Raw genomic sequence first — 288358 nt, forward strand, 5'->3', positions numbered from 1 at the left:
TGGGGAAGAGATAGGACTCAAGATGATTCAAGGTTTGACATTTATTCAATATAGAAATACACACAACTTTGGGAAGAAATCCGTGGAGAGAAAATTTCAAAACTTGTGAAAAATTCCTTAGTACCTTTCCTTTGAAATAGTGAGTGTGAAATTGTATTCACTATCTGACTGAAGATGTCAAGTAGAAATTAATTATAAACAAGTGACAGAGTTAAACCCATAAAAATATCTTGAAGAAAAACAAACAGGTCAGGTATAGATAGATTTGTTAGATACAACACCAAAATCACAAACAGAGAAGAAAGGCATAAGTATTTTGTCAACTTTTAAATTTTTTATTTTGAAGGCACCGTTAGCAAAGTGAAGTAGTAAGTCAGAGGCTGGGAAAAAAATATTTGAAAATTATGTATCTGATAAGGATCTATCAGAATTCAAAAATAATACAAATAAGCTCTAAAAATTTAGCACACTGTTTGAATATATTCATCACAGAAGTTCTACAAATAACCAAATAAGCACAGGGAAAGATGCAAATCAAAGTCCCAATAGGGACAATAACATACTCACAAGAATCACTAAAAAAAGACAGGAAATAGCACATGTTGGTAAGATTGTAGAAAAATTAAATCCTTGTACAGTGTTGGTGGGAATGTAAAATGATGCAGCCACTTTGAAAAATAGTTTGGGAGAGTCTTAAAATGCTAACATAGATTTAACATATGTTCCAAAATTTCCACTCCTAGGCACATATCCAAAAGAAATGAGAACATGTGTCCCTACAAAGATTTGTTTGTGAGTATTCAGAGCAGCACAATCCATAATGTCCACAAACTGGGAAAAAATGTCCATCAATTGGTGAATCGATAAACAAAATATAGTATGTACAAAAATAGAATTTTTTTTATAATAAAACATGAGTTGAGGTGTAGTGGTTCATGCCTGTAATCCCAGCAATCTGGAGGCTGAAGCAGGATGATCCCAAGTTCTAGCCTAGCCTGGGAAATTTAATAAGACCACATCTCAGAAGGAAAAAGAAAACAATAAAGGCCCAGGCATAGTGGTGGTGCACACCAGTAATCCCGGTGGCTTGGAAGGCTGAGGCAGGAGAAGCATGAGTTCAAAGCCAGCCTCAGAAAAAGCAAGGGGCTAAGCAACTCAGTGAGACCCTGTCTCAAAATAAAAATACAAAATAGGGCTGGGGATGTGGCTCAGTGGTGAGTGTCTCTGAGTCAATCTCCAGTACCCCGCCCCCCCCCCCCAAAAAAAAAGGCTGGGGATGTGGATCATTGGTAGAATGCCTTGGTCTCAATCCCTTGAATCATACACACACATAAAGAAATTTTAAAAACAATGAAATATTGACACATGGTAAGCTACGATGATAAATAAAAGAAACTACTCAAAAAAAGACCATATATTGTCTAATTCTGTTTATATGAAATGTCTCTAACAATGTAAATCATGGAAAAAGAAGGTAAATTAATTGTTGCTTGGACTTCATGTGAGAAGGTGGCATGATTGCAATTGGACTTGGGACATTCTTTGTTGAAGGTCATGGAAAGTTTCTAAAATCAGTTGGTAGTGAGAAAGTCAAAGCTCTAAATGGGTGATTCCATTATTCAGAATCCAGTCTGAATAATGGAATCAGAATATGCAGGTTCAGAGGGGATCTAATAGGTGACAATGGTGAAAGGAGACCTGGAAGAAACAGTTCCCTGCTGGTGGAGCTTAGATAAAATGAGATCGATTCTGAGGACTCAATTCCTAGGACAACTGAATTTCTAGGGGGTTGTCATGGGTTAACGAATGTAAAACCTGAGGGTCTGGCAAAGAGTTGATTACAGTGAATTTCATGCCACTGACATGAAATGTAAATGTGTGACACAAGCCACATCACATTCTAAAGAGGGATTCATGTTTTCATTTACCAAGACTCTGCCTTAGATTTAATTTGCTGACGCCACATTCCAGCCTACTATGGGAGATAGTATTTCTTCTACTCTCCTGTGACCATACATATGCAGATACACACACACACAGTATTTTTATATCATCATTTATTCATTGCATATATAATATACAACATTATATATAAATATATTATACACACACACACACACATACCCTGTGTGTGTGTGTGTGTGTGTGTGTGTGTGTGTGTGTGTGTATGCATAACAGAACTCTTTTGGGGCCTAACACTTTGCACCTAACATGTGGGATTTGCAGTACAAGGGGAGAGTTGCTAGAAAGACATGTAGGATTCAACTTCATGTAATTTACTAAATCATCAAGTGCCTACCCGTTATAGATTAGTTTGTTTGCTTTTGTAATTTTCACTTATTACTGTGAAGAATATGTCATTAGTGGAAAGAATGATTTATGATGATAAGAGGCAAAGCAATTAATATGCATACATAGGATAAAGTAAATATTTGAGGCATTCTTGCTATCTCAATCAAGCTTAAGGAAATGAGCTATAAAAGCCTCTTAATCAGTCTTGTCCATGACTTGACTATTGCTAAATGATACATTGCAACAAAAATGTCCAAGTATTTGCTTTAGAGCTTCCACAAAATATTGAGTCTAACTGTTGCCATATAGTTGAAGAGAGTGATTTTTCTATTTTCTAATCTGTCTCATTTCTTATTATGAGAGATCTGACAAATGAGAGAAGGCTGCTACATGGTTGAATCTGTTCAAAGGATTTTATAAGAGAGACTGTGGAAGCCTTTGTATTCAGAAATATTAAGGTCAGCAATTTAAAATCTTTTGTGTCAGTTTGTAGAGTGACGGGCTAGCTTTTGAAAGGGGAGTAGTAAAATTTTCTTTTATTTGGAAGCTGTTTTACTTATTGGTGCCAAATTCAGGTGGTTTTAAAAGTTCTCCGTGAGAGGATAAGTTAATTACCGGGAAGAATTTCCCTGACAATTGAGGATGGTTGAATGGGAGATACCTGCTTCTAATTTTGATATCCATACCTGTTCCATTTCCCTTATCATTACATATTGTTTTATTCAAGACCCCAAATGGAATCCTCTGTGCAGGATGATAGCAGGCCACCAAGGTGTATCTGTAGGAACAGAGAACACATTACTCTGTTTTCTGGCGGTATTGGGGAACTGATCTTGGCCGCCATCTGCATTGGGTTGCCTCTGCTGAGTGAAGCAACCTGTCAGGGACTGCATCTTCTACCAGAATCAGGCCAATCCCACCACGAGTTTCCACAGGGGATGAAGGCCAGACGGCTCACCACTCTGTGGAGAATCCTAAATTGTCCACAGGTCAACTGGATCCCTCAATGGACTGCCTCCCAGCTTGGCTTCTTAGTCAGACCATCCTGCTTCCTGCCCCTCTGCTGAGCTTGAGGGTGTTGATCCGGAACACACTTCCACAATGAATGTCCTGAATGCTCATCTTCACTCAAACTCAGCTTCCCCAAATCCCAGCCTACAACACTCAGCTGTGTACTATAGCACACACATCAGCTTTCAGAGCTTTTGCCTTTTATTTTTTAAGCAAACATTTCCCTGAATAAATGCATATAGAAACGTAAACCAGCTGAGGAATTCCACCACTGTTTTCCACGATGGGTGTACTAACCTACATTTGCACCAACCATGTGCCAGCATTCCCTTTTTTCCACATCTTCTTTAACTATGTTACCTTTTACTTTTTTCATGGCAGCTATTCAAGTAGGAAAAGTAGATAAGCTCATTGTCATTTTAATTTGTATTTCCCTGATGAGTGGCAGCATTGAGCATTTTTTTTTTTCATATAGTTTTTGGTCACTTGTATGGTGAGAAATATCCACATTCAGGTATTTTGTGTATTTTTACATTGGGTCATGTTTTTACTTGCTATTGAGTTGAGTTCCTTATATAATTAGGAGTTTAGGCCCTTAACAGATGTATTGTTTGGAAATATTTTCGTCCCAAGAATTATTTCTTAGACCGATGTATTCTTTTAGTATTTTCTGGCATTATGTTTCAGTCTTCAATCCTATTTTTATTTTTTTTGTTAAATTGTGTATGTCTTAAGAGATGGGTATCTGATTTTAGCCCTCTTGTCAATATCCAGTTCTCCCAACGCCATTTAAGAGACTCTTCTTTTCCCATTGTGTGTACTTGGCCCCTTGGCTCACAATCAGCTGGCTGGAAATGCGTGCAGGTATTTCTGGATTTCTGTTCTGTTCCATTGTTCTGTATGTCTGTTTCACAGTACCCTGCCATTTTGGTTGATATAGCTTTGTAGTGCATTTTGAAGTCAGGTAGTATGATGCTTCCAGCTTCGTTCTTTCAGTTTGGAGGTTCCCTGAAATATTAAAATAGAACTACCACATGACCCAGGAAGTCCCACTCCTTGATCTATATCAAAATGAAATGAAATCAATATGTTGAAGAGACGTCTGGATTCCCATGTTTATAGCAGGTCTAGTTACACCAGCCAAGTATCCTTCATGGAAGACTTACATATTCATCAGTGAATGAACTGATAAAAAATGTGGTCTATGCATGCAATGTGATCCTATTTGTCTTTAAAAAAGAACAAAATCCTGTCATTTGTGACAACATAGATGAACTGGAGGACATTATTTAAGATAAAGGACCTTCATACATAAATCTGGGGTGACTAGGGGAGAGTAGAGAGAGGGAAATGTTCTCAAAGGACATAGTTAGGAGAAATAGGTTCAAGAAATCTATGGTACAACACAGTGACAGCAGTTAATGGAAATATATATCCTATTCTTGAAAAAATGATAAGAATTCTTACCATAATCTAGATAGATTTACTATATATATATATATATATATATATATATATATATATATATATATATATATTTTCTATACTCCACCTGCTGGTGGAGCTTAGATAAAATGAGATTGATTCTGAGGACTGAAAAAAAAATATATCTATCTATCTATCTATCTATATGATAGATAGATAGATAGATATATTCTATACCTTGGTTATTGTGAACTGAGCTTCTGTAAAGATTGATGTGGCTGCACACTGTAATATGCTGACTGCATGGTGATTTTAATTTGCATTGTACCAACAGCCATAAAGTGGACCATCATTTTGTGAAGTGTCTATGCAAAGGTTTTATAATCATATTTAAATTATCCTATTCAACTTTTTTCTGACTCATTTTAAAGAGTCAAATATTGTTCATTAAATTCTTTATTGATTGTTTCTAAAATACCTCCTCCCACATTTTGGCTTACAGTTTGACTCGGTGGTGACTTTGGTTGTGTGACCAATTGTTAACTTGAATGTATCCATTATTTTTCCCATCATGGTTAGTACTTTCTGTATTCCAATTAAGAAAATTTTGCAATCTAAAGAACATAAAAGTATTCTCCCAGGTTTTCTTCTATTTTTTTAAATTATTTAACCTTAGCACTTAAATCAATATGTCTTTGCTGTTGTTTTTGTTGTTGGTGTTGGTGGTAGGGTGTGTGTGTGTGTGTGTGTGTGTGTGTGTGTATGTGTGTATGTGTGAAGTTGAGTTATGTTTCTTTTTCAGTAATGTCATCAATCCAGTAGTATATGAGAGTGAGTCTGTTTCCAGTTTCTTTCTGCTGTTTGATTAGTGTGACTGTCACTCACAGTCACACTTCAACTATTTTTTTTTTGTAAAAAATATATCTTATAAAGAAGACTCAGTGTAATATACAATGCATATTATAAAGACTCCGTATAATATCTATCATACTCCAAAAAATATGATATCATACAAAGAAGACTTAGTATTATAATGAAGTCACCCAGGAACAGCAGAATTCAGGTTAATATTACATTTCTATTTCATAGGTTTCATTCACTACCCATTTTGAATACTATTTTTGGATACGATCCTATGACTCCCTTGAGGAACCCCTTTGTATCCCTTTCACATGCCTCTCCCTGTGCTCACAAAGTGTTGTTTGGAAGGTCCTGTTTGGGTACAGCCAGTTGTCAGAAGTCCTTAGACAGGTGTCTGCCTGACTGTAGACCTGTGACGTCCCTTCCCTTAGAACATTGACTGTACAAAATTTGTCTTGGTTGATCATTTTTCTGCCTTTTTGAGATGTACATTTTTAAAGGGATCTTGCCAGTTTTATTACCCAGAGATCCTTCCTAAACACCTGGGAGCTATTCCCTTGTGCCACAGTCCGGCTGCAGCAAAATAACCCGGGGGTGACGAGGAACTTGTGTAGATTGATACAGCAGGACTGGGAGCCGTTTATTGTAGGACAGGAGGGGTATATATACATTCCACACATCTTATCTAATTAACATAAACTAGATACAGCAGTCAACCAATAAGGAATCTCCACACTTAATGGCTCGCGGGCGTTACTTCACAAACCACTCCCTCTGGCAAAATGCCAGGTGCCATCCTGACTTGTTTACAGACTCTAACACCCTTGAAATAGAACCCATGGAAAATGGGGCCTCTCTGCCCTAGTCTCTGTGGCAGAAAGGCAGGAGCCCAACTTCTCTGGTACTTTGCCTGACATTGTAAAAGTTACTATTTCTCATGAAGATAGAAGAGAGTTTCATTTTCTTTTGAGTGTAGCTAATCTGCAAATCTAGATCCTTCCACCCCATCTCTTAAAAATGTTCCAATTCTGTTGCCCTTCATTTCAATGGTGTTGAGCTCAGGCTGAGTTCTGGTCTCTCTCCCCTACTGCCAATAGCCTTGAATAGACTATCCTGCCTGTTTAACTGTCTGATGCAATTTTGCTTTGTAAGAGTGTTTCATAATAACAAATTTGCATATAAGCTGTATTTTCCATATTACTTCTCTATGCATGCTCTAAAATTCATCTTCCACATGGCTTGCAATTGGATAGGAAAAGTTTTTTTTTTTTTTTTAATAACTGATTTTAAATATTTTTGGCTTACCAAGAACACAAAGGGAACTATGTCTCTCTGAGTCCTTGCCCTTTTATTCCTGGAGATGTTAAGCTTCTTGCACATATTAACTCATATAACTTCCCTGGAGCGTGAGTCATTGAGCTGCTTCAGCATCAGTACCCTTAAGGAAACCAGATCTCAGCTCTGGAGAAGCAGCAGAGAGCATATTGTGAAGTGTTTGGGGAATATTTTCTCCAGGGCTTTCCTTTTTTTACATGCCAGGAATTTTAAAAGGAATAGATCAACATAGTGTTACAAGCTTTTTTTTTTTTTTTTTTTTTCAAGGAAGAACATTGTAAAACAACTAACCACAAGTGTTATACCATTTGCTTCATAAAGGGAAGAACATTTTAAAGTCTTAAATTAGGGAGGGCGTTATCTGAGAGTTAGGATGGTTCTTTAATCTGATTAAATTTAAATTCATGGAGATAATCTTTTCATAGTTGTGATTAGTTTAGAATGCATAATCACATGTGAACTTTGGAATGAGAACTGTCAAAGCTATGCTGGAAGCGATTATGAGAAAGGAAGTGATGGGATATGGGTCATTTCAAGAAGTATACATTTCAGCTTTCAAGTCAGAGAACAATGACCATTAGAATTACTCAGATATGAATCAGGTGGCCCTGATTTGTTCCATTGGCTCAACAGTATGTGAATTTTGCACTAATCAGAAAAGGTCATTTCCTCTCAGAAGATCTAAGCCCAGAGGTTAATCCACACAAATGACTATGGTAATTTCTTAGGTAGCAATTCAAACTGGAAATGATCCCAATGTCCCTTGTGAAGTGAATATATGAACAAACAGAATATTTATGCACACAGTCAGCCATAAAAAGAATGACTACTAACTCAACAGCATTGATAACTATCAAAACTATTATGGTGATTAAAAGAAAACAGACTAGCCTGGCACAGTGGTGCACACCTGTAATCCCAGTGGTTCAGGAAGCTGAGGCAGGAGGATTGCAAGTTCAAAGCCAGTCTCCACAAAAGAGAGGCACTAAGAAACTCAGTGAGACCCTGTCTCTTAATAAAATACAAAATAGGGCTTGGGATGTGGCTCAGTGGTTGGGTGCCCCTGAGTTCAATTCCTGGTACTGCCCCCCCCCCAGAAAAAAAAAACAGATAAGAAAAAAAAAAGATCATGCACCATATAATTTCACTTACACAAAATTGTAGACTGCAAACTATTATATAACTTTCTAGCTTCCTGAACGGGACATGAACAGGGGACAAGAGGGAGGGATTCTGTTAAGATGAACACTAATGCAATCAATTTCTACCTACCTATGTTCTAGCTACCCTATAAATTATGAAATCCTGTTGTTTCATTATCATTCATATTAAAACAACTTCTAATGTCTATTATGGTTTTCTTTAAATACATAATTTATTTAGTAGTATTTGTAATTAGGGGGATCTTTTCTGAATATCTTCTCTTCATTCCTTAATTTAATAGTATTGTGGTCAGAAGATACACTCTATGTTCTCATTACATTGGGCTTTATTTTATGACCAAATATCCTCTATCATATGTGAACTTGAAAAAATACATACGTATTATTCAGTTGTTTTGTCTAATCTTTTATGTATCTCTTTTATGTTGTTTTGGACTTTATTGGTTTTTTAGTTATTAAAATGTCTACCTATTGTTATGAACTTCTCTTTTTCTAAATGCAGACCTTTGGGGTTTATCTCATATATTTTAAAATTCTGACCAATATGCATTTTTAAAGTTTTATTTATGAACTAATGCTTTTATCTTCATAAAACATAATTTTACCTCTGATAAGTTGTATTCCTTCAAAGTCCACACTGCTTGATATTAATATGACTATACAAGCTTTGAAAGTAGAACATTTGCAGATCTTTTTCCATATTGTTAAATTAGATCTATATCTGTTTTTATTCTTAGTATGTATCTTTTATACAAACATGTAGTTGATTCTTGCTTTTTCAAAAGCAAGACTAAAATATCTTTTTTTGAATAGTTTTCTCTTTATTGAAATTATGATATAATTCAGTTTACATCAATTATTCTTGTATTTTTTATGTATTGATCTCTTTTTTTTTTCCTTCTGTTGCTCAGTTTCTACTTTCCAATGCTTTAGCTGGATTTTTAAAATTTCATTTCTTTCTTCTTTGGTATTTTTGGTCACATCTACCTTTATCACTATCAAAGTTTGTGCAAGCTTAATTATATTCAACATTAACTTATCAGATTACATAATTTCAAAATTTAATCACTTCACACTTTACACATGGCCCTAGATGATTTTCATTTCCCACATTATTCATGGTGTTCCTTTTCTTTTAAGAGTGGAACCATGACCGGTTTCAACTCATAGTGCTTTTGAATGACTTAAATGACATTTGATGCATTCTCTAACATGTATCATTATCTGCAGCAAATTTTTTTTCTGATATAGTCTATTTCACTTTTACAAGAAATGGAATTCTTCATTTCATTTTGTACATAGGTATCATGGGTTAGAAACTTTGGAATAAATAACACAATGGTATCAAATATCTATAGCCTGATATTAAGAATCATTTGCAGAGATTTGTTTGTTTAATTTTCATCATGATGTTTATGCTGGATTTAGGTCTCACTGCTTCAATGCTTAGAATTGAAAGGATTATTATCAATTGCTCAGAATGTGTATTCAAATTATTTTCAGGACTTCACCTCTTTTTCTTTTGGCTTTATTGTTCAAAAACAGGTATTTTAGGTCTATGCTAGATGCAAGTCAGAAGTAAGTCTTCATATTTTTTGTGTGGAAGGCATATTAAGAGAAGACATTTTCTGTTTTCTCAAGAAGTTCCTTATGTAAATAAATACCACCAACATGTTAAACTAAATTCAGATTTTTTAACCTTGCAGTAAAGTGTATAATGAGAATATAAATTTATTGGTGATAAAGTTAAGGAAGGGGAATAATTTGTATTTTGAATGTATTATTCTATATTCTCTTATCCTAAATTAGGTTTTTAAAGCTATAACTTTTCATAACCACTCATCGGTTAGAGTTTTGATAAAACAATTTATTGGAAATTGCTTAACATTACATTGATTTAACTTAATTTGCTTAATTTTACATTTCCCAAGAATTCTAGTAAATATATATACTTAGAAATTCTTTAGAAGCTGAGTTGGGTGTGGTGACACAAGCTTGTAATTCCAGTGACCTTGGAGACTGAGGCAGGAGGATCATGAATTCAAGGCCAGCTTCAGTAACTTATTTAGACCCTAAGCAACTTAGTATGACTCTACCTCGATATAAAAAAATTAAAATATCTGGGGAGGTGACTCAGTGATTAAGCATCTCTGGGTTTAATCCCTGGTACAAATCAATCATCAATCAATCAATCAATATTCTTTTTAAGTTGAAATAGGGATGGCAACTCTTCCACAGGAATCACTGAATAAGAGGTTCACACTGTTAGGCATGCTGCTTCTCCTTTTCTTTATCATATGTGATCTTGATATATACACATTGGTGTGTTTTTGTAGACTGTGACACAGAGTATCATTCTCTGTTTTTCTGTTGCATGTAGTTAATGATTATTGTCTGGCAGATTAATCTTGATTAAAAAAAATAAGAAAAGTTCTCTGTACATTTACAATGTATAGATCTTTTGCACCATACATGGATAGTCAAACGTTATTCCATGCCTATTTTCAGAAAGTTAAAGCATTTACATGGACAAATAAAATTTAAAATAGTTCATCCAGAGTTGAAACATACAGCTCTAATGTAAAAATCTCAGTTCTTGCTCTTAAAGAGTGAACTGTCTGGATTCTTCTGAATTGTTCATTTCACCATGTTCATTAGGTTCAGGTTAACATAGGTTTCTCCTACTACTGGATTTCTGTATACCATTACACCATAATATTGCAAGTGTAGTTTCAGGATATGATTTACAGGATGCATCAAACCCAGTTTTTCTCTAATACAATGTTTAACAGGGATACTCAACTTCTCTCAGATGATCTTAGCTCATCGCTGAGGTCAAAGGAAGAAAATCCCATATAAAATCTCAAATAACACAAAGAGCAAAAATATCAGTAGACACACAAAGATTACTATATCCCATGTTGCTTAAACGGGCAGGCAGCCTTGTAAAATGCTCAGGAACTGCTTAGTATTGCCCTCCAAGTTGTTTTTTCTAAAAAAAGTTTATATCTTATGCTTATTTTATAGTTCAAAAGAGCTGGATTTATTTGCTTGCTGAATACAATGCATATTTTAGTTTCCTTTGCTCAACCTTACATTTTCCATCAGGCATTAAATTTAACAAATCTAAGTTAGCAGTTCTCAATTGAATGCAGACAATTGTCAACCCAACACTTTTCTGAGATGCTCAGAGGTTGCAGCCCATACTGTAGAATCATGACCCAGTGGCTATGTTACTCAGAATGTGCTTCCGTTGTTTCTAAATGATGTCCAATCAAAGAATGAAATCATGTTACTTTACCTTTAAGTATAAAAGTTTGCAAAACACAAAAAACATTTTGAAATTGAAGGTTCAATATTAAGGATACCTGCAAAAATGCTCAAAGAAATAATGAATAAATCTTATATAGCTCTGTTGTATGAATGCCTGCATTATATCCTGTTGTTCCACATGAAAGTAATTGGTATACTACACAAAACAGCATGTACTTTATAAAGAGCAGGGATCTTAAAAAGTGAGAAATACAGCTTTAAAGCAAGCTTGACAAATAAAAATAGGGAGATTTCATATTCAAGTTATGAAGCACCCAGAGAAACATCTTCGTGTAAGGTCTTTCCAACATAATGCAAAGCTTTATCTGCATAGTTATCAAAAATACTTAATAAAATCAAGTAAATTTCATGGATTCCACTAGATTTAACATCTTTTCTAAGACTAATAATGGTGTTCTCTTTAGGGATCTTTCAAAAAATCACTGTGTACATAAAGACACTGACCCTCAGAGACCAGTTTCAGTCTAAAAGGGTGTTTATTTTTTCCTGAACTACAAGAAAATAAATTACCTACAAACTTTAAAAAGGTAAAAATCCTTCATTTTGCAAAACATTTCATTACTTGCTATTTTAGCTTGATTACATTCTGGGGAAAACCCATCCACAAGTATCCATGGGTATATTTTGTCAGTGAGATAGAAATGAGAAGTGAATTTCCCATGGATGTTCTGTACTTCTTCAGAGTTTTAACAAATACAACACAAGCTACCTGAGTCAGGACTGACTCTTGCCATTCACCTTCAGTGTCATGGAAAAACGAAGTCATACTTATGCACACAGGTGTGATATGCTGGTAGCTACATTCACTCATGCACTTAAATGAGGTGATATTTGACATCCAACTTCTTTTCGTTTATTAGTAATTCTGGTGATCCTTAATATGTTAAGAAATTTTATAAATCTTAGTGGATAACTTTATTAGAACATGTAAAATAATGCATTGACATTCAGTATCCACAGGCTGCAGAAATAAAACTGATTCTTAATACTAAATACTAAAAATATTTTAGCTTAATTTCTATTTCTTTGTGCATGTATTACTTCTTATTTTAATATCATTATTGTCTTTCAGAAAGGTATTTTTCTGTAGTTTACAAAATATTTTTTCTTATAGACAACATCCTCACCTCACATATTCTCAAATGGTTTCAAGCTATTCAATATTTTATTTCCATATTTCAATTTACTTATCTAATGAATCTATAGTTTACAATATAAAAACAAATAAATGTACAAGTACTAGAAGTTTAAAATAATATCTTTTTTTTATCCCTTTATCATCATCCCTAGCCTTGGCAGGAAATATGTACAAGAAACCTTAACAGGAATCAAGCTTATGTTTATGCTTAGAAGATTAAAAAAGAGAAAGTTTTACTTCTTATATAATTCACAAATTCTTACCATGTCCTTGAATGTAAAGTGTAATGTAACATCACACAATGTAACTTCAGTTTCTCTGTGGGTATTGTCTGTAAATCAAGGCAAAATTCTTTGAGAAGGAAGAGAAAAGCTGTGTACAGCATTTTTTTAAAGTGAAAAGGACTTCATCAAGCATATTTCCTGTCAAACGCATCTCCAAAGAGAGTTGAGGATCAGTGCAGTGAAATGCCCTGTTATTTTAGTAGAAATGTATTTCTCCTGGGTGGGTCTGGTCTCCTCTTGTGAAGCTTCTAGGTAGTTTCTTGTTCTTTGTCTCAATGCTCTGCCTATGCAACAGGTGGGCTCTGATGACTTTAGAGTATCACTCTCCTCCAAAACTTACTTTACTAACCTAGTTGTCACACAACGCTTTACTTCTCTCTAGAAATTATGGATATTTAGAATGTCAGTCACTGAAATTCCTGAGAGGCCATATTTTTCTTAGAAGTCTCACATATTGAACTTCTGTAGATTTGAGAAAGAATTTTAATTTAATAGACCTGATGTCTTCAAATTTTCATAGCATCTCTGAACATAGAGAGTTTGCAAACATTCAGATATATAAAAACAAGCATTTAAGCATAAAAGGCATTGCATAAATATACCAGAACTTAAAATGTACTATTAAGCCTGGAACAGTGGAATAATGATGAGTATTGATATAAGCTTTACTAATGAGGCTGTCTGGATACCTCACAACAATTCTTAGGATCAAATCAGTTAAAAGGACACATTCAGAATAAGATGCTCTGTTTTTAAAGAGGCTTTTGAGGATCAGTAGTAGTATAGCAGGTTATCAGAAAATGTTGACTTTGGATCTCTCTCTCTGATAAACAAAATAAAAATAAGAAAAAAAAAACCGTATAGAAGACTGCATTTTCATCCTCGAATTAGCCAAATTCAGTGTATTCATAACTGATTTTTTTTTTTTTTTGTAATTAACTGGAACTAAAATTCTCTCTCATCTTTGAATTACCCTTCCTTGGCCCTATATTCTCTTCCAGAAACTTCCTCATCTGTACATCATCCTATGCAATACAAATACTGTCGACATATGTAGTCAGAAGGCACAATAATATATCTGTATTTCAACAAGGCTGGGGTTACTTGCTCATTCCAGCAAAGGAGGACACACAAAGCAGAATGCTTCCGCTTCTTAGTAAAATGGTATTAGAAAGACTGATATTATTGGAACTTGTGTTAGTGACTTGGGGAAGGATTCGAGAGAGCAGGGTTTTGATTTGAATTAGATGCTGTCAGGAAGTGAGGATAATTTGCTCATTGAATATCTTAAATCTTTTCTATAAGGCAGAATGACAGGAAGATAAAGCCACTGAGTACATTATATGCATTGATCATTTAAATAAGTGTTAAGAGATAATGTAAGCTTTTCCAGTGAAAGATATGTAAAGATATTAACAGCATTAATTACATACAAAATTGTAATTACATCTTATCTTTTGCCAGCCTTTGAAACAGATAAAATAAGCCCCTCTCTCATTTTATTGTTAAAAGCCTGCTTGATCATTTTGAACTTTTGCTTATATATAATGATTTAAATTTCTTTAAAATGTTTTAATATAAAAATTCTTCTCTAATTGACTCTATTATAAGAGTTTCCACAGCAAATAACTGAATGCTTACTTATCAATAACTTAAACCATTAAGGCTCATATTGTTTTCTTAATGAGTACATGAAAAATAAATAGACCACTTAAGAATACTTTATGATGACTGATAGAGCAGCCATAGTGCCACAGTTAATAGTATCTAAAAAATTTTTTCATTTTAAAGCAATATATGAATTTTAAAGTGAATGTGTTACCAAATCAATTAAATATTCTGTCACTCACATCAAAGAAAAAAAGTACTAATATTTATTATGTTCTTTACTAAGCTTTATTTTGAAAACTACTTGGTTTATAAGAAAATTGATTATTGTCAATTCAAATTTCATCAGTGAATTTGTCTATACCTAAAAAATAAAGTCTTAGAATTTTACAACAAAAAGTCCACTGTCTTATGGAAAAAAGAAATAGTGATTAACAGCTCTTTGGAAATCACCATAGAAACTGCTTCCAAGTCAGCATTGTATGCATCCTCTCTGCCATGTGCAAGTCTTTTACTGGGTTTTATTTAATTACCTATTTTGATTTATCTTGGGAACTAAGATAATACTGACTCTAATATTCTATTTCCATTGTAATTAAAGATTCCATTAGTGAATCATTAAATACAAGAAAAAGGGATTTCTTCTCAGCAAAAACTATGTTGGCCTTCAGGTTGAAATTTCATAAAAACATTTTTTTTTTTTTTAGAACTGCCTTCTCAATGCACAAAAGGTTCACTGGATTTATTTCTCATTTTAGTTTCTTTGCATCTGGAACATTCCTTAGCTTCTCCTTCTGCTTCTTGATCTTGACATTTTTATTTTTTCAAATGCAGGATCATTGTTCTGTGTAACATTCCTCAATTTGGGTTTATCCTATGTATCCTCCTGATGATAAACAGGCCACCCTAACTTGTCAGGCATAGCACAAATGTGATGTGGTATGTTTCTCAGTCCATCTTATCAGGGGCCATTTGGCAATAGATTTCTCTGATCCTAGAGACTGGATCATTAATTGATCAAGATAGTGACTTTCAGATTTCTCCACTGTAAAGATAATTTTCTCTTTGTAATTAATAAATATATTTTGAGAACCAATGATGCAAACCTATAACCCCAGCTACTTGGGAGATTGAAACAGGAGAATTGCAAGTTCAAGCCAGCCTGGGCAACTCAGACTTTTTCCCAAAATCTAAAAGGGCTGAGGATGTAGCTCAGTGACTTCAAGACCTAGTATCCCCTACCAAAAAATTGCTTGTGGAAAGAAATCTTGAATGTATGTAAATAATTTGTTCATCACCAAACACTGCACACATTTTTTAATATCCCTTTATGTCTTCTCAGCTTCACTGTCTCCTTAGTATTTACAGGATGGCACACTGGCATACTAATAAAAGGTAGTATTTTTATGAATCCATTCTTTTAGTTTTTCATTCATTTATAATGGGGTAGACATGGATTTTTTTTACTTAATATTTTATAATTCATACTATTCATACTTATTTGGGGAGTCAAATTGCAGAAGACAACTTTAAATATTTCAGAATTTCTGATAAATAAATGATTTCCCTTATGGAGTGCTGTGACAGGTTGATCCCTGGATAGTTTTAGTATTAATGTATGAAGGATTTCACTTGTTCATCTCCATGGTAGAAAAATTGGACAGAGGCACCTGCTGGCATATCAGCAAAGGAAACTGCTGGTGATCAGGAGGAAGGAAATCCCATAAAATATCCCATAAAATACAGGGTCTCCCACTCAAGGACATTCTAAATACCAGCATACAGAATGAAGTCTGTGAGAATAAACTTTCTTAACAATAATGTTATTACAGGGACTACTGTGGTTTGGTGATACAGGAACCATGTATAAAGAAGCATGTCAAGCAGGTGTGGAGTAAGAATGTCTGCCTAACACAGTTTGCATGACCAGGATATCTGGCAAGAACAACTTAGAGGGGGCAAAGTTTATTCTGGCTCATGGTTTCAGAGGTTTAGCCCATGGACAGATTCCATAGCTCGGGGCCCGAGATAATGCAGAAAATCATGGTAGAAAGATGTGGTGGAAGGAAGTAGCTCAGGACATGACATCCAGGAGGCTGTCATTGTTAAATTGCAACCTCAAGACATAAAAATTATCATAAGGAAACTATCTCCTAACTCTTTCTGGGAGGTGTATTGGTTTTAAAGTCAGTGTGTTCAACACTGAGTGTTCATTTAAAATCATACCTTCTAATTCTAGCACTCATCAGTCACTTCATTCTTCCATTCTTTTTTTTTAAGAGAGAGTGAGAGAGGAGAGAGAGAGAGAGAGAGAGAGAGAGAGAGAGAGAGAGAGAGAGAAAGAATTTTTAATATTTATTTTTTAGTTCTTGGCGGACACAACATCTTTGTTGGTATGTGGTGCTGAGGATCGAACCCGGGCCGCACGCATGCCAGGCGAGCGCGCTACCGCTTGAGCCACATCCCCAGCCCCAAATTCTTCCATTCTTAAGCTTTATAATTGGCCAAATTTTGTATCAGAAGTTCTTGTCAGATTTGTATATACAAATATATAGTATGTTATAAATATAGTACAGATATTTGTTCTGTTATGATGGTGAACTAATACTTAGAAGTTAACAAATGTTTGCATACATAAACATGACCATAGTGGTACAATATGTTTCTATGCACGTACACACTGTGCAATGATTGAATCAGGGTGATTTGTGTGTTCGTCACTTCAAATATCTATCCTTACTTAGTGGTGAATAGCTCAAAATACTAAGTATTCAAAGTATGCAAATAAATTTGCAAAATTAGTATGAGTTAATTAGCAATGAAATAAGACTTTTAAAAAAGAAAAAAAATGTGACTATAAGTCCACTTTACAAATTTTCTCATCTGGACACACTAAAGCTGGAAGGACCATCTTTTTAAGGATATTCTGTTCTCTCACCACATATTGACATTGGGAAAAACAATGAGACTCAATTCCTTATGCAGCCTACATATACGATGGCCAATTCATGCTCATTAGTAGGTAAAATTATAGTATCATGAGAGTAAGCTTCAAATTATGAGTGCTCATAATAATGTTTAGAAAATTGGACTTTGCCAGATTCAAGATCCTGTCTGTCACTTAGTGTTTGTGGACCAGTGACCAGTACATCAAATCTCTTTAGGTTCAGTGTCCTCTTGGATGAAATACTGATAATAACATGCTCTTAGAAAATATTTGTAATAAAAGTGAAACATGATTCATCTAATTAGGATTCTTATATTTCAGTTAAGGAGTGATTATGAAATTTAAGCCTATTGTGACCTAATTATACATAACAAAAGTACCAAAGCATCTTGCATTTTCAGAATAAGAAATCCTATCATTTAAAAAGTGTGCACACTATTTCACTTATTATCTTCATTTTGTTGGCTAGATATGTGTCTAAGTTTTCAGACTAAGGAAAGTAGAATATGCAGTTTTCAGGTTTATATGAGCATACTTTTTCTTTGACCCCTTGAACATACTCATAGGCAGGGGCACACTTTACTGTGCCACCACAAACTAGGAGACTGTGTCCTATTTATCTGTTTATTACTTAGAATTAGGGAATGCCTTTAGGTGGAAAGGATGTGTGCCCATCATAAAATGCTGGCCATGTTAACAATCTTTAAGAAAAGTTAGAAGGACCCACACTCAACAGAAACCCTATTTTGATAATTAAGAAGAAGTACAATAATCTTTACTTTGAACAAGAAATGAGAGAATCCCTCTACTACCAAACTATGAGACGGCAAAACACAACTCATCCACCTTTATGAAATTTATAAAAAAAGGACACCTCAGATCACCTCCAAATGCTTTAGGTCCTCTCTGGTGACTGATGGGTCACCTGAAAGCTGATTGACTTGATTCTAAGCTGACTATACTTTCTGGCTAAAGAACGTATCCACACAATAATATTAAGGGGCTCAGGATGTAGGAAGAGACTACTTGGAAGAGAAAAATAAAACTATTATGATTTATGCTACATAATGTCTTTCTTTTATTTAATTATTTCTGCCCAATCTAAATTAACCTCTCCTGTAAGAGAAAAGACAAAACAAAACAAAACAGGGATTCACTTTGATCTTCAATATCCAAAGATGAAATCAGTCAAAACATACTAACAAGAAATAATATAACACAGAGTCTGTATTTAGCTATCTTGCTTTAATTTAAATTGCTAGGACATCCTGTCCACTTTTAATAATGCCACAAGTTTTGATGAATGTACATAGTTTATTTTGGCTAGAATGAAAATAATGCACTTTTAAAAATATTTGTCAGATGGATCACTAAACTTAATAAATCAAACAGTGTGGTGCACAGTGGGTATAGCTTGATGTAAAGGAGGATCATAGTAGGCCTCCAGTCAAGGGAAACCATCCTTTAGAGATGGTAGTCAAACAAGGCACTGCACAGGGCTACAGTGTGGGGCTGTCATACTTCTCCTTGTTCTCTGTGTTCATGTAAATTATGTATGTTTTCTCTCTATGTGGCATCATATATAATTTCAACCAATCTGTCTTTCAGCCCACCAAGACTTTCTTGTCCTATGTGTAATGTAATATATGGATGTTCTTTCTATTAGATTTTTAGCTTCAAAAATTAAATTTTTCTTTACTAAATATACAGTTTGGTTGTTTTGCAAAATATTTTATCATTGATAATCTTCTTTTCATTACTCCTATTTTAATTTATTTTTATTTCTTTGAATATTATATATATTGCTTTATAGTTCTGATAATTACCATGTTTTTTGTTCTTGGTGATTCTGTAGACTGCCTCCTTCATGATGGTTTACCTTTGGTGTTTGTTGCTGTTGGATCAATCATTTCTATTTTATTTTAAATTATCTGTGGGTGCTAGGGGTGAAGCTACCTTAAATGCCTCAAACCATGTACCTTATACCCTCCACAGACCCAGTCATGGGATGTGATGGCTGTGTCTGTGGCCGATGTCGGTGGCTTTCTTTATTGACAGCTCAGCTTCATTTATAGGCTTCAGATTTTTCTATTGTTTTATGTTCCTCTATTTAATTCTTTTTTCTTTTTTACATTCTGAAATTGATTTTTGGTTCTTCCTTTAATGTAATTTTTTACATTCTTTTAAGTCAAGCATTTAGGAGAAGTCTATGAACGTGCCCAATGTGACCCTCAGATATCTGGCCTGCCAAGTTGCTGCCATATTGTCCATTCTTAGGATAATTTACCACCCCAAATAGACAACAGGAAATGGAACATATGGATAAAATGCCAGGTTATTATTTTGAAATAAAAAATTTAATGTTATTTTCCCGATTGGGATTTTTTAAATGAAGAACAGGAAAACAGTCTTTATAAAGAAACTAAATCCTTATTAAATTGATGAATATACTTTTGTAATGGGTTTCATTTCCTTTCTTATCTACCCAAACCAGAACACCGTTTCCTGAAGGCCTATGATAACAGAAATATAGCAGGAAATGTCTAAATATTTTTTCTTTTTTTCATTTCTACCATTTACATCACAAATTTCCTTGGATTAGTCACCATTACTCTAGGTTTCAATTTTTCTCCACTAAAAAAAAAAAAATGGTGCCACTTTGGCAGATACAGTGACTAACTGGTGCAATTCACAAGTCCATAAGAAAACTGATATCACATATTACAACAGGAATTCCTGGAACTTCAAGTTGCATGTATATGGAAAATTTTATTACGTTAATTTTTATAAAAACAAAGTACTTAGAATAAAACACAAAACTTTCATTACAACAATTCTCATTTTCTGCTTGACGTTGTCAAGATGTTTAAATGGGAAGTCAGGTAGGCATCACCTCAGAATTGAGAATGGCTACAACAGAGGTCAACACTGCTCTCCCCATGTCTGGAGTTATCAGAAACTTGGGAAATTATTTTCTTCTATAAAATCTTGAACTAAGACAATGTTTTTCTCAATTTAAAAAAAATCAATAAAACACACATCCTGGTTGATGTTCATTGATGTCTTTCTCGATTAAAAAAAAAACTCTACAAAACACACATCTGGGTTGATGTTCACCATGTACACACCTGTACATCTCTGTGGTTCTGAACCTGCACTTCATTTCCTGTGGCTGCTTCAAAAATCTCAAATTTTTATTTGATTGGAACACAATGCTTGACCTGAACAACAATGCTCTCTTTCTATTCTGACATACATTCCAACTTAGCCTAGAAATTCCTGTCTCATTTCCAATGCTAAGTAGAACTAGATTTTCAGGATCCATTCAGTGGTCAATTAAATTAGCATTTTTGAGGCTCTTTTGTGTCAATTTATTTAAGAGCCTCTTAAGCAAGCAGAATCATTGAAAAATATGGGTTAAATTCTTTTTAAATTCTTAATATAATTATGGTGCAATCTCATAAATATGCAATAATAATTTCACTGAAAGCTATTCTGTATGTTTTACCTATATGAATTGTAGATTTCTTTACATACTGAGAAAGAAATTCTAAAGTTTGAGTTAAGAGAAGCTTTACTAATGTGAAATGTATTTTTTTCCAATGAATCCAGGTAATCTCATTGTAGTGATTGGATCTGAAAGCCATAATTACCTTGAAAACTAACTAACTAAATAAATAAAGTTAAAATGCTAAAAACAATTTAATTTACAACTAAACATTTAGCCTCAAATTATGTGCATGTATATATGCATGTGCTCTCTTTTTCTCTCTCTCCATGTGTGTGTATACACACACATACACACACACACACACACAAACACACACATATATATATATACATATGTGTGTGTATATATGTGTATGTGTACACACTCAGATACAGACATATGTGTGTCTATAATTATAATTTGTATAATTTAGGGCTCTCATCATATATATGATGTTTTTAAAAAATCTGATAACTTAAAATACTGGTAATATACCACTTATAGTATATTCCTCATCTTGACATATAAAAACTATGTTTATACTCATAAAAATACAGCATGAAGCAGTAGGGTTGTAAATCATATAATTTGTGCTTATAAAAATATAAGTAGGCCTTTACATAATTACATTAAATGATGAAATTAAAATTCATCAATCAATGGATTTGAATGAGTGTATGTAGTCTTTCTTAACCTTCTCATTAGTTATATAGTTATTAATGTATGTGTTTATGTCTGATCATCTGAACAACAAATAGCCAATAACTATTAGTTGAGAAGATAATTTATTAGCTAATAATATTCTAGTTAGCAGAACATCACTGACAAACAGTAATCTCTAGTAAATATTATTAATTTGTTCCCCAGAGTTTCTTCATTATAAAAGCTAAGATGTATTAGATCTTGCAAGATATTGAAAGTGATTCTGAGTGGTCAAAACAAGAGAGTGTTGCATTTAGTGTGTTTATTATGTGAAGTCAACTACTGTATTTTATTACTTAGAAGTGTATAAATTAATTATACATATACCACTATACCTGGAAAAAATGATGAGCACTCTAGAATCTCACTTTATCTACCTCAGATGTGTGGAAGGTTCCTACATTCTGTGTGTGACTGCCTTTTAATGATCTTCTTTATTTGGATGTGCTAGTGTTCTGCCACAAGGCTGGGCTCCTCTGAATCCCTTTAACTCCCATTAGTGGTCACCAGGACTGGGAAGGATTTCTCTTTATCACTGCTTGTCTCTATTGACATCCTAAATCTTGTAAATCATTGAATTAGTTTGATTTAGTCACTAATCTTAAAGACTTGTAACAGCTTTTCGAGACTATTAAAATTACTTACGACTTAATTATTACTTTCTTTTTAAAAATATTTTTGCAATTTAGGGTTCTTATTGAATGTATTTTTCCCTTAGTGCACATTTCAACAAACAGAAATTATCTGTGTTCATCATATAACAATAAATATAATCAACCTTTTCACATAATTTCCATAATTCCCCATATTAAAACTTTACATTTTTTCAGTAATTCACAGATTATACAGTATGTTTTGTTAATCATCTCAAAAGCATCTGAAGTACACAAGATTATCATTAACTCAATTGCAATCATGAACATAAAATGTAGAGAGTTAGAATGGAATCTAGGACTCAGTAAAATCAAGCTCCAATTGAACCTCTGACTGATGTTACAACCACATACCAGGGGTAATTCCTTACATGCCACACTGATACCCCAGAAGCTGAAGGCCAGTGACATTCCACAATAAATAATTTACATTCCACATTCTGTGTTAACAGTGAACTCACAGCTATACAAAAGAAATAAAATGTGGCAATTATACAGATGGTTTAGCTAAATGTTCATCCTCTAGCCACAAAAATCTTTCTTTTAATATAAATCAAATTAGATTGTTTAAAAAATTAGTTTTTTTGTCAGTATAGATTTTCTTGTCTTATTGCTTAAGAGTCGTTTGGCAAATGACAATAACATAATAGCATTAGGCAGGTGATGTTAGACTCATTTGTTTAGAGTTACTTTGTACTTCTCAATGTCTATCTCTCTCTCTCTCACAAGCACACGCACACACACACACACACATTTTGGCACTGCTTTTTTTAAACATAAATTCTGAGCATAGAAGATAGCATAACTATGACAAATCATTAGAATGTCACCCACATTGAGTCCTGTCCTTTGCCTTAAAAATCCTCCCCTGATTTGGCTTTACTATGCTTGCCCAACCTCAATCTTAGATCCTCACATTTTTCTCAAGAGTTTAGGCCACTTAATGTGAAAAAAAAATCAATTACATTCAAATTACAAATGCTACCCTTTATTATATCAATTTGGCTAACATTTTTGTATTAGCTTTCTTTGCTAATTTTGTATACATCATCACATATATAGACAATATGTAGTATTAATAACTTAAAAAAACTGGCAGTATATGTAAGATCAAATAAACACAGACTAATAAAATAAATTGGCTCATATATTAATTATCATAAAAATTCAACCTGTTTCCAGCCATCTCTGACCAGAAAGAATTAAGAGTCAGTCGAGGCTTTAATCAACTTTAATTAAATTAGATTGATTGTAAATAAACCTTCAAATTGTGTTAAAAAACAATTAAGGTAATTAAAACAGTTTGTAAGTCAATAGATATGAACTTAACATTGAAAATTTGAAGGTTAATATTTATAAATAATAGTTACAATTTTTTTAAATTTTTAAATTGTTTGGCCTCTTGAAGATTATTTAACTCCTTTTAATGTCCTTTAGATTTTGTATTTAAATATAAATGCTAATACCCCATCAACATTTGCATTTCTGGGAGCTTATAGGTCATATCACAAATACTGCTCATCTCTTGTATAAGTATCCTTTTTCCATGAGAATAATTACCTTGGCCTGCTCATGTCCCATATAGTAAATGTAATTGTGCATGAACTTAAAATAATTTAAAACATTTTCAGAGGGCAAAGTGAGAAGACAGGGGTCATCACGTGAATGTCATTTCTTCCTGTAATTCATATTCATCTGACTTCAACTGCCTTGCAGCAGCTTCATGGCAAAGAAGAAAGATTGCCAGGTCCATCTGACAATTGCTGATATAATAATCTGCTCACTGCCTTCACAAGCCTATTTTTATTCCTTAACATTTCCTCCCTGATTTTGGTCTATAGTTAGGGTTAACTGATCTTGGAATACTGCTTTAAAGGAGAAACTGAACTGTGAATCAGTATCATAATTTAGGCTTGACCTGTGCAACTCTGCTTTCTTAAAAAGATTTAATTTCCATACTTTAAAATTATGGAAAAAAAATAATTTAGAATAGGCACCTTGGTGTATTTTATTGAAATGGACATTAAAAAATATAATGTGATTAATTTTTAAGGAAGTTAAATTGTTCAAAATGCACATTACATATTACATTGCACACTATGAATTTCTTCTTCTTCTTTTTTTTTTTTGGTGCCATTGTATGGCTAATTGGAAAACATTATTATTATTTTTTTTACTCCCTGCACTATTGTCTGAATTTGATGTTATTAAGCCATTGCTTCCCAAGGTTTTGATATGAGGAAATCACTTCTTGCATCTATATTTAGTAATAGGTTGTAGCATAAATTCTTTTCATGTCATGATTTCATGTTCTGTTCATTCACACTGTATCTATATTCATGATGTTTCTTTATATGAAATAATTTAATAAGCAGCTTGGTAAATATTTAACAACTGGAGATCCAGAAAAAGAGAAATGGCTTGCTCCCTGACACAGTTGTCTAAACATTCCCACCATGGCTGACATCAGCCTACCAAAATAATACCACTGGAAGTGGACTTGGAGAGAGATGCACATAATTCTGTCTTGGGAGTTGATTCTCACTATTTCCAGTACAATGCTGAATTTAAATGACTAAATAATGGAGTTTACTGAAAAGATTATTGGAAAATCTCTTAATTACTTTTATGATTGATGTCATCAATCAAGTGATCCAGTCTTTCTTTTTAACACAAAGCTTCTCTTTCAAATATTATGTTAGATAATCATATGTAGTATTATATTTCAGAAGAAAAAAGAAAGCTAAACAAATGCACCACACCACTCCAATTAACCTTAGAGTTCTTCATATAAATTTACCTATATGAAGGACTTTTCTTTCAGCTACCTCAAGAGCAATTCCTAAAAATAATATTAAACTAACTTCAATACTGTATATATTATATATATTATATATAATATATATATATTATATATATGTATATATATACACACATATATAAAATACTTGCATATATGTAATAGTTTTCAACCATCATTTCCATTTGAACTTTTCCCAATCTGTAACTGGTAAATGCAAAAAAAAAGGTAAAATATGTATATTTTAAAAGGAGAGAAGGCAAAGTGCATGATGTTATATTCCTCTTCTAAAATGTATACAAACCTTCATTTAGTGAGAAGTGGAACAAGCAGCAGTTTTGACATCATAATCCAAATGTACAATAAACTATTTTTTTCTTCTTGCAAACAACAAGGGGATTGTTACAAAACTATTTTCTCATCACTTTGCTGATTTAACATATGTATAATTCCTGGACTACACTCTGATTTTATTGGATTGGATAAATGTACCATTTTTTTTATTTGAAAACTTCACACATGTAAATAAAGGTTATCAGCAGTGTCTTTAACTCTGTTATGGATCTGTTTTATATATATAGGCATATTAATACAGCAAGAAGCTTATCTATCTAGTGAATAAACAATATCTAAAAACTTTTACTCAAATTAAAGGACTGTTTACATATAATCAAATTTATTGAATAATTTATTTTTATGAAGCTGAAGGCCACTTTCACAAACGTCATTTCTAAATGTGGACTGCAAGTTTACAGAATCCTACATAGTTTCTTTTTGTGTAATCAACATAGTAATATTCAGGGTTCCAGTGTCTGCTTTTTAGAAAGAAGCACTTTTAGAACACAATTTCCTACACAGTGTTCACTACCTGTAGATTTATTAGGAAGTGGACAATGGATTATTTTTCAAATGAGAAGGTAAGAAAAAATAAATAAATCCATTCTCACTTGGTTATATGCACATTAAACTAGTATTAATCTAGGAAAAATAAGTAGAAATATTATTTTGGTTAAAAAATTCTTCTTATTTTGAGACATTTATCTCAAACTTAAACACTTGTGGTTACTTGCAATTGCCCTCTTCACTTTGGCACATCTAAACCGCCAGAGAAATGATATATCATTTAGTTCTTAAGGGACACATATGCATCATAATTTAAAGATGGACTTGAAATTGATAGCACTATATTGTTTAAAATATATTTAAAAATTCAGTCTTTTACTCAAAATGTTACAGCAACACAGGTTGAGAAACTGATTCTTGAAAGTCTTTGGAGCATATAGAACTCATGACCTTAGAAAATACATCTTGCATCAAAGAAAATCTTCATTCTCTCTGAAGTCTGTCTAAAATACAATATGTTGTTTTGTTGTTTTGTTTTGTACATTCTAATGGCTCAGAAGAACAATTTGTATGAACTTTTGCTGTGCTCCTCTTTGAGATGTGAACTGGAACAGGGCTCAATTGCTATACTATTAATTCTCCATTTCTATGCTTCATCTCTTGTAGCTCAGACTGGAGAAAAACCAGTATGTTCTGATGAGTTTAATACTACGAGGCAGTAAAGATGAACCTGAATTTAGTGGAGATTGGTGCTCCAAAATAAACATAACACCATGTGTCAAATAAAAAACAAAAGGTATTCTCCTGTACAAATCAGAAGAGATAATAAAAATCAACGAATAGACAGCAACTTTTTTAAAAATCATACCTACATAAGCATCTCAAAACAATTGCAAACTTGAAGAATTATCTACCTTATTCTTATCTGAAACACTTCACAATTTATTGACTCAACCATGGTTTATGTTGCCTTATGTCAAATTTTAGTGGCTATTATTTGAGGGTTTTCATTTGATAAGGATATTCTGAGAATTTGTATATTGCTAAATAAAATATTTTTTTGCTAACCAACAGCAATAAAATTCTCTTGAATTCTATCTTATAGCAAGCTAGAAATCATCGCTGTGAATTAAATTTGTCCCAGGTTTTGATAAGCAAGGATTTCCAGGATTTCTCAATGGCATGTCACCATCTACTCCTCTCACTGGCAGTACCATGAAGGTACACGCAGGACATTGCTGGCTCACTGACAACACGGGCCACCACTTACTCATAGAGGTTAGGTGCCTCTGCAGGTATATGAGAGTTGCTATCTATTTCACAAACCACTGAGCATTTCTTTTTATCAAAAAAAAAAAAAAAAAAAAAGAAAAGAAAAGAAAACCTTCAAATGCTCGGAGTCTGTGGTCAGTGCAGTCCCTTGGATAAGTCTAAGGAAGATATGCTTCACCAAGGCGGAAATCTAAGCAATTAAAAATGGAGAAATATTTACAACCAGTTTTTTCTCCAGCTAGTGGAGTTCTTGCTTTCTGAATGTAGTGGTTTTGTTCTTTTTCTTCAGTACATTTCAAGTAAAGGTTCCAAGGCTATGAGTACAAACTCTCTTGGCCAGTTCCATACATGTCCGCCAGGCGTTTAAAGCGAGGTCCCCAGTCACTTAGGTAGTCATAATTCTGATCAGAGTTTGAGCTGATGGAATCCAAAGAGCTGAGTGACTCAGCGACTGAGCCATTCCCTTCGAAGGCATAGGTCTGCAGAGAATCATAGGGGGGAGCCCCCGGGTCAACATCAGCTTCTTTCAGTCTCTCCCAAATAAATTCCCGAAAAATAACGTTATCTGGGATGCTCTTAAAAGTCGGTCGACTCAAGAACTGGATTTCTGGAGTTACATCCCTACGGGTCTTGGTGTCACGGATGACGTTGAGGTTCCTCAGTGCAGCCATGTCAAAAGCCTCTGTGTCTTCCTCTCCCCCGCCCTCGTCATCGTACCTGACGATGTTTTCTCTAATATCTCTCTCTTCGTCAAAAATCAGGGGCTCTTTTTTCCTCCTTCTCATGGTTACGATAAGAAGGATCAGCACTGCAAGGAGGAGACAGCAAAGTGAGAATTTCAGCCAACTGCACGACTGTCCCTCATCAGGGTGACATCGGGCCGTGATGGTGACACAGATTGCTTGCCTTCCCGGGGAAATGAATTGGCCTCTTACTTACCTGGGAATTCACAGTGGCTGATGTGCTAAAATTGCTAAAATGGCTTTAAAATAGAACACTTTCAGACATCAAGAAGCCCTTTTGCACACCTGTTCAGGATTGATGTCTTGCTCCGGCCTCTAAAGTGTTTGATAGAACAAATTGAAGGGCCAGCTCAGGATAAATACAATAATTTCAAAGCCATGCAACATGAAGGGATTTTTTTTTCTGAACTTGTTAATTGCTGGAAAGGCACAGTGACATTCATAAATGTTTTGTGTCTAATTTAACAACTGTAATTTCAGGAGGAAATGGATTATAGTATTTGGTCAGGTTCTTTGAAGACATGCCTAGTCCTTGTCTATAAAATTCAGCTATTAAACAAAATCCAGCATGTCAGGCCATATACAAAGATTAAAAGCTTCCCTATAATAAATTGAATTCCACTTTCATGTATGAAATTCTGAAGTTGGACTTACTTTGTGCATTATACCTAGAGACAGAATAGAGGTTGTAGATTTTCAGCATCAGCCAAACATGGGTTTAGGAAATAAATTGTCCCTTCGATGTTGAACAGTTTTGTTCTTGTGTAAAAATTCATATTATATTAAATCATGAAGCATGTGGTTGTGCTGGAAAGCAAAGAAAATAACTCCACTGGATGTTCTTTTACCTTAAACAAACTGAATATGGACCATATTTTTCATGGGCATAAAATAATCATGTAAAGCATTCTCTGGCTACAATTGATTAAATACTTCCTGAACTAAGAATATGTTAGGTTTTATGCCTCTTTGAATTAATTTAGAATTAGGTGTAAAAACATGTCCTTGAACTTTTGAATTCAAAAATTACTTTAAAACAGTATTGAATTATATCTTATTATCTAAAAATAAGATATTTTATAACAATTTTTGTTGCATCAGTCTAAGTATTATTTGCAAGGTCTAGAAAGCCCAAAATCTGCACTAAGTAGATTATTATTTGGAGTACATTTTTAAAAGGGGGCTTGAAGATCTAGGGGTGTGGCTCAATGGCATAGAATTTGCCTCTCGCATGTGCAAGGCTCTGGGTTCAAATCCCAAGTGTACTAAATATAAAAACTAATAAAAAGGGTGCTTGGAACATTTGTGCTTAAAGTAGTTTATAAAATTTACACTTTAGCATTAAAAATGCATTTGAAAATAAAAATATAAAACCAAGAAAGACATGCATGCAATCCAGTAAAGCTATATACTGTAACCAGGTAGGAAGCACACTTTAGCCCCCACCTCATCCTCTAGTACAGTCTACATGCACAAGTGAAAAAGCTAAGTACTTTCTAAATTTTCAATAAAATCATTCACATCAACTAAAATCACGTATTTTCCTAAGTGTTTATTTGCTACTTGCTTTTCCAGCAACAGCAATGTGACTGATGAAGTTTTTATTGGAGTTCTTTGGAAATACTTGTAAACAACCACCATTTTTTCAGGTACCACTTTCCTTTCCTTTCCCATTTGACCTTGGACTACTGTTCATAAATTTTGCACTTTGTAGACAGCAGCATACAATTCAGCAATTGAAAAGCATTTCCGAGCTTGAGCTTTAATGCCCGCCTCTTATGACACGTGTGTTTGTTCTCTTCTGGGCTCTATTCACCACATTTGAAGCCTCTGCTTCACAAAAGGGTAGATATACAGTTCAAAAGCTACTACTTGATTATCTTACTGTTCCCAAAAGATGCTCTCACCTACATTCCTACTGTGTGCATTGGCCCTTTTTGTCTACTGAGAATTAGCATTTCTACCACTCCAGGGCCCTGTGGTTCTCAAGGTCTGTAGCAGAATCCTGGAGCACAAGGAGCTTTGGCCTTGGTGTCATGCAGGCCTTGGGTAAAAGCTGAGCTTTGCACATGTCAGCTGGGGCAAGGAACTAAGACTAACTGATCTTAGCAATCTGTCATGGCTAACTTCAATTTTTATGGGGTGGATGAGGGAGAGAAGACGACTTTGAAATAATATTAGCAGAGGAAGCAGAGTTCCAAGTACTTTCCAAGTGTGCAACACGACAGTTCTCATTCTCATCATCTGGCCTGTCAGGAGCATTAATTTAAACGTCCAGGAAAATGGCAGGTGGAAATACTGTGTTTTCATTGAAGGAAAAACAAAGAACAAGCTTAGATAATAGGCAAAGTAGGAGGTGTGACAATCCTGTGGGTAGGCATGTGTACTAAAGGCCAGTGGGAGACAGAAAAGCTGGTGAGGTGGGAAAGGAAGGTGGGCATGCAGGACATGCCATTTGTCCTTGCTACAATTCCCTGGGGTATTTTCCCACTTGCTTGTTTTCTTAGACACAGGAAACAACCTGTCTGTAGTCATGTTGGTCTGTAATTCCTATAACACTATAGAAAGTGTTAGTAATTTCTTAGATGATAATTGACAGACAAAGCCCCCAATGACCACAACCAGAGCACAAATGGAAATTGTCACTCAAAGAAAAACAGGTCAGTAAGTGTTAACACGGATGCAGGAGCAAAATTATTGTTTGAGATTTATATGCCACTGTAGTTTCTGAAACTTTTCACATGGTCCCCTCAGAATAAATGTAATTACAATAGAAAGAAAGTAAGACTCCGTGAGAATCTCTGGTGAGAAACCAGGGTGAAGCAGGGGAGCGAGAGGGGAGTGTCAGCAGAGGCAGAGCTGAGTGGAGAGGGGAGGCAGGTGAGAATGAGAACCGTGCTGCACAACCAGACAGCAAAACTGTGGGTGAATGTGGTAGCTAAAGGGTGAAAGAGTGGCTGAGCCTAAGCCCGAGGCAGTGCACAGAGAGGATAAGAGTCCTGGGACAAGGGACGCTCTTTAAATGTAGATCCAAACAGGCAGAAATTCCAAAATTCTCTGTCCTTTAATATTGTTACAGTGACTCTTGTCATCATATGTATTCATCCATTATTCACGTCTTGTCTATACGAATAAACTTGCCCACTGCCACTCAACTGTAGCTGGAGAGAAGCCCAAGATCAGCCATGGGGGCATCAGCCATTGTGCAGGATGCCCCAAGATGTTAAGACTTTACAACATTTTCCTTATTCCCCATCTGACTGGAAGCTAAGAACAAATGTGAACTGTTTGGGAAGGTTAGATAATTAAACATGTCAATGACTTTGGAGAATATTAATTTCTAACTACTTGAGCACATATAAAAATAAAATTTAACTTTTATAAAGAACAAGTATTAACTGCTTTTCAGGGACTATGGAGATAATCCCTGTATTAAGAAGAATATTTTCTGCCTATGTAAGCACAAGATTATACATGTTAAGAGTTTTGTTTTATCAGTAATCTTTTTTTTTTTATGTTATGGACCACATTTCTGAGTGGAGACAGAAGAAAAGATTTAAGTCTAGCTTAAATCTAGCCATGTGAAACATATTGTGTTGGATGTTCATGAATTGATACTTCCATTTAAATGAACTGAATTAAACCACTTATAATAATCACTAAAAATAATGACATAATGTTGCATGCAAAATCAGATGTAATACATCTCCTAGTGACCTTTACAGTTCAATTGGTTAAACAGTAATCAAATAATAAGAATAAACTTTAGAACTGTGATAATTATTTGAAAACAAGAAAATATGATCTTATAGTAAATGAATAAATAAATAAATAAAACACAAACAAGGCACTGTTTTTACAGATATACAGAAGGCTCCTGACATTAAGTTGAATATTTTATGTGCTAAAAAATATATTTTAACCCAGGTGTGGTAATGCATGCCTATAATAACAGCATCTCAGGAGGCTGAGGAAGGAGGATCCCAAGTTCAAAGACAGCCTCAGCAGCATAGCAAGACCTTAAATAACCCTGACTCAAAATATAAAATAAAAAAAAAAGGTCTGAGGTTAAGTACCCCTGAGTTCAATCCCTGGAATAAATAAATAAATAAATAAATAAATAGTAATCTTAAAAAATTAATCCTTTAATTTATATGGCAATTTAAAATACACTAGAATGATATGTATAAGAAAGTGTTTATTTCTGTCCAGGATGCTCAGAAAAAGTCTCATGGAAGGAATGGCACTGGAACTATATGTACTTTTTTCCCTTTGGTCTCAGTAACAATCATACTTTCTTATTAGCCATAAAATAGTTATCTAAATGATCACTGGTGGACATGGTAGTCACCAATAACATGTGGCTAGTCAGCACTTGAGGTGTGACTGTTCTGATGTGAGATGTTTACTAGGTATAAAATATACATGCAGGTTGAAGACTTGAGTTTTTTACAAAGTAAAATATTGATAATTTTCATGGATTTATGTTAAGTGAAAGTAGTTGGGAGATACTATATTTAAAAAAACACCAAAGGCTGAATGTTCTCTCTGATAAGTGGATGTTGACTCATAATAGGGAGCAGGGAGGCATGGGACAAATGGAGGAATTTTGATTGGGCAAAAGGGAGGGAGGGTAGGGAGAGTGCATGGGGCGGGGAATGATGGTGGAATGAGATGGACATCATTACCCTAGGTACATGTATGACTGCACATATGGTGTGATGCTAATAGAAAAGTAAAGTTGTGCTGCAATTGTGTACAATGAATCAAAATGCATTCTGCTGTCACATATACCTAATTAAAGTAAATAAATAAATTTTTAAAAATATATATTGACAGCATTTATTTCAACTGTTTTCTTTTACTTTTACTAAAGAACTTATTTGAAAATTTAAAATTAGACATGTTGTTCATATTGATGACTCACAATAAATTTAATTTAGATGGCTAATCTAAACAAAATGATTCAGAAATTCTGGAAAAATATGAATTGCTTATGGTCCTAAGGTATTCTCTAAATTTTTGTTGCCAATTGAAAATTTTAAAAATTCAAGAAAATGACTATTATCACTGTAGTTATTGCTTCACCTAAAACATATACTTGAAAAATTAACCTAATTTAAATGAAAAATCTGCATAGTTTGTGAACAAGTTCAATAATTTATTGTAAAAAAGAAACACCCACATCAATGTGCAAGGAGAGTTTAGCCTTTCAATAACTTTCTATTCTTTTTCTTTTTTGGGTACCAGGAATTGAACTCAGGGGCACTCCACCACTGAGCCACATCCCCAGCCCTATTTTGTATTTTATTAGAGACAGGGCCTCACTGAGTTGCTTAGTGCCTTGCTAAATTGCTGAGGCTGGCTTTGAACTTAAGACCCTCCTGCCTCCACCTCCCAGGCTGCTGGAATTACAGGCGTGTGCCATCATGCCTAGCCTCTATTCTTTTTTAATTCTCCATTCTCCTTTGATTCTGTTAATTTATATACAACTTACTAAAAATCTGTCATACTTTTGTCATTGGGCGTTAATTAAATTTTAATAATTTGATTAACCTCTTTATGAAGTGAATTTTATTGGCAGCAGATCAGAAACCACCATGAGGAAGAAAGGACACACTGCCACTCTCTTCTTTATCAATTCAAATCTTCTCTGTTCTCCCCACTTATACTCTGCATCCTCAACAAAAACAGACACTACTGACTGGTGACAATTTTCCTGACATATTCAAACCAATAATTGTATTTCCTCTATACTCAGTTGTATTCATTTTTATTAGTTTCAATGTTAGCTTCTTCCATAGCCCTACTTTCTTCTATCCTGACTGCTCTTAAGCCAGAACAATTTGGGTTTTCCTTGCTTTTTCCTGGAGATTCTGGTGACCCCTGCCTTTCCGATTTTACCAAGTCCAAAGGGTGTCACCCAACGTAGACTCATTCAATAGAATATAAGAGGGCTCCTTACACACTGTATAAAAGAAAAAACAAAGAGAGGTTTTATTCTCTCCTCCTCAACCACAGTTGAATTGGAGGAATATCCTCAAATTCTATACTTGCTTTCTTCCTCTATGAGCCCAATGAAACCTAAGATCCTACCATGTCTCTGATGTCTCACTCCCATCTTTCTGGATAGCCATATTTAAAATCAACTACTCACAATTTTTATTTATAGTGAATATATAGGAACTTACAAAATGTAATAAATTTTAAAATATTGTGATTAGTGTTTTTTTATTATTTGTTACTATCACCTCTTTAATTAATGAAATTTTCTGCCCAAATTGCTCTCACATTTTTCAAAGCTTCTAGGTTGAAACTCATTAAGCTACCTCTAATTTGCTTCATATCTTGTATTCTTTTATCAAACAAGGGAATAACAAAACAGAAATTGCCAATTCATCCTTAACTTCATTTCCTCCTTCTTTTCAACACTTGCTCATTTCATATTCCAGTCTCCAGCGCTTACATATTGTGGCCCATGAAATATGACTGGAATCCCTTCTCTAAGCCACGGCCCTTGCCTATCACTTAAGAGCTTAAAATTCCTGATATTCCATTGATTGTGTGTTGTATTTATAGTGTTTAAACATATGGTAAGTACTATTTTTTTATTAAATAAATAATTATTCATATAATGCGAACTTGTACAATATAGTTTCTGTTCATTTGGACCTTGTAATTGGGTGCACAGAAATAAACACAGACTGTACTATCAACTTACATATAACTGCAATGACCCTACTTAATCAGATATTACTCTGTTCTATCTACTAGGTAGTAGAATAATGAATAATAGAGATACTGGGTCTTCTCTTGAGGGTCTTAACATATAAATCAGAGGCTGTAAAATAACAATTATGATAAGTGATACCCATGGGATCATTAAAAGCTATTTTGCCTCCTAAGTGCCCTATGCTCCTGCTTGGAGAATATACTATTGAGAGAAAGGGGAAGCCGGGTGGGAATCACTACTCCCAAGGTGCATTTTAATTCGTAAACACATATATTTACAAACTGTGATAAGTACCACAAAAGAAACAGGTGTTAGGACAGAGAACTGTGAGTGTGAAGATTGCTTAATTTAATCAGGTGGTGAGGACATTACTCTCCAGAACACAGTGATGCAGGGGCTTATGGATGAAAGGATGCAGGAAGAAAGTTTCAGGAAAAGGATGTTTTGTTTGAAAATAATGGAAATAAAGGCTGTGCAGCTCTTCTTACTGAGCAAGTGAATGACCAGAGAGTCTGATGCTCAGAGTGGCAAACAGGTGGTAGATCATGCCCTGCTTTGTGGACCATGAGAAACAGTGGGGTTGTATTTAAGCATACTTGGTGATTTGGAAGTGTTTCAGGCAAAGAAATAAACCAGTTTGTTTTAAAAAGTGAAATGAGCCAGGTGTGATGGTGCATGCCTATAATTCCAGTAGCTCAGGAGGCTGAGGCACGAGGATCTAGAATTCAAAGCCAGCCTCAACAAACATGAGGTGCTAAACAACTCAATGTGACTCTGTCTGTAAATAAAATACAAAATATGGCTGAGGATGTGGCTCAGTGGTCAAGTGTCCCTGAGTTCAATCTCTGGTACCTCCACCCCACCCCCCAAAAAGTGAAATGATATGGCATTGGTTATTATAAGGAAAATATGTCATCAGAAGTGACATCTGCAGCAAGTTCTGAAGGAGGAGTAGTCCATCTCTACACTGTAGAATCAGAGGTTCATGCAGAATCTCAAGAACAAGAGGCCAACATTTTAACTTGCACTTTTGAACCCATACTACAACTTGCATTCACAAAGAATAAATAAAAATGTGTAACTAAAATAGTTCAAATGAGTGATTGAGGCAAATTAAATATCAACTATAGCATTTTAAACTAATAAGAGAGAATCCTTGATATCTCCACTGAAATATTTCCACTATTTTTAGTTATAAGTTTCTGATTTTTTTTTCTCAAGCACACATACATTCCCCTGGCTATTAGCTGAAAATATAATTTAAATACGTTTAACCTATAAAATTGCTATTTTCCAAAAATGTTAAAGAGATAGACTGAATCTCAGGAAAATTTCATAAATATGTAGAATATTAGGAAAAAAAGAAAATCCAGATCCATTGGAAACGTACCTATGAATAGTGATGAAAATGAAATCAAACGTTCTTTCCCATTACTGAGTACCTTCAAATCACTTATGGTTTATCCAGCAAGCATGTGTGGAATACCTTGTGTATGTCAGATCTGCAATTTATGAAATGCCATGTGTAATGATAAAATAATGCTCAACCCTTGCCTTCAAAAGCAGGAGCCCAGTGGAGAGGACAGAAGAGGTGACAAGCCAATAAAGCAGTTAAATCATGGCTTGATGGATGCCGCTTGGCTATGATGGATTCTCAAAGACGGCCAAACCCCAGTGCAATGGGGCTCTCCAGAGAGGCACCCAACCTGAACTCAGAAGCCAAGAAAGTGAGTTTGAATACAAAGGAAAAAAAAAAAAAACCCACTCTGGATTCTGTATGGATGCTGGAGACAGGCAGGAGAAACAGAAGGAGCACAGCAGACTGGGGCATGGAAGAAAGCAGAGTGAGTTTGAGAAAACGGGATGTACATTCAGTTTGTCTAAAGTACACTGGGAGTGGACAGAAATAAGTTTGAGCTGAGAGGGAGCAGTTTGCTTTTCAAGGGTCTGTGATTTCAGCACTTAGATGATGAGGAGTCATGGAAGTATTCTCTTAAAGCTGGGATGTGTCACAATCACATTTGCTTTTAGGAAGCTTTGGCTTCAGTTCTGATGGACTGCATCTGACCGAGGGTGGGGAGGTCACTATAATTCAGGAGGGAAAAGATGGAACCTAGACAAAATCAGGTGCATCATCAGAGGAAAGAAATGAACTGACTCAAAAACTAACAAAGTAAAATCGAAGACTGATTAACTACAGAGATGGGGCAGAGAGAAGAGGGAATGCAGACAGAGTCCACTCAGAAAAACACAAAAATAGGAACCAACTAGGGAAAAGAAGCAGGAATGTAGAGAGATTATTCAGGATTTGATATTTCTATTGAGATTTCTATTTTCAGCTACCCCAAAGAACAAGCCCATACATAGATAGAGCCATTGCAAAAAGATCTTAAGTAGAGATTTCTAAAGCATGTGTGTAAAGGAGTCCATTCTGCCTGTGTCTCAAGACAGGGTAATGATTAATTGAACTGAAATAATATTTTATTTCCCATAAACAAGTATCACAAAGTTTTTCTTCTTTAAATGTGAGAGAATGAGTTCATTTGGGCTTAAGTTAAGAGAAATAAAAACGTTCTAAGAATGAGGACTATTTTATGCACAAGGTGATGCATGTTGCATTTAGGTGGTGTTAAAATATGACCTCAGATTTTACGTGGACATTTCTAAGAGTGTTTTCTCAAGGTCAGAGGTCATTGGAAGATACTATAAATTAGGTACCCAGAATTAACCAGGGATCCCTATGTGAAATATATCAAAGATATTATTGCCTCTAATTTGGCAGTGTCCAGGCTTGTGATACCTGGAGACCTGTAAGTATCTTCCAGAGATACACAGATCCTTCATATATGAAAACATTAAAAAAAGTCCCTAATCAAGAACATTTAGAAGGTAGTCTTGCCTGGTTTTGGGTTCTGACTCTGACACTCATTGACCCTGTAACTTTGTATACATTTCCTCTGAGCTATACTTTTCCCATTGAAAAACTGTGTATAATAATAATCATTGCCTAGTAACATTTTATGAAAATTAAATTAGATACTGCTTGTAAAGTACTTAGGTTAATGCCTAGCTCATAGCATTAAGCTTATGAAATGTCTTTCGTTTTTCATTCATTCTCTCTCATGTTTGTTGGAATGAGGAACACATTCGGTGCCCATTATTATCTCAAGAATGACCATGTGCATTATATTCTCTCATTATAAATTATGATGTAGACCAATATTTTGCATAGAGCTGCCACTGTTTTTCTCAGTAATATAATTTTATATTAGTAATGTTGACCACTGACAAAATAAGGAAAATACTTCACTGTTGAACAAAATCACAAACAAAAGCAATAACCAGAGGCCAAATATAGTTTAGCAGTCAGTGGGTGAGGGAAGAAAACTGACAAGAGGCTTGAAAGCTAAATGTAAAGGTACCCACAGAAACCACACTGGAGGAGCTTGAACTCCATCCAGCGAACTGTGATTCTTACAAACTCCTCATTAAGCCTGAGTTTATGAAGCCAGGCTGGTTTAACTAATCCCAAAGCATCTGATGAGCAAAGAGCTTCAAGAAATGCTCCAAGACTTCAATTACCTGGAACTTAAGCTCCAAATAGGGGAAAATCCCAAACTTCATTTAGTAAATTCAGTGGCACAAAGAGGCTTCTCTGTGCACAGTAAGAAACTAGCTGTAATATTCTCCAAATAGATGTGTGATATTTAACACTGAAACCTGTTTTAATCTGAAGCAGTTGAAATTCTTTCTCTTAATTTCTTAAAAAGTTACCAAGTTAATAATTTTATGTGTCAGTCATTCATAGAAAATTTTTCTTTAAGGCGCTTTTAGCCTCGTGGAAAAATAATTGTACATGTCAACAAATAAAAATTTAACTATGATAAAAATACATAAATAAATTGGTATTGTTGTTACTCTTGTGGCATGCTTTTTATTCAAGCTTTAGAATATCAGAACATCTTGTCAGATATTGATGATAATTTTTTGCATTCAGAACATTTGATGACTTCATCATGAAATTTGAATCTGGTGATTTTGTCCCACATTCAAGTTGTACTCACTATAGACAAAGGAAACCCACATTCTATTGTTTTTAAATCATCTCATTTAGAGAACTGAAGAGCAAATAAATTAGAGAGAGGTCAGAGTAAGGGAGTATTGGGGCAGGAAAGATGGTGGAATGAGATGGACATCATTACCCTAGATACATGTATAACTGTGCATATGGTGTAACTCTACACTGTGCACAACCAGAGAAATGAAAAGTTGTGCTCCATTTGTGTACAATGAATTTATATGCATTCTGCTGTCATATATACCTAACTAGAAAGCTTGCTGTAAAGAAAGATACTATCTTTATTTTCTTGGTGTAAACTCTGTCCAACCTCAGTATGTGGACAAAAAGTAACTGTTATAATCACACACTGAGTATAAATCTCAAAGAATTTCCAGACCCAAGTTCCAGAGAGTTTTCTGTGTTAGAGTCCTGGGATTGCTGAAGCTTAAATAAACCTACTGCTCAATAAATAAATAAATAAGAAAGGAAGGAAGGAAGGAAGGAAGGAAGGAAGGAAGGAAGGAAGGAAGGAAGGAAGGAAGGAAGAGAAGTCAGAGAAAAATTCAACCACAAAGTTAGAAAAATAGAGATGGACATGAAGACTGACAAGTGTAACTTCAAATCACATGCATTTCAAATCTCAAAAAAGAAAAGTCTATATTTGAGTAACAATGTTTGTATTTTCAGGGTTTATCTCCTTGGTCGTTTAATCCAAAAGCAGTGATTGAGAATAAGGAGACCTAGCATCTTATCCCATCATAGCCCTGACCTTGTTATATGAAATCTTGCAAATTCTCATCCTCATTATCCCTCAAGTGCCCCCTATGTAAAATGCAGAAGTTTGGGCTGGAATCAATTTCAAGGATTCTTTCTAGTGCTAACATTCATTATATCACCCTTGACAGGCTACAGTCACGTTAATTTGTCACATAACTGAATCCAAACCTGACATGCAGTAAAGTGTGTTTTTTAAAGTCTCCAAAAATGGCTTTTATACTTTCATCCTTAATTGAACTTGATGATCTAATTCTTCCTCACCATTCCCAATTCCTCCCCTTCATTTTTTTCTTGGAACATTTGTTCAGAAATTTGAGTTACCAATCCTGATACCTAGTGTCTAGAAATAAGATTCACACCACCTTTTCAAGTGTTGTAAAGAATGAGCCATTTGTACCCTAGAAATCAAGTGGCTGCCAGGCTGTGTACTCTATCTATACCCCCCTGAGGATACACAATTTCTCTGGCTTCAGAGTCTGTTATATCAAAATCCAGACCAAATAGTGAAGACAGAGCCAAAAAAGTGCACAAGCCATGATTATTTGTTCCCACCAAGTTATGAGTATAAAGTGATTATGATTCTGAGCTGGCATTTGAAGAGACTGCTCACTGTACTGCATTACTACAGAAATGGAAGCCCCTATTTCAAAACTGCTTTTCAGCACAATAAGGCTCTGCTTTAACTTACATTTCATAGACTTGTAGAAATGAAAAAAAAAGCCAAAATTTAAAGTTTTATCCTTAAAAATAGAAGAGGGCTTTCTAATTGCCTAACACTTAAGTAGTATGCTCAAATTTAACAGAAAGCTAAGCTACACTTGCCTACATTTTGAAGAAACCTCCCAATCCTATGTGTATGCCTATAGACACTAACACATATACAATATATCTAGGACTAAAATATAATAAAATTCTATTTTAGATATTTTTAGTAATAGCTCAATGATTCTCAACTAACTAAAATTTTCAAGCAACCTCAATTGCAAGAAACCGCAAAGTCTTGTGTGAAAATATTTACTGAAAGTGCAGCAAGCTTCATCAGAGAGATAGCCTTTTAAAAAATCAAAAGTTGGGCTGGGGTTGTGGCTCAGTGGCAGAGCACTGGCTTAGCATGCATGAGGCACTGGGTTCGATCCTTGGCACCACATAAAAGTAAACAAATAAAATAAAGGTATTGTATCCATTAATAACTAAAAGGAAAAAAATCAAAAGTCAATTCTCTACCGGTGAAAATTAATTTGGGGGCACACAGCTTTATCTTATTCCTTTTAAGTGCAGTGGATTGTATGCTGTTTCTAACAAACTGGTTCAGTTTAAACAGCACTCCACGCACCATGTATATCCTCCTTTTTTTTTTTTCTAACTGCACTTCAAGCTAAAGACATTGCCATTTTAATTATGACAGGGATTTTAAAAATATTCTTATGCAGTTATTCAACTACTATAAGTAAATATGCAATTTACATCCTTATTATTACATTTTAGAACCCAGTAGAGCAATAAAAAATAGTCTGCAATGGCTTCTTTTTTTTTTTTTTTTGCTGTTGTTTTCAAATTTACTTCAATGACATATATTCTAATCAACTTTAACTGGGAATTACTTGCCATTTCTAATGAATTTCTAAAAGTTTTTGCCACCTGTGTGAAACTCTGTGGAAAAAAAAAACTAGTTTAATTATTTTCTTCCAGATTTTTTGTTTAGCTGAAGTTATTAAAGATAATAACTGCCATTTTTGTGAGACTGTTTGCAATGTATTAGTAACTAGGTCTTAGTTCGGTAAATAGAGTGAGGATGTTTGCTTCATCAATAATACTTAAAATAGATTGAATATTCACTGTGCTGTAGACACTCTATTCTTTACATGAATCATCTCATTTAGTCTCCACAACAACCTTGTGAGACTAGTTCTATTATGTCCTGCTTTTTGAATGGGAACCTTGCTACAGGGGAACTAACATGGAGAAATCCCATATGATGGAGGAAAAAAATAGAAACTGGTTTTGCCTAACTCCACAAATATAGTTTTTTTTTTTTTTTTTTGCATTACACAATACTGACTTCCATTATAAATGACGCTTTTGAAAAAACAGGCTATAAATGGATTTAGTAATTGTTTTAAACCCCAAGAAAACGCAAAGCACAATTTCGGGTGCAATGTTAAATGTTTGTCATCTTTGTTGTACGAAGTGATGTTGTAAAGAAGAGCTGTGTTGGAATGAACCCATTATACAATGGCCATGTTGGAAGTCTCCCAATTTTTAAAAGGATACTGCACAATCTTTTATGCAACTGAAATTTTAATGTGAGTTATAAATCTAATTAAACCCAATAATAAAATATTCATGAAAAAGTACAATTAAATATGCTAATAATTCTGATAATATTTGAATGTTTGAAATATCAATCTTTTTAAAATTTGCAAACAATTTAACAAAGCCTCTTGAAATACCTTTTAAAAAGTAGCCTATAAGGACATAATTTCTAAAATAAGCCTATTATAAAAACAATATAGAAATGTGCCTCTTGGTCTAGGGTGTTTCTTCTGTGGAGTATTCTAAAGCATGTAAGTGGGATAAGGTGAATTTAAAACAAAAATCTTGAAAAATAGCCATTTCAAGCATGAGGCATATATCTCCACTGTGGTTTCGAAAATGCAATTGATTTTCCCCCTGCATTATGCTTTAAATACACGGTGTCCAGTGCGGCCAGCTAGGGAGTTTCATTGAGTGAGTGAACCCATCTGGTAGAGTGTTCGAATATGTGCTTGAGTGGACACTCTGAAGGGACAGAAAGGAGCAGAGCGAAGCCCTGGCGCCGTGTCACTGCTGTGGCCGAGCAGGCACCGCGCAGAGCACCCACCTAGCAAGGTCAGGACGCAGGCCAGGATGGCCACCAGGGCCCCCGTGCTGAGGCCAGCAGGCAGGACGTAGGCCTCGGCGTTGCAGGTCTGGGCTACGCCGTCGGAGTCGCAGTCACAGACGCGGATGGTGAGCGTGTTGGTGCTGCTGAGAGACGGGGACCCACTGTCCACGATGAAGATGGGCAGGTAGTACACCGACTGCTCTTGTCTCCGGAAGCCGTTCCTTCTGGTGAGGATGGAGGCCGTGTTGTCTAGGGTAAAGAAGGTCAGACAGAGGTCAGGTGGCAGGTGAGACAGAGGCTCCCAGTGGACTCCTTCCCTTCGGTCCCTCTGTCTGTGTCAGTCCTCAAGTAGGGCAAGCTCCTGATTTCAGACCATTGCTCAAAGACTCTCTGAATTCGTTTGGACAGAGAGACATCCTTCCAGTATAACACCTTTAAGACATTTATGTTATCCCACACATATTCTGTTATTCTACACAATAAAAATCTACATAAAATTGTGCAACATCTCAAACCAAGTAGTTTTAGAGTCAAGGTGGAAATCTTAACAGGTTAAGTATTTTTCTGCAGCAACATCATGAGGCATGACTGAATTTTTTTTTATTGGTTGTTCAAAACATTACAAAGCTCTTGACATATTATATTTCATATATTAGATTCAATTGGGTTATGAACTCTCATTTTTACCCCAAATACAGATTGCAGAATCACATCGGTTACACATCCACGTTTTTACATGATGCCCTATTAGTAACTGTTGTATTCTGCTACCTTTCCTATCCTCTACTATCCCCCCTTCCTTCCCCTCCCATCTTCTCTCTCTACCCCATCTACTATAATTCATTTCTCTCCTTGTTTATTTTCCCATTCCCCTCACAACCTCTTATATGTAATTTTGTATAACAATGAGGGTCTCCCTCCATTTCCATGCAATTTCCCTTTTCTCTCCCTTTCCCTCCCACTTCATGTCTCTGTTTAATATTAATCTTTTCTTCCTGCTCTTCCTCCCTGCTCTGTTCTTAGTTGCTCTCATTATATCGAAGAAGACATTTGGTATTTGTTTTTTAGGGATTGCCTAGCTTCACTAAGCATGATCTGCTCTAGTGCCATCCATTTCCCTGAAAATTCCATGATTTTGTCATTTTTTAGTGCTGCGTAATATTCCATGGTGTATAAATGCCACATTTTTTTATCCATTCATCTATTGAAGGGCATCTGGGTTGGTTTCACAGTCTAGCTATTGTGAATTGTGCTGCTATGAACATCGATGTGGCAGTATCCCTGTAGTATGCTCTTTTAAGGTCTTTAGGGAATAGTCCAAGAAGGGCAATAGCTGGGTCAAATGGTGATTCTATTCCCAGCTTTCCCAGGAATCTCCATACTGCTTTCCAAATTGGCCATACCAATTTGCAGTCCCACCAGCAATGTACAAGAGTACCCTTTTCCCCACATCCTCGTCAGCACTTGTTGTTGTTTGACTTCATTGTGGCTGCCAATCTTACTGGAGTGAGATGGTATCTTAGGGTGGTTTTGATTTGCATTTCTCTGACTGCTAGAGATGGTGAGCATTTTTTCATGTACTTGTTGATTGATTGTATGTCCTCCTCTGAGAAGTGTCTGTTCAGGTCCTTGGCCCATTTGTTTATTGGGTTATTTGTTATCTTATTGTCTAATTTTTTGAGTTCTTTGTATACTCTGGATATTAGGGCTCTATCTGCAGTGTGAGGAGTAAAAATTTGTTCCCATGATGTAGGCTCCCTATTTACCTCTCTCATTGTTTCCTTTGCTGAGAAAAAACTTTTTAGTTTGAGTAAGTCCCATTTGTTGATTCTAGTTATTAACTCTTGTGCTATGGGTGTCCTATTAAGGAATTTGGAGCCCGACCCCACAATAGGTAGATCAGAGCCAACTTGGGCTGGGGATGTGGCTCAAGCGGTAGCGCGCTCGCCTGGCATGCGTGCGGCCCAGGTTCGATCCTCAGCACCACGTACAAAGAAAGATGTTGTGTCCACTGAAAACTAAAAAATGACTGAAATTTCCAATCCATCCTTTCTTCACAAGTTCCAAGCTCAATATTAGAAAAAAGTAAAATAAGCTACTGTGGCTTTATTAAAATTCAATATAGAATAGTTCTTTGCTTAACACAGAATGTATTCTGGGAAATACATCAGGTCATTTTATCCTTAGGGGAGCATCATGGCATGCTCACCCAAACTGAGAAAGCTGCAACATCACTAGGGGACATTATATGATGGGACCACTGTCACATAGCCATCATGGATATGGCCCACCACCAACTGAAGTGTCAGCACACAGCACATGACTATGCGTGGATATTCAGTAGGGAAATTATTGTACTGTTTTCTTTTTAAAATATTCATAGATACTTCTACCTCCTTAAACTGCATGTAGTAAAATATGTTGTCAGTAATAACTTAAGTCATTTTTGTTTAATTTATATTCAGTATTCTATTTCATCTAAACATTATAGTAATTATAAATATTTAAAAACTCATCAATATGTTTATATGACATGCTGTGATTTCTATATCAGAAATGGATTTCTTAATTTGTTAGCAATTTCTCCAGATAAATTGTATTAATTAACTAATTATAGAATTTATGGGATTCTCAGAATTTATAGTAACTAATAAAAATTTAAAGCAAAAGAAGGGAAATCAGGACCATAGTTTTATCCAGTGTGTATATGTGTGTGTGTGTGTATACATATATATACACACACATAAATATATATTCACATATGTATGAAAGTATATAGACTGTATATAAAGTATAGAGAAACATGTAAAAGGATGTACATATACAGTGTTATGTGTTTATCTGAGTGTCTATATATATATATATATTCTTCCAAAAAGTTAAATATATGTTTATCCAATGCTAACAGAAACCCATTAACAATAGTTGGGTTAGGTAAAGTGGCAGTCATCTATAATCCCAGCTACATAAGAGGGTAAGAAAGGAGGATTGCAAGCTTGAGGCTAGCCTGTATAACTTAGCAAGACCCTGAATCAAAAATGCACACATACATAAATAAATAAAAAGGATGTAGGGTTGTAACTCAGTGGTAAAGTGCCTGGGATGAACCCTTAGTACTGCATGAGTAGGTGCAAACACACACACACACACACACACACACACACACACACATTAGTAATACTCAAGTGAAAGAGCAAGCTGATGTCCTTTCTGTCTCAAACAGCACAAAACAATAGGCTCACCTTAAATTTCATGAAAGATATTTACTACAATTATAGATGATAAAGAAATAAAAATATTTGATTATTATATTCCCTCTGGTGGTTTTTTATATAAACAAATCTATTATTTTAAAAGATATGGCCATAATTTTGAGGCCCTATTTTTTTTTTAAATGAATGTCTCAAAATAGAAACAAAAATTAAAAGGGCCGTAGGTATAGCTTGTCCCTGGGTGTTAAATCTCCAGTATTAGGAAACAAACAAACAAACAAGAAAAAATTTGATATGGTACTCCCTGAAAAGCTGAGGGATTTATATTGCACATGTCCTTATACACTTAACATATTAACACACAGGTCTTATTATAAATTTGACTCAGATGGTATTTGCGTTTAGCATTTGATACAGAAAAGTTTTACAAAGTTGTTGATTTGTAATCTGACACATCGAAATCACGCAGGCACACCTGCAGATGCACACATGCACACACATACACAATTGATTAAGAAGCACAAGCTGAAATTTCTACCACTGGAGAAGAGAACCTATGTTCAGCACGCTCCCCAAGACGGAAAGGAACGTAAGGGCTGATTTCCTCTCCACTTGCGTGTCTTTCTTTGTGATACAGGCTGGGGGATTCTGGGCTTGATGTAGTTAATGTGGGGACACTTTCCACTGTGTGGCATGATGTCCCATAAATCCAGGTATGTTTGTGCTTGAGCTCCACAGCATCGTGGTGGCACTGGATGGTGACACGTGGGGGACGTGTTGGGGACGTATTCACACTCTCCTTGTGGAGGCCGTGTTTTTCCCCATCTGCCTTTGTACTGGAAGCCTCCAAACCCGAGAATGAGGCTTTCCAATGATGATTAAGTCAGAGAGTTTGGGATTACAGGCAGAGAATGCTCTTTCCTTTACGACTAAAGGGAAATGGAGTGTTCTCATGAAATTGAGATTGGTGTCTGGAAAATTATTATTTTCAGATTGAATTTTTGAGGCTAAATTTGGATTTTCTGCAGGAAAGGTTGTGGGTTGCTGCAAAAATTCTCATAATATCCATCTTTTGAAAGTAAGTCCTTCCAGTTTGACTAGCAAACCTGTTTCTTATATTTTCCCTCAGAAACCCAAGATATAAATCTGTAATTAGATACCAGATAAGCATAATCACCTGCTTCCTTTAAAAGTTCCTATAGTTGTCAAAATATATTATTAAGCAAAGTCAGGTATTTGTAAAATATTTTTAAAATAACACTTATGAAATGGCTAAGAGTGGTTACCTCTGAAGCAAGGAAACATGATTTGTCATGGTAAGTTCTCTAATTTTTTTATCCTTTATGTGACTAGCATAATGAACATATTATTATCATTTTCATGGAACATCTTTATATTTATGTAAAAAAAAGAATAACAGATGTTATTGAAGAAAGCATTAAATCAAAATTGATTTGGGTGGAAATGTGCAAGGTCTGATTATTTTCCCCCGACTCAATTTGTATCTATGCTGCATAGTCCTTGTTAAGGCAGTAGGCTGGCCCTCAGTATATTAGATCATTTGGATAAAAGCATGATATACAAATAAGGAAGCACATGTCTACAAGAAAAGAAAGAAAAATAGATCTCACTTTTCCCCCTTGGCTTTAGGACTAAAATGATTTAAATAGCAGCTTCTCCCTTGTGGCAGCAGATCTATAGATAAAAATTACTGGAGGAGCTCATTGCCCTTTAATTAATGTCCTTGCTGCTAAAAAAAAAGAAAAAATCCATGACTGCATTCCTGCTGGAGAAAAAAATCACTTGCTTCGTGAGTCTGCCACTACCTCTGCTAGCGACAATCACACCTTACCTTTGTTATCCTTCAGCGAAAAGTTGTGGTTATTTGTGGCATCCGTGGTTAAGCTGAAGTAAAACTGGTGTCCATTGGATGGCTCATCCTTGTCCACGGCACTGATCTTCTGGATGACCTAGAAATAGACAATGGAAGGCAGGGAAGCACACTGGTGTGCTCTGCTACATTTCTGGAAGCAGGACAGAGCAGTTTTCCAGATCCTAATAAATGTCATCTTCCCGAATGAGCTGGGGGAACCAGCAGGTGTGCCTGTGTGAACCCAATCCATAAAGGGCCCTGAAGGACAAACCACTGCCTTTCCCAAGTGCATGTGGGAACTGCTTTTCCTAAACCTCAGCAATGAGCCGCGCCAATCGATGAGACATCCCAGTAAACATCATGGCCATGTGGACACAGAACATTGACTGTGACTGCACTGCACTCCACTCTCAGAACTTCAAGGTTCTTAAACTCTGCAGTGTCATGTGGGGGACAGCCCGATCCAGCTTAATATGCTCTATTTCTCCTTAAAGAAGCTGAAGCCCTTAACCATTGAGCGGGGCTTTTTATAAAGTTGACCTTTTCTTCCTGAGGAACTGTGGTCACCCAATAAAACCAGAATTCGAATGTGCCTTTCATATTAGTTTATGCTGCACATCAAAGCATTAGTTTGGCTGAAACATGTGGATGCTATGTTGTCTTAAAGCTGGGAGATTTCAAAGGCACTGCTGCTGGGTGTTCCTACAGAAACCACAAACAAGAAGCAAGCATGGTCCTCGAGCCTCTTACCTGCCCGGGCTGGGCATTTTCACAGACAGTGGTTTCGTAGTCCATGGCGAATTCGGGGGCGTTGTCATTGATGTCGAGGATAGTGATGGCCACGTAGCCTCTTCCTACCTGGGATGGGTTCTCTAGGAAATGAGAAGATGTGTCACCATTTATTCTAAAAGAAAAGCTGCTATTCCCCTGCTAATTTTCTCAGGGAGTGTCCACAGAAAACTAGCAAAAACACTTAACATTAAAAATCAGGCAAAAATATTTGCATCTCTGAAGCATAAGACTCATATGAAATTTATACTTGTAATTCTACATTCTTTAAAGGGAGCCACAGATAATCTGATCCAAATATGTATGTGTTAATTTATGTATATGTATATATATATATATACCTTCAGGCATATATGCATATATGAATACATGCAAATGGGTGTGTGCATATATGTATGTGGTAATCTATGTATGTACACAATGTATATTTATATGGGGTGTATATATGTGCTTGCGTGTGTGTGTGTGTGTATGTGTGTGCATGTGTGTAGTCACCAAAAAGGAAAATGTTGAAAGAAGAATGAACAGAAAACCATGAAATTTGATCTTATTTGAACCTAGAGATTATCTTTAATTGACTATAAATTTATATCACATACATAGTACAAGATGTGCATATGCATTAGCTAATATATATAATACGGATATAGTTTTAAAATTTTTTTTCTGATCAGGAACTAAAATTAGTTAGTTGTCAAAATATTCAAATGCAGGTTTCTCAGTGTACAGATCAATTTACTATTATGGTAAGTTAGTTCTCCAATTCCCTACCAGCATGAATGAAATGTATGAACTGTGACTCCAAAGCAAGAGGACCTTTAAAGTTCATTCAGGCCCATTATCTTATGGTGCTGTCTTTTCACTAAATTTTTAAATATTAGAAAATATATGTCATTAATATTTTACATATTTGTAAGTATTAGCAAATGTCCCTAGTGAACACAAATGTTTTACAGCTTGAAAGTTTTGAATTTTCTCATTTTTGGTCAACTTGCTTAAGTAACTATGATGATTCAAGCTTGTGATGTAGTCTTCAGCAACCTGTCCTCCACCCTCATTCTCCTCTATCCTCAGTTAATTTTAGACGTTACAACTTACGGCTCTCCATTGCAAGAACTGTGATGTTATGAATTGCATTTGTCTCTCGATCCAAAGATTTGGCAGTAGTAATAACTCCACTGTTGGCATCAATATTAAAGTATCTCTCCAAATCTGTGTTTCTGTCAATTGAATACCTAATTGGAAATTAAAAGCAAATAAGTAAATAAATAACATTCATGTTTGATGATACTTTGCTAAAATTATTTCATTAATTTCATAACTGATCACTAAATCCTGCTGACTCCATGATCATGTTACTTCATGTTAGTAACATAAATCTATGTCGTCTTTAAAATTTCTCTCACATAGCCCTTGGCTCATGTCTTGTGTGTCTGTAATATTTTTGCTTTTCTAGCACAGAGTTTAAAACACACACCACAACTTCTTGTACAATCACAAGATTGGGATCCTAATTAGAATAATTCATACTCCAGGTATGTATAATATGTCAAAATACACTCTACTGTCATGTATATCTAAAAAGAACAAATAAAAAATTGAAAAAAGAATTCGTATCACAATATAATTATTTTCACAGTGGCTTTGGGTATATGGTTATAACTTTGAATTCATTATTTCTATTATTATGCTCTTGAAAAATATTGAAAAGAGATAGTAGCACTGGCTATGGCTCTAGGTCCCTCTGGAATACAACATATACAGACAACTTGCCATTTGCATATACTTATTAACGTCTTTTTTTTATAACAACAACCTGATCATAATTTATTTTATGTCTCTTGCCAGGGGTCTTGATCAGGGTGCCAAAGGCATTTCTAAGTAGAACCCCTAAAATTGCATCTGCAACCTAAATATTAGTGAAAACCTACTGTTTCACTTGTATTCTTATTCCATGTTATTTTTTCCCTAAAAAATAATGGTTGTCTCTATTCAACATCATTCTTGGTAATCTAGCCAGAGCAATTAGAAGAAAGAAATTAAAGGGACACAAAAAGATAAAGAAGAACTCAAACTATCACAATTTGCTGATGACATAATTCTATATCAAGAGGATCCAAAAAATTCCACCAGAAAACTTCTAGAATCAATAAACAAATTCAGCAAAGTAGTAGGATATAAAATCAACACCTATACGTTAAATGCATTCCTATACATCAGTGATGAATCCACTGAAAGAGAAATTAGGAAAACTACCCCATTCACAAGAGCCTCAAAAATATAAATATAATATCTGGGAGTCAATCTAATAAAAGAGGTGAAAGACCTCTGCAATGAAAACTACAGAACACTAAAGAAAGAAATTGAAGAAAACCTCAGAAGACGGAAAGATCTCCCATGTTCCTGGATAGGCAGAATTAATATTTTCAAAATAGCCATACTACCAAAAGTGTTTTACAGATTTAGTGCAATTCCTATTAAAATATTGAAGACATTCTTCATAGAAATAGAAAAAGCAATCATAAAATGTATTTGAAAAAAAGAAGAAACTCAGAATAGCCAAAGAAATCCGTAGCAAGAAAAGTGAAGCAGGAGGCATCACAATAGCAGATGTTAAACTACAGAGGTATAGTAAGAAAAACACCATGGTATTGGCACCAAAATAGACTTGTAGACCAACAGTACAGAATAGAGGACACAGAGACAAACCCACATAAATATGGTTATGTCATACTAGACAAAGGTGCCAAAAACATTCACTGGAGAAAATATAGCCTGTTCAACAAATGGTGCTGGCAAAACTAGAAATCCATATTTAGCAAAATGAAATTAAACCTCTACCTCTCACCCTGCACAAAAATCAACTCTAAATGGATCAAAGACTTAGGCACTAGAACAGAGACCCTGCACCTAATAGAAGTAAAAGTAGGCCCAAATCTTCACCATGTCCACCTAGGATCTGACTTCCTTAACAAGACTCCTAATGCACAAGAAGTAAAATCAAGAATCAATAAATGTGATGAATTCAAATTAAAAAGCTTCTTCTCAGCAAAGGAAGCAATCAATAATGTGAGAAAAGAGCCTACTGATTGGGAGAAAATCTTTGCCATGTGTACCTCCAATAAAGCATTAATCTCTAGGATATATAAAGAATTCAAACAATTTAAAACCAAAAAAACAAATAACCCTATCAATGAATGGGCTAAGAAAATGAACAGACACTTCACAGAAGAAGAAATATAATCAATCAACAAATATATGAAAAAAAGTGTTCATCATCTCTAGCAGTTAAACAAATGCAAGTCAAAACACCAGTAAGCTTTCATCTCACTCCTTTCAGAATGGCAATCATCAAGAATACAGGCAACAATAAATGTTGGTGAGGATGTGGGGAAAAAGGTACACTCATACATTGCCGGTGGGACTGCAAATTGGAACAACCACTCTGGAAAACAGTATGGAGATTCCTCAGAAAACTTGGAATGGAACCACCATTTGACTCAGCTATCCCACTCTTGGTTTATACCCAAAGGACTTAAAATCAGCATACTACAGTGACACAGCCACATCAATATTTATAGCAGCTCAGTTCACAATAGCTAAACTATGGAACCAACCTAGATGTCTTTCAATAGATGAAAGGATAAATAAAATGTGGTATATATATTCAATGGAATATTACTCAGCTTTAAAGAAGAATTAAATTATGGCATTTGCCCATAAATGGATGGAGTTGGAGAACATCATGCCAAGTGAAATAAGCCAATCCCCCAAAAGCAAAGGCCAAATGTTTTCTCTAATATCTGGATGCTAATTCACAATAAGGCAGGGAGCACTAGAGAATAAAAGTGTTACCTTAGATTAGGTAGAGGGAAGTGAAGGGAGGGGAAGGGAGGTGATGTGGGGATAGGCAGGACAGTAGAATGAACAGACATATTGCTGTGTGTATATATGTGACTGCATGACCAATATGATTTGCAACATGTACACTCAGAAAAATGAGAAATTATATCTCTATATAATATATCTATGTATATCAAATGCATAAATGCATTCTACTGTAATGTATAACTAATTAAAACAAATTATATTTTTTAAATTTAAAAAATATAATCATCATTTTCACAGTCCCCCAACAGTCTTTCTGGTTGGGAAAGACAAAAGTTCTCATTTCAAGACAATTAATTAAATAAACAAACTAAGAAAAAAAAGAAAAACAGAAAAACACACATAGTGTAGGCATGATGATTAACAACTGATTCAACTACACCCTGAGCTGTCATTGTCTGGGTCTCCTTGACTCCTATGACATGTTCCTCAAAGTTCTCATTTCAAGACAATTAATTAAATAAACAAACTAAGAAAAAAAAAACAGAAAAACACACATAGTGTAGGCATGATGATTAACAACTGATTCAACTACACCCTGAGCTGTCATTGTCTGGGTCTCCTTGACTCCTATGACATGTTCCTCTACCACAATTCAGGCATAGATTCTTAAGAGCACACCCATAGCTCCAGAGCTTTTACCATGCAGTACTATTGAAGCTGAAACTCAAGCTTATGGCTCCCTATTCCTGCTCCTGCCACTTCAGTACCCTGCCTCCTGCGTCCTGATAAAGACAACATATTTTTAATACCAACATTTCTCCTTCAATCCCTCACTTCTTTCTCATTAGGTCACATATCCCTGGTCCTCATCACTATCACTCCCATGTATGTGTATGTACCTCCTGCAGTCAAAATTGCTGGATTAAAACAGGAAAGGCTATTTAGCATCTTTTTTTTCTTTTTTTGTAGAGTCAGGAATTTGGGAGTGTGTTGGTAGGGCCACTTTTAGCTCTTGGTTTCTCAGGAGGTTGCAGTCAAATGTTGGCGGGGCTGCAGCCATCCAATGCCTGGCTATGCCTGGAAGATTCATTCCCAAGTCTCATTCACCTGGATGCAATGTGAATAGCAGGGAGGACACATGCACTAAGCAATCTTTCCAAAGTTCATTACTGATCCATGCTTTTTTGAAGCTAGGATACCTAGAGTTATAGATTCCTACATCACTTCAAACAATTTGGAAAACGAATAGCACAAGCTACATTATGACTTTATCATTAAATTAAAGTAACAAGAAAAAAATTTGAGAGGGGTGTACAGTTCTGAGAATTTTACCACATGCATGGATCATGCATTCACCACTTATCTTGCATCATCACCACAGTGTGGTGTCAATCACCACAAGGCTCCCTTGTGTTGTCTCTTCGTAGGTACATACCATCCCATTGGTATTCCATGGAGAACACCCATCACTATAATCTCATCCTTTTGAGAATATTGTATAATGCAATCATGGAAAGCAACCTTTTAGGACTGACTTCTCAGTGTAAAGACTGAGGTTCACGAACGTTGTGCCCATGGTTTGTGTTATTTATTTAAATGTCCATGCATTTTTAATGCTGGGCAGTAGTCCATCAAATGAATGCATGCCAGCATGTTTACCCACTCATATACTGAAATATATTTGGGTTGGTATCAATGTGCAAACACAGCTACTGTAAGCATTCATGTGCAAGTTTTGTTTCAACATATTTTCTTTTCCCTAGGCATAGGATCACTGGGTCCTATGTTTATAGGTAACTGCCAAAATGTTTTCCAACATACCTCTCTAATCTGCATTCATCCATCAGAAACAGATGAGAGTTCTAGTTATTCATCTCACCACATGGTGCTTTGTAATTTACAATTTCTTAATGATAAATTACATTGACCACATTTTCTTGTGATTATCTGCCATATGCAAGCCCTCTTTGGGGAAATGTATGTTCAAATAGGTTGCCCATTATTAACTGGGTTATTTTTTTATATTATACAAAGTTTTGAGAGCTCTTTATGCATACTTAATTAATACAAGACCTTTGCTAGCAATGTGATATACTTTCCCCAATAAATTGCTTTTCATTTTCTTAGAAATACTTTAATCCTGATAAAGTCATATATATATATAAATTTATTTATATAATGTGTATTGATATTTATTATATGTTACATATATATCAATACGTATGATCATACAATATGCATATTACATACATTATTACATGTATTATGTCTATATCCCTTTTCCTCCTCATTCCCCTTTTCCCTTTTCTTATTCCTCTTCCTTCCAAGGATGGTGCTCCTGTTGCCATGTTTAAGAGCTTTATGTCTACCCCTGTGTTATGAATATATTTTTTTCTTTCAATATTTGAATTATTTTTCAGTTTACATTAGAAATACAACCCGTTGTGAGTTTTGTGTAAGATGTAAAGTTAGGCCATATGCATATAGGCTTATCCAGTTGTCATGTCATATCCTCAAATTCCATCATCTTCCCCTAAATTTCTCTGCACATTTGTCAAAAATCCAACTGATCATATTTATGTGCGTTACTTTCTAGAGTATCTATTTTGTCACATTGATTGATATGTGCATCACCTCAATTTGCAGATACCACGGTTTTTTGGTTATTGGAGCTAGAATGAATCTTGAAATCTGATACACTGATTTTCCTGCCATTATGCTTGATTTCTATAATAATCTGAATATTCCAGATTCTTTGAATTTTCTGTGAACTTTAGGTTCAGTTTGTCTACAGTTATCTCAATAACTTCTGGAATTTTGATCAACATTTACTTTATTTTATGAATTAATTTTGGAATAACTGACAATTTTCTTGTATTGAGTCTTCCAAACCATGAAGAGCATGTGTCTGTCTGCTAGGCTTTCCTTTGTCTGTTTTTCATGATACAGATCCTAAATAGGTTATGTTAAATTTGTACCTGTGTATTTTATTTTTGCAGTTGTAAATTCTAGGTTTCTTTATGTCATTCATTTCTAATTGTACAATTTGAGTATATCAAATATAATTAATTTTTCATGTCAACTTTGCATCCTGTAATGTCAGTAAATCCCTTCCTGTATCAGGAGATTTTTAAAATTTTTCTTCGGATTGTTTTTTGTAGAACACAATGATATCTTTGTGAATAAAGGTAGTTTTACTTCTTCCTTCTGTTGTTAGGACATTTAATTCGTGTCCTTGCCTTATTGTGCAGGAAAGCACTTCCCATATGATGACTCTAAGGCTGAGTGGGCATTCTTGTTTTTGAATTGTGGGGGAAATATCGCTTTGTTAAGCATTGATTCTAATATTAGGCATAATTTATTTAGATGGTTTTTATTTTGATAAAGACATTGTATTATATTCCTAGTAACTAACATATTTTTGGGGAGGGAGATGGGGGGGGTTAATGAGCATTAAACTCAAGGGCACTTGACCCCTGAGCCACATCCCCACCCCTATTTTGCATTTTATTTTGAGACAGGGTCTCATTGAGTTACTTAGTGCCTGGCTTTTGCTGAGGTTGGCTTTAAACTTACCATCCTTCTGCCTCAGCCTCCTGAGCTGCTGGGATTACAGGCGTGTGCAACCCTGCATGACTACTAACATTGTTTTTAACCAGAAATGATTGTTGAATTTCACTAAATATTTCTTGGCATCAAATGATATGATCATGTGATTATTGAGCATAATGCTGGACTCATGAAAAAGTTGGGATGCATCTCCTCTTCTATTTTGTAGAAAACATTGTGTAGACTAGATATTAATTATTCATTAAATGCTTAGTAGAATTTGACAGTGAAACCAGCTGGGTTGGATTTTTTTTTAAGAAAATGTTTAAATACAAATGCTATTTCAAGTTGGGTGGATATTGAAAATTTACCCTATTTGATAAATCGGTTGGTTTAAACTGAACTGTCATATTTTCTCTACATTGTAAGATTTATGGGAGTGAAGTTGCTCATAGTGTTCTCATATCCTCTTTTTATGTTTTCAGGGTGTGTAATAATATCATTTTTGTTAGTCAGCTTTCTGTTACTGTAACTACAATACCCTGCAAGAAGAGCTTAGAGGGGCAAAAGTTTATTTTTGTCCATGATTTGGCCACTTCCATGACTCTGAGCTCAGGTGAGGTGGAACATCATGGCATAAGGGTTCAGGTGAAGGAAAGCTAATCAGCTCATGGTGGTAGGCAAGCAGAATGAGAGAAGGGGCAAGACATATAATTCTTAAGACATGCAATCAGTGACCCTTTCCTCTAGCCACAATTCATCTGCCTACAGTTACCACCGACTTAGTCCACTCACATTATCAATCCAGTGATTACGTTACAGGTATCATAATCTAATCATTTCATCCCTGAGAATGACTAGAGTAAGATTATTTGTGTGTGTGTATGTGTGTGTGTGTATGTATATATGTACATACACACATATACATATATATATATATATATACACACACAAACACATAAACATATACTACATATAGATAAATGTGAAACCAATATACACATATATATGCTTTCATGTACATTTTGTCCGGCAATAACAGTAGGATTGATACTGGTGTTTGGTAAGAGGAGTCTACTAACTTCATACCTATGAAATTACGCATTGATTGAGGCAATACTAAAATCTTAGGTTGTGGATTCTGTTAAATTATGACATTGATCACTAGTACTTGTGCCTTCATGAAAAAAATAAGACTTTTTGGGGGGGACTGGGGATTGAACTGAAGGGCATTCGGCCACTGAGACATATCCCCAGCCCCATTTTGTATTTTGTTTGGAGACAGGGTCTCACTGAGTTGTTTAGCACCTCACTATTGCTGAGGCTGGCTTTGAACTTGAAATCCTCCTGCCTCAGCCTTCCAAGCTGAAGCTGCTGGGATTACAGCTATGTGCCACTGTGCCTGGCAAAAATAAGTAAATAAATAAATAAAAGTGAGCTTTTTTATTCTTAAAGGCAGAAGACTTTGAATTTGACATATGTCTATTTAAATGAGTTCCTGTGATTCTTCATAGGACCAAAGCCATTAATAAAGCCTCAATTATCCATCATTTCCAAAATTCCCACATTAGAATAGCAGACATTTAAGTTGAAAATTCATTTAATATCTTAAAAGACTCAAATCACTATTCAACTCACAGAAAAATCACTATTCATTTAGGGATATAGAAATAACCCAGACCTCTCTATATTTTAAAAAGTATGGGAAACCAAAGTTTCTATCATCCAAATGTTGATCACTATCATTTCCGAATTATAAACTCTAAAACTTCCAATTATAAATTATATTAGCTATTAATAGCTCTAATCCTCATTTACAGCTCACTGAATAAGACAGTTGTGTGTGTGTGTGTGTGTGTGTGTGTGTGTGTGTGTGTGATTTACAGGTATGTGTATGATTTGGCAATTTGTGACACTTTAAAATTTTTATGTCTTCCTTTCATTCATTCATATATTCAGCCATATTTTAAGCACCTGCAATGACACTATTTCAGGAAATCACCGCATAAACAAGTAATTTTTAAAAATAGTAATAAGTGATACCTATTTTGGATGCATCCATAAAGTTGCTGTGGTAAAGTATAATGGAATGAATAAGGTGCAAGTGTGAGGGAAAGAATGAGGTACTGACTTGGGGAGAGAATGGAGACTTTGGAAAGACTCCAGAACAGTCCTGGTGCTCCTTAGGCAACGACAGGGCTAGGTATTTCTACCAATCCATCTATAGATGTGAAAAATTACAACTGAGGGATGAGGCATTATCTAACATAGGAAGATGCCTGAGAAAACAATCCCTTTGTTAAGAGAAATCATAGGCCCTTTTCAGAACAAGAAATTTATCTTTGCCTTAGAATCTGGAAGAACAGGCTGAACCAAACCAGAAGACAGGCCCTCAAAAAATTTGTAGGACCACACTATTTGCAATTCTGCAACCACTGTCCTGGACACTGAGAAATGCTGTTGCCTAGTTAATTGGAGGCCGAGCTGAATGTGGGAAGACAGGTGCTTTCCTAGTCAGAAACCTAACTTCAATGCAAATTCTGGTGTTATAATGGTGTGTGGACTCACAATGATGCCTCTAGCTTCTACAGATTAACATCCTAAAATACTCAGCCCCCTTTAGTGTGCATTGGAGTGGCCAATTAGAGATAATACTGTCCTAATTTTGCAGCAACAGCAGTTAAGCTGTCCTATCAACTCATTATTAGACAGCTCTGTATCTGGATAACTACCCTCAAATCTGTTCCTGAAATTTTGTAATCGGCTCTATAAGCCCGCACCTTATCATGTGCATGCTCAATATATGTCAAAGCAGATCATCAGTCTTTCCCCTAAACTATTCTACCTTCTAAGAGTTCACATTAGCAGAATATATTGAGTATGTAGAACATAGTTCACCATTTTCCTTGTTTCCAACATACATATACATGGTCATGAGTGGATAGACTCCTATGTGTATGCCTAATACCTTATCTTCCTTAATTCTTGTTAAAAGACCACACCTCTGTTGGAGTCAGTCATGTGACTAGCCAAAAAGCTACATTTACTAATCTCCCTTGTAGATACAGTGTCTTCTCCCTAAGATTTTATAAAATAAAATGTGAAATAAGTGGTTAGGTAGAACCTCAATGAAAAATAAGAATGGAAGACAGTTAATAGTTTTTATGGTATTTGAATTTTGTCCATTCCCACTTCTCTCACCTCAGACATAAATATAGTGGCATGAGATCTGGAAGCCATCTGGTAAGTGCAAGGTAAACAACAAAACAAAAAAAAAAAGTGTTTGACAAAAGAAGCCAAGGCCCTTATTGACATTTTCTGGCCAATTTTCAGTCCTGGAGAGCACAGCTCCAGACTTCTCAGTATGCCATTAGTATTAAGCTTCATTGCTCCTTGCCAAACACAGTTTCTAACTAACACAAGTTAGAACTCTTATTGTTGTACTTCAGTAGGGGACTCTGGTGTCTCTCCAGGGATAGTTGGCAGAGCCAAGATTCTGAGACACATCTATCTGGGCCATGTTTCCAGTATCCATTCCCAGGAAATGAGCCTTTAATCCCTCCCACCTACAATCATTTCTTTCTCCAATCTGTTCTGCTATCTAAATTCCTAATGAACCGAAATTGTGATGATCCATGAATGAAACTGTGCATATCCCAAGGCCTGTGCCTTTCCTCATGTTGCCATCCTGTACTGGGTTTCCTTCCTCCCAATTATTTTCACTGTATTGTTGCTTGATGACCAGCCACTAGCATTATAGAACAGCTTTCCAATGACACTGGAAGCCATGTTTTTTCAGGAACCCTGCAGAATGCGAGATCCATGGGCTTTACCAAATACTTCCAAGGTACACCTCCTGGAATTCAAGGTCAGTATCTCCACCCATACCAGGAAACTATTCTACCTTTTGGGGGCTTTTATTCACCATTTGTAGTTTGCGATTCTTTATCTGTAAAATGAGGAAGGGTGGCAATCATTTCATATTTCCAGATTTAAAACTGTATAGTTTATGAGTTTTCATACAAGGTCTCTTCTACAGCTAAATATCAGAAGGGACAGGAAAGTACCTTATGACTCCGTGTACCTTAAGTGTTCCGCACATCTGTTACAAAATGAATTCTAAGTAAATGCTTTATACTATTGTTGAAGCTATTTGATAAGTCATCAAATCAATTAAAATGGTCTTCTTTATATTCACAAGTAACACTCTAATCACCAGCTATTAATTTGGTGAGTGGGCTATGTTAGCACAAATGCCTCCTCCGTACACCAAAAATGAGAAAGAAAAATATAATAAGTGTGGCCAAATATGAACATGAGAAACAGCTGATTCATTTAAATGAAAATCTTAATCTATTTTGAGGCTGGTGTGTGTGGGCATGCATTTGGGTGTAATACAATAAGTTCTGTCCAGGTTTCGTATAGGTCTCACTAAAGTACTGGAACCATGTTTGTTAACTGTGACCACAAGCATGTTTATTTGTAGTGAAAAAATAATAATGTTTGCCTTAAAGTGATTTAATGAGAAGCAAATTACTTCAAAATAAACTGAATGTCTGTACATAATACTAGCAGATATCCTGTTGGCATTCTCGCCCCTTCTTTTGACCACAGCAACCCAATTTTCCATTGAGGATATAAACCTCAATCTCATACAGTCTTGATACAACAATCAAGGTACCCAGAAGATTCTGTGTTAAAGTTGGCCACATATATCATGATAGGCCAAAAAGCTCTTATTCAAGAATTGTGACTCTCAAACACAGGGCCACCAGAAAAAGATTAGGGTAATTCCTCCAGTTATTGCACCTTGCACCCAGATGCTGCTCATTCTTGCTACTTATATTTAAAGAGCAACCTTTCTACTCAATTCTCCAAACATGGACCTTGTCCTTTGATTTTATGATTTTTACCCAATTATTTCAATATATTCCAATTTTTTTAAAGTTCCTCATGAACAGTTTTTGTTGATTGCAATTAAACTATGCTAACAGAACAATAGAAAATAAATAAGTAGGAGCACCCTTCTTTCAACCTCATATATAATTCTTGATTTACATGAAAACAATTATGGATTTCTCTGTCCTTTTACTAACCTGATGTTTCAACAGGTATTTTAGAACTGAAAATACCTTTCAGGACAAATCCAGAAATACCCAATTTTCAATTAATTCATTTATGTGGAGTCTTCCCAAAAGCTTACTCCAAAGTCTTTGCTGAGAGCACTATTTTGATTCTGAACAAAATAATGAAAAAAAGGACAAATGGCCCAAATAAATTAAACATTCCCTACTTAACACATTTTGAAAATTATCTCTGCATAATAAGTGCACTCATCTAACAAAAGCATATTTTTTTTGTTGTTTTCACTATGCCTGAACATATACTCTCATTTTACATTTGTAGTGAGTGGTAATTGTGTTAAAATGAGGAACATTTTGAAATAGGGCACAACAACTTATATTATCTCCCGGAATTGATTTCTGCTATTTTTTAAATTAGCTATTTTTTGTTAACCCTACTTTTCTATATATTACTAGCTCTCTGTATATCTTATAGAAAACCAAATATTCATAAATTATTTAGAATAATGAGCATGTGCATTCATACAGGCTACTTAAAAATACACACTGAATTATTCAATGCCCCAAATGTGTTCATACTATCTGTACTTCATGTTGTCTTTTCTGGTGCAATTTTATGACTTTATCTGAGGACAGATAGTAGGCACCTATTGGTAAATATTACCTAACTATGTTTTGGATATTTAAATTGTTAGAAATGCTGAAATGATGACTGTTACTTTTCACTTGCCCTTTTTTGCATCTGGTTTTTTGTAATATGAATTTCAAATTCTTGGGTATTTTTTATCAACAGTTCTCTGGGTTTTCTCTGTAGCCTATTGAAATTATTCTGCTGGTTTCATAATTGAGCCCTGGGCTCTTAGGATATAGCTAAATAAAACATAAACATACTTTCCTCTAAGCTTGTCCAAACCCTGCCATCCCATAATGCCTTGCTCATGATATTTTGTGTCCAGTGAACACAAACCAGGTAATCAGGATTCACCTCACAATTTGCTATGCTATAGCACTGGTATTTTTTTCCTCCTAAGATTGTTCAACTTTTATGGGATCTTGTTAGTTCATCCAGATTGTAAGTTCTTAGAGGTTGGAGGGAATGTTTAATTTATTTTTGTTTCCTATCAGCATTTTCCCTAGTGTCTCACACAGCTGTTATTAATGAATATATGCCAAGCCATTGATCAGTTGGCCAGTGTAGACATAAAGAATGAGTCTAGAGTCTCTGGTCTCCAGGCTGCTCTTAGAGTTCCTACCATGTTAGATGACAAATAGGAGTAAAGTTTCTATCATTCAAAAAGATCAGAATAAACAGACCACAATCTGTCTGCAAGCTGGATAGGTATAGCTTAATTTTAGTATTCAGGGCCAAAATTTACCTGAACTGGTAGACAACTACTTAAAAACTAAGCCAGAAACATGCTTGCCCTCAAATATCAACTTTTTTTTCAGTATATAGGATATATATATATATATATATATATATATATATATACATACATATATGTCTATATATATATATACATACATATAAGTATATGTCTATATATATACATATACATGTATATACACACATATATATACATGCACATGTATGTATATACATACATATATATAAATTTTTAAAAATTTGCTCTAATCAGTTTTAAATGACATTGGAATGCTTATTGACACATTTTGCACAAATGGAGCATATTTCTTATTCTCCTGGCAATACATGGTGCAGAGTCACAACTTAAATATCTACTTTTGCTTTTAATAAAGTAATTTTAAATTTCATATAATTTTCACCTTTGGATTTGACTTAGTTTTAGTTGACGTTTGGGAAAAATGGAAAGCAAAGTGTACATGAAATAGGGGTCTAGAAAAGCTACGTAGATGGTGAAAAAACTATATTATAAAAATGAAGGTATCGTATTTTTCAGTGGTGTTATGTTCTGGCCAACAGCAGGCTCCAGGTTTATTTAATCTTTCCACCTATGACTATTGTACTTTCGAACAGTCAAAATGACAAGGTTACAGTGGTAAAGTGTGACAAGGTTATGGTGTAACTGGCGTAGGGTTCTTTCTCAGAAACAAGAGGTGCAGATGGAAGAGTCACATAAAGCTTTTGGCTGATTCCTAGTAAAGCAAATATATTTTTAAATTCTGTGCAAGCAGGGATCATGTATGAAGAGTATCTCAATTTTGCCTTGATGGAGGCAAGTAAATATGTTTCTACCTGCAATTCAAGTCTTTTGCCCCATGAAAGAGTACATATTCCAGACTTAAGTGACATAAGCTGAATCTGTGTTATTCTACAAAGAATGCCAATAATTTCAAAACTAATCATCCAACAACCCAGACTGTTTTATACTTCAAACACTATTAGGATAATTTTAATTAATTACAGTAAAACAAACATTGCTTTCCATTTGTCAAAGTACTACACTAATTCTGCAGGTGTAGGGAGCACAGAGTGCACAATTGCTAAGACTCATGTTCCATCTCAATCTGTAAATAGCTTTTTTTGCACCTCACAAGATTGTGCTGTATATGATTACACTCATCAAACTATGCAATATTGTCTGCATACTGGAATATATGCAAATACAAACAATCTTCAATATAAATGCCCAACACAGTTGCATATGAAATATGTCTCCTTTCATCGACTTTACTGACCTTAAAGTAAAATGGCATGAAAACACAGTATAATACTAGTGATGTATAATTATAATACTTGCTAATGTTTGTCATGATTCACAATTTAGAAGCATCATTAACTTCCTCTTTATTATTTGATCATCTCAAAAACCCGGGATTCTGCACACATCAAAGTTACTTTGCCTTTTTGCTGGCTTATAGAGAAACTGGGGAAACTAAATGATATTTCTTGGCCCCTCAAAAAATACCAGTGTAGGAAAGATAACCAGTTTTCAGAGACTGCACAAGTGTTAAGCACATCTTCATAAACTATAAAATGATGGGATGGGCTTCTTAAAGTGTTCATAATGGGATAAGGGAGGAGAAATACTTGAGATACAAATCCAAAACAAGAAATATTAGCTATGAATGCCTGCTGTGCTGACCTTATGGAAGTAGGGTAAAATAAACAAGTATTTCAAGTATATTGGTATTAAACATATATGTCTAGAAATTAATTCCACAAAAAACAAGGAAATATACAACCCCCTACTAAGCCCCCCACACACACCCCCAATTCTAATTCATATGAGAAAAAAGTCTATGACTCTATCTGGGAGATAATGCTGTAAGCTAGTACTAACCTGAAATTTCATGTCACTTTTATTACTTAAAAAAAATATAATAAAAACAAGTTAAAAGACAGGGCCAGTCAGATACTCTTTCACTGATAAAAGGCATGAAGATCTTGGCCTCCAAAACCAACAGTCTTGCTTTTTCTGTGCTACAAAGAACAGTCCTAGAGCTCACTTCATCTCAAACGTATACAGTTGGGCCTATTCTTCCTTATTTTCCTCAATTTAATGTGCAATATTACTGTGAATTTTTCCCAAATAAAATATAACAAAAGAAGAATTTCTTGGAAGAAATACATCAGGGAGCTCCTACACAAGGGAGTGAGCAAAGAAAAATTAAGAAACAAGATGAGAAATATCAGTGTAATCAATCCATACATTAGTGTGCCTCTTTTATCAGACTCTCAAAAAACTTTAGAAATGCCTATCTGTCTTTCTCTCCATTATGTTAAGTGATTTGAAAAGAAGTCACACAATCCTCTGGAGCTGTGTGGTGCATTTGTGACTCACAGTTGTATCAGGGACAGACTACATTCTTAGATTGGTTAAAGATCACCACATGAAGGAGCGCTGGCATCCCTTTGCCTCCAATTTACAGTACAGATAGGGACACTCTGACTTCATGGCATTCAGTACTTGGCTCTATTAATGTGAAGGAAAGAGAAGAAAAGGAGCAAACTAATCTGTGACATACATAAAATGGTCTCACACAGGAGATGAGAGTGATGTAAATTATATATCATGCCGACTTTCAGTAATGTCCAGATTTAGCTCTAAAGCACTAACCATTGTTGAATATCAATGAAATCTAAATTTGGTTTTTGTCTTGAAAAAATCACATTTTCATATTGAAAAGTTAAGTGTCTTACAAACTCAAGGTAATTTAATACAGTACCTGTCTCTTTTCAACTGTGTTGTTTATAATATACACCACCCCCCCAAAATAAGAATCATTTATCACATGCACACATACAAACACACCAACACAGAGACAGATCTTAGACTGTAAACTGTAGGTAAAAAGGGCAAAAAGGAATACTAAGATATTTTGAAATGCCTGAAGAGATTATTGGATTGCGACCATGTGTCTATTCTATATAAAAGAGAATTGGAAGGGTATTTAAAATAGTCTTTATGCATAGAAAACGTATCGTCTTATTTTATAATTATAAACAATAAAATAATATTCAAATAGACCAATATGAAGAAGACTTGTTCAAAACTCAATCCCTAATTTAAATAGTTTCCACTGTACCTTTTCATATCCACCCTACAACTAGGACATGCTTGTCACAGCCACACACAGTTTGTTTTGAAAGACGTTCAGGATATTTGAGTAAAAACACTGGCTATGATTTGTGGGTAACAACGGGTGCCTAAAAAACACTGCTGCTGAACAATGGCCCTGGGTAGTCAGGTGACATTTTGGAATTGGTAAAATATTGGATTGTTCTGATCCTGGTTCACTTCTGCTGCTATGGAACTGAACCAGGATCAGAACAGATCCCTACATTTAAATACTTAGTTTTTATTTACTGTGAAGAAAAAAGAATCATAACATGAGAACATGTGTCATGAATTCAGGGACATTTGATGGAAAATAGTAGAAAATGAGCTTTTACCTCACAGGGCTGTTGGAAGAATCTGGGTCATGAGCGGCTACCGTGCCAATGATATTGCCAACTTGGGTGGCTTCTGAGACCTCCATGGGGTACAAGGGTGAAGAAAACACGGGAGGCTCATCCACGTCTTCTACAATTATCTTCACGGTGGTTGTGTCACTGAATGGCCCCAAGCTTAGAAACCGGGGGTCGGCATCTTTATTTGCAGCTTCTATTCGTAGTGTGTAACTTGTTTTGGCTTCAAAATCCAGTTCCTGTAAAGAAAGGTATTAGAGAAATTAAATTACCAATTAGAGAGTCAGCAAAGCAGAGCCTTTTCATTTATGAATGTCAATAAGCATCGAAAGGACTCTGCCATGAATATGCACCATCAGCATTCACAAATAATAAGTCATAATGCCAATCAGTCCTTGTGCTCTCCTGGCTCCCAGACCATGGTAAGTGCTTTTGAGCTAACTTAATCACTCTGCTGCCGTGCGTCTCAGGGACAGACTCAGGACTTCAGAATGTTATCTGTAAGACAGCCCACCAGATTCTAAACTATTTTCCAATAGGACATCAATACAAACATGTTCCTCGACCATGTAATTCATCGGCACAACTCAAGGTATGTGTTAAAAAGGAAGAAAAACAGCTTTCCTTTCAATTTCTCATTGTTCATAAGGTCAGTGACTCAGGGTGACTACATGAGGATCCTGAGCTCGGCTGGACCAAGTATGCAGCCTCAGCAGCAGGTGGGATTTAGTGAGGCTGACCAGGTTGCAAACACTGCTGATCTGATTCTTCTCCAGGAAGCACCTGTCATGTCTACCTTCATTATTTCTCTATTAACATACACTCTCGTTTTATTTATTTTTTTTAGATGATTGACAGTTACATTCCAGAATCTTCACTCTGTATTTAAATTTATAAGAGGATTAGCATGCTAAAATGTTTCTTAAAGATGGTGAACGGGACAAAACATTAGGAGCTTAAAAGGACGGCAAGGACTAGTAAGTGAAGCATCATCTGCGACTAAAATAATAATTCTATATATAATATGTGACAATAACCTTGTCTTTCTCCAATGGACCCAGAAAACAGCAGCAATTTATGACATTCTCAATCTCACCACTGAAAGACTGTTCCAAAATATATTTGATGAGGTAAAACAGAAATAATTAATAATAATAAAGAAATTGAAAGAAATATGGTTAAATGATATTTAATTATAGTCACTGGACAGAAATCATTGAAAAAAATGAGCCAATGTGCAATGCTGAGATTCGTAATCCAAATTTACCCACCATGTGTGGGCACATAGGTGGGCATGCATATTCCAACTTAGCCCTGAAACATATGATCTCAAGCAAAATATATTTTAAAATGTACCTAAAGAAATAAAAATGGGATATATAAATTATATTATGTATATAAGAGATACTATAGTATATAAACTATATACTTCTTTTATGTATAGTGATGCATTTATATATCGATACAAATTATACATGGGCATACAAATGATATCACAAATATTATATAAAGAGATTCCATGGCTCATGTCTCATTAATATAAAGGGAAAACACATAAATCAATACACAAAAAGTTTACAATATACAGGCCAGAGAACACTTGCTGAAATGCGTACTTATCTCTCTTTCACTAGATTGTCAACCTGGCTGGTTTTGTTCATCCCTATTACCACAAGCACCTGTTATGCTTTGGTGAACAGAGGAGGCTCAATAAATTCTTGTTGAATTGCCTGGGGGTCGGGGGGTGAGAACAGAATGCAGCATTCAGCCCACAAAAGCCTTAAAATTGAACTATACCTTTTGCCCAGAGAACCTAATAGTCAAGTGGGAAATGGGAGATGAAACAAAATCAAATGTATTTTAATTCTTGACCCCCCCAAAAAAAATTTATAGAATTTCTCCAGAATGAAAACAAAGACAAAAATAAAAATGTTTAAAGTCTCATCTGAGGTTTCATATAGAAATGCTAGGGCACATGGTAAACAGGGTCATAAAGCAAATGCCATGACCTTCATGAAACACCCTTTGTTTGTTGTCTGAACCTGGTTCTATCCAGAGGACTTTTATTCCTAACATGCCTAGCCCCTTCCAAGAGGGTTTTATTCCAGAACTAGAATGAGTCACAAGTATGCATTATAACGTTCATCAGATAATTCTGAGGCAAATCTTCTTTTGATAAACTGAACCCGGTCAGTGAAATTTTCTGGGGCCTATACATAAATTCAACATTTATTTTGGAAACTACTGTGGAGAAAGAAAAGCACTCCTAGAACTAGGGATTGAACCCAGGGCCTTGTGCTACTATTGAGCTATATCCACAGCGCTAAAGTAAAGCATTCTTACTTGGAAGGATTTACTGAGAAATCTAAAAATTCTTGTTGGTAGTTTGTATAACAACCTCAGTTTGTTCTTTTATTATTCCTTATAAAATGACTAATTGAAGAAAAATTTCATATTCAAACATTATGTGTATATATATATAATAAGAAGTGTCTAAAAAATCCCATTTGTCATCTCTTTTAAATCAATATGAAATGCAGAACAACCTTGAAGACATTCTTTCAGGTTTTCAGCAGTTTGAAAAAGGACAACAAGTCTTTCTATACTTAAGCAAAAGTTTGTCTCATTTATGAAAGAATAATTTAAAATTTACTACAGAAGAGAATGCAATTATTTTATAGCAACTAATTTTTTTTAAACCTGTCTGAAAGGCAGCAATATGAGGCATAGACATCTGGATGCCACAAGCTCATGTAGAAACACAGTGTTCTGCACAATGATTGGTTGCCTAAAAGCTATTATGAAAATAGAGCAATAAAAGAATTCATATGAAAGGCTATGAATCAAGATTGCAGACAAAAGGAATTGCTACATAAAAGTATTTTCAAAGCATATCAGAATAAAACAGAGATGGAGTTTTCAGAAAGGGGAGTACTGTGATGGATAGGATTGTTAAACAAATTGAAGAAAATATTTTTAGTAATAAAATTTTAATTTGTGTATCTTTATCATTATTGATTTCCATGTGAGTAATACATTCCACAACTATCAGATTTAATTAGCAGGCTTATGAAAAAACAACATCAACATCAAGAAGAAAAGACACTTGAGGAGAAAGAGGAAGGGGAAAGAAAGGTGCGGTCTCAACAGATCTCTTTATTGCTTCAAACTACATGGAGTTGGAGACTACATATGTATTTGGAAACTCAACCAAAGTTCATTGCTTTGCAGTCCACAATAGCAAACAATAACTAGGATTAATAAGCCCTGGAAATCAAACACGAGTCCCAAAGGTATAGATAGTGAAGCCACACAGAGTTACTGTGGGACCTGTGGGTGTCCCTTTCTCATCTGTCAGGAAATCTATGTCAGAGACATGAAGATAAGAAGCAGTATGTCCGCCATATTGTTAACCCAAACTAAAAAATAGCATTCTCTGAACTTGTAGTCACCAAAGATGATGAAATTTAGTATTAAAATAAGATTATATCTAAGGCTAGGGTCTGCAACATTTTCTGTACAGGGCTGGATTATACACATTGGGCCCTGCAGGCCATATGCTATCAGTCACATGCAAAGGAATGAGCTCAGTGGTTGACAGTGATACTTCATGTATAAACCCTGACACCTAAATTCTCCATGACTTTCACATAGTCCCAAGACATTCATTCTTAGATTAATTTTTTTTTCAGTTATTTAAAAATAGAAAACCATCCTTAGCTAATGGTTCAAACAGAAGTGGGCAGGCATAGTTCTGCCAACCCCTGATTGAAGGAGACCACCTGAGTGGGGCTGACATTCAAGACCTCCTTGATTGGCCACCTCTTCCTTCTATGCTTTATGATATAACTGGAATGATCTATTCACTATAAAAAGTACATGTTGTCTGTTTCTGCACATTACACCCGTTGTTCCCTCTTTCTCATATAACTTTCCCATTCCTCTTAGTGGACTCTTTTAGAGAATATCACCTTCTTTATGAATATGTCCATCATGTACTTATCTCAGAAATAGCAGAACACTGTAATAAGAGCTATGAACGAGTCACTTTGCACAACTGTTTAACATGAATTTTAGAAATGCAAATTAGTACTTTGGGATTGTTTAATATTTATGTCTCTCCCAAATTCTTATGCTGAAACATTAGCCCCTAAGGGGATGGTAGAGATGTGATTAGGTTTTGAGGATGGAGAGCTCACAAAAGGTAACATTGTCCTAATACGTGAGACCACAGAGAGTTCTGACTCTTTCTGCCATGAAAGGATGTGGTTAAGAAGGTGATGGCCATCTAGAATACAAGTAACAATAAATGTTAGCAAGGATGGGGGGAAAAAGGAAGACTTACACATTGCTGGTGGGACCATGAATTGATGCAACCATTCTGGAAAGCAGTGTGGAGATTCCTCAGAAAACTTGGAATAGAATCACCATTTGACCCAGTTATTCCATTGCTTGGCTTATACCCAAATGACTTAAAATCTGTATAGTATAGTGACTCAGTATAATCAATGTTTATAGCAGCTCAATTCACAATAGCTAAACTATGGAATCAGCATAGGTGCTCTTCAACAGATGAATGGAAATGTGATGCATATTCACAATGGGATATTACTCAGCCATAAAGAATAATGAAATTATGGCATTTGCCTGTCAATGGATGGAACTGGAGAATACCATGCTAAGTGAAATAAGTCAATCCCCCAAAACCAAAGGCCAAATATTCTCTCTGATATGTGAATGCTAACTCACAATAAGGGAATGAGGCTAGGGAAGAATAGCAGTACTTTGGATAAGATAAAGAGGAATGAAGGGTAGGGAGGGGAAATGGAAATAGGAAAGATACTAGAATGAATCAGACATTAATTTCTTGTATGCATATATGAACACACAATCCATGTAATTCCACATCTTGTATAACTACAAGAATGTGGAGTTATACTCCATATATGTATAGTATGCCAAAGTACTTTCTACTGTCATGTATAACTAATAAGAACAAATTAAAAAATTAAAATTAAAAAATAAAGAAGATAGCCATCTACGATTCAGGAAGATCTCACAAGACCCTGAATCTAACTTGATTTTGGACTTCCCAGCTTTCAGAGCTGTGAGAATCAGTTCTATTCTTTAAATGTCTAGTCTATGGTGTTTTTGTTATAGCAGCTTGAATGGACTAATAGGTTGATTTCAATTGATATGAAAATAAGACAGCCGACAGTTCTAGAGAAACCTCAAGAAGTCCATGTTTAGGGGCAGAGACACTAAATGAACTCATGGCCATGTATATGCAGCACCCATTTCCTTCCTGCTCTATCAAGCAGGCGTTCTTGAATCTCCGAGAGCATTTAGGGCCTCAGACTATACCTCATCATGTCTATGTACTTGACTAGCTCACCAGCCTCAGAAGTCTGCAAATTGTTTGGAAATGTATAACAGCTAGCACAGTGGCGGACAGAGTGATCACTGCATACATATTTGCTGTTACATATCAGATGAAGAAAGTTCCCCCTGTTCCTATGCAGTATCCTGTGAATCCACAGCAATAGAGAAAATTTTAAAAGCTAGAAAACAAAAAGGGTTTTTAAAAAATAAAATACCATATCTTTTTCATCTTTATTTCCTTTCTGACAACCCAGATGGATGTTTAGCAAAGTCAGTTTATAATATTAATTGGTGGGGAAAAAAAAAAACCTACCAGAAACTGCGGAGTCCCCAAAGTTCCCCTTGCCATTTTTAGCTTTTGCAATCCTACATAAACTTGAAATTGTTGAGTAAAATCATTGTACTGCATTTTCTTTTTTCATATAGCTTGGCTTCTGGTCTATAGCCAAATAAACTCCCATTAAGCTATATGACCTCCTTTTAGATCTGGTACCTTTGGGCAATGCTGCTGTCGATATTTTAGGAATCGGCCCAAGTTAAATCCCATGGAAATTCTTCATTTTGTTCTCTCTAACCCCTAGATTGGTACCATCAGGGCTGGTTAGTGTGCGTGCACGTATCTACATGCCTTAAGTTTGTTGCCAAATTCGTACAAAGACTCAAGGTCTATCATCTTTAAAAGTATTATTTTCCCCACTGGAGATTTCAGCTATCTTTTAGATTAAGCACATTCTGTAGCTTTCAATATCCTCCTGACTTCTAGATAAAATGATTAAAAATATAAATATTGTTTTTTTTTCCTAGGTAAATGGTCATAAATGAGACCATACCTATAGAAAAAAAATGACCTTGTATTATAACTCGTTTTATGATAATTTTGGTCTAAATATATTGACTCTTCAGAATCCTAAAAGTGATCTACAACCTTGGATAAGATATCTCAGCAAGGATAATTCTGTACATTTACATGCTAAGATAACAGCTCCACATTTATCCCCAAGGACATTCCAAAAGCAAAGCACACCCTCTTTATTATGCACAACTGCACTACTGCTCTTGTGTTCTTCCTTCCCTCAGCTATGACAGAGAATGCCTTATGTTCCCCTAGTTTGGTAAGTTTAAACAGACTTCTTCTGACCTCCCTTTTTATAGAGAATTTACTTGAGAAAACTTGTCACTCTAAATTCTTTCTCTGTAAATTTTAAAAGAATTGAGTTGCCATTTTTATAACCCAGGAGCGTCGCCTTCAGGGACCCAGAAGCAATCACCTTCAAATATAATCATCAAGGAGAGCAGAGCCCTGGCACCCCGTTTCCATGGAAGGGTGGGTGCCTAAAAAAAGGGTTCCTGTTATCTTATAAAAGTACTTCTTGTGTAAAGATGCAAAATTTACTTTCAATTTGGGTGAAGCCCAAAACACAAAATGTCCTTTGATCCTCCTTTCCAATTCCAACTCTTCAAAACTCTCCAGTTCTTTGTCTTGCGGAGTTGAATTTGGACTGAGTCCGTCTGTCTCTCCATTGCCATAGCCTTGAATGAAGTCTTCCTTGTCTGTGTAATTTTATCCAGTTCGTGCTATGCTTTGGCATCTTGAAGTGATTTTAATAACTAGAGGGTTTGTCCTGCAATTTTTGTATATCATGAGACTTACATCCAGATGAGTATGAGAATTGTTTTTATAGAGAAGGGAAGGATAATATCTAAAGAAGAAATCCTACAACACTATTTTGAAGGTCTGGCCAGCTCTGTGTTGTCCATTTCAGGGGGGATTGATCTTTTCATATCTGTCCCAGTCTCACTGGACAGATTCTTAAGACAGGACCCCAAAATTATTATTCACACATATCTGTAGTAGGTGAAAGTGTCTTGAATATAAATAGATACACAGATTGCTCAATACAACAACCAAAAAGTCTGAGGCCAAAAGAATTATCTAGAAAAAAATTAAAATATAAGAAAATTTATACTGAGCAAAATATGTTACTAATTGTCTCCATGTCTATTTTACATTTATAAGAAAATCATTGTTTTAACATTTTTAAAAACTATACTTTAACACAACTGATTATCAGGACAATATATAAACAAACACACACATTTTGCAAACAAACTTCTGCTAGTACTTAAAGAGTGCCTGGTGCTATTAGCAAATTGGTACAAAAGCATTTTGAACAACTACAGAGATTTTTTTTTCTTTTTATTCTAAAGCATTAAATTATCTCAAGGTTTTACAAATAAAACAAGTGTATAAATATTAGTAATTATTCTTTTCATTACCTAGAGCTAGTATCCATCACAAATATTCCATGATTATTTAAATTAGCATTTTAACCTAGATATTTGAGCCCCAAATATTTTTAAAAGCATTCAAATTGATATCAAAACACAATATCCCATTTTTTCCCAAAGTCTATGTATACCAACTTAAATGCTAAGTATGTTACATATTTTTATTTGGACTTATTTCAAAGAGGTTGCATCCAAACTGCTAAATATATTTTTCATTAATCACACATATTTTCATAGTTCTTACCATTTGCAGACTTTGTTGTGGGGGTTTTTACAGTATTAGCCCATTAACTACTCATGACTCACTGACTCATGACAACTTATAAAATCCTATATGTTGATACAGGTTTGGACAGATCTGGCAACAGAGTCGGGGGAGTTTGAATTTCTTACTCATAGGCAGCCAGTAACCTTGGCAGTGAGTTTCAGCAGGTATGTTTCCCCAGATCAGTTAGAGTAATCAGAACAAATGGGGAGCGTGAAGCAGGTCATCTAAGGTCCGTCGAGCAGAAGGGGATACAGGAGATCAACAGAGGAACAAGGTGGAAACAGCAATGTAGACCCCAGGTAGAAACAAGCCAGCTCTTGTGAACGGTGAGCCCAAGAGGGAAATGCTGGGCTGTGATTACCGAGGTGTCTCCTGTCATAATTCACTATTATCAAATGAGTACAGGATGCTGGGCTCGGCCCGTCCAGATTCTTTCCCATATTTAGTGAAATGGACGTCTTTCAATCTCTTTTATGTCCTGTTGTCTGGATAAGCTTCCACCCCGACAGAAATGTCCCAGTTTGTCTTCTGTACCAAGTTCCTATGGCTATGGTGACAAATTGCCACAAACTTAGTGACTCAACAATGATAAATGTGTCGTTTTAAAGTTTTGGAGGGTGAAAATTGAAGATGAAAGCATTCGCAGGGCTGTTTTCCTCTAGAACCAGGGAGAATCCTCCAACATCCAGAGGCAGCAAGGATTTGTGACTCATGGCCCCTTCCTGCATCTTCAAAGTTCAGCACTTCAGCCCCTGGATCTGGTACCATGCCTTCTTTTTCTGACTCAGATCCATCCCGCATCCCTCTTAGGAGGACCTTTGTGATTAAATATTGAGGCAAATCACAGGATCCAGGATAATATCCGTATCTGGAGATCCTTAACTTGATCACACCTGAAGATTTCCTTTTGCCTTGTGAAGTGAAATATTCACAGGTTCCCTGTGTGTTCTAGGGAGGTCAGTATTTTATTTACCTTAAGCTCCTAAAGTGAATTTAGCTAGTTTTGATTCTGTAACACAAAATAGAAAGCAAGCCTTGAAAATCACCATATATTTCCACCCCAAATTGAAAACCTGATTGGCACTTCCTTATTAAGCTGAGGTCTGGATTTCCTAGCATGCCCTATTGACTGTACCCAGTGCCTTACACACAAGGGCTCACTTCAGGGAAGCTGAATTCAGATTATGACCTAAAGCTTACCATATGCTTTCCTGGGAATTTTCATCAACAGTGACAGATATTAATTGATCTTGATCTAAACAATTACCCTTTAAGTTAGGATGACAGACGAGGAAGGACAATTGTGGAAATTTGCAGACCTGAAACGCAGCCTTCCCTTTGCCATTCCATGTAAGTGTAACATGAATGTCATTTCATCTCTCTGGAGCATAGCTGAGACTCAAAATGTTTTTTTTTTTTTCCTGAAATGAGACTTCTAGTATAGAGACAGAGGATCAGAGGAGGAGAGCCGAGAAGACAATGGGCAATGGGAGGTAAGGGGGAATTAATTTGATCAAATATGTCCTACTTATGCATGAAGATGCCACAATGAAACCCATTTATTTTCTTTAACTAGCATTCCTGTGTCCACAGAGTTTGTAGCTTCTTTTGCATCTAGTACCCTCTTTGAATCTGGGATGTCCCTTTTCTAGCTTTGAATGAGGTAAAGTGGCAGAAATAATGATGTATGGATTTTGGATACCAGGTTCCAGACACCATGTGCCTTCTGTTCTTGCCATTCATGGAACAAGCCCAGGTTAGCCACTGCCTGATGAGAGGAATATGTCCAGCACCCCTTGATGCTCTGCCAGGTAGACCATCACCTATACCGAGGCAGAGCCAACAAGCTGACCAGTAGTTGGGGAGCCCACCCAAGACCAACAGAAAGATCACTCTACTGAGTGAAGCAAACCGTTGACTCACAAAATCATGAACTAAAGAAAGGTTGTCAGGTTAACACACTGGTTTTCAGCATAATTTATTAAGGAGCAACACATAACTGATATGGAGTATTGGTAACTTCTGCATTTGGCATGGACGATAATATACCCAAAGGAAATGCACTAAATATTCTTGAAATGGCTAAGAGGAGAGGTCGGATCTGCATATGGCTTTGAATTTATCAAGAGCTTGAATCACTGAATTCTTCTAATTGTTTTTCCTTAAAGTTATTTCTCATCTTTATTATTTGTTAGCTTTGTTATCAGTTATACTTAACTTCTCTTTAAAAACCTTAATCCTGGAAGAATGAAAAAAAAAATTGCCTTCTTCGAGGCTTTTTCTGCTCTGCAACTTAATTTTTTTACTTTGACCAAGAAATTTATAGCCTTCTTTTCCTCACTGTATGCATTTGTTCCGCTGATATTCTAGGTTGTTCCTGCAGTGTTGATGCCTTGCATGTGCAAGTGACTCCTAGGCATGAGTTGTACTTTGGACTCATCCTTGAGCTTCTCACATTTCTTCATGACCTCCTACATATGGCAGGTATGTCAAAGGTAACATGTTGCGAGCCATGCTGATGATTTTCATATTTAAGGGAAAAAACATTGGTCTAGTTACTTAAACTCGAACATTGGTTTTGCCATTAAATTCTCCCTTTGACCTTCAAATCCATTTCTTAAATATCTCTTTCTTGGGATTCTAACCCATTGAAACTGATCTAGGAATCAATATGCCATGGCAAGAGACAGAAGTAAGGACAATTTTATGTTATCTGTGGCTTGCATTAAGTCAAATAAATTTCAAAATGGGCTCACTGGAAACGTCTTTGACACACGCATACTGTGAGAACACTGCTATGATAACTGTCAAAATCGAAGAAAGTAGAAAATACTTCTAAGTGAGCAAAGTCTTTGTGTCTTTTGATCATGTCTATCAAGTGTTGAAATTTAGATTAATGTCAACTTACTTCAAAGAATGTTCATTCTTTTTTTTTTACAAAAGCTGAATTGTATCTCTAAACTTGAATATTCTAGCATAGTTAAGTTTACATTGTAATAAGCAGATTATAAGCCTGTGCACATGAGCATACATGCATAATGATGATGTGAATGTGGAGTTGTACCTACATATATATAGTAAAAGTGATCTGCATAAGATGGAAAACACAGTAAAAAATTCAGCAGTCCACCAAGTTAGAATAAGTGTACTAATCTTATATTTCAGCCTTTAAATAATCCAAAATTTATGCTTTTTCTGCTGTCAGAAGGGAGCAATATTTTGATCCACTTTGAGAAATATGCATCTTCAGCAACTGAATTAATTGAATAAAAGCTTTGAAAGAAAAAAATTTAATGAGATGAAGAAAAGTACACTGGAAATGTCAGTGGTTTGATTTTCCTCCACCACACATCAGAAGCAGTTTTGAAAATAGTGAAACATACACCTGACTTTGAAAAGCAGCCCCTCATTATTGCAAGTAGCATGAAAAAGACAAATTTCAATACAGGCGAGTCAGCCCCAAGTATTAGAGATCCCTGCAGCTCAGCTGAGGGTGAAGGGACATTGCAATTCAAGACTTTTCTTTACCCACAACAGAGGGAGTTGCTAGCATTATCAATATGTCAATAAGAGTGTTTCCTTATTTTGACTCCATTCATCCCTCTTTAGGGTATGGATGTGAAGAGATTACAAAGACAGCAGAGAAGAATTATCTTAAGGAAACTTAAGCATGTTATCTTGATAGTGTGACTATACAAGGCTCAAACCAGGCTATCATGAGCTAGAGACTGGTTAGTGGTTATCCTTCATAGGAAATACAATTTGAAAATGCTCATTTTTTACTGTACCCTAGCTCTATAGTAATGCATTTTGTAGGAGAATAATTCCATATTTAATCCCAACTGAGGTTTTATATTGAAAACTGAAGTACATTAAAGGAAGAATTGCTACATCTCAAAGGAAAAACATGAAAGACTAAAGTTCCTAAGTTGTAAATTATGACACAGAAATGTAAAATGAAAGAATTCTAGGTGGAATGGAAAACATTGTTTTCACTCAGGAGGGATAATATTTATGTTTACACTTTGTGTATTTTGAATCCCTATGTTACTGGTTGTAAATTTTATCATAGACACATTCATAAATTGCCAAGTTATAACATACTGTTGAATACTGCAGTTTAATTGTCATTTTTCACATTTATACTACATAGTCATTTATTCTTAATGAATAGTGTGGTGATTAGATCTTGAAAAACTTATTTATAGGACTTGTGTACAAATCTTTATCTTTGTGATTTCTGCACATTTGATCTTACGAAAGCTTTTCTAGAAAACATAGTAAAGCATATTTAAAGGTAATAATTCACAATCATCTATTTTTGTCTGTTTGTTTGAACATCTTTTAACAAAAAGATTGCTTCTCTGTTGTTCTTCCCTACTCTCCTGAGTTCATCCTATATTTAAAGGTAGTATGCATAAATGTTTCAAAATCTGATAATAATTTGCTCAAACTAGAATGATTTCATTATATCTATGGTGACATATTGCTAATGAAAAATTTGGACTAAATATTTTTTATTATACTATGTAGAAAAATAAGTCCAAGTGGTTATCATGCATGTACCACAGGTAAAACCACAATCCCATTAAAATTTACTATATCCAAATGGACATAGAAACTCTCTAATACAAATGTGAAGTAATCCTTACACTGTCAGAACCATCCGAACAGACAAATGAGAGTCTTTTACAAAAATCTTGTCAACATCCTCTCAGCCTAGTTATAAACGTCTGCCTACACCCTGAAGGGTGTATCTTGGTGGGCCGCCCACACTATCCTATTGCTAGGGTATATTGTAGATCCAAAGTTTATCAAAATCTTGATGAAAAGAATTGAAAATTAAAACCTGACGTTTTAGAGCCACAAAGAGTTGTTACTTTATACAGAAGATCTCAAGGACAGACTTCTCTAATTCTAAAAAGATCACTCCAAAGAAAGCTTAATGACAAAATTTTAAGCAGAGAATAGATACACCATTGGGTCCGTGCACTGGGTTGAAGGAGGAAACTCGCCTAGGTTAGAAATGCAGGCACCTTTCTTTAGGATCCAGAATTCAGGGATGTGAAACAGGGAGGGGTGTTCTTTACACAGCTCCCGGTGTCATAAAGTGAGTACTGTGAAGAAATTGATCCTAACTTACTTTATAGCTACTATTAATGAAAACTCTCTTTAATTTGAACAAATTTTAATAAATTATCCTAGGATCTTGAAAGTATGATCTCATTTTCTATAATAACTGTCTTCCTGTCTCTTGGTTGTATCACTCCTATTTCTACAGTGTAAGTAGATTCTTTTACAACTAGATGAAATCATAAAAATAAATAATGTTGAGTTTTGAACAGCCCCCCCCACCCCCACCAAAGGAGGGATTTAGGGCTTGAGAAGCTGGAAGCAGGTCGTGAGCTAAGGATCTGTGGACGTTATTTAGAAGTGGAGCAATGATAACCAAGCTTAGGATAATGTCAGAGAGAAAGAAAACATACAAGTATCAGATGCTATGGATCAGGAAGGGCAAAAACAGAAATAAAAATGACTTAGGTTTTCAATGTGAAAGAAATGCAAGAGAGAAAAAGGCAGAAGGAGGAAGAAGGAGTATGCTATTTGTCTGGGACCAGGCAAGTGACATTTTACAGAAACACTGATGCTTATTATAATACAGTCCTTTGAAATGAAGTGAAATATTTGAAATGAATTAGGGTTATCACAAACAGTTCCAAGAATAAAGGTGAAGAGAAATTAGCAAATGTACTAATGGTCTACTCATCATGTAATATATTGACACTGCTCCTAAAGTTCCTTATCATCTTTATTATCAATGGTCTTGCAGAGCATGGTGCCTGCCCCTCTGCTAGCAAGCAGCAGCCTTGAGACAGAGGCATGAGGAGCCTGGTAGCTTGCCCTGCCTCGCCTGGAGTCCACGTTTCCTTTCACATTTTCTCCAGTTACAATGTCCTGGTTTTGGTTCTCTGTATGCCGCATGCTAACTCGTATAGTGAATCTGCACTCTGACTACCTCTGGGAGCAATGCTCCTTTCCCTGAACACCCGAGGAACCCTGCTGTGCATCCCCTTGTCAACCCCATCTCCAGGACATCTCCACATTTCTAGAGCCTCGGTGGGACTGACCCGTTGACTGGCACCTGGAGCCTGAGCTCTCTTGGACACTTCTACAAAGCCCTAGACATTGACCCAAATCCTTACAGTCACAGCTAAATCTGTAAAAAAATAAATCATGGTATCTGTAGAAGTGGAATATTAACATCACATTATTAGAGCAATTCCCATGATGGAAGGGGCACACATGTATGGGAAAAGCAAATGTCTGAAGAGATAGAAAAACATCGCTATTACTTCCAGGAATCTAAATAGCTTAGTGTTCACCACTCTAGGTGTTTGAATGCAACGGGAGAACAGTGGGATATGTACCTGGTAAATACCATTCTGAATTTTTCAAGGAGTCAAGTGGATCTGCGAAGTCCAGGTAAGGAGTTGGAATATGAATCTTGCTTCAGGTTTATAAACAGGATGAACCCTGGATTATTGTGGACTAAGTACAGTGCTAGACATAGTACATAAACTTAGCATGAATGATTTTTTCCAAGTAAAAAATTTCCAACTATAGCAAAAGTATATTTGTGATTTCTACTATTTTAAACCCCTCTTCTAGGAACTACTTACTTATGTTTATTTCAGTATAGGTGAGAGTTCTTAGTTAAATAGTTTAGCTTAGGCATTACAAGATATAAGCATTGGCAGAAAATTTTAAAAAAAATTATAATTTTTATAAATGAGTTTCGAGTCAGAGTGGGCTTTGGAAACAAGTCAGGCTGATGTATGCCAAGTAATAGCCCTAGTACTGTTATTTACTCAGAATCACATGAAAACGTGAAGGGAAGAAGGAATGTGTAGAGTTAACAACGCTAAGACCAAAGAGTTTTAGCGTGCAAAAAATAACATCCCTGAGATTCTGTTCCCATTCGTTCCCATGCTGAAATAATCTGCACTTCCAACGGACCATGCGGGTCTCTGTCCTGCTGGTGGTAGCAGTTTCCCCCATTTCTAACAGTAAAGATTCCCACACCTGGCTCAATATGCTGCACCCTGCACTCAGAAGATGATGATCATCAAACCTGGCAGGCTGCAAGTCTCAGGCTCATGCTATCTGTAGCAACAGATGGCTTAACTCAGAATCTAAAGGTTTTGACCCAATATAGTAAATGCATCTCTAGTCTTAAGATAAAACAGAAACCAGATCAATCTTTCACCAGAGCAAAGTTAAAGCAAGTTTCAGGAACTGTATTTGAAAGAAATTAATCATTGCTAATTTCTTAGTCTAAGTTACTATTTTTTCCATTAATAATTAACATTTTTATTGGCTATTTATGCTATAATAGTAAAATTATGAAAATTTTTCTTTCTTCTTTCTTTCCTTCCTTCCTCCCTTCCTTTCTTTTCTTTTCTGTGTACTTGGGACAAGTCCGAGGGTCTTACACATGTTAGGCATTCATAGCTACTTAAGATTCTATACACTGGTGTACTTAATTATTCCGAAAAAAAATCATTGACATCATATAAACAAGAAAGAACAATTAGAGGTAATTCATCTGTTAGGAAACACTGGAGAAAATAAGTTATTTTTAATTGTGAAGAATCTTATATTGTATTCAGAAAAATAAATTATCAAAACAAATAATGGCAATCTGTCTTCAATAAACAATTATTCAGTCTTATTTTGTAAAGCACCATTTGATTGGTATATATGAGTGGGGAATCTCTAGTATCAAGTATAAGAATTTTATTAACATAAATGTTTATAGAATGTGGAGTGTTTTTGAGACACAGGAAGATGTCCTTTTCAATACTCAAGAGAATTCCCAGTATACACCAATGTGGAGACCCTGATCAACATCTCTACCCCTTATTTGTGCATGTGCAAAGAAGTTCTATGCTCAATGGTAGTCAAAGTGATAAACTGCTAATGTTATATATTTAGTTTTGGCCATTTAGAAACATTTTATATACTTAATAAATTTTCATTATAACAAAATGTAATGCATATTATATGTTATTGAAAAATAATATAGCTAAGTTCCAGAAATCATAGTATTAACATTTTAATGTTTATATTGTGATCCTTTATTCTGAAGGAATAACATTTTTTAAAAATTTAAATATAAGTTTGTAAAATTTTGAATCTGCTCTTTTTACATGATTTATATAAACATTTCCCATTGACTTAATATGCTAACAACATCACATCACTTTGGTGAAGTGCAAAAATTCCTTAATATCATAAGTCATGTAACAATTTATTTTATGTCAGATATTTTACAAGTCCATGTTTTTACTATACTCCCGAAACATCTCTGAGATCAAAAAGAAAATTATATATGATAAGGCATTTAAATAATTCAGATATCTGCCTGATTTTAATCATCACTTATAATAATTACTTGTGCTATTTGATGTTATTATAAGTTAGAATCAAATTTCATCTTATAATTTTTCACGGATTTTATGCTTTAAGATTTAATGATTTTTTGTCTTCTTTTTTCTGGTTTGCTTTTTAACAGTTTTCTAAAATTTAAATGATAATAAGGAATGAGAATATATTTTTATTTTTCTATTACTGAATATCTCATACCAAATATATACTTTTCGATGACTCATAACATCTTCATCAAAATATATAAAATATGCGTGCATGCAGTAAAAATAATTCCAATATGTACTAAAAATCCTTAAACATGAGCAGATTGATTTCACATGCACCTTTGAAATCTTTGAGCAACAGTGTACCTGATTGCATTCCTTTTATTTTAGACAACAAAACAAAACATTTGTTTTTTACCAACAGTTGGCCTGTTCTACTTATTAAAACTTGTACAAAGATTGTTACCAGCTGAGCTAAAACAGCAGCTGTCCACTGGAAATAATTGCAGAAATATTTTGCCCATTGGCCTGAAATCAAACATATGTCTTACTACAAAACTAAAATTTAACTTTCTTTACCGATGTGATAGTTGTTGAGGATTGTTAATTACAGAGTTATGCACCTGGATTGTCAGGCTGGCAAAACATCTCAGTTTGGGAAGCGATCTGATTTTATGTTTTTAAATTTATTTCTAATATTTAATATAAAAAGCCCATATTCCCACATAATATCTTTTGGCCTTTTTTTCTTAATTGAATATTTGTCAAAGATTGTGCACATGTATTGAAGAGGAGCTGAAGAGTTCATGTTTTTGTTTCCCTTGTCTTTATTTAAAGGATTATAATAGGTTCCAGAGCTATCCATGCTCTTCTAATACAAATTGTTCAAGTTATGTAAATTTTTAAATTATTATAAATTTTCCAAGTACACTATGCATGTGAGTAAATACAAATGACTTGGGAGGCTGAGGTAGGAGGTTTACAAGTTCAAAGCCAACCTCAGCAATTTAGCAAGCCCCTAAGAAACTTAGCGAGACACTGTCTCAAAATAAAAAAATGTAAAAAAGGCTGGGAATGTGGCTCAGTGGTTAAGCACCCTGGGTTCAATTTCTGTACCAAATAAATAAATGAATAGATAGATAGATAGATAAAACTACTGTATTTTTAATAAAGGAGTATAGCAATTATTCTAAAAATTTAAAAAGAATAATTGCTGTAAATTTTAAAAGAAAATAATTGCTAATATAGCAAGTCTTTATTATTTTGCTGTCTACTTCCATTTTTTCTATAATATTCTCATGTGTACAGAAAACAATAGCTTTTATTTAGTTTACATAAAAGGCTTTATGTTAAGGTTGGGGATTTTTAGTGGAATAGACAAAGAAACATGCAGCACATTTGTCAGTGTGCTTAATTGTCAGCAGTGCTATAGAAAGTACTATGGTCTTACACAGACAACAGAATTGACAGGCATTATTACAAACGCCATTCAAGTTTCCTGAAGATTCTGCCACCTGCAAGTAAGTGCATAACTTTTCTTAAAGGGATAAATGAAAATGGCATTACTTCCACGTGGCTATACAGTTTGTCTACTCTATCCTTGCAGGAAAGCAGACATGACTTCTCAGTAGTCTGTGTGATGTTTCCCTCATAGAAAATAAAAATAAAGAAAACATTACCTTCTGTATTGTAATGATGCCTTCCTGTGTATCTTTGTCAACAGATATCTTGAAAATCCCCAGTCCATCACCATCCACAATTTTGTATTCCATTTCTGCATTAACGCCTATGTCTGCATCAGCAGCTTTGATTCTGGCTACAACTGAGGCTACAGGTAATGATTCTGGGACATTGTATTGATAAGATCCTGTGAAAGTCAAGACAAGAAATGAATAACACCTAACACAAAGCTAACCAAAATAATAACACCTATTTTGGTTTTATTTTTGCATAAACTTTACTTCATTTATTTTTGCTTTTCAATAAATATGTTAAGACAGTATAAAATAAATGAGTTTTCATATAGCCTCAAGAAACTTATAGTCATGAGTCGATCAAGACAACCATGTGAGAACAGACACAGATGGACTAAGGAAAGGCAGAAGAAATATGTTATTGTCAATAAAAATAAATTTCAAATAATTAAAACATGATTCATGCATAACTGTTACATTTAAGCAATTGAACATAATAATTATCGTAACTAATATAAACATTAATAAATAAAAACCGAATAGCTTTGGTTTCTAATAGGCAAATACAGTATTCACTATTTCTACCACCTGAAGATTGGAATTTATTTAATATCTTTTCCTGAAAAAGTTTTTTTTTCAGAAAAGTGAACAAGGAAGTGTGTGATCATTTTTATCATAGCTTGTAAATTTACTGAGGATAAGAATTATTTTTGTGGGGTTTGTGTGCAACTGATTTGGGGATTAGTAGTACAAGAGAAAAAAAGCAATGTTATTCATACAGTTATAAGAAGTAAAAAAGAAAGAATAACTTAAAAAAGTGTTTAATGTTTATAATAAATTCTTTTAAACATCCTACAACTAAAAAAAAAAAAAATTAATAGAGGAGGAAAGGAAACTGCTCAGAACCAGATGTTTCTTCACCATTTCTCTGGAAACATTGACTTCTCTTGCCTCCGGCCCCTTGTTCCATTCCCCTTGGGTTGTTAAATTGTAGTGCATTTGCACTTAAATGAAGAGAAGAGGACAAGTTCCCTTGGAGAGGACTTTAGAAAGGAAGACGTGTCCACATGAAGAGACTACATTCTATTTCTGGCTGAGACTTGTTTGGAGTTTTCAAAAGATTGTGACAGTTATCATTTTTTTAAGAGACTTCAATATATGCTTATGATTTTTGAGAGTGACTTATTTCACACATCTATCAATGTCCTTAGTAAAATTCAAGAATTTCAAGGTTAGAATAGTAATTAAACTGTAGAAAAGATCCCAGCAAAAAATGAAAATCTCACTGGCATATCCTGGGCTTTCCTGACTCTAATAAGTAGCAGAGCATCTAATAAGCTGTAGAACCCGTGTTTGCTCTTGGCAAAGCATGACAACTAATACTACTAAAAGTCCAAGTATCAATGCTTCTCATCCCGGGTTTAAAGGAAAGAGTAGCAGTTAATTTTATTTTGAGCCCAAGATAACTACATTATTACTTTCATTTTCTAAAACTCCTTCCTTCTCCCCCCTGATAAGCTGTCAAGACCACAATTAAAGACAGGCTCATTAAAAAAAAAAAAAAAAAATATATATATATATATATATATATATATATATAAAAATCTGGGATCACTTTTTAAATTACCAGGTGGTATTACAATGTTTCTTGCACAATAACATAAACATCAAAATATGAACACTGAAATTGTATTAGCTAAAGAAGTGTTATTAAAAGAAAAAAAAACCTGGTTTTTATAGTTGCTCCTAAAGCTTCCTTGTTTAATATTATTTGCTTCCACTGTTGGTTGGCAATCTAGTTCTGCATTTTAGAGATACTGCATAGATGTTGTAGTCTGCATATCTTTTTTTTTTCTTTATCATGCTAAAGAAATCCCACATGTGAACAAGAAAAATAGGAAACTAAAAAGAGTCAAGATGAAATGCTTTTCACATACACAATACTTCTACCTGGAGAACATTCTTTTTTTCCCCCTCCATTTTCTACTGGATAAGTCAAAAGCTGCATTGGTCAAAAAAGCTGAATTGAGGGCATGTGGTTCTATTCCTTTTGACTGATTTATTCTGAAACACTGAATGTTTGCACAAGACAGACATGGTAGAACTGCCAAAGGAGTGTTTAGTATGCATGAACTGCTTAAAACTAAGAAATGAAAAAAAAATTCTTATTGCCTTTTCTTGATCTTAAAAATAAAGCAGTATTTTTTATGTGTAGAATTGATGAAGTATTATTACTAATTGGCAACAATCCCATAACTTACAAAATGTTTAAAAAGAATAGTTTTAGAAAAAAAGACTAAAACACAACATTTGTCTGGAATTTCAAATGTGAGTGAAAGAAAACTTGTATTTATGATAGCATTGATACAAAGACATGATTTGTCTTCTGGACTCTTATAATTCCATCTTACTGGGTTAAAATTGTGTTCCTGGTAAAATAAAATGTGAGGAGGATGCAATAAAGAGATAGAGAGAGAAAGAGAGAGTGCGAGAGAGCAAGAGCGGCTTACAAGGAAATTTAGTCAAAAAACAGTGGCTTACTTCGAGGAAAACGAGGTGGATTATCATTGACATCAGTCAGGGTCACGGTGACTGATGTAGTTCCTGACAGTCCGCCATTTTGACCAACCATATCCTTTGCCTGAATGACAAGCAAATACTGGTCTTTAGCCTCTCTATCCATGTTTGGAAGGGCAGTCTTGATGACTCCTGTAAGATTTCAAATCCCAGTAAAATGCATCATGAATTGTACCACACGTATACTAACAACAACGAGCAATGACACAAGGAGCTAGTCATTCTTTGGCTGTTCCTTTTCCATTCTGTTTACTTTAACCATTTTAATGTACACTAAATACCAAAGAAATATTTCAGATACATACAATATAAAAAAAGAAAAAATGCAGTCTTTTCAATATCAGATGCAGAGAATTATCTAATTTTCATGAAAATAGTTAAGAAAATAACAATTAAAATATACAAAATGGGTCTCTATGTAGAATAATGAGAAGTTATCTACTCAAGTACATAGCAGTGAACTTATTCTATCCTTCTATTTTATCCCTTGTGAAAACTTAGAATAATTTACAAAAAAATATTATCAATTACCAAGATTCCAAGTTAAATAACATTCTTATCTTAAGCAACCATATCTTATTTAGATCTGAGCACTATCAAACACACACACACACACACACACACACACACACACACACACACACCAGCAACACATTGATATTTTAAGCATTTAAGTTACACTTATTTGAGCAAGTTGAAGTTTTTGGACAGTTACTTACTCAAATACACAAGTATATTTTTGGTCTGTTGCTTTAAACACAGCAATACACAATGACTTTAGCTACCTCCTTTGAATCTTGTGACAATCTATGCACTACTTACAATTAATCTTTGAAATATCACAATTAAAATGAAAACAATATAGATGTATAATCTCTAAGTCCCAGGGACAAGTTTTTAGTTCATAAATATTCTTATCTGTGTGCTAATAATCCTGGGGATATTTCCTGTTCCTTCTTCAATATTTCTAACTCTATGGCAAAACAAAACTCCAATATCTCCAAACACACAGTCTTTACCAATAAATGTACTTGCCACATCTTTGTGAAAAAATACTAGGATGAATTATTTTTGAACATGTACTACTCATAATTTTAGTGTTTTTTTTTTTTAAAGTTCTGTAATTCTAGAACTTACTGCTGCAGTCCGGCTGCAGCAAAACAACTGGGAGGTAATGAGCAACTTGTGTACATTGATACAGCAGGAGTGGGAGCCGTTTATTGTAGGACAGGAGGGGTATATATACATTCCACACAGCTTATCTAATTAACATAAACTAGATACAGCAGTCAACCAATAAGGAATCTCCACACTTAAAAGCTCGCTGAGGTTACTTCACAAACCACTCCCTCTGGCAAAATGCCGGGCACCATCTTGACTTGTTTACAGACTCTAACACTTACAGAGCTCTATCTTTAACTTTTATCTTCTTTTAATCAATTAATTAATTAATTAATGCTGTTAATCATGTTCTTTGTGTAGACAATGTTTTCTATTAAACACTGATAATCTTCATTACTTGACCAATAAATGTACTTGCCACATCTTTGTGAAAAAATACTAGGATGAATTATTTTTGAACATGTACTACTCATAATTTTAGTGTTTTTTTTTAATTTCTCTTCATCCCCAATTTTTCCTTTCAATACTATTATGTGCCAGTGAATTATTATTTTGAAAATTTCGTAGGATGAAGAGAAATCTATGCATCTCAACTAACTAGTGAAGCAAACACTATAGACTCAGCCTCTTTTAGTTTTGCTTGGTGACACTATTTTTTTAAAGAACAAAAAGCATCATTAGGATAGAAGTCTGGTAGTCCAAGTTATTTGCTTATTTTTCACACCTTTAATTTTATCTTTATAAGAGACCCTAAAAATAACATTTTCAAAAGCTAAAATCATCTTAAAGTTTTCAGATTAATTCATGTGGCAAAGGCAATTTCCAAATGCCTTGGCTACTAAACACAGTTTGAACAATAATAAAATAATGGAGAAAATACAAATTTAAATAAAGGCATTTAATAATTCTATATTTCTAGTTACGTGAATTTTTCTGTCTTTTACTATTAAGTGCAAGCTTTCTACATTCAGAAAACAATTATACATTAGATTTTATTTTCATTTGTAATATATTACATGGATACACACACACACACAGACATACACATACACAGAGAAAATTATTATTACAATGTCTCTGAACTGGTAAATGTGAGTTTTGACTAACTGGATGTCTATAATCTGTGAGATTTTCAAGAAAGTTAAAAATATTGTAATATGTCATTAATAAATATTACATTAAAAAATCAAATAATAATATTTTCAGTAAATTTAAACTCTTTTTAATGAGAAAAAAAGCTATCCATTAGCTCTTCTTGAGAGACTGGCTCTGATTTTAGGCTTTCTGAATAATAAGTTTTCTATAGATTTATCATCTGACTCAGTAATTTGGAAATTTCCACTTACTTGTGATCCAGGTTAATGCATATAAAACATAAACAGACTTACAGTGTTTGACAATTGTCTGGATTTTTTTTTTCCTCTTAGTCTAGGAAAATTTCTGATTGTTCTCTAATGTTCTATAAGTCATTCATGGGTTTTCAAGGCCTATTCTGTTACCATGGCATCTTCTGAAATTTTCAGTGTGAGACATAGACAAGAGCCACTTCTGCAATCTGCCACAGTTTAGAAAAAACACTCATCAGAGCCCAGATGCTGCATACACAGGCAAGGACATTAGCCTCAGATTTCTCATGAGCCTAGCAAACAAAGACTAGGGGTTCTCAAACTGTAGGGATTCAACCATTGGAATTTCCTCACTAGAGCTAAGTCATCATTTTTGGATACCACCCTGAGTGAACTAATATTTCAAAGAGAATCTTAGTATTGAAAACTCAGCTTTCTCAGGGATCTAATTAACCAAGGAAGACTTCCTTACTATAACTAGAACCTAGGCCATCTGCACTCACAACTCCCAGAACCATCTGTGTTCCCCACTCTCTTCAATACAACCTTCATTCTCTATACTCATGCCAAGAGTTCCAGAACTGTAGCATGAACAGAGGCATCAGCTTCCTCATGCTTCTGTCCTGTAGGTGTTGAATGTCAAGAGGTCAGCACTAGGAATGAACTGAAGCTATTTGGTGCAGCCTTGGTCAAAAGTGAAGAGTCAACCCCTGCAAGAGCACCACCAAGACGGACAAGAGGCCATGCACAAACATCAAATTGTGAAAAACTGCCAGGAGCCGTGGTGCACGCTTGTAATCCCATTGGCTAGGGAGTCTGAGACAGGAGTACCCAGAGTTCAAAGCCAGCCTCTTGAGGTACTAAGCAACTCATGAGACCCTGGCTCTAAATAAAATGCAAAATCAGGCTGGGGTATGACTCAGTGGTTGAGTGACCCTGAGTTCCATCCCTGGTACCAAAAAAAAAAAAAAAAAAAAAAAAGATTGTGAAAAATCCACATCACTTGCTGTTTGACTGTTTGCTTTTAATAGGAATTATTGGATATCATGTCAGTTTCTTGGTAACTACTTTTAAGATGATAGTTTTTGTATGACTGAGCACCTGTGAATGATAATAAATGTAACTGGTATTAAGGTGAAGGTATATCTATTAACTATATGCAATTTCTTTCAGCATTCATTATTGAGGTTTTAAAATAGCCCAGTGATGGTCATTACAAACATTAGCCTCTTTGTCCTTATGTTATGTCAATAAGAGTTATGTTACATGACATTAACAAACATAGCACATATCCAGGAAAGTACTGCAATACAACAATTTGCTATTAAAGACACATCTACAAATTGTAATACAAAACCATCAGTTGTTATATTATAGGTGAGAAGCATTACTCTATGCACATTCTGATTGGGTAACAACAGTCATTTTAAAAAAATCCATTCAGAGTCCTACATGCTACTTTCTTTCATGAGGAAAGCACCTGTTTGAACACTTCATTAAGCATAGTAAACCCAACAACTCATTCTGTGATATGACCTATTGATAAGCACTGAATGTTTAAAAATTATAAAAGCTAAAACCTTAGAGTAGAAAGGATATCTAGAGAATGTGAAGGACAAATATTCTTGTTGGGTAGATCTTTTACACTTCATTTGCATTGAAAAAATAAATATACCTATATATATATATATATATATATATATATGTGTGTGTGTGTGTGTGTGTGTGTCTGTGTGTGTGTCTATATATAGATATATAAATACATGTATGCTCATAATAATACCTTCAGAATAACTTGTTACATATATGTAGATTTACAAAAATGAATATGGACTGGGGTCAAGCAACATTTTTTCTTACAAATGTATAAACTGAGGCATGATGAAATAGATTCTGGACAAAGCAATGTCAACTTTTGAAAAAAATAAACATTTAAGAATCTTGAAAATTAATTTTCACAGGAACTTAGAAAGTAGAATGAACCTAGATGTTTAAGATCTGCTTTCTGTTTTTAAAAATACTCCTTCGATGAAAAATTGTGAATAGTAGAGCACTAATTATAAATGAATTTACTAAATTAAGCAATAAAATAAGTATGCTACTTTTATGACTGATAGTTATCTGTAGACTTTATCAAATATGAAGTGTAATACACAGCCCCAGCTATGAAATAGTATGGTTTGTACAATACAAACTTTCAGTGCATAATATTCAGAAATATTTAAATTAGATATTAACTAATCATATGTTTTAAAAAACACTAATAAGCCCCTAGGACAGTTTAATCTTTACCAGAAGAACATATATAAATGTGGAAAGTACATTTATTTGCAAATATTTGTAAATGAGTATGTTCACCTGGGTTGATTATATATCATCTGAAACTTGATTGATGATGAATCTCTTCCTAAAAAGTTTTGATTTCTTTCTAATTTTTTTGTATTACCCTTTGTATTATCTGCTTTGCACATAAGTTAGTGTAGCATAGAACAAAGTCATAAAAAGACAAGAGAACCGTCAACAGAATTGCAGAACTGGAACCTAATGACGAGTCACCGAGGAGGGCCTTCTCTCACAATCATGAGGGGTGACCTCGGCAAACTTTGATACAAGCTGAGGCCCATCCATACCAAGATACCCCACAGCATGGGATATGAGTGAATGACATATTTGGAAACGGGGGGTTGATTTTGGGTGATGATACTACTCACATAAAACTATGATAAAGCAAGTGATATGCAAGGGATAACTGGGGAACCACACAGTCCCCAATCACATGTTTAAGAAAGGACTTCTAAATAACGAGTGATGTTCAACAGTCCATCCTTCTTCCAGAGCTGGCTTCAGGACTCTAGGGTCTGATCTGTCAAACTCACCCCAAGCTTGGTTTAAAGTTCTGCTGAGGACATTTCAATCCTTAAAATGTTTAAAGCAAGGTGTCTGCTTTTCATTGTCGGCTGAAGATTATTTCACCAGTCCCGCCACATGATCAAACAGAACCACATGTGGGATCTATTGTTTCACAGGTGGCAGAATAAATGGACCTTGCAACAGTGCTGTCTCCCAATCACTTAGTGAACATCATGCAGGCAGGGATAAGAATCCTGATCTTTGCAGTACTGCAGTATCTTGTTTCTGGTACCATTTTATTGGCTTATAAAAGTAAGTTGTCAATACTGTTAACAATTTTGCAGCTACTTAAATTCTGGTTTTGCAAAGGAAAAAATTAAAGTGAAAAATACAATTGACTCCTAGTCACAGGGCCAGTGAGCACAGCTTCGGGTGGAATAATGCACTGAGGTCTTAAGTACTTGCTACTTTCTTCTTAACAGTTAAACAAACTTATGGGAAGGTATTGCCTGGGCCTATTTTTGACAATCTTTATTTAGCATATATTCAACATTTTTCCTGTCAAAAATTAACTTTCTTTTCCAAAACCCTTAGGTTTTGAGAAGTGGAAAATAATGTTATTTCTCACATAGATAAGAAGCAGATTGACACCCCATACGGAAGGCTAACTAAAATTTGATTTACAGCTCTCCATGCCCTAAAGGACTGAAAAATTTCCATTTTTGTCATAAAAAAGATGCAACTTTTTTTCCCCAGAAAAAGTGCCTTCTGTGTAGCATGAATTAGCTGAGAGGGCAAAAATGCTCACAATATCTCTGTATTAATGACCGTAAAAAGAGAAATCCCAATGATTACCATGATTGCTACATTAAAAATAGACTTTCTTCTTCTTCTGTAAAAGGAATTTCTTTGGATTCTGAAACTAAAATTGAGTTTACTTACTTAAGGACTGATATCATGGCATGTGATATTGTTCTGTTGATTATTAATTGGTGAGGTATTTATCTCATAGGACTACTGGAAAATTCTGTCATCTTACAGCAGAACTAAAAATCCCAAGCCATTCATTAGTAGCAGGAAAATATTTAACCCTTGGGATTAGTACATGCTATTTTGGGGATGGTTACATAATGAAAGAGTATATAATTTGTGAGAAAATTGTCAGAAACTTGTCAATGTCTTTCTAGATTGGAAAAAAAGCAGATATATAAGGGAAGGGGTAGGTGTTCAAATTGAGGTTTCTAAGATCCATCATTGAGTCAAACATCAGCACTCTTTCTATATTCACCGAATTCCTATCATGAATTCAGTACTTTCATTACTTTTCCTAGAATACTTGCTTAACTATAAATGTTTCTCCCCTCTTAGACTTTCCAGGAGGTTCCCAAACTATGCCATTATACTGGTATAAAACATGCATTGTAGTCTTTATAAAAGCTCCAATGAATGGGCCAGAAATAAATTTACCTCTCTGTTCATGTTATTTCCAAAAGATGTTTAAATTATTTCCCCATGTAGAGATTTGAGAATGAATTAATATTGCTATTTTTGTAAATATACAAGACAGGATCAGTTCCATTAAAATATTCATTTAGAATCATAGGTACTATTAATATTTATTACCATAAATTTAGATATGTAAAGATTCTACTCCATTGTAAAGGCAGAATTGTTTATAACAGTGAATTCCTAGGGCTGAGGCTGTAGCTCAGTGGCAGAGTGCTTGCCTATCAATGCGTGAGGCACTGGGTTCCATCCTCAGCACCACATAAAAATAAATAGATAAAATAAAGTCATTCTGCCCATCCACAACTACATTTTTTTTTCTAAAAGTAGAGAATTTCCACATTTTCATGGTTATAAAAATAATCAATGGCACAAACCAACAATATGGACAACTATCTTTCCACAGAATCAGATATCCTAACACACTAAATAATAATTTTATAACTGAGATAACAACCCCTCTTGTTATAGTCTTATTTAATAAAAACTATTTCAGCTTAAAGCAAAACATAATAAACCAGTCACATAAATGTTCTAGTCATGCAATTTCTCACCTCATCAAAAAAAGTTTCTCTAAAGCTAAAAAGAAAAATTAATTTCATTTATCAGATCAACTAATTGTTTCAACTAATTTCCCGGAGAAAACCAGCCTCTAGAATGACAAACTGAACTTACTTACTATCTGTTCAATTGCTGGGCAGAGATCTTTCTGCTTGAGTTTTTAATTTTACTGCATATAATAACCCAATGTGAATTAACCAAAGGAAACAAACAAGAATACACTTAAATTTAAATAATCAAAATTTTCTTATACACAGCAGATAGCAATTGAAATACTTTTGAATAAATAGCATTTGTTTTATTTTTCACGGAATTCAGATAAACATCACAAACTATTCTTGAAAAGGCTATAACTCCTTTATGAATAATATTCTACTTTTTAAATCAAAGTCAATATATTTGGAAAAACATAATATAGTGTCTATAATCAACCCTATTTAATAAAAACAGCTTATGTTAATTCTAAGCCATGATATAAATGATAACCAAAAATTGTGCTAAGTTTCAGTTTTTACCTGTCTTGGGCTCAACGGAAAAGTACGGCTGCCCCTGCAGAATACTGTAGACCACTCGGGCGCTGTTCCCATATGTAGGGTCATCAGCATCCGTTGCTGTCACTTGTACCACTGAAGTCCCTAAGTGACAATCCAGAAACACTCAGATTAAAAACTGTCATATGTAGCAACACAGAAAAACTCACAAAATATTGCAGATTCTATGTTAAGTTTATTTGTATTTTTTAAATTTTTTTAAAATTTTTATTTATTTTTGACAGCGGAATGCATTACAATTCTTATTACACATATAGAGCACAATTTCTCATATCTCTGGTTGTATACATAGTATATTCACCCAATTCGTGTCTTCATACCTGTACTTTGGATAATAATGATCCTCACATTCCACCATCATTTATAACCCCATGCCCCTCCCTTCCCCTCCCACCTCTTTGCCTTATATGGAATTTGTCTATTCCGCCCATCTTCCCCGTCCCTAACCCACTATGAACCAGCCTCCTTATACCAAAGAAAACATTCAGCATTTGGTTTTTTGGGATTATCTTCTCTAACTTAGCATTATCTTCTCTAACTCCATCCACTGACCTGCAAATGCCATGATTTTATTCTCTTTTACTGCTGAGTATATTCCATTGTGTATATATGCCGAGTTTTTAAAATCTATTCATCTATTGAAGGGCATCTAAGTTGGCTCCACCACTTAGCTATTGTGAATTGTGCTGCTATAAACAACGATGTCCCTGTGTCCCTGTAGTATGCTGTTTTTAAGTCCTTTGGGTATAGACCCAGGAGAGGGATTGCTGGGTCAAATGGTGTAGAGATTTATTTGTAATTTTTAATTCATCCTCTTTCAAGTCATGTGAAACATTGATTTTTTTATTAATATAAACCTAGAGAGATAATAAATACTAATAAAAACTTTGAAATCATGAAGGGATATGAAAATAGTCTGGCATAAAAATACCATTGAGGATGCATGTTACCATGGGAAAGCAAGAACAAATGGGGCTGTAATTGTACGCATCTTATCCATTAAGGGCAGGTAGCAAGTTTCCATCCAGAACAAACTCTACTAGTTTCAATTGCTGTCCAAAAGGCAGTCTGAGATGTTGATAGATGCTGGAATCTTTGTGGATACCTTAACGATGTAAGTGGGTAGAGTCAACAGAAACCACACTTTCATTAATTACACAAAGAATGTTTGATAGATTTAATTGGATATTATATGGCTACCTTATCTCCTTGATAATTGTTTTATTTTAAATTGTTTTTACTAAGAGATTTTAAAACAAAACATTCAACTTAAAAACTACCAGAACTCTTCCAAAAAGGAAATGCATGGTAACTTGAAAGTGGCATTACTAGTTGTTTTTCCATATTGAATGTCAAGTTTCTTCATTTTTTCATGCTGTAACTAATGTAATATGAAGAGCATTTATTCTGAACTGTTCCTTTTTTTCCCACTTGGAAAGCAACTTTCAAAATTTTAGAGAGACACACACTTACTTAGTTTATATCTTTATGTATAGATTGTTATATAATCTATACATGACAGAGAAGGAAAAGGGCCTTTATGTATTCTTTAAGGGTTTTGTTGCTGATAATTTCTAAAATACAGAATTTAAATATTTCATCTTCTTTAAATGTGTTTCTCACAGTTGTCTTTTAAAATGCTTTATAAAAGTCATTAATGCTCATTTTTACAAATACACTCCATTTTTTCATATTATAATTTACCTTATCTATTTTGTTTCAAATTGTATAGAATCTATTTAGTTATGTGTATGGCAGCATTTTTAAAAATTCAATAAACAATTTTAAACAAAGTAATGAAAACCTGAACTTCAGTAAACCGTGCTTAGAATAATAATACATTTATTTCTGAAATTTTAATTAATTTGATACATAATACATGATAGATTATATTTAATAAACACAAGCAAACATACACATTCACAAATATTTGCAAACAAATATACTTTCCATATTTATATAAGCTCTTCTGGAAAAGACCGAACTGTGCTAGGGGCTTATTAGTGTTTTTTAAAAATATATAATTAGTTAATATCTAATTAATATATTTCTGATTAAGCTCTAAAAGTTTGTATTGTACAAACCATACCACTTAGTGGCTGCTATAAATGCTTAGTGAGAATTAGAAACTGCATTAAATTATGACTTGTTATACATTTATAAAACATATTTAATGTTGGTATCCATTATTCTGTGTTTGAATTTTCATATTAATCCAGTAATTTAAATTGGTTTTCAAGTGAATTCTAAAGATGTTTGAAAATAATCTTCTACAAAGGGTGGAACTTCTTTGACTCAAGCAAGTAAATAAAATAACTTGTCTCTGTGTGTAATAAGCATGCCATTTGATAGTAAAATAGGCCATCATAATCAAAACCAGAAGGCAGCTTCTAACACAGAAGTTCACATACCCTGAATGTACACAGCTGTATTCTATAAGGAGAAGAAAATCTCAGTAAGCCACTAACACCAAAAATGCCTCAAAGAACTAGAACTGCTAAGCTGAGTCACATCCCTCAAACTCTCAAACTTTTCTGTCTTCCTAGACATTACTAATCTGAGAAAATGTGGTTCTCTTTACTCCAAAACCCCTGGAATCCTACTGCCACTCCTGTTGCTGCTGCTGTAAACAAATAGTGGGCAGGAATCTCTTTAAAGTATGGTTTGGGCACTGAAATGCTTCTACATGTGCTAGCTCTGGTGAGATTCTGCCTCTGTGGTTCAGAATTTCTCAGGACGATTCTTCTTTCTCATTCCTCTAGCAGCTGGAGCTGGGGTGCCTGAAAAAAATCTTCCCTTTCTGACAAGAATAGAAATTTAGAACCACTAAATCATGACCCTCAAAGAAAACACAGAACATCTATGCAATCTCTGTCCCCATTGTATAGTTGATGTGTCCTCTGAATGAGTGAGTGAATGAAATGACCTCTTTAAAGAACAAAAAGGATCACATTGGCTAAAATGTGTTACAAGCTCCTGTAACATATTAAATAAACATCCTCCTTAAATACCCCAAACAAGAAGACAGATATAACTCTACTGGCCTTTTTTCCAGTTTCATTTTTTTTTTATTTGTAAGATTGTCCACACTTAAATGACACCTTGCTGAAACCAATTCCACAAGTAGCTGAATAATGGGAATTTAAGCCAGAATTTATACTATTTGCTATAGAGTACATGCTGGAAGCCCTTTACTTGCTACTTTTCCAGTAAGGAAAAACTTCCAAAAGGCCTTTGCCACAGCCTTCATTGTTCTTCTATGTATCTCTAGCTGAAGATCATTTTATCATTATTATATACTCACTATTCAATTTTCACTTGGAGAAACTAAGATGAGTTAGCGGTGTCACACGACGGTATATGAGGGTCCAACCACAGGCACCACACACAGGCACTACAGATGGCTGATCCAAGTGTGAGCCTGGGCAGCCCCTGAGGGAGTCACAGTCTGGTCAGTGAACCCTGTCCTATCACCACACAAGTGTTATGGTGCTGTGTCCGCAAGGATTTTGCTTTTAACTTCTTAAGCATAATTTTAATTGCATTTTTAAAATAAATTAACATTAAATGAAAAAGGAACTATAACCCCTAAGTAGTTCTTAAAGACACAGAGATGGCTATGTAAAATGAAATCTGTAAAATTCAAAAGTGTAAACAGTACTTCCTAATATTCCATACAAATAAAATAATGTATAGAATGATGAATTTCTGGTTACTAGCATGACTCAATTTTTCCCTTCATTGCAACTGATGATTGTCCTACATACACTAATGTGCTTTTTTCTCTGTACCTAATAACAACTTAGTTTTAAAGACAAACTTCCTAACACCACACAGCAAAACAGTATAGTCTTCACTTACCTACAGGAGACATTTCAGGAACTCCTGCTGTGTAAGGCCCATCCAAAAACTTGGGTTCATTGTCATTGATATCCTGGATTTTGATGACAAACTCTGATTCGGGCTCCACGGGTTTGTTGGTGAGCCTGTCCAGCGCTTGAGCTCGGAGAGTGTAGTAGGCCTGCTCCTCACGATCGAGTCTCTTGGTAGCATGAATATCCCCAGTGTTCTCATCAATAATGAAAATGGAACTTGCCCCTTCGCCTGACAAGATGTATTTGATGGAACCATCTCCTTTATCAACATCAGAGTGAAGCTGGTGAAAAATTCATGTGAGATGAGATTAACTTACAAGAGAGTCAGCGATATGGAGATATGTAAAAATAATTCTTATGTCAGGCAGCTGTACATGAAATTTTATTGTTCTTGGAAAGATAAGCTGAACGCTTATTGTGCACAGCAGAAAGGCTATTAGAATGTGTCATCTTGCACTTGAGAGCAAGACAATTTCATTTCTTCCTGTAAACAGTCTCATTTCCAAAGGTATTTTATAGCATTCCCACAGAACTTGTTGTAGTGTTATTTTTTATTTGATCTGTCCTTGCCAGTTTTAGCCATCTTCTTTGAACACAGCAGACATTCAGTAAACATGTATAACTGGTTGATCCCTATTCCAAGCAAAGGGATTTTTCTAGAGAACATTGGTCAATTCAATTCTAAGGCATCATTTAATATGCTTTTTAGAAAACCCCACATTCTTTATGGGTCCCTGTCTCCCTTCCCAACCCCACACCCACACACACCCCTTTCCATGATTAACCAATGTGGATGGATGTCCAGTTACTAAATCTGTCTCCAAATCCTGTTCTGTATTTTAGAATTTGAAGCTAAAAAAAAAAAAAAAATTACACTGCTCTCTAAAGTAGGAATTTTAAATCAATACGTGCATGGGACTTCAACTAAAACCTTTCTTGAAATACCAAGAACTGCATTAGATTTGCATGATTAACCCCAGCCTTGGCAGCAGGGGCAGCACCTACTGATTTGCATTTTCTATCTGAAACTGTCCCTGCTGTATGTCGGAACATTATGTTGAACAGAGGAACCTTAGGAAACTCAGAAATAATTACACATTTTCCTGAACTCCATAACCTGAGAAACACACTACTCAATCTGTCATTTCAACAATCTTTCATCTCCTGTAACTGCCATCATCCAGGACTTTTGTTAATATGAATGTAAAAACCCGATTTACCAAATAACAAGGCTTTTCAGTGCCCTACAGACTCCATTTGCATTTTTCAAAAGATGAGGTTCTAAAAATATAAAATATGGAAAACCACTTAGGCAAGTGTGGGCACATTTTCTTCCCTGGTATCCATGGAAGACACAGATTTTGGCACCATGGATCTCTGTGACTTTCCCACTCCACTGTAACTGTTGTATTTATACTCTGCTTCAGGATACTTAAATACCCAATGTGTCCCTTGGTTTCTGTGATTTTGAGTCAGAACTAAATAATAAAATAATAAGTTTCTGTCAAGAGTTATAAACTTCTCAGGGTGGAGTCATCTGGTGGATTGTCTTGCAGAGTATCTGCTTGACATAGAGGGTAGTCATATTCTTGAAGTGCTGTGAATTAATTTCCTTAAGTCTTTATCAGGATTACTATTATAGATGTGTCTTTCTCCAATTTAAGAAGAAAGAAACTTGAGAATTGTTATAGATTGGGTCATGAGAACTTAACTAGGTGTCAGGCTCTATTCTTACTATTCTTTATATAGTATAACATGATCCTTGGAAAAGAGAGGGACATCCAATTCTGTTATGGTTTGGATGTGAGATAGATGTTCCCCCCAAAGCTCATGCATGAGACAATGTAGGAAGGTTTAGAGGAAAAATGATTGGGCTATGAGAGCCTTAACTCCATCAGTGAATTAATCCCCTGTGGGATTAACTGAGTAGTCACTGGGGAGGATGTGGCTGGAGGAGGAGGTAGATCCTTAAGGATGTGCCCTTTGGGGTATATATTTTGTATCTGGCAAGTGGAGTCTCTCTGTGCTTTCTGATCATCATGTGAGCTCCTTCCCTTCTCTACACTCTTCTGCCATGATGTTCTGCCTCATCTTGAGCCCCAAGAAATGCAGCTAGCTGTCTATGGACTGAAAACTCTGAGACTATAAGCCCTCAAATAAGCTTTTCCTCCTCTACAATTTTCCTCCTCTACAATTATTCTGGCTAGGTCTTTTAGTCATAGCAGTGAAAAAGCTCACTAGAACAAATACCATGTCCCTGGCATATCCTATTCCATTCCCAAAACTCTAATCAAGTCAAGAGGACAGTGAATGTGGACCCAGGATGGAATGTCCTGTTAGTATTACCTAAGGGATACTAAGAAATGTGTACTGGGAATCTGGAAGCAAATATCATCTGTGAGAAGTGTTCTTTTCTGAAGTTATCCTAAAGGCAATTGCTCCCTGGAATGCTGGTCAAATAACTAACCATGGTCAAAACTAACCATGTCATCAATTCATACATACATTAGACTGTAAAGGTCCTCCCTCCGTAGTAGTGACAGGAGTCAGAGCACTACCCATGTAGCTGGTGGTTACAGGCGGCCGTAGCTGGTAGCCTGTTTGTAGGTGTCAATAAACCCTGTGTTCCCCATGCCATCTCAGGGTACTGTCTTCGATCTCTCAGCAACATATCCCATAGCCAGCCCAAGAGCTGCTGTGGACAGCACAGCATTTCATTTAATATTCAAAACTACCCACACGATGCTACTTATAGATTTGGAAAAGCTAAGGACGTTGCCTGGTCTCATCTAGCCAGCTTTCTCCCAGCACCAGGATTATGAAAACGGGCAGGCTCATACAAGGTCCAAGTCGCCCCTCGCCAAAATGAGCTTCTGTCTGAGAGGTAGACTGTTGCCCTGGGTGGCAAGGACATCAAGACTCTCTGCAGAGAGGAACTTCAGGACAGGGATCCTGCAGCCAGCTCTCACCTGATCACTCTCACCCTGGTTCCCATCAACGCACTTTTTGACTTACCAGAGGAGTCCTTTCTTGCACTACGTAAACAACAGTAAATGCAACAACCCACAGCAGCATAAGTGAGTCCTCAGACAAGTGTGAAGACAGACAAATTATTTTTAAGCTGATATGAACGTGTTCCACAACTCAGTCTCAACACCATTCTCCTAACACTGCCTCCATCTCGGCTCCTGCATCCATCGCTGGTGACTCTCCAGTGGCTACTGATAATGGCAGTGTGAAACCTCAGGGGACACCCAGATGACTGTAGGAATATTAGTAATCCATCTTCAGTCAAAGTTTCTCTACATCTCTATCTCACCTTCAGGAATCCCACTCATAGAACCAGTCTTTAAGATTCATTAAATAATTCTTGTCAAGCGACTGCTGTCTTCATAGCAGGGTGATATAATGCCCCTGTGGTTTTCCAGGTAGGGGACACCCCCCCAGAAATTACTTTCAATATAAAGCACACCTTAATCCTGTATATGAGCTTTACCCCAGACTCTCAGGTGGCATTTTTGGATGATGGTGGTATTGGTTGATCTCTGTTACTGACACAGAAGAGTTTAAAAGTAGAAGCTTCATACTGCTTATTTCACCTATCATTCAAGGATCACATAACTTTTCTATTACTAACCCTGCTCTAACACACACACACACACACACACACACACACACACCACAAATCCTTTTCCAGTTGCCCTCAACTTTACCTTTTCCCCATCACTGACAATTTTTTCCCAGCTGGTTCAATCACCAGGCTAGTAATCACTGCCAAAATTCACAAGCAGAAAATTTCTTGGAGTCTAAACTGTGTCCTTGCAAGGTGAATGCAAGCATCTGTGGTTACAAGTGATGACCAACTTTGGAATGTTCAAATGGATGCACAGTTACCGGATATACTCAGACAGTTCATCTGTGGGACTATGACCATCCGACTACTCTTAATAGGTGGAATCAAATCCATGCTGCTAGTGAAAAGCTGCTCTCTCCCCTTGATGAAGAAGAATGCTTACCAAAGAAGAAAAGTGTAGTAACTTAGAAATAGCAAGGAGATTTTTAAGCTAACTCAGGTGTCCCCATAGAGGCACATACATACATACACACACACACACACAAACACCACACACCTTACACATCTTTGTCAATATCAGCTCTTACAAACAAAACTGAAACGTGTAACTCCACGTGGTAAAAACTTATGAACAGGAAAACAAAAATCTATAGTCCCATAATATGTAAATGAATGAATAAACCAATGAAAAGCACAACCCCCCCAAAATATTTGAATTCTATTTGGAGCAGAGTGAGACCCACAATATTATACCTTTTTCACATGCAGATAGTTTTTGTAAATGTTATCCTGAACTTAGTCTACAAAATAACCAAAAACCAAAAACCAACCAACCAAACAAAAAACAAAAAACTCCACTACTCTACTCATTAATCATCAGACAAAACTCAGCTTTTCTAAATTCTCTGAAAAATATTTGTCATGACTCCAAAATAAATATTTTTATAATATAGTAACATTTTTTCCCAAATGAATCAACAATTGAGGACCACAGAACCATTTGGTTGAGTCGACCTCATGATAAGGCAGAAGACAAGCAGAGGTGGAGACACAACTGGTGTGTGACTCCGACATGTCACTGTAAGCACTGTGAACAGTGAAATGCAGGAATACCAAACTGGGTTGGACTCTCCCGATCTATACAGGAAGGAATGCAGAGGAACCTTTATATGTGGCTTCAAATGTCTTTCCTAATAACCCACAAAGGTTACATCTCCTCCTACTTGACAGAGAACTCCTCCCCGTTTTCTCCACTATATTTGGTCCTTTATTCATTCTCTCTGAGCTGAGGTCCTAGTTCAATATTTTGAAAACTGACACTTGGCCTATTGGAAAAGTTATCAATTATCCTCTACTCTTAATGACTCACATTGTCTAGTCTGTCATAACACTTGTAAGAAAATATTTTCTTTAAATATAACAATATTCTATAATGTCCCTCACTGAATATGCTTTTTAAAAATATCAATAGTATCTTCACTGATGAGTAACAAAACATGATACTGAGGATGACAGCAACTCACACTTGCTCCTGAGGTTGGCTCAAGAGGACTTTAGGGGTGGACCAGAACATGGGTCTGACCGGGGGGCTGCCCAGTGGTCCTGCCCCTTAGGTCTGCCCATTTCAGGGAGCATCTGTTGCAGTGTTTAAGATCATTTTAGAACTTGTGGGAAGCAAATCTTTGCTGAGAAACTAGTTGTTTGGGGGTTATTACAAAGTAACTGGACCATTTGATCTCTTGACCTTCATTCTTTTGGATTTTGAGCATACTCATCAAATATGCTTAACTGCTCCTGTGGTCAATGGGTTTCTAAGCATGGAACCCAACCTCCTGGACACCATCTCTCTAACCCAGCTTGTCCACCACATCTCACAGTGCATTCTTTGCTCCAAGCGTCTTGGACTAGTCCCTGTGGCCTGAGCATATCAACCATGTGCATCCTTTCCAACACATGCCCCTCGTCGTCTGGCCCACTCACTGAAATCCAATTCAGCCAAATGCAAGTTCCTTCTCACTGAAGCTTTACAATCCAATCTTTTTATAGCATCTCGTTTGAATTTCTGTGACAGAATTCATTTAATTATGCTTCATATAGCAAGTCTTAACTTTAGTTGTTTTCATAGCAAATTCCTTCCATAATTTATAAACTCCTTAAGAATTATCCTTTTTATCATCATATTCCACCTTCTCCATAAACAGTGTGCTGGTATTAAATATGGTAAGTCTATAATCCACTTTGTAAGATGGTAATTGTTGATTTATTTCAATTTCTAACATTTAGTGTTTCAATACTGCTAGGTAAAACAAAGCAAAAATAAATAAATAAAATCAAAACATCCTATATCTCTAAATTGTTCCCCTTAATCCTCTAAACTGCCTAGATGGAGCTCAGAGACCTGGTGCTGTGTGCTCATAGTCACACTTGCGTGCTGTGTTTCACATTTACAAGGCTACATTCCCCAGGAGGCAGAGCCCTCATGGAGAAAGACTCGTGTTCTCATTCCTCTGTTTGTCCAGCTCTTATACAACACACACACACACACACACACACACACACCCTACATACAAAGACATTGAAAGATATATGTATGTCCTTGGATGCCAGACTCCCCATGCCCTTCATTACAATTTTACCCAACGTTTATTTCATAATTTATGATTATAAAACCAACACCAAAGAATACAGCACTGTACTGCTGCTCTCATTATTTTCTCATATCTCTTTAATCAAATATAGGCTGATATAAATGACCTGGCGTAGCACTTTTTAGTCCATTTGCCTAAAGAAAATCTGAAAATGGGAACTATTCCTCAGTCTACCAGACTGAGGTAGAACATCAATTGAATAAATTAATACAGTGTCTTGCTCACTTGCCCAGACTGGCCAGGAACTTGCAAAAGCTAGCCTCAAAACTGCCATCCTCCTGCTTTAGGCTCCTAAGTTACTGGGATTCCACGTGTGCACCAAGGTTTCCAGCAATTATTTGAGTCTTTACTCTTAGCCTCCTTCTCTTCAAAAAAAGAGGTAAATACATTTACCATTGGACTTCACTAAACAATTGTGACTACTACTTAAGATAGTATGACAAAACGTAATTCATAAAAATAAATTATTATACTATTGAAATTTTAAAATTTTAAAAATATGTTTGCCTTTTTAAAACATTCTAAATTTTCATGTCACAAAGAACAATCCTGGTCATAAGATGAAAGTATTGGAAAAGGGTCATACTTATAAAATTTTTGACACTAAAAATAAAACTACATTAGACTGTAGCCTCTGTCATTCTCCTCTATGACCTATGGATGACAAGGGTGGCAATAATTGGTTTTGCATTCATTTTTTCTTTAAGTGAGCATTGGAATAAGAAAAATACATGCTATATAAATAAAGCTTTGCACTTCTGGTGTATTTGTGGACAAAAATTGAGTAATAATGTCAGACCAAAAATTAGTCCACTGAGCAATAACTTGATCAGTCTGAGAAAGGTTTATATTAAACCTATCAGCCAAGGCATCTAAATTGAAAGTTCTGCCATAGGTTCGCTGATTACAGGTTATTGATCCTTAAAGTTTAAAATTGTATTCCACATGTTAAAACCTGTTTAACTCACTTTTTTCAAACTTTTACAAGATTATCATCACAAGCAAAGAAGGTATATTTAAAGAGTAATTGGCAGAAATGAAATTGCTTAAATATACACATACCAGTTTTCTTTTCTCATTATGCCTTTAATAAATATTTTCCACATGCCACTGGATGCCTTGTAATTATCAAGCTGCTGAGGAAATAATGCAGATGAAAACAAGTGTAGGAAGCATTTGTTTCTGGCTGAAGTGTTCCTAATTTATAATCATCATTGTGGTCCAGGATAATGGAACACCATTTACTTGTGAAGCATCTTTGATGAAGATGTATGGTTTCAGAAGCTTAGATATTAATTATTATACAGCATAAAAAAGAACAGAAGTATGATTGAGGAAATGCATTGGTAATTAAAAATTGTCAAGAAAATCTCATTTACCCCTTCTTTTATCAAAAACCAACAACAAATAAAAAGGAAGAACTATTCAAATTGTTCTCATTCTCAGAAAAAAGTTCATAGTAATTCACTTGTGGTAGGTATTCAGACTGGGGTAGCAGTCATTCATGTAGCAGAACAGTGCAACTTCAAGGTCACTTACCAAGGAGCAGCAGGTATAACTTGACACTACACTCTGCTCCTTCCTGTGCTTGTCTTGATCACCCTCAAATCCCAATTTATTCACCTGTTATAGATCCATATCTGTCAATGTACACTTGAGCTTGAATACTGAAGTGAGGATAAAATGAAATAATGCCTTTGGAAGTACTTTTGTGAAATGAAACTTTCTATCCATATTTATAAGCTTACACATAGTGGTACAATAGATTTATCTGGATTCCTTACAGAAAACGATCTTACTTTTGTCTGAAAAGGTTGCACATCTGTGCCCTTGGCGGGCTAGCTCAGGGCAGAACATTCAGACCAAGAGACAGAAATTCAGAAAAGCATTTACCTCCATGAAGGGAACTCTATAGCACTGATCTCACCGGATCTCTGCCTCCTGTCTACAATACATATGCAGCATGTCCACCTGGCCTCAAAAGTCTGCCTGGAGTCAAATCCCAAAGGATAAAATAGAGCCTAGGCCTCCTGCTCACACCATGTGATTGGGAAACTCTACCTGGCTACTTCAGAGCTTCTGGGCAGCACCTGACCTTAGTGATAAATTCCCACATAATGCACCCAAATCAAGTCCCTAGAACAGCTAAGTCACCCCCCCGCCCCTGCCCAAGGGAATAACTGTTAATTTTATCTTTGAAAATGGGCAGGTGAAACAGAAAACCTTCACTGAAAGGCTATGCAGCACCACTGAAAGTGCTGTCTGAGGACAGCATCTTTTGCCCAAGTGGAAATGATCAGAAATTGAAGGCAGTAGCTTAGCACCTGTTACAGCAATTTCAAAGAACTCAAGGTCTGCCAAACCCCAAACCAATAATGAAAATCACAGGGATTGATTTTTTTTATCTTAGCAATTCATCTTCATTGCATTTTACATTATTAAAAGGTCACAATGAAGTGTCCTCTGTATTCTCAAAAAAAAAAAGTGTAAACAAGAAAAAAAATAAAAATCTACCAACAACAGAAAATTGGACCCTTTCTCACAGATCAATGAGCAGCATTGGGCTACTGCATAAACCCTATTTGAAAATTAATTTGAATGCTTCTAGGCAATAATCTTCTAGTACTCTTTTCCTGTCATGGGATCAGAAATAAACTAGAAGACACTTGACACAGGAAGCAGAAGAAAGTCTGCAGAGGGCATCTGTAAGACCGTCACAGAGGTCTCCTACCTGACCCTGTGGAGAAGACAGGCACTCACATCTTTCAGAGAGCAGTGGAACAATGTTCTTGTAGTATATTTCCTGTCTTTTACATCATATTTTCTTGTGCGTTAGAAAATAGAAATGGTAATAGTGCAAATGGAAACATAATTTTGGAATCTGCATTTCGGGAAGAAAACTTAAACACTTGGGTAATCTAAAGAAAGAATTCTCTCAAGGAACTTTCAATTCTGCCATAAGGATGACTGGTCCAATCTGACCTAATTGATGCCAACATGTGGGCAAAGGGCCTGAAGAGCCTTGTCAACTCCATAGCTCCACAGAAGACCAGCTGTGCCCCCTGCTGCCTGCTGGACTTCCTCACCTGTCCATTCCTACCTCCTCCTCTTCTTCTCCCTCACAAGTGCTTGTTCCAGATGCACTCCAATAAATTCCCAAAGGCAAATCCTTGCCTCAGAGTCAGTTTCCTGTGGAAATTGCCCAGCAATGTGCACACACTGAGTGACTGATTAGTTCAGAGTCTCTCTGGGCACACTCGTGCTCACACACACCAAACTCTCTCTTTCAGAGGATGGTGACTGAGAGCAACATTTATATAATTTGGTTAGAGGTGTGTGGATCAGAGCAGCAGCAGCTAACATAGGCACCGCAGGGTGGCAAAACTCATAACAGTCACTACCCCAGGCAGACTGCTGATATTCCTTTCAGCAGACACCTGATATATTGCAATTTTACACATGTTCCCGAATGTTCTCTTATAGAGAAACTTCAACCGGTAAAGGAACCCATCCCAAGAGTGGGGGAAGATTCTCTGTGGTGTTTATCATTCAGAAAAAAAGAAAAAGCAAAATTGCCTTAGTTCAGTGAACCCAGGGATTCACCTTCATGAATTCCCCCTCAGATCTGTACCCCCAGGCTGAGCATTTTATGTTACGGGGCATGATGCTCAGATGATTTCTGGGCCTTTGGAAATAATGTGTTCTGAATATTTTTAATATGTAAAAGTTCCCCTGGTCAAACCATGTTATACTCAAGATAAGAACTTCTGGACTAAAAGAAGAAAAAGAAAACACAGGGTATCTCAGGAAATGTTCCTCCACTGTACTGGTAAGATCATTTTGAAAAACAGAGAAGTAGGTTTATTAACTCGGTACAAAGGACAGAAAATGTGCGTGTCTTCTGACTTCTGGCAACAATGTGCTGAGAAGGCGAAAATCTTTAAAAGCATATTTCAGAAAATCTCTGGCATGATTTCAATGAACATTATAGTACAGGATTTGCATAGTCATTCAAAGCTTCCTAAATGAAATGTAAACCTGGTTCACATGCCAGGGACCCTTGGTGGGGGTCTCATCTAAAAGATGGCAGGTATTGTTAGACCATACTTCCTAGGTCATCCAAGGTGACCTAAGAAGACCTGAGAGTGCTTTTCCTCTAAGCAAATTATAAGAATAAATGGCAACAGTCTTTCCTGAACCCTTTTAGCCCCCAATTTCTACAACTATATTGACCTCAATTTCCTGCTTTTTTGCACATTAACAATTTTGATAGCGGTGTTTCTTTCCCTAAGGATAGAATTTTCTATAAACCAATGTAATAAACGTACTAAAGCAACAGGGAGAAAAAAGGAGAAAGATAGTGGGGTGGGATGGATAGGCAATATCCACCATGGAACAAAGTCAACAATTAAGCCAATGCAAGCATGGATATTGTAAAAAAAAAATGTTATAATAGACATGGGACGATACCATTGGGTTTCCTGGGAGAAACTGGCTCTGGGATTTCTGCCTTTGCATACATACTTCTGGATATTAACAGAAGTCCACTAGTACCCACTAGAGAAGTGGCTGCATCACAGTACAGAGGAACAGGTTGAGGGAGAATGAAAAACATTGTTGTTGATTAAGATTGAGTTTTGCAAATTTGCATTTAACTTTTCAACTGATGAAGTTCTGTCAGATTCTGAAAATGTAATAGAGTTTTTTATTGTTTTCTTAATAGCCATATTTATTTAACTGTAAGGCCCTTACCCCTTCTTTCCAAATGAGTACCAAACATTAGAGCTCTCATCTGCTTTCCTTTAATCCACAATACTGGGATTCAAGGTGAGTAAAACAAACATAATCACGGTCACTTAGGAGACAGAATAATCATGAAAGCAGCATGTCTATATTACATAATGTGACACACCATGAGAGTCAAACAACTAGGGTCTTGTGCCCCGTGCTATCCAGTGATAGACAGCCTGAGGCTGTCACCCACAAACACAGGTGAATGGTATTGTCCACTCAGTTGATAAACACATGCTCAGATCCTCACACATACTGTGGGTTATAGGAACTGCATAGGACACAGGCCGTGTGGGGGGTGCTAAGTTCCAGTTTATAGTATTGATTTAGTATAAAATAACTTCTAAAATTATAGTACAGGATTTGCATAGTCATGACAGCTTGTGAAAATCATGAGTGACTTAGAAAATATTCAGAATGTTCTATCCTCAGGAAATCCTAAAGATGCATGTTGTAAGATTCCTTTCTTGATTTCAAAATGTCGGCTTCATAATGACTTGGGAAAGAAAGGCATTTATTTCTGGACCTTTGGAAATGAGGATCTGTGTTTGCAATTTGGTTAACATAATTCAACAGAAGAAATTAGCTTCTGATTTAAAAATCTAGGTCAAGAACAAAATATCTTTAAAGGGCATGTCAATATAATATGTTACCTAAACACACAAGAGTCAGGACAAGTACACCTACTGAAAAGGCCATATTATGAAAGGTACTTACTTATAATTTAGCTCATATCTTACACGGAAATCTAATTAGGACCACTTACAAAAGTACACACTAAGAAAACCCATATTCTTTCTCTGAAATTTATAATAACATACATTTTCTCTCTACTTCATCCTATCACTTTATGGATAGGTGGTTTAGATATACTATTCTATTTCAACTTGAACTACCCCAAACTCCTTTTTAGTAGTGTAGGGATGATAATGGTTTCCTGGTAGAGTCCTGCCGTAGAGGGCTATTAATACAGAGAAATTTTCCTGGAGGGCATGAGTAAGGGCAGGTGCTTCCACTGCTGTTATAAGTGTTGCTTCCATTAAGTAAAACATCATTTGCTGTGGACAAAAAAGGTGTCAACTGATTCATCTATTTTTTACATTGCTTATGATCATAAAAAAACTGTTACTAAATGGGCATGTGTTATAATATGTCATATATACAATGTAATAATCATTATAGCTGTTTAACCCTGGATAATACTGTATGAAATTATCACAGAAAATTTCCCTGCCTATTTGATCAAGTCTGAATTGAAATATGACCCCTACCGATTAAAAAATGGAGTTCCTTTATTCCTATCTTTAACTTCATACTTCTTTTCTGTATATTGACAATGCTTATCTAATGTTCATATTACTTTTATGTGACTGGTTAATAGTAACATCTAATAATTATTGACTATAAATACATGTCAGGCACTGTGATGAAGAGGCTTCTTATTCTTCTAATCAATTTCTGAGGTAGGCATTACTGTCCTTACATTGTACACGGAAAAATTAGGATTTAAGAGGAATTGTGTTTTTCCCCAATCTCTTAATAACTTCTAAGACCTCAATTTAGGTCTTGCCAACAAGGCTGTATTTTTCACCATATTAACCTGGGTGCTCCCATTTCCTCTCCCACCATGTCTCCTAAAAGATAACCTGGAAGATCTTGCATTCTTGCTCCTCCATATGAAAATACTCAACAGTTAGTAAAGCAAAGCTTTACTGAGAGCTACCAAATTTTCAGGGTTTTGTGTCTGATGCTTCTTTGACCTCCACCCCAATCCTTTGCCAATTCTCAATGTTCCACTGTCCACCAACTCCATGCCTCTCTGACTCCCCTTCACCTATCACTGACCTGAATCAACGTTTATTTATTTCAGACATAGATTGGCAGCACAGCAATGTGTGCTTCACAAGAAACTTGGAGTTCTTTAACGGGTGTTTCATCAGGAACATCTATAACACACAGTGTCACAATCTTTGCATACACTTCTCTTATACAACCACAATAATTCTATCCATCTAAAGCTCGAAATCATGGACTGCTCCTTACTATATTCCATACTAAAGAGCAGCTTGGTATTTCATGCACCCAATGGTATGAGCTCATTGGCTATAATGTGCACCATATTATTATATACTGCAGTGAAAGAAAGAACACAGTCCTGTGTATTATAATTTGAAATGTCATTCAAACAGCTATCCTGCTTACTTAGGGTAAAGTGTGGTAAAAGACGCAATGCATAACTGATAGAATGTGCTATTTTTTTTTTTTTTGGTTCTTATCTCCTATTTCTGTCCCTAGTACTTCTCTACTCTCCCACATTCCCCCTTTGGCCCCAAGAATTCAACAGGTATGGCAAAGTGACAACACAATACCCAGGGCTTTCCTACAATCACATCTAACAGATTCCTTACTCTAATTATTCATGCTTCATATTTATCTAAAATAAAAATGAAGAAGAAATAAAAGTGTAAAGAATATACAGAGCAATAAATATTACACATTGCTCAAAGAAACATGACAATTGTTTCAATAAATAGTAGCATTTTGTTTAGCACCATGACTGCATGTGTTTTCTTCAGAACATCTTTTCAGATTATGTTATTCTTATTTTCTTTACAAAATCTTATCTCCGTTGCAATCACACTGAGTCATAACTACTTTGGTTGTAAGTATAATGTGATGAGTTGTAAGCCATTTATCATTATCACCGTGAACAAAAACAAAAAACCTTGGCTACTTATAGCCTGGGTTGCAACACTGTAGTTTACAGGCTTTTTGTGCAATGAGAAATATTTCTGTTTTTAATGAAATGTAAGTAAGTGTATTCCTTGATATTCTTTATAGGTCTATTTCTGTAGAAGAAATGTTTGTGGAATGGAGAGTGAGACACCCACACATGTCAAATGAATACTCAGCTCATAGAAGATTATTGTTAAATCCTTCAGCAGGGGCTGGGGTTGTGGTTCAGCGGTAGAGTGCTCACCTCACATGCGCAAGGTCCTGAGTTCGATCCTCAGCATCACATACAAATCATAAAAATAAATAAAAAATAAAGTTAAAAAAATTGTTAAAAAAACTCCTTTAGCACAAGTAAAGGGCTGTGTTCTTTCTTTTACTGTAGTATGTAATAATATGGTGCACATTACAGCCAATGATCTCATACCAGTGAGAGAGAGAGAGAGAGAGAGAGACAGGCAAGACAGACATGAAACAGGTGCTCTAGAGGAAGGGTAAAGGAAAAGCAACCTTTAAATCTTCAAGGTAGCATATCAGAGGTGGAATGGCCAAGGACAAAGTAGGCTTTTGCTAAGGGAAACAGTATATTGCATTCTCGGATGCTGTCCTTATATTTAATAATGCTTTTTAAAATATTGCAAAATGCTTGATGTGATCGGGTTTTCTTATGGAAATCCAGGGGGTGAGTTGTGGTGCAGGTGGAATAGTTTTCAAAGTTTAATATCTAAATGGAGTATAAACAAATTAGCGTGCTTGGAAGGATAAACTTATTCAGTCAAATGTCATGTGATTAAAAGGCAGAGCAACATTTTAAAACAAAAACTCGAAGAGAAATAGATGAAGGACTAGGAGGATTGGAGAATATAACTACAAGGGTGGAAGGGAGCTGAACTAGTTGCGATGATTCTCTAATCATTCAGTCATATTACAAATACGTTAGGAAACTAGAGATGTGATTTATTGAGCAGATTCCAGAACAAACATCAAACTACTATATACATCCTATCATGTAACATGGCTGTTAAGAATTCTTTAAGACATTTTCCACGTTTGTGAAGAACAGAAAGCAGTTCTTTACATAGCCCTACTGCACTGCCATGTTACCAGGGTGATTCAAAAAGTGAGAGGCACAGGATGTTTGTCACCAGACTGAACAGAGAGTGGCCCAGGGAGTGGAGAACATGGTCTGGAGCCAGGGTGCTTGGGGTCTAAGGTGGGGTGCACCTGGTAGTTAGCTAAGCTTTCTCTCAGCTTACTTTTTCATATGTAGCACAAACTCATGATAATAAGGTCCCTTCAACTTCAAAGATTAAGAGACTTTAAGAGAACATGGCTTGCAAACCACATAATAGTAAATAAGAGGTGATTTTCATAATGTTGGTTCTATTAGATGAAGAACATAATATAAAAAGGAGTGCTTCCAGATCAAACTATTTTACTAATTTGTACATAGAAACACATGAAAAGATGTAGCTCTTTAGATTCATAATACTGAAATATATATACAAATATGCATATGTACATATATACAGACACATATACAAACACCCATGCATGCGCACTTAAGCGTTTCATGTTTCAAATATGTACAAGTGTCATTCATAATATTCAGATTAAATCCTTTTTAAAATATTAAAAATGTATAGAAAAGTCATTTCATGAGACCATAAATGAAAGTCCTTTAGTCAAATAATTGGAATTTCTTATGTCCGTATGTCTAAATAATATACTATTACATGCACAGTGACTGACAGTCCATACTCCATACCTCATTGGTGCCTGTTCAACTCACCGATACCTTCTCAGAAACATAGCAATAAGTTTCCTACACACTCCTAAGACTATTTAATGCAAGTTTCTAAAACGGCATTTCTGACTGCTTGAGTGGACAGGAAAAGAGAAGAAAGAAGAGAGAGAGAAACCAGTATATGGTAGGGAATTTGCTCTTATTTTTCACTCCCACACCTAAGATGCCAGTTCTCCATGGAGAGGCATCAAATATTACATGCTTACCACCAACCAGGTTTGATTACTTGTTTTCCCACCTCCTCCCATATTTAGAGGTTTGAATAGTCCATGGATGTACATCTCTGTATGGATATCCCTCAGGACACTTCAAATTCAACAGGATCAAATTGCCAGTCAAACAATGTCTCCTCTCCAGAGCCACAAACATTGGCTTTATCATTGGCTGTGTGGAGGCTACCTTGGCTGACACTGTGATCACAACAAAGAACAAGAGACAACCTCTTTCCCCCTCCACAATCTCTCCCAACATACTCACCTCCACATTGAATTGTTAAACATCTCACAACTACTCCATTTTTCAAATAATTTTAATTCTTTTTATCCTTTTATCCTCATCCCATTACCGTATTTCATGGAAAATTGGGTTTCAGCACCTAGTCATACCCCTTCAATACCAGAAGTCAGGTGAAACCTGGCAAGCACCCTGAACTCTCATGACAGGGCAGGGCCTTGCCTCATGGCTCCTTCTGATCCTCTTTTGTATATTCTTTGTTACCTGAATCCTTACAGACCACTAAACAAATTATATTTCTATGTCTCCATGGCTTTACATGAGCTTCTTTCTGGGATAAGAATACTCCTACCTCCTGTCCTATGTGTTGAGGGGACACTTGTTCATCCTTCAAGGATCACTGAAATATTATCTTTTCTTTAAAGTATCCCCTCATGTCCCCAAACCCGTCTTGATGCTCTTTTCTTAATCACACACTGCACATTTATAAAATCCACTATCAGGCAATGTGAGGATTATTTGTGTTTTCTCATTGTTTTGGAAGAACAAGAACATCTCTTTGCATAGAATCCATGATATGTCATCATAAATTATGGCATCATAATACCATACTTTCATACCACTACAGATACTAATTGTTGTCTTTCTTGTACTTCCTTTATCCTATGTTTGATTCAACCAGGCAAACTGAGTTAGGTACAGGTCAAATCTAAACATGAATAGGGAAGAACTATCCAGCGCATATCATTAGTGAGAACTCGGACTCTCACTAACTGGCTAAAAATCTGGGGGCTTCCAACTTGTGAAAGTAGGGACATCTCCACTCCCCTTTCTGCCCATCGAGGACACAGAGAAGTAACATTCAGGATTCTGTGCTCTGGGTTGTCTGGGCAGTGGCACAAAAGGTCTATCTGGCTCTTGACGAGGTGGCTTCAGAAGGCTACAAGTAACCACTGACTGGAGCTTTGTTTATTAGTTGAAATAAACCAGCAGATGGTCCCCATAACCTCTAAGCTGCAAATGTTACCCAAAACATACCTGCTCACACTACCCAGCCTGCTTCAGCTACCATCATGAACATTACACATAACCTGACAGTTAGGCTTTCCTTCTTTCCTCCATTCCCCTTCTCTCCTCCTTTCCCCTTCCTTCCACACAAACCTCATTCTTCGTTTTCTCCATTGAACTGATGCCCTAGTCGCCTGAATGGCCCCCAGCAGCGGCTGTGGGAACAACAGAAGCAACAATTTGAAGCAGTTGATAACCTGCTTCCATCACAGTTTAATAATCCTTCTTACACCTATGAATTTCTAAATGCATGTTATATAATTAAATAAATTTAAGAATTAGATAAAATATTTTACCAGAAAAAAGCTCTTTATACATATGTAAAATCTCTACTAAAATTTTTAAAATACACAATTTTTATATTTTTGCAAGTACTTTATGCCTGACTTTCAGCCTGCATGTGTCAGTAAATGTTGCTAATTATTATGATCCTTAATTCGTTTTGGTTCAAACACATAAAAATATGACAATCTTTGTCAGAAATAATGAGTTTTCATCGATGGTCATGAAACCAAAGAAATCATCTGACCCAGAGAGTTATCACCCTTAAAACTCTCATTTTACAAGATCATTTGAACAAGAACCCAATCCCATCACGGACATTATATTAATATATTCAATTAAACATTTTCAGGGTAGATTTATGACTTTCTAGGCAGAGATGGATTTATTCTGAAGCTAATGCAGTTTATGATGTAGAGCCTCATACTTTAATGGGTCATTTCTAAGACCCAGAAACTAAGGGGGAGGTGGTAGGCTTAAGCAGTATAATCATGATTTTATAAAATATTCAAAAGAATTTTTATATATCCAAAGCTATAGAAACCACAAATTTTACATCAGTCAGAGGCCTCACAAACGCATCTCTGTTTCTGATTATCACTTTATATGTTAGGTATGCTTCTGATTTCATATGTCAAACAGACTGGCTGAAAGTATTTCCTTATTTTCCATTAAGAAAAATCAGGCAATTCACTGTAGAAACAGTAGCTGAATATGTGTTAAATGTGACAGTGGAAACTGCACATTACCAATTTGTGTTATACCTACACTAATAGACAGCTTTAACTCTGCTGAACTGCCACCATGACCCCTACTCAAGTGACATCTCAGGGCCATGTCAGGGACTCTACATACCAATCAACATACAGGAAACACAATGGTGCAGTGGACACTACAGGTGTCAATAATATACTTAATATAATATACTTAATATAATTTAAGTAAAATTTAGTCTATTAGGATAACATATTTCTTAAAAATTGTGTCACTATACTTATGATTACAAACTTTATTTCCTGTATTGAAAAGTTTAATTTTGTAGTAATTTTGTTTTATTCTCTTGTATAGAAAGAAACTCCTTCTAAATGAAAGTATTTTACAAAATATTCAAACTTTTTTCTTAAACAACATCAAAACCAGAATATAGTTAATATGTACTGCCAACACAATGTATTCAATGAGGTGTAAAATTTTAATGCTACTAGAAAAATAACACATAATAGTTTGGAAAAAAAGTATCTAATGTTGATTCCTAAACATCATTAGATAGTTTTTTTTTTTTTCCATTGACTTTGTCATTTTGGTTCTTTGTCTCCCCAAGAATTTTGGATTGTCTGCTATCTTGCATAAAGTTGTTTTATATGGCTGGCTAAGAATTCATCCCTAATATACCTCTACCAATGAATGATCTGAGTTAGAGAATATGATTGTTGAATGAAAAGATTTTGCCTCAACTAAGGCCCAATTAAGTCCATGCTTCCATGTAAAAAAGACATACTTTTACACAAAGCATTATCTTCTCCATCATATTATCAGTATATTCTAAGGAGATGACCTAGGTTTCATTCTTTCTTTTATAGAAGACTATAGTTATTTATGTGAGCAGTTAATCATAAAATGCATATTTTACATGCCACGTTACATATGCTTGCTTGATATACAGCATGGTTCTCTAACAATCAGTTTCATAAAAATTACATTGGAAGCCACATACTGGATTCAACCGAATCTTAATTAAATGTATTGCTTTCCAAGTGGGCTGTTACAATAAATTAACCAAGATCTAGTTAACTGATGATCAATCCAAAACCACTGATCAAACTTGCAGTTGTTGCACAATTTTCCCCTATCTACTGAGTACTTTTTTCCCGAGGGAAGTAATGATGGCTTATAAGGATATTACTCAAAACAAGACAGTACAGCAAGGGCACATTAGAAAAGCAAATCCAGACAGAATTTAGTAATAAGAAGTCAAAAGATGCTACACAGGACTTCTTTACACAGGTTGTTGGTGTTGTACAATACATTAAGTTCTAAGCATTCTGGTTAAGAACAAGAATAACAACAGAATTTTGAAGATATAAAGACTAACCGTTAAGATTTAAAACAATAATTCCTGAAATTGATTGCCTAATTACTTTTACGAACAAACTCATAAAATAATACTGTGGAATGGAATTGACGAGGCTATCGGTAACACCTCTACAGCACACACATAAATGTATGTTATATACTTCATTTTCTTATAGCATATTTTGATAGCACTTATAGCATATTTGAATGGCACTTCATTAAAGGGCATTATAATGGGTCATAAAATTCACCTGCTTGTTAATCTTTGCCTCCCAACTCTCGACCACTCCTCACTTTAAACCAGACTCCTTGATCTTTGATTTCCTCAAACATAATAGGCAATTCCTGCCTTAGAGTCTCCATTTCCTCTGCCTAGAATTCCCATTTCCCTGTGCCAACTTTCTTCAGGTCTGCACCTCTCTCTAGACTTTTTAAAAATACCATTTGAAGTGAGCTTACCAGGCTTTTGCATACTATTAATTACAAGATATACAAGTATTTATTACTCCCTTGATTTTTATTTGTTTTCACCCGTGTCTCCCACTAAATGTCAAAGTCTTTGCATCCTTGGAGTCCCTATTCATCATTGGTTTCAACTATGATGGCTGATCCTTACTGGCCCTAGTCAGGGTGTCCATCAGTAAAGCCAGACTGTCAATATATGGCATCAGGCACTTGTGAACACTGCAAAATCAGTGCTCCTCAAAGTGCTTCTCCAGTCCCATCAAGGTCCTCACAATTTCCAAAGACATTCTTGCATCACTGAATTTTCCACAGAAAAGATTGGTGGCACTTGGGGATTTGTTACTGAAAGCACCTGACTGAATTTGGAATATTAGCTTAACTTTGTAATAATGACCAATGACAAAGTCTAACTCAACTTCTACGAGAAACATGGTTACCACGCAACTGTGTTTCATATTGTACCTACAATAAGTTGAAAACCTTGTTTTGTTTTTAGTAAAGGTGCTGGATTATCAGTGATGTTTTAGAATTCTGCAGAATTTTCAGCTATTAATATAATTGGCTCAAAATTATCTTCCTGATAATTCATTTTCATGATTTTGAGTTTTCTTTTATCTTGTTTGTTTTTGTCTTTTATTTTTAATTTGGGGGATTGATTTCCTAATACCTGGATGTTAAAGTGCTCATGGTCCAAATGTGACTCATGACTACTCTGTTTGCTAGACAGATACAGTTAATCTTCATTACTCTTGGATTCTCTATTTGAGGAATCACCTGTTCAATAAAATGCATGTGTCCATGGCCATTTAAGAACTTCCACGGAGTTGGAAATGGGCATCCTGCTTCACACATTCCCAGGTAAGGTGAGCAAGGCTCTTGTTTCAGCTCTCACACCATAAACAATTATCCTTTTTGAAGTCTCAGTGACACATTTTTCTTTTTATTTGCTTTTTGTTCTTGGTTTTGCTGTGTTAAATGGCCCCCAGGTGTACCCCAAAATTCTGTCGATTGCACTTCAGCACAAAAAGGCTGTGATACACCTTGAGGAGAAAACACAGTGCTAAATCAGCTTTGTGACTTCAATATTGATGAAGGAACAATCTGTACTAAATCAGCCATCTTTAAGCAGCAATGAGAGTAGAAGAGGCTAAGGGTTAGTGAGTTCACTGAAACCTTGGGACTGAAGGCTCATGGGAATCTAACCCTGTACTTTCCTGGAATTTCAGATTTAACATGACCCACTTCAGGGTGCACAGTGTCTTCACAGAATAATTCCATATACAATGGCAGTCAACACCACATTACCACTCCCTCACCCAACAGAAAATTCAAATCAAATTTAACACTAGGGTTACCCCTGTTCCCCTCTGCTAAAAGTAAAAAATCAACCCACAGGGTAAAAGACAGCAAACCCATTTGCACTATTTGTTAGATAACTACTAAGGTGTGATGATAGAACAGCCAGGAAAAAAAAAAAAAAAGATAGATGGAAGAAAAAGGAAGTTTGGAAGGGCAATTGAAAATGAGTTTGAATTGAATATATTCTGCTTTGTTTCTTGCTTTCTGATAACATCATCTTTTAAAATTGTCTAAAATGTTGACTTATAAGCACAACATCATTTCTTTCCTCAGGTAAAATGGCCCCCAGTTTGCACTAAAAAGCCACATTTAAATACATAAAATGTTCAGAATAAAAAGAGTTTTATACATTTTCACATATTTGTACATAATGTATCTGTGTTGTATGGTCACATTATATTTGTGCTCTTTTTAATTTTTTTTTAGTTGTAGATGGCCAGTATACCTTTATTTTATCTGTTTATTTTTATGTGTTGCTGAGGATCGAATCCATCGCCTTATACGTGCTAGGTAAGCTCTCTGCCGCTGAGCTACAGCCCCTATATTTGTGCTCTTTAAAATATAAAATTTAAAGGGAATCTGAGTCAGAGGCTGGGGAGGAAAATCCTCTTACCACTCCTCTGCCAAAGAGCCAGGGTGAGAGTGGGGCAAATAAGGCAGTTTAGGGGGCAGAATATGAGGAGAAACTCAATAACTCAGTGTCAGTCCTGTGCTTGTGCCTCCCTGAAAGAGAGAGCTTCTTAAGAATGAGCTTCCTAGGGTATAAAACTCTAAGGTCTCATTCTCAGATTCATACCAGTTTTGATGGAACAAAAAAAAGAACAATTGTGTTTATCCCTGAGGAAATAATAAATTCAGTTTCATCTGTGCGGTTTTTCATGTTTTGGTTTTGTAAGTTAGCCCATCATTTCATACAATTCTCTGTCAATTCAGGGTCACATGCTTTTGAGAACTATTGTGGCCCTAGTTCTTCATAAAAAATTATGAAAAAGACACTTAGGTACAATTGTCATTTTGTTGTAGATTAGCATAAAGTAAAACAAAACAAAACCCATTGAGTTCTTGAAAAATGCACATTAGCGTTACTCAGTGGTTCATTATGCCACTCAGTAAGGAATAATCAGGGCTGAGACAAGTGTCAGGCCAGAATTCAGCTTCTCTAAGTAGACTTTGTCACAAAGGCCAGCCAAGGTGACAGTTGCAATGACTATATTGTAATATATGCTTTAGTTACACTTTGGTAAATACCAGTGATGCAGGAGAGAACCACACACTCACTAGCATTCCCACTCTAGAGTTAGCAGAATGTATGGGAAAAGGGAATCACGTGAGTTGGTGGTGAAGGTCTTGTAATGTGGGAATATACATTTTCTCCATTCAACCCAATATTTCTATTTAGATGCTAAAACACAAATGCATCCTTTGGACGGCAATAATGGCTGCAAAGACAAAGAACTCTGCTTGGTTCTTGTAGGATGACCCTACTAAAGAGATGATATAACAAGTTTACTAAACTTTGGGTGGGACTAACATTCCTTTCTTCAAACAACCTTGAAGATTTTCATGAAGAAATAAATAAATAAAAAGAACTTGCCCTAAACTCATGAGGTTTCCATATGGATACAATCCGTTAACATGATTATTTTCCTACATAAACAAAAAGCCTGGGCTTGTATCACAGTGGTAGAATACTTGTCTTGCATGTGCAAGGCACTGGATTTGATCCTCAACCCCACATAAAAATAAAATAAAGGTATAGTATCCATCTACAACATATATAATATATATATTATATATATAGTAATGTGGGAATATATATGTTAATATATATATATATAATATATATTTTGTTGTGTGTGTGTATATATATATATATATAAACAAATACTCAGCATTACCTTCATTTTTAATCCTATAGAATTGCATTTCAAAGAGTCCTCACCCACTCCATATCCAGATAATTAATTTCAGTGTCATGTCTTTCATTTTACTTAAATTTTAAGAAAATGAGAAAAATTACTTCTGATTTTCATTCTCCCTGTTTGTTGCTGATTGTACTGTAGAAAACCTGCTCATACAAACTGGCCTTTGCAATGGCAATTCTTAGAAACCTGACAATATTTCCCCTTTTGAAGACCCCAGGCTTCTCCTTCGATATGTTGATGTGGCTACTGAAATTTTAAAATATTTGGTTTCTATTTAACTTTTTGAAAACACGGAAAACAAATCCTACTTATTCAAATATTTAAATTTTATCAAGATATTTTGTACCTTCTTCCCCTCAAAAAGTCTGAATTTCATTATTCTAAAATGCTATCAGTATTGATTTTGAATACTTATGCTGAAGAGGTTTAAATGCTACCTATCATTTGTAAAACTCAAATATGAATAGGTCACACTCAGTTCTGAGTTCAGAATTTAATGAAGTACAGGATCAGCCAACCAGACCAATACATTTGAGTCAAACTTCAGACTAAATAAGTTATGACCTAAGGCATAATCTTAAAAAAATAGAAAGAAAATTACCTGAGAAACTGAGAGATTATAAAGCAAGCCCATTTATCTAGTTTCATTCAGCATCACATTTCTTCAGTGGATTCCTAATGGCACAGGTATCTGGTGCCTCCTGAGGAACTCTCAAATATTTCACTATCTTTTCAGATTGGAGAAGTATCTGAAAATCTGAAAATGGAACAGTCTTGTAGGTTGTTTTTTGTTTGTTTGTTTGTTTTATTTGTATGTGTGTGTGTGGTCCTTTCTTCAAATGTTGTGGTTTGAAAAAATGTCCTGGGTGGACTTTAAATCTGATAAATCTGAATATATAAGCTGATACATGGCAGGTAAATCCTGGAAATGTTTCTGATGTACATGCAAATATATATCAGTTGTGATATATATACATACATGTTACTCATCAATAATTACCAAAGTATATTGTACAAGTATTCTTCATCAATAATTACAAAAAGAATTATATAGGGCAAAATCTCTTTCTAGCCTAATATTTTACAAATATAACTATTATTTGATCTTCCCATGAATAACAACCTATTTAACACTTATACATTGCAAAGCACTTCGGCAAATATTATCTGATTGTGGTTTGACTCTAACTTTGTGGATGAGGAAGATGTGGTGTTTTGCCCCTTTGTGATAGATGAGTGAACAAGGAAAGGTAAGGTAAAGAACTTGTCTGTGCTCAGGAAGTGTGCCAATGTGATGAATCTTGCTTGGGTTCTCCTTAGACTTTAGGTTGTTTTTAAAATATGCTTTAAAAAGAAAACACCTAAATCAGTTCATTTATGGAAACTGGCCGTGAAGACAGTGCAAAAATATAGACCACTATTATTAATGATAACAGTAATTTTTTAATATATGCTTTCTATCAATCAAACATGAGAGGCTTTGCACATACTATCATATTTATCCTAATAAGAACTCTGTTGTATAAGACTTGTTTTTCAACCCATTTTACAGAGATTAAACTAAAACTTAAGTCATTTCGAAGTAAGTGATCATGCTGAGATTCACAATGGTCTCCCTGATTTAAAAACTTGACTAGGAAGTTAACAATGAAGCTAAAATTCTTCTTAATTCACTGCATAACCTATTAACTCATTGCTATCTATAGCCTCTGAATTAGGTAACCATCCAAAGTTGGTCAAGTGACATGGAAATTGCTACATTGTTTCCAAGTCCCTATGAGAAAATAAAACTAAGCTTTCATTTTACTTTTCTAAAGCTCTTACTTCCTTAGGGCCAACCTCTATTTCCTCATAACTTTGATATTTATCAACCAGCCAGCTGAAGTCTTCTCACTATCTTTTGCTTTGAGGGAAGTGGGTGATTAATACATTGACTTTCCCATGAAGCACAACAGAACCCACTAATCTTTTCCCCATCTCTTTTCCTTTTATTTCCCTGTGCTTTCATAGGGATGACTTTAAAACATGGCCAGAAACATTACAGGAATTATCGGGAAGCTAAATTTTGTTTCCCCGCATTGTCTGGGTGGTGTCACCCTTTAGTCAAGACCCCTCTGGCTCTTGAACTCACATGTTTCAATTAGACTGGACTGTCCTGGACCTACAGACCCAACATGACTGGAGACGTGGAACAGCTGCTGGAACCCTAGTGACAGCCCTGACCCATCAGGCTCAGGTGAGATGCAGGAACATGGGAAATGTCCTTCCTGGCCCAACAGAGGTCCAAGGTGTCAGCAGTACAATGGGCCCTCTCTCCTGGAGGGGGGAGAAGACCATCCATGAAAAAAAGATTTTTTTTTTAATCTTTTATAGGGACCTTTATTTTTACCATTTTCAGTGTTTTTTTTTTTTATTCATCCATTTTTTAACTTGCAAAACAAAAGGGAGAAGCTCAAAGACCTGAGGAGAGAGTCAACAAAGGCAAACAATAGCTAGTATAGACAAGTTTTCAAAGTGTGCTATGAAAGAAGACACTCTAGACTCTATGTTTAATATTTTTCTGGAGAAAATAATTTTTGGAGAAATTGATTTTGACTTTGATAATTAATACTTAATTTCACTGTAGCTTCCTTTTACTTACGATTCTGTATAATTAGACTCACACCCTAATTTTTCATTGGCTGTGTTGTTTTTCTTTAGACATGATAACAATTTTAGTTATGCCATCATGGCTTGTGGTGTGAATAGGAATATTGAATTTACATCAAATACCAAGAGAAACAAAAAAAATACTAGATTATTTATTTATTTTATTATTTATCTATAGATTACAATTTTGGAAATTTAATCCTGATTGTCATATTTTAGGACATTGAGAAACAAGCATATGTGGAAAGTTCTGGAAATCATGTCCTATATAAAATGCTTGAGATCATGAATTGCTTCCACTTTACAAGGAATCATTTAAAATTGCAGGGGTGCAAAATTGTTGCCTTCTAGCATTTTTACAGATACATATAACTCAAATTCCTCAAAATGGGAGGGAGTTGTCCTAAAGCTTCATGTGCCCTCACAAGACCATTCATGGTGCTCAAAGCTCTATGAGCTCCTGGTGCTTTTAGTCCCCACCACAGAGTCCACACAGGCACTTGAATGAACATCATTCCTGTCCACATGGGACCCCCTGCCTTTAAGAAATACATTCCCGCCCCTTTACACTTCATTTTAGGTTTTCATGCTCATTCATTCTTTCCTTTGTGTTTACACCAACCTTGTGAGCTTATTTATTTGAAATCCCACCATTTGTAAGTAGTGGAATCAGCATGGAAACCCAGATCATATAACTGTGAGATGAACTCCTGCCCCACTAAGACCTGGACCTAAGGTTGCCTTATCACCCACCCAGAATATTGTACAAAATATTATTGATTTCAAGAAACTAGAGCAAATGAGATTTAAAGCCAAACCAATTCTAAGATAAAAATAAAATAATGAGATTATATTATCTTCAACTTGATAATAGTATAACATTCAGATTCAATATTAGAGGTACTTCTATAATTTTTATAAAATCATTATGTTATTTATGAGCATTTTATGAAAAAAAATAATATGATAGGCATTGTGTCTTCTGCTAAATTCTAAGACAGCACATTGCTTGGAAAAATAATATGAAAAGGAACTGAACAGTGATTGAAGTCTTTGAAGAAGTTAAGATGCTTGACTCCTTAAAAGTTACCTCTTCTTCTTAGAAGTACTGATGCTATTAATGTGCTCAGAGTTTACAAGGAAACCAAAGTTCAACTTCAATCAAAATCCAAAGAGAGTGTGAAGAAAGAAGCACTCAGAAAATATATCATATATAATTTATACATATGTAGACACACATACACACACACACACAACAATAACAACAACACAGTAATCATTCAAATATTTGTTTTCATCATAACTATCCACAGGGACATTTACATTCGATCTGAAACAGAATGGAATGCACTCCCTCCTGACCCTGGCCTACAATCCGGTACACTCGTGACAATTTTTCATCATAAATTGTGCTCAGGTTTCACACAAATGGTCTAATCAATGGGGAAAACAGTCTTGTTTCAGGTCATTACATCCCACAACTGTTGTACCACAGTCATTGAATAGAGCTGCTCTGCCACAGGTAAAAATCTGTTTTCCGGAGTTATCATGATGAGAGAGATCACTTCTCCTCTCTAATAAAGTTTGTTTTTAATTTCATTGTCAAGCTGAAACTGTATTCCATCCTTCCGATACCAACCTCATAAAACTACTTCCCCCGCATTGTACCTGTGGCCTGCAATGGAGTCTTTTTATTGAAGACATGGCTCTCTATTTCTTTATAGACTCTGTGCAAGACTCACTCTGTACAAATAAGCTCATGCTGCCTGCTGTAGCAATATGATAATTCTCATTTCTTTAATAATCATTTTTAAGTGACTGATACAAATTGCAAATTTTTATGGGCTTCACTTTCTTAGGTATATGAAAGTGAATTCCATAAATTGAATCCCAAAGACTAGAGCTCACCAGTATCTGCTTCTCCTGAACAAGTAAGATATAGGAGTTAAATATCTAAAATCAGCTCTGTTATGATTCAGTCGACAAAATTATGTAAACTATGTTGGTAATAGAGTAGATGTGAGATACAGAACATAGTTTCTTAGATATGTTATGGGAAAGAAAATGCCAGTTTTTATCTTATTTCTTCTTCATTCCAAAGAACCAAGTGCGGAATGTGTAATCTTTCCCTTTCCATACATATTCGGCTCCAACGTGGACCCTTAAATGACTCACAAATCAGAAAAAATCTAATTTAAGCATGGTTTGACTAATTTCACTAGTGATCATCACAAATCTTTCAAACTCACATCTGTTGAACATTATGTATGTGTTGGCCAAATTTTGTTTGTGTGTTTTCAGCTAAATACCTTAAAACATGTCAGCATTTTAACTAAGGAGATAAGTAAACATTCTAAGGGAAGCATTCTTATCAGATAATTGTGCACTGTTTACACACACAACTTGCTGCAATGATTCTCATCATTTTGGTTTTGGTGCTATAATTACCATTCCCATAATGCAGCCCCATCTTGAGAAATTACCCTTGTGCATTTATCTCACAGAAGGCAAGGATTCCAACCTAACTGGCAACATAAATGGCCTCAGCACTTGTGTGTTTTAATCTTCCATATGCTTGGTTTTCCCTTTCCTTCATGTGGTGACAGGGCAGGAGATAATTCTCTGGCTCTTGGCCTGACACCTACAACTGGGTGAAGCAAACTTGAATAAAATTTTCAAACCCCCAGTGAAGACATTTTCCAACATCTACTTTGAAAATGTGGTGTGAACATCTATTTACTACAGCTGAACAATGGAATACGTAGTTATCCCTGTAATACGTAAAATAATAGTATTCTGGTTAAATTGTATTCAAGGGAAATTTGATCGTAGGAATCCTATAGACACCAAAATCAGTGGATCCTCAAATTCCTTATAAAAAGTGACAAGGTTTTTACATATAAACAAACCTCCAAATACTTTAAATCATCTCTACATGACTTATAATACCTAAGAACATGGAAATGTGATAGAAGACAGGGTTAGACTATATTGCTTAGGGAATAATGATGTCAAAAAGGTCTGTATTTGTTCAGTACAGATGTAGTTAATAGCTTTGATTCGTGGTTGGGTAGCTCTGCAGATGTCCAACCCACAGATACAGAGGGCCAAATAAATTAACTATTGTCAAATGTGACTTTCTCTTCATTTCTCTCTTTTTTTTTTTTGTGAAATGAAATAAGTTTGTATAACTTGGACAGACTTGTGACTCTCCTCACTATTCCCATACTGAAGGCCAAACTGCTAAAGTCACTCAATCTGTGAACAAGGACTCCAGGAGGTGACCAAGCTTAAAGGAGGTCCTGACATGGAGGCCCTAATCCCATAGCTCTGGCAGCCTTTTTGGAAGAGGAAGAGACCTCTCCCATGCCATGTGAGGACACGTGGAGAAAGGGGGCTGCCTGCAAGCCAGGCAAAGAGCCCTCCCCAGAGTCTGACCCTTCTGGCACCTGCCCTTGGCCTCCCCACAGCCCAGAAATGGAAGAAATGAATCACTGTGATTTATGCCATTTTTTTCACAACAGGCTGAAGAAACCAACGTAGCACCGAAATTCTTTCAGCTTTCTTCAAAATATGGTTGGTTTTTAGACAAATTAGAGTTAATTTTAATTTGAATTGTTAGAAAATTATAGTATTTGAAGATAAGGGAATTATTTGGTATAAACATCCTGATAGGCTCACTAGCTCTTCTCAGTGATCGTTTTAATGATCATTCCTACTCATCTTACTTCCACATGTAGCTATTACCTATTTATCTTATTTAAAAAGTATCTATTACTTCATCTCTAATAAAAACACCTTTTTTCTTAACTCATAAAGCTTTCTGAAGATCTATTTAAAATTGATAATGAAACAGAAATATCATAGACTCTGAAAAAGGATCACTAGAAGAAACTGTCATTACTAAATCTTTTCAACATGAAATGTAATTGTATTCGCTGTTCAGATTCAACTCTGTGAATATACTAAGTTTGAGACATTAGGTTGTATTTTCTTCTGTTACTTCCTCTAACTTATAGAATCCTAAATGCCTATTATTTAATAAAGTAAATAAAGTAAAATAAATAAATAAATGCCTATTATTTAATAATGCTTTATTTATAATTGTAATGGTTACGTATTTGGGACCCAACATTACAATGCATTACAGTTTTTATATGTTATAAATAATTGGGGGAAAGTTCTTCTTTTAAACTCTAGATCAGTAGAAAATGGTCTTGGAATCCTGGACTGTAAAGAATATTACTGTACAGTTCAGAAAAAATCAAAAACGAAATCAATTTCCCTGAGACATCCTACATTGTTGTGCTTTAGAGAAAAGATATCAATTTATGCAGAAAGTCATGGACATTCCTAACAACATTACAGATTTAAATTTGGCCCATGTTTCAGATGAACCCATTTCCCATCCTAAACCTGGACAAGAGACAGTTTTGAACCATCCTGTACTATCATCAGGTTAAATGGTAGTGTTTATTCCCATATGTAAGGACAACTTGGGTGATTTTATACCCTTTTCAATATTTCAAAACCTCTAGATTATGCTTTTTTCAGTGGAGAAAATTGGCAGACATCACCTTATCCAAGTGATCCAAGTCAACATTGTTACAAGTGAGTCAATATCCAGCATCTCTCCAAACCCCAGGGTGAGAGGGGAAGAGCAGCACTTCTGCAATATTCTTACCAGGAATACAGGTAAAATGTAATTCATTAAGGAGACATAAGACAGATCCACACTGTGAGATATTCTAACAAATTACTCACCAAGAACTACAAGAAAAGACAAAAGAACTCTTCTAATTTTGAAAAGACTGAGGAGAAAAGACAATGAAAAGCTGTGATGTTGCTCTGCCTCCCAGCAGGAAAAGTATAATACTGGGACAACTGGAAAATTTGAATACAACCTACTGAGAAGTAAATAGCATTATACCAATGTCAATTTTCTAGTTTCAACTATTGCCATTGTCACATATGATTGTCAACATTTGGGGAACATAAATTTAGGAATAGTACTTTCCATTTTGTAAGTCTGAAGTCACTAAAATGAAATGTTTCAGAGTTTTACGTATTTGATCTTCATTTGACAGATAAGAAAATCAAGACTCACCCTCCCAGAGCTCTGCTCAAAAAAAAGAGAAAACTGTAACTGTAATCGAAGGGTTTCTGTTAACTGACCACCCTGCAATATGAAGCTTTCCTGAGAGAAGTTTTAGAAGACTCTGCCCTACTTTTCTAAGAAGATAATCTCCCTCCCTTCCCCTCTCTTCCTCTCCCTCCCCACTTTTCCTTTGCTTTTATTCAAAGACTGTATATAAGAGATAAAAAGGAATCACAGAGGTAGACACCCTCAGGCTCACATTTGCTCACAGACCCATGAGTGGATCCCTCTGTTTTTACCCACCTCACAGTTGTAGTTTAGCATCAAAATTTACTGCTCCTCTTTGCCCTCTGGTTGCCTGCTTGACTTATCAACTGGACTACAAATTCTATAAAAAGTATCTTTATTTCTAACTTTTCACTCTAGCGCAAACTATCCATAAAGTAGCTATTTCACAATTATTTGAAGAAGAAAGGAATGAGGGAAAGTAGAAGAAAGAAAACACAAAGGCAGGTTTAACAGCATGCCAAGAATTTTTTTTATGAAATGTTAAGCATATTTATGCAAACTAGTATTTCTCCCTGGTAATGATCCTAAGATGTATAAATAATATAAATCATGCAAAGTGATGAAGACAAAAATTCTCTCTCAGTATATTTCTTGCCTACATGTGCTTAAGCCAGCAAAGACTGGGCAACTGTCCAGCTGTTATCTAATTCTGTCATTTTCCTTGGGGAGTCACAGGGACTGCACCAGGTTCTCAGGCTCTGTATCATTGGGCCCTGCACATAAAACTTGTCAAAGCAATTCTACTTCACTTCCTAGGGCAAATCCTAAGTCACCAGTACAGTTTATGTCTTGGTTTTATAGCTAAACATTTAACATCAATATAATGTACAAACATAATTGGTACATACTGGAATTTATTCTCTATTTTTGGAGCATATATATTAGCATCGACATGAAAAAGGGTAGTTTTTAAGTGACTTTTATCAACAGAAATACAACTGGAAATTTAGAGCCTAATCTAAACTATCTAGCTTGGCTACAATCAGGCATGTAACTCTAAGTTCCCCACTTCCTCCAAATTCTCTGTGTGGCTCATTCTGATCAAGTCTTTGGGAACTATACTTTTTATTTGTAATTTAAGATAACACCGAATGTACTTAGCTATATTAAACTTGAAATGAGTAGGGGTTCTTTCATTTTAGAGGTACTATGTGACATATTCTATCTTCTATATGGAAAAAAAAAGAAACAAAACAAAAATCTTGAATTATTTGCTGGAGAAGATGCATTTAATACCTTACAGTTACACTGGACTATTCTAAGAGCTAAAAATAACTGCCAGAAAGTATGTCTAAAAAGCTGAACTTATTTGCATCCCACAGAGCTGATCCATGTCCACATTCCTTTTGAAACCACCAGGAGTTCCACACTTCTATCAGCAAGCTAGCAATAGGTAAGAACAAGGACCTTGGCAAATTAACTCAAGTTATAAAGATATTATGGGTGTGGGTTTTCTAGACTTTCCTTAAACACACATGCACACACAGCCTGGCTTTGTCTCCTCTTCAGATCTGATCTGACGGTAGGCAATACACATATTTGCAGGACATTTGTTTCATTTTCTTTCTTTGTTTTCCAACAGAATGCATAAAATGTAGATTTTATTATGACAAATTTGTTTTTTCCCTAAGTAATTAATACTTGGGATTTATTATTTTCTTTTTTTGTGCATCTAATATAACATTTGCCAGCTAAAGAATCTAATCTGTAATTCAATTTTTTTAACACAGCCTATTTTCATGATGAAGATTTCTTTTCCGGAACACTGAACACAGCTTCAGATATCAGGAGATGGAGAACCTCTTGGTGAGAGAGACTGCTGGCTTGTAATGAAATGCATTGAAAACGCTCACCAACGTTTTCAGGCAAGCGTCGATTTAAAAGAAAGTAAACCCTGAACATTGCATTTCTAGGTATTTGATTTCTGCTGTAGTAATAGATATAAATTCTCCTTGAATGAGTAGGGAAGAAAGGGAAATAGAAGAAAAAAAAAAAGGCAAGAATGATATTAATGGCGAGGAAAGCAGACTGCGGAAGACGCACAGAGCACACATCTCAGTGAAAGTAATGGCCTCGGGCGTAGCCATGGGCTGGAAGCCCATGGTGAACAAAGATGAAAACTACTTCGTACCTGGAACAGAGGCTGGGTGGTTTTGGAGATAGATAGTTGTGTCAGACGGTGAGGGGACGCTAAGTGAGAAATGCCAAGATGAGGGAAAGAGTGGGATGGGAAAGGGCACACTCATGCAATGAGGTGGGTGGAAACTGTGGCCTCTTGGACTGCAAATAGCAGATCAGAGAGAATGGACACACTCCCAGGCAGATAAGAGGCACCTTGGTTCCCTATCCCCAGGTAAAAACAGGAGAACAAGCAAGACAGTCATTAAGAATTGAGCAAATGGGGCTCTACTGATCATTCAAACAGAACTCAATCATGGGAACTTGTAAAACTCTTTCCTTTAGTCTGTACATTTAGGGTCAACAGTTTACCAGTCTATAGCGAAAGAAAGGGTGGAAGGCTAAAGGAAAGATGACATCATAGAGTCTAACTCAGTCCATAAGTCTCTGCCAAGGCTGGTTCTCACTTTGTATTTCTGGCCCCATTCAATGGATTGTTCTGCTTTGGGCTTGGGTTATCACGTGTCATGCCAACCCAGGACATTAGATAAAATAATAAACTCAAAATACATATTGTGATCTCATTGACCTCAATACCTTAATGACCCAGCTTTATTAACTGTACAGTCATTTATCTGATCTTGTTTGCCACAGCTATTAATATTGACTCCAAATTTGAAGATCTAAAAATACACAAATAAATAAACACTTGATTACTGCATTCCTTAGCATAACCAAAACAGACCATTCTTCTAATTAGCTGGAATAATACCTCAAATCATGCCTGCATTCACTGAAGGGATCACACATTTAACAACTGACACATGACAGACTGAATTATCCATAACTGTTAATTTATAATCAATATTTAGTAAAGTAGAAAATATAATATCTAGATTAGTTGGATGCATATTTCACATATTTTACTTCAGTTATTAAGTAACAACTGAATAGTAGATATGAACATCCTCACTTTAGAACTGAGGAAATTAAAATTCAGTAACATTAGGCAACTTAGGCAAAGTTATACAATAGTAGGAAGTGGCAGAGCCAGCAATAACACTTTATCAATTCAATTTACATTGTAAATATATGTAATGTCATCAAATTGAATTATAAGACATATAGTTGATATGTCTTATTGAAGTTAGTACTAACATCATCCAAAGCACCTAAATAGATAGATCTTGTCTGGATGACCAAGTGGGCGGCCATCTAACTAGCTTAGGTTAAATGTACATCAGTGGAAAGTACCACTTAGGTTTCTTCTTTAGTTTCCATGATGCTCTGCCTGGCTCCTGCTCCACATCTTGATCTACAATACTTAGTTTTCTGTCCTATAAACACTTGTGGTCATAGCCATCACCTCCCTCAGCCAAACAAACAACAGAAACATACCCATTTTATATAAACAAGTGATCAGAGCTGTCCCTCTGATGATTCAGACCACCAACCTCAAAAGAACTCCTTTATTTTCTTAGCTTCTTCTTCTGGGATACTGTGTAAGTATTGCTCATACTTGCGTTAATGCTTCTAAAGTACTCAAGTTCTATGTCACCATTTTATAAGAAAATAGAAACTGTCACTGTAAGGCCCTGTATTCATCTCACTGGTCTATAAAACCTCTCTCCATCCCCAATTATTCTGTTTCCCTTTTTCTGCATTTTAGTCAATGAAGAAAGTTGTTTTTATTTTGCCCATTTCCATCCTAAACATTTCACTGTGAATGGCGGTACTGAACTCCCCATACAAAGCATAAACACAATCTTAATTTTCTGTCAGATAAAATCTGTTAAGGTTGGGCTGGGGATGTGTCTCAAGTGGTAACACACTCGCCTGGCATGCGAGGGGGGCTGGGTTCGATCCTCAGCACCACATAAAATAAAATAAAGATGTTGTGTCCACTGAAAACTGGAAAAAATAAATATAAATATTAAAAAAAATTCTCTCTCTCTCTCTCTCTCTCTCTCTTTATAAAATAAATCTGTTAAGGCATCTTCTCTGATTACCTAACTAAAGAATCATACAATTTCTTTTTAAAAAATAACAAATGAATTGCTCCATAACTTCATGTACATTTGGAACTTAAACCAAGATGTTTATTAAATTGGCTTCTAGATATTATTTGGATATAAACACTCTGAATTATTATGCATAAATGAAAAATTTAAAAAGACACTTTAAAATTTTAAAAATTGTGTTGAGTTTTAAATGTTGGCCTAGCCCAAACAACTCCATTTAAACCAAATTAATGGACATACTTTTTCTGTTTTAAAATTTTTACATTGTCACAAAACATGGCTTCATTCACCTAATAGCTACTGACACTTTATAAATGAGCTAAATATTTCAGATCTATCCATTGACGAAAGCTTGATGAATTGGTTAAATTCCATTAAAGTGAATGAGATTAAGATCTGGATTCTTTGTCAGTCACATGGCATTATAACTTCTCTCTCATTTTAAATAATAAAACGAGTTAAAAGATAATAGAGTGAGGAAACTTAGCACATATACAATATAGATGACAGTGCCATTGATAAAGGAGAATGGATACAAAAAAAAAGATAAGTGCATTTATACACGCTTTCATAGCATAGGAAAACGTTACTTCTGATCCTCAATAATCCAAATCCACAAACCTAGAAACCATTAATCTATTTAAATCCTTTTGCTTACAATGTGTACCAGTCAGTATTGGTAATACAAAGGCACTGCAAGAAAAATTTGTGTGTGTGTGTGTGTGTGCGCGCGCATGCGCACACATAAAATAAGGAATACCTTTAATTTTGTGGATGGCCATCAATAAAAATATTTTAACTCTTTCTTAAGGTATACACAAATGGAAAATAACCCACAAAATAAATAACCAAGATTCCTCCTCAATCTTTTAAAGTTGAGAAATTGATTTATAGAAAAGTTCATCCATCATCTGTGCTTCCTTTTATGAGGAACAGAATCATATAACTGACAAAGTGAAGAGTAGAAACACAGAGGTATAGATTTCTTGCTGATATGCCCTACTTAGAAGCCTTTCATCAGTGCTAAACATCAAACTCAGAAATCTTGACAAACTTAAAAAGACTGGGAACTATGATCTGAGGATGCTTAGGGAAAGGTCATGCTCTCTTGAAGGGCTTTCCAGTTCAGTAGGACCCCAAAGAAAAGTCTCCTAGATGGAAGGAAGCTGTGGGGGAAAAAAATCCTAGAACCATGAAGACAAGATTGTTAATGGAAATGGCCTTGAGTTGCTCATAATTTGGAGTAACTAGGTTTGATAATGGTACTTTTCAGTTTCTGAACTGCAGGTACCAGGAATTCGATAGAAGCATTAATGCAAGTATGTGCAATATTTACACAGTATCCCAAAAGAAGCAGCTAGAAAATCACTTGGCAAAAGAACACAGTGCTCTTCCTTGAATACTGAACGTTCTTGTTCTGACATTGGCAATGAGTTTAGCATCAGGGTAAACCAGGCCTCTGGCACTCCTCATCTGTATTTAGGAACAGAGCATCAATCCTTAAATTATGGCTTCACTGAACTTAATAACCCTGATTACACCTCATAGTTGCTAATAACAAAACTTCATACACTGTCTCATAAAAGTAATGATTTGCATTGACCTTTCCAAAATCAAAAAACTAGGAGTGATTACTCAAACCATAGCCATTGACAATAATCCTTTAAAATTTTGAAAGTTAGATACCCTACCTTTCCTACATAGAGAGGGTCCGAACCCATATACTCTTCCAGCACAAAGAACTGATTCCACACCCAGCTGCGCTTGGTCCTGGAGCGCCCTGATTGGAAGTAGGGTTTGGATCTTGACCTTGAGAGTTCTGCTTGACTCATCCCAGAAAAACACAGGAAAAGAGCTATGAGCTGCAGGAAATGGCAGAACTCCACTTTACCCAACTTCATCTTTTTTTTTTTCTTTCTTTTTCCTGTGTAGGAAAAAAACCTTGACAAGAGAAGAGGCACAGTTCCAGTTGGCTTAGGAGCTCTTGCCTCCGGCACGGTGTCAGCTGGGAGTCCAGAGATAATAATGTGTAGAGTGTTGGATGGGAAGAGGTCACCACTGCCGAAAAGTCTTTGCCAAGGAATGGTGTAATAGGTACCTGTCGGGACAAAGAGAAGAGTCTGTGTCAAAACCAAGAAACATTGAACTTTCATTCACTAACTCAATATTGAAGTCCCATGAGATTATCATGTGTAGAATATTACAATATTAACTGGATACTTAGAAAATTATTATAACTCTTGCCATATCTGTCACATAAATATTGCTGATGCAGAATTATCTTCATTCCAAAACACGACCTTAAAACTTCATGTTTATTCTAGGGCATTTTACTTGAGCATATGGGTTTAATTTACACAAACGGAGTAGCAGCAGCATTTTAGAAATCATTTTAATATTAGCCTTTTCTTCTTTTTCTTCTTCTTTTTTGTTCTAATACTGCAGTCAGTTTCAGTATTAGAATGTGAAAGCAAAGAGGCTCAGAGCAGGGATCTAACCAAATGGGAAGGACATATGCTGGTTTAAACCTCTCAGTGAAACTGTAAAGAGAAATAAAGGAAGATGAGGTGATTCGAAACTGGTTGATTGATTCTGAGTCACAGAACACCAGCTGTTTTGATGTGTTCTGATTTGATTGTGATCAGCTGAAAAACTCAGCAGTTTCCATTTTCCACCCTCAGACCCATTGTCATGTATGCTGCAGAGCATATGAAGTGTGGCAGCCTCGCTGTAGTCATCTGCAATTATACACATATTTATTGAACATTGGGAAGCATGCTACGTGCACAGTAGGGCCTTCTCCATAATCATTTATGGATCTTATCGTATTCATCAATGGATGTTTTAGAAAACCCAACTGTACTGTGAGACCCATCCATCACTGCCTTGCACCCAGAAGGTTCCACAGTGGGCCTGGAAAAGTCTGTTTATTCTGATGTATATGAATTACAGTCACAGAATTCTGATTATGTAAGGAACACAAAATCACTTATAGACTTCCATACATTCCCTCAAAATACAACACACTTTATTTATTTATTGTATACTGCAAAATAGCTGGAAGAGAGGGTTTTGAATATTCTAAATACAAAGGAATGATAAAAGTTTAAGTTGGTACTATGTTAATCATGATAATTCCATCATTACACAAATTAAATCATTATGTTTCACCTTGTTTTGTGAACTCATTTTACTTTCTAAAAATAAGTCCACAGTGAGGTGATTAAAGCAAAGGAATATCACGTGTGTGTGTGTGTGTGTGTGTGTGTGTGTGTGCATGCGCACACACATAGGCATGCATGGTTTGAGAGAGAAGATACAGTCTTAAGAAAATGATGCCAACAGGGTGCAGTGGCACATACCTACAATCCCATAAAATAGGAAGGCTGAGGCAAGAGGACTGCAAATTCGAGGCCAGCCTCAATAACTTAGCAAGGCTCTCATCAGATTAGTGAGACACTGTCTTAAAACAATCAAAAGGGATGGAGATGTAGCTCAATGGTAAACTGCCATTGGGTTCAATCCCCAGTAGCCCTTCTTCCCCATTAAAAAAAAAATGAATATGAAGCCAAAAGGTATCTTCCTCTTACAGCAGAAAACAGCCTACCCTAACACTGTAAGTTTTCCACATCTCAACCTCACTTCCTTGTAACTTCACTGTTACTCAGTGAACAAATAATTCTGGTAGTCTGCTTAATAAAATCCTGCATATAGAAGAAATGTGAAAGAAAAAAATATATATATACACATTTATTAAATATGTTAAATAGTCTACACAAGTGGAAGAAACAGACTGCATTGGCTTTGCACTCCATGAAAATGAACACATACATTTACAGGTATGTAAAGTGAAGGGGAGAAGCGGACAGAGAGGATTGAATAATAGGTACAAAATGCAGTCAGGGAAGATTATATTCTGGCACCCAACCACAGTAGAATGACTCTACTTAATAATTTATTGTATACTGCAAAATAGCTGGAAGAGAAGGTTTTGAGTATACTAAATACAAAGGAATGATAAAAGTTTAAGGTGATAATGTTAATCATGGTAATTCCATCATTACACAATGTATACATGCATGCAAATATCTGGCTGTACTTCATTAATATGTACAGTTATTATGCATCAGGTAAAAAATTTTAAGAGAGAATAAAAAGAAGTTGTTCTTTATAGAAATGATTCTAAAAGTGCTGGCTGTTCTAGAATTAGAATTATAAAGAACAAGTAACTTGGGGTCATGCCTTAAGGGTGCTTCACAGGCCCTTAATTAAGTTGGAAGCTAATAGTGGGGAAGTCTGAGAAATAGGCTGGGCCTATTACAGAAGACAAGCAGGCAATTAAGCTAGGAACCTGTACACTAGCATATGGATTAGTCCAGTGATGGAACAGGAGTCCTGAGGAGTGTCTCATGCCATGAGGTGGTGTGGCTGTCAGCATGGGTAGGGTAAGTTTATGTAGCTCCTTTCACCATATGGCAAGCCAGGCTCTTGGGGATGAAGATGGGGTGTTCAGAATTGTGATTAGAGGACTGGGATGAGCTCAAAAAAAATGACAGCCACATACAGTTCCAGTTTTACCACTTTCATTTCAGTTAAAAATAATGACATAAATGCTTTGGTTCCTAAGATTTGTAAAAATGCAATATGTCAAACTATATGACCGAGGCTACTGTATGGATCAATAGACTTCGTACCATTTCTCATTGTGTACATGTATCTAATAAAACAACTAAACAGCAAATAAGATTTTGGAATTCAAAATTGGGGAAGGTCGTATGATCACGTATTGATGCAGACTTTTTATTTGCACCAGGTGGAGATTCAATTTCTGAGTCTGTAATGTCTCAACTGTGCTACAATCTTGGTTAAGAAAAGTTCCAAGAAGTGAAATTCCAGGATGAAACCTCAAGCCTGTCCCCTTGGAAATAAAATGATGATGTCTACCTCACAGGATTAAACAAGAATGCCTGGAACACCCTACAGGGCTTGGCACATCCCAAGGCAGTTGAACAGAGCTGTTGAGATTATTACTCTCATCATATTTCTGAACTTCTATCTGGTTAGGATAAAATTAAAGTTGGTTTGTTAAGTGAAGTTGGGCTTTGTGCTAATGTTATCAATAAAATATTTTAGAAAATTATTACTGTAAATGAAAACATTCTTGAAAGATAGATCTATTTGATGCCAGAGAATTATATGTTTATGAATTTAAAGACCCACATGGATACACAGAGGGGCACCAAAATATTTTTAAAAACAGTATGACTCTTCCTTAGACGCATGTCCTGTGTAATTTATTTTTGGTACACAGAGTATCTGAATTGGAAAAGTTTGTTTGAGTTCCCTTATCGCATCCACTGATGGGAAACCAAAGAAAAACCTGGGGCAGGGTATAAGACCATAGGGGTCTTCATCCTATAAGCTTGATCACTAGCTAACCATGACCTTGGAACCCTCTGGGATTTCATTTTTCACATTTACAAAATCACAGAGCTGTAATAAATCATCTTATGAATTCTGGATTTTTTCCATGTCATACTTCTGGGATTTTTACAATTATATCAAACCGACTTTGTTGGCTCTCTTAAAGCTGTGATGAAGTGCGTATTGCTAATAATTAAGGGTAGAGAAGTTCAAGAATGTGATGGGAATGTAAAAGAGGAGTTTGGCCTGCCTGTGAAATGTAGCAGACTCTTTATTAAGAGATGTTTAATTTACTTTTCTTGCCTCATGAAGATTATTTCTCTTCCATATAACAGGACTGTAGATACGTCAAATTAATTAGGGTGTATAAAATGAAAGGAGTTGCAGAAAGTGCCATGGGTGACAACTTTTGAGATGATAATTTTGAAGGGGAGATAACTGAGAATCCTGTATTATGCCATTTAAATCCTTCAACTAGGATGAACATGAACCTCCATGAACAGATGCACCAATTCTACCTTTGTATCTATAGCACCTAGAAAAAAGGTAGGCTCTTAATTGACATTTAGGAAATATTTGAAATATATTTGTATTCATTATGATCTACTACACTTAAATGGAAAATTAGCCACATCATAAATCAATGTATTAATTCCTTTGAAACTCTACCACGCTTATGACTCACAAATAATTTGAAAATAGTCCTATTGAACTTCTCTGTAGCATTTGAAGGAAGTATTTGCCAGGTTTATGAGCCAAAGTTTCTTCATTTTGCTTCAAGTTCTACAAGATTGTATCAGGAAAATTTAAATAACTCTGTGTACATGATTAAAAAATAAACAAACCAAAAAAAAAAAAAGAACAAAAAAAAACCACTTCTCTCATGAGGCAGATAAATACCTCTGTGATACCCTTTGCTTTGGGGAACTAGAAAATGTATCTGTACAATTGTGATACGCAGTGAGTGCATCTGATAACATGTTCACCAATATTTGTGGTAGTTACCAACTCTGCCTAGAATGTACACCCCACTCAGTATGGTAACAATTGTCTGGCCTCAGGGGGGCTGTCCTCTTTCTTCACTCTTCCTCAAACCCCTGATTCCTTTTAAATAACCTCTGATTCTCAAGGTAAAGGCCAATAGAACAGGTCAACCCAACTCATCCTTCCCTGAGCTGGGTTATCACATAAGGAAAGCCCTGAAGAATTATTCAAACCTTCACATTCTTTGTATGTGGTTGTTAACCAGAAGTAGCTAAAACTTGAACTTGAATTTTCCTCATGTGTTGCATAACCTTTCCAAACAGGTTTCCTATCCCTTTATAGATGCCAACATACAGAAGATACCATAAAAACATTGTTTTACTTGTAAATGAATTGTGGCCACAGAGCCAGTCACAATCAGCAGTATTGCACAATGGGTTAAATATTCCCTCACAAATCCATATTATAAAGACAAAGCCCTGCATCTGGCCTTGGACTTCAACAGGAGCTCATCTCCTCCCTTTCTTCTGTGCCTGAGCTTCACATAGAGGAGTTAATAATAGGAGACACATCAGAAATGGCAGAGTCCCCTGTGCTGTGCTGTGTTGTGTTTGCCATCACTATAGGAAGGCTCAGTGGAATGACCTGCAGGAGACATGGATGCTAACCTCCTCACCATAGCTAGTTCAGAAAAAATTTGCAAAAGTATGTGTTGGTATACAGCTGAGGTGACTCCCCCTGATCTCTGTCAACCTCTGGACAGTTACAAATGGTGAGCATTAGAACCCTGGGAAGACAGAGAAGAAGAATTGGTCATATCTGAACAGAGAACTGAATAGGGGTCAACCAAAGATGTTGGTTGCAAGAGTACTGGTGAGGGCTACTGGACTAAAGACTAACCTAACATAAAAAATGATCAAAGGAAGATTTAAAATGATTTTTTTTTTTGCTGTGACATTATAAGGCTAAGAGTTGTACTTTTTAAATTTATAATATCTTCCAGATTTTTTCCAAATTAAAATTAAATGAAAACCAGTGCAAGTAATCCTGTGAACAGCAAAACACACCTTAATCTAGCAGCATACAAAACAGAACCTTAAACAGGAGATTTTAAGTGAATTGAAGTAAAAAGGAAACCAGAAAGTAGTAAGAATTAGGCATTATTTGCTAAATCAACATCATTTATCTGAGATAAAATCACTTATCATACTACCACTTTGTTTCAATTATTTTTGTTCAACAAAGTAGCAAAGAGTAATTTTAGATTATTTATTATTCATTTAACCTTAATAGGTAATATTATTTATCAAAATAAAACCAGTTTCAGAGAATTTTTCTGAATTTTCTAGTTCCCTAAACATGTCTATGAAACCTCTTTTAAAAATCATATCAAGTCATCATCATTCTCTTAATTAAGTGCTTTTTCAAATTTAAAAGGAATGACTAAAAGTTTCTTAGTTACAAAAAGAAATTTTTATGCATCAGCATATCAACTGTTAATAAGCTGAAGTGCAAATCTTCCAGAACCTGTTCTATCTAAATTAAAGTCAGCATGATAAAAAAATGACAATAGTATAAATGTATCACATTCAGCCACTACATATTAACACATAGCGAGAGGGAAGGTGGGAGGGGAGGGGAGGGGGGATAGTAGGGGTTAGGAAAGGTAGCAGATTAAGACAGTCAATAATATGCCATTATGTAAAAATGTGAGTATGTAACAGATGTGATTCTGCTATCTGTATTTGGGGTAGAAATGGGAGTTCAAAACCCAATAGAGTCAAATGTAGGAAAGATGATTTATCAAGAGCTCTGTAATGTTTGGAACAATCAATAAAAAAAAAACTTAAAAAAAAAACACATAGATGCGGGGAAAAGGGCACTCTTGTTCATTGCTGGTGGGACTGCAAATTGGTGCAGCCAATTTGGAAAGCAGTATGGAGATTTCTCGGAAAGCTGGGAATGGAACCACCATTTGACCCAGCTATTCCCCTTCTCGGTCTATTTCCTAAAGCCCTAACAAGAGCATGCTACAGGGACACTGCTACATCGATGTTCATAGCAGCTCAATTCACGATAGCAAGACTGTGGAACCAGCCTAGATGCCCTTCAATAGATGAATGGATAAAAAAAATGTGGCATTTATACACTATGGAGTATTACTCTGCATTAAAAAATGACAAAATTATAGAATTTGGAGGGAAATGGATGGCATTAGAGCAGATTATGCTAAGTGAAGCTAGTCAATCTTTAAAAAACAAATACCAAATGACTCCTTTGATATAAGGGGTGTAAACAAGGACAGGGTAGGGACGAAGAGCTTGAGAAGAATATTTACAGTAAACAGGGATGAGAGGTGGGAGGGAAAGGGAGTGAGAAGGGAAATTGCATGGAAATGGAAGGCGATCCTCAGGGTTATACAAAATGTCATATAAGAGGTAAGGAGGGGTAAGTCAAGAGAATACAAATGGAAGACATGATTTACAGTAGAAGGGGTAGAGAGAGAAAAGGGGAGGGGAGGGGAGGGGAGGGGAGGGGAGGGGGGATAGTAGACAATAGGACAGACAGCAGAATACATCAGACACTAGAAAGGCAATATGTCAATCAATGGAATGGTAACTGATGTGATACAGCAATTTGTATACGGGGTAAAAGCGGGAGTTCATAATCCACTTGAATCAAACCGTGTAATATGATGTATTAAGAACTATGTAATGTTATGAACGACCAATAAAAAAAAAAAGAACTTGGGAATAGCATTAACAATTTAGTAATCTTCCACTTGAAATCCTTGTTTGCACAATTCACAATAGCCAAACTATGGAATTCTAGGTGTCCATTAACAGTTGACTGGGAAAAATATGTGGCATATATACACAATAGAGTTTTATTCAGCCATAAAGACAAAGGAAATTTTGGCATTTGCAGGGAAATGGATAAAATTAGAGTCATCATGTTAAGCCAAATATGTCAAACCAGAAGGTCAAGGGTCATATATTTTCTCTCATATGGGAAAGCAAGAGAGAAAAAAAGGAAAAGAAACGTGGGGTGGATCTCATGAAAATCAAAGGGAGATCAGTAGATGCAAGGGACCATCTGGTGGCAGAGAGGGGGTAAGTACTGGGGAGTGATATTGCCCCCAAAATACTGTTATATTGTGTGCATGTATGAATATCTAACAACAAATCCTGTAATTAGGTACCAATATATTGCACCAATAAAAAATGTGGAAAGACAAAAAAAAAATAAAAATAAAAAAATAAAATAAAAAAAAACACATAGCCAAAGGAGTAGTTTTTAAAACATGTCTAATTGACAATTAATTCATATGCTAGACTGCTTTTTAAAAAGGCACACAGTGGTATATGCTATCTAGACATAATCTGTGTTATAATATATAACTACTAATTATGTTAAAAGGGTGGTATATTACTATTTTTGATTTTGTGACACTATAGTTGGGATATTTTTATTTCAATTCACTCTAAATATGTAATGCCTTATCACAATTGAAAACCTTATACCCTCCAAGTTTCTCTAAATTCTAGACAAGAAGCTGCCTGAATATTGCATCAGATGTAGATATAAAACTGCTTAAGATACACTTAGAGTATACCACACTAACACATAGCTTAGTTTCCATTGGTAATATTGATTTAAAGAAGTTATATCTTCCTTTTAAAAGTGCTTACAGTTCAAGATTAGTTGGAATGTCCAAAAACAAATTTAACAATCTGCATTTTCTAGGAAAGCAATTACAGGAATGACATTTGAGGGCTGTCAGTGTATTTAATAGAAGAAGGCATGAGAATCAGAAAAATCCATAGTAGCTGACTGCTGAACACTTGCAGAACCTAACTGATACTCTCAGAGATATTTTGTTGGCTCAGTTATGAGATACAATAGTAAAAGAAACCATGGTCATAAAAATAACCACAAAATGGGGGGGGGGGGAAATCTCATTGTTGGCCTATTGGGAAGAAACTGTTATTTCCAAGACTGCGTTAAGGTTAAACAACATTTCAACAAGCAGCTTGGTATTAACGAATCTGTGTGAAGGGTGAACAACACATTTGTGTAAAGATGGAAGTGATCTATTCCTCAGCAGAGTTTAGAGGGCACTTTGCAAAATGTTGTCATTACCTGAGAGTAACCTTCTCACTAGTTCTTGGTAAGGTCTAAGAAAAGTCTTTACCTTTTTCAATATTCCTTGGATATTCAGTGCCTCTACCTAAATTCAGCAAAGAGATTGTCTCCTAGTTCATCTAATGTCTTCTTTAAAGAACTTCTTTTGCCTTTGTTTCCCCTGGGCAGCAGCAACCTGTGACCACTGAGGTCCTCACTGTGAATAATCTCTCGAAAAAGCAGAGTAGGGTGCTTTGAAGAACTGATGTTCCTCAATTGATCTTGCTTTCACATACTCTACTAGAACTACTTAAAAATTTTGGAAACACCAAAATGATATATTCTAATCTCCTTCTATGCATGACAGGATATGTCATATTTCAGTTCTGGAGAAGACTTGACCAGAACAAGGAGACTTTTAAGAACTGTACCCACACTTTATTTCCAACTATGACATTACAAGCCAAGCTATTAAAGATATTGTCTATGAAATAGGTAAAGAGAACTCTGAAGAATGAAATAGTTTGGTTCCCATAAATGTTCATATTAGAGAAAACACACAAAGAACTGCTCACTTCTGCTGCTATGTTTGAACATTTCTGAAGTGAACCAAAAGATGAATAAAAAATTTAAGTGGAGAAAGACTTTATTAAAAACCTAATCTGTCCCCTTCCTTCTTTAAAAGAAAAAAAAAAGAAATCTGCAGAATTCTAATGGTATATCCAAGGCCACACAGTGAGTTACTGATGCAGTTGATTAATAGTTGGATGCAATAAGTGAAATGTTAAAAGTTACTTATTCTGGTAATGGATCACTTTTCAATGTGTGAGGTTTAGATTGTATCATCTTTTCCCCAAACCAAGAAAAGTAGATGTGATATTTGAATTTTTAGAAGACCATGAGTTTTAATTTTCAGAGTAGGAGCTCATCATGATTCTACTCAAGAGGACAAGGAGTTCAGAGTAAAAATAAAGAGTGGAAAGATCTACTATCTGGGGACTTATTTTTCCTTTTATTACAAAAATTGAGAATGAGCAGTATCCAAATTTAAAATTGCCTACTCCATTCTGATTTACACTGTCAATTGAAAAATAAATTGCAACTACATATGACCCCAAGAAGTTAACTATTTCCACTGAAAGTTAAACAATATCCCAGTGAATGTTTCAGAAATAGGTCAGCTAAAGAAAATATCTGAGAACATACAGTGGATTTCTAGGGCCATTTTGTTCAACAAAATAGTAACTATCATACCATTTGTGCTATTTGGGTTGGTACTATAAGTCCTAACTTTTGAGATGATTGCCTCTACCTAATATTGTCATTATAATTGTTCTAGATTTAATTTTTCCACCTTCAGTTTCTAGCATAGCAATATACTACTATTTAATCTATGGCATCTGCATAACATTTAAAGATTTCATTACTTCAGTTGTTTTTATTGTTTTTGTTCTTTTTGTGGCACTGAGGATAGAACCCAAGGCCTCACACATGCTAGGCAAATATTAAATAATTTTAATGCTGATGAAAAGCCCTCTCCTTTGTACTTAAAATGTTTAATTTTTTACATTTTAATTAGTGAGACTTGAGACTCTCTGTGATGTGTGACTTCTCATGTAAAGAAACTGTGATCAAAATCATTAGCTCCCTGGGCCAGATAACATTACAACCACAGACCACAACCTCCCATAGTTAACTGGCCTAAACATGCAGGCAGGGGCCCTGGAAATGAACCACATAGCCTGTTGTGTGCATCTGGTTACAAACATGGAGAGAAAACTTCTCTACCTGGATCACAGATCAATATTAACCAAGCACAAACAACCTCTGCCATGAGTGAAGACAGTAGAGAAAAAACAAAAGAGGAAGGGAACATTGTTTTACCATTAAATGTAAATTGTGAAGTAAACAAAGTGACAAAGAGCAATACTAAATTATTCATATAACAGCAAAATGGCAAAATTGTATTTAAAGGGCTTTTTCTGTATACTTTGCTCTTTCAAGAAATCTTAGCTGTATCCATTTTAAATTTTAATTTGCCCTCATATTTACCTTGTGTCAGGTGTGATTTATGTGAGTCAATAAAAGGCATCATGTTTCAATAAACACTATGCAAAATAGCAGAAAATAAATTCTACCAGAATGAAAATCTATACTATTATCTGAAATGAATGTATGGACAGATGTCTGCATATTCATTTGCACTGGTAATTTTATCAGAGAGGAGGTTTGCAGAATGATGAGGGGAAGTGTTTGCAGGGGTATCTTTCTGCAGAACCAGCAAATTCCCAGAGGAGGCACTCGTGTATTGCTGGTTATAGCTAAATCTGCTTTGCTTGTCAGAGGCTGGGAGATGGTCACACACAGGACTATCTGGTCACATGTCTTCTTTCCTTGTCCTTAGCTCCCCTTTATCATCCCATGAAGAGAGATCTGATTCCTTCATCCAACGAAGAAAGGCTTTCACCACAGTCCCTCTGCGATTAACTAATGCAAGCTAGTCATTTAGAAGTTTCTGAAACTCCCAAATTAAGCTAAGCCTTTGAAGCCTTCAAATCAAGTAAAAACATTTTTTTTTCTGATAAGAGAACTATGATGTGATATAAGCTGTTAAAGCAAGAAGTATAGAACATTGCAAAATTCAGGAAGATAGGAATCATTCAGTAATAAATATTCACAACACTGAACAATTTATGGGCTTAGTACTTTATAAAGAATTTCCAAAAGGTTTGATAAAGTCTTTAACTCAACACAAAGATGTATTCACTTCTTTATATCTGAATGCATTCTGAGAAGTTTATAGCAGATTTGCCATTAAAAGCCCAAAATGCTGAATAATGGGAAGACTGGCAAAGAAATCATGCCTAAGAAGAGACAGTGGTTTGATTTTTTAACCAAGGAAGGCTGAACAGTGGCCAAGTCAGCATGCTCTCAACCCTCTGATCCTCATTGGATACTAAAATCTAGAGTCAATTCAAGGGTAAATTGCAGTAATATAGGTGCTTTACAAGAACCTTTTTATAAGAAAGGGAAAAGCTCTGTGCTATTAAATCAATAAAAGTAGACTTAAGAAGAGTTGTGAGTCTGTCAACTGATTGTTAACACAATTCTAATGACCTATTGCAGTCCTTAATTACAATAATATCTCACATTGTAAATGCACAATGCCCTTTTATTAAAGCTGCAAACCTTAATGGCTTTTAGCAGGGTGATGGGCTGTTCTACTGATTATTGTTTTCTTTATTTTTCTTTCCACAGGCAGACTTTCAGCTAGCTCTGCCAGATAAAACTATTAACAGTGAATGCCACCTAATTGCCTCCAGCAACCAGTCCATATTAAATAGTAACATACAAGCAAGACTTCTATAAAGTTGCCAGCTTGACTACCTGCCTTCATGCCTTCCCAGTTTAATTCATACTTTTCCAAATAGAACTAGAAATAAAGAAAATGAATCTTAGTGAATTTTTCCTTTACATAGAGAAACAAGAAAAGAGCTTTGGTCAACACAAGTCAAACTAGTTCTTTCAGAAAGAAATTATTTTGATGAGTTACTGAAAGCAACTATTTTTTTTCCTTAACTCTTTTTTACCCCTTAACAACCTGTATTTATAAAGATATGCTTAAAATTATTTTGATACTGCTGGCAGAATATCTATGAAAACTTTCCTTTAAAAGAAAAAGGTTGCCACTGATCCTAAACTCTTGATATAAGTTTAGATATATACTGCTGTTTATCTGTTAATATGTTTTAAAATGCATATAATGCATAGTGTCACTTAGCAGGGGCCATATATTGATGATACATTTTCTTTTTCCTTTAATATAAAGTTGTGTTCATCTACTTCTGTATGAAAATGATCTGGACACCTGTCTGGTTACAGAAATAATGAAAGGCAGAATCGTCCTTATAGATACTAACCTTAATAAATGAACTAATAAAGACAAAATATTTCTTGGAAAATAAAACAGCTTTTAAGAATATCCATGTTTCAGGATGCATATCTCCAAAATCTTGAGACACTCAATCCTTGATGGTTTCTCAACAGTTCCTCATTCTCCCAGTACTAGGTGAACTCATTACTAGTCTTTACTCACCTGAACTATGACATCTAAGAAATCCGTAGTGGTTAACGATCTAAGGCATGAAGAAATACAGAACAAAGGTCCTTTTGCATTAATCCACACTGGAGGGTTGAATACCAACAACTAGCCGCCGTGAACCATGTGCACCCACGAAGAAATCCACCATGCATTCAGAGAAGCAGGGCACCCTTTTCCCAGCGCACACCTAAGGCACAGACAGGCATAAGGGAAGCTGGATGCGAAGCCAAGGCAAAACCTGCAGATGCACCATATCAGCAGAATACTAATTACAGGAAAAAGCAAAGCAACCTTAGGTGAGTTCCACCTTCACAAAAAGCAGAAGGTGTCTAGCACAGATGGTTCAAAGGACTCCTGAAATCGAAGGCACACACCCCCTTCCAGCCTCAGACCTCTGCAGAATCTGGCGGCATAAGCAGCGCGGAGTTGTGCCCCCATCAGTCCGAGGTCAAGGGAGAGGCCCGTTTGGGTTCCTCTTTGAGGACAGCGGTCCAGACTGCCTGCGTTTGCCTCTGCGTCCGGAGAGTGACGGGATTTGCTATTACCCTGAACTACTTCTCGCGTCGCACCTGGTGTCTGTCAACAACGCTTTCAAGGCCGAGCGCCCCCAGCTCGGTCCACACGCCTGTCCTGCCTTGCAGAACAGCGTCTCACGGCAACACGCAGTAACTTGGGAACGCCAGGGAAAACTCCATATGGATGCCCCCGCCCGCTTTCTGCTCACTGATTAGTCCCGCTTCTAAACGCTCACAGCAAAGGCGCTTATATGCCCAGAGGCGCCTCTCCCAGCCCCTGACAGGCAATCACACTCACCTGGGGCCTCGCTGACCTCCCGGCTGCGTCAGGCGCCAGGAACCTGGGCGTTTGCATCAGAAAGGACACGCGCTCGGTGGCCCGGCGCCCGCGGGCGCTTCGGGACCCAGTGCGCGCAGCTCGGCGCGCGGGGCAGACCGGAGCCACCCGTTTGGCACCTGCACGGGCCGCACCGGCACAGGCTCTTCCTCCAATCACAGGCCACTCCGCAGGGCGCGGGGACCCTGCCCCGGCCTCGGGTTCCCGGGTGCGTCTGCCTCAGCCGGTTGCGAGCGGCCCCGCGGGTTGTTAGCCCAGGCGGCTCAGACTCCAGGTCCGGAGCCAACACGGGAGCGCGCGTCCCTGGAGAGGGCGAGAGGGCAGCGCGGGAGAGGAAAGAGCGCGCGGGACCCAGGCCGGGAGGGGAGCGGAAGAGGGTGATGCTGATCCAGTCGGGCGCCGGCTGTCAGAAGAGTCCGAGGCCGGCTCGGGGAGCCACTGAGACTTCAGTACCTCCTGGAGACCCAGTGAGGGCTGTTGGCAAAGAAGGCGAAGAGGAAGCCAGCCGCTCAGCCGGCACGCGCGCGCACACACACACTCACACACACACGCGCGCACACACGGGCACCCTCCTCCACCTCCCTCCCGACAGATCCGTACAGATGGATTCCTTCGCAGGAAAATAAAGAAGAGGGCTGAAGCCCATCCATCTCTCCGCGAATTATTTGCATCTGAAAACACGAAGCTGGAGAGAGTTTGGAGAATTTTTTTCAAGCTTCATCCCTCCCACTCGGCTTTGCCTGTCGTGGAAGCCCTTGATCAATTGAGCTCCCGAGGCATGAAGGCAAAGTCATAAAACTAATCAGAACTTACAGTTTTCTTGCTTGATAGTTTTGCCCTTTCAATCTCTTCGGACTGCCCTAGTTCTACTTTCTTTACTTGCGAAAAATGTCCTTCCCTGCTGGGCTCTCTAAAGCAAAACTTGCAAGATGTATGATTTACACCCAGGGTGGGACAGAGGACCCGCGTGAGGCCGGGAAAGAAAGAAGAGTGCCTGATATTTTATTTACAATGCGCGGCGGCCAGTTGAGTAGAGCAGGCTTTGTTTTCCCCTGCTCTGGCACTTGGTGTAACCCCACGACTAGGTGTTCTGTCATAGGGGCTGGAAAGGTGAATAGATCATTTCCAAGTATGTTCGTTTTTATTTTTTCGCTTACTGACAATGTTACTTGCCCTCCTCTTCCTTTAATGGTGATTCTTTGTATACTGGTTATAAGGGCACAGGCTTGTTTGCGTCAGCATCTCAGGTTTCTTGTGCACTCAAACACGTTTGCTCTTCACCCAATCCAGCGTCTCCTGGTCATTTAATTGCATTCTCGACCCTACCCCCACCTACTCAGTATTGAATTCCATGCTAATAATTCCAACACCAGACATTTTAAACTCCATGTAAATTCCACTTATCATCCTAATCTACTTACTTAACATGAATGCTTCATTTAAAAATTTACATTTCCAACTCCAAACTTCCCTTGATTCTGGCCTGCCTGCCTGGTCTTCTCCCATCCAACTCCCAGGATCACCCAGTATCAGGATGCTTACAGCCAACAATGGCTTGGTTTTCCCAAGTATGTACTTCTCTGCCAGGGGCACTATCTTTCTCCAGATACCCAAGTATTGAATTTTGGCTTTATTCCTGAGTTCTTTGAAGTATTTGTGTGAAAATCCTCAGCCACACTAGATCATAGCAAGTCATTTAAAAAAAAATTAAATACATTTTTCTGTTTTTGCCTGATGGGCTGGTCTCTGGAATGAGAACTGTTCTTATGATTGTTCTGTACTAAAAATCTGAGGAGCATAAAGACTAGTATTCAGGATGACCAAGACACAACGAGTTTGGCCCATAGTATAGTAAATGTTTTTGAATAAAGAAGTGAAAGTTGGCATTCCAGCCAGCATTACCCTCGGGTATTTGTAAACTGCTCATTGACTGGGCCACTCCCGCTGGAGAAGATGATAATGTGATGGATAATCTCATACCATCTTTGTTTACAAGCTTATTTTAAAGAAAATATTTGGATACCATTAAAAGGTATTTCAGTGGTGCCTTTCCTCAAGTTTTCCTTTCTTTAATTTAATGATTCTATGTACCAGTTCAACTCCAATTCAGAATTTCATCCTGAACCATGCATCTCCATTCCTCTGTCTTCCTGTTTTAAACAGTTTCCTTAAACAATACTTTCTACAGTTTCTAAAAGGCATGAGGAAAGCTCATTAACCAAAATGCTGATTCTGGTTCTCACACTGACCAGCTGTCATCCAATTGTCCAAGATTGAGGAAGTTCTGGGTTTCTCTTGGCAAAAAGATGCAACTAATAGGGTTATGGTAGGGACAGGGGATAATACAGGCAGTTCATGAGAGACACCCTTTCTATGGTCCCTATATGAGAGGATAGCACTTTCACTGAAATAGCATTAATGAGGATGAGTAAACTTTGTGCAGATCTGAAGGAACAATGGTTGATGAAGAGTGAGCAAGGTAGAGGTTTGCAAAAGGAAAGGGTAAGCTATGTGTGGAAAGCATAAGTAGCACACAAATCGAGAAAAACAGAGATGCACATTACTGTGGTGATTGCCATAAGCCCAATCTTGCAGGGCCTTCTAGCACCTGGGAGACATTCATATTTTATTCTTAGCAGGAAGCCACATATTAGCAACAACAAATAAAGGAAGAGCTACATAGGTTTAAGGTGTGGTCAGGTGAGGGTGAAGATGAGCTTTATTAGGTTATCTCTGTTCTGCTTTCCCCATGATTTTGGTTGATTAGAAAAACCTGATTTTATGAGAAAAACAAAAAAAAAAAAAGTTTTACAGTTATCAGAAAATTTCAAAGATGCTTCCCATCGTTTGGGAATCCAATCCAAAAAACACAAATGTAAACCATTATTGCAAATGGATATTTATAAAATCCATGTTTCCTTATAAAATTAATTTTATAATATTTATAGATGTATATATATGGTGGTCAGTTGAAGACTATTTTTTCTGTGCCATCTGCCATCTATAAGCTTATAGATGCTATTCTCTCATGCTTTTCTGAGGGTAGAAAACATTTCCATAGATAATTTATCTTCCAAAGAAGATTTGATTCCAGTTAGAAGTTTCTGATGGGATTATTTATTAGATTAAAATCATATTCACTAGATCCTGATCTTCCTTTAATACCAAAGATACCAATCAAGTATTTGATAGCTATGAACAGAAAAGAGATTAGTATTCAAAAAACTTCTGGGGGCCATAGGCAGGAAAACTTAGATGTGGCATAAAAAAAAAACTCTCAAAAAGATTGAGATTCTCACTCAACACAGCTATTAATTAACTTGATAAATCTTTCGTGCCCCCTTGATATATGATATTGAAAAAAGAAGGTATGGTTACCATGAAGTTCTGGAACCTCCTAATCTATCTTGAAAACACAGAGGTCTCTGATACATTTCCACACACCTGTCATTACCTCACCTACACAATGTCAAGTGTGGGAGCACAAATAGGGAACACATGATAAAAGGTCTTGAAGGCACATGTGCTCCTATGAGGTGTTTCATCAAGGAAAATGATCATGTTTCCATTAGAATAAGAACACCCCTAGCTGCTGCATTAAGTCTGGCTTGGTGAGGGAAATGTTAAGAATATTTCAGAAATAAGAGTTAAATAATTCTCTATTTGTGACATTGACAGTATATGAAAATCCCTTGTGTATAATTAGAAAAATTAATCAGGTTCAAAGATTTCTTGATGAGAGTTACCAATGTCGCATCATGGAATCTACTTTCAATAGGATCTCACTGGTCACCATGGTCCTACCTAGAATTCTTAATTAGAAGAATCCCCCACCACTTTGCTTCTTAGATGTAATTAAGGACTCCTCTTTTATTATCTAAAAATCCAAACTTTGTACAAAAATGAATAATTACATGGAGAGGATAACACTTAAAGAAAAATATACACAGAATAAAGGGACAGATTAAACACAACATAAGTATTTTTTAAATGTAGGATACTTAATAATAAAATTTTTAAAAAATATTTTCCTTAAAAGTTCCTCTGGGTAAGTAATAGGAGTAATGTGAGTGGTGAGAACATGGGGTTAATGGGATAATTCTCTAAACTGGGCTCACTGTACTAACCCCCACATATTTTCATTTTTAAAAAGTGATTAACTGCCACTCTGCCTGGCTCTCCTCAATAGGATAGGTTACCTTACCTGCAGAAGAGATGCAGACCTGAAAGGCCCATATAAAGAACATAAGTAATCCTCAAGGAGGGGGGTTGCTTTTCTGACCCTTATACAGATTAGGTCCTGGAACTCAGGGAAGTAAGGATAATCCATCCTAACTATAAAATCTCTAAGAACAGGATCCAGTTAGAATCAGCCAGCATGCGTCAAAGTGACCAGGACTTGTTATTCATAGTGCAGACTTGAAAGTCTGGTATCCTCCTGCTGTCAGTCAGAGGTCAAGAGGTTGACTTTGCCAGGACCCTTTGGGAACATCCCTGGGACCCCCAACAAAACTGGTAGGCAGGAGGGTGTACCATCCTTCTCCTGAGATTCTCTCCTTTGAGAGTGTGCCCTTTCCCCCTTTTCTATCTCTTCTAGTATCCTCACGTGTCTGAAATCCTCCTGGCATGATGGCAAGAACTGGTGAGAAAGGACAGATGTGGCTGCCTCAGCTCTATGAGGCCAGTTCATGCCTTGTAACAGAAAGAAGGGGACAACAGGCCTTTTAAGGAGTCCCAGTGCTTAAGAGCACTGGACACAGTCATGAAGAAAGGTAAGTGAAAACCCTCGGGGAAGATCTCTCAGAGGCTTTTGGTCTGTGTTGTCAAAGATGCTGTTGCAGCTCTGAGTTTGCAAGTAACATATTTTTCCCTGAACCACTTATAAAAATACCAAAGAAATGAAATAGTACAGGGTAGGGATGGGAATCAGAGGTAAAGAATCCATTTTAGCTCTGCCCAGCAAATGAGGCTGCTCCTAATATTCCAATCTCCTCCATACATTCAGGGCTCTTCCCTGGGCTTGAATATTCTCAGATGTTGAGGGTCATTGGTTAACATTTTAAAATAGAAATTTAATTTTCTGCTGCGACATATCAAATTCCTCAACATTTTCTTTCTGAAGAACAAACTCAAACAGATAAACATTTGATTTGGATTTGGTATTAAATGCCAAAGCAAGAGAACACTTACTTATTTAAATAGCATATGATACTACTGATGTGCAATTGTATCTCTGAATCCAGAATGGTTGGAACACAAATTACTTTTTAAAAAGCAACTCAAATCAAAATTGTCAGAAATAATACAGCTAGGCTGATGCTGTCTATTGAATTATAGTTGTTCTATAAAAGCCTTCTAAAACCTTCAAAGAGAAAAGCAATAATGCAAATTTCTGCTACACATTGCTCTATCTATCACTTTGTGATAAGTCATAGAATCTTTTGAAAAAAAAAGTGAAATTTTACAATAATGCAACTTATCTCCAAACATATATTGAGTGCATGCTCTATGGCAGGTTTAATGCCACACATTGAAGGAGCTTCAAAGGAAAGCAATGTTAAGACCTCAGGGAAGTGTTTGTGCATCTGTAACTATGTAAAAGAGAGAAATCAGGTTACAATCAGTAAGAGAATAGCAAGCAGGGAGGTTCAGGATTTACTACTGGAGAGTCCTAAAAGCATCAACCAACAGGACATTTATTGTGCACCTTGGGACATGAATAGGATGTAGATAGGAGGAGGTAGCAGAAAATCAGGAAAATATTTGGATAACTTTAATTTCCAAGAAGAAATAACTATTTAATAAAAATTTAAAAGCAAAGGAAGATTCTTATATAATTCTCTACTCACCTAAACAGAAAGAGGGCTCCCTAAGCTTGCGCTCACTTACTCCACTTGAGTTTGTATTTGGGACATACTTTCCCCTTCTTCCACCCCCACTGCATTGCTCTCAGCAGCACAAACCTGATTGCTCCCTGCATGTAGATCTAGAGAGGTGGCTGGCCCTGGGTTCTGCAGGTTTTATAGCCAGTGCCACTCAATTATATTTAGTGGTCTCCTAACACACATAAAATGTGCATGTAGGAATGACCCTACTTCCAGCAGCTGCATGGAGCCAAGAGTACAGCTCCCTGGTGTATGCAACTTTGGGGCTAAACTCATATTCAAACAGAAATTCCAGAAGGAAAAAAATGTGAGAGGAAACTGTCTACCTTTGGAAGAAAGCTTTGATGAAATGAGAAAGTTTCTTCGAAGGTGATTTTTTTAGAAAGATAAGCAAGCTTAATAAAATATTGAACTCCCACTGTCCTGGAAGATACTTATGGTGAAGAAGAGCAGTCCTCTTTTTATGAACTTGAACTACTTCATGCACAAAGGTGAATTCTGAAGCAGTCATTATCCTTATGAATTGTAAGTGTCTCCACTTTCCACTTTGAGATATGAAAGATTGGAAAGGAATGTAACAAGTATATCTCCTTCATGCCATTCCCACCCAGAAAACAGTCATTCTAATCCTATAGTCAAGTGGTGTGTGTGTGTGTGTGTGTGTGTGTGTGTGTGTGTGTGCGCGCACGCTTGTGTGGAGGTCTCCTCCTTATAAAAGGCTAAATAAAAATGAACACAATTCAGATTGATGCTGTATAAGGGACATCATAAACAAATAGGCCTCATTAACAAAATAAAGCACAATATTTCTTAATGTATTTGTGTGAGAATAGGTTTGGGTAGAAATGAATAATCCTCATGCCATGTTTATTAGGTTTAGACATTTAACATTGTCAGAAAAAAGTTATAGTGTGTAGTGTAAAGATTTCTTTCAAAACATAATTGTGAGTACAAATAATGGTCTAAAAGGGTTAATGAGCTTCATTAAGAAACTAAATTTGCAGGAAGCCACAGTCACTGAGGATAATTGGGCTCAATGCCTTATGCATGAATTGACCTAAATAAGACATCTTTGATTATTTAAGCGTGTTCCCTCATTTTATCAGTGATAAAAGTGAGGTTCAGAAAAAGGTAAAGGGATTGGTTCTTAATCTCATGACAAACTCCATGTATGCAAATAAGAATCAAAACCCAGCTATAAAAGCCAGGTGTGTCCATACTGCAATATTCAAAGCAGGATTCCAACAGATCTAGATATTCAGATATAATTATTTGATATTTTGCATTTCAAATACCAAGATAGACTTTTGTTTACATTTCCTAACTTCTCTAGGAATTAGAATATGAATCTGATTAAGGTCTTTCTTATCTTTAATTTGATATACCTTATAGCTTATTCTATAATGAATTCATAATTGTAACAATTGAACATATTTTTATAAATAATTCTGTAAACATGGTTTTCCATCACACCTAAAAATTTAATTGAAATACTAAAATAGATCATAATTTATATTGTTAGGAAAATAAGAATTGTATGAGTCATCTTCTATGGAGTAAATATTATAAACATTGGAGTACTATAAAATCTAAAGAATACACCTCCAGAAGGTCAGCTGGTACTAGAATCCATATTGATTCACAATTCAGTTCATTAGTAGTATGAAATATCTAGTTTCTATCCAGAAGTTAAATACTTAATAAAACTGTGTTTATTAAAACACAGCACTGAAAAATTGCTGTATTATCGCTAGAAAAATTTTGTTTCCCTTCAACACCTCGTTATTTCCCGATAGATTAAGAGCACTAAATTATATCTTTTGTAATTGCTCAAAGCCAGCTCATTAACTGATCTTGAAAATGTCCTTAGATCTTTGGCTTGAGTGAATACTAAAAGGAACATGGCAAATAAGATCTGTGTGGGTTTTAGTCTGATTTAATCAAGAGGTGCCAACACCTTCTTTGGTTATTCCCAACCTGCAGATAAATTTAGCCCACAAGGTGTCTTGGGCACGTGATTGTTTGCTTTTATTTTTTAATGTTTTAAATGACTTCCATTCTTTATTATTAAAGATGATGCAGACAAGATTCTCCTTCTAACATCTGTAAAGTGTGGTGAATATATGTCCACACAGAGGCCTCATTTTCCCAGTGTGCACAAGGACTGAACTTGCAGATTGTTTATTCCCTGGAGATGGGCCAGATAAGCTCCTGCTCACTGCAGTCACCTTCCTTTTTAATTTACCTATCAGGTTACTGTAGTCATGTGAGTTTAGAGTCTCTAATATTGAAGGTAAGATATTCAAGTAGGCAGATTCCAAAGTCTAAAGATTTGTTTATTTTTACTTAACTATCAGAAACAATTAATCTCATCATTCTTGTGCACAGTGGTATCTGCACCATATATCTGAAGTGACTAGAGCTCTAGCACTGGCCCTTGTGCATCTCTCCATACCTGGAGCTCTTAATCCCATTCAGGGGGACACATCTACTTTATTATAAGTGAGTTTAAAATGAGATCATTTCCCCATTTTACTTTTGCCATCAAAGTCTTCCAGGATTGGCATTTCTATGGATTTGCAAAATGTCTCAACATTTCATAAATTTATTAGACTCAAGAAAAACAAAAACAAGAATCGCCTCATTTTACGAAAACTAGTTGTGAAACTCTTAATTCTAGCCTCCCAAGTCCTAATAGGATGATCTAGAGGTTAATCAATACCAGTTTGGAAGGATTTATTTCTTTAAAAAATACAATTATTTTTCAATTAGGCTCAGAATATTCTTGCATGTTTACCGCACAAGATCTTGTTGTATTTCTCCACTTCTTATAACTGAGCTGGTTTGATATTGCTACTTTTAGTTTAAATACTTGAAAGTTTGAAAATCACTAATGAGAACCACAGGAATTAATATATATATAATATTGAAATTTTATATTTTTAATTGCATATATTTAATTAGCACTGGAGATGTAATAATGCAGTTAAAGTAAAAGAAATATTTTTATACTTTAAGGCATTGTGATTTGAATTTTGGAATAAAATTCATTGTATGCACTTTAATAAATGTAAAGGGAATCAAAACTAATTCTTAAACATGTGTTAATATACAATGTGGGTAGATCCATTTATGCTTTTTAAAGAAAATTGTATAAACTTAAAATATTTTCAAGAGCTTTTATACGTCTTTCTCATAACAGTATGAGGTCCATGAATATTCAAAATCTATACAAACCTGTCAGGCTCCTGATATATAAACATATACCCTCAGATTTTCTCTCTAAACATTTTTAAATATAAATTTTAAAAAAATTTATTTGTTGATGGAACATTTATTTATATGTACTGCTGAGAATCGAACCCAGTGCCTCATGCATGTGAAGCAAGTGCTCTACTACTGAGCCACACAACCCCATCCCTCTCTACATCTATTTCTATATTACATGAAGAATTATGAAACTACATAAATGTAAAATGCCAATAGAATTATGGATATTGCAGTGGACTTTTGTTTGTCTGTTTTGTTTGTCTCCAAATGCCAACATGAAATGCAGCCACATGCACAGCCACACACACACAAAGATGCATCATCTGTCATTCATGCAAATAATGTCATGGTTGGAGTGAACAAAACTGCTCACAAAACACTTCTTGAAAAAAAAAAAGTAATTAGTCCTAAATAAATATCTAAGTATTTTGTATTTGTAGGGTAAGAGAAACAGACCAAATTCATGGAAAAATTAATCAATGTGAAATGTTCATTTTACAAAAAAAAAAAAAGAAAGAAAGAAAGAAAAGAAAGAAATAATAAAGGATGGAAGTAAGGAAAATAATGTGAAGGAAAAAAAATAAAAGAACCTAAACAAAAGAAACTACAATTGCTTTTAACATTTCTGGCTATAGTATAACTGAATAACTGAATAATGAAAGTGAAGCTTAAATTCCTTCATACTTCTGATGTAACCGAGCCTAAGATCTACCTCTTAGGAATAATAGCAAGGAGGAGTGAAATGTAACTCTTCTATAATTCTTGAGTTCATTAGTCATTAATTGGGAAAACATCCTTTTCTGGCAATTTCTTTAAAGAAAAAGAAGAAAACACTTTCTTTTCACCCATCCTGAGAGAACACACAAAAGAACTCCACTGTGTGCTGGGCTCGGAGGCCATGCTTCCCTCACTTGAGATCATTTATTTTGCCCCTTTTGGAAAGTTATTGTCCTTAGCCAAGACCCTTGTGAAAGGCAACAGATGCTGCGAAGATTATACAAGCCTGTCCACTATTCCCTTTCATTTTTAAAGGAAGAAAGAGAGGGAGGGAGGGAGAAGAGACCAAGCCTTGCTTTAAATCATTGGACCGTTTTACACTTCAGCAAATCTGTTTGCACATGCTCTGCTGGCCTGGCAGAAAGGGCTGAGCCTTTTACATTCAGCTTGAGGTCAATCGTAATGTGATGTTCAGTGGTCCTCACACTTTTCACATGAAGCAGCTGCCTCTGATTGCCAGAACAAATTGAGGTGATTCAAGCCACCAGCAGGGCATAAGTATAACTTCCATTCACTGGGAAGGAAGGAAAAAGCTGAGAGCAGAGTGATTGGGGTTACCTACAATAAACTGGAGGATGAGATTGGATACACTGGATATTAAGACATGGTCATTTTGAAAAGCAGGCCATAATGACATAAGGGACTACAAGATGGTTATATGAAAGACAATGGGAAAAATAGCGATTGGGTCTTTATTAAGTTACACCTAATTATCAAATGCCCTGGAGGCTGTGTGTGTACTGTCACAGCACCTGAGGAATTCTCAGGGCTGCTGAGACACATGACTCCAGATGTGGCACACAGGGAAGAGTCAGCTGAAGACATTTATAGAGGAAAACCATCCGGAAAGCAAGAGGTGAGTTTCAGCTAAGTGACGGTTGGGCAAATCTTGATAGATTTTTTTTTCTGATTTTTAGTTTAAAACTAATAAGCTAGATTTATACTAGAAACAACCAGTAAAAGAGAATACGTCCACATAGTGAGAGAAACTAAATGAAGAGGAGCATAAGTTGATCGACATAACACTATTGTTTTGATTCAGGGTTTTTGAAATTAGACAAAAAAAAAATAAATGAATGTGCTTCAATTCAAAGGTCTCATATTTGGGTCAGGGATTGTGGCTCAGGGGTAGAGTGCTTGCCTAGCATGTGTGAAGCACTGGGTTTGATTCTCAGCAGCACATACAAATAAATCAATAAAAATTTTAAAAGTCATCAACAACTAATAATAATATTTTTATAAAAGATCTCCCATTTACTTTTAAAATAAATAAAATACAATGTGCATATTCTATTACTTGAGATAAGAATATTTAGAAAATATTACCAATGAATACATGAGATCCATTTTCTTCTTTGATGACATTGTATTTCGTGAATTTATAGCATTGAAGTTGCATTTTTCAGTACTCAATATTTATTTAAAGTCCAGGATAATTATTCCATGAAACCTGTAAAATTCCAAATCTTCCATTAATGGGCAGCAATGAGATTTTTATGTACAGAGCTTTTGCTTCAGAATCTTTCTCTTTTTATCCCCAGTGGAACTGCAGGTTATTGCATCTCTTGTCCGTGTTGGTACAGCTGCATAGAGAGTCTTCCATACTATATATATTTAGTCAATACATTAATTATGTTTGAGTGATGATAGAAGTGATAATGGGTATGTAATAGCAACACGTGTGCAGACATATGAAAGATACTGCACATTTCCCCACTGTCATTAAGCACTCAGCACATGTTTTTATCAAGTTTGTCACCTTGAAAAGTACAAGGGGGAAACTGCTCTGGCAATGGGAACCACTGGCCTTTGTTTTACTGAGTGAAAGCTGACCTTTAACTGAAGTGCATGGTCATTTACATAGGAATTGGCTCTGCTATTTCTGAAAGGATGATGATCTAAAATCTCCATAGTATTTAAAATTGAGATCTTTCTTCCATTCCTCCTTTAGATTTTTTTTCTCCTATTCATAGCCCTTTCAATGACTGACAATTAAAGTGTTCTTTAATTTGCTGTTTTATATATCTTAAAATTGTTTTATGCTTAGAATTCATGTCCCTAAATTCTGGAATTTACAGATACCTTGGAATTTATCCACAGGTCCTTTGGATGTGTGTTAGATACAAGTAGAAGTAGCTCTTCAAGATATATACACAATTAATAGTGAAACATGGTATCTCTGTTCAGGAAGTTAATTACCCTGCTGATACTACTGCTAAGAGCTCCAAACCAGATATAAATTCAGGGTATTGATCTGTTAAGATAGAGTTAAGAGGGCATATGGCAGCACAATGAAACCTGTAGTGAAACTAGTAGCAAGAAAGTTAGTTCATGTCTAAAATCATCACGGAAAATTAACAAAGTTATTTGACATAGGGAAAATGCAGCCAGTGATAAATATTGAGGAAAAAAATCAGTTTTTCAATGCACTTTCAGACTATTGGGGGCGGGGGAGGAATATAAAATAAAAAAGGAACAGATTGTCAAAATAAATTGACCTGTAGCTAATAAAACAAAATGCATTAAATACCCACATGTAGTTTTTAGAATAACATTCCAGGATTAAAAAGAGTTTTTCACCCATGTGACTCTAAGCAACAGGATGTGAAGGAGAGAAAATGATCCTAAAGATAATTCAACATTTGTATGAGGAAGACTAGCATCTGCAGTTACAGTACACTAGCTGGGACGGATTGCTCCAGCTATAAATCTTCATGCTTCAGGGCAGAAGCTGCTCACCAGATGGGTCAGGAAGATATTCTCCCCTATGGTACACTATTGTGAAATTAAGTGTATTATGGGAGGTTTATTCCTCTTAGTGAAACATCTGGCACGGCCACCAATCGAGATCTACCCTCTGTCACTATTACTTCTCACAAAATCAGTTATACCAAAATCTTTTGTATGATTCTTACTTTATGTCATATCTAACCCTTTCGTCCTTAAAGAATTTTAAACTTTCGTTGAACTTCCAAGGAAAGAAATGGGAAACTATTTGGAAATAGTTTTCAATTCTAACTGAATTTTCATTGGTCTTTACTGAATAAATTGTAATAGTAATAAAGATACAGAAGGAAAAATATCCATAATGTGTAAGGTGGCCAAGACTGGCATTTATCCATCAATACAGATCTTTCTCTTTTTTGCAAATGACATTTTTCAGTCTCCTTTCAGTTGAACAAGAGAAGAATCTGTGTCTCCTAATGGAATGTGAGTACAGTGATCTGTGCAACCTCTACTCACATGGTTATGAGAAATTCCACACCTCCACTCTCTGTTCTACCCCCTTCCCAGTGTCTGAAAAGCTCAGGTCCACAGCAATCTTAGATGCTACCTGCTACATATGGCAGAGACTCTGTCAGCCTAGGCCACTGAACAGTTTGGTGCTCAGGGACTACTCATTTCATCTCCAAAATATTATCAGGGAGACAAATAAACTTTTATCTTTTTGATCCGTTGTCTTTGGGGTTTTCTCTATTATCATAGTGTGTCTATCTTAATGCATCAACAATTTTCATTTTTATATGTATTAATTCACTTTTACAGAAATTTAAAATCTCTATACAACAAAATTATAGAGTAGGTATAAATATTATTATAATCTAATAAAAATGTTTCACATACATAAAAATTTAAATTTAAACACATGAAACATTTTTGTATCTTTCCAATACTCATGAATATTGTTTAATGATGTACATTAAGGCTGATACACCATAATTATGTGGCAGTTCTTCTCATTTTATATGTTATATTTAGCCTTATTTTAAAAGGTGAGGATTCTGAAAAAAGATTTCTTGAGTTAGAATTCTGGTTGTACTACTGACTCATGACTTTGAGTTCCTGAGCCTCAATCTTCTTATCTGTATATTGAAATTATCACAATATCTACATGGTCAGTACAACAAGAATATTACATAGGATAAGGTATGTTTAATTTTTAAAAGATTCCCTACTGTTTTGAAAGCACTCAATAAATTTGAGTTGCCAATTAAATATTAATATCCAAATATTTTGCTGTTACAATCTGCAATTAATATCTTCATATACACAAAAATATTCTCCCTTATGACAATTTCCTTTGAAGTGCTTAATACTTCATTATTAGTCTGAAGACATTTAAATGAATGTGGTCCTATGGATATGTTGCTAGATTTTCATTCTATGAGAAATTGGTTACATTTTCCATTTGGTTTCACTGAGAAAGAATCCCATGTGCATGAACGTTGGATTCTTTCAATCATCCATTTGAAGGTTAATCATTTCTTGTGTCCTTCATCTCAATGTCTTCTAGGCTTGTCTAAATTTCCTAAACGTGTTATATTAAAAGCATCATGTGACAAATGGTAATCACACTACAAAACAAATGTCTTTGTTTCCTCCTCAATTTGTTTTATTTTTAAAAGTTCTTCCCTTTATTATTTGTTACTACTTGACCATCATGCCCTAAATCTCCTGAAACTACTTAGGTTTAGGATTATCCTAGAGATTGGATGACCCCCATCTTTTTAAATTTTAGTTTTTGGAGAAAATGTAGTATCTCCATATCAAGTCAAGATGGCATGTGTGTAATGTCTCATTTCTTGGATGTGATTGCTATGGTCCACATGGATCTATCGTTGTTGGAATCACTTATACTTGAGAGTCTCTCTTTGGAACAGATCTTAACAATATTTTTATACAACCATCAGCATTATAACTGACAACAACCTCAAACATGGAGATTGTTTTAAGCTACAAGAATTTGCTATTGAGATTAGAATTGTTTTTCTATGTTTATTCACACACTTGTTATGCTTTAGTTTTAAGAAATTTGAAATAAAACATTTAATTTTATAAGATTTATTGCACCTGCCTCCTTCTGTAAAGTTTGCTCAGAGGAACTGTTTTCAGCAAATGAATTCTACACTCAGACATCTCTGTTGGCATACCATGGGGACTTTAGATTGACTGTTTTCAAATAAACTTCAACAAAGTATAATCAGGAGAGAAAGAGAATACATAGAAGAATAACCCTCTAGGAAGCAATGACCCTGATAACACACACACACACACACACACACACACACAAAATTATGGTGTCACATATTTTTTTCTTTACTAGTGTGTAAGCCCTTGATAGAGCTCAAAATTCTGATATCTCTACTCTGCTCAGATGATGGTCGATCAAGAGTGTCTTCTTCATATGACTGCACAAGTTAGCAAGAAGTTAGACAAGGGTAAAGTGACTTTAAAAAAAGAATATCCATAAAAAGCCAATGAATGCATGAAAAAATTAAATAGTACAAGAAACAATAAATTAAATATTTCCTTAGTTAAGGCACAGCAAATACTAGCAAAGTCGAGCACAGCTGGGACCACCAGGCCTGGATTTCATCCCACAGAGCAGAGTGTGTGCTACGGCATCTCAAGTATAGGAGCCCCAGAGAGCTGTGCCATGCAGTTCTGAGAAGAGCCTGTACCCATCTGACAGAGGAGAAACTGTCTTGCAGAACTAGGGACTCACATTAGTTCACAAAAGAATCATGAGGGAAATACCTAGTTCTGCCTCAAGACTGGTCCAGCAACCTGAGTTTAAGGAGGATGACTGTCTGCCCTGGCTGTCATTGGGACAATCCTTGTTTACATCTCCTGTCCCCAAAAAAGATCAGTGCAGCATTCTACTCATAAATATGATCTGTCATTGAACTCTGGATTTTCCACTCACTTTGGCAGTAGGACAGTACAAGGTCACCATGCTGCCTTATATTTTATCTCATCCTGACATCCACTCTGCCAATACAGGCAGTTGCTACAATGCAATACATACAAGCTGCAATCAATGAATTGTTGGAAGGCTGAAGGAAAGACATTCTATTCATCTCTCAACCAACTTCATAGGGCGGCACCCTCAAATTCATCATGGCTCAAGGGTTGGCTCTAAACCTATGATGCTTAGAAAGCTGATTTTTCAAAATACAGGAAAAAGGAGTGGTCTCACCTTAACCCAGCTCAAAAAGAATGATCTACCCCAGTATGTCAATTTATAATGAGCACTCTAATGGGAGAGGCAACCAGGCATTCCATCTGCTGGCATACCACATGGGAAGACACACTGTAATCAGCCCTCTACTTGGTGAGCCTGAAATCACAATGAGGATTGTTAGTAATGTGATTTAAAAGTGCAAAGGTGTCAGGCTAAAATAGGCTCTTGCATATCTTGCCAAATGCTTATTATTTAGGAGGGTGTTTCCATATCTTACTGATATCTCTTTCTTATTATTACTTTACTTCTCTAGATATGTTAATCAGCGCCCCCTCTCCCCCAAGCTCTGTCTTATCATGAGCTGTTTCCTTCAATTCACTGGATTTCTAATCAGTTCCTCCAGGGACATAAGGGGCTCTGTCCAGTTATAAAATCTTTATTTCTCTACTGTCACCTCTTCCATACTCATATATGCACAGTAGTGCAAGAATCCCCAGCAGAAACATCTCCCAGTAGTTTTGAGAATGAGAGATAGTGGATCATGGTTTATATAAAAGCCCATGGATTATCGTAATGTATTTTCATAGTGCATTAGAATTAGGCTGTCACATAGAAACAGCTTTTGTTTCTGAGTGAAGAGCCCATGATATGCTTTTGTGAAATAACAGCAAAAACAAATAAATACCCCCCTGCCAAAAAGAGAGAGAGAGAGAGAGAGAGAGAGAGAGAGAGAGAGAGAGAGAGAGAGAGAAAGGAGAAAATATTAGCATTTGCTGAAAGACCTTATGAAAGATTGGTATCCTCAGAGTCTACAAGAGCAAGTGACTTCTTAGAATTGGTTTGGGGAATGTGCGTGCATATAAATGCCTGCTCAAGTTTCAACTGGCTCCTCTGCAGAACATCCTATCAAGTCACATCTTAAGTCAAATTAAGTAGTATAAACAGCTGTGTGTTATTGGCAGGGGATGCACACAATACATTTTTGAAAAATTGTAGTGTTCATTTGAGAACTTTCTCTTTGTGTCTGCTGATGAAGCTTGCCTACCATATTGATGCCTTTGTGCTCCAATTACTTTTTAAAAGAGAAACCCGATGGGACCTCCTTTATGTTTGGAATGGCTGCGTTAATAAGCCAGCCTCTGTTACGCCAGGGAGACAGCTGATATTCACAGGTTAGTACTGGTTTTTGGCAGTTGATCTGCATTTAGTGTTGGTATTACCTTTAGTGAGAGAAAAGTTACTGCTGGGATACCAGGTGCATTCATTGTCCTCTCCCTCAATGCCTAGTCTGTGGGTGTAAAGCTCCCCCCATTCAGTCACCCGTGTGAGGAGCCCTGGAGTTGCCTTTCCTGTCCCCACATTCTGCACTTCATACTGAGGACTGACACAGATGCCCTTTCCTCTCCTCCCTGTCTGCCTCCTTTCCATCTGCCTTCAGTCTTGTGTGGTCATCAGCTGGCTGGACTCTGAAGGAGCTCCTCGGTAGTCTCCCTGCTTGAACACTCGTCTTTTCGTTGTCACTCATTGTTTATTCTTCACACTGCAGACAGACATTTTCTTAGACTACTGTGAACCAAGCCAATATCTCAAAACCTCCAGCCCCCCTTGTTGTCTAAGGAACACATCAGAATGTCATAGGTGGGCTTCTAAGTCAGCCCAAGGTGCGGCCACATGCAGCCTTTCCCTTCCATCTGAGAGAGCACCTTATGCTCATATCCATGGCTTACTATTTCCTGAACACAGAACGATTTTTATACCAATTAACTTTGCTTATACTGTTTCTTCTCCTACTATATCAAAGCCCTCTTCGAACTTTAAGCCTCTGTTCAGATGTTCTTTCTTTCATAAAACATATTCTGATCACCCTCATAAGAATTGCTTCTCTTTTTGCAGCTCCACAGCATATTGATCATTTACAATACAAATCCATGCCTCTATGCTTTACATTTGGTTGTCTCTTCCTACCCTGCCATTAATAAGCACAACCTTGGGCTGTGGCTGTGACTCAGGGCTAGCGCACTGGTCTAGCATGTGTGAGACACTGGGTTTGATTCTCAGTACCACATATAAATAAATAAAATAAAGGTCTATCAACAACTAAAAAAAAAATTCTTTTCTTTTGACTGCCATTGCACCTTTTTTATTTTATTTTTTAAATTGATTTAATTTTCAAATACATGACAAGAATACATTACAATTCTTATTATGCATATAGAGCACAATTTTTAATTTCTCTCTATATAAAGTATGTTCGCATCAATTTATATCTTCATACATGTACTTTGGATATGATGTCCATTACATTCCAACATCATTGCTAACCCCCTGCCCCTTCTCTTCTCCTCTCAGCCCTCTGCCCTATCTAGAGTTTGTCTATTCCTCCCATGCTCCCCCTCCCTACCCCACTATGAGTCAGCCTCCTTATATCAGAGAAAACATTCAGCATTTGTCTTCTTGGGAATGGCTAACTTCACTTAGCATTATCTTCTCCAACTCCATCCAATTACCTGCAAATGCCATGATTTTATTCTCTTTTATTGCTGAGTAATATTCCATTGTGTATATATGCCATATTTTTTTTTATCCATTCCTCTACTGAAGGCTATCTAGATTGGTTCCGAAGTTTAGCTATTGTGAATTGTGCTGCTATGAACATTGATGTGGCTGTGTCCCTGTAGTATGTTGTTTTTAAGTCCTTTGGGTATAGATCGAGGAGAGGGACAGCTGGGTGAAATGGTGGTTCCAATCCCAGTTTTCCAAAGATCTCCATACTATGTGTGTGTGTGTGTGTGTGTGTGTGTGTGTGTGTATACTAGCCAAGCAGATGGTCATAGGAGTTGCAAAGGTAGTAATGCTGTTTCTATATTTTTATTTATTTATTTCCCACATGCTTCTAAATCTTATGGGAATAAATAAAATATTGATGGTGGTCTAATACTAGACATTTAGGCTTGGTTAATCATGAATATTAAAGAAACAATGAAGTTAAGGGAAACATTGTCACTTATCCAATAGGAAAGGAAGCAAATAATTAACATTGTGACTAATTTTTTAACCATTGAGAAAGACCCCTATCTGATCCAATGATTTCTTTCAAAATAAGTATTGTGTTGTGATCATTTTACACCCTAAAATGGAATTTTTAAATTCTCCTATATACTCACAATAACAAAAATTGTTAATGGCATGTCCCAACAGGAAGATAAGTAAGAGATTAAAAAGGAAGAAATATTTAGTACAACGAGATGTGTTTCCATATATAAATGCTTGTGGGGAAGTGGGGCAGCAAACTTCCTCAACCAATGTCCAAAACACCTAAAATTCCTTGAGTTGGATGCATTTTGGAAAAGCAGTAGCATTATCTTTTGGGGGTCTAGAAATCCTATCCCTGGTGCTCTGAGGCATTCAGAAGAAACAAAGTGGGTAGTTTCCAAGGCTGAGTGGCCTCTCTGTGCTGTCCCAGGCAAGAGCAGAGAAGGAGCTGATCAGGACTGGAGTGGAGAGTGGAGAGTGGAGAGTGGAGGACTGGAGGAAGGGCACCGACAAGCAGGGAGAGCTCTAGGCCTCTGGAATCAAGTGGATCCCATGCAAAACATGCCCTTTACAGTTTATTTCTTCAAATCTGTAGTTTAGTGCCAAGGAGTCCAGCAGATAACCCTCTTCTCGGAGGTTAGGAAATCAAAAGGAATCTCTGTTTCTTACTTTTTTTTTTCTTTGATCTCTTGATATTTCCGCCTGAGTTAATAATTCAAGGAAGACAGATAGGGGAAACACAGCAGGCGCCCACTGCTGCCCGTTTTGATGTTGAGCATTAGGTACAGATGCTAAGAAAGCAGGTGGGTGGCCTGGGACTTCTTCCTTCCTTGGAGCGTCCTCTGTTGTTCCTTGATCCATGTTGGCTTCCTCATAAGGCTTGCAATATGATCAGCCTCTAGGGCCATAACTTTTTAGAGTTGGTGAGTTCAGTGGACATCATATAATCCAGTCCACTCTCTTTACTAGTGGGGAAAATAAGCTCCCAATGGGTGAGGCAACTCTGAGACCTCTGGGCTTGTTAAACTCAAAGCCTGGCCTCAAACCCATGCCGGCTGACTTCAGGCCCAGAGCTGGTCTCATAAGTCACTGCCTCCCTTCCCTGATGGGAGATTCAGCTCCTCCAGGTCTCTGCAGGCACAGGAGGCCTTTGTAAGCCATCTTTATTTCCTCAAGTCGTTTTTCTTCCATGATTCCCCACCAGGCACATTCTTCTAGTAACCACTAAAACAAGGATAAATATAAAAGTCCATAAATCCTCATCTGAATTGGCCTCCAGGATGTATATCTTTCCTATATATCTGTATTCTTTACTTTCCATCAGTCCTCATGCCAGCTGGTGTGACTTGATAGAGCCCAGAGCTCCTTTCCCACCTTAGCTCCGGTGCTTTATCAAGCACATGACTCTTGCTATGTATCCATTCATGTGTCCATACTCCAGGGCGAGCAGGAATCCGTATCTCCTAGCATCACAGAGGAATTAACCCAGGAGCCAAAACCCTCTGTGAACTGTAGGCATTAAACAAGTGTAAACCACGTTTCCTCACCTTCAATTTATCATCATAATAGTGCATCTTGGAAACCCCCCTCTCTCAGCCACTCCTCTTCTGGTTAACCTTGGGCAACCTGCATCTCCCCACTTGACTGCTTCCACCTCTGCTATGTGAAATAAGTTTTTTTATTGCTAAACTATAGGGATTGGACTTAAGGAATACCTATCTCTTAGAGGACTTGGCATACAGTCCAGTGAATTGGATTTGTACTATTATGATTAATAGTTATTATTATCATCATTGTTGTCTAGTATTGTTATTTCTCCAAGGCCTATCTATTCTCTGGTTTACCTATTCGATACCTTCATACCCCTGCTATTTCCGTGACATATGTGAATGGGGTATTTTGTTCATATTTTAAAGTTGCGTCAACTTTATCCACAGAATTGTTATTGAGCCATCAGCTAAGATTAATCAGTGGTCACAAATGTGGCAGAGGAATGTTAATGTTAAGTGTTGCCTGATCCATTTGGTCACAATCGAATAGTAGAAACATTGACTATCTCACATTTTATTGTGGTATGAAAATTTCAGCTATTACCCAGAGCTTTTATAACACACTTAAACAAAATGAGATTGTACTCAGCAAGGCTGAATGTATCGCGTCCTTACTGTATATTGTTATGGACAAATCTCTATACCATAAAACGGAAACTCAGGGACTTTCTTCTAAAATGCTTCATCTTAGAGCTGACGATAAACAAATGGGAAGGACATTTCTTAGCAATAAACAAAACAGAAGGAAAATTGAAAAGTAAAAGTATCACTCAACATTGAGTTCTTTTCTGTTTTCTAAATTGGTTACGCCAACAGCCCCACACCATTCTCTCCACATGTAAAGACAGGGAGAATTTTGCCTCTCTGACAAAGAGAAAAACACACAATAAAAAAAATCTACAAAATCACTAACTGCATTAATTTCAATTTAATGTTGGTGTGTTCCCGGCATTGTCCCTTTCTGTTGTTATCTCCACTCTTGCAACAAAGGCCCAGTGGGCAGCAGTCTCCTGGGAGATGATTCCATAAAGTCAACACTTTCACATCACCCATAGATGTCCAAAGGGATGGAATTTACACACTGAAATTTCAGCCACTGGGTCCCCTAAACATTGCGACATAATTGCATATTCCCCCCGACTCTAACATCTGTATAATGTGCTTATTTAAATTCTTCATACATACAAGCGATTTTCCCAATCTAAAGAAAATCAGACTAGGCACAAATTCTGCAAGAAACTTGAAGGTAGAAAATGGCTCATCTGTTTTTAAACACTAAAGCTCGCTCTTCCCTCTTTAAACACTCCAAGAAGGGCTAATTCCCACTCATTCTCTGTAAGTGATTATGGACCCTAAACGACTACAATTACGTTGCTGCATATGAATGTGGTGTTTGATGAATGTAACTACAACAATCACAGAGCAATAGAACTAAGGAGAAAAATGAGATAAACTATCATTTTTTAAAATTGCCACACTGAAGCAAAATTATAACATACATGCTCAGAAATACAAAAATGCACAGCCGATGAGATCTGTTAGAGAGGAAATTTCATTATAAATGAGAATAATGTGGTATTTTGCTTTCTTTTGTACAAATTAATGATTGTGTTCAGACCTAGACTCTATGTGTGTGTGTTTGTGTGCATGTGTGTGTGTGTGAAAGAGAGAGAGAGAGAGAGAGAGATGCTAAGGAGATTCCCTTAAATGCATATAAAGATATATGCAATTATTTCAATTATAAAAGAGAGATACTACTATGAAAACTCAGAACTTACTTAGAATTATACTTGAGTCTTCAACTTTGTTTTCAACAATGAACTTGGGAAACACTTTGAATGAACCTTCATTAATGCTTGTCGGTTGGTTCTGTGTTACTGCAAAGTGTGCACTTTCACCCTACCCAGAGGTTGCTTCTTCAAAAGCCACCCGTCCCTGACAGAATTCATTCCCTAGTTGGGTTTGCCACTGGTAACACAAGGACAAAAGCTGTCCCTGTGTTTTGTGTTGTACATTGAGGTTATGGTTTCTAGCAATCATTCCGCCATCTGCACTGAGCTAGTGGGCAGGCAGAACAACAAGAGTATGTGCACCTTTGGGGATACCACTAAGTACTCACCAGGCAGGAAGATCCACAGTCAACCAAACATCAAAAAGAAGTGGAGGCACACATGGAAGGTAAGAAGAAAGAACTGTGAGGGGAAGAGGAAGGAGATAAAGTAATACAATGACAAAGTTAACAAAGCCAGAAGTAATCACCTGTGCTACCCGTTGAATGTGGTCTATTAAATTAACCTTTGCTTCTCTTTCCTGAAAACATGGGTAGTCATTGTCTTTGCCTATACCCAACATACAACTGGCATATTACCACATATTACCAAATATTTTTCTTCAGTAATATTGTTTTACATAAAGTACTTATGTCCTCAGCTGTTTCTAAAAATTCAAAATGGTTCCTGTCCCCAGAGTTCACACATGTATATATAATAAAATAACTGGGAAAAGGTAAACTCTCTCCTCCAGGGGCTCAGGGCCAGCATGAAGGGATGTGGCCTTCCAACCTCTCATTTGCAAGTCTTCTGACAACTACAGTGCTTCTGTTATGCCCAAGTCTCACAAGGAGATGTAGAATCCTTTTAAAATGGCATTTTAAACATTGACCTCACCCATCATCCAACTAACTATCCAGCATCCTTTCAAGAGTGGTTCATCCTGCTCCTGACTTGTGACACGGTCCTCAGCAACAAGAGCCCCATATCTGGAAGAATGGGCAGTGCCAGGAGAGGGACGTGTAACACCAGTGTGATGTGGTCACAGCAGAGACAAGCCACAGTTTGGTGGGAAAGCAAAAAAGAAGAACCTGTCTCCAAATAGGTATATCTGATTTTTTACAAAAAAAAAAAAAAAAGAAAGAAAGAAAAGAAAAGAAATGTGTCTTTCATTTATTTCTGGAAAACAGCTCCAGTCTGCATTATATAAATCATGTCTTTTTGGTAGTTAGGTTTACCGACAAATCCATGTTTCATGAGTGTGGCTTAAAGTCTCTTGGGGTCTCTGAGAGGTTTCCAGGGGTCTGCTAGACCATCCCTTCTGAATATGCATCTGTGAGGATGTATTTTTTTTCTGTTCTTCAACCAAAGCGAAAAAAGCTGAATGCTGAATCAAGCATGAGAATGCCATTCTTTAATCAGTGTGGCATTAGATTTGAAAATATGTAAAACGATGACACATATTACCAAATATTTTGCTTCAATAATATTGTTTTACATAAAGTACTTATGTCCTCAGCTACTTCTAAAAATACAAAATGGTTCCTGTCCCAAGAGTTCACTGTCCAATGTAACTTATTTTAATCACTTATAACTTTGTTCTATTAATGCTTTTAAAAGTTACAACTATGGGCTGGGGTACAGCTCAGTGCCTGCCTCATACGTGTGAGGCACTGGATTCGTCAGAATCACATAAAAATAAATACATAGAATAAAGTCATTGTGTTCATCTACAACTAAAGAAAAAATATTTTTTTAAAATTACAACTAAAAAACACAGAATTTAATGGAAGAGAATATTGCTTCTGTTTCATTTGGAATATTACATTAAATGAAAGAATTTGTTGAACAAGTGTTATAGGGACATTTCTATAAATCAAAGATTTCTAATGTTGCACCTAATTTGGAGATTGCATGTCTGCTGTTTCTGTTCCTTTTGTTTGCTTATTTTATATTTTGGTGGACAGAGAAGTTTTTAAAATATTTTGTACATAACAAAATTTGTCATTTTAAGCAGATGATGCAATCGCATTCTAGCATTGACAATATTAAGCAAATATCACCAGTATTTCCAAAACTCTGTTTAAACAACACACACACACACATTCTCTGTGAACTTTATCCAGTGATTTCTCTCTCCTCGGCACCTGGTAACCTCTAATTTACTTTCTTGCTGTATGAATTCACCTAATTTTTTCATATAAATGGAATTTTATAATATTTTTATTTGTGTCTCTGGATTATTTCTCTTAGCATGATGTTTTCAAGTTTTCTCCACAGTATGGCCATTATCAAATTTTCATTCATTTTTAAGAATGAATACTACTTTTTGTATGTACTGCAAATTTTTTTCATCTGCTTATTTGATTTTGGGGACTTTGGTGGTTTCCACAGTTTGGCTCTTGTGAATACTTCTGCAAAAAAAAAAAACATTATTGTACAAGTAACAGAGTTTCTCTATCTAATTTTTTGGTAGTACGCCTAAGACTGGGATTGCTAGGTCATTGGTAATTCTCTTTAGTGTTTTGAGGAGCTATCAAACTCTTCTCTATAGCATTCGCTCCATTTTTCATTCCCACCAACAATGTCCACGAGTTTCAATTTTTCTAAATCATGGCTGATATATGTCTTTCCCCTTTGCTGTAGATGCTGTTGGTATTAGAGCAATCCTGGTATTGGTGTGAAGTGCCTCTTGTGCTTTTGATTGGCATCCATCATAACTGATAATACTGAGTATATTTGCATGTGCTTATTGGCTAATAGGGTGTATGCTCTTCAGACACAAATCTGTACTATAAAAACTTTGTGTAATTGTTTCTTTTGTAGTTGAGTTTTAGGAGTTCTATTTATATTCTGGATATAAATCTTTTTTGAATAAATGATAAGGAAATATTTTCTCTGATTATGTAGCTTTTCTTTTTAGTTTGTTGATAATGTGCTTTGATTAAATGCTTTTCATTTCTATGAAGTTAAATGAATCTATTTCCTTTCTTTTCTGTCATGTATTTGGTGTCATAGCTAAGATTTCATTGTCAAATTCAAATTCATGAAGATTTATCCCTGTGTTTTCTCCTAAGAGTTATGGCTTCATTTCTTATATTGTATTTAGTGATTCATTTTGAGTTAGTTTTATACTTGGTATGATATAGCTATTCAACTTATTATCTTTTATGTAGAAATTAATTGTGCCATCCTATTTTTAAAGAGTGTATTTTTTTCCTTATTAAATGAACAGAAGTACTTTGTAGATAATAAATTGGCATAACTACGAAGTCTTATTTTTTACTCTCAAATCTATCCCATTGGATTATGTCTAGCCTATGCCAAAGTAAAAAAATATATATATATTTTGATAGCTAGAGCTTGCAGTAACTTTTAAAATTATAAAACGTGAGTTCTATAAATTTGTTCTTTCTTTTTCAATATTGTTTTTGCTATTTAATTTCCCTTAAAATGCCATATGAACTTGAATATCAGCTCTTCATTTTATACAAAAAAAAGATTGTGGAAGATAGTAGTTCTTTAATCCATATTTTCATTTTCTGTGGTTTTTGTTACTCACAGTAAATCATAGTCAGAAAATATTTAATAAAAATTACAGAAATTAATAATCATAAGCTTTAAATTGTGCACCACAGTAAGCAGGATGATCACATCCATGCCAATCTACTCTGTCAGACAAAGGAGTCATCCCTGCTCCAGTAACTCTCTGCACATGCCTCACCCATTAGCCTTTTAGCAGCTTTCCTGGTTATGAGATTAACTACAGTAGTCTATCAGTGCTTGTGTTCAAGCCACCTTTTTTTTATTTTAATAAGACTACCAAAGCACAAGATTAGTGATGTTAGCAAATCAGCAGCCACAAAACCCATGCTTTAAGCATTATTTCATATTAACCAGAAGGGTGAGTTGAGAATAATAAGATATATTTTAAAACAGAGGCATATCGACCTAAATTTTATTACAATGTGTGGCTATAATTATTGTTTTAGTCCGGTTTCTTTGCTGCTGTGACTATAGGACATGACCAGAACAATTGTACAGGAGGAAGAGTTTATTTGGAGGCTTATGGTTTCAGGAGTCTCAGTCCGTAGACAGCAGGCTCCATTCCTCAGGGAGTAAGGTGAGGTAGAACACCATGGTGGAAGAATATGGCAAAGAGAAACAACTCAGTGGTGATCAGAAAGCAGAGAGAAAGGGAGACTCCACTGGCTAGATGCAAATATATACCCCAAGTCAAGCCCAATACCACCTCTCTAGCCACACCTACCACTTCAGTTACCACTCAGCTAATCCCCATCAGGAGATTAATCCACTGATTGGCTAAAGACTCTTACAACCCAATCATTTCATTTCTACTTTAAACTTTTTTTTTTTTTTTTTTTTTTTTTTTTTTTTGGTACCAGGATTAAACTCAGGAGCACTGGACCATTGAGCTACATCCCCAGCCTAATTTGTATTTTATTTAGAGAGAAGGTCTCAATGAGCTGCTTAGCATCTCACCTTACTGAGGCTGGCTTCGGACTCAGGATCCTCCTGAGTGGCTGAGATTACAGGCATGCTTCACTGCGCTGGCTGAACCTTCTTGCCTTGTCTTACACATGAGCTTTTGATGGACACCACATCTAAACCATAACAATTGTTCTACTTCATCATTAGTTATTATTGTTAATATCTTACTATGCCTAATTTATACTATATATATACATGTATATATATATATATATATATATGAGAGAGAGAGAAAAAAAATGAATACATGGTTTTCAGTAATATCTGTTGTTGTGTATCCACTGTGAATCTTGGAATTCATATCCCATAGATTAAATGAGACTTCAGTAGTGACAGATTTTGCATTGCATCTATAAATTACTTTGAATATTATTGACATCTTAATAATATTGAGTCTTCCTATTGATTAACAAAGGATGGATTTCCTTTTCTAAATAAAAGGTCTTTAATATCAATATTTTTGTGTAGCTTTCAATATACAAGTCTTTCACCTTCTGGCTTAGATATATTAAATATTTTACTATTTTGAATGCTATGGTAAATTTCCTTTTAGATTTTGTAATTTTCAGCCTAAAAATATGCACTCAGTTTTTGAGGGTTGATTTTCTATCCTGTGATTTTTCTGCAATTGACCATTAGTGGTAGTGTGTGTGTGTGTGTGTGTGTGTGTGTGTGTGTGAGAGAGAGAGAGAGAGAGAGAGAGAGAGATCTTAATTTTGTATAAACCTATATAAGATAAGATATGCTATGTTTTCATTTTCATATTTATTTGTCTTTAAATATGTAAATATTTAATTCTTCTCATCATTTCATCTTTGACCCACCAACTTTATAAGCTTGTTGTTTAATTTCTATGAACTATGAATTTTCTATTTTCTCTGTTATTGATATTTAGTTTCATCGCATTGTGGTTAAAAAAGAGAAATTGTTTGCTTTCAGCATTTTTAATTTATTGCAGCTTGTTTGGTGGCTTGACATGGATCTGCTCTAGAGAATGTTGCCTTTGCACTTAGACATGAAATGCATGCGGCAGTTGCCCACTGCAGTGTTTTCCATGTGTCTGTTAGGTCTGCTGATTGATAGGGGCCTTGGAATCATCTATTTCCTCTGTCTCCACGCTCTGAGTTTCATTTTGGGAGAGTTTTATGTTTGAAGAATTGAAACTTTTATCAATATATACAGTTCTTCTTAACTGTTGGAACCCTTTTCCCTTAAAGTATATTTTGTCTGATATTAATAAAACTATCTTAACCCATCTTTGGTTACTATCTGTATATGAGGTTTTTTTTCCTATTCTTTTTCTACCAATCCACTATTATCTTTGGAAGTGTAATGAGTCTGTTATGGATAGCATGTAGGGGATCATGTTTTCTTTCTTTTTATCCAGTGTATTAATCTGTTGTTTGTTTTTTTTTTTTTTTTTTTTTTTTTTTAACCAGAGAGTGTTTTTGTCAGCTTTTTCACTGCTGTGACTAAAATATCTGACCGGCACAATCTGGGGGAAAGAAAAGTTTATTTAAGGGCTCATAATTTCAGAAATTTCTATTCTTTGATGCTCAAGGTGAGGCAGGATGTCATGTTAGAAGAGTGTGGCAGAGAAGCAGGTCACATGATGATCAGAAGCTGAGAGAGAGACTCCACTCACCAGATTCAAAATATATACCCCAAAGTCATGCCCCCAATGATTCTCCTCCTTTAGCCACATCCCACCTACCTTCAGTTACCACTCAATTAATCCCAGGAGGTGACTGATTCACTGATTGGTTTAAGTTCTCAAAACCCAATGATTTCTTCTTTGAACCTTCTTGCATTGTCTCTCATGTGAGCTTTTAGGGGACACCTCACATCCAAACCGTAACAGAGAATTTAACCCATTTCTACTTAAAACAATGGTTGATAACAAAGAATTTACTATGATATTGTTGTTTTTGTTTGACTTGTAAGGGTTTCTTTTATTATTCACGTTCCCTGCTATTGTCTTCTTTTGTATTTATTAATGTTATTTGTAAATTATTTTTATTTTCTTCTCACTTCTGTGTACATTTTGAAAATTCTTATTTTTGGTTACCATGGGAATTACATTTAACACATTAAAATTTTAAAAACCTAATTTCAAATTGATAACATCAATGGCATACAAAGTTCACACACTTTTACAGTTCCAAACTTATGTCATTGTTGTGACAAATTTTATCTTTATACATTTGTGCCTAATCACATATATTTACACTTTTTTTTGTACTTGTCTTCTAAGTTGCACAGGCATTTAAAGAATATTTTTTCTTACTTCTATTGGGAGTGTGGTGTCCTGTAATTTCCCATAATCTAGTTTTTATTAAAATGCTTTAGAAATTGAGGAAAATTAGGCTTCAGGAGTGTTTTAGTCAATTTTTTCACTGCTGTGACTGAAGGACTCAACCAGATCAAATGTAGAGAAGGAAAAATTTATTAGAGGGCTCATGGTTTTAGAGGTTTCAGTCCATAGACAGCTGGCTCCATTCCTTGGGGGCTCCAGATGAGGAAGAACAACATGGCAGAAAAGTATGTAGAGGGAAGCAGTTCACATGATGATCAGCAGCAGAGAGAAAGAGACTCCACTTGCCAGATACAAATATATACCCCAAAGCCATTTTCCCAATGCCTAACCTCCTCCAGCCACAATCTCCTGCCTTTAGTAACTACTCTGTTAATCTCAGTGGGAGATGAATTCACTGATAAGCCTGTCATTTCTCCTCTAAGCCTTCTTTCATTGACTCACACATAAGCTTTGGGGGGATACCTCACTTTCAAACCATAACAAGGAGTTTACTGTGAACTAAATCTGTAAAGCTTTTGTCATTTTTCATAAAATCAAGTTATAAACCTGAACTGATCATGAAGTATGCTTTTCACAGATTATTGGCTATTAAATATAATCTCATGTCTATTTCCAACATCCCTGTATTATATACAGAGAGTGAATTCCATTGTCAGACATAATAAAAATTGAAGTATCAGCAAATAATTGTTTTCTATTTAAAAAACATTTGCAGGGGCACTGTGAATTTAACCCAGGGGTACTTAAACTTTGAACCACATCCTCAGATATTTTTTTTTTATTATTTATTTTGAGACACGGTCCCACTAAATTATTTATGGCCTCACTAAGTTCCTGAATCTGACCTCAAACGTGATTCTCCTTCCTCAGCCTCTCAAGTTGCTGGGATTCAGGAGTATACCACTGTGCTCAGCCTACAAAAAATGTTTGAATTTATTTTCACAGATTGTTAAATACATGCAATGTCGAAATAAGAAGAGTTGTACTAGGTCACAATGACAACTCTATAACTGAATTTTCAAATGCTGAAGTGTTTTATGACTGGTCTCTCTAGATTCAAATTGATAATAAAATTCAAATTATAATTGTTGTCTAAAAGGGAAGTTGACATCATGTCTATGCTAAGATCATCTTTCTATTCTGAGTCTTTTGAAATATAGTTCATAATTTAATAATACTCAAGCATTATTTTTGTACTATAATCATATTAAAATGTTGTATTTATACACTAAAAAGTTGAGTCAACATTTAATTTTTTTAAATTGTAGATGGACACAGTACTTTTACTTTGTTTATTTTATTTTTATGTGGTGATGAGGAGTGAATCCAGTGCCTCACTGGTTCGAGGCAAGTTTTCCACCCCTGAGCCACAACCCCAGCCTCTCCTATCATTTTTAATATATAAACCTTTTGTTTTTGGTTTTAAACACCAAAAGCAGCTTTAAGTGGTTTTGAGACCAAGGCGATGGTGGTTCCCATGAGTTTTATAAACATGAACAGCAGTTTGCTCTCAGGCAGCACCTTTGTCAGTTAGCATCTTCCCCCACAAGTACCTTATTTCCAATCTTATAGTTATTTCTTTAAATTTGTTAATAAACATGGAACCACTCATGGAAAGCCTTCTGATAAAAGACCATGTAACCAATTTGGTGAGTTTTTTTCGGGGTAGGGGCTATCTTCTGTTGATCTTTATTGGTTAATTAGTATTGATTATTTAAAGTTGGTTACAGGTGCATAAAAAGATTTTGCTTGAACAACCAAGTTGTGCTATTGCCAGTTAATACCACAGTTTAGTGGCAACAATATTAGGCATCTAATTATATTAGACTTTCACATTTTTTATTGTTTGGGAGATACATATCCCCACAATGAAGTTAACTGTAAAAACATTGTTAGCCTTCTAAAAATTAAAAATAAACCTTTAACTTTTTGTACATGCAAATATAATCTTTAAAATGTTCAGCATTTTTGACAGTATTAATATTATTAATAAGACCATTAATAAATATTATGGAAGGAAACTTTCATATTCAGCTAAACCAATGAACTTGACCTAGCAGAAGTTATGTATGTGTACCTATGAACACAGATGCTCAAGTCTTTGCGGAAGCTGGGCACCTGGAAGTGATGTGCTGTGGAACCTTGACAGAAACAGGTGAGCCCACCACCGGGGTCTGGTATTCAGACCCCTACCACTTGCTCCATTCTGCCTGTGTTTCTAATGATTAAATCCTCTCTCTCTCTCTCTCTCTCTCTCTCTCTCTCTCTCTCTCTTTTCCTCCCTCTCTCCCTCTCTCTTTCTTTTCAATTGCCAAGTGCTGGGCAAAGAAAGGAGAGACTAACACTGGTTGCAGAAACCACAAAGCTGTTGGGAATAACCATTTTAAAAAAAAAAACCTTAATAGAAATTAATATTTGTTCGACTGTTTAGAATTGTATTCAAGATTATGGAGGTCCAACGAGATGTATGTTCTGTTACATGTCTGTGATCCCAGCTCCTTGGGTGGCTGAGGAAGGAGAATGGCAAATTCAAGGCCAGCCAGGCAACTTAGCAAGACCTCCCCCCACAAAAATCAAAAGGTTTGGGGGTATAACTCAGTGGTACAATGAGCCTTCACCCAATCCCCAATACTGCAGTGTTCACACACCCACACAACCCTCCCACATACATCTAATTTCTACTATATGATACACATTAGATAAGGTGTGGTTGGAATTTGCTATCTAAGCTTTTTAAACTCTCTTAAAAAATAATAACTACTGTTTCAAATAGTACATATATTTAAAACAGATTCCTCTCATCCCACCACTTTGGGCCAGCATTTTGTTTCATATTTAATTAGGTTTGACACAATGGCTGTGTACAAAGTGGTAGATTACCATGAGACTTATTAAATTATTAAGTTTCCTATATTTTGTAATGAAGTAGTGCCAAGTTAGTAAATTATTGACTTTCTTGTCTTTATTTAGCCAGTTTGGGAGTATATGAAAAACTCTAAAACAAGTAGTAACTTTGTTCTATTCCTTAGAATTAAGCAAATCCAATAATAAAATTGATTGCAATATCATGTTCTTTCACATGCTATTTTATCTACTTTTGAAGTTAACTTCTCTTTTTTAGCATCCATTCATAAAGCTCTTCAACCCTTTTAATCATTATTTTCCTTTAAAGTGTTTCTTCTTTTATATGTGTGGAAAAGTTGAATTCTGTGGATGCTCTGTTAAATGAATCAAAGAGAGAGATTTCCTGTGAAGTAAACCAAGAAACTTTAGTTGGAGCTTTTAATATTTAGATTTTTTTATTACATTGTAATAACACTTATTATAGCAGTAGTGTATAAAAACTCATCATTTTATAGTAAACCAATTCCAAATATGCTCTTCTAATTTGAAACCAACTTATGGTCATCCTAAGGAGTGTCAGACTTTAATAATTAATATAGATATTCATTTTAGGTAAATATTATATCAGTATTATCTTATATTTAAAGTCATATATAGTAACTGCAGAAAATTTAATATACAGTCCAGTTATTTCCAAAAAATATATTCATTTATTTTATAAAATAATAATTAGTAATTATTAAAATCCTCTAAAAATGACAACAGGAATGGTATGTGTGCGTATATGTATATATATATTTGAAATTAATTTGAAAACTTCTTTAAAATATTCTGAACATGTCTTCATCAGTATCTGAAATTTACATACTAAAAATTCTATCTTTGTGGGTTTAGTTGGCTTAGAGCTCATTTGACAATGATATCTAAAATAGGAGTTAATTCAGTGAATACAAAAGATTGAAAAGTCAGACAAAGGGTGTGAATTAACTGTTGTCTAAGTTTCCATCCAAATAGTATGTTATTGTAAACATACGCCAAGTCCCAGATTCCTCTGTGTTAATATGGACACTGTGGACTCATTCAACTAAGTCTCTGTCTCTGTTCTGTCTGAAGTATACCATTCCTCCAGATACCACCTCAAATACTTTGAAAGCTTATCTCCACTTGGAAGCTACATGATTTGTGAAATGATATGACCATAAACCATTAATTATTCTCTTATTCTAAAAAGATTTTATCAAAACAAGTGCACTTGCTAACTGAACTAATTAATAATGTAAATCAAATAAACAACTAAATATATTTTAACAATAAAATAATTATATTCATTTATTATAAATATATATAATATGTTCATTGTAAGTATATACAGAATAAAATAAGGTGATAATGAAATACTTTGGAAAAATATAAATACTTGTAAAAAATTTAAACTCAAATATTCACAGTACAATATCATTCAAATTATTCACCAATTTAGACAAGCTTTAGGTAAGAGTAAAATATTTAAGCAAAAAAGTATAACAACTTTAGGTTCTGTGCTCATATCTACTCTATAAATTTCCAAACCACTAGATTTTCAGTCATTTAATTGAGAAATAGGATGTTCTTTAGATGATTTGTATAGGATTAACATACTCAAAGTGAATAAAGTTAAATTTTTATTCTAAAATAAAATAATGTTGAGTTGAATGAATAAAATTATTAATTTCATTTCAGTTATAAATAAACCTGCCACTTTATTCCACATTTTTAAAAAAGTATCTTGGCTTCCAATTAGTAGGCAATGAAAAAATTACCTATATCTCTGATTCTCAGGAGTTCTTAGCTTTGTTTTCTTACAAAAATTATCCTGCATCAATTAAAAAAAGATATTACTCATATTGGTGACCCCCTTGCAGTGTATTATATAATAGACAATTGAACTTTTTTTTTTTATTTTGAATTTTGTTATTTTTTTCAATAATGCTCCACTTTGAGATCTTGTTCACAAAAAATTTCAGCATTTTGTGTACCCACACATTCCATTTGTGAATATTTATATTTGGTTTTGTGAATGACATTCACTTTAAGTAGCACAGACATCTTTTGAGAAGTTTTTACAATGCTTACAAACATTTAACTGATGGGTAAAAAACAATCTTTGCCAGAGCAGATGGGACTCCCACTTCTGACTTTTCAGACTTCAAAGCTAGGAGCATTGTTCCCACTCCTCATGTCTCCACTCAGCACACACACCATCAGTTAACACAAATTCTAAACCAAAGTTCAATCTTCAAAAATGCAGAATTTATAGCATATGCAGGCTTTTCTCCAATTGGCAAACATATAGATCTGCACATGTAAGAGTACGTATCCATTTATTTTTTTTAAAAAAAACTTTAATAGGAATAATCTCATAATAAAAACATCAACAGTGTGTGCATGAGCATTTCTTCTCACAAATGCTGGTTCTTACATACTGAGTTTAAGAAATAAAATGTAATAATAATATTTAATAATCAGATTAAAATAAATCATGGTAATATGAAGTTAAGTAAAAATATTTGAATTTAAATTATAAATAAAAATTCCAATTTAACAAAATCATTTAAAACAAGAGAGTAAAATTATAGCTATATTCTCATGTATTATATTTTTATATCTTTTTGGGCTTTTACATCCTACTCAGGTGTGCTTCCCCTGAACTACATTCCAAGCCCTAAATTTTGAAAGTTTGTTTAGAAGTATTTGATTACTGCCTTTTATATCCAAATATTTCTTTACAAAAAAAGTTACTGGAATTTATATTTTAATTATTCAAATTTATTAAATAATTTTGAGTACAACAATCATAAATGTTTCATAATTTTAGATGAGCATTTAGATTGCTCTCAACTTTTCATTATTAAGATCTATTTTGTGGCTAAACTTGAATTACACATGATTTCAGATAAATCACATTTCCTCTGACGTAGAATTTCTTTTTAGAAAATCACTATTTTCGCACTAAGACTATATTTAATTGTTTATTTATTTTGGAATGAAGAGTTGTCTAGCACATTTGTTGTTTCTGGGGAAAAAAAGGTTTACATAGTGCCCAGCGTTTCCTCACTGTTATAGAGTTTGTGTCTCAGCATTCAAAATAAGATTTTGCTGGAGTAAAGCCTTATTCTTTCGTATTCAAGTAGCACTTTGGCAGAGTTTGTTATGGTTCAAGTCAATGGAATATGAAAGACCATTTCAATACAAGCCACTTTACAATATATGTTTGCTTTCTAAACACAAAATCCAAACACCAGCCTGTTTAGTGGAGAAGAAAGAAGCATGCCAACTTCACCTTGTTAATGTGTGTATGTGAAGTTGATCCTAGAGTTCCTAGACCCATTTCCTGGCCTCGGGAATATTTAGATTAAGAAAAGCTATTTGACTCAGGTATGGTGGTCTCAAAAAGTAAAAAAAAAAAAAAAAAAAAAAAAAGTCATCTTCTTGTGACACCATGCTAAGAGAATTTTGAACAAACCATAATCTTCAGCAGATGTGACTAGTGATATTCCTCTGGATGACCTTGTCTACAAAATCTAACATGTTTGGGCAACATCTTGCAGCACACAGTGTACCATCATTCCATCTTTTAGAATCTTACACTATCTATTATGAGAGATTCTTAACAGCAGAGTAACAACAGAAAAGAAGCTAGACTATAAGCCCCTAAAAAATCTCATATCTGTGCAGTAGGAGGGCAGCTTCCAACTTTTCTCTTGGCACGGATTCTGGTCTTTCACCAGGGGGAGGTGGTGGCACAGAACCAAAGCATATATACACCATCTGCTCCAATTGGCACAGCTCATGTCAGCTGCCAATTGTAATTCTCAACTCAGCCCCAGAGGTCTTGTACTTCTTTTCAGGTTATTATATATATTAAAGCTTTCAGTGTTCTTGTGAGATTTGGTATATCTGAATCATCTTAGGTGTTTTTAAAAAAAAGTAGTAGAAGCTTAATATATTGGAAACTAAAATATACTGGTATAAATATTTCAATTAAATGTTACATTTTCTTTAAGACTCCTTTGATTGTTCTTATACATGGATGCTATCAATTTTTCTGAAAAAAAAAACAATGTTTTTCTCAATTTAGTTTCCTTCTAATGCTTTCAAATTTGGAAAATTTTCTCAACCCCAAAATCAATAACTATTTATCACTCCTTTACCTTATTTTTGTTCATTTAAATTTTTTATTTCATAAATTCAATGTTCAAGATTAAGGAATCAAATAAACTTGGCAAAAATTATATTTCCCAATTTATTGGCTGTGTGATCTTGGACAGGTTAGCTTAAATTTTCAACTCCATCTAGTGTTGACTACAAAATCAAATACTCCTGAGCTGTGGATTATAGTCTCATGTCAGCTTTCAAATTACTTGGCCTATCTTAAATATTTAATAAAATAAAAGATCTCATCTTTTGCAACCTAGTTTTTGGACTTTTTCTTTTGCTGTCTATAATTTCAATATTAATGTTCCTGGATTTTCTGTCCTTATTTATCTTTTTCCTCTCCTTGTTCTCCTGAATAATTTCAATTGCTTGATGGATATAATTTACAATGATTCTCAACTCTACATCTCACCTTGGGTTTCTCATAAGCATCACAGTCCAAATATGTCCTACATTGAACTTATCTAATCCCCAAAGCCTGTTCTTTCTCTGATCTTAAAATTTTGAGATGACACCATTATTGAAACAAACGCTAACCTGAGAGCCACCTTTGACTTCTTTCTTCCCAAGAACCCAATTAGCCAGGAAATCATCTCTAAAACACAGTTTAATCTGGTTTACTTCACTTCTATTTCTGGGACTTTCTCAATTTTCAGCTAGACTACTGTAATAATGAGTTTGCAGGCATCTGAGTGTGCAGGTACAACCTCATAATTCTTTCTGCATAGCTGATTCTGAAAAAAAAAATCTAGTCATATTATTACATTGCTTACACCCTGTTGAAATGGCTTCTTCCCAAGTGAAAATAGCTTTTGGATGTTTTTCTAGAACCTACGAATGAAAGAGAGAGAATCATTATATAACTGAGAAAACAGTGCTATTATTGATAGAAAGTACTGTTTCCATCTTCTTTGGCGAGGTCTATAAAATGCTGAGCTATGACATAAAACAAATCAGTGATAAAATGAAAGAAAAAAATAAATTGAAATTATGAAAAAAAGATGAGAAAAGAATACACATAAATTATTTTATATACATATATAAATTATAAAATCTAAATCAAAAAATTATAAAAGTAAACATTTCTATAAATAGGCTACATTTGTAGTATATGGTCCATTAAATATTATTTTTAGGTTAATTAAGACATAAGTTCAGTTAATACAGACAGAATTGCATGGCAAAACAATGAAGATATAAAAAGAAATTCTTGTGAAAAATATTAATGAAACCGAATCATTTCTTATTCTGAAGCAAAAAAAAAATATTTACAATGAAATTATGAAAAACACGTTTCAAGTAAAACTTTGTCAATTTCTAGAAGAATCTATGGTTTTTATGTCAGAGTATTAAAACTATAACTATGTCTTCCTGGAAAGATGCAGTCAGCCCTTAGTATTCATGGAAAATTGGCTCCATTTCTTCCATGGACACCAATATTCACAGGTGATTATTTCTCTTATACAAAATGTCATGATATTTGCTTCTAACACATGTCCTCTCATATAATTTTAACCATCTCTATATTGTTTATAATACAAAATACAATATAAATTCTGTGGGAATTGTTGTTATGTTCTGTAGTTTAGGAAACAATGACATAAAAAATATCTGTACATCTTCAGTGCAGATGCATCCACTATTGGCCTAATTTTACTTTGAATTTCACTTCGTGGATCCTACCCATGAACAGGAGAAACCAACTAACTGCACATGATTAGAACACATGGGAACATCATAAAATGCAGAATAATGGTCCATAAAATTGTCCATATTTTAAAAGCTGTGAGTATTATAGTTATCGAAGGAAGAAAGAATTAAGTTTTCAGAGAGAATTAAGGAATTAAGCACTGGTACTGTTTAGGCTTTGGTCTTGAAATACCGTTTACCATCAAAGAATTTAAACTTCCTGAACTAAAGGCTAAATTCAAACATGGGTCAAGAAGAGAATAAGGTTAGATTTGAACATCTTGTCATACTTGATGGCTAAATTCATATCATAATCATTCAAAAACAAATTTGAGAAAACTCCTTCTGACCAAAAATGGAACATATTTCTTCAATAAGATTTAAATGCTATTGATTAGGTCATTTTAATATATTTGAATCCATTATTTCATCATAACATACAAATAAGCTAATTGATCAACTGTGGATGATCAATTCATTTATTTTGAAAACTTACAAATAAAAAAATGAATCAAACACATATTGAGCCATTATTGTGGAAAATGAAACACTGGGTAACTAAGAGGCAACATACCAAGTCTTATTTCTAATAAATTATAAGGAGTTTTTGAGGTAGATAGAGCCATTATACAACTATACAAATTGAGAGATCTAGAGAGAAAGCATCAATGGCTACTATGTCACAAAAATGATGACCAAATATTTTGTATGTCATGATGAAAGAAAAAACTCATCTGTTAATTTGTTTTAACAAAATATCATATTTGAGACAGAGAAAACTTGGTTTGATCTCTCCATCAGGGGTCATGTGGGGAGAACATGTTATATTATACCAAAAGGATGTAAAAACAAAAATTCCGACTGTGCCTAATATGCAGCAGTAATGGACAGTTTTTATTGGTATATGATAATATAGAACTCAAAAATATCTATAATCTATTGATAGCAATTTGACAGAATAATGTTGCATTGGTGAATCAAATAGTAAAAAGTGGGTGCTCATGGTTTTCCTGTATCTTATTTCATTTTATTTTACTAAAGTGTTCACTTATACAAACGGTCCTTAATTTTTCTAAATTTGGTACAAAATGTAATTTTACAGATCCTTCCATGAAGAAGTTGAAATCATTTAATTTTAATCAAGGCCAAGTGACTTGATATGGCAAATGGAGCATTAGCAAACCTGAGAAAATATGTAAGAATGCTGGCACATTAGGTCTTCCCCTCTATTGTTTATTGCAACCCTGAGACAGTTGTTTAAAGAAATCCATATGACAGATGACATGAAACAGAGTTGAGCTATACCTATGCCAAAGCATCTGCCACATTTGATAGAGGCAAGTAAGGCTGTCCTAAATCACCCAGCCCCAGCCTAGATTAGGGAAAGACTCAGAAGACACAGAGAATCATGGGGAAAATATGTGCTTCTGTTTTCAACCAGTAAATATTTTTAACACACCAAAAGTTAATGGAACAAAAATTACCACCAAAAGAGGATAAAACCTAGTTAAGTGGCAAAAGTGGCTGCAAATTAAGTTGATTACCAAACTACAAAGAGAAACAATACTTCATGTATATTTTAAAGCATTAATTGAACTGTGTTTCTATAGTAGGATACATCCTAAGGAAGAAGTGGGATGGATTGACATGTTGGTAGGTAGATAGACAGATGATAGGTACTTCTAGATAAAGCAAATAAGTCATCAATTTCTCTAGGAACTTGTCTAATGGTAAGAAGCTATTTATAAACACAAAATCAAAATAGGTTTAAAAAGTTATCATTTTTAGTTTAACATCCAGGTCCCTCCTCAGGATTCATGCACCCATCATTGGTGACAACTCACAGCTGTGTTCCTCAATGGAACTTGCCCTCCACTAAAGAGGAACTCACAAAGATTTTGTTTCCTTCCTGGGAAGGGAGAGGGTAGCAGTTACTATATTCAATGACTGCTTGATACAAGGATGAAAAGGGACATTTGGGGACAGATCTGTACAAACTGCCAAGCTTTGCACGTCAGAGTAGACCTAAGTGAATGTGAAGTGCCTGTGCTCAGTGAGTCGGCTTACCTTGCCTGGTCCTGCAACTATTCTTATAATACATCTTATAAGAGTTTTTATTATTATTATTATTATTATTATTATTATTATTATTTTCAGTAAATGTTCTGTGTATAGTTTTGTGTCTTAAATTATATCTTCAAGGGCATTCCAATCTAGGACAGTTGGTACCAGGAACAGGCTTAGCAAACAACTTCTAAAATGGGATGGAAAGGATGAATCACTAGCTAGGCAGCTGCAATGCAGACACTGCAAGGTAGAAATGAAGACTCTATTGCATCTATTACATTTTATATTGGTGTGATTGCTAAAATGTTCACCAGGGATGTACTGGAATGGAATTCTGATGAAAGAAGGTGTTCTAGAAGATTCAATACCAATGAAACTTTAAAGGTCTGAAGAAAAATGACCAAGAATGTAGAACTGGATCTCTGCTACATATTCATTGAAAGAGTGACTGTTACTATGAGGGTGATTAATCATGAATTCAGAACAAACTGTGAGAGCTAGAGGCCTCCACTACAGCATGTAAGAAAATGTAATCTGCAGCCTCAAAGTAAACCAAGGAGGAGTCCAGTTTCTGAATTCATCAAAAGAGTAGGGGAGCTTCTCTGGGCCCCATGGCGCATGCCTGTAATCACAGCTAATCTGGAGGCTGAGGCAAAAGGATGGCAAACTCAAGGCCAGGATGGATAACTCTCTCTCAAAATAAAATAAAAAGGGCTGAAGTTGTTGCTTAGTGGCTGACTGACCCTGGGTTTAATCCCCAGTATCTACACACACACACACACACACACACACACACACACACACAGAGAGAGAGAGAGAGAGAGAGAGAGAGAGAGAGAGAGAGCACTTCAGAAATGGCTGAGTCATCATCTCCTGCAAGTCTCTGGGGTAGGGAGAAAGTTGAACCTTAAATTTTGTGAAGAATCACATCAGTTACACTTCCATTGATTTACATATTGATATACTCATGTCTGTTGTATTCTGCTGCCTTTCCTATCCTCTACTATCCCCCCTCCCCACTGGGTAAAATGGGAGTTCATAACCCACTTGAATCAAAATGTGAAATATGATATATCAAGAACTATGTAATGTTTTGAACAACCAACAATAAAAAAAAAGAATCAGCAAAAAAAATTTTTTTTTGTGAAGAAAATATCTAGGCAGATGTCATTGAGAAACTTCCATTCATAAATTTCCCTGATTTCCCTGGGACTTCAGAAGTGGCTGTGATATGTGGAAAGTTAGAGAAAAGGAAAAAGACAAAAGAAAGATATTTCATGTATGTAGGAGGGAGCCTCATAGAGTATAGGACAGTACCAAGTGGAGGGAGAAGAAGGAAAAGATAGGCACTGGGGAATGAAACTGATCAAATTATATTGTTATTTGTTTGGGCAAATAAGTAGTAACAAAGATACCCATTATTATGTATAACTATAATGCACTAATAATGTAAACAATATGGCCTCCACCTTGCCAGAGATCATGGGAGAAGCCAAGAAGCAGGTACCTTGACAAGGTGGTGCATTGCCCAGAGGATCCAAAGGATCCAATCAGATCCTCTCCTGGAAATGAAAATTAAAAAAAGGATTAAATTTCAATAAAGTCCCATTGAAGATGGGCTGGACCTACAAAAGAAAAGGAATTAAATGCACCAAAAGAAGCCTCACGTTTGGGTAATCTTCCTGCAGGAGCTGGGAGGAAATGCACAGGACTACAACGAGATTCCTGAGTCTCATGGGGCAGACGGTGAGGTTGTATAATGGAAAGCCTAATATGGAAAGGCCAAGGACCAACTTCGTCTCTCCACAAGGCTAAGGAGAATAGAACATAGTACAACTTTGTAAAATTAGTTTGGAAGTTTCTTAAATGCTTAAAATTATATCCAACCATATTTATTCATTTCACTCCTAGGCACTTACCCAAAATTAATAAAAGCATATTATACTAGACTCTTAGGATCGCCATAAAATCACCACAAGCTCAATGGCTTAAAACAACAGAAATTTATTCTTTCACAGTTGAGGATAGGTTATTCTCAGCTATTGCAGTGGAAAAGGTCAGGGGTAAGTATCCCTGATCAAAGCAGTAAATTAAAAACAATACTGCATCACAAGGAGAATATCAGAAATTAAAGGACACTCAATAAATTCAAAACTCAGTTCTGGTAGTCCTAGTCATGCCCCTTAATTTTCAAACTTGGCCTCTACATAAAACATATGGATAAAGCAGATAGTAGGAACTGTCACAAATATAAACAAAAGTAGCCCCAATTGTACTTGCTGTGCCAAATGTGGTATCTTCGATACATCACAGCCTCTAGCATATGTCATCTTTTGATCTGATGAATTAATTCTTTCTTTTCCCTCAGACATAAGGATGAAAGCAGTTTGCATTTATGAGTAACAGTCAAAGATCCCCAGTTGCAGTCTTTCCTCAGTGGTACCTAAACTTGCTACTATTTGTGCTCTGGATATTTTTAAAGATATCAGTTCACCATAAAAGTGATATCATGTCATTCAAATCAATGAGCATATGGTGGGGACTATACTTGCACCCTAAGAAGTTTGAGAAAAATGCTACAGAAATTTAAGGACCTGACACTCCAGGGAAGTTTTTAGGAGCCCAGTGGTCTGATGAATTCAACTTGCAATTTCTAATGCTAAGAATAAAACAAATGCTTGGTAGGACTTTTTGGGTCCAGAAGGCACCAGGTTCTGTGCATATAGTTTGAAATCTGCTTCAAGCAATAATAATTACACAACAGCCTTCCCATTTTGAATGGGCCTGTAGGAAAGGATAGAATGCTTAAAAATGTCCAGGCCACAGGACCAGCAACCTGGCAGACATTGTGGTGCTAATGTGGGAAAAGAATCTACATGTCATTTATTTTTACTCTTTAGTAGGAGAATAATCCTGCAGATTTTTAAATCTCTGGAGCAAGGTTATATCATCTACAAGAAATAAATATATATCATTCTAAAAACAGCAGCACATGGCATATTACTAAATCTAGTCTAAATGGGTTCTGTGATGATGAGGCATCAGATAATCACACTTCTAAAGCTGATCTTCTGAGCTATAATTTCTGAGACCCACTATGTTAATGGGGTTGGAAGGCTAACAACAACCCTAAAAATATAGAAGAGAAAGTTTTAGATAAGCAGGAGCAGGACTAGTCAGCGCAGTAAATATCACAACTGAGTGGCTCTATTCTTCATGCCCTCCATCATTATTATACCAGTCCCTGTCCCTCTAGTCACTGCTGGAACCACAGCTGGAGGTCTCCCACCTGACAGAGAATAGGAAAAGCAAATGTAAAACACCAGCCTTGGCTTAGTGCATTGCAAGATGAAGGTAGACTGTTACTGAACTCCAGTTAGAATTAGAAAAAAAAAAAAAAAAAAAGATCCTGGTTGAAAAATCTCTGGGTGGAGTTCATCATATTCCATCACATTATTTGTGAAAGAGAATAGATAGTAGAGTAAATATTAATTTATGTAAGAAAAAATTATCTGGTTGATTAATCAGGCATTTAGAATGAGAAAGATTATAAAACTGGAGATAAAGAGGACTCTATAAAAGTCATATGGATGGAACTATTGGAATTGGAAATAAAACCATCAGAAAATATGTGACATGGATCACACACAACACAAGATTTTGTAAAGAATGGCTGAGTTGAAATCAAACATCTTTGTTATTGGCTATCTCTTTGCCAGCTCAAAGGCCCATGAACATGGTAGCAGTGAGAAGTCCATAGACTTTTCGGTGTATATTATAAGCATGCGTACACATGGAAAAATAAGTTAGGTGTAGGGATAGGAATGCTCATTAGCTTGATTGTGATAATCATTTGATTATATATATATATATATATATATATATATATATATACACATATGTATATATATACACACATACATACTTATATGCATGGGCCCACCACTAAGCATTCTAAATATTGACGACTTTCTAGCCACTGAGACCAAGACTGTACATGGTATAGCATCATTCCCTGAGTATATTAACCTGGGTGACAGTTTGAGATTATGAGAGTGGTTCTTTCAGGAAAATGAAATGTTTCATCTTGACCTGGAATTGCACATGACCTAGACGTGGATTTGCCTTCCTACTGTGAAAACTTGACCCGCCTTCTACATGTAGAATAATCAGTTCTCATAACATTCCCTCAGAGCGACACACCTCTTTTATAGCAAAATGGTTGTGTCAATGACCACTTGAACATGGAATCACCTGATTGTGTTGAAAAGCACACCACCCAGAAATTTTTGTCTATAATGTAAAAGGTAATGTGCCAACTCAATGTGTAACCTTTGAGGATAAGGCACCACCTGCCCACATGTGATAAAGACTTCAGATTAACTACCATCAAGAGATAGTGTGCCATTAATAGGCAGAATATGTGGATTGTGGCCCTGAGAATCCAGGTTTGGAAGGATTAGATATATTTACAATCCTTTTTATCAACTGGTTTAATTAGCCTTCCTTTCAATGCATCTTTCGGTTTTGTTTATTCAGAGGTCCAGGTTTGCATAGTTTAGTGGATTATATAATGGAAGAATTTAAAAGTCCCAGGGAGATTTGTGCTCTGAAGTTCATGTAATAAATATTTTCTCCCACTCTGTGGGCTCTCTCTTCATGTTGTTGATTGTTCCTTTGCTGAGAAGAAGCTTTTTAGTTTGAATTCATCTCATTTATTGATGCTTGATTTTATTTCTTGCGCTTTAATGGTCTGGTTATGGAAGTCAGGACCTAAACTGACATGATGAAGATTTGGACTCATTTCTTTCTTCTATTAGGTGCAGGGTCTCTGGTCTAATTCTTAGGTCCTTGATCCACTTTGAGTTGAGTTTTGAGCATGGTAAGAGATAGTGATTTAATTTTATTTTTCTGCATATCGATTTCTAGTTTTCCCAGAACCATGGTTAAAGAGACTATCTTTTTGCCAATGTATATTTTCTATTTTATTGGAATATATATTTTCAAATAGTTTCTAATTATCTTCTGTATTTCAGTGGTATCTGTCATGATATCTTTTTCTTTCTCATCATGAATTTTAATAATTTGAATTTTCTCTCTCTTTCTTTTCATTAAGTTGACTAAGGGTTTAAAACTCAACACCAAAAAAAAAAAAAAAGGTAACCCAATCAATAAATGGGTTAAGGAACTGATTCTGTGAGCTCAAAGATGATGAGCCATTTGAAATTATCTAGTCAGAGGGGAATAAAAGAAAAAAAACAAGGATACAAACTTCCAGTAATAAAATCAATAAATCACAAAAATCTAATGCAGAGTATTGTGACTATAGTTAATTACATTGTTTGACATACTTGAAGTCTTCAGTGTGTATTATAAGCATGCATACACATGGAAAAATAAGTTAAGTGTAGTGATAGGCATGCTCATTAGCTTGATTGTGATAATCATTTGATTATATATGTGTATATATATATATGTATATATACACACACATATATTTATATGTGTATATATTGATGTCTATATCTGTATATATTTTTCATGTGTGTGTGTGTGTATATATATATATATATATATATATATATATATATATATATATACATATCCTCACTCACATACAAACACACACACAATTGCATGAAGTAAAGATAGGAATACATTCTGAGAAATATATTATTAAGTGATTTTGTCATTATGCAAACTTTGCAGTATATACATACACAAACAAACAGGTTCACGGGGACTCTTGACACAATCAAGAAACATTGTAAACATGAGATGTATGAGGCTGCTGCTAGTGTAGTGAGGCCATTTCACAGTAAACACTTTTATAAAAAGATGTCAATCTAAAACAATGATTATAAACTATAGTACAGTAAGTATGTAAATCAGCACCATATTTGCTTATTATATCAAGCATTATGTTGTATACATATCATATGTACTATACTTTATTTTTTTTTACTTGTAAATGGAAACAATACTTTATTTTATTTATTCATCTTATGTGGTGCTGAGGATCAAACCCAGTGCCTCACACATGAGAAGCATGTGCTCTACCACTGAGCTATAATCCTAGCCCCTAATGGCAGCACATACATATATACACCAGCAACACCATCAGTTTCTGAGCTATGTGTTACACTATAATATAATAGGGGCCACAACATCACTTGGTGAAAAGAAGTTTTTAGTTTATACCACAATTGCATATGCAGTATATAATTGGCCAAAATAACTGTATGCAGTCTGTGATTTTATATCAATAATTATCTTGTACACTGTAAATATATGCAATTTATTAGTCAACTATAACTTCAGTTATTAAAAAATGCTGTTTTGGATCTGGTATTTCCCTACCATAACTAGAAGTTGTGCATATAATACTATGAAATTACTCACCTACTTAATTTATACAATAATCCTACCTTCAGCATTAATGCATTGAAGTTTTCAAGGTCTAAGTGAATTTCTGCAGAAGGAAAGAACCCTCAGGACTTCTTTAGAGTTTCAGAGTTTACTTCTTCTATGAAAGTCTAGTTGAACTTTCCTTTCATGCTGGTACATTTGTTTTTGGAATGACGCCTATTTTCTGTAGGTTTGGGAGTGATCTGTACTGTTTCTCAATGTTCTTTATTCCTTTTGTTCCAGATGTTACGGTATATAGAAGTTTCATATCATAACTCATGTTCAGAGTTATGGTGATATTATTGTATTCTTATGTATTGAAGAATTATTTTCTATATTCAACTATTTTTATTGTTTTTATTGAAGTCAAAAGAATAATGAAGTAAATATAAATATATATATATATAGTTATCTTAGAAATCTACAAATACTATTATTATTTAAATTAGTATTTTACAAAGTAAAATAGATAAATATTTGTTTTCTTTTTATAATTCTCTCTATATCAACTTGCATTTATAAGTGTGAATTAATAAGACATGCTTTTCTATATCTACTTCTCCTCCCCAAGCTTTCTTGAACAAATATTAGCTGTAGTTTATGAGAGGAAATAAAGTTAAGTCTTCACTGACAAGTTTTATATATATATATATATATACATTCTTGCCAGAATTAGCCCTGTCACTATGGATGCATCAGTGCTGTTTCACTGTTTCATATATATAATACACGTATATAAAATAATTACATCTATGTACATATATGTATATGTGTTTGTGTGTGTGTGTGTGTATTTGATTCCTTGGAGTCAAAGACAATGTAACTATTAACTGTTGAGTGTACTCTCTCTCTCCCTCTCTTTCTCTTATTTAATTCCTCAAGGTGAATCCTAAAAAGCCAAAACCTGAATTTTTCTCTCCATGAAGAGAACACTTCTGCATTATATTCTCAGCAAAATAATTATGAAATTTGAAAAAAAATCAGCATTCATGTGAAATTTGAGCTAATTTCAAATAGGAATATTTTTATAATACAAATGCTAATCCTGATTCTTTAAAAAAAGAAAAACCACTTCTAATTTGCCAGAGTCCGCCAGCTCATCCTCATCTATGTCCTCAGTTGGCATCAGTTTTTCTCCACCGATGGAGGCAGTGCAGCCTATCAGAAATCCCTGTGATTTCACCCACTGTTAAAATGCTGCCTAATTCAGCTTTAAAAAGAGAAGAGCTGGCTCCCTCATTTGAATAAGTCCTAGTTTATTACAGGCAACAAGACAATCAAATAAAAGCCCAGCTGAATCTCAGCAGAAGAGGTCTATTCATTTTTCCTGTGCACTTACATGAAAGCAGTGTCAGCACATGATCGTCATTTAATAATACTAATCTCAATAGAATCTTATTTTTTATAACAATTCTGTTTTTTCTGTCAGACATGCTTTTTTCTGTTAGTCTTTGCTTGACTTAAAAAGAAAAAAAAACATTTTTTCTTTCCAAAACCATTAATAAATATGGCCTTGCTAGTTTTATAATTAAAAGAGAAAATATCAGGTCCTGTAAATCAGATAAGGACAAACTTCTGCCTAATTCAAGTCTATAGAAACACAATTCATCCCTCACCTTCATTTAAGGTTGTTGGCCAGCAGTTTAACTTCTGTTTGTTGACTGAGACAGAGATATTGGTCAAGGAGGACTAGATTTCCTAGTCCTAATGGACTTTATTTATTTGACTAAAGCAAATTTAATAATGCTTTATTGCAATATGTGAGAAAGAATGAGTAACATTGCTTTCTACATCTGTCATTTTCTTTCTGATCAAATGATAGTTCAAGTACTCCTTATTGATCAGTATCTACTCAGTACCTGAAAATTCATTATTCAATGATTTTTCAGATATGCTATTAATTCTGTGAGTAGTGAAATGATACTTATCAACTCTACAAAAACCCTGAATTTCTTCATGAATTTTGCTTTTATAGATTAAAACAGATTCTGCTGTCATTTATAACTAAAAGAACTAATTTAAACAACCAAAAAATTAAATAAATAAACAAACAAGTAAATAAATAAACAAACAAACAGATAAATAGCCCAGAGAATCAGGTGCAGTGACACAGGCCTGTAATCCCAGCAACACATGAGCCTGAGGCAGGAGGGTCATGAGTTCAAAGCCAGCCTCATCAAAAAGCGTGGTTGTAAGCAATTCAGTGAGACCCTGTCTCTAAATAAAACACAAAATATGATTGGGGACATGTCTCAGTGTTGGAGTGGCCCTGGGTTCAATCTCTGGTACAAAAAAAAAAATGGTCCAGAGATGTACATGACCTGGGGAAAAGAAGGAAACAAACAATAAACCAAGCTGATACTAGAAGGCTGGAATATTAATATCATTTTCTTAAAATTAAGAGCATATGCTCTTGTCAAAATTATGTTCACTAACAGGATTGTGTATTTATTTATTTTTTTGCATAACCTAAAATTTCAACTAAAATTTTGTCATGCTGTATTCACGACTACTGACCATTGCTTTGCCTCTGAACAACCATGAGCATCTGAATGAATACCTTAGGTTTAGATCTGCATCAGCACAGAATCTGTCCCGGAGATCTAAGGTGTATTTAATTATGTGAGACTGAGGAGATCAGACAATTCCTTAACACCTTGGAAATCAGCCAAAGGGGAAAAAAAAGAGTAAAAACAAATTGCAAGCCACTTTCCCCTTTCTCTGATCTCAGTTGTGATATTTTTCTTTCAAGCCTGACTGCCTCCTGGATCCAAACACTTTTGTCAACCCTTCCTTGAGTCAGTAACATCTTCATCAGCACTCAATCAGACATTGCTTAGGATGTGCTGTAAGGATTGTAAAGGCAATTTGACAGAAAAAGTTGCAATGATCACATGAGAGAAAGGGAAAGGAAAAGTCCACTTCTATATCATCTCCATAAATCAATAACTTCTCAATAAATCACGAAATTAAAAAGTAAATAAATTTTTGAAGCGTTGTCTATAATAAAAGAGTGCTTGCTATTTGTAAAAATTTCTTCTTGTAAATTTCCCCAAAGTTAAATAGTTTCCTTTACCAGTTGGGATGTATCATACTAGATAATAGGCAGTGTAATCCCCAATTTTTTTAAAGATCTTGGAGATTATATGTACCTTATGTTTCCTTTTTAATTTGCACTCCAGAACAGGGTGAGTCTATCTTTCTATCTTGAGACACAAAAGTTTATATATATATATATATATATATATATATATATATATATATATATATATATATATAGAGAGAGAGAGAGAGAGAGAGAGAGAGAGAGAGAACTATATATATATATATATAGTACTGTCTGATATGACCAGAAAGAAATGCGATTTATTTCCAAAGAGCACTGTTTTGTGTCACATTAGAACATTTTCTTTGCAGTCCTTTCTATGCCAGAAGCATTAAGCTTCTGTTACTCCAGAAACTGCAGCCAGACTCTGTTTCCAGGACAGTGGGGTGCAGCCTCACTTTCTGAGCAAACGACATCACCTGCTATCTTCAAATTATATCGTCATGAATGATTCTTAAATCTCCCAAACCATCTTGAGTATGCTTTGGAAATCAGTCCTCCAAAGCATCTCTTTGCTCTATCACTTATTTTTCTCCAATGCCTTCTGCTAAATCAACAAGATTCTCAATTGTATCCATGCAGACTATGGATTTTCAATCATCTATAAAGGTGTTTATAATTTCAAAAATATTACACATTGCTCAAACATTCTGATACGACCACCGTGCCCTATAAAACTGACATAAAATGGGCCTGTAACTAAGTGGATGGTTTTTTGACAAATATATATATATATATATGACTGATGTGTCTCTTTACCAAGTAAAGTCTTTTGGAGAACTTTGTGGGATCATCTATTTTTTTCTCAGGGCTCTAGGCTTTGTATGATTTTTGTTTTTTCTTACTTTAGAATGAAGAGCCTATAAAGGAAATAATGAACAATCAATCACAAATACAAAACGCAATCTTGTTATGAGCTAAGCCTCCACATGGCTGTGGTGAACACAGACTCGCTCACTTGGACTCACACCTTTGCACAGTTTACACTCACATGAACATGCCAATTCATTGGTTTGGGGAAAGTTTCAAAAGTTATGGCAACTGAGCAGGGAGAGTTAAAGTTGTGATAAGTTACTACCCTTTTAATTTTAAGTGTTTCTAAGAAATTTTTGAAAACAAGACAAAAAATGTTTGGAAGAAGAAAATTTGAATCCTCCCAAAATTCAAGCAAATATTTTAAATCCATAACATGTCAGAAAAACAAAACAAAACAAAAGCACTCAGAAGTCAAATGGTCCACTCTCAGTTCAGCCCTAAAGAAGCTTCCAGCAACAGGATGCGGAGTGACTTAATAACCTGCATGTATTCTTCCAAACCTGGTACTTTCCAATACTCTTGTTTTTCACTTCTGAGAAGCCATGGAGTCTGGTAATTTTAAAATGTAAGAATGGATCACATTATAAAATCTCTGATATTTTTTCAGTTCTTATTTTTTTAGTAACCAACACCTCCATAAAATATTCCTTCACATAAGAATCTCTATGTCCTAACTTCTCAAAAATCAAATGCAGGATTGTTGTGGAAAAATTTTGCCACATCTGGCACTCATGTTTCTGTACATAGAATGTATATTACTTAAAATGCTTTGTTTATGGTACTTCCTCATTTTGCCATGATTATATCTGTTCTTTTTAACATTTTTTATTTGTTTTAATTAGTTATACATGACAGTAGAATGCATTTATGTACTTTGATACCTCATACATAGATGGGATATAATTTCATTTTTCTGAGTGTACATGTTGTATAAACATATTGGTCATGTAGTCACATATATACATATAGTAATAATGTCTGTTTCATTCTACTATCTTTACTATTGCCACATCCCCTCCACTACCCTCCCATCACTTCCCTCTACCTAATCTAAGGTAATGCTATTCTTTCCTAGTGCCCCCTGCTTTATTGTGAATTAGCATCTGGATATTAGAGAAAACATTCAGTCTTTGGTTTTGTGGGATTGGCTTAATTCACTTAACATGATTTCTCCAATTCCAACCGAATGCCATTATTTCACTTTTTGTTAAAGCTGAGTAATATTCCATCGAGTATACAAACCATATGTTCTTTATCCATTCATCTACTGAGGGACACCTAGGTTGTTCCCATAGTTTAGCTATTGTGAATTGAGCTGCTATGAACATTGATGTGGCTGTGTCACTATAGTATGCTGATTTTAAGTTCTTTGGGTGTAAACCAAGGAGTGGGATAGCTAGGTCAAATGGTGGTTCCATTCCCAGTTTTCTGAGGAATCTCCATACTGCTTTCTATAGTGGTTCCACCAATTTGCAGTCCCACCAGCAATGTATGAGTGTACCTTTTTTTTTTTTTTTACCACATCTTTGCCAACATTTATTGTTGCCTGTATTCTTGATGATTGTCATTCTGACAGGAGTGAGATGAGTAGTTTTGATTTGAGGAGTAGTTTTGATTTGCATTTCTCTAACTTCTAGAGATGTTGAATACTTTTTATTGATCAATGGTATTTCTTCTTCTGTGAAGGGTCTGTTCAGTTCCTTAGTACATTTATTGATTGGGTTATTTGTTGTTTTTTTTTTTTTTGGTGTCAAGTTTTTTGAGTTCTTTATATATCTTAGACATTAATGCTTTATCAAAGGTGCATGTGGTAAAAATTTTCTCCCAATCTGTAGGCTCTCTCCTCACGTTGTTTATGCTGCCCTTCCTCCTCCTCCTCTTCTTCTTCCCTTCCCCTTCTCCTCCTCCTCCTCCTCCTCCTCCTCCTCCTCCTCCTTCTTCTTCTTCTTTCTTCTTCTTCTTCTTCCAGGGATAGAACCCAGGGGCACTTAACTGATGATCCACATACCCAGCCCTTGTTATGCTTTATTTCGAGGGAGGATTCCACTAAGTTGCTGTGGATGGCTTTGAACTCACAAGGTTCCTGCCTCAGCCTCTTAAACTGCTGGAATTAAAGGCATGCACCATGGTGCTGAGATGTAGATCTGTCCTATTTATTTTTTTCATCTAATTATATCCTTTATTTTGAATAGATTATGAACTCCTAAAATTATTATTTAAATTATTATTAAAATTCACCTTCATATTTCTCATAGCACCAACTTGATGTTCAACTGGTAGTTAAATGGCTATAATACTTGTTTATTTCATTAATAAAAGAAATGTGTTGGGCTGGGGATGTGGCTCAAGCGGTAGCGTGCTCGCCTGGCATGCATGCAGCCCGGGTTCGATCCTCAGCACCACATACCAACAAAGATGTTGTGTCCGCCGAGAACTAAAAAATAAATATTAAAAATTCTCTCTCTCTCTCTCTCTCTCTCTCTCTCTCTCTCTCTCTCTCTCTCTCCTCTCTCACTCTCTCTTAAAAAAAAAAGAAATGTGTTGCTTAGGCTATACTTGCTAAAGTCTCCATATAGCTAAAATTCTGATTCTAAAAAAATTCTTGAATAAATTTTTTTAATGATTTTTGAAAAGTTTGACTAGAAGGATGCTTGGTATTATGTAATGTGGAAAGCCATAAATGGATACCAAGTTTAAACATTTGTCTTATTTCTCAATGGCAAAAGCAAACTGCTATTTTATGTTCATCTTACATTTACTAGAAATGTTCTACATAAATCTGTTAAAGTGATTCGGTTTTGGTAGTTAAAGAACACTGTTATTTTGTGTTCTATTCAGAGGGAAGACAATTATTTAAAAGAATTAGGTATTTTTAAAGTGCTTTATAAACCACATGGCATACTGCTGGTCATTTGATAACTGATGATAAATATCATTGAAAAATCTTCACAATTGGATTATTCTATCCAAACCAATTCTCTGTAGAAAATAATACCAAACAATAACACCATTAAATATGATGGAATTCTTTCTGAGTGCGCCTATTCAGGAATGGTATTTTCGTTCTTTACAATTGAATATAGCAGAAATTTATTGAATTTTTCTCAATGCTTACAGTGCAACAGCTCAGAAATAATTTGCTAAAGGTCTACTGTGGCTCTTAAGAAGGCATTTTATTTAACAATAAATGTGTAAACTTGATGTTATTCTGTATGTTTTCTGTGGCTTTAAACTATGCCAATAGGAAAACTGGGAGAGAGGGAAATGATTTTAAAGAAATACTACATAAGATTTTCAACCTTGCAAGTTAAATATTATGATCTTGAATTAACCAGTGAAACTTTTTACCCTTACACTATCCGAAAAATTAGTTTATTTTCCATTTCATATTCCTTATGAATTATCCCATTCTATTTGGTTTAAGAAAAATTATATTGGCTAAAATTTGTCCTTTTCAAGATTCCTACCCCCCCCAGTATCTCAAAATATTAGCTTATTTAGAAAAGAAATCTTTCAAGAGTTCATTAAATTAATATGAATTCATTAGGATGAGCCCTAATCCAATACGAGCAGCATCCCTATAAAGAAAGGAAATTCAGGAGCAGACACATACAGAGAAAGACCGTGTGGATAATCAGGAAGCAGGACGCTGTCTAGATACCATGGAGAGGGCTGCGGAGCAGACATACCCTCAGGACTCTCAGAAGGAGCAAATCCTTCCATCACTTGCTGTTGGCTTTTCAGCATCCAGAACCAGATTTCTAGGTTTAGGTCACCTAGATTTTTATACTCTGTTATGACAATCATAGACAGCTAATATAGAAGGTAAAGCAATTTTGAATAATTAAAAAAATTTTACATTGATGTACAAATGGCAGAAATCTAAGTGATAGGGCTTGTGTCTAAAACATAAAGGAAAGAGAGTGTGGCAAAAATTATCTCTGGAGTTAAGTTGGAAGACATTGATAAGGAGCAGATTATCAAATAGGAAAAAGAAGACCAAGTAAGACAGAGAATAAAAAATATAGGGACATAAATAATGGCATTTTATTAGGGAAAATGAGATATTGAAATTGAACTTAAAATGAATAGCATTTTTTTTTTTGGCTCACGTGAGAATATAACGATGCTTTGGTTGCAGAGAAAGCAAGAATGTGATTATGGGCACACAGTGCAGACATGTGAGGGAGTATTGAGTTGGAAAGCACAGAGCAGAGGTAAGGTTGGAGAAGATGGAGAAGGTAGATAAGCCAGGGGATTAGAATTGTGCCAAACTACTTACACTTAATTTTGAAGGCAGCAGGAACACCTCAACAATGTTGATTGAATTCACTAAATCTGGTATTAAGGAACATAATTCCATTGGCACTTTGGGCAGAGCTGTAATGAAGGGGATACAGATTGCAGATATGTTCCTGGATGTTCATCTTTCGAAGTATAGAATCTATGAAATAGAATATTTTTTATTTATAAAGTTTACTCACTATATCCTTTTTTAAAAAAATGTGCTGAATGTCAAATATATGAATGAACCTCAGTTTGCCATGTGTTCCTTAATATAGGGCCTTTGTCTAGCTAGGGCAGGAGAAAGAAGGAAAAAACATTTTAACTTTGTATGGAGCTTGAATTCCTTGGATGGAAACAGATAAACACAAAGAGATTGATGAAGACATAAAGATCGTTTGGATATGAGTAGTGGCTTTTTGTTGAGGGCCATTGCCAAGTAGGAATGACGCATCCAAATTTCCTTGCCAGCATACCCCATGTTAAATGGAAATTTGCTGTGACATTGCATGTGTCTTTGAGAAAGGTGACCCTGCTCAAGGACCAGGGTGGATCCAGGTTTAAGGTGTATCCTGCAGGTTTTAGGAAGTATCCCGGTTTAGGATAATTTGGGTTTAAGGCGTTCCCGGTTTAAGACAATCTGGGTTTTAGGGAAGTTCCAGGTTGAAGGTATTTCCTGCTGGAAATAGGGCATTCCTGCTGCCTGAGTTCCCGTTGAGTTCTCGTGGAATTCAGAAAGTATTTGGGAGGTGAATTGTGGGCAGAACTGGGATTTCCCCAGAACGTGTGTAGAGGCCGGTGTGAGTTCGGGAATAAAGAATTGCTGTTTGAATCTACAAGGTGTGTGGTGGCTCGTGATTCTGTGTCCAGCCAAGACTGTGGCAGCTTTTAGTGTGCATTGGTGTCTTCTGAAAAACATGCTAAGAAAAAATGAATCAAATTGAAACAACAACCAAAGTGGGGGATTACTCTGTCACTCACTGCTTAGCTAGAGCTTCTCATTCAGGTGGCCTGAGGTGGGAATCTGGAGACCCTGAGGTTTTTTCCTTTCCTTTCCTCCTCCTCCTCCTCCTCCTCCTCCCTCTCCTCCTCCTCCTTCTCTCTCTCTCTCTCTCTCTCTCTCTCTCTCTCTCTTTTTTTTTTTGGTTAAACAAATGGGGATTTATTTCGCTGAGGAAGGTTAAGTCTGGAAGTGAATGATGACTAGCTGGTGGGATTAAAAATTGGTGCAAACACTAAGAAAAGTAGTATGGAGTTACCTTAGGAATCCTGGATTATAGAAATGGAATTAAGAATGGAGGGTGAAGTGGGTGAGAACTGGTTCTTTCTAAAGAATCAAATTGAAATGCAATATTTTAGTATAGTGGTTTATAAATCAGCAAGCAATAATGGTTCAGCAGCTCAATGAGGTAAAGCCTCTGAGTTGGTGTCTCTGATTTTTTTCTTTTTTTAAGATATTAGATATTAATGACAGTAGTGTGTACTTTGACATATCTTGCACACCTGGAGCATAACTCATTCCAATTGGAATCCCATTCTGTGGTTGTACGAGATGCGGGACTTTCACTGATCCTGTATTCATGTACCAACATAGGGAAGTTCTATCCAATTTATTCTACTATCTTTCCTATACCCATCCCCTCTTCTCTTCATTCTCCTTTGCCTAATCCAATGAACTTCTATTCTCCCCATACCCCTTTGTGTGTCAGCATCTGCATGTCAGAGAGAATATTCAACCTTCGGTTTTGTGGGATTGATTTATTTCACTTAGCATGATAGTCTCCATTTCCATCCATTTACTGGCAAATGCCATAATTTTATTCTTCTTTATAATTGAGTTATAAACTAGATGTCTTGCAACAGATGAATGGATTAAGAAAATATATTATATATACTGTATTTTCTTAATCCATTCATCTGTTGAAAGACATCTAGTTTAGCTCCTATTTAGCTGTTTTGAGTTGAGCTGCTGTCAACATTGATGTGGCTGTGATACTGTAGTATGCTGTTTCAAAGTTTTCTGGGTAAAAACCTAGGAGTCGGTAGCTGGGTCAAATGGTGGTTCCACTCCAAGTTTCCTGAGGAATCTCCATACTGCTTTCCATAGTATTGCACTAATTGCACCCGCAGTCCCACCAGCCATGTGTAAGTGAACATTTCCCCCCACATCCTCGCCAACTGTTACAGTTACTTGTATTCTTGATAATTACCATTCTGACTGGAGTAAATTGGAATTTCAGTATAGTTTTAATGTGCATTTCTCTAATTGCTAGAGTTGTTGAACATTTTGTTAATATATTTTTTGGCCATTTTCATTTCTTCTGTGAAGTGCCTGTTTAGTTCTTTTGCCCATATATAACAGGTTTTTTTTTTTTTGGGGGGGGGGTTTGGTGTTCAATGTTTTGAGTTCTTTGTATGTCCTAAGACTCTGCAGTTCTAACATGAACCAGGTCATGCAGTTGCTACGGGTTCCAGATAGCACTTAGAAAATTCTGGGTTACAGAAATGGGATGGCTGAGTGAGGTGCAGTGGTGTACTCCTGTAATTCCAGGAGCTCTGGAGGCTGAGGCCAGAGGATCATGTGTTCAAAGCCAGCCTCAGCAAAAATGAAGCACTAAGCAACTAAGTGAGACCCTGTTTCTAAATAAAATACAAAATAAAGATGGGAATGTGGTTCAGTGGTCGAGTGCCCCTGAGTTCAATTCCTGGTACCCTCCCCCCTAAAAAAAAAAAAAAAAGAATGGAAGGTAAAGAGGGTGAGAATGTTTTATTTCTTAGTATAATGGTATATACAGCAACAAGCTATAATGGTCTCTACTCACTACAAGTTTAGAAATTTTTATTTCCTTCTTAATGTTGCTTGTTAATCACTCCAGCTTTCCCTTTCCTTACTTTCTGTCTTTGTTACTTCCCCCTTCCTCTTCCTTATGAAGTTCTCACATCCAGACCTCTTTTTTAAAATCAATTTTCTGAATTTATAATAACCAAAAGAAAATGCCTGAAAAAACAACAAGTCTATAAGACACAAAATTTTGTATAAATGCACATTTCCTACTCTGTGTTTCAGAAAAGAAAATTGGCATATTATTCATACCTACTTTGAACTTAGTAATGATTACATTAGTTAATATGGATAAGCATTCTTAGTGATTACTCTCATTAGCTTAAAAGACGCATACTTCTAAATGTGTTTTTAAGAAATTGGTATGTAATTAGAAACACTTTATTTCAATCAAGGAAAATTATGTCTTCATGTATTAGAATAACAATGCAGATTCAGGTACATATTTAACATCAATTATTAGGTATTACTTTATTTTCTGGGTACCTAGAAGTTCACTATTTTATGAACTTGTGAAGACACTCACAGGTGGTTAGAAAGTTCTAGCAATTTTCACTGCACTGTATTTGATTCATATGATTTTAAAGGGACGTATTGCACTGTTCACTGGTAGTATAAAGTACAAGAAGACACTCTGTATTTCCAGCGAATTTCTGTCCTAAATTATAGTGAAAATAATAATTAACAACTTAAAAGTTGCCTATGTTAGGAATTTACAAAGTAATGCCACAAATTCTATGTGTTTATTCTTCTATAATATAATCTCTTGAAGGGGAATCCTTTTTGAAAAAAATCACATATTATTTGTGATTTTTTAAAAATGTGTTGAATTTGAATAACTTCAAATCAACAATTTTAAAAAATCCATATCCTACTTGCATTGTATTTCCAGGATAGTTCTAATGTGTCCTTGCTTGTTCCATATTAATGCTTGATGGAAACATAATACCATTTCTGAGCAATGCTGAGCCAATTGCAATTCGATTGAGTTCCATTAGTCATAATGATCCATATGTTCTTCAAACAGGTAACCAAAAATGAAACCTAAAGAAAACGTTATAAAATCTGTGTCTTTTCTGAAAAGAAATTGAAGGAAGCAAGAAAATATAGATGCCTACATTAGATGCATAATTCTTTCCCTGAAATTTTTACATATGTGTGCTAAAATATTTGTCTGTTTGAACTACCTGCATTATCTGATATCAAACAGCAGGAAAGCAGACTTTTCCTTGTCTTCATGTTTGATGCTTGAGATGCATGGGAACATGAATAACTACAGGTGTGGCCAGCTTCCAGTTATTACTTCTAAGCCACCACAGACAGATGTAATTTGTGCTGTGAAAAGATAGCTGATTAAATTGGAAACACCTGTGGCTACCTAATGGATAAACTGGTTAAATTGTGTTTTAGCATTTCTCAAGTAGGATTTATTTTTTTAAATTTGTTGATTTGAAGTTATTCAAATTCAACACTTTTTTTAAAAAAAAGTATGCTTGCTATTGATGGCAAATTCATTCAAATCTATTTTATTCATTATAATTTATTATCTTTAGAATAGAAATGATTCATTGGGAAATTTAACAGGAATTTATAGTTATTATAAATCTACTGGTGAGGTGTAATTTTGAATAAGAAAATACAACATTATAGGGTCATTTGGAAACTTTTACTATCAAATAATATTTGGGTTCATGTGGATGCAATTATTAGATTTTGGAAAACAAAGAAGGGAACAAATAATGACATAAGTGTTAGTGAATGATCCTTCATACCATTTAGATGTATAACTAAAAATATATATACTGAAGGACTGGGGAAGAAGGCTCTAATGGAGAATCCATCCCCAGCGCTCTCTGTGCATCAGTGTCTAACACTTTTTGTCTCTGATGAGCTTTGCTCATTAGATTTAGGGTCCACCCTGAACTACATTAATCTCATCCTGGGACCTTTAAGTTCATGTTCAAAGACCATTATTTCAAATAATTCTCCGTCCTTCGGGAGTTTATAACAAGTCATGGCCAAAAGGGACATTGCAAATTTCAGTAAATTAAGGCTCTTGCAGTGGGTGAGATTGACCCAGATTTTGTGAGTTTTATGAGTGGGTAAAACCCAGGGGTCAGAAAAGAAGGTGTGAAAGTAGAAGCAAATAATAAGAGGGAGGAAAGGAGAGGGTGCAGGACCAACTAGAGCCTGCCACACTGCTGGCTTTGAACCTGGAAGGAGCATCTTTAGAACCTGGCAAATAAGGAAACTGATGGAACATATTCTTATGACATTTTGATTTTAGCACCCTTGACCTGCCTGACTGTAAACTAACACATTGGTGTGATTATAGTCCTCTACATTTGTGGTAATTTGTTACCTGCTGCAACAGAAAAAAAAAATATGCATCGTTTCACAAAGCCACATATTCAAGAAATATCTATATCCTACCTTCCTATAGAAAGAGTTCTTATTAATTATTAAGATTCATGTGTATAAGCTACAGGGATGATAATTTGTTTAAAAAATGATTAAAATTAGTGACTGAATACAAATTAGTGACAAATCATTTAAAAATGATTACAAATTAGTAATATCATTACTGCTAATTATTATTAATAGTATACTTTCATAATTTATATTTATTTCTGATACAAAATAAGCGCAGAACTATAAAACATTTTAAATGCTTACTAAGGACAAACTTCATGTGAAGAAAGCATCCTATCTTCACTTAATAGTTACTGCAGAACACCTGATGAATTGCCTCTGGATAGCACTAATGTTTCATCAAATTATGGAGCTAACTTAATACTAATTTTTCTGTTTACCTCCATGTTATTTTTTAATGCAATGAAACTTTACAACTAGAAAAAATTCATTAGGGTTTCTAATATCATCGATTTTTGTTAAAAAATATTCAGTATATCTGAGTAATGCCATTGTAGCTAGCAACAATTATAAAAAGTTTATAGCTAATTCAAAAAAAAAGATAAAGAAAAGAAAAAAAAAGAAAGAAAGAAAGGAAAAAGAAAGAAAATACTCTTGCAAAATTTACCGCAATTGTTTGCTTTCTGAAAATGAGCACTAAAGCATTTGCATAACATCTGCAGTGCTTGGAGGGCTGAATCACTGGAGCAATTAGCTCTGTGTTCTATAATACATGCTGCAGCTCAAGCAATGCAGTCATTCAGCTAACTTCATATTTCGTTAGAAGAGATAAGGCACTTTATTTGCCCTTTACTATTAGTGCTTCCTTAAAAAAGTGATCATGGTAAATGTGTAAAGATGTTGTTTTCAAGACAGCTCTAGGAAACATTTTTGAAGAAAATAAATTCGAAGTGATGTTCATTTAGTCTTTCTAATATGCGTTTGTTTACATCTAACTTATTCACTGGAGTACTACAGATTTTACACACCCATTATTTATGTTCTACATAGATGCAATTCTATTTCTGTAAATTACACAAAGTAATTTATAATAATCATATGTTGGAGTAACTATGGTTTTGTACAGTAGATGTTCAGATTGATATGTCTCAAATTCCACACAAGCATTTGAATCGGCATTTTTATTTTTAAGAGAATATGTTATGACTAGAGTAATCATGTCTTGTTTTGCTTGGGAATAATCATAACATCGACAACGTTTCTTTATTAGTTGCCAATATGTTTAGGTTTACAATTTTATTTTATTTTATTTCTATCATTCAATCACATTAAATTTTGTATTAAAATTTCTCTGGCAGCATGTATTGTACTTTAACTCTAGATACATAATCACTATGAAGATATATATACATATATATATATATATATATATATATAGCTTGATTAAGGTTTCCCTAATATATAATATATATATATTAGGGAAACCTTAATCATTCTCCTAAAATATAGATGGACTTTAACAAGTTTTACTATATTAGAAACAATCATCTCACAGCCTACCATTGTAACAAACTATTCTGGGGATTTCCTTCAGAATGCCAACTTAATATTATACAAAGGTCACAAAATATAGTTCTATGTAGAGTTATGCTTGCCAGAGGCACGGAAATTTCACCAGGTAACAGAATAGAGAAGGCACCATGGTAGTTTCTCCAGTGGAGGAGCAGGCAGGTGGTCCTCCGTGGGTGGGAAGGGGCAGGACATGTGGAAGTGATAGCTGGGCTTTAAAGCACATTCCAGAGAGAAGAAAAAAAGACAAGCATTCCAGGTTGCCAGGCAGGAAGTTAGAATTGAAATCTTTTCCCAAACATGGAATCTTGGGAGGACTCTATATCCAATGAAGACAAATCCAGCACATTCACCTACCTGGGAAAAGAATTCTTTCTTGAGAAAATTGTGGGTCAGTGACTAAAGTGAGTAAAATAAATCACATTCCCTTGAGAAGCTAAAACTACAGTCCCTCTGTTATGGATTACATAGGAGGAGTCCCCCAAAACGCTCATGTGTGCGACAAAGCGAGCAAGTCTAGAGGTGAAATGATTGGATCATAAGAGCCTTAACATAATCAGTGCATTGATCCACTCAAATTGATTAATAGGTAACTGTAGGCAGGTCCTATGTGGCTGGAGGAGGCAGGTCATAGGGGTGTGTTTTGCTCCTGTTGAGAGGAGTGCGCCCTCGCCTCTCTCCCTCCTTCTCTCTCTCTCTCTCTCTCTCTCTCTCCTTCCTGGATTGCCATGCCCTCACATGATTTCCTCAGCCACACTCTTCCATCAAGATGTTCTTCCTCACCTTGGACCCAGAGCAACAGAGTCAGCCGTCTCTGGACTCGGACCTCTGAAACCATGCGTACCAAAAAAACTTTTCCTCCTCTAGAATGGTTCTTTTCAGTTCTTTTGGTTATAACATTGAAAAAGCTGACCCAAACAGCATCTCTGTCAGGTTTCAGGTTTGAACATATATTTACCATATGGTGGAAAATAAAAGCGACGTAAAAATAAAACAACTCGAAAAACTGAGGAGGAAGCGGGTTACCCTAAGTCAGATAATAAATTTGACTCAGTATCAAGCACTTCCTCCATGAATGGGGACTTTGAAAGGGCACTCAGACCAGATACCTACAATATCATGTTTGTGAGTATGTTGATGTGCTGTTTCCTAAAGTTGCTTGTTACCAGTAACCTTATTGCATTACAAGTCCCTGACTTTGCAACCCAAATCTTGCAACATTGTCCATATCTTGCTCAGGCCATCTCTCTTTCTAGGCACAGTGAATAAGTAGATGGACTACACAAGACTGATCATCTCTCACTGTTGTTGTACTGAAACTGGTGCATTCCATGAGGTGAAGCCATCTATAAACTAGGTTCACATGTTTTCTAGTACACAGGTCCCAGGGAAATCCCTTAGAGGCAGAAGGAAACAAGTAGGGAGTTCTATCTTGTTTAGCTTTAGGAATTACTTGTAATTTATGCTGTAGAGATCGTTTTCAAATACCATATGGGCTTGCCATGCACACCCAAATCTGTAACTAACTGGGTCAAAAGACAAGCAATTGATGTTGAGCAGATTTGGAGGAAAGATACCTGGAGTTCCAAGCATTGGCGTTTAATCGTTTTGGAGCCCCAAGAGAAAAGCAAGCAATGTCCTCAAAATTAAAAAAAGTTCTTGGCAAGGAAGCTGTGGCTTTGCTCTAAACTCTGAGTGCAAGCATTCTGGCTGAGATATAGACAACAAACTAAAGTTCCACATAATATCTTTTCCACCAAGACACAGAGTAACCAACAGTGAGGGATTGCTGATAGGGGAGGGTTGGATGGGGATGGTAGAGCTGTTAATTCTTATTTGAATGAGCTGGGAGATGCTTCCAACCCTTGTTTAGGGTATATTTGAAACAGTGCTTTGCACTACAAAATAAATGCAAAAAAAAAAATTATTTTAGGATCTATTTCTCTCCCAATAATCCTAAAATGTTCAACAAAAGATGGATACCTTTGAAAGCGGTAGGAAGAATTCTTTCCTTAAGATGTGAAAAAAATACCCAGATATGTCCCATACTTTAATAACTTGCTTCTTCAGAGGACATTATATGTGGCTCCTATATTGTCAAGGAATTCAAACCTAACCTTTATGTTTCTGATGTTTTTTAATATATTCTATATATGTCTCTGATATTTTCTATTTTATATATCCCATCAATGAAATTTCATCTACAAAATGATTTGAATTGAAATCATTTTAATGAAGAAAATAAATGAAGTCCCTTTGGCTAAATCGATCAGTCACAGACTGAGGTGAGCTTAGATAGTAGCACTTTGGTGGTGAGCTGCTAGACTTGCTATGTGTAGATCTTAGAAAACTTCTAATATTTTTGATTTGCTAAGAAAGAAGACAAAAATAAAATTCACCAGATCACTGGCTGCACATCAGATGTCAAGGGATATTTTATTTGCTAGTAAAAACAGACCACTTCGAGAGCATTAGCTTCACTTGGAGTCACCAGTTAATTAAGCATAGAAAATCCACCAGTTTACAATACTTCCATCTTTTGCACTTACAAAAATTAGCAGTTAAATGGAAATGTAAGAAATGTGACAACCTCTGAATCACTGGAAGCCTTGGTGGTAGTAATAAGAGGGCTGATGCTGGTGGGAATACTCTTTCTTTGCTAAGAGAGGATTTAAGGAACTTAGGAATTGGGGAAATACTGGGGTGGGCAGGGACCCACTGAGAATGTTTACCAGTTATAACTTGAAAACCCCATTTCATTTCTGGCACCAATTAGCATCCATTATGACAGGTGAATCGAGTTATTTTTGGTTGCAGAACATTAATGTCCTTTCATAATAACAAATATATAACAATCCCAACAACAAATGTCTAATAATCTGTCCATGTATCCATTCCCCATTCATTGTTCTCATGTGTTCTATTAACAAATGACTGTTGGTACATTGACAGATGCTGGAAGAAAGACTTAGAGCACCTTTGAATTTTCCTTATTGTCTTTGCAAACAGGAGAAACACTAGGATGGGTGTACACTTGCAGACACGGGCAGCCCCTGAACAACTTATGGTGCAGGGTGGAAGGGCGGAAAACCATTTAATGGCAAGAAGTTTGCTTCAGGCATCAGTAAGAATAAGGGGCTAAACAAGGGCAGTTGAATGTGTGTGCATGTACAAGTGTGTATTTGTGTGAATATTTATGTGTCAGTATGTGTATTTTTGTGTTTTTGTATATATGTTTGTGTGTATGAGTGTGTATATGAATACACATGCACAGTAATACAGGAACCCCAACACACATATGAACACACAAAATACCCATGTGTGCAAATATATATTCAAGCACACATGTACACATATTTACACAAACACTTCTCACACAGATGCATATGTAGAGATACACTAACCCACAAGTGCACATGCATGCACAGAAACCTATAAACACATGTGTGTATTCAAAGACAGAAATATAAAGATGCATATACAGAGGAAAACACCCACATACACAGAAACACACAAACACACTCATACAAACAAACAAATGTGCCCATATTCAAATGCAAACACACACAAACAGATACACAGAAAATAGACATACACACTCTTGAACACATAAACACAGAATTACATGCATATACACATACACAAACATACAAACAATGGTGTACACACAGACACAAAAACACACTCATACACACCAACATATATGTACATAAACACAAAAATACACATACTGACACATAAATGTTCACACAAATACACACTTGTACATGCACACACATTCATATACACCTGTACACACAAACACATGTACTCATTCAAACCTACAGAAACACAAGAACACGTATATACACCTAAACACTAACACCCACCAACCTATACACAACTACAAAATACAAACACACAGACATCCCTACACAAAAACACAAATTCAAACACAAACAGATGGAAACACAAATATATAGACACCTAAACCATTACACAACATTAAAACACACACCCCAAAACATACCCTTACACATGCACACACAGAAGCATACAAATGTACACACATAAACACACATGGGTATACACACTAACAATTTGCACACAAGCACACAAACACACACAGAAACAAACACAGAAACACACATACACATATAATATATAAACTCAGAAACACAGGAACACATATGTGCACACAAGTGCACAGAAGTAAATATACAAAAAAACATATACACAGATGTATACATGTACCTGAATAGCATACCAAACACACACAAAATACAAAAAAACACATAGAAAAACAAGCACAAACACATAGGCTTTAACATACATGGACACACATTCACACAAACTCAAATACACACATGAGCCCAAGCATAGATCAATATAATGAGATAATCAAAATCTTACTCAACTCGATTTTCCAAGCCAACTAGTTCTTCCCTATAAGTTTAAGGCAATTTTTAAAGAGCATTAACTTTTTTCTTGTCACTGGGAAATATGCCTGCATTGGACAAATGATATACTCATTCCTGGTGGACTAGATGTGTTGGTGTGCTTTTTAAAATGCCACATTTGTTGCACTAGAACAAAAAAGGCACTAGGAGAATTAGAAATGTAAAGAGCTTCTTTGGATAAAGAGACAACCAGAGCATTTAGATGCTTTTAAGACCCAAATGTACATACAATTGCATGCAAAACCACTTTGGTAATTGTATTCACTTTATGTAAGTAAACATGGTGCAACATCTTTTAAATAGTATACCTTTTAAAATTTTGCAAGATCTTTGGGTGAAATATTGTTCACATATATTAATGTGTTTCCTTTTAGCAACTGCTAAATATGCAATAGACATTTTATATAACTTTATTTGATAGAGAATGAAATTTTAGTGTCATACAACTAAAAGAGATTCAGTGACTGCATCTTAGTATGGTTTTTCTATAAAGGTAATTCTCAGGGTATACTTAATAAAGTCATTATTACTAGACTCAAAAGGTTAACCTTTGTAGTTTCTAAGCAACCCGAAAACAAAATTTATAAATTTATAACAATGTCAATAGTGATGAAATATTCATGTTTAAAAATTTTTAAACCTGAAGAATTCTTCAAAGTTGCTAGTATCAGTCTCCTTAGAAATAGATAACTAATCTCAAAACTAAATATTAATAACTAATCAAAAAATTGATTTCTCAAAACTATTGTGATATTTTTCACAATAAAACTAAAATTTATTGTTAATGAAGCAGAGATTAATCCATTAATTTTTCATTAGCCTAAAAGAATTGTTAATTTGAGACTATAACTGTTTATATCTGTTCAAATTATATATACACAAATTTTATATTAAAAACTTCAAGAATAAATTAAGGGTAATATAATATTAAAAATTTTAAGATAGATCATTTTTAAATAGCTCTATATTATAATAACTTGAAATTCATGCCTCAAATATAATATTTATATATGTACTAAACTGAATACTTCAAATTGTTTTAAAATTAAAACATAAACCTGAAATTGTGTTACATAATGTATTTTTGATTTTTTTGAGGGGGTGAGAAACATTAACTATAACTTCCTTCCAAAAGTTTTTTTTAAATACTGAATTTTATCAAGTAGATATACTATTTTGCTCTGAATAAGTGTGATTACCACTATGTAAACAGAGCTCAACACTTTGATATAGTCTTGCAAAATAAAGGAATGCAATGAGATTCTCAAGCAACTCAGCTTCTGAAAACACAGAAAGTACTCTGAGGAACTCCAGTTATAAATGGCCAATGGTGGAGGCCATTTGCTGATACACACAACAGTATTAGGTCATGTTATCAAATTTTTTTTTCTGATCAACAGCTTCATTTCTGTTTTGCTTTATCTAATTTCTTTCTGATTATAAATCTCTGCAGTTAGAAAAAAAGGAAATTCTTAAATAACTTATCAATTTAAAATCACATACAGATGTACTGCTGTTGTAAACAAAACTATAATGAATCAATAGAATACAACAGAGAAACATGGTCTTTCAGTGAGTACTAAGTAATAAAATGAAATTTATTGTTAGTCATTTAATTATTTTTAAGTTGATAAAGTATGTTATCAGTCAATTTTAGGTTAATTTTTTTACATTCCTATATTTAAGTACACAACACTAATCTTACTTTTCAAAATCATTATTTTTTGGTATACATGACATAGCTAACATTATAGAGATGGTAAAACACATACCATGAGGTTTCTTTCTCATTGTCTTCTATTCTTTACCTTACTTCATCACCAGGCTTATTAGAGTAGTATTAGGTGGAGTACTTCCACTAAGCCCAAAGACTAAGGGGAAGTAGAAGAAGAAAAAACAGACTTCTTACCATTCTTGATAGTGGAAGGACTCCATCACTCCCAAAGGTAGAAGGAGAAACATCTTCAGTCATTCATGAATGTCAAGACCACAAAAATCAGGTGTTCTGTGGAACAAATGGAACAACCTTCCAGGACAGACTAAAGTCAAGCTATAAAAACTGAACAGCATGTCACTCATTTTCCATAAGAAAATTTTAAAGTTCTTATGACTTTTTGCCTTAACTATCTTTAACTTCACAGTAAAATACCCTTGGAAAACAGATCATTCATCTTTACATGTATTTATAGCTCAAATATGTATTTGGTATTTTCTATTAAGAATAATATACTATTCTTACTTTGCCTGAATTCACACAGGAGTAATTCTCTATAGGACTACACTTCATTTACTTTTTAAGTGTGTAACTCTGGATATGATTTGAATATAATGAAAGTGCTGTTAAATGTACTTTTGTTGAACAGCATAATAAACCTCACTTTAATAACCAAAATGTAATCCAGTCATTTGTCTTTCTGGAGAATGCTGTATGCCTGGTATCAAAGGCAAACGAGTTCTAAGTGTGCCATTTCTCATATTTTAATGTCTAACCAAAGACAAAGAATAATTATAAGTTATGACACGTGCACTGTTTGTTAAAACCAAACTCATAGCACTATATTTATGCTCTGGGTGGGAGAAAAGCTAAAGGGTGCCTTTATTTTACAACTTTACTGGTAAGAACTGCATAAAGGGCATGTAAAATGGGGGAAATTCTAAGACATCCAAGAGAATTATAAAGAAAAGTACATAAAATTATAGTGTGAGGAAATTTAAGAAAAGTGTTCTATGTTATTGAACACCAGCAAAACTGTGATTGAAAGATCGTACTCATTTAAACCTCTTCAATTACAAAATAATAATTACTTTTATTTTGCTTCTTTTTTTCTTTTTGAAGTTTCCATACAGGTATGCTTGGGAACAAATTTTCAGACTGTTTAAAAAAAATGATTTGACCATTCTATGATCTAGAGTTAATCTTTCCAAAATGAAGAGATCTTTAAATTCTCTTAATCTGAATATCATCAGTTAGAAATATTGGCCCTCATTAGAGTTGGTCTTTTTCTTTTGGCATGGTCAAAGATTCCCTCCTTTGAACAAAGCTTCTGTGAGGGTCCTCTGAATTTTCCACTTGAATAGAATTGACCTGGGGTTTTCTTCTCTAAGCTTGTAGAATCTGGTTGGAGCAATTTCCCTGCTCTATTTATTGAAAATCCCCCACTCATGGTATCTGGTAACCATCAGTAACATATCACCCTGCTCTGCATCAATAATAATCCCCGTAAGTCAGTTAATTTATTATTTTGATCAGCTTTTCATTTCTATGTCCAAAATACTTGATAAGAAAAACTAAGAGGAGGAGAAGTTTATTGGGGTTCATAGCTTCTCAGGTTCAACCCATGGTCAGTTGGGTCCATGGCTCTGGGCCTAAGGTAAGGGAGAACATCATAGCAGAACATGGCAGCGGGTAAGGGGTGGGGAGTGGAGAGAAAGAAAGAGAAAAATAGAGTAGGAGCCTCCAAAGTCAAGACTTAATCCCTGAGGCCATGCCCCCAGTGATCCAATTCTTCCAGCCATACACCACTTGCCTACAGTTACCATCCAGTTACTCCATTTAAGTTTTTAACCCACGAAATGGATAAATCTACTAATTACATTAAAGCTCTCATAATCTAAAAATTTCACTTCTGAATACTCCTGAATTGACTCTAGAGCTTTGAGCTCCTCATATCCAAACTTTAACCTCTTATTCTTGATGCTTTTTATAATTTTCCATTCACTGATCTTCATCCTGTGCTTTGATTTTCAAATCTCTTTTGTCCTTGTTAGAGTTGAGAACCGTCTCACTCCTCTCAATGCAAATCTCTGCTGCTATGTTTCCTATACCTATTGCAACAGTCCTCTTTGAAAAAATAGTCTAAGTGTCATAAATATTTTTTTATTTATAACATCATGTGTACTCTGCTTTCATTTCAAAAATAATATAATTAATTTCAACTAATTTAAAATGTTAGGTTCCTTAAAATATGTGGCCTCACTCATGTGAAAACTTCAAAGTCCTTTACTTATAATAAACTTATTATAGATGATATGCAATTAACTGCAGTCAGATGTAGAGGACAGAAATATAAAAATGCATGCAAACTTTCTCTATTGCTCCTAAATTTAATTCCCTCCCTGAATTCCTTTCTAAATGAAGACTGCAGCCTCCACCACCTGTCTAAATCAGAAAAATACAGGAGCATTTCTGGTCCTTCCCAGTCTCAAACATGTAAGATTTTCTTTCTTACTTGTTTACATGCAGAATGTCTACAAATTTATTGTGGATGGCCTGGGAGGAGCCATGAATTCAAGCTTTTGATGGAGATCATGCTGGAGTGACAAGAAGTCATGCTTCGAATTAAGACTATATTTCATTTTCCTGAGTGCTTGGAGGCAGTGATAGTTAACTTTGCTTGCATGTTAGAACAAGAGAGCTATAAAAAATACTGATGTCTGGATACTACCTGGAGATTCTGGTTTTATTGATCTGGAGTGTGACCCGGGCAAAGGGCTTTTTCAAAAGTTCCCTGATTCTTATGTGCAGCCAACTTAGAAAACTATTTCTTTTAGATTATAGATTACTGTCTTATAGAGAGGAACGGAAACTCTTGGATTTTGAGGGTGGATGTAGGTGAGAAAGGGGAGAGTTCAGAGAACACCAGGCAGTTTTGCTGTAATGATTTGTCATGTTTTTTTGCTCTCAGACTCAGTAAACTACATAGTGTCAGTTACTTGGGGGATGGCTGTATATTGCCTCAGATGCTGTTCTATTGCTACCAACACCCCATCTGCAAGTCAGGAGCACCTGTAACAAATCCCCAGTTAATTATCAAGCTCCTGCTTTAATTTGAATGTATTAGAAAGTTTTAAAAATCTTTCACATCTCTATTTTCAAACGTTCTAGCATGCCTGGCTGATAGCCAAAATTCCCTAAATGTTTGTGGCATCAGTACTGCACAATGGCCAATTTTATTGAAGTATTTAAGACTGTGCACAAATACTCTCTCTGTCCTTTCTTGTTTTAGAATTTTTTAAAAATCAAGATTATTTTAGAAACTCTCTGCTGTATTCTGGGACTCAGAACTCAACTAGAGCCTCCTTGACCTCCTCTGTGCCTATAAAAGAAGCTTCTGAAGTCAACTATGAAAGGTGAATCTCAGAAGCAGTTGCCTCGATGGAGCTTCTCAGAGTCCAGCCGATCATATTGGCCTCCCGAGAGCTGTTAGCCAGGATTCCCTTCACCTTGATGTCAGGAGATGAGGGTACATTTTTGGCACCCTCTGTATTGATGCACAATGAAAGAGTCATGTATTCTGATTTAAGTGGGTCCTTGACAGGAAAGTCTTGTTCTCCCAGAATGGGAGACAACGGGCATGTCCTGGCTGCCCCAGTTGCCTGCTTTCTGTGGTTTCCCATTTCTTATCCTCTTGCTGCTCACTCACTCCATCATGTTAGTGAATTCCCTTAATCATCGCTAGAACCCACATTAACAGTGTTAAGGGATTTATTTCATCCTGGTGCTAAAGCCTTCTATTTGGGGTTGCAAGGATTCCTCCAGCACCCTCTAGGCTCTACTGCTGTCACCTCTTGCTCAGAGAGTCCCTCACCTTCTCTGAGGGCTCTGGCAACAGTCTTACGGTTCACTCAAAGGCTGTCATTTTCCAAGACTATTGTGGCTACTTAATAGAGTGTTCGCCTATAATGACTTTCATCACCATCTCATGCTTCCACTGGTCACAACTTTCTATTCATCAAAATGTTGTCTCCCTTAATCTCACTGGATGTGTCCATTCATACAGCTTAGAACTTCATTCACGGTGCACGTCCCTGTCCTTTCCCCCTCTGATGCAACTGGCTTCATGTTATATCATTTCAGCAATTGTCTTATTATCACACTCAATTTCCTCCAGATCATATTTTTTTATTTGAAAGCCAGCCATTACAAACTCTATATTTATCTAGAGCTATACTGTCTGAGATACTAGCACTAGCCACATGGTCTGCTGAGCACACAAAATGCAACCAATATGAATTGAAATATGCTGTATGTATGAAGTATGCAACAGAGTTCTATTACTAGTATGAGGAAATATAAATTCTCACTAACACTACCATTTCATATTGATTGCTTATTGAAATGAAACTATTTTGGATAAATTAGTTAAGTAGAATATCCTTTTAAAGTTAATCTCTCCTTTGCCTTTCTAATTATTTTCATATTATTACTAAAATGCTTACAATTGCCTGTGTGGCTTGCATTTGTGGTCTATGTTGTATTTTTGCTAGGCAGTGTTGATTTACACATGTCAACCTTTTTTGAATGTGTCCTTTCTCATCAACTCCTAAGTGTTGAACTTGGTGGCAAAAATCATACAAATATGTGTATTTCTAACCTAATGAGCCCATTTCCAGCCTAAAATGAGTATCACCATTTCAACAATAACCTTGATTTTTCCCTAGAAGACTCCAACCCTCTATTACCTATCATGACGTGTTTAAACAATGTGCACTGGGTGTCGACCAAACCAATGACTTGAGTCACATAAAAAATATAACATGTTATAAGATTCAAGTAGCTTGTCTACATTGAAAATGCGATTCAGGGAATGCACATAGGTAATGTCAAGAGCAACGCTGTGGAATTTTCAAAGAAAATAGTTTGTAAATGTCCTACTGAGTTGTGGCATTGAAGGAAAGAAGAAGAAAAGGTGCAGCACATTTTAGGAAAAAGCCTTCCAAGTCGAGAGAACACGAAGTTCAGAGCCCTGAACAACCCTGGACTATGCCCAGGAGCCACAAGCCAGGCTACTTTGGCTCACCTAGACAGACAGAGAGGCAGAAGCATAGGGATCAGAGAATTTGGGAGTGAGGAGTTGTGTATGTGCAGAATGCAGGCTGATAAGAGGAGACAGTATGTGTGTTCTAGCTTCACCTATCTATGGGGCTTTGTTCAAGTGGTGATGCAGTCAGGCAGAAGGGTAACATCCTTCTGAACAAACATGGAGAAAAGAGTGAAAAGAGATGAGGTAAAATTAAGCCTGTTGGTGTGACCTAGCTGCCACACTGCAGGTGGAGGTGGCAGTGGCCTAGAGATGAGAGCACAGGGGTCCTCTCCTAGTCACACAGCCCTCCGGCAGATGATTCCTGCCCAGGCTCAAGTTTTGCCTATTCTCAGTGAAGGAGCTACCCCATTTCCTATTTTAGGTTAATCCCTTCGCTATTTTTCTGGATCCAGTTCACTTCCTGCTTATCAATATTTATTCTCTCTCTCTTTCTCTCTTTCTTTCTTTTTTTTTCTATCCTTAGTTTATCTTCCCCTATTGACTCTGTCACTATAGACTTAGGAAAATTAAGTCAACTTCAAGTACCCATTGTCTCTTTGTCCCACGGTTAGAGGAAATCTTCTTTTCTTCCAGTGTCCTGCTTCTTGAGGTGCAATCTAAAATTCCTGTATCCGGATTCTCACCTGATCCTCTAGCCAAGGAGAAATGGCTTTAGTCACCATAACTGCAGGAAAATCCCATTTACTTTCTAATCTGGAACTTTTAATATAATTTTAATCCCCCTTTTTTTGAAACTTTTGTGGAATTTGAAGTTGTTGATTATTCCTTTCTGTTATTCCCCTCTTTATAATTATGTCTCCCTTGGCCTGTTTAACACTGGAAAGGAAGATTTGTGTTCTATTTAACTCTAGTTAAATAGCAAAATATTTAACTCTATTTAACATTATTTGTTTCACATATGAAATATGTACTTGTACAAGAATATTCAAACTGATTCCATATAGAAAGGACTCTTTCTTTCTCTTCTCTTCTTTCATATTTGAAAGAAACGGCCTTCTCCCAAGGTCGGTGACTCCTCTATCCACAAAGATAAGTGAATTGTTTATCCTTGTTTATAAATAGTTTTTGAAGACAAAGCCCTCTGTGTTCTCAAGAAAAGAGGATCCATGTTTTCAGTTGCATGATTTTGATCAGTAGCCCTTCAGGGTCTATTGCAAAATAAGGGAAGATCAACTTTTTTCTCTTACTTTTCTGTACTGGAATAAAATGTTCTATGTTAGAAGCCATGAAGCAGATTGGGGAGAGGGTTGGTGGGAGAGGGGTTGACTGGGGAGTGATGGGTTATTGGATCAGGACACTGGCCATTGAGTGAGGTTCCCAGAACAATGGTCCCAGGTCCTCTGATCAGCTCATTGCCACCTTCAGCTTTCCTCTGAGTAAAAGCCCCCAGCCTATGGCCATTTTATTCTAACCAGTGTCCAACAGTTGGCTTCCATGGGGTCTGGTCCCAGTCTGGAGACTTTGAGCAGCTCTACTGAAATACCTAGGATATCTTCCGAGTCTGGGAAGGGCTGGGTGTTGGAGCACGGTGGAGTGTGTGGGGATGAAGGGGAGGGAGGCTCCCCAGGGCCAGTCAGGACCTGAACCGGGAAAGCCTGGCAGGGTCCTGGGTGTGGGTAATAAAGGGGACTGCAGGGACCTCTTCTCATTGCCACTGTTCTGGCTAATCAGAGGTCAACTTTCATCCGTGTTCAGAATGACATTCTGAAAAAAAATTAAGATTTTTGCATAATATGGAAAACAGAAACCATTTTAAGAAAGAGGATTTTGATACAGAATAAAAGATTGAAACAGACACTGTGGCTATAACATTTATAGTGCTTAGCATTAATTTAATTAAAATCAAAATCCGTGAGTCTCACGTCAAGGGAGAGTTTATCCAGGGAATACCGAACAAAGAAACAAATGTAGAGAATCATGGCTGTAACTACCACACACTCAGGGTAGGAAGTTATAGCATAAATACTTTTAAGTGTTTTTGTACCACAGAGAATAGTTTTCCCTTTAATGGAGATATAAGAACAAGATTTTTCTCTGGATTGCTCTAATTTAACTGTTTCTGTGGCATTTCCCTAATGACCCCTGATTCCCTGTAGGCAGTTTCCCATGAGGCTCTGCTTACAGGTAAGAAGATGATAATGCCAATGTGACTGTTTCGATCCCTGTGAGAGCCACAGAAGTTTTACTCATTGCTACTTTTTAAATAATTTTGAAAACATTAATTTGACTCAACAGCTGGAAAAAAGAGGTGGCTCGGATAGGTTAACAAAATTGGATATTTTTGAGTCCACAAGGCTTGAGGGCTTAACACCGTCATTTCCACACTGCAAACCTAAGGTCTGAATCCAGCCTATTTTGATTAAAATTCCTGCTGAGTTTTTTTTTTTTATTTTAACCAAGATGTAAATATCTAGGTATCTCTGATGAAATCTGGATTTATTGCTTCTTTTGAAAAATTGACCTGAAAACCTGTCTTCCCACATGAAAACAACTGGCTGGAACGACTAGAGGGTGGTAACTTGGTAACTTCAAAATCCATGAGGATGTTCTATGTAGATGACCTTTTTGTTGCTTGATGACTCCTTAGTGATTGTCAACTATCAGAGTCATATTCAGGCTTTTAAGTATATCAGTGCCTCATCCCTGTCTCAAGAATTTCTCACTTCTTCTGCTATGGAATTTGAAATGCTTTAAAAGTATCCCAAGGAATTTTCATATGCAATTAGAACTGAAAATCACTATTCTAGACAAGGGTTTCTTAGTGTGCATTAGAATCACCAAAAGAACTTGTTTAAATTCAGCTGAGATTCCACATTTAATAAAATCACCCAGGTGATCCAGGTGATGCTAGCCCTGAGAAGCATAATGAGTAGTAAGATTATAGACCACAATTCATAATATCAGGATCTGCAAAATCTTTTGGTGAGTATTGAAATCCAAGAGATTTCTTAGCATCAACTCACCCTAAAATCTTTACATATCCCTCTGTGTCCCCCAATGGAAAGTCCATAATCAGTTATCCTAGTTAACACTTTGAATCTACCTTGTGATACTGATGCTTTCTAAATATGCTTTGTAAATCTCCATCTCTGGTGAGAGATAATGTTCTTCTTGTAACTGAAAAGCTAACAATGGAGGTAAACATCTACCATGCTAATTGGCTTGAAGTGAAATGGGACAAATCTTAATGGATGATCAGCTGGGCAAATCTATCTTGCTAATAATAGAGTCACTCTCCCACTTTATGTGGTAACTTTCCTCAAAGTACCTACATGGTTAATAGGTCCCACCTTGCTTTCCATTATTGCATTAACCAGAAAAGTATTGATAACAACATAATGAAGCTATTTTCCTGTCCCACACATAAGATAATTATCCATTGGTCTTTTCCTTTCCTGTCTTTTTTTTTCCTCAGTGCCAGAGGCTAGAAGAGAAAGGGAGAGATGAAATTTGAGATCCAAAACCTTCCCTACCACAGGTGAGATCAGATGAGAGCATGTGGCTTTTGCCTGTACCTTGGAGATGAGAAAGCTTTTGATCTAGCTATGACACTAGTTTTAACACGAACATGACTATATGTCTTAAATACAAGAACAGTAGAATGACAATGATATACTTGGCAGAAAAGTAATGCAATCTGGCAAAGGCACCCTGAAGGGGACAGGGTTACTGTAGGTCAGAGGGAAGCAGAGAAATTGGGAAAACATAGAGCCATTTCCCATTGAGATTCCTCAGTTGACCCATGACATTGAACATTTCTTCTCTGCTCTGGTCATCCATTAGTCTTCTGACATGATATGAGCTGTAAGGCTCAGTCTAATCACCCTGCCTCAGCATGGGATCTCTTGATTGGAAACTGCACCACTTTCATATCATTGTCCTTCTGGAATCTGAAAGTGATATTTAAATTGAAATTAATCATTGCTGTGTAGACATTTTATTTCCCATTTCAATTTTTCTTAATTGGGAGAATATTTTTCCTTTTATATATGTCATCTGATTATATCTTTCCATTAAATATTAGATTTCTAGAGTCTTATTTCAAAATTTTTTTTAATTCCTTCATTCATGTGTTTAATCACAAATATCTATAGAGTTCCATCTGCATGCTGGGTGCTAAGAATGAGGAATAAATGAAACCAGTTTCTTCAAGGCGTTCATTGTCTACTATAAAATATTTTAGTATTTCTCACATTCAGCTTCATTGTTCATGAAAGTCATGTCCATTTTTAATACATTGATTTTTAATGATATTTTAAGAAAACAGAATTACTTTCAAAGAGTTATATAGAAGTTTCTCTCTGGTTTATTTATAAAATAATTATAGGTCTAAACTTTTGAGTGTTTCTTATCTTCCTTGGAGACAAGCATTGACAGTATACACCTGTCTATCAAACATACTCACAGAGAAGACACATGACACAAAACTAGTGAAGCTGAATGAAGCTCCTCACTTTCAGTGTCCTTAGAGATACCTATTGCTGTGTTCACATGGTCATAGGCATTTGTTGGATTTTCAAAAATTGCACTTTAATAAACATTAGTAAAGATGCTGATTTTTTTCCCACTATGATTTTCCTTAGCCTTATTCCTCATTTGGGTTTTAATGGCGTGCACCTAGGTTTTATGAGAAGAAATATAGGCTGGGAAACCAACAATTTTGGAAAAATAAATTGGGGGAGTTTCAATAAAATAAGTAAGAAACTGCCAACTCCTATATTGAAAGTCTTTCACATGAATATTAAATTTATTGAAGAAAGACCTGACTGGAAATGTAGATAAATTAATGGAGCACAACACAGAAGTAATAATAAATTGAAATAATCTGACACTCAGATGCTAATGGTAATGAAAAATGATTTCAGATCACACCAAAGCAGTAACTCATGTAAAGGAAGAGATAAATTTTGAATACAAGTAATTAATAGGCTTTTGTATTGTTTTGGAATCCAATTAATGAAGTGGAGTGAATCATATAAACATGGCAGGAAAATACTTAAATGTCTTGACAATAAATACCGATATGGACAAGAAAAACAGAAATTTCTCAGTGCTAGAAGCAGAGCCTCAGTGACAAATTGGCTTCTGACATTTGTCACTGAGTGTTTGAGATCAGGTAAGTCAGAAGGACACTCAAAGTGCCCTCAAATCCTTCATCTCACATAGGAAAAATACTCTTAGCAATTTTTTTCAAATATGAAAATAGTGTTACATATTCTTGAACCTTAATAACAAACTGTTAAGAAATTATAAATACTAATAAAATTTTTATACACTGCTAGAGAAAATACTGAATTACTATTTTCTTCTTTCTATAAAACTGTTACAAAATTGTTGTAAAATGAGGAGAAATTCAAAAATATTGAATCAAATATTAGAGGAGGACATATAAAAATATACCAGAGAGTTATTAATAACTTACATTGTTAAGAACACATATTCTTTTCAGATGTTTATAATATTTGCTAGCGTTCACTTTTAACCTGTTGTTATAGGACTTCACAAGTCTAAATAGCTACTTGTTTTGTGACTGATTCTGAGTTTATAATTTTCTGTTTTCTTTATTTAGAGTTACCTACCCCTGAATTGGTATAAGCTTCATTGCTCACAAAAGTGAATCTGCTTTTTTTTTCTTTTGCCTATCTTTCAGGTTTAACAGAGCATATTAAAAACAAGAAGAATGCAGAGGGAATATATAAATATACTAAAAAACCCATCTTACTTGAAAATTATGTAAGATGTATTCAGACACGAAATTGCACAAGCAATAATGATTGATGTCTAGAATTAATTTATGAATTGCCATTTTCTAAAATTCATAGGAGATTTTTCTTTCAGACAGGGCATTTAGTGTATCCCATGGCTGTTTAAAAAATTATCTATACTAATATGCAGCAAAACAAAATCTGACTAAATTTTCTAAAAAGACCACCTCTATTCCAGGCACTCTTAAAGGCCTGTGAGAATAGTGCTCAAACATATCTCCTTGAGCCTTCTTTCAGGGTGACTTGGAAAGAAAATAAAAGAAAATTATATTGTTGGTTTTTGTAATAGAAGAAATATGGTTTTGTTAGGGAATAATGGAAAAGAGGAATGCTGTGGTAGGTAAGATGGCAATAGAACTTGCCCAAGAATGTGAATCCAGTGTTACCTCTGAAGAATGGAAAGGAGGCATCCACAAAGCCATCCCAGGAAAGAGCAAGGAGAGTCCAAGTCAATGTTTAGATGCATAAAGCTCATGACTTCCTCTTAACATGTGTACCTTCTCCTTTCTTACGTAGTTTTAATTAAGATGATTTTTAAAAATAATATTTCCTCTACCCAATGTAGTGTTCTTTCTGAAAGAGTCAGAAGGGTTTGAGAAATACCTAGTCCACATCAGTTTTGCTCCCTGTCAATCAACATCAATTAATAGCTCTCAAAGTTAACCATTAGGGTTGAAATCATTAAAAAAAAGTCAAATCCTGTACAACAAGAACTTCCTTGGAACTAGATATTTGTCTCAAATTAATTATGCAAACAACACGTGAGGAGACCTGGCAGCTAACTGCATCACCGCAGTTAGGACTGCCACAAGACAAACTGTAACTGTGACCTTTGTGCTTTTTAAAGAAATTTTATACATGACAGCTTGCTGCAACAGCCCTTTGAAAAGTAATGCAGCAATTCATCACCTTCATAATTGATAATATATCCTATAAAATGTTTTCATTTAAGGACAGACAAAGGATATCATTTGGATTTGAGACAAAGCCCATTAATGTGTACTTTATCTGGTCTTGGGATCCAGGGCAAGGTCTCGCAGTCATTCTGAGTTAAAATACTGGCTTTTCTACTCATTACTCAATCTAGGGCCAGAAACTCATTCCCTGGAATAAACATTGTCTGAGGAATGAGTTTTGGGGAGCAAGAAAGACTTTATTCAGTGGCCAAAGTCTGGAGACGGGGCTTTGTGAACTAATCAGCTTCTCCAATCCAGGGGATTGGGGGGCTGCAGATACAGGACTAGGATACTGAGAGAGACCTGCAGGCTGGTAAAGGGGAAGCTATTTATGTCTTTTCTGGACATAGATGAGATCTTCCAAGACCTCAGGTGCCACCTCTTTTCACTCCCTTCATGATCTGTTGTTTCCCCTCATGGCAGCTGATAGGTGTCTTTAGCCTTGAAGGGGAGAGGAGAGAGGCCAGGCAAGTTCAGAAAAAGATAACCCTCTATTATTAGTTCCAGTGACTAATCATTTAAATTCTCTATGCTCCAACAGTTGTTGTTTCTCAACAATGATAACAAGAACATTTATCTGTATAGATTTATTGCAAACACCTAATATAGCTTGCAAATAACAGCTAACTGTAAATATTGCTTTGAGTAAATTTTTTTTTTTTTTTTGTCATGCTGGGAATGGAGCCCTGGGCCTTTTGACAGGCTAGGCTAGGTAAGTGCTCTACCACTGAGCTATACCTTCAGATCTTTAACTGATTTTTAAAAATATATTAAATTTCTTAAATTTCTGGCAATTTTAGACAACTCCAAAATATGAAAATACATTACCTGCTGGCTGCTTGGTACCTCAGGCACTGAAATTAAATTAGGATTCTCATGAGAACCAGAATCTACAGGAGGGAAACTTACATACACATATATGTATGTATATGGACACTATAAATGTATGTGCAGTATTATATATAATTTATGTATAACATTATTAAAGAGATTGATTATAAAGTATGGGTCCATGTGATCAGGAAGGCTGAACAGTTTCACAATCTCCCATTTGCAAGCTGGACAACCAGGAAAGCCCGTGCCGTAGTTTGAAGGTCTGACAGCTGGAAGACTTAGATGCAGATTCCAGGTAGGCCTGAAATACCTCCTGAGCCCCAGGAGCAGTGGTGGCAGAACAGGATGTCCCAGCTCAAGCCATCCCCAAAAAGGAATTCAATGTCTCTCTGCCTTTTGTTCTTTCTACTCAGGACCTCAAGGAGCTGGATGAGGCACACATTAGGCAGGGTCTTCTTCTTCATGCAGTCAACCAATTCAAATGCTGATGTCTTCATAGGATCCCTCAGACACACCCAGAAATCATGTGTACCCAATGATTTGGGCACCTGCAGCTCACAGAAGTGGACCGAAAATTGAGCATCTTAGGTCTTAGCTGTGATCTCTTTCATCTGATTTTCTTTGGTTGTATGTAAATATTTAGAGTAATCTAAATATAATACAATGAACTTTAAGTATAAAACAACATGGAGTCTGCATCTTCAATTAAAAATGATTTTCAGTGAGCCAATTAAGTGAAATGTACCACCTGGCACCTACACTACACCTACTTCAGTGATAATTCTCAATGATGTAAAGTATATGTGTGTGATTTGTCTAATACCCGTGGCCCCTGGCGAGTCTCAACTCCTTAACTTCAAGGGGCTTGTTCTCCACCCAGCCCCTCCACCCAGCTCAGAGCTTAGATCTTATCATTACCTGTAACTTCTACCCCTTCAGAATTTCATTTTAAAGCATCATACCCTCTCATCTTATTGGATTATATTCCAGAGCTTTCCTGCTAGTTCCAGTGCTAACAGAGCTCTAGAACTCATCAGAACTTAGGACTCACTCTCTCACACCCTCTGACTCCTTCAGTTTCTCACTCTTTTATTTTCCAAGGTTGAAGTTCAGTTACTAAGCAAGTTCCTTCCATGCAACCTCAGCCCTCCTGTCCCCTCTAGCTTTGTTCCGATGTAGCCAAACCACATCCCCCAGTACATCTAACTTTCCACTTACTCTGCACCTGTGCCTGACATTGTGCAGCTGAATGTGATGATCAGAAGCACAGTTAGGGGAATGCTCTTATTAAATACAGGATCCTCCCAATGGTCAATTCAGTCTTTTATGTTTCCTGGTAATCATACAAGGTTTTACTTGTTCACGTACCTCAAATACTTCTCCCTGGTGTCTCCCCTCTCTTTAAATCTTTAATACCTCTTCTCTCTGATGATGACTTACCTTACTCTTTCATTGAGAAAATGAAGCCCATACAGACTCCATAAACCTCATAAAGAAAATATGATCTCCACGCTTGTCTGTAATTGCGTTAATATGATCAACATTTGTGTCCTAATACTAGGATGTACTCCCTATGCTTCTAGAAAAGACCAACACTCATTTCTGGAGATTTGACTTTATTCCTCTTTAATCACTCAAGGATGTGACTCCAGAAAAGTCTCCTCTTTTCAGCCATTGAGGATGCCTTCTCCCCTTTCTGGATCTCCTCCAGAAAGCACTCAGTTGTGTTTCTGTCACCTTAAATATCTACTGACCTCATCATAACCCCTAGCTGTCACCCTTTGCAGTAAAATAAAGGAAAAAACACCTTTGGTAGCTAAGTCTTGAAAATGTCCCATGGGGCTTTAAAAACTCACTAATTAGCTAGTGGGAGGATCAGCCATCACCTCCACTTCTTAAAACCCAGTGTTCTTGTTCTCTCTGGACTTACCAGCCTTGAATACTCCCACCTCTTATATAACTTGAGGACATGACAATTTGGCCTTCACCTCCTACTTGTTGGCCTTTACCTCACTGTATTCTTTTTCTTTTGGATCTTGTCATTTCTGTGGCTCCTGCATGTTGGACACTTCAATAGAGGTCCACGTGCTCACGACGGCTTCACGTTGGTTTGCAGGCTCTCTCACCATCACAGATCTGTCTCACTACATTCTTCACGGCTCTCTCTGCTCTGGCCACATCTGCTGCATGGATTTCCAGAAAACAAACCAATAAACAACAAAAGTGAAAACCCCGATTTTAGCTCTGGGTATTTTCATTTACTCTTCCTTTTCCTGGAGAGATTCCTCCGCACATGTTGGACAAGCTAGACCCTCATTTCTTTCAGATTTTCACTCAAAATGCCTCATTTCTTCATCTCTCTTCAGTTATCCACCCTTTTATCTCTAAAATTCAGTCCGGATTTTTGTCATTGTAGACCTTCTGGCTACTGCTTCTCTCTAGTTGTGTCCAATCTTCCTTTAAAGTCATATGCTGTGATCTTGGTGTAAGCTATTGTGATGTTCAGTTATAGAATTTCTCTGATTTCCTCATAGCTTTCCTATCTTACCAAGTTTTTAATTCCAGATTCTTATTTCCTTGACTATATTAAGAAGAGATTATTTAAAGTCTGAGTTTCAGATTTAGATTTCACTTGGTGAAAACTGGTAAATCTGCTTCTATGATGATACTCTTACTCTCTCTGTTCATTCTTTCTTATTCCTTCACACAGTCTTTTTTTAAAATCACTCTGAAAATTATTTTTATTTGTTTATATATATAAATATATTTTATTTGTTTATATATATATTTACATATATATGACAGTAGAGTGTATTTTGACATATAATACATATATTGAGAATAAGTTATTCTAATTAGGATGCCATTCTTGTGGTTAGACATGATGTGGAGTTATACTGGTTGTATATTTATATAGGAAAGAAATGCCCCATTCATTCTATTGTTTTTCCTATTCCAATCCACCTCCCTTCCTTTCATTCCCCTTTGTCTAATCCAATGAACCTCTTCCCTCCCCCCTCCCCTTTATTGTGTGTTAGCATCTGCTTATCAGAGAGAACAGTCAGCCTTTGGTTTTTTGGACTAATTTATTTCACTTTGCATGATAGTCTCCAGTTTCACCCATTTACCAGCAAATGCAATAATTTTATTCTTCTTTATGATTGAGTAATATTCTATCATGTATATATACTACATTTCCTTTATTCATTCATCTGTTGAAAGACACTTACGTAAGTTCCCTAGCTTAGATCCTGCATGCAATCTTGTCTCCTCACACACATAATTTTACAAGAATGCTGGGTATTACTATGCAAAATTTAGGAAGTGACTTTAGGCCTGTCTATCAAAGAATGACTATGAACTACAGAATCGTCTTAATCCAATTTCAGAGATTAAGGTGATTTGAAGCTGAAAAGATCAGCTGTCTTGCAGATCAATCTTAAGTTTTAAGTGAACACCTCTAGGGTCTTAACCTAAAATAAAATTGGTTGAGACACTCTCCTTCGATGTGCTTGACCCAGAACTATGTACCCTTATCCCATAAGATTTTTAAATATGCTGCTTAACTTCTTAGATTAGTTGCCTCCTTTTCCAGAACAAGCATATACTTAGTGGAAAATCCTATCCACATATTGGACTCTCCTGCCTACATTTTTTTCTTTCTATTTTTTTCTAGTTTTTTTCACATCTAAATTCTTCAAAGGCTTGCTAGTTTTTTAACAGTATTATGCAGATTTTTAAAAATGTGTTGATAAACCTTTCTAAATGTACTCAGCAGGAGTTTGCCTTAGATTATATATGATTTTCTATTCTGTATTTATCTCTTATTTGTCTGTCCTTGTCAATTTTAGGATGGACTCCAAAAATTTCAGACCAAAATATTCTTCACATATAATGGCAGTATAAATGAGGTTAAGGTTTTAGCAATTATATCACTTTTAAGAAAGCAAAAATGAATCTATCTCTGAATTAACATATTAGGCATTAAACAATTGATAAAATGGAAAAAATTTGAAAAATTTATCTGCAATATTTTTTAGACCTAAAATTAATATACAGGCTTTCCACCATTTTTTAAATTTCTGACTTTATCTTATTCAACATGCTTTATTGTTAGGAAATAATTGCAATTTTTTTATATTTTTTGGGTGAGGTCATGCTGTGGTCTGTCACCCAGGCTGACTTCAAACTTCTAGACTCAAGAAATCTTCTCCTGACTCAGCCTCCAAAGGAGCTGGGACCATAGTTGTGCACAGTCGTACATGGCAGTAATTGTGAATTTTACATGCAAAAATAATTATTGAAAGAACTATAGCTAGCTATAACAAGACTTCTGGCATGAAGAAATGAATTACATCAAGGAAAGTTAAATCAGAAGTTCCATGGCTCTATTGCACAGGACTCTGTCCCAAATGCATTTCCAAAGAGTAAAAACAAGGGTTTTTGCTATTGATTCTTCAGTTATTGTTATTTTCTTCTTTCCTAATGAATATCTTGTTTCTGATAGTCCATAATATGAATAGCAGCCAAACATCTCTATTTATGACCTACTTGATAATATCTGAATAAAGTTCCAGGTAGACAGTCACTCAGATAACTATGGGTAGAGACAGAAACAGACTGGAGAAATTTGGTCAAGGAATTCAAGTTCAAATCTGATACTCACTGGAGAGACTAGTGTTTTTGATTGACTAATATAATTGTATGGAAAATAATTCCACATATTAGATATCTCTTTTGGAAAACTTTATTTGTTAAGTTTATCATTCACATAATGAATGTATGTATAATGATGGTATTTCTTACCAATAGTAAAGATGAACATTGCTTTCCAAAGCAAAATCAGAATTCAAAAGGGAAGAAGGACAGTCTAAAAATCTTTGTTATGAATGAATGTACTTATTCCCTAGAATCGTTGGTAATGTTTAAGACTGAGTCTTCATTACTCTCAGTGATGAAGAGACCTGGGTATATGAGAATAATAATGAATACTGTCAACTAAGACTCATGTACCTGAAAAATTAACATCATAGACTAAAATTTTATGCATTCTAGTTCTTCCTTAAGGAAAAACAAAGAGAAAACCCATCTGTTTCTACCTGTTTTTGCATTCTTCTTATGAATATGGAAAAGAGAAAAGGAGAACACCTGATCCTCTGGTCTTGTTTGACTGCATTTAATAGAAGAATTGGGAGAAGATGAGGTGGGGTGTGTTGGAGACTGAGGATATCTGCACACTTCCTACTGGGGTGGAGTTTGTGCATTTCATGCCTTTTATGAACATTGCTCCATCAAAGCTGTCTTCCCTGAAGCATCATTCTTTGTAGGCTTCCTCTTTATTAGCCTCTGCCACATGCATCAGGCAAGATGAATTCCATTCTTTCTCTTTAGGTACTGGGAATTCAACCCAGAAGTGCTTTACCCCTCAACCACATTCTCAGCCTTTTTATTTTATTTGCTTATTTATTTATTTTTTAATTTAGAGACAAGGTCTGGCTGACTGCTGAGGACTCCACTATGTTGTCATAGAGGCTGGCCTCAAACTTGAGATCCTCCTACCTCCGCCTCTGAAGTCACTGGAGAATTCAGTGAATTTCTTATCAAAATTGAAAAAAAATAATTGTCTGCCTTGAGAAGAGACAATTGATTGTTTTGGTTTTGGTATGAAAGACAACAATATATTAAGAAAAAGAGGCTTTAAGACAGAGGTATTACAATCTCTGTATGGTTCCCAAGTGCTGTGACAACATAGCCAAATTTAAAATACATTTGGGCTTCGTTGCTTCTTAATTTGCACAACTCTTTTCACAGTTGTGAATCTTCCTATGGTTGTTTTTTCTTCTGATAATTTTAAAAGTTGATAACCATTAATATAAAAATCAATTATTATAGATGATTAAATTTATTCTGAAAATTTTATATAAGTACCTATTGGTTCATGGCTGAGTTTGCTATGTTCAGCAGCTAGTCTGGTGCCCAGTCCCTAAGTTTTAATCAAACATGAAACTAGGTGATGTTTTAAATGAACTTTGTAACCGTAGTTAAAGTCTCTGAAGTTCTGGTTTTAAAATCAGAAAGAATATCCTGGATGAGCCATGATTAGTCAGGGGAGAGGCCCTGATGAAGGAACTGGCCTCTGGCTGATTGTGGGTCCATGCATCTGGGGTTCCCTTTGGTTCTGCATCTTCCTGTTGTCTTCTTCTCAGACAAGATGGACATGTGACTTTGGACTTCCCTACCATCTCTACAAGTGTGTCAGCCATTGCTTTTTTTTTTTTTTTCTTTATTCTCTCTCTTCTCCTTTCTGTTTCTGCTTTTCTGGTTGAACCTTTACTGCTTATTAGTATTGTGCTTATAATTGAAAAAAAAAATCCCTGTTTCAAAGGAAAACATATCCCTGGACTCTAACGCAGAGCCTAAGCACCCATAAAGATTTTTAAATGGATGTTTCCATTGTGTTTCATCAAGACGACGGAAAATCATTTCCTTTACATCTTAGGTTGTGACCAAGATATTTCCAAACATTTTTAAAGGATGTAGACGTAGGGAATTATTCTTACCTTGCTCTCAGGCCTGCCTCATAATGCAATCCATTTCTCTATTAGAACGTGCTAAGTGGCATAAAACATATGAAAATAACTAAAAGTTCTTCAACAAATAATTTTCCCAATGCTACAGAAAATATGATTGAAATTCTTTTCCATCTTACACTTCTATATGGGTTTCATAGTTGGCAGATTAAGCATTGTCTAACAAATTTACTACAAATTATACACAGATGATAGATACTTTAGTATTTCACGTAGTATCAGAGCAAATTTTTCATGGAATAAGATTAAGATACAACATTTTGGGGAAAGGGATTGATAATGGCAGTGGGTTTTTGGCATGCTGCATAATGTTATGCAAAAACAGGTTTTGGCCTCTAAGATTTTTCTCACCTACCAAATCATGTTCCCAATGAAGCAAGTTTTTGGCCTCAATTTTTTTTTTTTCTGTCACTCAGTCTGATACTCTTGTGGACCACAAGAATATCTCATGCATAATGCATATTTTAATGAACTCTGATTCCAATCTTAGAAAATTGATTTCCTCTTCCTGTTTCATAATAGTATATATTGCCTAAAGGAATTTAACACTGACTATTCTCATCTCAGAACTCGGTAAGATTGAGTGTTATGGTTTCATAAAGTAAATTATGTTACTACATCACAACTATATCAAGTTCCAATAGTTGTATATTAGATTTTTGAAATAATGAGCATCTGTACCCTACAACATACAGGGCACTTAGTCAGTGTATGATTTTCAATATAGTATTTTCTCAATTGTCAAAAAGTAGTTTTATTTTGGGTTACTCCATATGTTAAGAAAACAAACATAACCTCTCTACTTAAAGAAAAATGGATTTTCTTAATAATTTGTCAATTATTCATTGTAATTATCTTAGAAATACTAATATAAATTAAAAATGACAATATATGGGAGATGGTATATATGCTTTGTTATTATATGGATTAGTTATTTAAAAATAACAATGTCATAGCATATTAGAATAGTTGTCTTTCTATTTAGAACAATAAATCTGTTGTAACTTTATTATACAAGGATGGATTTGTCTGTATTTAACAGAAAACGCAAAGAAAGATTGTTTGAAAAAAAATAGCAACTTATTTATCTCATATAGAGAGGAGCCAAGGGCTGATTTGGTCATTTTCCTCTGCCTTCAGAGATTCATGTTCTTTATAACTTTTGTCTATTCCAGAGAAGTAAGTAGAATCCTGCCACCATGGTGTCAATTCATGGACATGAGATATCTTCTATTCATGTGCTTCTTCTAAAAAGAAAGAATAGGAAAATTCAAAGGGTAAACATCTTTCCCCATTGGAAACCTTTCCATTTGTTTGTTTAATTATTATTTTGATTTGAGAAGATGTTTTCTATTAGTAAACTTCCATATTTACCTCATTGGACATCTTTATATTTAGCAAGGCCTTTTGTTGGAAGGGAAGCAATTAGATGATTATTTAATTTAATATGCTACTCCTTACATTAGGGAAAAAAACAACTGAGAAGAAAACTAGTAATATATATTATCAAGTAAAATAATGTGGCCGACTCCTTTATAATGCCCCCCCCATCTTACTTTGTAACAAACTACCTCAAAATTTATTAATTTAAAATGCATTTCCTTGATTTTTAAATTTGTAGGTCAAGAATTTGTAAAGATATCAATTGTTTCATCTCTGATACACACAGCATCATCTAGCTGACTGAAAGCAGGTCAGATCACTAACGATGGATGAGCCATCAGTTTCTGGCAATGCCATGAGGTTCAAGAGACACACTTTGAATGTGAGAATGCCAAGCAATCCCAGACCTGGAGGGCCAAATCCCAGAGAGAACAGAGGTTCAGAGAAGCAAAGCTGACGTCCCAGTTGTACCCTGAAAGTGCACACTGACTTCTTAGCCTGCGTCCAACAAAAAGATAAAAAGGTAATCACAAGGACACATAAAGCAGAGAGAGAATTTAGAGGGTAGGAGGACAAAACATTGATGATGGAATCTGCCAACACCACAGCCAACAACAACAACAATCCACAAATAAATAGGAAGAAAAAAATGAAAGGACAGAAAAATAATCTAGTAAAGTCCTGCTTTCAGAAGAGAGCTCCGATGGAATAATGTGTTTGTAAAGGCATTAATCTGGAGAGACAATCATTATACTCAAACTTATCTCAATTCCTGTTCTATATGCCTGACCAGTAAAAAGACTGAACTAATTCTAGAGGAAAACAACATTTTTGCAAATCACAAAATATTCTATACACACTTTTTAGTGGTAGTGACTTATGTCCCTGGAAAAAAAAATATACTCAAGTCTGAAACCCAGGATCTATGAATGTAAATTCTTTACAAATAAGGCATACAGCTGTAATCAAACTAAGATAAGGACATACTAGTTCAGCAGCTCTCTGCCCAGTGACTAGTGTCTTTATAAAAAGAGGAGACCAGACACACACAAATAAACTCACAAGTTTAAACTTTCTAGCCAAAAAAAAAAAAAAATGGTATCCGGAACTGAAGTGGTTCAGCTATGAGCCAAGGAAGACAAAAGACTGAGAGTCTCCACTCAAAGCTGAGAGATGCTGGGAGGGAGAGATGCCTCCTTACAGCCTTGAGCAGGACATAGCTTTGCCCTGAGCACCTTAGTTTTAGGTCTGGGAAGGAATAATTTTCCTCTGTTCAAGTCATCCAATTTGTGGCACTGCATTATAGCTGCCTTAGGAAATGAATGCACAGTGTTTAATTACATATTGCCAGGGACATCAAAAGATAGACCAGGAGAAATATCAATACTAAGTTGCAACAGAGAATAAATGACCAACAAATGACACAGTTGTAATTATCAGAATAACATAAAAATACATTCAAGAAAATTTATGAGATGTTGGAAACTTTTGTCAGAACTAATATACATAAAAATGGTCAGAAAGAAAGTCTAGGGACGTATACATACATAGTAAATGTAATGACACAAGTATATAATAAAGTTATAATCCAAATGTAAGTAAGTTTCACAACATATTGGAATGAACTGAAGAGAAAATTAATGAACCACGAGAAAGCAGAAAGCATTCAACCTGAACCATGAAGTAGTAAATGTATGGAAATGCAAAGAACGAAAAAAGAAAGAAAGCCCAAGTTTTAAAAATTGTCCAAGTCCTTGAATAGCACTTGAAAAAGAGAATAAGCACACATGTTCAATCCGTGTCTATTAAAGCTGTTGCCTTCACCAGTAAGAAAAATGAAAACCAAACCACAAAGTGATACCAACTGATAGTAATCCCAAGAGTGAAGAGGAGAAGGCAGTTGAGACAACCCTGGTTAAGGACAGGGAGCCAGTAGTCACTGCTGCAGTTCATGTCACCTTGAAGGATTTTGTCCCGTAATCTGATTCAGCAATTTGCATTGTTAGGTATATATCCACCAGAATTGTTTACCAAAAAATGTACAAGGATTTTCATAGCAGTGTTATTCATACACAAAAATCGCCACTAAATGTTCATCAACATGACGGATAAAATAGATTACGATGGAGTACCACAAGAGCAAGAGGAGGATGAATGAACAATGGCTTCACTCACAGTCTGAATTTCATTTACAATGAAGATTAGCCACACACAAACTGGATAGATCTATTTATAAGAAAATAACAAAACTCAAAAGACCAGTGATGGATCCATAATGTTGGGATTCAAGATAATGGCTGGGTTTATGTGTGGCTTCATCTCGGCGAGGGAGGGACAAGAGCTGGGGATTTTGAGTCATAATCATCTGGTTCTTTGGTCAGGGTGAGTAATTCCTGTGGTCTCAAAAAAGTACTTAATATGTCTTGGCACTCCATTTAATCATTAAAAGAGAAATAATAGTATTCATCTGCGGCATGTCTTTCTACCCATTCTCTTTTTTGCAGCGACAGAATTTACACTGTGTTGGGGACAACAGTGTACTTATCTTTTATTTTTCATTTCAAAACACTAACTATACTTTTCTTGATCTAATGTTTCTGATGAACCCCGAAACTACGTTAAATTCTGAGATATGAAATTAAATAATTCACATCTCTTTCATGTAAAGAAATGGTAACTTCTTACCCTTAAAAATGTAAGCTCTTTGACAATAAGAATCAAACTGTTTTGTCCCAAGACCTGTCATAAAAGTGTTCATTATATTGAGTCACAATCAACAAGTATTTGTGGAATGAACACACAATAAAACGTGTGAATACAAAGTTCTTACAGAAGACCTTCATGTGTTGGTGTTAGAATGAAGACGTTGTGTGCACCTTTAACCAGGAAGGTTTTTGGATTAAAGCTTAAAGATATCTAGGTGTTCATCTGCCTGGCTTGGTGGGTGAGAAAATTGACAGCAAAGAGGACTTTTAAGCAAAGGAGACATCAAGTGCTGAGTTCTTTTTCACTTGCTAAACAGAGTAGAAAATCGGAGAAAATTGAAGTACAAATAATTGAAGAAGCAGAGTTTCTCTGATACTCTAGATTCTCTTTGACTCTTTTCTAGAATCACAATGCATGGGACCGCAGTTTTGGACTACCTTGGTCTGCTTCTCTGGATAAGCCTCCAAGAGCAGTTTCCTTCCAGATTTCAAATCCTATTTACCTTGTTCCTCATTCCTCTCTGGGCTCTATAACGTGGCTGAGCAATCTGAAAAATTAACCACAGTAATAAAAGCTTATTTAATATTTCAAATCTATGTCATATTTACTTTCCTTGAGGAATATGTATTTTGAGGATCCTAACCTCAATGGGGGGTGTTTTGGGGTATTCAAGACCCCTTCCAGCATGACTGTCTCAAGTTGCACAGTAGCTTACCTGGTGCCTCCTGGGTTCTGCTGCCTGATATCCAAGCACAGACTTTATTCCTGGATACTAGAAATGCACCTCTGGGTAACGGCTCTCCACAAGACTGTTTCTCTGTATTTCCTTTAATCTATTAGTCCATTGCAGTCAATGACTTTATTTCCTGATTTTAGCCTTTCTACCAATTGCATTCTTCACAACTAGAGTTCCCTTGATAAATATTTGTTGAATGAGTGAATGAATACAGAATTGACATTACCTATCCTCATTCCTTAGGTCCCAATATTTCAATTCAGTGAATATTTGAATAAAATTGACCCAGGTGCATAACATAGGTTGAAGTCATAATCTATAGTTTATATATCCTTTATAATCACTAAAAGTAAAAGTACAAATTATCCTTTAAGAAGGACACTGGGATAATATAATAACTTTTACATAGGAAGTCATCCTATTAAGAGGACATTTGACAAATATGCTATCTGGGGGCTGAGGTTGTGGCTCAGTGGTAGAGTGCTTGGCTAGTGAAGCACTGGGTTTGATCCTTAGCACCACATACAAAATAAATAAACAAATAAAATAAAGGTCCGGTGTCCATCTACAACTAAAAATATATTTTTTTAAAAATATGCTATCTGAAATGCTTAACAAAATGGATTATGTGACTTGATTTTATAACAATATATGATTTTTTCACTTTACTTTGACTATACATTGGCTTGTTCTAAAGTTCAGAGTTTGTGACAGACTTAAGGATTCAAGTTGCAGAAGGAAATCATCTTTTATTTAGAGGGTTTATTTTTTATTGCTAATTTTTTATTGTGATTTCCAACTTACTGCTGAACTTGCCCACGGCACCAGAAGATCCAGGATGCTAACACAGGCCTTAGGCAGCAAGGTCATTATGAATATGTGACCCAGGTGGGAAGGTTTCTGGTGTCATGCCTTGTCCTTGGTGAATGCACTTTCTATAGTTTGGATCTGGTGTATCTCCCAGAACCTGTGTGTTAAAGGATTTTTCCTGAGGTGGTAGAACCTTGAGAAGTTGGGACTTAGAGATAGGCAGTTAGGTCACTGGGAGCATTCTTTTGAAGTGATGTACTGTGCTACCACAGGCCCAAAACAACATGTGCAAGTGTCCATGGACTGAAATCTCTGGAACTGTGCCAGAATAAATCTTTCCACTATGTAAGTTGCTTATTATAGGTATTTTGTTACAGTGACAGAAAGCTTACTAATGCAATTTGTCAACAGATTGATTCTATGCAAGATGGAGTTAACGTCCAAGAGGAAACTCATCTACTCCCTAGCAGCATCTAGAGGGCCACAGTTAGAATAGACATTGTGAATGTGCCATTTCAGTACACAATATCATTATAATACTTTATCAATGCATTATGAAAGCATGCTAAATATTAATAATGAATGCACTGTCACTTAGTTTCTAAGGACTAGTTCATCACTTAGTCTTATTGTAATCTTATTATTTGGATGAGACTGAACCTTACCTCCACTGCAAGGGTGGATCTGATTGGAATTATACATGAAATGCAATCTTCCTCTTCCAAGAAACTGTCCATGACTTACAGTCTTATATCAGTCATTAGATTGTGACAATGCTCCAGTCACAGAGGTAAGTTTATATCATAGAAACAACATAAAACACTTTAAATTTTATGAGTAGAATTTATTTGTAAAGTAATGTTGGCTCACAGATATGTAACTGTATTTCTGCCATCACCAAAACGATATGTTAAAATGCATGTATAATAAAATAAAAATTGCTCTGCATTCAGGAATGTGAAATTTACAGAGTGCCACTGACCCTTTTTGATCAAGTGTGAGCTGCCGTTCTGGGTATTATGCATTCTCCATAGGGGTGATGCTGTCCATAATGAAGTGAAAATTGTTGTGGGAGTGAAAAATAAACTTAGCTATTACAACAATATGTGGCCCTCGATAGGATACCACATACACAGTTTCATCTGTGATACTGACCTTCATAGGGAAAAGGAAATTTGGAAAGAACAACATATCTAAAAAGCAACTGAAAAGGGTGACAGTTTAAAACAAAAGTCTGGCAAACGATTCCTTAGATCACACACTGCAGGAACTTCTCTTTAGATTATGATAGTGCCTCCCCCTTCTTCTCTCCAGCAGGGGTTGTAGCCCAAAGTGCTTGCCCACCATGTGCAAGGCCCCGGGTACCATCCCTAAAATGATAAGAAAACAAAACCAAACAAAGAAAACGTGTCTCTGGGCTCACTCATGTGATGAGGTGGGTACAGCTTCCAGGACCAGAGTTCCTGGGAGTTTGCTGGTGTTGGTGGCACCAGTGCTGCCTGGATCTCCTGTTGGATAGGCTGGCACTGCAAGGTAACACGGGCAGGATTATCTATCTCACAACCTCATTTTATTGGTGTACATCACTCTGAATGTCAACCAGAAGTAAACTGCGGCAATAAATCTGGTCCTTTCCCGGGGTTCATATCTCTGTACAGAAAACTGTTTTCACTTGGATGGAAGGAAACTGGTCCTTGACCCCTTCATAGATCTTCATTATTCATTCCCATGATTCTAGTTCCTAAATATCTCTTGATTTTATTCCCCCATGTTTCCATCTCTAACCTCATCCCTCCTCGAGTTCAAGTTCATTTTTCACCTGGGCTATGACAATTGCCTCCTAGTGTATGTCTGTATCCATCCTTGCCATTTCCCTTCCCTCATCAGTTTTTCACACTGCAGCTGAAGTTCTCATAAGTCTGAATTGATTACTGATCTGCTTAAAAAGCCCTTCGGGAGCTCTTCACTCTTCTTAGTATAAGTTCAAGGCTTCAGTGTTAGTCATCTCTTCAGGTGTAATAAATTCCACCAACACCAGGAGCTGAAGACAGCACACATTTATTACCCACATGTCCGCGGGTCTGGATTTGGCTTCGGGTTGCCAACTGCTGTCAGTGCTTTGGCCAGCACTCCAGTCGTCCTCAGACTCGACAGGGGGCAGTTTGTATCCAAGTTCATCCGTGTGGCTGTTGTCAGACTTCACATTCCCACCGCCTACTGAACAGAGAGATTGGTTACTCATTACATGATAGACGACCTGAAAGAGAGACAGAGATGGTGCCAGAGAGAGATGAAAGTCACACTTTTTGTGGCCTAATATTGAAAATGACCTGCTCTCACTCTTACCATTGAATCATTAGTCATTCAATGGTGTGAATATAAGGAGGCAGGAATTATAGAGGTTCTCTTAGAGGGTCCCTACTGCACCCCTGTCATGCACATGGTGAGCACCCCCCCCACTCTCCTGTCTGTATTCATCTTAGGAAACACACTCTCACTCTTTCCACACCTCTGAACCCTTTGCAAGTTCCTTCTGTTCACCAAGCTTTATGCCAGCATCACTGTTCACATTTTTATCTTTCTGTTTTTTTTTTTTAGGAAAGTTTCCCAACTTCTTATACTTAATTCTTCCTCATCATTTAGATTTTACAATCATTTCTGCAAATAAAACAAAGAATTCCAGTTACATTTGACTTCATACAAAGAATGAACAGCATTTTTTTTACTATGAGCTTTTCATATAATTCATGAGACATACATACAACAGAAAATGTTTGTTCTTTATTCAGAATTCAAATTTAACCATGCATCCTGTGTTAAATGTGAATGACATGATAAATTTCCAGTTTCAAGGTTACCATTTGGCCTATGGGAGACAGTTTATAAATATTAGTTGGATCAATGAGCGATAATAATTTTTATTCTTGTAGTTTTTCACAAGAAATGGATTATATAATCAATAATATAATATTTATTAGTTGCTATAGTAGCCAGGGTTCTCTAGAGGAACAGAACCAAGAGGAAAAAAAAGATATATATACACAAATATATACCATTGCTGTATGCTATTGTAGAAGGGGATTTCTACATTGACTTACATGGTCAAAGGGGGATAAGGCCACATAGCCATCTGCAAGATGGAACCAGTAGCTGCTTATTCCAAGAGGTTGAAAGCCTCAGAAAAAGAGGGACCAATGATGCAGCCCAAGTCCCCAAGTCCCAGGTCTCCCTGGAGAGTCACAGGTGGGAATCAGGTTTCAAAAGCTGAAGAAGTTGGAACCTGATGTCCACAGGCCATGGCACCAGCAAAACATCCTCAGTTGTTCAAGAAAAATTAATCTTCCACACACTGTGAACTTTCTCCTGCTTTTTGTTACATCCGGGATCTCCTTTCCCTGTTGGACAGTGTTTCCTACATTCAGTGCAGGTCTTCCTACTTCTGCTTGCTGATCCACATTCAGTTGTCTCTGGAAACACCCTCACACCCAGACTCAGAAGTGTACTTTGCCAATTTTCTAAGTGTCTCTTAATCTAGTCAAGTTGAAGACAAAGACTTTTCAGAGAGTTGCCAAATGGCTCATGATCAGTTAGAAAGATCCTATCTCATACTGCAGTTAGGTTTTTATTTTCAGTGGGATAATGTCTACCACTTATAGTGAAATTTTAATTTTTGTCCCATGTCACATCATCTAACAAATTCTGGTATTATCATTTATTACCTAGTAAAGAAAGCAAACATGTTTTAAAGTCATTTGAGAGAAAAAAAAATATAAAACTGAAAAACTTGGGATTTTTAGCTAGTAATATGTTTGTATTCACACTGACTTTGAGCTTCATTTTTCATGAAGTTTACAATCTTCACAGGGTTGATGTGAGGATTAAATAGGTCAATGAGAAAATGGTACCAAAGAGCACATGGCACTTAAAAGGCACTTAAAGAATTTTCTCTTGAGACTTTCTCAATACACTGTCACATATATATTTTCACTTAGCCAAGAAAAAAATATATTGACCAAAGTGAAAATATATTTCACCTCAAAAAATGAAAGACATGAAACATAAGTAAAGAACGTACTTTGCATTTCCAACCCAGTTAGGGAATTAGCCAAACCATTATAAATGAATGTAGTTGAGAATTGAATATGATTTTTGGTTTGTTTCACTTCTGTTTTTCCATTTATATGGAATCATGAAAAAAATAATTGGAGTATAGAGCATAAAGATGTTCTACCTAATGACTCAAACCTTTAGCTCTGGCAAGAATTAATAACAGGTTTAAACAATTTCACATTAGGGCATAAAGGATGAGAAGGATCACTGTGAAGGATAAGCATATTTGCAGGGTGCCCGCTCCCCACAAGGATCCTGTTGCTTCTCGGCTGGTTCAGTGCTAGGTTAATTATTACTATCAACTGTCACATTCACTAAGACTTCTCTGAGATGATAGTAACAGGATATTGGCAGTGCAGAGCTTGCATTTCTATTGAGACAGTGTACTAGGGCCGAAAGCTGATGTGGGGGACAGCGTTATTAGTACACAGGCAACCGCAGATTTACTGCAGCAGCCCAGCCAGTTTAGTTAGTATAAATCATGTCTAAAAACCTCATAAAAATCTGTAATTTCTCATATTTTATGTCTCCTTACTGAAATCTGGTGGGGAATAAAATAGGTTAGAAAGACAGCCCATCAAGATAGCCAATGTGTACCATATCTAAAGATTAAATGGAAGGGACTAATTTCTAAAAACAATCTAGAGATTATTTTTATTAATATTCTGAATCATCATACTTAAATGATACTTAAATAATGTTGATTAATATTTTAAAAAGATGTCTTGGAAATACTTAAAATCAATGTAAAATGATGTGCTTTGTTTTATAGAAGGAGGTAATCTTGAATGTATAGATTTCAATTTTGTTAAATAATTGAAGTCAGGCAGTACACTACCCAAAAAATTCATCTTTCCATTGATTGACTAGGAAAAACTCAGGCTTTTTATTCACATCCTTACTATCATTTAAATGTCTTAATTCAAGAAGACATTAATGCCCAAATATGTCAGTATTTTTTTATCAGAATACAGAAGAAGTAAAAGTCAAATTTAGTGGAAAAATAGATATTTGGCATAGAGGGGATATAAATTATATCACAACAATTTTACCATAGCTTTTTTCTTGTACCTGAGCATTTCATTTGGGAAAGTAATGGTATAAAATGTTAGACACTTAATAGGAGTTTATTTTTCTTTACCTGTAAAATTTACTTCTTTGTAAACCAGAAAAATAGGCTAATTATGACTATCAACTGTCACATTCACTTAAGATTTAAAAATATTTGTACTTCAGATGTTAGAATTGACTGCTTATTACTTGAGTTAAAAAGGACTGTATTAATATTTTACCACATTAGCTGTATCTTAATAATCTCCTTTGTTTATGTCCGTCGTTGCCCATTATCCGCTTTGAAATATGGCTCACCACTTCCTTTTTCACTCTCTCTTCTGGGTGATGGAAAGCCCTGGAGCCAGGGACACCAGGTCCAAAGACCAGCCATGCTCTCTCACGGATATAAACTGGACTTTCCGCTGGGACTCCCATTTGGCTGTCAAACAGGTGTCTCCTGTCACCATTACCTCAAGCGTACCTGTGATTCCTCCACTCCTTTCCACAGAAAGTCACTTGTCCCAAGTCAGTCCCACTTCCTCAGTTATAAGCTAAGCATTAATAGGCTTTTCTCCCTCATATTCCATTTTCAGCAAGTCTTGTCACATTGACCTCTAAACCAGAGCCCACGCTGGCCACACGTCTCCATGTCCAAAGCTAATATTTTGCTGTGATTCTTGAGGATCTGATGCGTGCTTGGGTGACTTCCTCCTCAAGGCTCCATATGCCTACATTCTTACCTCTTCTTCAGTCTGTCCTGCACTGAACATCCAGAATGGTCTTTCATAAACAAACAAGAGGATGCCATTTCTTTATGGAAATGGATTTTCATCTCATACAGAGAAAGGATTGACTGTCCAACACGTGGCTTCAAAATCTGCCTTCTCTAACCTGCATGTCTTACACTACACCTGCTGTTCCCTCTGCTTACGTTCACTGCACTGAATCGGTGCTCTTCTTAAAATGCACCAAGTCCACTCTTGCTTCAGGGAATACTTGCTTTTCACTCTGCCTTGAATACACTCCCTGATGTTTTATAATAGCTCAGCGCTTGCCTTAGCGTTTGTCTACTCAAATGTCACCTTCTCAGGGAAAGTCTTCCTGACTAGTTCATCCAAAGCAGTATGGTACCTGCCAAAGACCAAATTTGTACCACACAACAAATTGAACTGACAGCGAAGATGTTATCAGAGCTTCTGAAACAGAGGAGCCAGGCCCCAACTCAACTTCACTGAAATAAATTGGAGAGTCGTGAAGACTGGGGAGGGGAGACGTCCTTGGCCGACTTTGCTGCATTAATTGGCTTTACCTGGAGGAAAGTTAAACTCTCTGCTGTCTCATTACCAGAGGTTGTTTTACAGACTGGAGCGAGGAGCCCTCTTTTTTAGACTCTGGCCTTTCCATAGATACCGGGCAGGGGCAGGGCCTCTATTATCCTGGAGGATCCTGTTAAAAAGGGGGTGGTTCCTGGGTCATTGAGAATGAACATCCTGGGACATAAAACTGACAAGCACATTTTAAAAATATTTACATATAAAAGGCACTGAGAGTTTACAAGTTTTCTAAAATGCTTTAAGAAAGGAAGTTCTGGACCCTTGAGTCAGCAGGAACCTCTTTAAGTGGAGGTGAGGGCCCAGTGCAGGCTGTTTGATCACCATTATTTCCTTAACACTTTATCTCCTTACTCAGATTCATTTTATTTTTTGAACTTTATTTTTCCCCCCATAGGCTGTAAACGCCATCATGGTGATGATTTCCTCTATGGGGTTCAGAGCCATATTCCCAGAATCAAGATCTGTTCCTCTTTGTACATTGGGAAAATATTTGATCATTTACAAAGGTAATTAATAATGATATCAAACTATCACCTTATTATAGAATATTAAAGATTTGGGAAAACATGAAATGTTAAGATTATATAAATTGTACATTAAAATCTACTTTAACTCTATTTCAGTTTGCGGGTTCAAAAAATGAACAAAGGTGTTTTACTGCTACGTTCCTTCCATCTGTACTTACAGTGAAATCTGACCTAATGCTAGTTTTCCAGAATAAATCATCCCTTTGCTTCAGTATCTCTAAGTCTCAATTATAGGATTTCAAAAAGGTTATGGTAATACCAGTCTTTGAACCTATCTAGAGGGAAAAGTGAAACAGTGGAAAATCCCTGTCATAGCTCTGGGTTATTCTAAAGCAGAGCCTGAGGCACATTTGTGATGCGCTAATTGCCCCTTCTAGCTACCTGTCTTCATAGAGGCTCCAGGAAGCCAGGGCACCTCTGAACTGCATCTGGGCAGAGGGAAAGCTTCCATGGTGTGGCTGACACGAGTCCCATCGAATCGTGCTTGTGAACCATGTGAGGGACACCCAGCTGCTTTACTCTCTAGAGGTGCTGGGTTCCTTGTCTCTGTTCAGGATTGAAGAGCAGGACACAGAGGTAGCTGGCAAGCAGCGGGTTTATTGCAAAAATGACAGAGAGAGACTTCTCCAAAGAGAAGAGGCCTTGGGGCTGGGAATCACTTGGGGAGTTTTGGCCTGTTCTTATTATGGTCTCTGGAATCTCCTCCTTGGCGTATTTCCTCCCCTGTCTACATGCTCCTCACTATTATTGATGGAGTCCCCCTCTGCCCACCCGTCTATTTTAGTTTTTCTATTGGATCCTCCACTTAGGAGCACTGAGGAAGTGTCTGTCTGATTGTGTCCCCGGCTTGTGTGGATGAACAATTTGGTCAAGCAGAAAGCTGACCTCATCAGAAGACCCTCTGCATGCTCTTTGTTCTGGCCTTGTCCCCAACCGCCTCACTAGCCATCTTGCCTGGCTGCTTGAGCCCTTCTACATCTATCTCCCTTGTTGTAGAAAGAAATGCCTGACTTTCTACAACAGCAAAAGCAGTGATGTATGGAATGACAGAAGCACTGTTGCTAGGGAATCTAGAACCTGAAATCCAGGGAATTGCAGAGATCCATGAATTTGTTACTGTCTATCCTCTGGGCCACTCAGATCAGTTTGCATCTTTTCCTTTATGAAATCTAAACTTTTAATGGAATCAAAGTGACTTTTTAATTTTTTTTCCTGGAAGGGGACATGGGGAAGGGTGGTAAATCCCTTAAAGTGATATAAAATGGCTATCTCCTAAAAATAACTAGGAAGTGCTTCGCATGACCAGCTGTTTCCTCCTCTGCCACCAAATCTCACTTTCCTTCTACCCTGGACTGTGTGTCTCCAGCTGGTCAGGTCTGCCCATCTGATTGGTGATCAGGAACTTCATCCCTGAGGGATTTGAGGCCCTAGTTTTCCTGACTTTGTTGAGTCATGGTTGCTGCAAGGAACAATTTATAGCTATTGGTGGGCACACGTGAACCAAGATTAACCCAGAGGATCCACGTAAGTTCAGACATACCCCTCTCCTTTCCCATGTGTCAGCAACCCTGGAGGATCCTGTTGCTCAGGGTTGATTGTCTTTACTAGTCTTGTAACTTCTTCCATCACCTTCTGGAACATTTGGAAGAGGGTACTAAATTGATCACATGGCACCCACAGCTTCCAGTTCCATGGAATTTGACAGAAGTGTTCTCTGCCTGGAAATCAGAAATTAAAGAGCAGAGTCTTTAAGTTTGAGGACAGGGAAGAAAAATTCCATAGCCGGGTCCCCAAGCATGTGATAGGGTCTAAATCTACATTCATCCATATTCTAGATATTGAACATACAGTACAGGGTATCAGCCACATACCTTCTGAGAGCGTTAGTCATAACAACGTCCCACAGAATAGGTGGCTTATCCCACAGAAATTTATTTTACCCAGCACAGCATGCTGGGAAATCCAAAATCCTATCAACACTTGAGCTGATTCTGTTCTTGATGAGAGTTTTCTCTCTGACTTGCAGATGGCTCCCTTCTTGTCGTGTTCTCACATTTCAGAAATAATGATAAGATTGCACTCATATTTTATTATAAGAATAATAATCCTATCATATTAGAATCTTACACTTTTGATTTCATTGAACCTTAACTAATTCTTTATTTTTCTCCAAATATAGTCATAGTGGGGAGTTAGAGTTTCAACATTATGAATTTGGGGGTCATATGGTTCAGTCTATAGCAAATAGTGTCCTCAATCCACAAGCTTAGAGTTGACACTTCAGGGGGACCTGTAGTCTAGTTGCTTGTATTTCATAGAGCACAAGGTGAGACAAGTGAATCTCATTGTCATTTGTCAAAAAAAGAAAAAAAAAAAAGGAAAGAGAAAAGGGGTTTGGGGTCTGAGGGAATATGTGTGGAAAACCTAGTCCATCATTTGGAATTTTGAATAGCTTTGTGAACAGAGGAGCAAAATTTAACCTAGGCCCTGTATTAATCTAGGGACTGAAAAATCACTGCTTCCTCTGAGAGACAAAGGAGACCGTGTAACTGAACTGCCACCAGATGGCTGGTAATGGCATGAAGAGCTGCACTGAGGATTCAGCATTTCGACTTGCTGCTGTCAAGGTAGACTTCCCAGATTACCAACGGAGGGATCAGTCCTGAGGAAGGAAAGCCATGCTATTTGACACACATATAGCTGTCACCAGTAGACTAGAGCAGGAGGCCAAGGATTGAGGCCAGCTGACATCCAAGTTCAAGTCATTCCACCTGCTTGCTAACTGAGGCTTCCTCTTGGGTGGATTCCCCTGGTGGTCATTAATGTAAGTCCTAACCACTCTGTGCCCATCCCCACAAGGCCACCACAGGGCTCTACCCAGACTACTTTGCTCTAAAATTTTCAGCTTTGGAAAACACAGTTATAAGAAGTATCAAAAAGAACAAAATCCTTACAGATGATGCCAATAGAGAGCAGTATTGTTGATCTAACCTTGGGGCCAGTGAAAGCATTTTATTGTTATCATATAAAAGAGACCTGATTTGAGACCTTACTGAAAGGACTGAGCAAAACCCGTTTTCCAGATTAAGAGCTCTGCAGCAAGTTCAGAGACTGCATTAAAGCAGACAGGAGCTGAGCACTATCAGTGGCCCCATCCATCACCAGGATCTACCTCTCATTTTAAACTGAGATAAGTCTCATGAATTGAAAGATTGAATAGGAGATATTTGAGGATGACCACCTTTATGTCTTTCAAATATTTTAGAGTGGCATTACTACCTGAAATTCCTCCTCAGGTAAGGTATTACTTCTGCTTTATACTCTTGGGTAGAGATGTGAGGTGAGCTGTATGGGGGCTTCTGCTTTCCTTTTCTTTAGTAATATCACTGAATTCACAGATCAGAGAAACAACATGGAAGCTCTGCCAACTGCTAAGTACATTCCACCAAATGAAACAGATCAGAAGTGTATTCATAAACCCGCTTGGCTTCATGGAAGTACAGGATCCACTGTAAGATGGACTTGGGCAACCATATCCACACCTTGGCCTCCATATTTTCCCTTTAATCAAAGACTCTGTTGGCATTTGGGGATCCTGATTTCAATCCACACATTGTATCAAAAAGTCTTCAAAACATCTTGAGTTCCCCATTATTTTTCAGTGCACAGTACCCTGATAAATCAGCTCTAGGTCCCTTGGGGCCTGATTAAAAGATAATTGGCCAGATGTAGTCATGACCTTGGATGGTTTTCCAACAAGGTGACCTTCGTTCCCTTCTAATAAATACATTGCAGGACCATGAACTCAGGCATGGAAACAAGGAAATTGTTAAACAGTTTACATGGTGAGTGAGTGAAAGTTCACAAACTCTCAAGTATTTGTAGTCATTTATACAAATAGAAGAACCTCCCTGTTGATTGCCCACCGCTCTTAGCTGTAGGAAAACTGACATAATTGTGATTGGGAGATGAGGACATCCTTATTGCCAATTTGCCAAACCCACGGGGTAACTGCCTGGCCTCTGACATTCCAGATTCCTATTACCCCCACTGATCTCAAACAATTCCGTGGCAAGCTCTCTAACTTTCAATTTTGCCTTATAATTGGACACCTATCACTGGTAAGTGCTCCCAAACCTCTTAGCCTAGGAGCCTTAGAAAATTGAGCTTCAAGTCAAAGTTTATGGGCTGTCAACCCTTCATTGGAGTGCAGAATACAAGGGATGGGGTGAGGAAGAGGTTTGAAGCAATCAAGAAGTTAACGTAAGAAAATATATTACTGAATTTCATGAACCAGTGAAATTCTTGATTTGGATAGATGTCTTCAAAGAGCCCAAATAAAGCTTTTGCATCTTAGAACCACAGCTTGTGGGGGAGCTTAGTAGAATAGAAAAGTGACATTGTGTAATGCTCACACTTGAGGACAGTGACAGTCTAGACTCTCAGAAGACACAGAGCTATCCAGATAGGAGGTGAAGTGTGGGTGTGTAGCAGTGACCAAAGTGCCAGGATCCTGTCACAAAGATCCTAGTGACATAGTCAGCCTTTGTCAGTCTGTTCCACCCAGAAAATATAGCAAATGCACAAACTGTGACCTTTGTATCCTGGAACCCACGTAGACATATTTGTGAATATCCTAAAACTGTTACTTAGGTCTTGTTGTATAATATTGTATAAATAGTGTATAAATTTTATAGTTGATTTCTAATTTAGTACTGCCATCAAAATTTGCAGGCAGCTGTAATTTGAGAGAGAAAAGTGAGCATAAGGACAAAGAAATAAGAATTGTCTTCGACAGATGCATTTACAGCAAAAAGCAAGAGATTATAACATGGGTCTGTAAAAGACCAAGCTACAAAAAGCTTCATAATTTTATTTATTTGGATTTATTCTAAAATACAGCAATATTCATCCTTTGTATATTTTACAGCCCTCCCAAAGAGGAAGTTCAGCCACTATTTGGAATGAACCTGCAATAGTTTTTATAATAGCTATTTTACAAAATATGCTATGCAAATCAACAATACAAAACATGTGTAATAATAATTAAAATCAGTTATCTGCAGGATATCATCTTTGTTCTCAGTCTAAGAGGCTTTACATAATATGAAAATAGCATTTTCAATCTATCAGATAATGTTTTCCTATTTCAAATAACAATGTTATCTACTAACTCTGAATATATAAATAAGAGTAACATTTCTTTTCCATATTAGGAATTAATTTGTTAATTAATACTGTTTACTGAGTACACACTATATGTGATGTTGTGTAACAGAGGTAACAGAGAAAGCTTTTTAAAAGATTAAGGTGAAGATTTGTAAATTATACACACACACAAACACAAACCACACAACCAACGTTCATGCAATGTGGCAATGTGTACAAATGATAGTGTTTCTAATTTTAGCAACTGCAATCAGATCCCAATTAAACAAAATTAAAATGTTTATGGATGAAGTACAAATGAATTTAAAGTTTTAAATTCAAACCATAATTTCAGCTCTAACATAGATGTCTACCCAGGCCTTAAGGCAACTTTCGGAGGTTTAAGTCATAAGCATATTCAAGGACACTGCCTTTTGTCCTTCAGGATGCTGAATGAGTGAGTGTCACCTGAGATTTCACTGCTTCTCTTTATGTGTATGTTTTGGGTGTGGAGAAGAAGATAAAAGTTTACATCTAAGATTTTAACTGGAACTTTTCCCTCTAGTTTTAACACAATATCTATCAATCACATGCCAAAAGTACTTTATAAGGAGACTAAAGAAAAGAAACTAGTCTGAATTATTTAGTTCCTGTCACTCTGTATCTGACAGTATCTTTATATTCCCCCACATTGTATAATTTGTGCATATAGAAGTTACTTTGTCCTCAGATATTAGAAGACGATAGGCCAGTAAGAATATATACATCCCACACAACTGCCGTAGGAATTAAAGAAAGAACAGAAGGATGCATTTTTTTTTCTTTTCCCTGCAGTTTTACTTGGGTTTTCACTCTTTGTCAAGCGATTCATTTCCACCCTAAAACTTGAATGCTTGTTCATAGAGCAGACATTTGATAAAACTAATGGCAAGGCTGCCATCCCCTGTGATGTGTGTGTGACACTGTAGGATGCCTATGTCTCTGGTGCAGCCCACAGTGGGCTCCTGTGAGTCCAGGTACACCTGCTGTGTCTGGGCTTCTGTCAAGTCCTATGCTCTCCACAAGGGATCACTGGGTGGTCTAGTTCTCTGAACACTCTCTTGAGGTAGAAAATCCCCAACCTAGAAACCTATACCCCACTAGGCTATGGGGGATCATCCAGCAAATGCAAATCAATATTCAAGTCATATTTTATCATGACTTTTTACTTATTTCATAGCGACAAGTGAAATAATTAAGAATTATGTCAAAAAGGTATGATGCTTTTACATCAGTAAATACTTAAGCCCTATACACTTAAACATTCCTAAATAATTATTTGCTATCCATATTTATCCATAACACAAATACCTTTTCACATCTACACGTATAACTGAATCCTATCCATATTTATCCATAACACAAATACCTTTACATATCTACACGTATAACTGAATCAACACATCTATAACGGAACAAAACATCTCTGCAGTAAAAATATAGACGAAAACCATCTTTCTTCAGTCTTTTCAATGAAGTGTGGCCATCAGGGACCTATTGCCTCTAAAATTCCTAATTTAGATTGTGGAGGATATCTCTGTTTCATAAAGTATCTAAGGAGGTTTTGCTGTCAACACAAAATAATTTCCCCCTTGACATGGTTTATAGACAATAATGAGCTGCACAATTTCACAACTCATCAAAATGGCATACACTGGGGAACATACAGAAACCCCAAGATCTTTGCTGGGGAAGTTGGAGCCCAAACATACCAGCACTCCTAGACTCCTTGTCATTCAGCATATTCTGGTTCTCTTGCAGAAGAAAATTCTGATAAGAAAGATCTCTGGAGACCCTCTCAGAAAATTGTAAAAGCCCCAAAGACTGGGCTAATTCTACCTTCCTTCTCTTAAGCATTAATAAAGTCCTTTTCTTTTAAGGAGATGGAGTTATTAATTTTATTTTGATAATGAAGAAAGATATTCTACCTGATCCTGAGAGGTAAATACTTAAGAAAAGGAGACAGTATTCTTTGATGGGTTTTTCTTTGTTTGTTTTTGTTTTTTGCATCTTGCAAATGCATGGTAGAGAGAAATCTGGCGAGATTTCCTTCATCTCTAAAATGGTTATGAAATAAACTGCCATTTGCAGAAACAAAAACCATAAACTCCCTTGAGCATGCAAAATGTAAAAAATAAAAAAAAAAAACACTTTTTTTTCCGATTTTGGTCATTTTCAGCTTGCAGTCTTGCTCTAAATAGCAAGCACAGCATGTGTTTCCCAGTGTTAACATTTTAAACTGCACACTTCCAAATCAGATTAAAGAGTTACACATGGTAAGATGGTTTTAGCAATTGGAAAATTCTTTGGCTTGAAATTTCTTTCAGCACTGAAAACGTTGGTGAACAAAATGAAAATTAAAGAGTTTTGTTTTATTCATTGAGGGAGCAGAAACACCAAATTAGCACTTGAATATTTTTAAGTATAATCTGATTATTTTAATGATATGAAACTACCATTTCAGCAACACTCTACTCCTGGTATTCTGGGAAGGTTTTGTCAATGCAATTTTGGGACTAACAACACTTCAATTTCTTATTCTATTTTCATTTTTTTCCAATTTTTTAATGTGTTAAATAAATCTTCTAGGGATTCAATTTCTATTATATATAGAACAGTACACAAGGATATGAAAATGCACATATTGTAGGGTAAAAGATGTGTATCTGTTCATGTGAGTGTGTCTCATGCCTGTGTGGAGCTGGACAGATTCTGGGCACATTCACATGGCTAAGTAGCCACAGAACCCCCATGGCTAAATGCAGACAGCGAGATGGTCTTTCTCAATAGGGTAGAGGTGAAAGAAGATGGTTTGATAGCCAGGTTATTTGAATCTGTGCTATTATTATTATTATTAAACTTCTCCATGACAAAAGTATGAGAAATGTGGGATGCGTGAAGGAAGGGGCTGCTTAGAGATTTTGTTTGCATTGCTTTCAAATGATGTGTTTACCTCCTTGTTACTGAGCTACAATCACATTTTCAGTGGTGAGTGAGTTTGTCCCTTTTCTTTGAATCAATAGTACTTAGCAATGTTTGATACATGATAGAGTTTTAATGAATTAGTGACATAACACAAATTACTTTGGAGATGGAAATATATAAATTGTGCCACATGAATGAATACATGAATAGTAAATATTATTTTTTGTTAGCATTTATGGATGCTTTGGGGTTTGATTTTTTAATAGAATCCCTATTGTATTTAATTACAGCACTATTATTGTCATATCAGCATAACAATTTTTTATATAATAATCTTCTGGATGAACCCATAAAAGGCTATTTTTACTGGTATAATTATACATAATAGTGGGATTCATTATGTCATAATTGTGCATACAAATAACATAATGTCCTTCCTTTCTTTTTCCCTTCCACCTTCTTTCTTCCGGAACCACTTGTTCTATTCTACTGATCTCTATTCTTTTACTGCTACTAACTATTATTATAATAGTAGTAATAATAGTAGTATTTTAATCAGTCCATTAAAATTATATCTACATAAGATGGATTTATTGGGGTATATTTGTATGTGGTCATAGCATTATTTGATGAATTACATTCATCAGTTCTTACTCAAGCCCCGTTGCTGCTCCCTCCCTCTCAATCCTCTTGCCCTGTTATACTGGTCTTCCTTTTATTTTTATGAGGTCCCCTCTTTCTTTTATTTCTTTCACTCTTCTCTCTCTACTTTCTACCTATATGAGAAGCATGAGAACCTTGATTTTCTGAATCTGGCTTATTTCACTTAGTGCAATGTTCTCTGATTCTATCTATTTACTAGCAAAAGACATAATTTAATTCTTCTGTATGGCTCAATGGAACTTCATTGTGTATAGATACCACATTTTATTTATCCATCTGTCTGTTGATGAGCACCGGGGGCTGTTTTCATAACTCTGTAATTGTAAATTGTGCTGCTATAAACATTGGTATGCATGTATCACTATATTGTACTGATTTTATTTTATTTTGTATATTTTTGGATAATTACCAAGAAGTAGGATAGCTGGGTTATATGCTGGTTCTATTCCTAGTCTATAAAAGTCTATTTAAGTGTATACTTTAGTTTCTCTAATAAAAACAAATCAATACATGTGAGCTATTTCTTACTAGGTTAGGAAGCTTTCTTCCTCACAGAATCTCATGGTCTAGGAGTAGGCACAGCGAATTCTTTGCTTCTGTGACACCTGAGACTTTAGCATACATCTACTCTCCATCTTTCTAGCTATTTATAAAAAATTAAGCTGTGGCAGTAAAGACTTTAGAAGCTGTCATTCTCATTCTTGCTACAAGAAAAAAAAAAGCAGATCAAACAGGGAACAACTCTCCTTGGACCCCTCAGAACACTGAGGTGACAGGAAAAGCTTAATAATTTTTTGAAAAACATTGACACCCAGACACATCATGTTGAGATCAAAGGAAACCAAAGATAGAAAAAACCTTGAATGCAGTAGGTTGTGTGGGTCCAGGGGATCCTACCTGTAGAACAAGGTCCTAGGAGTGCCTCAGAATTCTCATCACAAACTACACAGGGAAGGAAAGAGTGAAGTGAATATTGAATATGTTGAATGACAAAACTATCAATGTAGAATTTCTTATCCAGAGAAAATATCCTTTAAGATGAAGGCAAATAGACTTTCGGACAAACAAAAGCTGAATGAATTAATCCCAGTAGTTTTGTCCTATACAATTTGTTAAAAATTATTCATTGAGAAGGAAAATGAGGAAGACAAAGAGTGAGGACTAAATATGAGAACAGCACTGAAGAAGAAGTAGACCACGCTACAATGCAATCATTTATGTCACCTATTCTTCCTTGATCTGAAAGATAGCTCCTTGCTGAAAGTAATTATATCAATAATGTGTTCCATCATTGGATGATCACAGGGGAATGAATAGCAGAAATGCAGTGAGGAATGAGAAGGAGACACTGGAAATACTGTGATTTGCCACCTGAACTGTGTTTAAAGCAGTATTGGTGTTACTAGAAGGCAGAACGGGTAAGTTTAAACATGCATCGTGATATCTAGGGTCTCTGTTGAATTCTTAAATTGTAATTCATGAGCTAAAAAGAAAGATAAAAGTGAGTCTTATGAAATTCTTGATTAAAACCAAAGATGAAAATAAACAAAAACAATGAATAGAAAATATGGCACACATTGACACAAATCAATTCTTTCATTGTGAAGGGCCTGTATATGCTAATTAAGAGTTTGCCTAATAACACCCAATTATGTGTTGTCTACAAGAAACCCAACTGAGATGTAGAGGACTTAGTTGTGTCAACCACTGGAGAAATCCATACGAAGCTGCTTTAGGCTGCTGGATGGCCATAACCACACACTACAGACTGCAGGGCTTAAACAGCACACATTTATTTTCTCCAAAACCTGGACTCTGGCAAGTCCAGAACAAGGTCATGCTGGACCTTAGTTTTGGTGTGAATCCTCTGTTTCTCCTGCAGACCACCACCATCTCCATCTATCCGTGCTCACCTGGCCTTCCCTTGGAATATTCTAACAGACAGATCTCTCTCTCTCTCTCTCTCTCTCTCTCTCTCTCTCCCACAAACACTCTCTCAGTGCACTAACTTCATCATGTGGGCTCTACCCTCATGATCAAATCTCAAATCTAAACCTTATTAATTTTCAAAGGTCCTACTTCCAATTGTCATCCAGTGTGTGTTAGAGCTTCAACATCTGAAGTACTCAGCCCATGACATATGCTTCCATTAGTCAAAGGAAAGCCTGATTAGCTATCATAATTTCTGACCAAGCTGATGTTAGCAGAAGCAATATTATAGGCAGTAAATAAGGGCCATCATAAAATAAAAGATTTGATTTTCCAATAAGATATAACAATCCCCAGCAAAGAGAAACAGGCACACCCCACTATAACTGGATCCTTAAAACCCTTCCTTCAGTAACACATCAATTAAACAGGCAGGAGAAGAGACATGTCAATGAGACAGAAACACCTCTCTTATAAAGCAGGTATTCTCAGGGATGAGACAAAATGTAGTATACATTGAGCATATCAAATAATGATGAATGACAGAGATAAAAGCTGTGACAGGGCAATAGAGCATGAAGAGGTGAGTGACATGATGTAAATGTAAGTCAAAAACATCAGAGGAAGCCTTCGAGGGAAATGGCAGATTAGAAGACACCTGGCAAGTGGGTGACTGAAATCAGGTACGTGGATATTTAGGGAAAAAATGGTTCATCCTCGAGAAAGCAGCTGCTGGTTAGCGGTGGCTGGTGAGTTCACCTGGTCTCCCTCTTCTCAGTAACTGCACCTTCTTCACAGTAGCTGTTCCTTCTTGCGTGCTTACTGTATGCTGTGCAAAAACTAACTAACTAACTAACTAACTAACTAACTAAATAAATAAATAAATAAATGCCACATCATATTGTTACAAGATTTAATCATGAAAACAACCTTGAGAACATGACACAATTCTGCTTGTTAAAAAGGCCAGTGTGTCTGGAGACATCCATGGCTCTCCCTGCAGTCTGGTCTGTATTGCTGGTAATTCAAACCAATAGTCTAACTTTGTTTCCTGCCTTGTGTGCTCACTGTGTTCTGATTTATCAACATGGCTTTCCTTTCTTAAATGGAATCATTGGACAATGACTGTATATACTCACTCCTTGATTCTCAGTCACCCTGAAAGACTTGATAACGTGTGTTGTAGTTTGGTATAAGGCAGATCAGTTAATGAAGCACAAATAAAGTTTCTATAAAATGGGCCTGAAACAGATTTGGGTCCTGCAAACTTACTGCTCCAAGTACCTTCAATAGTGGGAAGTAAATAGCCATGACTTGCCTTTCTACCTAATTCCACAATTTGAGACTATCATTACATGATTCTTCAGTGTATCATAAAAGTCTGGACCAGAGGTTTATCACCTTTGACCAGCTCTCATTTATTCTATAAGAATTTAAACACAAAACTGTTTCATGTTCATCTTGAATATAAATCAGAGATTATAGAAGAATTAAGTTTGAGTCTGCACTATATTACCATTATAGAAGGTCTTTGCAAAGTTGCGAGTAGAAATATAACTCATCTACCAACTTCTCTTGAACAACTTTCAAGAATAGCAGTGAGAGTAAAGAAATTGTGAGACAATTAAGAATAATAAAAACTTCTATCAAAACAAGATAAAGTCTACTGAATGTACAATTTATCACCTGTGCTAAAAAAAATTGACATTAGAATGCTTACACTTTTACACCAAATGAACACAATTTTTAATTTAAAATGTGTAATAAAGTTGTAATTTTAATTAGGAATTTGCAAACTGACAATTTCTAGTGACAGGTTCAAGTAAAAATTGACTAAGGAACATTGTTCAGTGACATTTTTTTTTCCTAAGGTTGTATTTTCTCCTCTAATAGACATTATTTGTTATTATTCACAGAACCATGTCTACTAAATTAAGAAAAAAATTAATATGATTTGACAGATGAATGGATGAACTCCTGAAAAAATTTATTGATTTACTGGCCATTAAACCACATGTAGCTTGATAGAATGTAATCTTTCACGGGTCACAGGCATACATTTTGAAATTTAATTTTTCTGTGTTAAGCAAATAGTCTCTATATTTTTCTCAATTTGGTAAAGTTAAACTTGGCTAGTGACCAAAATCTTAGATTTGCTGCTGTTAAATCATTTAATATTCAAGATGTTCAATATCCCTCTAAAAGGAAGACCTCCATTAGTGTGAGGCTTGGGAACTTGACCTTTCTTCAATGTGTGGTTATTATTCTTGTTAGATCATATATGTTAACCTTATATTTAAGAAAACAAATCTTTGTAACTAATTTTCTGAACTATAGACTTATGGAATTATTTCTCTTCATAAGGAAATCCAAATCTTATGGATAAAACAGATATGGAATGTGGTACTTAGCTTTATAGATTATATTTAACACACACATCTATATGGAAACATATGATATCATCCACTGCATCACACACGATCTACATCACACACACATATACATTTCACATCCATATAATGACATCATGGCACTTTTTACAAGGTTGCATTAGAAACCAGTACAATGTATGCATGTTTGGATTGTGATTGGTGCCTAGAACTTTAAAGGCTTATTATTAACTTGTGTGAAAGGGACAGTGACATCATACAAAGTTAAATGATCTGCTGTGGGAGCCTGTTACAACCCGCAGACGGAAGAGCAAAACTGTGTTTGATCAAGGTCACACCAGGATTAGCCCTTTCTCTGTAAAGCAGTGCCCAGGGATGCTTAATATCCACACAAAGCAGACAGGACCTTGGCTTTATGTCTCACCTGACAGACCCTCACATACTCTACTCTATAATTAATTTACCTCAAAAAGGATGAAGGTTAACACAGCTGGGATTTGAAAGGAAGTTTAGATTCTTCAGTGGTACACTCAGGAAAACTCAGTATGTTCTCATTTATGCTCCATTTTAGCCATGATTCTTATCCTACTGGAATCGATTATTAGTATAATGCATCTGATTTTTTAAAACTTTTATTTGTTCATCTTTCATTGTCTACCTTCTACCATTTCTTCTTTTCTTCCATCCATTTCCTCTTTCCTCCTTCCCTTCTTTTCTCATTCTCTCTGTTTTTCTCTCTGTTTTGTTCTTTTTATTCAGTTGAACCTTATGATTATACTGAGCTAATGTTTTCTGGAATCTAAACTATCCCTAGTGGTTCAAGTTAGAAGGATTTATTAACCTTTGTTATATTTTGGATTTCATTCCTAGAAGTAGTTTGTGCATAGGGAGATGAAACATGTATTAATTCTCTGAATAGCTCAACTCAAATATCAATTTTTCAGGGTCAAATCATAAGGTTTAAAGCCATGAGAAAGTATCCCAATTATCCTTATAAGTTTTGGTTCTCCAAAAATCTACAATAGCAAATTGAGACACCTCCAAAAATATAACTGATAATGATATGATACTTGTTATCTATGTGTCATTCTAAGTTATTTTCCTTTCTCTGATATAGTCAACACTCCTTCATTTTTTTGTACACAGTGAATTTTACCAGAAAGCACTCCTACTTCATTTGTTCAATACACTTCTTTCCATCCTCAACTCATGCATACTAAAATGCTCAAAACTGTAAAGATAAAAACATCATTCTGTATAGAGACACCCTCATCATCATGGCCACCTAAATAAAATTATTGTACATGATACAATCTTCTTACAGGTCCACAATAGAAATACAAATATGGAGGAATTATATCTTCAGGAAATTCTTTGAGCCATGTAAAATATTGTCATTTTGTCTATTTATTTCATTGAAATTGTTGGCTACATCGTTGAGATTGTGCATATGCAACACTTTTAGTACAATTACCAGCAAATTGGAAAAAGATGGTGGTTTTCTGAATTTTAGAATCATACAAAGAAAGATACTCAGATGTTTGGGACATAATGTAATACCAGCTTCTGAGCAGTTGAGAATCTGAGTATTGATATTTAAACTAATCTTTTGAGTTTTGCTAGAACGCACCGATATGCCAATTAAATTGTTTCATATATATTACAAATAGCATTGCATAGCTATTCTTCAACATGTATCTATGTCTTGGTGTGAAATAAAATTTCAAGAACATTTGACAAATTGTTAATATCTGCAAAATTGAGATTTTCTTCTCCTGAATTATTTTCAGTGGCTTTTACAAGCAATCAAACATAGTACTCCTATCTACCACGTTTGATTACTTCAGCCAATCTGATTTACTCCACAGAATATTCTATTTTACTAATGAAATTATTTGTCTTCAATAAACAATCTTTTATGGTTTGTTCCTATGAAAGAATCACTGTGTTGGATGTTGGAAAGATGGTCAAGTTGATCCCAACCTTCATGAATGCCATCATCTAGAAGGCACAACATGTTTGAAGATATACTGTTGTGCTTTACATGGAGAAAATATGCAGTGGTACCATAAACAATGCAACCTAGTTCCAGGAAAGGGTTGCTTCTCTGGGGAAATTACATTTATAATGTTATTTGAAGGATGAATGTTGATGATAACATATCAATGGGCCAAGTGTTCAGGGCAGAGACAGAAGCATGTACAATAATGCTGAGATAGAAAAGAGATGAGTCACTGGGTAATTTCCAAGGTAAATCACAGGACTGGAACATAGAACATGGAGGGAATGAATGGCTTGGGATGCAACTGTCCAAGAAAGAGAAATTGTGTTATGTATGGCCTTATAGGTCAGGGGAAAATTTGGGGACTTGATCTGAAGAAGCATTGGAAGCCTCAGTCAAGTTTTGATCATGGGAGTGTCATAATCAGACAAACAGTGCATTAGGAAAATTCACTTATAAACAAACTCTCCTCCCCAAATCTCTCCTCAAATTAGGAGAGAATGAAACCCTATTTTTTAATTAAATGAGCATTGAACCAGAATGCAGTGTACATCAAAAGCAATCTGTTAAAATATTGCAAAGACTGAATTCTCTGTGTTTTATTTGGCCAAGCAGATCCAACCCATTACATGCATGTTCTTATGATAAATGATAACTAGTCCTCAAGTAAGAGGACCTGACAGGCCCATTTGTCACATATACTTCTTCCTAAACTCACTCAGTAATTAGTGACCATCTGTTTGATCTAATTGGTTTAGCCAAAAAAAAAAAAAATCGACTTCTCATGTTTTTATGAAAGGATAAGTTTTAGAATAAGGCCTCAATCAAAATTAGGCTCTGAACTACCCCAGAACCCAATGATTGTTAAAAAGGAAGTGCCACAGCCTTTGAGAGACAGAATTCTGAGATTGCTGAACTCACAAGTCTACAGTAGCCTTCAAAAAGATTTAAGACATTTTAAGATATGGAGAAATAACTTATAGTGCAAAGGTCCTAATGCACATGCTTTGAGAAATGGGAATGGGTAGAAGTATCTTCCCTTATTTTCAACAGAGAGAATTAAAACATCTTATTTTATATTTTTGTCTGTCTTTAGAGTTTTGTCTTGTTTTTCTCTTTCTTGCTGAAGTATACATCTCATTGATTTTTCTACCTATTCTTACACCAGATTTCAACATGTTCGGTCTCCAGATTTCTTCACATTTTGAGAATGTCTTGAAACTAGGTAATACATATCTTCAAATTTTCTTTATTTTAAAAGATTGTTTCAATTATTATGTCCCTTTGATTTCCCTATTAATTTTTAATATACTTATCAGTTTTTTTCAAAATATTCCTGGGGAGACTTTGATTGGATTTGCGTTAAAACTGTCATTAATTTGGAAAGTATAGTTAACCTAACAACTTTAAGTCATCCAATCAGACATGTGACGTGATTTCATCCATTTGTATTTAATGTGTCTTTCAATGTTTGTCTTCAATGCTTTTTTCACACTGTATATTTTATGAAACTAATTTAAATTATTATTTGTTATATTTTCCATCTGCTTATTGTTATTAAATAGAAACAATGTTTCAGTCTTCAATCTGAAGTTGTAATAGTTAGTATATTATTCCCATTTTGTTTTCTTTTTTAGCATTTGCTACAATCACAAATGTGTTATCTGTGAACAAAGACAGTTATAAACTATCTTGCCAAAACTCATGACTTTTTTTCCTTGGTTTCTTCCAAAAGCTTTGATTTCCAGCTCCAAGTTGTATACTACCAGTACCATGTCAGGTTGGTAGGGTAGGCAAGGGGTACAGGGTGTCAAAGCTTAAGGAAGCTCTTGATGTTCTCAAGTGCAGCTCCTGTTCTTACAAGACCCTCACATTGAGTGCTTCCTTAAGAGGGAGGCACCTATTATCTAGTAGTGAAAGTCTTTATACCAAAAGTGCAGCCTTCCCTACAATTTAGTATTATTTGTGTTATTTAAAATAGATACACAAATTTTAAATTTGATAATTATAAAATTAATATTACTTTAGTCAGCTTGTATTATGCTTGACTAAAATTATAATCATGTTATATTTTTCGAGGAGCACTTCATCATTTCTATCTAAATTTATTTATGTTACATAAGAAGTTTTAGGATCATTTTCTCATTTGAATGCACAGCTTGATTCTCCTTGGAAGAGTTTGAAGAGAACATAAAATCACAGAAAAATTTTAAAAGTTATAAGTGAAACCTGTACCATTTACTGAATTTCTCTTTTGCCAAGCACAATACTATTTGCTTCTTATGTATATGCATAAAATTATATATTATATATATATAATTTTGTTTAAGCCAATAATTATAAAAATAGCTGTTATTGATGACTATTTTAAAAATAAGGGAGCTGAGGCTTCCAAAGATGGAAATAACCTTTACCTACAACTTAATTATAAGGTTTTTGGTGAAGTCAATTCTTGAGAGGAGGTATTTTTAATAATACTAATTATGATTATGCTGTTTGTTCATTGTTATATCCCAAAGCCTAGAATAGAGTCTGACAAATATTTATCATCCAACAATAGTTTAATGGGTAAAATAACATTTATGCTTAATTCTCTTTCATTTCCACTGATTCCTGAATCTGTTATATTAGTAAGTATCTGAAAATAAATTATACCTAAAAATAATTTCCATAATTTTAAACTGTATCTGAAACATTGCCGTTTCCCAGCACAAGGCAAGGCATGACGGTGGCTCAGGAATGCCCCTTAGATCTTCCTCCTTCATCAGGTCATTCTGGGACTCTGGTGTGCTGACCTCCCACTCCTGTTCATAAGACAGAAGTTCCAGTCCTACAGTTTGAACCATCACAAAGCAAGCAAGTGTCACAAGAGGTAAGTGAACTTCAGGGTGTGTGTCATACACATGATGCAAGAACATGAGTATTCTAGAATATCTTCCCAAGAGACTAGATTACAGAATAGGGCTTCAGACCCAAAGAAGACAAAATCATGAAAAATAACACAGATTCTGAGACTAGAGACTAGAAGAGAATCTAGCATAAGCAATAATTGAGCCAAGTACAGATTACAGAAGAAGTCCATGTCCCGAGGAAAGAAACTGAAACAAATGTGCAGTGGTTCCAGTTCCTGATGGGGCAGAAGCTGAATCTTCTTGGAGGAAGTTATTGATAAAGTATTGAATGCTCAAGCAAGTCCTGCAAGTGGGAAAAGACAGTCTACAGAATTGGAAATTATGGGTTTACTGAAATAATCAAGTATTTTTAGACATGGTCTTAGGACGGCTCTACACAGAGTATGTTTATGTGTAGCATCAGGAAACCCAAAGTGTCCCTTGGCCTCAAACGGATGTCTCTGAGTTCCATTCAATATTGGGCATACAAATTCTATGTGCCCTGCTCTCGGGGAGTTTATAGTCTGGTGTGGGAGAGAGAAATAATTAATAACAGTATTGTAATCATCAATGAATGACATGAGTCTTAAGATCTGAGATGAGTACTCTGAAAGAAAGCAGTGGGTGTAAGAGCATGTGCATGAAGCTCAGAGATTAGCTGGGGCCTCTAGGAAGCTCTCCTGAAAAAACGGAAGTTGAGGTAACCTTGAAATCACGGGTGATCAGATGGTTCAGGATCTGTGAGCCATGGGCGTCAGGGTGACGGCTTGTCACAACAGAGGTGCTACTGTTTCCACACGAAGGCTCTGTCTTCTTGCTGCACAGCAGAAGCCAAATGGTCAAGAGGCAGGGAGATGGTAGTTCTAGAAAGAACTCTCATGAGCCAGCTGATCAGAAAAATGGCCGAACTGTCATCCCCATAAACTTCATAGTTAACAACAGCAAGCAAAGAGCTTACATAGGAAACATAAGGAAGTGCGTCAAGTCACAGACGGGTGGGCATTGGAGAACTCTTTAATCCTGCAGTGAGAGGTCTGTTTCTTTGATGCACATTTTGAATTTATCTTCTCAACCCCAAATGTTCTGGGTTCTATAAATCTAAAGAAACATCAGTCACAAGACCTCCTGATCAGAGGTCTTGTGACTAATGATTCTGTTGGTCTTCTTCCTGGAATAGCTCACTCTAGTAGTTAATATCTTAATTATTTAGGTTCAAGTTTTCTTCACAACTTGAAATCTAGGGCAAAAGAACCAGCACCATTAGGTGGTTTTACTACTATCCTCTATTGGGAAGAGCCCAGAGTTGTTCCTGAATGTCCTACAATGTGAAGAAAACCTCCCATAACAGACAATGATCCACTCAAATGTCAGTGCTACTAATGATGGAACCAAGTGCTAATGTGACAGGATAATGTAAGAGGAAGTGCCTGGGATTCTACAAGTATCACCCCCATACTTCTGACAGTCACTGATACCAAGAGCTGCTGATGAGAACTGGTTGGTAAGGGAAGGTGAGCTCAGAGTTCTAATTTGAGCTGCCATTGATGATAACAGGTAGAGGTAGCCATTGGTACCAGCAAGAGTTGACACAAAGGATTTGAGAGCAACTCTAGGAAGAACAGAGATAAACTATTAAGAAATTGTGGGAACACAATTAATCCTTTAAAGTTGAATGAGAAGAGTTTTCTTCTAGAACCTGTTATTTGCTCTTACATCATTTTATCTGTTGACAGTGTAGGAAAAGGTAGGTATTGTTGGATTATTAATTTATTTATAATCCTCTTTATCAAGTTAAAAAAAACTTACAAATGATAAATTAGCACTAAAGGCTCTGTTATTCAAGAACAAAACTTGACTTTATTTTATGAAAAAATATTCCAACTAATATTAAATTATTGGGTTTCTTCATTAAATAATTACTGAGCCCATTCTATCTATTGGGACCAGCAATATCAACAATGGTCTTCTCATGATTTATATGTTCCATTTGGGAAGAAAGGGAAAGGAAATAAAAGTAAATTAATTAGTAACCAAATTTCAGAAATGGACAAGTTCTATGAAACCAATGAAATTAGGAAGAGGCATAGAAGCAGTCCCTGATCACTTTAACTTAGAAAACTTCCAACTTAGAACTTCCAACTTCCAACTCAGAACTTTTTGAAAAGGGGAGAGAGGATAGAAAAGGTATTTAAGAATTTTAATAAGTATATCATGCATGAGTTTTTAGAGCCTTATAAGTGCCTTATAATAAGACCACAGTGTTCTTATTGTAGTACAAATTCAACATTGTTAGAGCAAAAGAATTGACAACATACTCAATTTTTAAGTATCCAGGATTGTTTGGGAAATTTATGTTTAAGGCTAAGTAGTATGCATTATGATTATTGAGTTTAGATGAGAGAAAAGTAACAAGGACACCCTTGATTAAATGAAATGTCAGGGCAGGGTTGAAGGCAGTAGTCATGACTAGCATAGAGGAAATCCTTAATGATACTTTTTACGGAGTTCAAAAAAATCTTTGCAATTCCCTTTAAGTGACATGAAGAAGAGTAATCTGTCAGCAAGAACACTTAAGGCTAGCCAACTAAATTGGTTTGAGGCATCCTGAAGGAAACCAAACCTAATCTAATCAATAATACTGACATGCCAAAGAGCCCTATGTTGGGGCAATTTTAAAAACAAGCAATAATAAAAATTTTAAAATATATAGGTTTTCTTTTTCTTTTAAGATACTGATTACTAAAACTTAAAGTAAAAATTATGTAGTTATTTTGGCTTCAGCTATAGCAAGTCAATTAATTTATTGTTTTCATATGAAGGAAAAATGACTAAATATTTGATTATATATTAAATGTATATTAATACATATATAGGTAGCAAATTTATATATATGTACATATATGTGTGTAGTGTGTGTGTGTGTATATATATATATATATATAGAGAGAGAGAGAGAGAGAGAATAAACAAGAATGTGAAATTATGGCTTTTTGCACTTTAAATTATGGATTTTTTTATCATTTAGTTATGTTTTATTCCCAACTTAAGACCTTGGCTAATTGGAACCTCAGTATCTATGAACCATGGAAAATGCTTCTCTTTTACTCACTTAGCTATCCAACAACCTTTATCTCAAACCTACAAGTGTCTTTAATTGGGCTACTTCCCAGTCTTTTCCTCTTTCAATGTTATGATTGACCTTGAAGAAGCTGTTCTGGGATTCCAAGACAAGTAATTATAGTTTCTGTTGCCTCTTACTTCACTCAGGAGATACTTAGACCATGATCAATGTTCATTCATTACACGTATTGATTGATCATTATAATGCATTACGTGCCAACTTTCCTGCCTCCCTCATTGTCTTGCCACAGTCCAGAAACACAGTCGCTGAACACTTGACATGCATCATGTCAGGAGCCACCTTCTGTTTTCACTCTTGCCTGGTGCTCAGTTGTCCACTTCCCCTGTTAAACCCTCAGTTTACTACTCCTGGTAGCTGTGGGCTCTGCTCCTGGACTGAGGCTGCCTGCACTGTGCCTCCTTCCCTCTCCCTTCCTGTCTCTTTGCTGTGCTCTTATAAATTTCCTGTTTCCAGAATCTTATGAAAGCCCCTGAGCAGACTTTAATTCTTCTAGGATTTATGAAGGATCCATTTTTAAATGTTTTTTAAAGTGTTGACTTTAAAATGTTCACTTCAAATATGTTAAAAGGTGGTGGGATTCAAGACATCCACTGTTCATATATGTTCAAATCATACATTTGCTCAAAGAAATAGAGTAACTCACTGTTTTTGCTTAATTAATTTGTCTCACTATCTACATAATCCTAAATAATTGTCTGGACCCAGACAGAGCAGCTTCTGCTTATCTCTAACTCAAAATATCTGTGAAAATGCGGTGTGTTGCTTCTATCAGAAGAGCAGAAATCGCCATCTTTTGCAGACAGTTCAAACAATTCTATCTCTTTTAAGCATGTGTTTAATGTGTGATATTGCCTTCATCTACCCCCTTACTTAATCATGTTTGTAATCAGATATGCTGTTAATATTCCAGATCATTCCAAGAAGTGAGACGTTACTCAGGAACATCTTAGTACCCATTCTGCTCTCAGATTTTGAATCTCTTTATATATTTACGTAATTATTGATTAGACTCCATTTCCCAAAAGCCACTAGATTCTATCTCCCTAATCCCAGCACCTAGCATTTGGACAGTTTTTAATATATGCAAAATAATAATAAATATACATATGCAAAAGAAAAGTAAAATGTTCACAAAAGTTTCTAGTATTCTTTTCTCACAAGCCGCATACACATTGGAGAGAAGATCAAGAGTCGAAGTAGAGTCAGAACTACAATAAATGTCAGCCAAGGCGATTAAGACTGTTGTTTGTTGGAATGTTTTCTTAACCTATCTACAAGGCTATGTTATTATTTTTTGTTTCGTCTCATTACATGATTGTACTATTCTTCTTAATTGTTCTTGACCGTCCGATGTTTAATCTCATTGTTCGCTAAGCAAGTACTCATTCTTTTCACTCCACGTTTTACTGATTTTTTTCTTATACCTTCTTAGTACAAGTTTTTTTTTTAATTATTGCCAAACTTATAATTAGAGTTTTAAAATAAGGAAAGATTTATTTGCATGGTAGACAATAATTGAGTGAAATAATTTTTTTTTTACAATTAAAACAAACAAGTATTGCCTGATGGAAATAAATCGACTCTCCGTTTCTATGGATTTAATCTATTTTTCTCTTTCCATTTTTATTTATGTTTATCATAAAATAAGGATAAAGTGCATTTTATAAATATAAAGACATCATATTATGTAGAATAGACAATATTGAACCCAGAATTCTATTTTAACAGTTAAAAATAAAATTCTATAATATTTTAAAGCATCCACTCACTAAGACGAAAAATGTGAATTTCAGAAAATTTTTGTTTTTATAAAATGCATTTGTTTTAATCTTACATTCAGGGAACTAGATTGTTGTAAATGGATACATGCTTTTGAGTGTCAGTGGACTCATAGAAGCAATGTGTAAATAATGTGTAAAAAATTTCTTGATTATCTCCAGTTAGATCACAAAGTGTCAACTCTTGTCATCTCCCTGAATTCACCTCACAGTTCCAAACAGCTTTGGAAATAAATCTCATCCATCATGATCCACAGCGTCGTTTCATCCTTAGCCACGTGGAAGGGCATTTGAATTTTCTTTATGCAAGCCCACAGGATATATTGAGATATCAAGAGAAAGGGACAGAGGAGAAAAAGTGTTAGAAACACTTTAATGTATTTAAAAAGCAAATAATTTAAAAATCTGTTCACACATATGCTGTCACACACATCTCAAAGGTTATTTGCTTCCTCATGTCTAGCTTCAGAAATTATTTACAATGTAAAGACAGTGAACAGTTTTTCTGAGTGTGATCCAACTCAAATTAATAAATCTCAAAATAATGCATGATTTATTAGTGAAAATGAACACAGTACTTCAATGGCATTTCGAGTTGGACAGTTGTTAATGTTGAAAACAATTTAATGTGTTACCCTGCTTTCCTAAGCTATCTCTTGCCATCTCTAATTATATGTTTTATTTTGAAGGTTTCCAGATGAATCTATTGATTTGTATAATACTTTCTACCAGTTATTACCAAGACTTAAAGTTTACACATTCACATACGAAAGCCTAGAAAAGTAAATCAGTATCACTACACAACTGTTGCTTGACATTCCTTTCAACTATTATAATTGCTTGCTTCATTGTGACACTTGCTACGTTGTGTCCAGTTTAGAATGCAGGTCAACTGTTCCGATTCTCAGGCCATCCCAGACACTTCACCCTATTTACCATCCTCCACCCAGGGTGCAAGAGCTGAGTTAACTAATGAAACCCACATAAACATTTCTCACATAGCACTGTAATAATGGCTTGTTTTGTTTTAAAACTTTCTGTCTCATTAACACAAATGAAGCTTTTGACTTGAGGATTCTAACAAATAATCATGTATTTTTACCAATTATAATGAAAATTTACCCAGTAAGCTTTTCTAAATCAAGAAAATTTCAGCCATTCATAAACACTTAGAAATTACACTTTGTTACTAACAAAAACTTAAAAGTCTATTTATTTTTTATTGTATTTATTCATACATAACAGTAGAATATATTTTGACACACTGTACAACTTCTCATTCCTCTGGCTATACATGGTGCTGCATCACATCAGTAGTACAATCATATATATATATATATATATTTTTTTTTTCAAGGTAATAATGTCTCTCATTCTACCATCTTTCCCATTCCCAAACCCCAACCCTCCCCTCACTCCCCCCTGAACAATCCAAAGTTTCTTCATTCTTTCCTATATCCCCCAACCCCGCCACTGTGGATCAGCATCAGCTTATCAAAAAAAAAAAATGGCCTTTGGTTTTGGGGATTTGGCTTATTTCACTTAGCATGATATTTTCTAGTTCCACCCATTTACCTGCAAATGTCATAACTTCATTCTTCTTTAATGCTGAGTAACATTTCATTGTGTATATGTATCACAGTTTCTTTATCTATTCTGTTGGAGGGCATCTAGTTTGGTTCCATTGTTTAGCTATTGTGAATTGAGCTGTTATAAACATGGATGTGGCAGAATCATTGTAATATGCTGATTTTAAGTCCTTTGGGTGTAAACCAAGCAGTGTAATAGCTGGGTCAGATGATGGCTCTATTCTAAGTTTTCTGAGAAATCTCCATACCGCTTTCCATAGTGGTTGCACCAATTTGTAGGGCCACCAGCAATGTATGAGTATACCTTTTTCACCAGATCTTTGCCAACACTTATTATTACTTTTATTTTTGTTAATTGCCATTCTGACGGGAATCAGATGAACTCTTAGAGTAGTTTTGATTTGCATTTTTCTAATTGCTAGAAATGATGAATATTTTTCTTATGTTTGTTGATCAATCATATTTCTTCTTCTGTGAAGTGCCTGTTCAGTTCCTTAGTCCATTTTTAATTTTTTTTATTTTTTTGGTGTTAAGTGTTTTGAGCTCTTTATATGTCCTAGAGATTACTGCTATATCTAAGTACATAGATACATGTGGTAAAGACTTTTTCCCATTTTATAGGCTCTCTCGTTACATTCTCAGTTGCTTTTTTTTTCTTTCTTTTTTTTTAGTTGTAGTTGGGTACACAATATCTTTATTTCACTTATTTATTTTTATGTGGCACCGAGGATTACACCCAGGGCCTTGCATGTGCTAGGCAAATGCTCTTCTGCTGAGCCACAATCCCAGCCCCCTTAGTTGCATTTTTAATCTTACAAATTTTGTTAGTGTTTATACATTTTCTATTTTGTTCTATAAATAGTATGACCAAAGCATGTTTATAAATAGAAATGACAATTTTTATGAACCTTTATATTTTAGAATAATTAATTTTGACTCTGTCCACTTTTTCTCACCCATTTGTGATCACAGTGCAATATGTTCTCTGTCCTGCTGTGCTTGATCATTATAAGCCTTACATATACTGTGGCAGGTAGATTATTGCCCCCCGTGAACTTGGTCCCCTGATGTAATATCTGTGGATATGTTTTATTACATGATAAAAGAAAACCTATAAATACACTCGTAGTTATTAATCAGCTGACTTTAAAATAGGAACATTATCATGACATCATGGTGGGACCAAGATAATTAAAGAACCCTTAAAAGCAGAAGAAAAATTTGAAGAGATCTAAAGCAAGAGAAACATTTTATGTATATGAATCCATAGAGTACAATGTGGAAAACTGTGAGAGAGAAATAAATTCAAGCAAAATCCATTGAGTTTAGATGAGAACCCAGAACTCCCAGGAGGATAGTCTCCTTGGTTGAGACATTGAGTTCAGCCTGGTTAGACTCTTAGCAGAGAATCCACCCACACGGGGAAACTGTGAGGTTATAAATGCTGTTTCAGGCTACTGAGTTTGTGGCAATTTGCGTCAGCAACAGGTATCTAATATATATGTCTCATTCTTGGACTTCTCTCTTATTCAAATTCAAATGATTTGGTCGATACATAAAGTGGACACTGGTGTGGTAAGTATTGCAAAATAAAGGCAGGAGGTGGTTAAAAAGAAGTTCACAGTACAGGCAGAAGAGCAAATGGTCCAGGAGAAAAAGGGAAATGTTTTTATTATATGTCACAGATCGAAAGAAGTGTTCTGATGTTCTGGTGGCAGCAGGAGAGAGAGCTCTGTTTCATGGAACAGTTACAAGAAGGGTTTGGAGAGATGAGCCTGGTTCAAAGGAGTTGGCTCTATCAATAACTAAGAAAAAGGTGAAGAATCCAAACAGCACATGAACATGAGTTTCTAAGATCGAGGGTGGGACTGCTCTGTGACCCCAAGGGTCACCTCCATGCTGGGCAGCGCTGGAAAGAGCAAGGGAGAGAGCACACCTGGAACCCCTCTATTTATTAGGGAAAAGGCATTCAACAGAATAGTCCACCGAAAAGGCAAGGGATGGGGTTTCAAAAGGTGGAGTCTTGCTTGGTAATGTCTTGTGGTCAGCAGATTGATTGACACCTTGTCAAGTCACACCCATCTCGGGGGGGGGGGGAGTGCTGTGTGGGATCACAGGCAGAGCAAGAGAAAAGGCACAATTGTGTCACACAGTCCAATCAGCACGAAATGCCAGACCAGTCCCCTCATATGCTAAAATGCACATAACTCACACACACAGCCCATGGATGGCTCGCAACAGATAGTGAGATCCTGTCACTTAACTGACTTTCAATGTCATGTAATTAACTCTATTTCTACTAATACAGCTCTAGTTCAGTGATGGAAATAAAGAGAAACTTTACGTATGATATTATATGAGAGATACTAAAAGCAACATATGCACTGGGTCAAGGTGAACAGAACTAAAATCAGTTGCATACCTAGAAGTAGTTCTCCAGTGTCAACATCTGCAACACCTGCCACTCATCCGTGGCAAGCATTGTTTTTAGACAGTGTTTTTTTAGGAATCTCTAAGAGAAAGCAGCACTGGGTTGGCTCTTGCAGTTAGATATCCAGGAGGCAGGAAAGGAAAAAGGCCCAAATTTATTCCATAATTTCCAGTTCAATACACTGGGGGAAAATATTCAATTAAAAGAAATATAATGTCTTTAATGAGGGAATGATTGGAAAGAAGAGGGAGTATATGGGGTTTATTGAAATTAATATCTGAATTAAGACACCTTTGGTTATCTATACCAGAATCAGACTTAATAATAAGTGACATAAGAGCATGCAAGGTTGGGAATCGGAGCATTCCAGTAACATCATCTGGAGCTCCCGACTGAAAGCAGCTTCATTTCAGATTCGAATTGAGTTTATTTTGCCACACACACACTTCAAGTCATCATCTTGTACATAATTTATGTATACAAATTTATTTGTAAATTAAATGAAATGAAAATAAGCCATAAGTACAGGTATTTTATACTTCTACTGACTTGAGGTCCTCACAATAGACAAATTCACGCTTTCAGAAAGCAAAACAGAGATTATCCATAGCTAGGGGGAGTGAAGAAGGACAGTTATTTTTTAATGGGAAGAGGTTGTGTTAAGGATGATAAAAGTTTTCATAGTGTTGATGGGTACATAGCATTGCGAATGTATTTAGTGCCCATGAGTTATATATTTACAAGTGTTAAAATGATAAATTGTATGCATTTATTATCTTTAAAAAACCTCTTAAAATGAGTAAATTAAAGCACAAGGTATGGGGTGTGTTGATGTTGCATGCCTGTAATCTCAGAGCCTCGGGAGACTGAGGCAGGAGAATCACAAGTTCAAAGCAGCTTCAACAACTGAGACCCTCTCAAAATTAAAATGAAAAATAAAAAAGCCTGGGTACCTAACTCTGTGGTAGAGTGCTCAGGGGTTCAATGGCCAGTTCTTCAAAGAGGAAAACAAGGAGGAGGAGGAGGAGGAGGAGGAGGAGGAGGAGGAGGAGGAGGAGGAGGAGGAGGAGGAGGAGGAGGAGGAGGAGGAAAAGGAGGAAAAGGAGGAGGAGGAGGAGGAGGAGGAGGAGGAGGAGGAGGAGGAGGAAAAGGAGGAAAAGGAGGAGGAGGAGGAGGAGGAGGAGGAGGAGGAGGAGGAGGAGGAGAGGGAAAAAAAATCTAAACAAAAACAAGACCCACAAGGTGAAGTTGAGATTCTCCACAATATTTTAAAGAAATGTGATGAAATGCCCAGTGCCTACCAAAAAGGCAAAGCAAGATGAGAACTGATACAAGAAAATTGGGCTTGATGAACTAAAGAGCAATAATGACTCCAGATGCGGTGTTTTCCACAGAGCTGTTTCCTGACACTCTGCAGGACTCCAGAGCGAAAGGAGCAGGTAGTGAGGAAGCATGAGCTGCGGGGCCAGGCTGGTCCTGTACAGACCCTACATCGACAGAAGATGGGAGTGTGTGAGGGAGGAATCGGGTCCGTGGGAATTTTGTGGTCGTTTTTATATTGTCATTATATCATACTTATTTTAGTTTAGGGGAAAACACTATATATTTAGATTGGAGTAATAAAATGGAGGTTATTAAAGAATGATTGAAGATTTGGTCATGAAAAGGTCTGGCTGTGGACCAATGTAGTGTATAACCAAACCTGAACTTATAACTTGCTCATTGTGGGTTATCAGCACACATGGGCATGCTTTTTCTTAACATGACTGAAGAGTCAATTCTGCTACAGCAACAACAGGATTAACCAATTCATAAAAAAAAAAAAGAGAAAAGAAATGAAAGGGTGGAAAAATACCCCTTGCATGTGGATGCTGCATGAGTTCATATTGATGGGTACGATTTTCCCAGGAAAGTCTAAGTTAATACCATTTGCAGAGAATGGAGAGGGGAGGATCTAGACCATCACTGAAGGTTTTCATATTTCTTACTCACTTCATTGTGTACTAACACTTTAGACCATGATACTTCTCCCTTGATACTACGATAAGAACTTGTGCAAACACACAGTACCTGGCAACACACATGCCATCCTCTCCAGCTCTAATTTATCCAGATTCTTTGACTGATTTATCATTTTCTTCTCTCCCTCCCTCCCTCCTTCCTTCCTTCTTTCCTTCCTTCCTTCCTTCCTTCCTTCCTTCCTTCCTTCCTTCCTTCCTTAACTTAGTTGTGTCTGCTTTTAAAATGGTTGACTTTCACAACTCAGACTAGTTTTTGAGGATACATTGGAGATGAGAGTTTAGTGACAAAAATCTAAGAGAATATTATGAGTGATGATATGGTGAACTTTGAAACTGAGGAATTGGAAATACTTCTAAATATTATGAAGTTCAAGCTTTTAAAAAAAAACGATAATGATAGATAAGGGATTCAATCTCTGGCCTATTCACTTGAAAAACTGCTGTTATTGTTACAGTTTAAATATGAGGTGTTCTCCAAAAGCACATGTGTGAGACAATGCAATAATGTTCAGAGGTGAAATGATTAGACTTTGAGAGCTATAACATAGTAGTGGATTAATCCACTGATATGGATTAACTGAGAGGTAACTCTGTAAGGTGTGGCTTGAGGAGGTAGGTCCCTGGGGGTGGGGTGACTTTGGGTATATAATTTTCCCTGGTGAACAGAACTCTCTCTCTGCTTTTGAGTTTCCGTTTTCTGACCTCTTTCCTCTACTTCGCCACTCCATCATGACGATTTGTTTCATATTGGGCTCAGAGTTATGCAGTCAGCTGGCCTTGTAATGAACCTCTGAAGTATGAGCCAAGATAAATTTTTCTCCCTTTAAGTTTTTCTTGCCAGGTCTTTTGGCCATCACAACTGAGCTAAAGATCATTGGATTAGGGAATGACGAGTTCAAGAAGTGATCTGATATCACTTTGGGACATACTTCATCCACTATGTCTCCAGGAGATACAAATAAGAACAATTTACTTAGAAGTCGCACAATGTAGATTTAAAACTTAGTTCTGCAAGTAGGCATTTGATATTGAAAACACAAGACAAGAAGAAGAAGAAGTATTATTTTTTAAAAAAAGAACAAAAGGAATCTTTTTAGAAAAAGGGGGAAATATTAATCAGTAAAAAATATAAATAAAAATATAAATAAGGAATAGACTTAGATGTTGGAATTAAAACTAATACTTTGTGAGCACTTTATGCAACAAAATATATAATTGTGTTTTTATTTGCTTTCACTATAATGCTTTTGGCTTGATATATCTAATTTTCACTAAAAAATAAAAAAAAAGAACCTCAAGAGATTAAATAATTTGCATAGGATTATTGATAAAGGAAGTAGCTGTGGTTTAAACGCAGGTTTGTCTGGATCCAAAGCTATTGCTCTCTCTCTAATAAACATTATGCTGTATCTGGAAGATAAATTCAGACCGGAACAGCCTTCCAGGTCATTTATATAACAGTAACTTGGGGATCCCAGGGTAACTGGGTGTGAAAGGATTTATGAGTCCAGTTCTCTGCTGGTGGTTTTCCTCCATTTGGTCCCTTAAGTCTATTAAAGAGATGGCTATCCTTTTTACTTTCCTGGTTTTCCTAATCATCTAGAAAGTCCTTGCTCTATTTCTTCTGACTCTTTGTTATAAGACTTTTTTCTGCTTTTCTCTCTCCAGGCAGAAACAGAAAGGGAATTATGTCACATGGCTGCTCATCAGCAGAACAAATCCCCGGGGGTCTCTGTTTCTAGTCAGGAGGAAGGAATCTTCTCTCCTCACCTGACTGACTCTCCACTGGGCTGTTGGAGCTCAGTGCTTCCCCATCCCTCCAGGTACTCAGATGAAGCTTTCAGTTAGAGCTCAGGTTCACTTAATGAACACTTACCCGCTTATTCTCTAAGAAATTTCTACCCATCTTCCAGTTTATTTGAAGTAGGCCCATAATTTAACCAAATTTTTATTAAAAGTCAAACTGACAAGTGTTTTTATAGGACTTTAATATTTATCCCATATACACTTGAATAAATGCTTGCTGATGTAAAGATAAAATTCTGGATCCTTGTCAATACTGCTACTATTCATTGGGTACTTGCTGTGTGCCAGATGCAGTTCCATGTCTAACATCTTTCATTCCATTGTGTTTATATCAGTGCGCTCTCTCTCTCTCTCTCTCTCTCTCTCTCTCTCTCTCTCTCTCTCTCTCACACACACACACACACACAGATTTAATGGGGTTCAATGTATTTTAGGTTCACACATGCCACTCTAATTTAACAAGTTGTTAATTAAGTGTTATCATCACATTTCAGATAAGGAAATAGAGTTTCAAAGTTATATAACCTACTGAGGATAGAAGTCCTATTTAAAACCATTTCAAAATGTTTTAAGTTTTAAGAACATAGGACAATCTGACATAAGTGAACATGAACTACCAAAAACATCTAATGTATTTATGGATAGATTCGCTTATCAACTAGAGAAGTTCATGGTCGGTATAAATGCCAAGCATGCTTGACTGCATAAAGCAATAACAGGTTTCAAGTCTAAAATCTGAAAGCAAAATCAAAAGCTTAGGAGGACTTACACTTCTTTTCGGTGACGACTTACATTATAACGTTATCTGAACGGTTGTTTCATTAGTTCTCTAACTGGTGTGGCCTTGACTCTCAATTTGCATCCTGCGCTCCAGCATAACCCCTCTCTCCAAGAGAACACATACACTAAGTGCAGAGGGTGCGACACAGCCGCCCTGGCAGCGCGTTCTGTGTAAGGGAGGCATCCCAGTCGAAAACTGCTGTGAACAGTCGCCGAGAGTGAGTCATCATCACAGATCACCTTGTCAGGGCGCTGACAGGAGAGCTGACGTTGAAAGGTGCACTCCAGCTGTTCCGCAATTTATAGTGTAAGAAATCTGCAGCCACCTGTCCAAGAGAAGCAGCCGTGCAGGGCTCATTGGTCCCCAAGCACTTTTGTCACCCGTCTTGTTAGGTCTCTTGTACTGATCAGCAGTTTGGTGGAGTCTGTTTTAATCACCTGTGTTTCCTTTTACCAATCTTCATGTCAGATAATTTTTGCCTAAATTTGAATGGAAAAGTAAAGAACCATCACCTCCATGAAAAGAAAAAAAAAAAAAAACTAAAAATTGAAGAGCCAAAACACTGGAACATCTGTATTGGTTAATGTTCTAATTATTACTCAACTGCAAAAACTTGCCTTTGTAGATTTAGAAACACTCTCAACAGAAATGAATTCTTTTGAGTCTTTGAGTCTTTCATAGTATTTCTACCAACTTAGCAATGACTTTCAGAGTGCCATTAGTCATCATGGGTCCTGAGGACACCAATGTTCTCTTCAGCACACAGTGCTTATGGGACACCTTTTACCTTGATGCACCCCACAATGTTTTACCAGTACTAGCTACATCAACAAGGTCTCCATAAACCTCAGACTGAAGCCACAGAAAAATAAACTCAATTATACCCCCAACAGTTATGTAAGAAAATTAAAGGCAGTTAAATATAACATCTTAGAGCCAAGCTCTTAAAATAGAGTAGATGCTATAAAATGCTGTCTTCTTTTCTTCTTTCCCTCTTTAACTTGTTATTTCATTTATTACTAAAGATGTAGCAGCTCTTGGGGAAACAAGAAGAACTAATCAATTAAGTCTCATCAACTCATTTGCTCTCAGGTCACATGTTGATTAATGCCATTTTGATTTATATTCTTTTGTTCTCTAGTAGTGAAAGATATTTCTACTCTTTCTCAGTCATATGAGTCTTAGAGTTAGGCACAATGTAGTAGCCTTTTACAAAAATTAATGTATTTTCTTAGATAGATTTATTTTTTTCTTTGTTCTCTGTTTGGTTTACTTTTTTTTTTAGGGTGAATTATAACGTAGCAAACATCCCAGAAAAGAAATACTGAGTTTTGTGATCTGGGAAATCCAGGGAAGGTATATATTTTAATGTTACTAAGTTATTGAACATAACCATTTTTTTCCTCTAAAACATTCTTAACTTATATGGCATGCACTTTCATCTCCTAATATTTAAAGTGTTCATGGTAAGATTGGATGAAAGTGGGTGGGGAGAGTCATCAATCACACTTCTCTGTCACACTGTACCTTTAATCTACTCTATTTTATACCTTAAAAGCATGGAAGCAATAGTCAGCTATATAGCAAGTGGGACACCTATTCACAAAAACTTCAAAATAGTAAAAAGAAAAAAGATCTCTCTCTCTCTCTCTCTCTCTCTCTATCTATCTATCTATCTATATATATACATATACACACACACACACACACACACATATATGTGTGTGTGTGTGTGTTTATACGTATAAATGTACACAAGTATATCTGTTTTTGTGAGCACATGTGTTTATTTCCCATTGGTATGGAATTTCAACACATTTTATGTGCAAATGTTTTCGCAGTCCTCATGGATAGGTTAACTGAAGTCAAAGACACCAGACACTGTTTAATTTGATGGCAGTGTTGTGTTACTGCCTGGGCTAGTGCCTATTGAGTGTTAGAGAAGCAAACTAAGTGAGAAGAAAAGCTTGAATAACTTGCATGCTGAATGATTGACTGATTGAATTTTATACCTAGGCAGCTCATGTAACCTTGGTTTCTTCATCTATAAATGGAGAAAAATTTTGCTTGTCTATCAAAAACTATTGTTCCAAAAATCAAGTTTGTTTTTAGTAATGTAGACTACGCAGAGATCTTTACATTAAATGGCTTTTTAAGCTTCTCCCTCTTATTAATAATAAATCATAATCTTCTAATAGAGAAAAGATTCAGTTTGCTGTCTAAAATATTGAGGTAAGTAAATGACATTGGATCAATTTTCTTTTGGAGGAACTTTTAGTAATTTTAGCAAATTATTACGAAGATTTCCAATTCCTGGTAAACACTTATAACCATGATATTATAATAGCATGATAACTAGAACATCAAATTTGCTTAATAAATATGCACTAAAGTAAAGCAATAAATAAATAAAAAGCTGTTCTTGATAGCCATGGCTCTCAGCCTGAGGAAATTGAAAACAGAGAATAGAAAAAAATGAAGAAAAAGATTAAAAATAATGAAGAGTGAGAATAAAGCATATTTAGATTAATTTCTAATTAATTTATAGGGATTTCCCTGTGCATTCCATATATTTTAGTATAACTTATTTGTTTTCGATATTTCATATATCTTATCTCATTCAGCCATTTTTATCCTCAGGGAAACTGAGGTTTTTCTACAGAAGAGTCTGCTCTATTGCCCCAAGTTTCTTTTGATAATGTAGCCAAGTTCTTTCAGTACAACAAGTTTTTAATTAAGTGCTTATGACATGCTAATGGGGTTTGGGTGATATCCATGGACTGAGAAGACACTCCTTACATTGTGATGAAGAGAAACAAAAATCAATAACAAACTTACTGAATGATTATATTATAGATTATAAAAGAAGTTTATAAAAGCTAGTAAAGTATATAAACTGGAGTACAGAACTGAGAGCTATGGGCTTTAATTTTAAGAGGGTGTTCACAGTAAGTAGGTCACATTGATAAGGTGAGTGTTAAGTAAAACATGAATATATTAACCATGTAAATAGTTTAGATAGATTAGATAGGAGAGAGAGAGAGAGAGAGAGAGAGAGAGAGAGAGAGAGAGAGAGAGATCTAGAAACCGAGGGAATAACCAAAACAAGAACACACATTGGAGGACACTCTGGTTTATTTTAAAAGCAGAGGTCTCTAGCTAATGCAATACAGTGAATGAGGGGGACAAGAGTAGAGGACAAATCAGGGAGGTACAGAGAAGCTAGGGAGGTTTATATCATTTCTGGCCATTAGGCCATTGTAAATATGGCAACTTCTACTCTGAGTTCATTGGGAAGTCACTGCAGAATCCACTTTTTTATTTTTATTTTTTTGGGGGGGATTACTTTGATTCTTCCAAGAACAGACTGAAAGTAAGGATAATCTGGAAAATGGTGGCTTAAGTGAGGTTAGCAGCACTAGGAACAGTGACAAGTTGCTAATGTAGACACATATTTTTGGAGTTCAAGCCAAATGGATTTTGGTTATCTGGGCATGAGAGTCAAGAAGAATTAAGGATGAATCCAATGTTTTGGTCTAACGTACTAGAAAACTGAAAATGCCACCAACCAGTATGAGTCAGTCACTAGACATAACAGACTCATGGAGGACAGGTGGAATGATGAGGGGTTCAGTTTTAAAACTGTGTATAAGAGATTAACACTAAACATTCAAGAGAAGGAGTCACATATGAATCTGGGATAGACAAGGAGGTTTTGGTGCTATCAGAACTTTGGTGTGAAGTTAGGATCCTGGACAAGATCACCAATAGCAAAGAGAACCCAAGACAAAGATTGGCCATCCACACCAAGAAGTCTGGGATAAGGGAAGAACAATAAATAAATAAATAAGCAAACAAACAAACAAATTTTTTTAAAAAAAGGAAAGTTGATAGAAAACCAGGAAAGAGTGTGGAAGGATATGCCATAGAGGTCCCATAAGATTACAATGGAGTTGAAAAATACCTATTGTCATGTCATCCCCCGTAATGTCTAAGAACAAGATATTATTTATGCATTTGTGGTGATCCTCATGTAAACAAACCTACCTACTGCCAGTCATAAAAAGTATACCACATGTAAGTCCAAACAGTACATAATACTTGATAATGACAATAGATTTCTGTTGCGTATGTGCTATGATTATTTATCATTATTTTAGAGCAGACTTCCACTCATCAAAAATAAAGTCTACAATAAAACAGTATGCTTTGCTACATGCCTTTTACTACATCTTTGGATTGCCTTAGGAGGCCACAGTGAGTGATTGATCTGGATGATCTGGGTACACTACTCAATGTTCATGTAATGCCAAATTACCTAATGGAATATTTCTTAGAAGGTGTCCCCATTGTTAAGCAAACCATGCTTGTACATCAGGGCCAGTGAAGAAAGTATATCAAGGAGGTGGAGGTTACTGACTCAAATGCTTCTGCTGGATCAGTTAAGCTAAGGACTAAAAATGGTTGTATCTAGAAACATGGAGAGGCATTCCTGGATGGGTTGAGAGCAGATTTGGTTAGGGTTGGGGAAGTGCAAAGTAGAAAGACAAAATCTGGGGTATGTATATGTAGAGAACAGAAGGAGGAGAACTCAAGATACTCTTTCAAGGAATTTTACTAGGAATCAGAGTAAATAAAAAAAATGCATTGAAAGATAATTTCAATTATAGATTACAGAGTGATAGTCTCAATGGTTGAGTTTTTTTGAAATTCTGAATTCATGCACACCAATTTTTATCATTACAAGTGTCTCATATGTGTAGTAATTTATTTCAGATGACTATTTTAACAACTTATGTAGAAAAAGAGATTCATTAACTTAAATATATACTTGTTTTTATTTCATGATTAGAATTTAAATATACTATAGGCACAATTAATACACAAAAATAAGTTATACAGGAACATATATGTTGTGTATATTATGAAATATGTTCTGAAAACTATTTACTGCCATATATTTGGGATTATTACATCAATAAAAATATTTCTTCTCTTCTCTTGGGCTTACATTTGTTTGACATTTACATTAAATTAATAAAATAAAATGTAATGATATAATCCCCTACTAAAATATTTATACAGTCATAATAGAGGAAAGTAAATTTACTTGAAAATAACACAGGCTGAATGGGAGTGACCTAGAAAATATCTAGAATTATGAACACACATCTAATTTCATGGAGTGTATCTGCTAAGAGTGTCTGGCTCCGCATGACCCCTTCTTGGAAACCACCAGCAAAAGTCAGTGTCCAGCTCTCCAAGATAGTTTTGTTCTCAGAACAGCGGTGACCAGGCAGACAGGAAACACTGGAAGGACACATTTTCAGGTTCCAGTATCCTTGCTGGGAAAAAAAAATCCAAATTGACTTTTGGAACAAAAAAGCAAGATTCACATCCATCACTGTTTATGAAGTTATTTTTATTTCACTAAACACAGCCTTTTATTTCCACTGGCAAACTATTTTTGGGGCTTTGCTGAGACGCCTAAGAGGAATTGACTCTAAAACTGGACAGTTTTATATGAAACAATTGAATCTAGCTCTGCTGTTCTGAAGTGAGAGCAAATGAATAGCATAGCTCATGCTATGCAATGATAGCTGCGGTCAGAGGCTTAGAGCCACTGTCACAACTGTACGTGGGCTGCATCCTCCCATTAAACTACCAGGGCTCCTTAACCTCCAAACACTTGCAGGAATACGAGCAGTGATTATTTAGGAAGAAGACTGTCAAAATTCCAGAGCATCCTCATGAATGCACTTACTCATTTCCTACTCAGCAACAAATACTTTAAAGCCTGTATTTTAATCATTATTTTAGCCAGAGGAAGATCAGCTGAAACAGAGGATCTGTGGAATTTTCACATGTCTCAGGAATAAGATAGCTGAAAAGCCTCAGAATCTGAAAGACCTACTACAGACAATTTCAAAATAATGAACGTGGCGCAGGACAATGATTTCTACATTTTCTTAAACACAAAATACTTTATCATACTGGCCAGCATATTGATCTTGCCTTCATATTATTCTGTTTAAAGTATAAAATATCAAAAATAATGATGTAAAACATTATTGGGTGTTTTTTAAAAATATCAAATCATCACTTGCAAAGAGAGAGGCTGTGATTTTGCTCTGTTGTGTTCTCTTCAAATAACAGCAATTTTAGAAATTTTATCTCCACATCCCGTCCATTCAGGAAAACAGGTGATACTGTACCAAAATGAATCCATAAAAGTAGAGATTTACTAATAAAATGAAAACTATGACTATTTTCCTTTACATATCATAGTGAATATTTGCAGTGTATTGAAATCCAGAGGGCACGGTGATCTTGGGGTGCATGTCCCCCAACAAGCAGTGAACAGAGAGTGTTGAGCTCTGCGGGGGAGTCAGGTACCATTCTAAACTGAACACACACTGCTAAGAAATGACCTGTGTCTTCTGGCTGCATCACCTTCTGGGCTCTCTGAAGCTTTTCTTTTATGAAAGGAGAAAAATGAAGACACAACGCTCAGATTGCAATGTTTCATATGTCTATACTGGAAAAGCCTATCTTTAATGTCTACCTTCTTAGGCTTGAAGTTTGTACCAGGTAAAGCAATAAAGCAACTGGGGGCCACCTTTGCCCTCCCCAAGGGTCTGCCATGATCACTAGGGATGAGTTTCCCTGACTGAGTCAGGACCCACACATGTCCTATGGCCACAAACTTTGGCTTTGTTCCCTTTTCATAGTTTCTCCCCTTAGAGTTGTCACACAAACTCTGGATAAGTGCAAGATTTTTATTTTCTTTACTGTTAAATAAAACTCAGGATAGCATTAAGAATAAGACATTTTTAAATTTTATTTGATATGAATGCTTTCTTTATCATTTGTAATCCTTCTAAAATGGTTGAGCAGGAAATTATGTCAGACACCATTCATTGAAGTCATATTCTTAGCAAAATAAAGAGACCATGTTTATCTCTCAAAGAAAATGTGACAACTATTACATTTTTAGGAAACAAGGTATGGTAACATCTCTGCTGTCATGTAAGTCTGGAGAGACAAGGTGAGAACCTTTTGAATTTGTATATCTGTTTTGTAATAGGAAAAGGATGAACTAAAACATTCTTGACATATTATCATAAAATTATATCTGCTAGTTAATTTATTCAAAGTGTTATGGGCTTATTTTCACCATGTAAAACATTTCCCCTTTAAACTGCAGCATATAGGACAAATTAAAAGTATATTCAGATAACTTGGTTAGAAAGCTATAAATCAAATTTTCATATGCACACTTGGATTCCACAATGAAATTTGTTCCAGTTTAACTTTATAGCCTAATGCAGGTATAATTAATGTATAATAAACAGCACATATTTAAAGTGCCTGATTTGGGAAGTTTTGACACATTCACCCATTAAACCCTGCAAATATTGACAAGGACACAGAAACACTAGTTCCTGGGATCTCAGTGTTTCATCTCCCCTCACCCCTCCTCACACCAGGAGACTACTTATGCATTTCCTGTAACTTCAAGTTAATTTGCACTTTTAGAACTTTAGATTAATGGAAGCATACATTAGGAACTCTTCTTTTCTTGGCCTTTTCGACCCATGTATTTATTTTGAGATTCATCCGTGTGGCTCAGTGTTTTGGTATTTTATTTCTTTTTGTTGCTGATTGGATTTTCATTGTAGGAATAAAAGATAATCATGCCTGCCTCCATGTGTTTATGGATGCTGGAGTTGTCACCAGATAATGATTATTATAAATAAAATTGCTATGAACTTTTAGATACATGTCTTTGTATGGTGTGTGCCTTCATCTGTCTTTGACAAAATCTCCAACCATAATTTTAGGTTTAAAAAAAAAATTTCTTCTTGTTTTATCAGCTTTTAGCTAATATATTTTGAACCTCATTATGAAGGTGTTAAATGACTAGATTTTTTATGTGCTATTGGTGAAGTAAACTTTTTTATACCTGAAAACAACTTTGTTCTGAGTATACTTTGATATTGTATTAGTTTTGTAAATTACTGTTAAATTTAGTGATATGAGATGAAACCCCACTATGACCTTACACTTTCCTTGTGTCAGGGCCTTGGCCTCCTGCAACTGGATCCTCTGCTGTGGTTCCCAGGGCTGATATTAGGTGCTGGCCAGGACCATCAGGAAGCTTGTCTGAAGATTATGTCTCAAGGTCATTCAAGTTGTTGGCACAATTCTTTTCCTTACTGTGTGATTTTGCCATGTCTGGTTTGTGGCTGATTGTCAGCTGGAGGCCATCCTTGGGTTCCAAGGGTCGCTCAGCTAGCCTAGCATATGCCTGTCCCTCCTCCTCGTCACTAAGGCTTCTCTGGCAGGGCCACTTACCTCCTGGAGCCCAAGGAGGGTCTCCCAGGTAAAGGTTCCTCCTTCTATAGCTGGGTCAGGGCCATTCTGGAAGATCAGCCTTTTCAAATTCAACAGACTCCATCTTGATGATTAATTGCACCTGAAAGAGTGCTGTATCTTTGCCATTTTTTATTTGCTGAAGCAAGTCAGAGACCTTGCCCAATTTCAATGGGTAAGTTTATACAAGCTTGAACTCCAGTGGATGGGGCTTAAGGAGGCAGCCCACAAGGAGGGGAATCAGCCACAGATGCTCAGAGGCTCACTCTATCTTTCATTAGTGTGTTACTTTACATATTGGCTTCCATTATTTTATGCTTAACTTATTTTTTTTTTGCCAAGTAACAATATTTTATTGATTGATTTAAAAACAATAATATTATCTCTCATTCTTATAGCTCATAGGCATTTGCTTTTTCTTTGTAGCTTATTTTGTTGGGGTACTGGGAATTGAACCCAGGAGCACTTT

At 35.8% G+C, this 288358-nt stretch overlaps 1 protein-coding gene across 1 annotated transcript; it reads right to left on the reverse strand.

Moving 5' to 3' along the window:
• Positions 1-27471: 27471 nt before the first annotated feature.
• Cdh7 (cadherin 7) lies at positions 27472-135055 on the reverse strand. The gene is made up of 11 exons (XM_026407485.2): positions 134846-135055; positions 98008-98302; positions 94111-94230; positions 86175-86342; positions 83619-83806; positions 65551-65804; positions 49306-49442; positions 48169-48290; positions 47398-47515; positions 42331-42582; positions 27472-27965 (listed from the first exon to the last, which is right to left on the reverse strand). The coding sequence occupies exons 1-11, from the start codon at positions 135053-135055 to the stop codon at positions 27472-27474; spliced, it is 2358 nt and encodes a 785-aa protein (XP_026263270.1).
• Between the last annotated feature and the right edge of the window lie 153303 nt (positions 135056-288358).

Source organism: Urocitellus parryii, chromosome 13 (genome assembly GCF_045843805.1).
Source record: "Urocitellus parryii isolate mUroPar1 chromosome 13, mUroPar1.hap1, whole genome shotgun sequence".
In the NCBI taxonomy this organism is placed as follows: domain Eukaryota; kingdom Metazoa; phylum Chordata; class Mammalia; order Rodentia; family Sciuridae; genus Urocitellus; species Urocitellus parryii.

What these genes read in the sequence shown, in the direction of transcription:
- Cdh7 (XM_026407485.2), bottom strand. Translation starts at nt 135,055, where the DNA reads ATGAAGTTGGGTAAAGTGGAGTTCTGCCATTTCCTGCAGCTCATAGCT. An exon ending in TCCACCTCGTTTTCCTCGAA is followed by an intron (nt 83,807 to 86,174) that starts GTAAGCCACTGT and finishes TGACTTTCACAG; the next exon opens with GATCTTATCAATACAATGTC. An exon ending in TCTTCCAACAGCCCTGTGAG is followed by an intron (nt 49,443 to 65,550) that starts GTAAAAGCTCAT and finishes ATTTCCAATTAG; the next exon opens with GTATTCAATTGACAGAAACA.